The 288,358-nt window shown below is 28.3% G+C and overlaps 5 protein-coding genes and 1 long non-coding RNA gene across 18 annotated transcripts in view; 3 read left to right on the forward strand and 3 right to left on the reverse strand.

Moving 5' to 3' along the window:
* The first annotated feature begins 27,106 nt into the window (after positions 1–27,106).
* On the forward strand, positions 27,107–38,955 carry LOC136984046 (uncharacterized). Of its 2 annotated transcripts, none has more exons than XR_010882140.1 (14): positions 27,107–27,139; positions 27,304–27,358; positions 34,278–34,366; positions 34,464–34,502; positions 34,588–34,653; positions 34,784–34,838; positions 35,157–35,346; positions 36,029–36,110; positions 36,392–36,470; positions 36,637–36,685; positions 36,792–36,847; positions 37,000–37,178; positions 37,269–37,420; positions 38,358–38,459. XR_010882140.1 is itself a non-coding variant. In XM_067280968.1 (14 exons), exons 3-14 carry the CDS (start codon positions 34,286–34,288, stop codon positions 38,565–38,567), a joined length of 1,125 nt encoding a protein of 374 aa, XP_067137069.1. In that variant the 5' UTR covers positions 27,107–27,139; positions 27,304–27,358; positions 34,278–34,285; the 3' UTR covers positions 38,568–38,955. The 2 variants fall into 2 exon arrangements, 1 of the variants encoding a protein (XP_067137069.1); XM_067280968.1 differs by having other exon boundaries at positions 37,269–37,307; positions 38,358–38,955.
* Positions 38,956–39,640: 685 nt separating this feature from the next.
* Positions 39,641–78,665, reverse strand: LOC136984051 (uncharacterized). 3 transcript variants are annotated; one of them, XR_010882143.1, is made up of 3 exons: positions 78,355–78,665; positions 71,625–71,763; positions 39,641–40,405 (listed from the first exon to the last, which is right to left on the reverse strand). It is a non-coding gene; the product is annotated as an uncharacterized lncRNA (long non-coding RNA). The 3 variants fall into 3 exon arrangements; XR_010882142.1 differs by lacking the exon at positions 39,641–40,405 and adding an exon at positions 65,673–66,148; XR_010882141.1 differs by lacking the exon at positions 39,641–40,405 and adding an exon at positions 71,412–71,475.
* On the forward strand, positions 42,433–58,877 carry LOC136984043 (uncharacterized). The gene is made up of 10 exons (XM_067280965.1): positions 42,433–42,661; positions 50,719–50,901; positions 50,983–51,147; positions 51,553–51,723; positions 51,807–51,941; positions 55,866–56,002; positions 56,909–56,996; positions 57,075–57,209; positions 57,273–57,370; positions 57,445–58,877. Exons 1-10 carry the CDS (start codon positions 42,586–42,588, stop codon positions 57,952–57,954), a joined length of 1,698 nt encoding a protein of 565 aa, XP_067137066.1. The 5' UTR covers positions 42,433–42,585; the 3' UTR covers positions 57,955–58,877.
* LOC136984040 (gamma-aminobutyric acid type B receptor subunit 2-like) lies at positions 61,829–104,280 on the forward strand. Of its 6 annotated transcripts, none has more exons than XM_067280957.1 (20): positions 61,829–62,332; positions 83,004–83,141; positions 90,000–90,167; positions 90,621–90,722; positions 90,805–90,870; positions 90,968–91,159; positions 93,894–94,127; positions 94,198–94,258; positions 101,125–101,208; positions 101,317–101,467; positions 101,551–101,683; positions 101,757–101,864; positions 101,932–102,054; positions 102,122–102,232; positions 102,295–102,528; positions 102,617–102,778; positions 102,841–102,988; positions 103,081–103,168; positions 103,235–103,506; positions 103,583–104,280. In XM_067280957.1, exons 1-20 carry the CDS (start codon positions 62,114–62,116, stop codon positions 103,774–103,776), a joined length of 2,988 nt encoding a protein of 995 aa, XP_067137058.1. In that variant the 5' UTR covers positions 61,829–62,113; the 3' UTR covers positions 103,777–104,280. The 6 variants fall into 6 exon arrangements, with proteins under 6 accessions (XP_067137058.1, XP_067137059.1, XP_067137060.1 ...); XM_067280958.1 differs by having other exon boundaries at positions 102,841–102,982; XM_067280959.1 differs by having other exon boundaries at positions 102,295–102,519.
* A 389-nt stretch (positions 104,281–104,669) lies between these two features.
* LOC136984038 (rho GTPase-activating protein 45-like) lies at positions 104,670–190,011 on the reverse strand. 4 transcript variants are annotated; one of them, XM_067280955.1, is made up of 25 exons: positions 189,822–190,011; positions 160,340–160,625; positions 156,789–156,932; positions 151,959–152,040; positions 122,264–122,324; positions 122,119–122,176; positions 121,889–122,026; positions 121,377–121,441; positions 119,914–120,024; positions 117,485–117,565; positions 113,006–113,248; positions 112,729–112,845; positions 112,510–112,649; positions 112,117–112,217; positions 111,834–112,019; positions 111,579–111,718; positions 111,312–111,500; positions 109,749–109,943; positions 109,530–109,657; positions 109,113–109,193; positions 108,834–108,970; positions 108,593–108,754; positions 107,826–108,521; positions 105,581–105,764; positions 104,670–105,509 (listed from the first exon to the last, which is right to left on the reverse strand). In XM_067280955.1, exons 2-25 carry the CDS (start codon positions 160,575–160,577, stop codon positions 105,203–105,205), a joined length of 3,984 nt encoding a protein of 1,327 aa, XP_067137056.1. In that variant the 5' UTR covers positions 160,578–160,625; positions 189,822–190,011; the 3' UTR covers positions 104,670–105,202. The 4 variants fall into 4 exon arrangements, with proteins under 4 accessions (XP_067137056.1, XP_067137055.1, XP_067137054.1 ...); XM_067280954.1 differs by lacking the exon at positions 189,822–190,011 and adding an exon at positions 183,693–184,162 and having other exon boundaries at positions 111,579–111,715; XM_067280953.1 differs by lacking the exon at positions 189,822–190,011 and adding an exon at positions 183,693–184,162.
* Positions 190,012–201,231: 11,220 nt separating this feature from the next.
* Positions 201,232–288,358, reverse strand: part of LOC136984037 (twitchin-like) — a 185,768-nt gene continuing 98,641 nt past the window's right edge. For both annotated transcript variants that reach the window (XM_067280951.1, XM_067280952.1), the window contains 112 exons: positions 287,669–287,939; positions 287,242–287,381; positions 287,014–287,155; positions 285,725–285,866; positions 285,511–285,635; positions 285,295–285,433; positions 283,262–283,392; positions 282,905–282,991; positions 282,580–282,786; positions 281,140–281,442; positions 278,947–279,104; positions 278,719–278,863; positions 278,501–278,645; positions 274,949–275,085; positions 274,553–274,858; positions 274,169–274,471; positions 273,662–273,943; positions 272,583–272,882; positions 271,860–272,162; positions 271,463–271,587; positions 269,781–269,937; positions 267,732–268,037; positions 267,356–267,658; positions 266,993–267,274; positions 266,579–266,884; positions 266,138–266,440; positions 265,689–265,970; positions 265,315–265,614; positions 264,660–264,962; positions 264,298–264,576; positions 263,917–264,216; positions 262,970–263,272; positions 262,596–262,877; positions 259,345–259,548; positions 258,760–258,855; positions 258,242–258,544; positions 257,487–257,768; positions 256,183–256,482; positions 255,716–256,018; positions 254,017–254,298; positions 251,056–251,232; positions 249,114–249,236; positions 248,720–249,019; positions 248,255–248,536; positions 247,988–248,178; positions 242,581–242,695; positions 242,373–242,508; positions 242,134–242,300; positions 241,753–242,034; positions 241,375–241,671; positions 240,966–241,268; positions 238,956–239,237; positions 238,436–238,735; positions 238,066–238,368; positions 237,698–237,976; positions 237,514–237,619; positions 236,374–236,579; positions 235,907–236,079; positions 235,667–235,796; positions 233,040–233,327; positions 232,843–232,950; positions 232,552–232,740; positions 232,260–232,364; positions 230,193–230,390; positions 229,908–230,095; positions 229,715–229,829; positions 228,277–228,437; positions 227,657–227,780; positions 227,271–227,570; positions 226,875–227,177; positions 226,661–226,779; positions 225,563–225,728; positions 225,311–225,453; positions 225,070–225,229; positions 224,695–224,883; positions 224,421–224,531; positions 224,227–224,331; positions 223,280–223,483; positions 223,091–223,202; positions 222,820–222,995; positions 222,457–222,735; positions 222,208–222,380; positions 222,005–222,134; positions 220,704–221,006; positions 220,498–220,609; positions 219,402–219,574; positions 219,033–219,320; positions 217,743–217,908; positions 217,546–217,667; positions 217,422–217,460; positions 217,283–217,345; positions 217,110–217,203; positions 216,835–217,038; positions 216,604–216,745; positions 216,323–216,522; positions 215,773–215,925; positions 212,254–212,299; positions 212,087–212,167; positions 211,902–212,007; positions 211,694–211,811; positions 211,445–211,617; positions 211,321–211,366; positions 211,091–211,238; positions 208,057–208,234; positions 207,632–207,976; positions 207,420–207,562; positions 204,145–204,301; positions 203,936–204,058; positions 203,629–203,826; positions 202,168–202,281; positions 201,793–202,033; positions 201,232–201,718 (listed from right to left, as the gene is read on the reverse strand). In XM_067280951.1, the coding sequence (XP_067137052.1) occupies positions 201,834–202,033; positions 202,168–202,281; positions 203,629–203,826; positions 203,936–204,058; positions 204,145–204,301; positions 207,420–207,562; positions 207,632–207,976; positions 208,057–208,234; positions 211,091–211,238; positions 211,321–211,366; positions 211,445–211,617; positions 211,694–211,811; positions 211,902–212,007; positions 212,087–212,167; positions 212,254–212,299; positions 215,773–215,925; positions 216,323–216,522; positions 216,604–216,745; positions 216,835–217,038; positions 217,110–217,203; positions 217,283–217,345; positions 217,422–217,460; positions 217,546–217,667; positions 217,743–217,908; positions 219,033–219,320; positions 219,402–219,574; positions 220,498–220,609; positions 220,704–221,006; positions 222,005–222,134; positions 222,208–222,380; positions 222,457–222,735; positions 222,820–222,995; positions 223,091–223,202; positions 223,280–223,483; positions 224,227–224,331; positions 224,421–224,531; positions 224,695–224,883; positions 225,070–225,229; positions 225,311–225,453; positions 225,563–225,728; positions 226,661–226,779; positions 226,875–227,177; positions 227,271–227,570; positions 227,657–227,780; positions 228,277–228,437; positions 229,715–229,829; positions 229,908–230,095; positions 230,193–230,390; positions 232,260–232,364; positions 232,552–232,740; positions 232,843–232,950; positions 233,040–233,327; positions 235,667–235,796; positions 235,907–236,079; positions 236,374–236,579; positions 237,514–237,619; positions 237,698–237,976; positions 238,066–238,368; positions 238,436–238,735; positions 238,956–239,237; positions 240,966–241,268; positions 241,375–241,671; positions 241,753–242,034; positions 242,134–242,300; positions 242,373–242,508; positions 242,581–242,695; positions 247,988–248,178; positions 248,255–248,536; positions 248,720–249,019; positions 249,114–249,236; positions 251,056–251,232; positions 254,017–254,298; positions 255,716–256,018; positions 256,183–256,482; positions 257,487–257,768; positions 258,242–258,544; positions 258,760–258,855; positions 259,345–259,548; positions 262,596–262,877; positions 262,970–263,272; positions 263,917–264,216; positions 264,298–264,576; positions 264,660–264,962; positions 265,315–265,614; positions 265,689–265,970; positions 266,138–266,440; positions 266,579–266,884; positions 266,993–267,274; positions 267,356–267,658; positions 267,732–268,037; positions 269,781–269,937; positions 271,463–271,587; positions 271,860–272,162; positions 272,583–272,882; positions 273,662–273,943; positions 274,169–274,471; positions 274,553–274,858; positions 274,949–275,085; positions 278,501–278,645; positions 278,719–278,863; positions 278,947–279,104; positions 281,140–281,442; positions 282,580–282,786; positions 282,905–282,991; positions 283,262–283,392; positions 285,295–285,433; positions 285,511–285,635; positions 285,725–285,866; positions 287,014–287,155; positions 287,242–287,381; positions 287,669–287,939 (21,900 nt within the window). In that variant the 3' untranslated portion in view covers positions 201,232–201,718; positions 201,793–201,833. The remainder of the gene's footprint in view (positions 201,719–201,792; positions 202,034–202,167; positions 202,282–203,628; positions 203,827–203,935; positions 204,059–204,144; positions 204,302–207,419; positions 207,563–207,631; positions 207,977–208,056; positions 208,235–211,090; positions 211,239–211,320; positions 211,367–211,444; positions 211,618–211,693; positions 211,812–211,901; positions 212,008–212,086; positions 212,168–212,253; positions 212,300–215,772; positions 215,926–216,322; positions 216,523–216,603; positions 216,746–216,834; positions 217,039–217,109; positions 217,204–217,282; positions 217,346–217,421; positions 217,461–217,545; positions 217,668–217,742; positions 217,909–219,032; positions 219,321–219,401; positions 219,575–220,497; positions 220,610–220,703; positions 221,007–222,004; positions 222,135–222,207; positions 222,381–222,456; positions 222,736–222,819; positions 222,996–223,090; positions 223,203–223,279; positions 223,484–224,226; positions 224,332–224,420; positions 224,532–224,694; positions 224,884–225,069; positions 225,230–225,310; positions 225,454–225,562; positions 225,729–226,660; positions 226,780–226,874; positions 227,178–227,270; positions 227,571–227,656; positions 227,781–228,276; positions 228,438–229,714; positions 229,830–229,907; positions 230,096–230,192; positions 230,391–232,259; positions 232,365–232,551; positions 232,741–232,842; positions 232,951–233,039; positions 233,328–235,666; positions 235,797–235,906; positions 236,080–236,373; positions 236,580–237,513; positions 237,620–237,697; positions 237,977–238,065; positions 238,369–238,435; positions 238,736–238,955; positions 239,238–240,965; positions 241,269–241,374; positions 241,672–241,752; positions 242,035–242,133; positions 242,301–242,372; positions 242,509–242,580; positions 242,696–247,987; positions 248,179–248,254; positions 248,537–248,719; positions 249,020–249,113; positions 249,237–251,055; positions 251,233–254,016; positions 254,299–255,715; positions 256,019–256,182; positions 256,483–257,486; positions 257,769–258,241; positions 258,545–258,759; positions 258,856–259,344; positions 259,549–262,595; positions 262,878–262,969; positions 263,273–263,916; positions 264,217–264,297; positions 264,577–264,659; positions 264,963–265,314; positions 265,615–265,688; positions 265,971–266,137; positions 266,441–266,578; positions 266,885–266,992; positions 267,275–267,355; positions 267,659–267,731; positions 268,038–269,780; positions 269,938–271,462; positions 271,588–271,859; positions 272,163–272,582; positions 272,883–273,661; positions 273,944–274,168; positions 274,472–274,552; positions 274,859–274,948; positions 275,086–278,500; positions 278,646–278,718; positions 278,864–278,946; positions 279,105–281,139; positions 281,443–282,579; positions 282,787–282,904; positions 282,992–283,261; positions 283,393–285,294; positions 285,434–285,510; positions 285,636–285,724; positions 285,867–287,013; positions 287,156–287,241; positions 287,382–287,668; positions 287,940–288,358) is intronic.

The raw sequence follows: 288,358 nt of genomic DNA on the forward strand, positions 1-288,358 counted from the left end.
AAAAATTAGCCAGGAATTAGGTATCAGCCATCAATCTATTAGTTGTATTCTAAAGAGGAACAAATTTTATTCATATAAACTGCAGTTTGTGCAAGAATTTCATCCCAATGATTATGACCACAGAATGAAGTTTTGCAAGTTAATGCAAATGACTGAATATGTGCAATATTCAGGAGTTTTTTGCTAATGAACATGTATAAGAAATGCATGCTTATAGGCTATCAAGTGAAGTTTTTTATATGAGCCAACACCATGAACAGGCATTTGAAATACCAATAAATGTACCAGAATATTAGCCTGCAGCAGAATGCAAACATGGGCAAAATGAACAAAGTGTGAAAGGTTTTTTTGTGTTACTGATTTTTAGATGTGGCTAGAAAAATGAAAAATGGTCTCGTAAATTTTCAAATATTCAGGTATTGGTGCAATATGAATCTGCATTGGATGTTGGAAAGCTCTCTTCAAGATCTAAGGGTAACGATTTGGTGTGGAATCCACTATAACAAAATTATTGGCCTGCATTTTTTGATGTTACTATAAATGTAGAGTTACAAGGTTGCTTTGGACAATGTTATTGAATCTTATCTTGATTCTTACCATTGTCTGAATTACAGCATTTCTTTTACCAGCATAATACAGCAACAGCTTACTAAACCTCAATTGTTTGCAAATGGTTGGATGATCAACTTCTTAATACATAGATTAAAGGAAGGGAACCTACTGATTGAGGATATTTTATGGTGATATCTGAAATCCTGTGTCTACCAGAATCTTCTAAAACTGAAGGATGCCATCTTGCTAGAAATTAAGGAAATCACTGAGGGGACACTTGAAAGTGAATGCACCAAAATGTCTCTCTAAAATGTAGTTAGGCAAATTGAAAATTAAAACTTATCCCATCATGTATCCTACCCCTAAAGACTTTCTCATGAAAAAAACTTTGTTGCATATTTTTAAGACAAACTTTTCCTCCAACTACCTTTTGACTATATTGTATTTTCTCTAAGTTTTATGTCAATATGAAGTGTATTAATTTCACTGTCTGATAAAGTAATTAAATACTGTATTACATTTATAAACACAATTTCATAAGTGGTTTCAGAATGTTCATTTTACATGTCTACCATCTGGTAAAAATTTTTAGAAATTTTTAAGTAATTTGGTTTATGTATTTAATTTTCTTTTATAATATCTGCGATAGCCTAAATTATTTAAAAATTCGTTTTTAAATTTTATTAAGTTTTTTGTCTAAAAATATCAAAAAATAGAAAATTGAATACAAAGAAAAATTTAGATTTAAACTAATCTGGTCAAAGGTTTAATATAATAAAATTTATATACTAATTGAGCTTGAAAGTTTGTATGGTATAAAATAATTTGTGAGGTCCAAGATTTAGTGAAGAAATTTTTGTTTGATTTATTAATGTCATTTCTAATTAAAAAGTGGTAAAGACCATTAAACTGTTTCCCACGGACTTACTTCCCTATTGAAAGTGACACACCCAATGTGTCACCCAGAACCAACAAATGAACATTTGACTATTGGTTCTAAACCACTAAAAAATCATAACCCAGTCATGGAAAAAACCCAGGAGAAGCCCCCAATAAAAGGGAGGAGGTAAGGACAATCGGTAGCAGTCGTCATCAACCCTTTCAAACAGTGTGTGTGTTCTGACCTGCCGTCACCCAAGAAGCCACTAAAACGAGGATTACCACATCAAGGATCGAGGACAAAAAGAGGATTACGTCGCATCGATACGTCTAGGACTTACGAGTATTTTAAGGTATTTATCATTTTGCGAACTTACTGTGAGCTCTCTCTCGGCCAGAAACGCGATAGATTCGTCCCCCTCTTCCTAATTATTGTGCTAAGCTTCTGAAATGTTGTCGGAGAATTTGTAAATAATAATATCCGTCAATAAACTATTTTTGTTAAATGTTAATTTCTGGAGTGTACTTCTTCTGGTAGTCTCTTTCTGCCTCCATTCTGAATCCAGAAGGCTACAAGTGCGACCGCTCACGCAACAAAATTTGCAGCCAATACGGTTTCTGTGTCTGTTCAAAAAGACACAGTGGTGTCAGTCTGACAAGGTACCAAAGAGGTACTGATCCTACGGTCACAAATTTATACATAAATTTAACTGTTTTCAACTACTATTATAGTAGTGAAAAGTTGGTTTGTTTCATAAATTTTTGCTGGAAAAATGAATACATGTTAAATATTTAAACAAAATTAATTATAGCATAGTTTTAAGGCATAGTTTATGAAGCAAACAAGTTACATAATGTCATATAAAGCCAAATTATTGATTAAGATATGGTTTACATTGAAAACCAAGCCTGAATTATCTATTAATAATTAAATGATTACAATTGATATGTTTTTGAATTATTTTTTAGAATATAAGAGATTGTTTTGAGTGGTTAACATAGACAGTCTGTGTCGCCATCTATTAATAATTTTAACAATTAGAAAACTTTAAAATTTATCAATTAAAAGAGAGTTTTCAGGAAAAGAACAGTTTGAACAATGATGTAAACATGTTTCAAACAACAGTTCTTTATTGGATAATTCTAAAATAATTTTTAAAAAGCTATAAACTGCATACATTTTTATTTTCAGTTCTGTGGTATTTTGTTATATATTTTATCCGGTTGATTTAACATTTTCAGTCATTTGTGTATTCAAAGATCACTTCAACTCTATACATACATGCAGAATTCACATTTTATTGTAGTTAACATAAATTCATCTTAACAACAATGCTTCACAAGCTTGACCCAAATACTTTCAAGTTACGCAATGCCCATCTTCAGGGGTATGAATTGGAATGAAATAGATGTTATGTAGTTCAGAAATATTTGAGTAGAGTTTGTGAAGTGTTGTTGTTAATTGGAATTTGTATGTTCATTATTAACAACAGTTATAGTTTAATTATAGCAAAGCAAATATTGTTCAACTTGTCTTTAATACTGTATTTTGAAAAAAAAAAAATTTGTAATATTTATTGTTAATTTAATCATTTTAAAATATTAAGTTTTACTTGAAATGTTTACCATATGAAAGTGAGAAAAGAAATTCAGGTAAAAACTCGATGGAATTTTTACATGAATTTCTTTATTAATCATTTATTATATTTAATAACAAGAAGTTATATATATATATTCAAACAATTTATTATGAATCTGCTTTTGTACTATTTTATTCTTTCACATATTATTATTATTTTTTATTTGCATATGTTTGTAATATATTTGTTAGATTACAAACATATGCAACCATTTTATATAATTATTTGTCAATTTGTTATATGTATAACAAAGAAGAAAAATCATATATACAATTTCTTGATTATAGGTCTTATGTATTTTGCCTTTGTGTATCTTGTTATCATTGAATTTCAGTTTTAGTAGGATATTTTAACAGTTTTCCATCTTTTTATTTGGAAAAGCTTGGCCTTTTTGACTATCGTGCCAAAAAACTCATGCCAATCTAATTAAAACATTCTTATCTATATATATAATCGAGACGAGTTAATAATAATAATAATAATCAGTGCATAGCCCAAACGGTTAGGGGTTGAAAGTTGAAATTTGGTACACAGTTAGGGTACGTCACGAGGACACACACTAAGAAGGGATTTTTCAAAATTCCCCCCCATGTGAGGGAGAGGGACAGGATCGAGGCTTAACACATCCATCAAAAATGGAAGTGTTAAGTAACAATGGAATTGTTAAGAGAAAGCAACATGCAAGACGCAGATCAGTTTTTTTTTGTTTTTGCGGAAAATTGAACATATTTTTAGACCTGTCTAAAAATTCTCTAATTAGTCTGGAAACAGGGGGACCCAATTATTGCATTCTGTGAAAACGGAATGCAAGAAGGTTGACTATAACGTAATAATCTTAATCTTCACTATTGTTACTTTTGCCCGAGCAATGCCAGGTCTACCTGCTAGTTGTATTAATAATGTATACAGTATTATTCTATTTAAATATTTCAGTTTACAAAATAATAAATCTCTTCTAAATAACAAATTCACATTCTGTTCATAAAATTATTATGAAAACAATCATTAAAGAAAAGATATATTTAAAAAAATTTCTTTGACATCATAAAAATGAAAATTATAGGATGACTTTAAATGAATATTATACTAAAGTAGTTCTCATTTTAGTTTTTTCGTAACATTATACAATTATATGCATCGTATTATTACATATTTTTGAGTAAGATTATTTTATTTATTTATTTTTTGAGCAAAGCTTTAAGTCTATTGTTTTTATTTCATATTTGCGGTTTGAAGGATTTGAGTTTGTGTATTCACTCTCATACTCTTACAATAACGGAGAATCCAAAAAGTGAAAAAAAAACAATGTATTTTTTATATATAAACATTTTTCAATATCTTTTACCATTGTAATACCTTATGTTTTATTGCATGCTGTTTAATTTGCTTTCCAGCTCAAACTATTCTTTATATGTCTATATGATTTAGAAACAAAAATTTATTAGTTTTGTTCATATTATCCTTGCTTATTGCAGATTGCTTGCAGAAATTTCCCGCTAAATAAGTTATTTCAGTAATATGCTAATCAAAAATAAAAGTCAAAACTGGCAATCAGAATGCTAAACAGACTTATAATTAATGATCAGCTTCTTGATAATACCTTTTATCATATACTTTTATCAAAATAAGTATTAATGATATAGATTTTTTCCTATGACAGTTCTGACTAGATACGAGTTCATTATCTTATCAAATATCTGCAATTGTCAAGTTAAAGATTACTTGAACATATTGGTCACCTCACATCTAGCACTAGTGGTTATACATCAGAGTAACCATTAGTGCTAGATGTGAGGTAACCATAAATCTATTTCTTATATATCCCTCGTGACTACGTGAGATAGCTTATATATATGCATGCTAAATCACTCTGAATATATAACTAAGTCATTATGAATGCATTCAAATACAATATTCGTTTCCTCCACTTTGCATTAATTTTTTACAAAAGGAGCAGCTTTATGCAATGATTTGTTTTATTAACATAAAACATAATTTACTAGAAAGCAATATTATTTTTGCTTATAAATTTGTTCTTTTGTTGCATAATTTAAATTTATTTATCTAATTTTACTAATATTTCTTTTATGTGACTCTTCCCATAGTACAAGCTTACTGTAGTTTGTATATTTCATTTCTTTCACTGAAGAAATGATAAGAAAAATACAATTTTTGAATGTGATAATTATTTTTATATTAATTAATAAGGAAATAATTAGTCTATTAATAGCAACATTGTTGTTTTGTTTTGTAGTTTATATTCAATTACATTGTTTAAAAGTTTCATGTGTACATTATGAAATAAATGGCAGCATTGCTTAATTTATAAACTCTGTTTCTGTCCTATTCTGTATCTTTTTGCAATTACTGAGATTTAAAACTTCCACTTTTTTTTTTTTGATGAAAGAACATTCAATAATTAAAATAACATTAATTTGATAAATCTGTTTGGATTAGTAGTTACTTAGCAGAATTACAGTAATTTTTTAACTACTAAAAGTATTAAAGGGAAACAAATCGATTAAATTGTAGTTCTTTTTTAGTTGCGCATCTCTCTTTTAATCCATAGCTTAGTTTTCTTTTTTAATTAATGTAAGAAATTACGAATAAACACAAGCTAGTCGCGGTGTATATAAATTGACTTTTACTTTAAAAATGTTTATTATCGAAAAATCCATTTTAAGATCCTTACATCAAGTACTTTTGGAGTATAGTTTTTTTTTTTATTTTATTTTATTGTATTTCGTTTTATATCCTTTCTCTAGTGATTTAGCTAACCCAGCTGAATTCAGAGACGTTTGAAGTAAATGAAGATGTTTACTGTCCAATCCACTCCCCAAGTTTGAACAACTTTAATTAAAGGACAGGCTATTATAACGTAACTGAAGTAAATATCATAAGAGCTTTTGAAATATCATTTGAAATTGATGATGTTGAATTTAAACTTATTACACATAGAAGAATTCCAGACATGTTCTAGGTGATGAACGTCGAATTTCATCGTAATATGTATGAAATTAGACGGTTTGTGTTGTTTATAAAATTGTTTAATTACTAGAAGTCTTCGTTACAATAATGTAATTTATTTTCTCGTTTATACAGGGTGTTAGAGAAAAAATGAAGCAGTCCCGTAACCTGAGAACGACTAAAGGTAAGAGGAGCAGACAAATTTAGGCCAAACATGGTGCAAAAGAACTCTACAGTCCACAAGTTGACGCGTGTAAGCTTTGTGGAGGAGACTCCCGGTTACGAGGTTCTACGGGGGAGGGTTTCGCCAAAATACAATGAAACGTGGGGTCAAAAAATGAGGCCATCGGAAATCGGTACGTGAAAATCTAAGAAACGTTTATTCTGGGTTATATTAACTTGTTCCGTTGTCGAGTAAAATAAACATTGTACTGAACGTCCGGAAAGGCAGGTAGGCAAGCGTGTAAACTTGAGTAACTGTCGTTAGCATACGCGTTTACAGCTCTGCTGTGACAAGTATGTCCAAATCACCCCTCAGGAATTAGTGTGTGCAAGCAGACATCCAAAGCCGCATTATATGGTGTCTTTAGGAGGATTGATAGTTCTTTGAACATCTATCACGTTAGATGAACTAATTGAAAGGATAGGGCAAGAACTATGTCCGAAATTCCAAGTTTTCAGGAGGAATAAGAGTACGGATAGGAAATTCTGGAATCTAGAAAGGTAAAAGTTGGTATTTTGAATCATCTTTCAATTGCATTAGTTTTTTGCAAGTATTTAATAAATTTGTTTTCATTCATTCTTTTCTGCGATTTTTTCGTGTTTTCGTAAGTTGGGACAAGCCTGATTGTCCTTGTTTGCCATGTATTCAGATGTTAATAATGCAAGGTCTTAGTGTACAAGTATGTACTTACCAATGTTATCCTTAATGGCCGATTGCAGCCGTGCTCATGCATTGTGGTCAGATGGTCAGCTTTAACAGCACAGAGCTGTAAACCTGCGTGCTACGGCAGTTGCTTGTCTTACTGCCTTTCTTGACTTACGTGTTTGTTAACTACTCGACAACGGCTGAGTTATCAAAAATTATCCTAGAGTGAACGTTGTTTAAATTTTCACTTACTTTTCGATGGCACCATTTCTGAACTCTCATATCTTTGGACTTTGGACCTTTTTTTTGTTGGTTTTGTTAAGTTTATGGCAACGCAACACTTGGGCGATCTGCCTAGGGAGGATGCCTTCCAGGAGGTCTTTCTAAGGGTAACTGGCCCCTATTTAGGCGTTATAGACGCGGAGAAACTCTGGAAAACTCCACATCTTGGCGAGGCGCGAACCCACGACCGAACTCCCAGTGTTCAGGGAACGTAACCGCTTGGTCACTCGTGGCCCCCCTTTGGACTTTTTGAAACCCCACAGGATCCTAGAATCCCGTAATCCGAGATCTCCTACATATACACTCAGCAACTTCCGGACATGTATACCTTGTTTGGCTATAATTAGCCCGATCCTCTACCTTTAATCATTCCCAAGTTATGGGGCTGGTTTGCTGTAATAACAGCCATTAAATATTCTAAATTTTATGCCTAGATAAGAGAGAACAAGCAGTATTGCTGGAAACATTTTAATATCTTAATATTTTGGATTGAATTAATTTTCTACTGGGTCTATCATCGATAAACGATGGAATAGTTGTCAGCTAGAAGGAAAATGAAATACCACGAATTCCATATTTGAATTTGAATCTAAAACATTCATGACTTAGACAACTCGTGAAATTTAATTGCATTGTCTTATCAACCATCGTCAAAGAGCAGGTTGTGGATAGTTAATTGTCGAATCTGTGTTTTCTGTACTGGACGAATGTTAACACTATTTCTTTCATAATGCAAGTACCAAGAGGGGACGGTGCCCATCCAGAGTCGTCGAGAGCTGGGAATTTTTCCTCGAGTTCAAAGAAAACGTAGGGGCACTTAGTGGTTCCTATCCCTATAAATTAATGGTTATTATTATTATTATTATTATTATTATTAATGAAAAAATGTTCTGTATTTAATTTTTTCTCAAAAATATGACAAAAAGGTCCCGTTAAGAGGCAGAAAGGACCCGCTCTACTTCAGACCCATACAATTCTCGACGACCTGTGTCCATCGAAATGACCAGTGGCGAGAGACGAAACGCGATATTTCACTCACGAAAACTTCTGAACCGATCCGGACCCGAGTCCCTACAATGAGCTGTAACCTTCACCACTGCGAATGTCCACCCTTTGGGAGAATGTTATCATCCAACAACGATTAGAAAATTAATTAGCTAATTAAGAATATATTTTAAAGATCTTAAATAAAATTAATTTTATACACATATAAAATAAAAAATTAAATGAAGTCAATTTTTGAATTTGAGTCCACTATACCATGTACAGTACGGTACAATACATATTGAGAATGTATAGATTTCTATTATGAAATTTCATATAATTAAGGACCTTCTTTACATGCACGTGCACGTTTTTCCCCTTAATGCTACGGTGAGATTTTAACACCATAGCATTAAGGGGGCTGCACGTGCATGTAAAGAAGGTCCTTAATTATAAAAAATTTCATATACGCTAAGTGAGTCAAATTAAAGTCGTCCGATAATGCATATTTTGCAGATTTGGCCATTTTCGGGACTGAATAAATGCCTTATAAACTTGTTTGCATGATTTCAGGTGCTATTTTTCTCAAATGATCGATACATCATTTCGGCTACTGTGCAATGGATCATTTTTGCGCATGTGTGGTTCAAGTAAGAAATATCACTCCGCCATCCAATTACAATTAAGCGCGCAAAATTCAAATGTTTTAAATTCGAGCCGTTTAACTCGCATTTCCCCCCTCCCTTCACTAACGAATACTTTGCGTTATTATAGGAATTTTTCATTTTTTCAAATTCTCGAAATCCTTTGAATTGATTGGATTAAAATTATATTAAATTAAATAGATGTAGCATTTGCAAATATTAAATTTAAGTCTTTAAACATATATTTAATTAAACAATTGTGTAAATAAGAGATATTTTGAGTAATCAAACTTGCGTTCTGTTGTATCGAGTTCGTTCGACCAACGACAGAGTATAATAACAAAGCTAATGCTGAATTGCCAGAAAGTACGTACAGGAGTTAGGATCCTAGACATTTAAAACGAATGACAAAATTCTTCATTTCTTAGCAAGAGCCTTTATTGCTTACACGTGATTTGTAGCATTCATGAAAATAAAGGCTCTCTTTAAAAAAACAGACTCCAAAAGATAAGCTGCCAGGGGCTCTCTGGTTCGACTTTCCCGCCACTCGAACAGAAGGTTAAGGGGACCAGTGTGGTAAGTAGGCGGTGACGGTGCTCAGGCACAGGGCGTAGACCCTACGGGGCGCAGAAATGACCTGGACCAAGTTTTGGGGCATAGTTACAGATGCTCGCACCGGGCGCATAAAAGGCTAGTTACGGCGCTGAAGGGGACCATTAGGAAGTCGATAATTTTCAATTATACTACGATATAAAATTTATATATTATAATAAAGGCTTAAAAGGAGTAATTTCGTTGAAGTATGTGAAATTTCTGTGTAAAAATCTAGCAACGAGTTGCTTAACTTTCCCGCCAACATTTAAAACTGCGTATGGCGTCATCTATTATGATATTTGATTTAAAAAACTTTTTATATTTTTAATTATTGTAAAATGCAAAAAAGCTTAATTTTCAGGATAGAGATGGGTTTTTATTTTAAAAAAAATTTAGGTGCTAATAACGAGTAAAATCGTCATTAAGTCTGGTCCACTCGAGATACGACACGTGACTCCCTTTATCTCTCCACCTCCTCGACTTTCAATTACCAAAATTTAATAGAATTAATGCCCCATATATAAAATAACCCTGCTAAGTTTTAAGATTTAAGAGCGTTTACTAATTTCTCATCATTTGGCTATTTACAAAAATATACGACTACCTTAGACCAATGACGAAAGTACAGGACGAAGGACACTGTTAATCCAGCCATTCCCAAACACCTTATAAAAATCGTATATATAGAAATAAATTCTATAATGATTGATTAGAAAATATAGAACGTTATAAATTTTATTGAACGTCGTGTAATCTTATTCTGAATCGATTTAATTGAGCAACTCCTAAATGAAACATTACTCTAATACGTCTTTTATGACGTCATACTTTTTGAAATTCCTTGTGTCATCTATTATCTCTTCCCATCTAAACAGCGTGACGTAATAGACTTTAGTAAGATGCGCTCTCAGAAAAAAGTACGTAAGCATTTCACACTACAAATTTTAGTGTACAGTGGCGCCTCGAATAACGGACGCTGCGAACAACGGACTTTCCGTTCGGCAGTTACGTGAGGCGATCAACGGACTTTCTGCAATCAAGTGCGAATGATTTTTCCACCCTTTTGCCGTTGCCATTGACAATCTACTAATTTTTAGATGTTTTCCCCTTCTTGGCTTCCCAGAATAGCTTTTTGATGTAGGTATTTTGGAAAACAGGTGTTGAAGAGAGAGAAACAGACCACCTTGGACACGTTTTTCAAGAAGCCAGCTGCCAAAAAAACAAAGGATGGAACAAGAGGAGTTGACCCTGCGAGCCCCGGTAGCTTCTCCTGAATCTGACTCCGATTAAAAAACAATAAAAAGAGACCCGCTGCAATGTGTAAAAAGTGTGTGTCTGTATGAATGTGTGAAGAAAGTGTCCCTTCACCTCTTCCTCACAACATCTGACTACCCAGCATAATTGGTAACTGCTCCATTTTCATGTTTTTTTTTATGGTACAGTACGGTTATTTTATGTTGCGGAACGAATTAGATGTTTTAACATGTATTTCTATGGGAAAATACGTTTCGTATAACGGACTTTTCGCTTAACGGACGTGCACCTGAAACGGATTAAGTACGTTATATGAGGCACCACTGTATTTTACAAACTTTTTTAAATTTTACATGTACGAGTATGCATGTATATTGCGATTTTAAAAGCATATAAATCTGGTCCTTATAATTATAAAAACCGACAAATCTAAACACGATGGTAATTGTAAAAAATTGGGTAATTTTGCATCGGGACTTAATACGTTCCGGTTTCCCCAAGTGGATAAACATTAAACTCTTAATAATCGCATTAACTTGACATTTAAAAATACACCAGCTTTTTTCATTCGTATACTCGATGAATTTTTTTGATTAAATCTTTTATTGTCTTAGAAATTTAAACAATCGAATAATATTCTCTTTCCTTATTGTCCCAAACGATTAAATTATCGAATTATCAAAATTCAATCTTGAGAATGTAATCTTTTTATCTCTAATACTTACTCTTAACAAATAACTAGAAAAAAGCAAACAACAACTTTGACAAAATGAATTGTGCAAGAAAATAGACGAAATTCTTCATCTCAAAAAAAGGAAAAAAAAAAAAAAAAGTGTTGACCTACTTGATTTATATCTTATTTTTCTGTTTATATAAACTTTCCCACTGACATATATTATTTGAAAAACTAGGACAAGCTGAAGAACACACATATATATATATTTTAATTTCAATCTATTAAGTTTTTACATTTTGAACGAAGAAAAAAAAAAAAAACATAAAATAAAATAGAAGAATTTAATGAATTTTGAAATTAAATTTTTCTATTTTTTAATCATTTAATATTTAATTAAATCAATAATTAAATATTCCAGTCATCATAAAGTATAGATCTTCTTCTGAAGTGAAATAAATTATATATAAATATATACCGTAAGCATTTATTATATATTATTTATTCGCTTACTGTAAATCATTAAATAATAAATAGAAAACAATCAATTTATATTTAAAAATTCATTTTAAATCTCTCATCCTACAGTATTGTCTGTCCATCACGCCTTAAATCAAGAAAAACTTAACGTAAGAAATTGTAATTTTTCAGGATTTTAATAAGAATTTATGTGCTTTATTAGCTTAAATGAAGCTTATCTGTTTAAAAGATTATCCTGTATGAACGTATATAGAGCGGTCCAAACGTCGGTTAACTGTTATAAGTATTAAATTATTATTTTATTACTTAAAAATTTATAGAAATTGCTCAAAATTGTAATCCATTACAAAAATTACAATACTTTAAATAAATTAATTTATCATTCATACTCACAAACATACTTAGAATACATAAAACACACAGCTAACTTACCTTTGGACTACCCTATACACAGTACAATATAATACTGTGTGCATAGTACAGTATAGTATTATGTACAGTACAACATTACTATAAAAACATCCAAAAATAATTAGAGTAATGAATTATTATTATTATTAGTGAAACAACAACATTAATTGCATTTTTGTTCAATTAACAGTTTACAATTTATTAAAGTAATAGAATTAGAGTACATTTTTCACAAAGAATGATATTTGTTTAGGAATTTAATTGTCATTTCTGGTGATTTTTGAATTGTTTAAATTACACAGATGTCATATCAATCAAACAATATAAGTTTCATTTACTCTTCCTAGAATAATCATCTGTAATGCATTAACTTAAAAGCATCATTTATATAATGGTTTAGGTCAGAATTAATCATACAGGAAGGTCAGAATCCAATTGTTCATTTACCTATCTAAGTAATTATAATTTATAAATATAGGAAAACAATCGAACATCAGAGTTGTAGAGTTTCTGAAGAAGAGCAGAAACTAGAGAAAGACTATTAAATTTGGAAATTATTAACGGTTAAGATAATACATAATTCTGTCTTTTAGTTAGAGAATATTCTAAAAGATGACTTTGATCCATTTCTATCTCTCTGAAACGATTCTCGAAGAAGAAAATCGTTCACCACGCGAGCATGAACCTGTGAAAGACCATCGTGGCATTTGGAAATAAATCGAATTATATTAAATAGAATTAATTTAATATTGTGTTTCCTCATATCGATTAAACTCGATGCTAATATGAATTAGAGACAATTTCATTAAATGCAACTATTTTTCAGTTTTGATTTAAAATCAGAGACGGAAGATTATCATTCAAAGCGTATTGAAGTAGTTAAAAGAGCTAGTTTATTGAATTCCTGCATTATTCTACTTATAATTTTATAACAAGTTCTAACTTAAATTCTCAATCTGAAGAACTGTTAGAGTTTATCAGTCTATGTAATATAATAAAAGAATGTAGCTTTTGTGAGAGATTTAGTAATAACTTGTGCTTTTTTCAAAGGTGAAGATCTATATATTTACATAAAGGTATATTTATTAACAACGCCTACTGGTGGCAAAATGGAGTAAACCACTGGTCGTGGGTTCGCTCCTCCACGTGTGGATTTTGTAACATCTAAATAGGGATCAGTAGCGAAGTTGAGGCCGAAGTTTTAAACGCGAAAACGTGTACGTCGGACGTTCAGCGCCGCCTTCCTGTAAGCCTAGAAGTTTAAAAATGGCGTTTGGAATGTCGAGCATGATTTCACTGACGTTCCAACGCCATTGTCAAACTTCTAGGCTTACAGGAAGGCGGCGCTGAACGTCCGACGTACACGTTTTCGCGTTTAAAACTTCGGCCTCAACCTTGCTAGTTTCCCTTAGAAACTCTACCATGGAGGTATCCCCCTTCGGCAAATCAGATCGCCCACGTGTTGCGTTGCCGTATACAAATATAACCAAACCAATTAACAAAAAAAATTTATTTAAATATTAACTTTTTAAATTATTCATGCACACCTAATCGACACTTCTAACTTAAAACTTGCTTCAATTGTCGCAATCAATTGAAATAAGTTTCAGTTGAAAGAAACAAATTTCCGTCAATTGGAAATGCATGCAAACCATGTAATTCTGCCAAAGTTATTTAATATTTATATATTTAACTGGATGATTTTTAATGATCAGATTTATTCAAATCTTTGCTGTAATTTTAGTTATTGTATTAATTATTTTTCTTAACTCTTTTATTTATAAAATGGAAGATTTGCAAGATGTTGGATAAACAAAATTCGCGATTTTAATTATAAATTCTTATTCAGAATATTGAGAAATTGTCTAAATTTTATTGTTATTTTGTCCCTCAAATCGATTGACAAAGTTGAAAAGGAACAACAATCAAATACGAATTCTCTTATTGGTAGAATCGTAATATGTCGTATTGCTAAGTTACAATAAATAAATAGTTACACAATGCAAATTTACTTTAAGTATATCATATAGGCCTATTTAATAGTTTTAGAAAATATGTTGAATGTACGATTAGGCCTATGCTATAACAAAGTGTTTATATTGATACCCTGAGTAAAACTAAATCATAAAACATACTCATAGAAGATCTGAAACATTTTCGTTGCAGGATTGGATTATAGATTAATTAACTAATGAGAGGTGGCATTACATTGTAGGCCAGCAAACATTTATGCCCATTCTGATCCGCAATGAACTGATCAGCATAAATGGGGAATGAGTGAATGGCTAGATTGTTTATTTAGTTATGGCAACGCAACATTTGGTCGATCTGCCTAGGGAGGATGCCTTCCGGGAGGTCTTTTTAAGGGTAACCGATCCCTATTTAGGCGTTACGGATGTGGAGAAAACCCGGAAAACGCCTCGTGGCCAGCCCGTCCTGGCGAGGTGCGAACCCACGACTGAACTCTCACTGTTTAGAGAACGAAGACCGCTTGGCCAGAACATTTTTTGCTGCCGTTATGAATACAGTTTACAAACCTTACAAAAAGCGCCAGCCTGCCGTTCTGGATCGAATCCGGACCAACTTCAAGACTTTTTCAAGGATAATTTGTTCCGGATGTATGGGGCCCATCCTTTGCCATCCGGCAGCCCCATTGTGGGCTTAACCGAACTCGCGTTGGGCCTGATAAACATTTTTAAAAACCTCTCTTATGGTCGTGTTCACCAAGAAAGAGTTAAGAGTCGGAGTCGTCAATCAATCATCGTTTATTCTACTTTAAGTACCTCAGTTCTGATTGGTTAACTTCAATTTCCATTCTCAATTCTGTTGTTGGATACAGTCATTAGTGCCCGCAGTGAAGAGAAACAAAAGAAATAAATAAAGGGGACCAGCAACAGTGAAGGATTTAAATAGTCTTCGAACCAAACTATTCGTGAAAACTCGGAAAACTCATTGGTCAGGTGCAAACCCGCGACCAATCCGCCAGTGTTCAGTGGTTTAATCCATTGGCCACTTGCAACTAACTACAGTGAATGAATGTATTTTTAAGCTTCTTCTTAAATATTATTTTAATTACACGATTAAAACTAATTCATGTATCCTAGTTCATCCTATAGGCAAGACGTAACACGTGTTTTCTCCACCCGGGGCAATATATCTAATTGTGCCTGCTTTAACAACTTGACTGATGACGAATAAAACAACAGTTTTTAAAGCATTTTATCCAGTATAATTCGCTGAAAATTATAGTATCTATTAAGAGAGCTCATAACGTAGTTTCTCATTTGGTCCCTGGAGTTATGTCCATTGTTTCTCTCTCGTTAAGCCTATGCCCGTAAGAGAAACCGCTCGTAATGAGCGAAATTTAAGATGAAATAGTTGAAATTCTCGCAGAAAAAGTCAATCAAAACCTTTAAATGTTAAAAATTTGAAAAATCGAAACTAAGTACCGATTATTTCTGAATGATAATTATTAAAGCGATCGATCTGGTTAGCTGGAGATATCATTATTGATAACTTGACAATGAAAGCTTATAACTAGAACTGATACGATTTGAAATTCTAAACTCGAAAATTATGTTATTTAATTCAAAATTCTGAAAAATTCTGCGCACTTTGAAGGTATCTTCAATCAGTAATTGAAAGAGTAAAAATAAAAAAACAGAGTATTTCTCTCAGGGGAAAGAAATAATCAAGAAAAGAAGTTAAAATATTATCAAATATTAAATTAAAATTTTAAATTATTTAATACGAGTAGATTATTTGAAAAAGTCCGAAGAAATTTTTTACTTTTGAAATATTCCAGCAAAATCATTTTTATTTTAACTTTTTTTTTTATATTGAGTAATTTTATCTAACGAAAAGAATATCTTAAAAACTAACATAAGATATGGAATAATTTCTTTAAAAGATATGATTTTGAAGATTAAATAAACGAGAATTAATTTTACGTAAACCTGTATATAATGGAAATATGCAAAATTTTAAATGTTAAGAATACTATGAATAATTTCAAAGATATATATGTATATATATATATATATAATATATATTCAGAAATAGCCAAAGATGAGGAACGAGGAACTAAAAAATATGGAGGAGGAGTGATCCAAGAAGAGAAAGAAGAAGAGACTGAACAGGAGATGATCGAATAAGATGGAGGGTTACCAAGATGAAGAGGAAGAGACTGAGAGGATGAACAGGAGAAGATTGAATAAGATGGAGGGTTACCAAGATGAAGAGGAAGAGACTGAGAGGATGAACAGGAGAAGATTGAATAAGATGGAGGGTTACCAAGATGAAGAGGAAGAGACTGAGAGGATGAACAGGAGAAGATTGAATAAGATGGAGGGTTACCAAGATGAAGAGGAAGAGACTGAGAGGATGAACAGGAGAAGATTGAGTAAGATGGAGGGTTACCAAGATGAAGAGGAAGAGACTGAGAGGATGAACAGGAGAAGATTGAATAAGATGGAGGGTTACCAAGATGAAGAGGAAGAGACTGAGAGGATGAACAAGAGAAGATTGAATAAGATGGAGGGTTACCAAGATGAAGAGGAAGAGACTGAGAGGATGAACAGGAGAAGATTGAATAAGATGGAGGGTTACCAAGATGAAGAGGAAGAGACTGAGAGGATGAACAGGAGAAGATTGAATAAGATGGAGGGTTACCAAGATGAAGAGGAAGAGACTGAGAGGATGAACAAGAGAAGATTGAATAAGATGGAGGGTTACCAAGATGAAGAGGAAGAGACTGAGAGGATAAACAGGAGAAGATTGAGTAAGATGGAGGGTTACCAAGATGAAGAGGAAGAGACTGAGAGGATGAACAGGAGAAGATTGAATAAGATGGAGGGTTACCAAGATGACTCGACAGCAGAATGTTGCAAGCTAAGATGATAATGACAAATTTTGAATAATCGAAAAACGACATTTTTACATTAAAAAAATATCAAGAATTCAATATATTGATAATAAAAATAAACTCTTTTCATAATTCGAACAAAATTTTTTAATTTAGTTTTATTTTGTTAAAACATAAATACATCAATGATTAATATATGTTCGAATATAACGCTTTAAGTATTCAGATAAGCAGAATTTTGGCGCCGATTAATAACAATCAAAGAGCAAATAATAAATGATAAAATTTTTCTAATTTATCGTTAAATTTAAAATAATTTTGATTGTTGGAGGAAGTTGAATAGTTAGATTTAACAATTTTATATTATTTATGTTTATTTGTGGTTATATTTTGTTAAGCTAAGAAAATGTGATTAACAAATAAACTATGAAATACATTAACAATGTAAAAGTACATCCAGTATCGGAAGATAGTAAAAAAAGAAACGATAAATTTTTAAGATTTTTTTGGGAGAAATATTTGTATATTTTAAGTTAATTTCTAAAGCTCCATTTACAAATGATTCTAAGCGATGTAGTTACAACCAATGCTTAATATTCATGCTTAGCTGAGGATGGGATTGTTTCATGAGATTTAACTAGAGAGGTTGCCTATGAATTAAAATAAATATATATTAACAAAAAGAAACAGCTAATATTTAAAAATTTCAAGAAATATTACTGAATTATAATAATAAAAAAAAACTACTTTTTAAATAAAAGGAACAATTATTTATTGTGACATCGTCACAATGCCGGGCTGTACGTTTTAATCATATTTTTATTTTATTTAATTTAAAATAGATTCTCTCCACCTCAAATTACTAGTGACTTGCCCCTGTACATCATACTTTTCCTTTAACAATTGAGTCATGCCGGTCATCTATCTAACTCCGTTCTCAAGGTTAAGGAAAGAAAGTGAAACGGACGGATGACAGTGGAAATTTATAGGACTACAATTGTTTCAAATTGCAACCCAACTAAAACTTTGATGCTATATAAATTACTTGTTACACCTGCTGGGACTTAAACATCACAAATGTTATGTTATGATATGAAGAAATTACTTGAATATTTACTAATACATAATTCACAGTAATAGACCTTAGCATAATTACGTGCAGTTACAATTAGAATTGAAATCATCAAAAATTTAATACTTTCGATCATTTATACATTAACTTTTTTTGGTAGTAAAAATGGCATTTGGAAATAAATCAATCTTACCTTCAAACTTGTAAACCTATTGAGAAAACCTATTATTTTGATGTAAGATTATGTTGATTAATACATTTTAATTGACTTATTTGTTGAATAATTTGTCCTTTCGCTTTTCAGAGTAGAATCGAAGAACAAATATTTAAAAAAACTACAGATACAGTCAAACCTCTAAACGACGTTCACTGAAGAGAACATAAAAAATGGCGGATGTTTAACGTTGGCTGTTATTTGAAGTTCGACTGTATTTCTATAGGATATATTAATCCATAAATTATTTAATTTTAATCGAATTAACAAGCAATCAAAAATATATTAATTTTAAAATTCATATTCCAATTTCTTTTTTTTTTTGGTAATCAAAGACAATTTATAATGTTACACAATGGATATTTAGAGCTAGATAATAATTCTGCATACCCATTGAATCTATATATTGAATTCTGAAGTAAAATTTAAAAATAAATGTAGATTTGTTGCTTTTAAATAGAATTGAGTACGTCGTAGATTGGCTAGTAGCCTGATTATTACTAGAAATAACCTAATGTACTGACATAGAAAAAATCTCGAGGATATACGTGTTAGCGTGACATATGCCATAGTGAGAATTTTAGATACGTGGATTTCGTTCTTAAAATAAAGAGCCAACGAAGAAAAATCTACATGTTGTGACATCGATATAACAACGTAAGTTATTTGCATCACAACATAAACAATTCATAATATACAAGAATTCGTAGAGATAAATCCGTCGTGATTATTCTACAGGTAAAATTTACGTGTTACGATCTTCCCTAAATGTAAATTAATGCAAGCATTTGCGTGACAAATAGATTACGTTAGCGTTAACATTCTCTTATTGGTTTCTCATTTCCATTCGCTCTGTTGCATTTTACTAGTAACTACTCCACAACCAATCAATTGTAATATTCGATCTACATTTGAATGCATTATAAGTTTTATATAATTCTCGGACTAAAATATATCATATAATCAAATATAATATATCTTATTTTTTTCATTTTGATAATATTAACCACCATCTGACGTTATGCAGGGATATTAATCAAACGGTGCACCTGATAAACATTTCTCACCCAACCGAGCACAATGTGAATTTATCATCTTGTTCATCATCTCAGAGTTAATTCTGTTTTCTCCTTTTCTTTCAAGTCATTTTTGCTTAATAATCTTGATTCTAAATTATTAAATTTTGTATTTTTTTTTTCGGTACTTACGTTACATCATACCACTTGAAATTGTATATATTGAACATTATTTGAAAGCTAATAACTTGTAATTTTGTAGCAAAATCATATTACGTTTCAAAATAGAGATAATTCCCGCTTAATATGTAATTCTATTTCCAGATGCTGCGTAAAGTAATACTGGAAATACAATAGAAGTTATGAATTTCGATAACTCTGTAATTGATAAATACAGCTACAAATGATAGTTTAGGCGAATATATTTAAAATACATATTCGTATAACTATCAATTGTAGACGCACTTATTAATTTTAGTGTTATTGAAACATATAGGCTACTGTACAGGTACACACACACACACACAGAACACCAAATTGACGTCATTATTACGCGAGAGTCCAAAAAATTACGTCAAATTGGCGTGCACTACACTTACCAAAAGAACGTATCAGTAGTGTTTATACAAATGATCTATGTTATTTATCATTTTTCTACTTATAGTCTTAATTTTTAATATAACAAAGTAGATTTTCATATGGGGCCGTCGTTAATTACAAAGTAAAGTTTAAGAGGAAGTGAAGTTACGTAAAGTAATTACATCATTGTACAGGAGGGGTGAGGGAGAGTCGAGGCATTATCTACGTGAACACTTTTAATGGTATAAGTGGCATACGAATTTGTTTTCATTAGCCTAATTACTAGTCATAGGAGTAAGACTATCAGTTAGAAAATATTTGCAGAATCTTTCTTCAATGTTAGATGTGTCCACGAACGAGTCATATTGTACTGTACACGTAATTAAAACAGAGAGAGTTTACCACAAGTGTAGCACACCATCGTACACAACAGGGAAGGAAGGAGTCAACAATGGCCCAAAAACTGTAAGGTAATTAATGTACGACCCTATCTTGCTTTGCAAAGATATTTAAGATACTTGTTATATCGATGCCTGTATACAGTATTTACAATTAATTAATTTAATTACATAATATAGGCTAAGATGATTAATTTTTCATTCGATTTGTTAGAGTACAATTACCTAGAAAATCTGTGAGACATAAAAAAAATAGTTGTTTTAAGTTAAACTTATTCATTTAAATGCCATCGCATGATTATATTTATTAATTAATTCTCGTGTTGCGGTATTTAATGGCTAATTCTGTCTTGAACACGTGCTACTGATTTGAAAATTTGATAACCGTGTTACACAGGTTACGCTACATTACTTTAATCTGAAAATTAAAATCGAAATCCGATTAATTCATAAATGAGATACTCAAAATTGGCTGAAAAAATAAATAAATAAAATGAATATTTATTGAAGCGTTTAAATCTGCGTTTAGTAGATAATATTACATTCTTTGTTTAAAGTTATTAAGGTTAATTTATAGTTATCGACGAGTAAAGACGTGTATCGATTTCAAGCAATAAAGCTGCTAGAATTTAATAAGTAGAAAGTAGACAAAGTCATCTCCGTAATATTATAAATTTCACGAATGGACGAATTAAAATGAACGAATCACTTATATAAACGAATAAAGAATCGTCCGGTTCTATTGAAAAATTGTTTATTCTTTTATGAGTTATAATTCAATCGAAACTACCATTGACTACAATGTCAAGATAAAGGATTGTTTGCAGTAAAGTGCTGAGGAGTGATGAAATTTTTCTTCGTACAGTCTTCCATCTCTTGTACTTATAACCTAAGACCTGAGTTTGGAATCGTCCATAGTTCACAATATTCTCCCCTTGTTCATTCATTGATTTGTTCATTTTGTGGCTGATTCTATCTAAAGATAAGTCGACCAATCACTTGATTATTTACAAATATTAAAGAGAATAAACAACAATAAAAGGTATTAACTGATAAAAAAAAATTAATTAAAATAAACGGTTATCAGCATTACTATTAGAAACTAGATTTTTTTTATCTAGTTATTAATAATATTTTAGTTTTCTTATATGATTAGAGTGTATAAAATCAAAATAAATTTATACTGAAATGATACAAAAAAACCGTAATATAAAAAACCATTTTCTAATTAGTGACTTTAAACGTTTTATAATCCTCTTTAAATTTACAAATCCTATATCGAGTTTCATATTATTTTAATCATTTTTCAGAATATTCCTTACCTACAGAAAATAATATTTTCCGAGTTTTCAGATTGCATACACTAAATTAACGTAGAAAGTATAACTTACATAGACTATAAAGAAAACCTTAAGATTCAGACTTATAAAAATAAAAAGAAAAACTGATGTTTTCCGTATGGATTTGGCAAAGAATAAGTGAAGAAACTATCTATTCTCAGAGGTAATCAATGCTAGAATAAAACTAAATTTAGTTATTTTCAAGCATTCAATATTTAGTTATAATTTATTACCAGTTTTTTTCTCCCTATAAAAGTATTACCTACATCATAATAAGTGTTACAGTACTAAACCAGCATTAGGTCTTGCATTATGAGTCTACAGCTTAGGGCCCCATATTTTTTAATGTATCATTATTTAGTGAAGTGAAAGAGCCTGTTATATATTATATCTGAGGGCCACAAGTTTAAGTTCAACCCTGACCTTGTTACTACTTTATTACAGGCCTAATACTTTAGATATTTAATCATCTAGTGTGCAACATTCTCTTATTCTTTCGTTAATTGCATACTTTGCATAAGCAATAAAATATTAAGTATAATAATTGGGTTACAATTTTTTTTTTTAAAAACCTTTATGAAAATTTAAGTCAAAGTCAGTGTGTTAATGTTTTTAAAACTTTTACTTTCTGTTTTGTCGTCATTTTATAGAAAAAAATTAACTGTGACTGACGTATTGATATTCGATAATCTCTTTTAAATTGAAAAATAGTGAAGCGAAGTATTCTTAGAGTAAGGTAATTGGAGATATTGCCTGCAGGAAATTCCCAGTTGATCGGGTAGATTATTTAATTAATTTACGGATATATTGTTTGAATAGCTGTCGATTGTTGAAAATGATTCGTAAATCATTATATTCGGCTAATAGGAAACTGATTTCTGGTTTATGTATATTGTATCTATTAAGTACATAACGATCTTCTACTGCTACTAAACGTATCACTAAATGTAAAAGTGAATTAAAGTCATATTAAAATTGTTATAGCTGCTTTCTCAGCAATAATTATAGTTAAAACTGATGCGTATGAAGTTTTCATTAACAATACACTCTTAAGTACTGATTATGATCACGAAATAAAAGAAATTATTCAAGAAGAATATCCATTAACAACACTTCAACTATTTATGAAAATTTAGCAAATATTCTATGTATTTTTGAATAATTTTAAGCATAAAATATCAATAAAAATTTTAAAAAATAACTACTTTTTTTTACAAAGGCGAATCCTATCGATTGATACGATATTAAGTTTCTATTAGAACATCCTTTTTTTCTATTGCTAGAAGCTCAATACTTACTGAGCTTTCAATAAAAAAAGAAATTCGTGTACGTCACGCTATACTCAATTCTGCAAATAATTAAGAACTTATATATAAAAATAAATATAAAAAAAATTGTTATCTGTTACTAGTTAGATGACAAATTATGATTAAAACTTAGTCCTGCAAAGTAAATCGTGGGTAAAATAATTCTTTGATGGAAGTTATTTATATAAAAGAAAGAAAGAAAGAAAGAAAATAGTTATTACTTTTTACTAACACTTATGGAGGAGTTAACAGCTATTTTTCTTCGACCTTTAAAAGGTCAAAGGAAAATTTTTAGTGTTTTCCACAGGCGGTTATGAAAGGTGATGATTGTTTCCTCCTTTTCCTTTTTCTATCGATGAACTAAGAGGAAAAAGTATCATTTATCTTGTTCTCTAACTTTTCTATAAATAAGTGTTTTACTGATGGTTGAAATTGTTATCAAAGACCAATCATATTTTTGTTTTACTTGCGAAATTTTTCGAAACATTTTTCTAGACGGTAGCCTAATTAAGAACGACAAATTGAGCTGAAAATTTGATTAATAATCCATGAATATAATCTACAAGAACGTCAAAAGATAGTCGTTACACGAGTATCATTTATTTATTTATTTGATAGAGAATAAGAGAATCTTACAAATTTTATGAACTCTAAATAAATTATTTATCAAATTATGTTATACTTTATTAATTGTATAATCGATTGGGAAATAATGAAGGAATTTAAATAATATATTAATTCATTAAATGAGACGATACGTCGGTTTAAAAAGAAGGAAAAAAAAAACTTGTTTATTCACTAAAATTAATAGAATTTTAAAAGAATTTGCTGCGCCACATTAGAAATAACCGAAAATAAAATATATTTTTTAAAAAATATTATCTACAATCGAACAACCGTTATTTCATCTCTTATTACTTTTTTAATATCCTTTAAATGTTAAAGTAAAATTAAATTTTGTTTTTCTTTGGATTCAAAAAATGATTAAACTCTATACAAAGAGTATTTTTTTAAATTTTTAGATAATGCAAGTACTTCGTTATATTTCTGAAATTTTCTTTATTGGACTTTATTTAAATTTTTTTTTTTAAATGCTTACATTAATGCATGATAAAAATCAAGAATCTTCAGAAATTTTTATAGTTTTGGATTAGTAAATCAAATAAACATAATTAGAATTAGTCGAAGTTAATTTAAAAACAGGTGTTACGAAGAGTTAGCTTTGTTTTTAGACTGTGTATAACGGTTATTTGTTTTTATATCTTAAAATTAAAAAAAAAAAAATTTTATTCTATTCCGCAACAACATTTTAAATGCAATTTCTTAGAGATTATCTTAAAAAATTAAAATATAATAATTAAAAATGTATTTAATTTTTTTTCATTACAAAGCCTCTGAGATTATAAATGCCAATCCCCGCTAAGACAATTGGTGCAGTAAAACGACAAGATATATTTTTATATAAGCCCTCTCAGAGGTTAAAAGAGGCCAGGGTCTGGAATTCCTAAATCTGGTAGGGCCTCATAAATCTATTTGTAAATTCACTTATAAATAAATAAATAAAATTTTACTAAACAGTAGAGTAGTTTGCCAATAGAGAAGGTTATGATTATTAATTTTTTTTGGGAGGCCTAGCCTCAAGTCACAAGTTTCGCTCAGGGACCGAATTTTTCTCATTTTGGCACTGCCTGATTCATTTATTTTTTGAAACCATAATATATTTTTAAAAATAATAAAATTTAGCTTGTTAACGCTATTTTGTTATTTTAAAAAAAATCAGTAACGAGTTGCGTAACTTTCCCGGCTGTTATGAGATTAATAATATAAAAGTTATTTTTAAAATACAATCATCTAAATAGATAAAATTACTTGTCCTGACTGACTGACTGGGTGACTGATTGATTCATCATCGCCCAGAGCAAACCGCTGAACCGAAAAAGGTGAAATTTGGTACACAGTTAAGGTACGTCATGAAAACGCACACTAAGAAGGGATTTTTGGAAATTCCCCCGCGTAGGGAGAGGGAGAGGATTAAGGCTTAACCTGAAGAACGGCTTCTACTGTACTATTTTAGATGCGATATTTTGTTTTCAACTACGTTTAGTCTTCATTGAGTACTTAGGCGTATTAAATTGATAACATTTCAGACATTTTTATAAATATTTTTATATATTTCGATTTTTTAACCAAATGTTCGAACCGTTTTAAATTCGAATTTGTTATTGCACATTAATTCGATTATAGAACGATTGTAAACGTTCCAGAAAATTGATCAAATTGAAAACAGTTCGTTTGATTCTCAGCAATTCTCATCATTCTCAGTGGTAGGTGTTATATAACAATTACTATGGTTGTTGAAATACTGAATATAAATGGTGTTTGCTTGCAAAATCCGCGCGGGCGAAGTCGCGGGTAACAGCTAGTAATAAATAAAATTGTGTGTGAAGCCCTCTGTTATTAGATTTCATTATAAAAACTTTTTATATTATTAATTATTTTAAGATGGCAATAAGCTTAATTTTGAGGGAAGTGGTGTGTTTTATAAAAAAAATGTAAATGCTAATAACAAGTAAAATCGTCATTAACTCTGACCCTATTGGAGATACACACGACCCCATTTATCTTCCAATGATCTTTAATTACCAAAATTTAATAGCAACAGTCCCTCTAATAAACAAACCTCCCTGCAAAATTTCAGAAACTTTCGACCAAAAAACGAAGGAGTTATTAAGCTTCAAAGATGGTGAACAAAATCGTGTCCCCCATACACATCCATTCATAATAACCTTTGGATTTTTTTTTTAAATTATTATTTTGCATTTCTCGACGTTTCAAGGCGTTCTGGGCCCAAAACTGTAAAAGTCTGGGGGGGAGCATTTTTTGACCGATCGCCATACTTTCCCTCTGTTATATAAAACAACCGGGAAAGTATAAATGGCAATTGTTTGGAGGTTATTTTGTACACATTTCAAAAAGAAACGTTCCCGATAAAAATGATCGCTATTTAGAAGAGCCGATTGTTAGGAGGTGGCCGTTATTAGAGATTCGGCCGTATAATGCAACATAAAGAAAGGTGTTTTAATTTCCTACTGTACAAGAAATGCAATGAAATAAATAATTGTAACAAGTATTTTCAAGGATCCTATGTCCTCGCTAGCTTCTCTGTGAATAGGGTCCATTTTTATACATTTGTTTAAAGAGGAAAGAATATATTAAATATATGCTAGTTCTAAACAGGAAATAATAAAATCTAGATCACAATGTGGCTTTAAAAAACGCATTTTACTGATGATTTGCACTTATCTAGAATAGGTATGTTTTGCTATAGTTGAATATTAAAAAACTTTCATAAAGTAATCGCGCACGACGTAAAATCGCATTAGGAAATTCTATTAAGGTCAACGATTCGTCTTATGAAGAATAATCAGCTTTTCTTTGATGCAAAAAAAAAACCTCTACGGGATGAACAAAAATAGAAGAAAAAAAATTGTTATCTAAGAAACATCTAACAATTTTTAAATCGATTTTTTTTTTTTATAATGACCAAGATGAAATTAATTGAATTTATGTAGGCAAAGTTATAAAATTATTCAGTTGAGTTTAATTTTTAAATAAATAAATAAGATTTTCCTAAAGTCTTTTGTCTTGATTAACGGAAGAAAAGTCATTTATATAAACAAACTTTCGCGTTGTCGTACGACTATTCCCGATACGTTAGCATTAAATTTAAATCCTCAATCGCGATTTAACGTTAGAAATTAGCACTCGACATCGATAAAACCGAGATTTATCAATAATCTCTCCGTTTTTGTAATACGAAAAGATTAAATTCTTATTTTTTATGCGAGAAAAAATATTCTAAATTTTCAAATCTATAATTGCTTCTTCGCTAAACCATTTATTGATTATTATACCCGCTTCCTCTTTAACTTATGAATCTAATAATGCAAAAAAAAACCGGATACAATATATAAAATAACAAAAGTACATTTTAAAACTACTTTTTTAAATTTAATATTTTATTATAATAATCACCTAAATTTAAAATAAAATTATATCCAGGTGGAGCGATTACTTCCAAGTTAACACTTCTTCCTTACTCAGTTATTAATTCGGACACAGTATATTATTTTTTTAAATAAAATAACCATTTATTAAAAATAATAATAATAATAATATTGAATAGCGTTTTAATTATTATATAAAGATAAATTTTTAAAAATTTATTTATAATAATAATTTCAATTATTAATATTATAATTACATAATTTTTTTTAATATCCAGGTGGCGTAACTAACTACGTTGTTAAGAAAAAAATCCGCCATTTTAATTTATAAAGGTCAGTATAATTATAACAACATAAAACTTATTAAAGTAGAAATTAAGTATATTTTAATACGCCGTAAATAAGGCGGAAAAAAAGAGGAAAATGTAAATTTATTGAAAAAGTTTTAAAAAGATTCCATCTCAAGAAAGATCAAAATTTAATTATGAATTTTATATGATGGAAGAAAATACTAATTATCGTCGACATTAAATCATTTTAATGGCGAGAACACAGTTAAAAAAATTACACAAAAATATACGAATTTGTTAAATTATACAAAATATATATGACACAAACAGTTTTTTTTTATATTACACAACAACACAAGATTCTTTTTTCAGTGTAGCACAATGTAGTGTACTTAAGAGGTAGAGGAACTTCCATTCTTTCTCCCATCAGGTCTTCATTAATAAACATACAAAATTTTCTTTTATTTTATAAAAAGCCATTTTATTAAAGAATGTTTTTTTTATTTCTAAATTATAAATTTAAAAAGAAAAAATGGTCTTTAAAATTTAAATGGTTTTTTTTATCTCAATTTACTAAGTCTAGCAAGTTTAGAGTGAACAAGAGATTTTATGCATGCATTCTGAATAATCAATGAATGAATGTTAAACGTAATCCTTATCCTGAAATTCGTTTATTTTTTAATTGAACTTAATCTAAAACAATGACTGGGTTATTCGAATTTATATTTAACTCAATAAACCAATTAATTGAAAGATGAAAAGCAGTTAACGTCTATTCACACCTCTTTGCTAAGAGTATTCAAGTAGCCTTCTAATAAGGTTAATTTTCAGCACTTGTGAGTGAAGAGGAATAATTGTTTTTAGTGTCGAAGGTAGAAGATTTTAGATTTAATTAGGTCAATGCAAAAAATTTGAAAACATTTTTTTATGTCTTATATTTTATATAGGAAATTCTTACATACAATTTTTACTTTTCTAGATATACATATTAATACAATACTTTCATTTCCAGAGGAAAAAATGATTAATTTGTTAAAAGTTTACTTTCACATATTAAATAAATTATATTTGATTTAAACTTTCCTGTAGTCATTTATATTATATATTATCCGTCTAAAATTGAAAAATGTCCACTGGACTTATTAAACTAGTATTTAATGTATGTAATTTGTAAAATTGGCTTAAGTTTTCAACTAAATTTTAAATTTCAATTTGGTTAAGATAACTTTCTATTAATTTACCGTAGTTGCGTTGAATTTGTCGTAAGTCATTTTGAAGATATTCTAAAAGTTTCTTGTGGAGATAATTTTTACTTAAAAGTAGTTATCGATTAACTCCTTTATTAAATATTGAACGAGATTCCTTCAAGTGATGATATTTTATTTTCCTATCGCGTTGAGTAGAGAAATGTAATTATATTACGATGAAGTTCAACCTAACGAACCAATTAAATGTACTATGAAGAATAAATAAAGTCATTATTTGGTAAAAGTTCAGTTTTATATTTATTCCAAGTTTAAATTAATCGCAAAATTTTATTTTTAAAAAATGGAAGATATTTGCTTAGCTATTATAACTTGATAATTTTTCATTTTTGATTTGAAAGTAATGTAGAATTTTATTCAATTATTTGTAAAATTGTTTCAGAATAATTAGTTTTCTAAAATGAAATTTGATTATTTTAAACTACAGACTTGCTATTATTTGGAAACTGTGCCATTGTTTGTATATTTTGAATATAAACGAATAGATTTCTGATAAACATTAATATATAAAATTAAAATAATCTAGTTATTTCCATACTTTGACGAAGATAAATTTTGAAATCACTACAAAACGAGTTTTGTTTTTAACGCTATAAAAAGTTTGCATGAAAAATTATTATAAATACAGTATTTCGAATGGAGTTTTCTATATTTTACAACCAGTACTAAAAATAACTTCAATGAAAAATTCTAATAAATGGATAAATATCGCGTAACATTATTTATTACTTTTTTCTTAAAGTTTTATAAAGAAGAAAGATGAAGGAAAAAAATTTTATATATATTATATATAATATATATACAGTCAAACCTGTTTTTATGCGGGGGATAGGGACCGCATTAAAAAAAACGCATTAAAAAAAATCTCACGAAACTTCACGAATGGCTGTAAATAATAGTTTTCGCAACACAATTAAAAAAATAATTTTTTTATGCGGTCAATAGGGACCGCATAAAAGAAGTCTCACGTAGAAAATAACTCAAAACCATACGAAATAAAATTTATTGACAACAGATGTCAGCACTTGAATGCATCGTCTGGTCTATCGTCTGTTTTACATATTTTTGTCCAGGTGGTGTTTTGTTGACTTAAAAAGTAAATTATTTCATTTTTCGCATATTCATGCAATAATATTACTATAATAAGTGCATTTATGCTACAATAAGTTTATTTAGCTATAATAAGTCAACGTGAGACATGACGAATCGCACGAGACTAGTCGCCAACTATACCGCACAAATTAAAAATTCGCATTAAAAAAATCGCACAAATAAAAATCGCACATAAAAAGAGCGCATAAAAACAGGTTTGACTGTATATATATATATTTTTTTTTTAGCCAACGAAACCATCAATCCTTATACAATTCAATCGAATTTTGGAGTGATATTATTATCCTTTCAAGTTGAATATTTCTTTTATTTTTGATTTGAAACCGATTTTAAAAATGGAAAATTAAATTTCAAAACAAAAAAATCGGCTCTAAATGTTTTCTTTTCGGTAAAAACATGTTTATATACGTTAAAAATTGAATTTATTTTTCTTGGAAAGAATGACAGTCAGATAAGATCTACACCTATATAGAGATTTTAGTAATTTAAAATTTATTATCTACATTCAGAAATCGTTAATTTGAAACTTTTTCGGATAAGTACTTAACAGCTTTCATATTTTAACTAGATTACTAACCAAATCGAATTTTAACTGATGCTATTACCAAATTAAGCTTTCATGATACTAATAATGTTTAATACAAAATGATAAACCTTTTAAGTCTAGTAGGAAGCTGTGAAATCACTAATACAAAACAGGAACATATTCGATCGGTTTTGACCTTTAAGGACAACTAAAAAAAGGATAGTTTCAGCCGGCAACACAATCTGATAAAAGCAGTAACTTATATGATTTAACCCGTTAAAATATTCTGATGGGTTTAAAATGAACAAAAGGTGGTAAGAAATTGGATAGTAGCGCGAAATATTTCTGAAGAATTGAATAACTCGCTTGTCAGAATGATAGAATTGTTAGGGAGAAGTCCTCGATAATGTTTTACAAAATTTAAAATATAATAACTTAAAATGCCTTGCGCTTACAAACATAGAATGTTTTGCATATAAAGATGAAGAATCTAAAGTTTTTTCTTTCGATCGATATGAATTTAATTTAATTTCAGAACGGATAAAGAATAAAATCTTTAACGACGCTAGTCAATGTCTGGAAGAATGTAAATTTTTAAGATAAAAAGAAAAAGAAAGAAACATGATTATTGAAATTTTTACTTACCAGAAACGACCTGTGAATTGTGTCCATTTTAATGCAATAAACCTACCAATGCATCTTGTGTTTATTCTAAATTTATTAACATTTCAGTATTGAATTAACGATGAAAAAGTAAATACTAATTAGTAATATTTACATAAATGACAGTACTCACTGTTCTATATTCTTCCATCAAATGCCTACGGTTTTCTTCAATATATGTTTATGGTATTATATTTTCGAATGTACCTAAACTTGATAAATTGCTTTTACTTAATATAATGTTTAAATTAATGAGGAATAGAAATCAGAATACAAATTGGTCATCATCTACAGAGATTCTCGTGTGCATAAAAATTAAATTTAGAATGTTAAAATTTCTCAAGAAATGCCATTTGATCTTACACAGAAATTTTTTGTGAAAAAGAATATTAAATAAATAAAATTTATTAGTGCAATGAAAATTAGCGAAACATTTTAAATTTTTATGAGACTAACATTTTGTTAGTCTCATAAAAATTTAAAATGTTTTATAAAAAAGAAATAAAATCATCTTATAAATTGATAGCATTTTTATACTCCCGGTTAAAAATTGAAACAAACTTTATATTGGCCTCACTTCAGCTTTTTCTTAAAAAAGAAAGTCTAATATGTGTAAGAGAACAAATGGTAAATCTCCCATAAAAAAAAGAATTTCTTTTATTTAATTCTCCTTTCTATATATCGTGATAGATTTCTGATATAAATACTTTCTTGTGAAGACAAATTCGAGTGGTCATACTTCGAGTATGAGTTGCACTCGAAGATTTGATTACAATTCATTATTTTATTAATATCAGTTTTATTTATCGCTAACAGATGGCGTTAAGATATAAAAATACTTGTTAAAAATATTTTTAATTATCTCTTATAAGTTATTCATGATATGAACCTAGGTTATGACCGAATAAATGTATGAAATGTTTATAGCGTAATAAAGTTAAAATCAGATGTTAAATGTTATAGAAATTCGCTTTGATAAATAATTGAATATTTAAAATGTTTAATTTATACATTTTTAATAATTAAAAGAAAGTTTTGAATCTATTCCACTTAATTATACATTTCTGGATGGATTAATACGTGCTGAATATATGATTCTCATTCGGCGCTAGTACATTATCAATTTGAAATATTTACATCTTGCTTTTAATTTATTTACAAAGTTTCTTCTCATTTTTCCGTACTCTTCTGGATGTTTTGCGGTTAAAATTAAGATTATCATTGTTCATACGATTAAAAATTAGTATAAACCTGTACAAAATTTATATGTTTATCTGTTTATAATACGAAATTAATAAATCGTAATGCTAGAAGCTTAAAATATTATTGATCATTTTTGTTTAAGTCAATGAACTTTATACCTGCTTGACTTGGATATCGATGTATCATCCGAAAATATCATTGAATTCCGTAGATAAGATCGGAGGGAAAAAATATAGTATGATGGAAGAGCGTTATTTTCTTGATATCTACTGTACAAATCTCTCTAAGTATAAATGTAAATAATGTGTTTGTATACATTCTATCTGTGTATGTGTATATAAATATGTGTGTTTACGTAGCAATGTAGTAAATACAGCAATATATTTTGTTAAAATATATATAAGTTCTACCCTCCAAAATATAATTTCGATTTGAATAAATGATTGCTATTAAATTCTAAAATGTTTTCTGCAGAAAATCGCTTATGAAATTCAACATATATATATATATATATATACTGGATAATAATATATAACAAAAACTAATATTGTTTTCAATAAGAAAAGGAAAATAAATAAAAATTGCAGCATCACTTCATACACTCCATAAAGTTTTTTTTTTTTTTAGATTTATAATTTATACATATATAATTTTATTATGTAAATTCTGAAATAATAGAAGGGATAACTTGGATATTGTCCATATTTAGCAGCATTCTGGAAGAATGCAGTAAATCTTTATAATAAAAATCAAATTGATATAGTGTACTTTACAGAAAGTTGCAAAAAACATGTATTTTAATCCTCTATTTTAATTACAATTAAATACATTTAAAAAATAAATTACACAAAATTATTAATAATTTTGTGTAATTTATTATATATATATATATATATATATATAATAAATTCAAAGAAAATTTAGTGATTAAATCGTATCGTTTACCGAAAATGTTCGTAAGAAACAGACTTTAAAACAGTCTGTTTGAGAATAGTTATTAAAATTATAATTAGCTAAATAAATACGTTTACGTGATCGATATTAAGTTTTGTAAGTTAATTTATATAAGAAAATAAATTCTGCTTCTAAAGCGACTTTCCTTAACAATATCTTTTTCCTTATTTATTTTTCGAATCGGTAATTATTTACAAGCTACGAAAATTTAAATCTGTAAATCTCTATGCACGAATCGAGTTTCTCATTTCTGACGTTTCATTCGAAGCCATGACGTCTGCCGTGACGCATTACCATTCTGGACGTCATACTGACGTCATGTGGATGCGAGCAGAAAATCCAGCAATTTGAAACGAAGAAAGTAAATCGTTAATCCCGGTAATTACTAGATAGAACCATTAAGAAAGTAATGTAATTATTTTGAGTGCGCAAGGGAAACATAACATTTATTCATTACACTAAAATCGATATCATACCTGGAATTTTCTTCATGCAGAAAAATATGGATTTTTTTTTTCCTGCATAAGTTGCTTATTAAACAATACTGTGAGGGGAGAAAAGATTGATAATCGAAGCTCTTTTAGATAAATATAGATGCTAACTTCATTTGAAATTGATGTCAGATTCGTAAATTAACTTCCTTATTATGTTTACATAAGTGTAGTTCCTTCGAGTTCTATTGAATTCTATAATTTAATATTTGCTCCTCCTGTTCCTCTCGTGTTTCTAGGCTTCAAATCATTCAAATTAGCAAATATATCTTCCTATGTGTGTAATTTTCTTTTCTCATTTTTGTGCCTCTGAATGTTTATCGTCATTGAATAAATATTAGGACGGAAATTAAGCAAATTGGGTAATTTATCATCTTTATCCTTTTTATCACTTCGATATTCTGCTTTGTTTATTATCTTTCACTGTTTGAAAGTAAAAATGAACCAAAAATCCATTTATACTTTTAGCATCATCACTAAAAGTTCTGAAATAGTTTTGCAAAAATGGTTTTTCTTACGTGCTTCCCTATATTGTTAGTACATGAAAGGATAAATGCTGATGATATATATATTTTTTCTTATCTTTCCTTTCATTCTGGAGTTAATTATTATCAGAGCTAATTATTCGCATCATCATATCAAACTCGACCGAATGGAATTCTCATTACCATAAAAATACGACAAAGATTCATACTCTATTATCGAAGAGATAAGGTCGATATAAATTTTCTTTTGTTTATTTTCCAGAGATAAAAATGAGTTCCGATACTGATTGTGAACAACAGGAAACAGTATCGAGGAAGAAAAAATTCAAACGTCGCCGAAAATGTCGTAAAGTATGCTTATATCTTTGCTACTCTCTATTTTAATTAAATTAAAATTTGTCAGTATAAAACGCTCCCCTTTTTTTCTCTGTTTTAATTTAATTTTTAGGAAAATTGCATTCCGGAGTGCAGAAAAAACGATTCGACGGTAAGTTTTAAACTAGGGAAAACTTTCTTAAAAGTAAATTTATTAATTAGTTAGCAAGTCGCTTATTTATAATTTACTCTTGCAGAATTCTGTACCTGTTAGAGGCACGCGTCGCTGTTACTCGGATTTCATCACTCAGCAACGTCTAACTGTAAGTCTGCATTAAAAAATACAAGGGTGTATATGTACTGTACAGGGAAAAAAGCTGTTTTATTTTTTCTGACGAGATCTTACATAAATAAACGAACAGTTCAAGAATTTAATGTTTTTATTTTCTGTAGCGACGTCTTGGCATTTATTGCAGAGGAAAGAAATCAAACACGGTAACGCGCAGTTGTAAGTCCTGAATTCCTTTTTTTATCTTATTAACTTAATTAATATTTCAAGGCGTTTTACAAGATTGATTTGTATAAAAATAGAAGCATCTCGAAAATTTCTTACATATGGTAACAAATATGAATTATGTATTAGTTTTTCTTGATATAATTCGAATGTTTTATATAACAGATTAAAGTTCCATCTCTGCTAACTCAATATATATATATATATATATATACATATACACACCTGTATGTTTTTGTCCTGTTAAATAATTCAGTGTTATGCTAATATTTTTATTTGATTTTCGTGCTTTATTTTTATTTTTTCTCACAGGCGAATTTGAAATGTCAGACGAAACTAGAGCTAGAACACAACAAGATCTGAATAGAATATTGGATTTTTGGGCGGAGAAAACTCTTAATTCTGCTAAAGTTAATAATTCAAAAAATGATTTATCGAACAGGTTGTACTCTGAAAAGAATTCTGATGAAAAATTACATGAATCTGATCCAACCCCAAATAGGTATCTTAGTTAATTATAAAGAATAAATATATTTTGTTATCAACAGTGAATGATATGAATTTTAAAGAAATATATATATACAAAGAATTACGCCTCTCTTCTACTTTCTCCATAAAATACACGTGATGGATGTATGTGTGATATAGGATTTCTTTCAAAATGAAATACGACCCCTCTCCAGTTATTTTTAAAAAACAATCTATTTTCTCTTTCACATGACAAGATTTTTACAAGAAAATTTTTTTATGCCATTTATTATATCTTTATATTAATTAACAGTATTTATAGAACAGGAATGGCTTTAAGCGTATGCTACATTTCGTGTGTTTACTTTAAAATGCAGCACTTTGAAGTTTTCTAAATGAGCTGAATGAAGTTTAATATCTAAAGAGATTTTCAAGGATGTCAACTTGTCTTGAGTGTGTTGACCTTTCATATTCCTTGATTTCGTTTATATTGTATTGCGGCCATATAAAAGAGAGATTCCACTTATGGTTAGAGTCCTTTTATCTGGATTAAATAAAAGAAAGATTGCCGTTCAGTTAATCCGATTCAGATTATTTTTATCTCCGGAATGTCTGATCATTTCTGTGAAGTTATTTATAGCAGAACTTTTCTTTATTGATTTAATCTTTATTTATTTAAAATCTACTGATGACGACGATTATTTTTTTAAATTTAGCTTTCAACACGAAATCTCATCAACTCCCTTAAATACACAAAGGAAATCTCCATGTTCTACGTTAATTCCTAGTACTACTCAAGTAAGATTGCCTCATTTTTTCGTTCTAGTTGATTTCAATTCAAGATGCTTTTCATTTTTAGCTGATAAAATAACACCAATTCTCTTAGAACTGGATTAAATTCAGGCTTTTTTTGAATCCTTTTAAAAATACATAATCAAATTTATACAGTGCATTTTTCTCTATTAATTTTAAATAAATTATAGGTTTAATGCTGTTTGAAAAATAATTTAAGTAAAACTTTTTAAGTCGTTACAGTTTCGATTAATAAATTAATTTAAATGATATTAATTTCCTTTCAGAATGCACCACTTAAAGAAATTTTAGGAAGATTTCAAAAAGTTATGTCGTCAAAATGCGATCAATATTTCTTAAGAGAGAGTATGCCTCCTATTTTTTATTTTTAAGATTACTACTAATATATATATATATATATATATTAGTAGTATGTATAATGTTATATACATATGCTAATAGTTATTTTTCAAGATTACACGTTAACAGTTTTATTTTTTTATTTTTTTTAAAAAAAACTTATTCTCAACAGGTGTTCAGGAAAACATCAGAAAGAAATTAATGAATATGTACCGTACGAAGTAAATATTGGAATTGTAATTAATAAAGTTTAACTAGATTTTGTACGTAATCAATTGAATTTAAAACGTGTTCAATTTTTTTGTTTTTGTTTTTGTTTTTTTACAGCAAAACCCAGGATAATTCTAGTCAAACAAGTTCACCAAATACGGATTACTCCCAAGGTAATTATTAAATAACTTGTAATTTTCATCCACTGTATAGACTTTAACTCATTACAAATAACATTAAATGAAAAGAAAGAAATGAAGATAGCATAGAATGTAATTATTTTCTGATATAATCGAATTTTTAGAAAATCCTTATCTGTTTTCAGCTAAATATCGGATTACAGAAAACTCATTACTTTCTGCCGGATCTGAAAAATTATTGTTAAAATCAAATAGTGTTGATGTTAATATCAGTTATCGCGAAGATAACTGTTGCAAAACAGATACTGAATTAATTCTCGGGACATGCGAAATGAATTCACAACTCCAACCTGAATGCCCGAATGTAAGTTAATGAACTTTAATAAAATTATTTGAAGTCAAAATTGAATAACAATAATAATATGTAACTATTAAATGTGGCAATTATTTTTAGGCTTTCGGTAGTTTGAATAGCGATAAATCCGATTTAGCTGTAAGTATGATTTTAATATAAGATGCATTTCCTTCTAAACACAATTATTATTATTTTAACGATGGAAAAATCTTTCAAGCATTAATAAGATCATTGTTATTGGATTTGTAGCGGTAAATAAAATATAATTTTTTTATTATTAATTTAGAAAAACAATCAAAAGTTTCTGTACTATATCGTATTAGCCAATAACAACAATTATAAACTTTCAATTGGAGAATATGATGTTTAAGCAAATAAATAATACAACTTACCATCGATTTATTTTACATAATACATTGTACAAATACGAGAAATTTTATCTCGAATAAATTCTAAACATAAAGTAGAATATTTTCCCGCTCATATCTAGAATATTCAAGGTATTTTTTTTTCTTGAAGTATTTTATACTTAGACGTTTCTCTTCTAAATGCACTGTATACATTATAGGTGAAAGTCCCCTTTAAGTTATGTTAAATAATTTAAATTTTATACTGTGAAATAGATAGATACTGCTAAATTTTCACTTTCAAATACAAATTTCCAATAGTATGATCAGCTATTGATTTTTTATATTAGTTTATATAACAGCGAGTTTCTATTGGATAATAATAAGTAAAATAATGATGAATAGTAATCAATGTTTTATGTGCTAAGGAAATGAAGTTAGAATGCAGAATTCAGTGGAAATTTCCTGTCAACTGACCTCCTACAGTCTGACCCTGACCATATATCATATCTTATAGCGCTGAGTTTCCTGTTACATTTCTCCAATATGGTAATGTTCTAACAAATGATAAATGAATGAGAACAATGACCTTCTATTTAATTGTTCAAAACTATCGTTTTAATATAGAAATTTCAAATAATTTTGTTTAAAATGATTATGAGTAACATTGTATTCTCCATATTGAAATAATTATGAGAAGAAGACTAACCTCCTTTAAATTAATCCTGAAGAAAATCAGATATATTTGTTTTTCTTCCAAAAAATGGGGGAAAAACAAAGTGATAAATACTGATTTTTAAAGAATTGGACATTTTTATTTACTTATTTTATCGATTGTTAGTCTCGCCTGGATTGGTTGGATGCATTAGAAAAGAGTTATTCCTCACCTGCAGCATCTCCAAAAGCAATTAAATTTTCTGAAGCAGCTAATTTTACCGATCTTTCTTCGGGATCTCCAATATGGCAAAATTTGCAATTACCTTCACCACTTCATCCGCCATCTTCAACTCCAACACCTCCTTGGAAATATCCACGACAGAAAATGTTTTAATTAGAAATTTTTACTCTTTATATCGATTGATACTGCGGTGAGTTCCCGAACAAAACAAAATACCATTTTTTTCCGTTAATTTACTTGAATTTTGCCTTTGTTCATGTTTTGGAAAACATTATTTTGGTACAATTAGCATAGATTTAGTATAATTAAAATTTTATATAAATATTTATTTCTGGAAATTACTACAAACTATGGAAATAAAATGTTTTATTTACATATATAATAACTAAAATATTTTATTAAACTTGATAAAAATAAAATATATCTATTAACTATAATCTGTGATTTATTGTGATCTGTGCGCAACGCGCAAGCAGTAACATATAACAAGTTATATATGCTCTTTTAGTTTATACTTTTAGAGCTGGTGCATGCTCTTTTAGTTTGCGCAACTTTAGAGCCGGTTTATAGAATCATATTACAGTTTCTGCAATGACATTTGCTCTTAGTGACAAAAGAAAATTCCGCATAATAAAAGAACATTGTGCAAAGTTATCCTGGCACCATACACCTAATTTTCATCTCATAAAAATTTTCAAATTTGCAATTTAGCCAAATACTTTAACTTTACGCCACAATTATATTTCATAGATTGAAATGAAAAAATTATATTTGACATCATTGTTGTTAATTTCCACTTAAAATAATCTAATAATTATTAGTATAGTTATATGACATAAATATATAATATACTGATTTAACTACTGTATTCATAATTAATAATAAATTAAATCAAAAAGTAAAATTGCCTTAATCAAATTCAGTTTGTATTCTCCATATTAATTTTAATTTTTAAGAAGTTATAAATAATTAATGTTTATAAATATTTAATGATTAATTAATAAAACGAAATAGTTCCTATACACGTACTGTACATAAAAAAGACCATTGCATCAGTATCACTGTCAGTTATTATTGAACAGTTGTATTTGTATTGAATTAAGTCAACACTATTCGTATGACAGAGATAATATAATTCTAGAAAGGAAAATTTTAATATTATATGAAGCTGTAAAATATATTTACAAATGAAATTAAACATAATCCGAAATTAAACTTGAATTGTTAAGTGAAATTAATGTTTAAATCATGTTTAAATATTCTTTAAATTAAAAGTTAGATAATTTCAATTGTAACATTACAAATGTAGAGACAAAACTGAAAAATAAAATAAAACTCATTTAATAACTCCCGTATTTTATGTTTTTTTACGTCTGTTTTAATTTTTTAATCGCTAATTAATATAGACAGAGACGAAAACATGTTTTTATTCGTAATAAGTTACATAAACTACCCCGATGTTAATTAAGAAGGAAAATATTTAATTCATTCAAAATTTTCTTAATTGAAACCTTAAATGATGATGATTAAAATAATAAACGTGAAAGACCTTGTTTTGTGATAAATAAGTTTAGTCCTGTAAGGAAATCATTGGGATGTAAGAAGAAGGATATCGATAATTGGATTTCCTGACTAACCGGACAATATGTTGACACGAAAGTTGCTAAGAAAGAAATGATACGTCGCGTTTAGTTAACATTTCTAACATGAAAGTGCTTAATTTCTGTACAGACTTGGTTGTTGTTTGCATACAGATAATCTAATATTTAAATATCGCTTTTATATTATTTTATTGTGTAAATTATTTAAATAGACATTTATAAAACTACAGTTTTTTTAATTTTATCCTTTCTGCAGTTTTATATTCATAACTTTCTCCATTTCTGGCTGTTTTCAATGCCTTCAGTTGCTCTCTTTTCTGCCTCCGAAAAGAATAATCGTTCTTTTCAAACAGATAACATAAATATAGGTCGTGTTTCTTTTCTGGGTCGCTGTAGCAAGAAAAATGTTCGTAAATTGTGGCTTATAGTTTCATATATTGAGTTTTATAGATAAAGTTTTCAGAAACAAAATATACTATAGTATTTACAAACTATACTTTTTGAATTTTAAAAATTAAACATTCGATAGTAATGTTAGTTCTACACAAAATGAATATTCTGTTGGAGTATTCATCAAGATCATATGCAAAAGATAAAGAGTGTAAAAAATATTTTATAGTGCTGAATAAGCTTTTTTTTTTCTTTTGTCAAGTTTTGTTTTAGCTATCACGCAATTACTATGTTCTTAGCCAAAAATAGAGTAATTGTGTAGAATGTAGTAATGGCAGAAGACTTGGAAAGTTTTGACAGCAATGTTATCTACTGCGAAGTTCAGAAACAAATTCTTCGTCAGATTCCGAGAAGATACTTGGATTACGAAGGGATTATGGAGCAGTAAAAAAAAAATACGAATGTAGTGCTCTCTAGAAGATAACCTGATTTAAAAGAGAATAGAAGGAACTTGTCTTATATTAAAGCAGTGATGATAGGTGAGATAAAATTTGGATTAAGTATGAAATATGTAGATGGAGTTTTCGACTTGATTAGATTGAAATAAATGACTACTTTTTATTCTGAATAAATGCAAAACTTATCTCGTTTTTAACTAAATTATTTTTATATTATGACAGATTTTGAAGATTGAGATTTTCAAAAATGAATGAAGTTTATTTTAAAAAAAAAATTATTTATAAATATAGACAGAAAACTACGTTTACTAATTTGTAAGCGGTAAGAATAATTTTGTTTTTAAATATTTCAGCTTAGTGTAAATATTCTACTTTTATCCTTACTCAACAGAAAATTAATTTTAAAAAGTATAATATAAATGCAAAATTTAAGAATATTTTTTACTAAAAATTTAAAAATATATTTCATTTTTGTTATAATATAAAAAGTAGAGCTTTATTAAAATATCGAAAATTCACTTAATATAAAGGCAACGTAATTTCCCTCTTTGTCCATCAGTTTCAGAATTAAATTTAATTCACTAACTTTAACAACATAACCGGAGATTTTATTTGTATTGTAGTTTATTCACCACATTGTTGTTACAATTTTTTTGATGATAATTTATATTATAAACCCTGGAGATAGATAGTCTTGTCAGACTGCTTGTCCAGTTAGCAGACAGTCGAAAAATAAGCATTATTATTTGGAAAAAGTCAGAAATATTTATAAAGAACAGACAAAATAAATGTCTACACTATTTGTCTGTCTACAAAAATGTTTGTTCGTAAACAAATTCAAATACTAAAACATAATAATATTAGGGTTTATTAGAGTTAAAACTGTAAGTTTTGACTAATTTTATCGATTTTTGATACACTTCAAAATATATCTTTTGTAGTTGGTAAGTCTATTGCTGTTGATATAAAAGATACACGTTCGATAGATTGTAAGCGTATAACATTCTCTAATATTTTTATACGCTACATTAATCTGTAATCGTTTTTTTTTATCTTTTAAATCCAGTAAATACTTTCAAACATATAAATCAATACCATAAGCCGACAGAATACTAAATTGCTTCATTAATCGCCTTTTTAAATTCTTATCAGATCTATAAAACGCTCTTGGAGAGATTATTCATGTTATTCTCAGAAAATACTTATTCAGGCATAAGTCACCCTCTTGCGTTTTCAGTAAAACCGGATACTTTCTTTGTCATTGTATAGATTTGTAAAGGGGGGAGGAAACTCAACTCATATAAAGATGTTTGTTACTAGATCTTTTAAGCTATTAACTTTATATAACTTGTAAATAAAAAAAAAAAAGTCAAAATTATCTTCTTTTTGCTTTTATTTCATTTACGATAATGGTTTTTATACTTACTAATATAAATTTACTTTTTCTAAACGTAAATTTCAAATTATCTCGAGGTCAAATCAAATCAGACTAGAGAACAACTTTGCAAGTGGATTTTATTATAAATGTATTTTATATTGAAATTTTTCCATTTTATAATCCCAACTTCATTTCTAGGAAAAACCACAGTTTTTGCAAAGAAAGTAACAAATAATTGCTGTTAAGTCTTTCCTTTTCCTTTGCATTATCAGATTTCCTGTTGAGAGAATATCGAAGAAAAATATTTGTCTCCAAACCGATTTGTTCTATCTTATTCGAAGAACATGAATTGTGGAATAGTTACGTATTCAATTATTCTAATAGGGATATTACTTTTCTTTACTTACGTGGAATCAATTAGTAAGTAACATAATTACATATCAATTTATTTTTTGTTTATAAAAAGATTTTTTTTATTTATTTAATTGAATACTAAAAATACTGAATTTCAGTTTTTAATATATTTTATTTTTTATATTTTCCGTAACTAAATCAAGCGACTACTTTCTCTTTGTATTAATTTATCTCATTAGCATTTTTATTATTCAGAAAAATACTATTTATACCAATAACCGTTACACATTAAGCGTATTATACACATCTGGATCGCATTTAACGAAACATTCAGAAATGAAAGGGGAAAAAATTAATAATAATAATTTAATAAAGAGAAAGAGAGAAAGCGAAAGGGGAAAAAAATACATATATATTCAGTTACTGAAATTTCCAAATGGATAAATTTAGTGTAATTTCTCTTATGTCTTTGTTTAAAGTATTAATACACTCCATTGCCATTCTCAATGTAAATTTTGGATATTAACTTTATCTTTTGTCATGTCTAGAATGAATGGAATTTATGACTTAAGTTTAAATGCAAGAGAAACAATGCAAGCATATATTGAGATACTATTCACTCAGGTGTTGAGGAATCTTGAGAATTCCGAAAGAAAAACAAATGTAAATTTTTGAAAAAAATAGAGTTAAATAAATTTGAAACATTCGCTTTCAGTATTATAAGAATGAAAACGACAAAAATGCTTAAAAATAAATAAAATATTAAATTATTATTAATTTAATTAAATCCACATTTATAGTTAAATATATAAATCATCATTATAAGTTTTATTATTTAAAAAAAATTTTTTTTAATTAAAAATCTTTTCATTTTTCAGCTATTTATTAATGTTTTACATTCCTATAAAAATGCAGAAATTTAAATATACGTTATTAAAAATAAAAGTCAAAGTAGCGTTTTATAAATATTAAATAAAATTTTATATTCTTTATTAATTTAAAGGAATGAGGAAATCGCGAAATAATCATAATTACTTAAAATTTTATCGACCATAAAGATAAAAATAATGAATAAAATGATTATTTTTGTAGTTTGTTAAAGTTAACAAGACTGTACACGAAATGTACGATGTTTTTAAATAATTTAACTTATTCTTCATGAATTTAATTGAAGAAATAATAACACCGAATTTTAACTTCATAAACCTGATATTAAGTAATTAATTTAACGAAATTTGTTTTCATTGTATTTGCATACAAAATATATTAACAGTCAACAAAGTAGAGAGAATTAAATTTTCCTCTTTAATTGCTTCTATACAGAAAGCATTTGTATATATCTGTTCGCTCAGAAAGCGTTTATATTTCTGTTCTCTCAGTACAAAAGATATAATTAATGACGTCTACTTTGATGGGAAATGATTACAAATTGGTTGTAACCAAATACTGGGATCCTAGTTAATTACTTTGAATAAAATTAAGAATTTTTGAATTAGTTGAAACTGAAATTAGAATATTTTTCTTTCTAACTACTAATTACTCAATGACAAAAATGTCAGATATTGTTCTAGAAATAAACCAATAAAATATATATATATATATATATTATTTTTTAGAATTTTTTATTTCTGATATAAAATTAATGTCATTATTAAATAAGTGTATTATTATGATAGTATCTGCGCTGAATTTACACGTCTTAATTAAATTGTAATGTCTTTAATAAATAAATGTTTGCAGGCGTTGGATCTATTTTTAATACAGTACAATAATAATTATATACATTTTATGCTTACTGTAAAATATTATTATTTTTCGAAGAAATATTCTAGTATTTTTTATAAATTCAATGTTAAAAATAAATGATAAAAAGATGTATAATACTATTAAAATAAATTTTGATATATATATTAATATTAAAAAATCAAACTTAGCAAGCTTGAGAAACAATAGAGGATACTCTATTAAATAAAATAATTCCATTGAATGTAAATGAAACACTGCAATATTCATATTAAATGTTAATTTTTTGTTTTCATTTAGTCAGAACAACAAAATTAAAATACTGACTAATACTTATGACTAAGCGCTTTTAAGATTTTAATAATGATTAAACAACGATCACGTGAAAGAAATTTGAGTATTTTTCATGTGCTCAATCAATCTTCCTTCATTTGTTAATAATAATATTTAGTATAATAATAATTATTATTATTGTACTAAATAGTAAAATTAAATATAATTATTATAATAATTGTATTTAACCTTGAGGAATATAAGTAAGATAGTAATAATAATTATTAATTATTACTATTATAACTTACTTAAATTGCTCAAAATTTAAGTAAGTTAATTATATAGTAAGTAATATATATTACAGTAGAGCGTCGAAAAGTGGAACCAATTGGGGACTGGGGTCCTTCCAGTTAATGGTTTGTTCCAGTTTCCGACTTTGTACGAAAAAATACATTAACCTGTCCGATGTTCAAATTTTTCTCCGTTGCGTATCGCTTCGTGTTGAATTTTCGTCGATTTTAAGCCTAACGAAAATTTGTATAATAATCATCGAGGCTATCGTATCGTTAAAAATTATTTCTGCATTTTGTACAAACAAAATAAATATATTAAAGAATATAAAAAACATGAAAATTATACTTTAGAAGTAAATTTAGTATCAAAAACATTCGATTCAGCACGACACAGTCCGACTGAAAATCGTTCCACTTTCCGGCCATTCCACTTACCGACGTTCCACTTATCGACGCTCTACTGTATTATATTATAATATATTATTATATTATAATATATATTAAGTAAGCTAATTATATATAGTTTTTTTAAACACATTTAAAAATTTTTTTTTTGCAAATATATTTTATTTTCCCAAAATTATTACAATTCATCTCGCTTTGATTATTGTTGCATGCCGCCATATTATTCACATTATCCAACTATTCTCTTAAATGGAAATATTTATTTTATAAATTATTTATAATCTTCATTTCCTGTTATGGATCTACATCTAAATATTTTCACTGCAGTAAACTACACATCTCATATTTTATTGGTTAAGATTTTAAAATAATTGACACTTATCTAGACCCTGTGTTTCTCAATTATGTGGGTTATGATCCCCTTGAGAATGTGAACCATACTTCTGAGCAATAGAGAAGTTAAACATATAGAGAAGAACATTAAAATCGCAAGTGAAAACAAAATAATTTTTTCCTTATAACTGATATATATATATTTTTGCATTACGTTTCTAAAATGTTATGCCAAATTGCGCGGCTTTAAGTTTTAGTGGGTTGAATCTTTAAAATATTAAAGACCTAATATTAGAAATTGCTCTTAATATAAAATAATCATATACAAAACAAATGGAATACGATAAATTAAATAAGATATTCTGAAGAAAGTAGACTATTTCCATTCAAAAGTAATTTATAATCTTTATTAGATGTAAATCATTTTAGTTCAAAAACAAGAAACAAAATATCATAAAAAATTTAATTTTTTCATTATGCATAGCTTTACTGTTTGGCATAGAAATAAAGTTTTAACGTTACAAGATAGCCTTAAACCGTTACGTTTCATACCGTAACATTAAATAGTACGCTGTTACCTCTTCAATCACGCATATTTAACATTTATCGCAAAGTAACTTCATTCATCATGTGCAAAAATTCTCCAATTTCACATTTCCCTACCCAGCAAGCTGAAAGGAAGTCGCTAACGAAAAACAGATTAGAAAATACTGATGAATATAATTTTGAGTATTTCGGGATCAATAAATCGAATTCAGGATTATATTTAGAAAATATTAAATATACAATAATATATAATATTCGCTTAAAAACGTATCAAATAATTTGCAAATATTTTTATTCGCATCAGTTGCTCCTATTGTGATTTAAAAGAAAACATTAAAAAAAAATTTTTTTCTTTTAATACATCCTTTCATAATCGCACGTGAACAGTTTTCCAATGCATTAGAGGTAGACCTATCTAACAAAAAGAAAAAAACTTGATACTAATGAATGCTTTGGTAATGGAAATCCCACAGCGATAGCGTTCTTATGTGATAATCGATGAAACCAAGAGAAGCATAGTTGTTATTATCATAGCATTTACTTTGCGATAATCGCTAAAGAAAAATTTATATTGGGAATTTTGCAACTTGTCAAGCAAGATATTACATATCGATACTCGCTACATTGATTTTCTATATTACAAGTTACGCTGCCCTGTAACGATAATGATATGAAAACAGTATCATATATACCGAAATGGCGTATGAAGTCATTTCGGTAAATATGACCTAATTAACTTTGTGCCGGATTATCGATTATTTAATTGATAATATTTTCGTTTATGAATGAATATAGTCAAGAAAAGCAATCTGTTACTATATCGAATAATTTAATAAAAGAACAGATTAAACGCAAGTTAAAGTTCAAGAAAAAAAAAGGCGGTGTGCTATTAAAGTAAACTTTTTTCTTCACACCCTTCGGAGTATTAGAGAACATATTGGATTTTCACTAAAGCCGACGTTATTAAAATCAATACCAAACAGCAATAAAGTTGTTAACGATCAGCATGACTTTTGATTGGTCTTTACAGCTATGCTTTTCATTTATAAGCGATACACGATCGACTGCAAAGTACTGCGTGTTTTCAAAATGGCCGAAACATGTTTACTGTTTTTATTAAGTAGAGCGGGCATTTTTGAATAATTTTGAATAGAAAGTAAACGATAATTGTCAAGATATAACAGCAAACAAATCGCGGGAGGACTTGAATGACATCACGTAACAGCTAATTATATATAGTTAATTGATAATTCACTAGGATAACTTTAAGTATTTATATCCGAAACGTAACGAGGTCGTATCCTGCTAACTAAATATCTGACATTGTTACGTGATCCATGATAATAAGATTAGTTTCTCGGTCATTCGCTCGAGAAGTGCCAAAATTATTTTACTCTTCTTTCTTGACATATATCGATAATTAATTTTCGTTAATAGCTAATTAAAGGCCCGAGTTTAGGCACAATTCTGTCATTTTATTATTTTCTAGGTTTATAATAATTATTAATAAACTTGTACATATTCTGCTTTTACCTACGTTTTTTTATATAGACCAATACGTTTCAAGTTATATATATATATAATCAGTTTTTTCCTGAAATTTAATATAATCTGAAAAATTTATGGTTTGTATATAATTAGTTTTCAGATATATTTTTGAATTTTTTACAAAAGAAAATTACAAAAATGATTAATTATATACATAATGTAATATACCTATACTATTGTGATCAAAAAGTATCGGGGATGGCTCATTTAAACTGCGTGTGTGTAAGAGACGCTGTCGTCGTTTGGTACGACTTTAATCGACATCGAGCAGCAATTCGTACGTCATTGTCCGTTTTTGTTTGCAAATAAACGCTTGTTTTGTGTATAAAGAATTTTCGAGCCGACGATTTTTCAAAACATCGAGTATAATTGAACAAAGAACGTGCATTAAATTTTGTTTTCTGAACGGATTTACTGCTACAAAAACGTTGGAAATGTTGCAAAAACCTTTGGTGACGCTAGTCTATCAAAAACACGATTTTCGAGTGATACAAGATGTTAAGGAAGGCAGAGAACCCCTCGAAGATGGATCATGCTCTGGTAAACCATCCACATCAACTGACGAATAACGCATCGCTCAAGTCAGATTTGGTGCTCAATGGTCGTCGTTTAACAATTAGGGACATTACTGAAAATGATCCAGTATCATTTAAATCTTGTCAAGCAATTATAAAAGATCATCTGGGCTTGCGACGCGTCGGTACTCGAGTCGTCCCGAAAACGTTGAATTTTTTCCCAAAAACAACTACGCGTTCGATTGGCAGAGGAAATGCTTTCTCGAAGCGAATCGTCTTTAAAACGCATCATTATGGGTGGTGAAACATGGATCGACGCTTTTGACACCGAAACAGCTCAACAATCAAGTGAAGCAAGACTAAAAAAATCCATGTCAAACTCAGAAATCAAGGTCGTGTTAACTGTTTTCTCCGGTTGTTGTGGTGTTGTGCATCACGAATTCCTTCCGACTGGCTAAACTGTCAACAAAGAATATTGTTTGAGAGTTTTGCGTTGTTTGAGTGAAGCAATTTGTAGAAAACGATCCAATCTGTGGCGAGAAACTCATGGATTTTGCACCACGATAATGCACCTACTCACAACGTTCTTATTCGTGAATTTTTGGCCAAAAGTTCAACAAATGCGGTTTTGCAAGCTCCGCACCGTCTGAGTTTTCCTGTTTCTTCGACTAAAATTTCCTCTTCGTGGTCACCGCTGAGACGCTTGATGCCATAAAACAAAATTCTGAAAGGGTTTCACGAAAACGACTTTAAAGCATCTTTCGAGGATGGAAAAAAAAAAAAAAAAAACACATTGGCATTTGCATTGCAGTGGAAGGGGGCGAAATAAATTTTGAATAAATTCAAATCTTGCGTTTTTTGAATCATCCCCGATACTTTTTTTTAAAAAAAATCAGAGGTATAATTGCTTTAAAATATATTTTGTTGTAAAAATAATTTTATAAATATTTTAAGATATTTATAAAAAAAGTAAAAATCAATAAGCTGTGAATTACGTTTAAACCTAAATAAATAAATTTTTAATAAACATTTAATGTAAGATATTTCATATATTTTTAACAAAAGTTTCCAAAAATGGTCATCTTTATGGTAACTATTACAGAGATTAGTTTTCAGTCTACTGTTTACAAATATTACTTCTCAAAATACTGCAGACTTTATCTCTTAATGGAATTTTTTAATTCTTCGAAAACAAAACAAGGGTCGTAAACAATACATTTTGTAATATAAAATATTAAGAAATTTATAAACATTTTTATTTATAGTAAATTCTGGACGTTTTGATTTCTTAATACAATATTGTATACCGTTTACTTTTAGATGATACGTGATATATAGAGAATATCCTAATATAAAATTAGTTTCTAATCAATGGCAAACTATACTTCTATTTTACATTCAAGGCTAAGGGTTTGAATTTAAAATAGAATGGGCTTGGTCTAATTCCCGTCTCAATTTTATCGGGTCTTGAATGTAACAAAGAACTATCCCTCTCTGAAAATTAAATTTATAAGAATAAAAGCAATAAAAATATCTGTTTGCACCACTTATCAAAAGAAGTTTTAATTTATATCACTTTCATACCATTGTTTTAGACGCTAAATTTAGGCGATTCGTTGGGTGCAAAGGCCGAGGTTATATGCACTGCTGGTCTCATGTATCTAGGGCTATTTTTCAATTTTTCTAAGTAATTTGGAATTTTATGAAATATATTTATTTATACATAAGAACAGTTATATTTTTCCTTTACAGTAGATCCCCATGTAACACGGTAGGTAAGTTCCGTGTTAAATGAATCCATGTTGTACGAGTCACTTAAATACATGAGCCAATCACAGCCCGTGTGCCGGGCTGTGATTGGCTCATGTATTTAAGTGACTCGTACAACACGGATTCATATCGGATCTACCGTGTTATAGGGGGTCTACTGTAATAATTTGAAATCTTATTAAATTTTAGGTAAATATTTCATGTAACTTTTTTTTATTTTATGTAATAAACACCACATAACAATGATTAAAATTCGATTATGAATTTTATGAAAAAATATCTTTTAACTGAAGAGAGTTAAGAAAGTTAATCTTCAGAGATTTCAAACTCTTCTTGTGATAAGTATTTTTAAATAGGTTTTAAAATCTTTTTCATATTTTCTAAAAAATTTATTCAATATTCAATGCACAACTTTTCAAATGTTAGCAGCTATTTTGCTGCTAACATTTGAAAAGTTCAGAATTTCAGCCATGTAAATCCCAAGATAATTTTTTTGGAATAGTGCGTGTGAAATTTTGATATAAAAATAGCTATTTTTAACAATTTTAAAGTTAAAAGTACTTCGAGTGTTCATACTAACTAATAAAACATCAGAATCGTTACATTTTATAAGAATTTCTTCGTGCCATCAAAAATTTCATATGGGCTTAATTTATTTTTTAATACGAGTTTTATAAAAATTTATTTTTATTTTTAGTTCTAAACCCTGTTCGATCTACTTGCTCATACAAATCTCTCAACGTGAAAAATGGACGTTATAAAATAAAAGGAAGAGGGAGACTTGTAAGATTTTCTTGCAATTATGGTTACAAATTATACGGTAAATCTTATATAATGTGCATTATCGGTAAATGGAATTTTCCACCTCCAAAATGTGTCAGTAAGTTATCGTTCATTAAAGAAATAAATTAGAAGCTTAAATTTAGCGTTAAATGTTTTGGCTTTTGTTTTTTTTTTTTAGGAGGTGGATGTTCGGATTTAATTCCTCCAATGCATGGTACTCTAATAGAAAAATATGAAGGGGCTGTTGCAACTTATGAATGCGATCCAGGTTATTCACTAAATGGATCTTCTACAATATATTGCGATGGAATTAAGTGGAACCATACAATACCAAATTGTGTAGGTGAGTATATTTAGTCAAATTATTTGATTTAAATCACTTTAAAAAGAACGGCTTGTCATTTTCGATTTAATTTTCCATACAATTTTCTATAAGTGCATAATGGAGTATAGGTACCAAAATAAGACCTTACAATAGATCCTATATATATAGATATATTTATTTATGTAAATGAACTATGTATTACGTAGAGTTGAATTTATATTAGTAAATTATCAGATGTACAAATAATAATACAATCAGTAAATTCACTTATATAAGACTTGTATTTACGGATAGTAAATTATGGAAGCATTTTATACGCTTTCCTTACACAAATTTCTATTTTTGCTTCCAGATAAGTTTATTAAACTAAAACAAATTTTATAACTGAATTCGAATTTAAATTTAAGTTAAAATTTTAAATAGTTACTACAGATGATCCTTTGACATTTTGTGATTTCGAAAAATCTGATTTGTGCGGTTGGACGCACGATCCTAGTGGAGATTTCTATTGGAGTAGACATCAATTTGCAACTCCTTCAGGCCACGTAGGAACAGGTCCTAATCACGATCATACTAAGGGAGCTGGAAAAGCTGGTATATTTTTTTTAAAAAAAATTAAATTAAATAAACAATTATTTATAAAAAGATTTTAAACTTTCATATTTTCGTCGTTAAAGGATATTATATGTATATCGAAGCTTCGAGTCCTCGAAAAATTAATGATACTGCAAGACTATTTTCTCCAGTTTATTCGCCTAATTTATCTTCATCATGTTTCACCTTTTGGTATCATATGTATGGAACTACTATAGGTAATTATGCAGTTTTTTTTTCTTTTTTTACTTTTCCGAGAAAACAGTTCATAAATTGAGTTAATTTATTTTCAATAATTTATTATTATAAATAAATGTCATTCTAACACACGTTTTTAATCGAATTTTCTCATAATAAATTATATAATTTTTTCCCTAAGATATATTTCATTCCTGAAAAGTATATTTTGTATTTTTGTCAAGATTATCTATATCATTCACATGTTTCATAATAAAATTCGCAACATGATAAAAGCTTTGAATTTCGATAAAATATTTACACAGTATATTAGACATAAGAGTATAATTTATGAAATGTAATTCATTCATGTATTATAACAGTATAAAATACTCTAGTAGTTAATTTATTGTATAAAGATATATTCGGTTGAATATTAGATTATACATTATAAAAACTCATGTTTCAATTAAAATACTATCTTTGTATCTGTTATTAAAGAAAATTGACAAAAATTTATTCACAAAAATCAATTCCAATTTATTATACAACTTAATTATATGAATGCTTATTTATAATTCAAAAATGAATATTCTAAGCAGATTATCTTGAGCGGAAAAAATCAATTGCGCTAATTGAAGATAATTACAGTCCATTTATAAATTCTTAATTTTATCTTTCGAGGAGGTAGTTTCAAACAATAAAAAATTATATAAATTTTATAATTTTTTTCTCGTAATATTTTTTTTTTGCGTAAAGCATTCACAAAATTATTGCATATATAAATTTTTACACGTTTTTCCACAATTACTTCTTATATACAGGAGATCCAAAAGTTAGTTAAGCACTGTAAAGACTAAATTACAATTAATTAATTCAATTGTATTTATCATCTTTCTCCGCCAATTTTGTAAAATAAAAATATGGTTTAAATTTGGTTCAATTATTTTTACAAGTGTAGTTGGAAAAGAATAAAACGCGGATAGTCGACTTTTGACCCCCTTTTTTTTACTAATCTAAATCACATAATCGCTGTTATCTTAAATAACCTTATAATAATTCTTGTATTTTTTCAATTTTGATAACAAATTCATCATTTAGAAAATTATAATACTCTTGTGTGCATTGATTTTTTTGTACAATTTAATACATATTTAGAAATTATTACGTGCACTTCCTAATTATTTTTACATTTTGCTTCCTTATCTTTTATTGTTGTTGAAAACGGAATTAATTCACGTGAACATAAAACTTCTAAAATAACAGTTAAATTAGTTGTTAATTACTAATATTCTTTTCTTTCTACTACATTATTAGATTTTTTTTTTCGCGTAAAATACTTAAAACGTTTGATAAAATAATAAATTTATTTTCATTAGATAAATGTTTTGTTTTTCGTCAATTTTTCACGTTCATATTACAAGGATTCGACATCATTTCGGAAAAAATCACAATTATCTTTATCTATCTGACAATAAGAATCGAGCAATAAAATCGCTTATGTCAGTTTTCTTCTGTATCAGATTACATATGTTACTTCTCATAGTCTCATTTCTCTCGAAGCCAATTTTATGACAAACATTATTTTCTGTAATAATAAAAACAATAATTCAAGAGATTCGTGTAACATTGTTTTACGAAGAGCCAAAAAAATTTTTTGATACTAAACTGTCGCTCTATTTCGACTAAAGTCCTTTATTAGCTATTTAATAGCATAATTTAAGGCGCGGTTCAACTTTATTAATATCCGAAAATGCATCGAAATGATGAACAAAATTACTAATAATTCATAAAAAGTTAGGCACAGATTCCGATTTAATATGCTTTAATCTTTATTATCTTTCCTCTTATTTATTAATGTTATATAAGTATCTTTATTCGTCGAGATACGATAATCATTATCCCTAATTAAGTATTTGATGATTGTTAATTTTAACATTTTCGCAATTAAACTAAATAATAATGCGTACAGGATGCTTTTGAAAGCAGATTATTCACTCTACAAGTTTTATTTTACGATGATAAATACGTAATAAAGAAATGGGGGGCTTCCCCCTTATACGCATATAAAAAGATCATCAAAATAGTTTTAAAAAATAATTAATTTGTTCAGAATTTTTAGATGAATGCAAAAATTTTGTTGAGCTGACTTATTTTAAAAGTTAATTCCTAGAATTAAAATTTAAGAGAGAGAGAGATTTAATATATATATATATATATATATATATTAAATTTCTAAATAATTTCTAAATATATATATATATTCACATAAAATAATAATAGTAATATTAATGTAAGAATTTTTAAAATAAGAGTAAAGGTGCTTCATAAACTATTATACATACGCATGCATATATTTATATAGGTTTTTTTTTACTTTATTATCACTTCTATCACATTATATTTTTGTCAGAACTACTATATAATAAGGCAGTATGTCAGAAACAGAGATTGGTTTTCCACAAAGAACTTTATGAAGCATATTTTTCAAGTGCCAAAGCAACTTTATATATCTATCTATATATAAAAAAGAAAGGGTAGAGAAAAGAAAAAAAAAAACTTAAAATAACCTTGTCTGTGATACTTTTAAACAACTTTTTTCCCTTCCAGCATTTCAATTTCATTTACCTATGAAGCATGAATAATATAATATTAAGAGAATGTATTTCTAATGCATAACGAATGCGGACTAAAATAATAATAATAATAAAAAGAAAAGTCAGATAAAAATTATGTTGAGAGATGTCACATTTAAATATTTACACTGTTTCTTCTACATTTCTTACTTTTTGTTGACTTTTACTTTTTGTAATATCATACATTTAAATGTAATTAATGTAAATTTTATACATACATAAATTAATATAAACACTTAATACTGTTTCAAATGTATAATACCACTAGATTTAATCATCAGAAGTTTATGGATGTGTTTTTTTTTTTTTTTTTTTTCGTTAGAAATTAAGAAAGAGTGTTTAGAAATAATTACAAAATTAGTTTAATAATATAAAAATGAATTAATAATTTTTCAATTTGTGAGTGAAATTATCTCAAAATTAATTTATTTTAATGAAATTATTTATACTTCAGCTAATTTTAATGAATTTAAAGATAATATAAAATTCATTTTCAGTTTTTTCTCACGTATAATATTAAAAAATTGTATTTTTATTTCATGCTTATTAATACATTTAATATCCGTAAATAAATCTATATATAATTTTACTTTAGGATATTAAAGGATATTTAGGAGTATCTGTAAGATATATATTTTACATCGAGATTACTTTAAAAATATATATATATATATATTGGTTAACTGATTATTTTTGGGCCACCCTATATAATGTTAAGAATTAAATGCTAAATCGATAGATACCGTCTTAGGATCTAATTTAGTTTTAATTTATGTACAATATTTATAATTATACAAATTATTTACTATATATTTTTATGGGATTATTAAGATCTTGATAATATGTTATATAAATTTAAATATTGAATTATTTTATAGTTGTAAAAATAATATGACATTCGTTGTAAATATTGAAAACTGCATAAGCAACATTAAGAAATTTTCAACTGAAGATCTTTAATAAAATATTTGAAAACAAATTGATATTTTCTGGAGCTGAAATGAACTATTATAGAAAATAGACAGTTTTAAAGTGTAATCAGATCCTGTTATCTAAATTATCATTAATAGAAAATCTTGTCAATTATTCAAATTTCATTCATTAGATACCATTCTGTGATGATGACGATGATAATAGTGATAACTAAAGCTTATTATCTATACTTTTCTATCTTCTGCCTAATTATCTTCGGAAATAATTTACGACGAGAAGAATTTTGATAGAGATTATTAAAATAACTCATTTAATTCCTCCGAACAATCGATGATAGTAATAATAATTACAATAAAGTGTTATGATTAATTATCAATGACACCCTACATGTTTTAGGTTCTCTACTCGTTTATGTCAAGACTGAAACTGATAATCTCCCAAGTCTTCATCCAGTTTGGCAAAAAAACGGCGATCAAGGAAATGTCTGGCTTAAGGCCACGATACCTATTCATCCTCTACACGATAAATTTCAGGTAGGCTACTCTTATCTTATTTAGTCAATAATATTGCTAAAGGACACAAATTCAAAAAAATCATGTCACGGTAAAATGATCACATATTAATATTTATTATCTAATACACGTATTAATATAATTATCGATAGTGATCACAATTTATCACTGTTTATGTTATCTTGATTATTATTAGATTACCTAAGAAGGCGATCGATTATACATATTTTAACAGTAGAGTATATTTAACCACGTATTATTTTATCGAAATATCAGAGTTTAGGAATTTGATTCACGCCATCTTCTTCCCACTCGTATAACAACAACACTAATATAAATGTATTATTCTCGTTAGCATTATGAATAAAGCTTTAAAAGGTCAAATAATACAAAGTATATTCAGAATATCACGAAGCAAATAATTTATGAAGTTAATGCTTCTCAAAACGAAATTATGCTAGCGTAACAGCATTTTCTGTTATTAAATTCAAGCATTAAATCTTTTCTATTACTTATCTAAAGAAAAAAAAATGGATTTTTTTTCTTGTTTACTATAAAATAAGTGTATTTTATCATTCAAATTTTCTGAAAATAAACATTACATCACTCGGGTATCTTTGTTTGTTGCTTAAATAACTCATAAATCATTATTCAATATGAGTTTTATACTATATTTTTATCCATTTCTTTCCAAAACTTTATCATCTTAACATCAAAATGTATAGCTTTTACACGCTTTAAAAATTGTTTCAATACACTTAACAAAATTTTTTTTCTTCTTAGAGATAAGCTCATACAACATATCGCTTAGTAAATTTAAAAACAAAAATAGCCAAGAAAAACAAAAAATGATGATAAATTTTCGCTTTAAAAAAATTATAAGTTTTATTTTTTTTATCAATTTTCTTTTTCAAATATTAATTTTAGATCGTTATAGAAGGTGTTAGAGGCGAAACTTACATAGGTGATATAGCAATTGATGACGTCCATTTGCAACTTGAAAGCTGTCAAGATAGTGAGTAGCAACATTCTTTAATTATCTTAAGCTATTATTTATTTTCCTAGTATCGAAATTTCGTGTTTTACTTTTTAGATAATATCACTTCTTCCTGTAAGGGTAGATGCGGTCAAAACGATGAAGCAGCTATTTGTAATTGTACTTACGAATGTATAGAAACATTAAGCTGCTGTGACGACTACTTTATCTGCATTCTTGAGAAACAAAATGGTAATTATCGAGATATGCATTTTATTTTTTATTGAACTTTTGATTTTATTTATTTATTTACAGTTACTACTACTACTACTGTCACTACTATTAGTAGTACTACCACCATCTTCAGTACTACTACTACACCTACGGTTTCAAGTACAAAATTATCGAAAGAAGTAAGTCGTTAAGTTATTTAATTTTTTTTTTAATTTTTTATATTAATTTTCAAAAATTAATTGTTTCGTCACAGACAACTTCCAGCCAAACCAACAACACAACTTCAGCTGTTGATGACGTCATGACTTTAAAGTACTCAACTACTGATGACGTAAGCGTTGCAACCACCAATGGCGAGCGCGCATTCACGGAGATCAGGTCGCCGTCTGAAGACAAAACAACCGAACGACCAATCACGTTGCTCTCTACCGAAGCCGTGACGAATGCGGAAAGTCGAGTGACGTTATCGAATGATGTGTACCTTACAGAGAAGCCAACCCGATATCCAAGAACGAGGTGGTGGATTAAAAAAATTAGACCAAGTAGTTTAAAGAGAAGTGCTTTTCAAAAGCCCTTAGTGGATTACGTAGCAGTTGGAAGTTTTATAGGAGTATTAATTTTAATTAGCGCACTTATAATTATGATTTATTTTTGGAGAAGGCGTCACAAAAAACTAACCGAAGATTCCGATTTGAGATACTTACCCGATAACGAAATCATTGAATACTGTGAAGATAGAAAGCATAACGTTGATACGATTTAAACAGGCTTTTTCGATTGAAAAAAAGCAAGCATTTTTAATTATATTTATCTTAGAATTTTTTGTAAGGAATTTTTGTTTTTCCACATCTTATTAAAGTAACGTTAGTTTATATTTAAAAATACTTCAGTATCTTACACAATAGCCTATGTAAATAAACGCTTACTAATAAAATGAAAAACAAGTCATATTATACATATAGCAAACGTGGCTTAAATTTAATGACTTCGTGACCGTCTTTTCGGTATATTTTATGCGATTTATTCACGTGATGCCGGGCATAAAAAAAAAAAAACATTTTTACACGCATTTATCTTATGTAAATTCATCCGAAAGCCTAGATTCTTTCGAGAAAAGTTCTTCGGCAAGACTTACGAGTTCAATTCTGCATCGGGAAATTGTTTTAACCTAACTTTTGAAATGGAAAAATAGTATTAAATTGTCAGAATATTAAATTTCTAACCCCGGGCGATCATCTGGAAATTTCTTAAAAGTTACAAGCTAATTTTAAGATTTGGAAGCGGGAAAAGGGGGAAAAAAATAGGATCGATCGATATTTACGAAAGCTTTTGATGATTGTGAATTATATTAAACTCGAAAATACATTTTGTGTTGATCAAAATCAAATGAAATAAAACAGATCCACGTCTTTAGTAGTGGGTGGGGTAAGTGGTCACAGGTGTGGTCCTTCTGCGGTGATATATTAGACACACCTAGATCAACTCTAGTGTATGAATAGTACATCGGTATTAGGTTTGCTAGAGGCTATCTTTTAACGATAATTATTGTATCTCTAGTAGTGTGTAGCTATTGACATAGTGCGTTTGTCCTTCAAGGGCGACCATCTTCGTCACTAAATTAAACTCTTTTACAAAGAATAAAATGGCATTGAGAAATGTGACAGTTAATGAAAGTAAAAATAATATTTTTAAAAAAAAAGAGCTAGCTCCAATCTAATTAATACATTTCATTGAAATTCGTGTCTAAAATATCAATTTTGCTCCTCTCAGGTTGTATTAATTAAGAATACGCCATTAGATAAATGGAAAATTACATTGGATAAATTAATTACAAGAATTAACTTTTTTTTTAAAAAAAAATAATTATTAATTTATATATTAATAGACATTTTTTAAATTCTTAATTTCTTTAACTCTTGGGACAATTTTAAGATTTTATGCCAAGGGATAAATATAATTACATCTAAGATAAAACGTGGAAAGAAGTCAGATGTAGCAATCAGCTAATGCTTTTCAATTTACTTAAAGATTGACTGAGAGGTGTTAATGGAAGACAAAAGCACTCGATTGTCACAAAAAGTTATAAGAAGAATTATCTAAAAATTATATATATATATATGAAGTGTATTAAATTTAATTATTATTAATCAGTAATATTTTGTATTTAGGACTTTAGAAAATAAATTTTCATTTAAAATGATTGAAATAAATCAGAGAACACTTAACTCTTAACGTAGCTGAATTAGCTAGCAATCGTCATCGTCATCATCATCATCAGTAAAATTGAAGCAGTGCATCTTGTAGATTATTAAATCGATAAATACAGATTAAAAACGAGAAAAAAAATAAGCAAACAGGAAACATTCCTAAAAAATCGATTTTATCCGCTTTAATTTTCATTATTATGGATGAACACTTGTTTACAATAACTTTTTTTTTTCCTGTCCATTTTGCTTGTTTTGAATGAATTTGAACTTAAAATGATGTATAAAAATCAATAAAAATGTCACTTAGATCACTCCGAGATGAAATTTAACGAACAAAATATTATCGAGAAAGCAATTAAGATTAATTATGTTTAAAAATACATTTTATGTAAACAGTTAATTCTTAAATAATTAATTCACTACGCATTAACTCAATTACATAAGAGATTTTTCCTTGTAACGATTCGAAAAGGTGCATCTATAGGAAAATCAATTGGCAAACTGGATTTCTTTACAGATGCACTTGCAAATCGGTATAAGGAAGAGTCTGTTACAGGAAAACCATTTTATTTTGTTATGGATGCGGTATGAAAATCGATATAGAAGACTCCGTTTTAATAAAAAATATTTAATTTATTTTACATATTCAAATCATAAATCGATATATATATATATTCTCACACATTTTTACACACACAGTATATATGTATATGTAAATATAATAGTAACAAGTATGGCGAAATTGATTTTCTTGTAGATGTAACATCAATTGATACGTCTAAAAATATATATATTTTTTATTATATATATATAATAAATTAGCAAAAAGGCATGTAACCTTTATTAGAAATGTAATTTTTTATATATAGATCGATAGAAACGACGATACAATTATTAAAATTAAGCAAAAAAAAAAAAAAAACACTAATTAGTTTGAGTTAAAATGATAAAATTCCAATTAATTATTCTTAATAAAGGTTATAAAAACAATAAATGTGGTAAAGTCACCGTTATAAAAATGTAAATATCACATTTTTATATATTTTTTAATTGGCTTTTTAAATGTCATTTAACAGTTTGTTACACAAGTAAAATATTCATTTTTCTTAAATACAAATGTAATTATAAATTCTTCACCTAATTTACGGCTATAAAAAACCGTTTGATTATCCTGTAATTATAATCGTAAATCATTATAAAGATGATACGTCTAAGTAATTACACTTGAAACATCTCTAATATTTTTTAATACTATTATTATTATTATTATTATTATTTTAATTAGCTTTCATCTTAAATACAAATTAGATAATAAATTGTGAAGCTTTTGATACATGTATATATATAAAGACGTACTAAATCAATACTTATTACTCTGAGGGAGTTGTGCTTTGTGACAAACAACGGAAATATTGTAAAGCTGTTAAGCATTCTTCAAAATATAGATAAGACTCTCATCTTTCACTGAACTGTATGCTATCTGCATCATAAATATCCTTTAGTGTTTTACAGTTTTCAAAGCTTTTATGCACACACGCACACTCACAAACAAACACAGATACGAAATATACGACTTAAAATTTGTTTGAGAATACGATGCCAGCTAGAAATCTTCGAGCACATCTTGTAGATGGAGCCAGAATTTAAATTTTTATTAATATTACTTGAATTTTCTACTGTTCTAGATGGATTTCTAGGTAGTAAAAGTGGAAAACTCTGTTTTATTTTATAAACATTGAACATTACTAGATATCTTATCACAGATCAGAAGAGGAAAGAGAGGCATTAAAGTGAAAGATATCAATTTTTGTCTTCAGTCACACTATCTTATCTGAAATAAACGAGTCAATACATACTCTGAGAAACTGATATAAAATGATTTGAGAGAAAAATTACTTAAAACGAAAGAATATGTTTCGGAGAAAATCGAAGTGAAAAATTCTGTATCGAAATCTTAGAAATTCCGATTTTTCCAGAATTTTATGTATGCCTAACTAATCACACCATTCGTTTCGTGATTTGCGTGCTCGTATGTTAATGAAATTCCGTGAGGTCAACGAATAAATAATCACGTGACAATTTTTATCTTTATCAAAATAGCAATTATTTTTTTTTATAAAACTGATCTTATCTTATTTCTTTTTAAAGAAGATTATTTAAAAATAATTAAAACGTCGAGCTGCCGCGCAGTGAAGAATGATTTACAGGCGCTCAAATATCAACGAGCGCAATGGCTACGATAAAAGAGCATAAAATTAAGAAATAATTGTTATCTACGGAATATAGCGTGATTAATTTTCTACACAAACTTTAAAAATTTATTTAAAAGCAATTATAAAACCCTAATAAATTTATAACTTATTTATTTTTGACACGCAGCATCGATCGTGTAACAAGATCAAAATATAAGAAGAGGAAATTATCTAAAGTTTTGAGAAGAGATGAAAAGAAATTTTGGATATAAGCCAGTTGTGTGTTAGCTACACTTTTGATCAGGCATCGAGGAGACACCACAAGCGATATGCGACTGTGCACACTAGAAAGCAGACATAGTGCAGGTTTTACTCCAATCGTTCAGTGGCTCCACCTTCGTCAGTCAGACAAGTAGCACAGTCTGGAAAAGCGACAAAGCGGGATGTGTCACCGATTGAAATATCAGAAAAATCTTAAAGCCACTTGACAGACCTGCAAATAGACAATGTGCCTGGATTCATCATGTTAACTAACGTGTGGACGATACTGTGGTTAACAACTTTAACGCATTCTAGGACAGTGCTGCATATAGGTGGTTTTTTCCCAACTACGGAAAATCGTGTAGAAGGACACATTGGTCGCGGTGTTATACCTTCTGTCAATCTGGCTTTGCAACACATCAATAATAGCCCGAGATTCTTGAGAGGATACAAACTGGAAATCTACTGGAATGATACCGAGGTGAGTGAGTTTCCAATAAGTTTTATTCGCCAAACATTAACACGTGTTTAGCTAATTAATGAGATTAATATAACCATGCATCAATTAACCATCGATATGACTGATTAAATTACGTTTAATTAAATATAGTTGCATTTGAAAACGATATATTTTTGTTTTTTTTCCTTTTATCGCTGTTGGAAGTCGCGCGCTTGCAAGTGAAGTGTCATTTACAGGGGCTCAAAGAAAATTTTTCTTCCGCTAGATATATATTTTTTCCTTTCTATCTTCTCTTAAAACGTTCTCCTTCTGTATATATGTTTGCTTTACGTGTTTTTCCCTCAATATCTTTTTATTTTTATATTTAATTTTTGCAGCGTAATAAATTATAAACAGAAAAGAGAAATATCAATAAATCAAACAAGTAGTGTTGTACAGTACGTTTTAACCGGTAATGCCAATTGTACGAATGTAATAACCGTGTTCTGAATTTATAAACATTGATTTTTTTCGAAATTTTTTTTCGTCGTAAACATTAAAAATACGTCAAAACATGCTACATGAATATTAATTGCGTTTCCTTTCTATTAGTATTCTCTTTTAACCTCATGATATATTATCATTATCTATTTCACACTTCGATTATTGTACAAGGTTTTACATCGTTTAAATGCTAAATATAGCTTTAAAGTCTCTTCTCTTCAATTAAGTTCTTTAAAATTTATCAACCTTTTAAAAATTTTATTGTTTTAATTTTTAAGAAGATCAACAGATGGAGCCATAAAAAAAGAAAAGCCTTTTAAAGTATTTAGGACGAGCTGAGAAAATTTATGAATCTTCTTTGCACTCATAAAAATAATCAATAATTTTTAGAAAAAATTTTCCTATATTTTAAATTTGAGATTAACTCGTATTTAAAAATATATATAAAAATTCATAGAAAATTTATTATTCTTTAAGAAAATTTTTATTAAATGAATATGAAAAGCAACGTTAAAATATGCATTTAAATTTTAAAAATTCGTCTTAATTTTCTTAATAATAATAATAATAATAATAATAATTTATTTCTTAATTATTTTTTTCTTTAATTAGTTCACATGATTAATTAATTAATTAATTAAGGAAAATGTAAAATTTTTCGATCCTTGTGCAGACTACATCTTGCTTTGTATAAAATGTTTCGCTCGAATTTTAAGAAAGACGAATCTAAAATAAAATAAAATGAAGAAAGAAGATAAAAAAAATGATCTATCAAGACTTGGAAGGAGGGAAGAAGAAGAAGAAGAAGAAAAAAAGTCATTTGGCGGACTCCAAGTTAATCTCCAAGCCCAGTGGTTAGATGGTTAAATTGGGCTTGAAGATTAATTTAGACCCCGCTAAATACGTCATACAACTAAGAAGAAAGAAAAAAAAAAGTAGAAAATATGAAGAATTTCATAAAGACATCATGTAAGAAATATGTTTTAACCTTGAAACTTTCAATAATTATATATAAAAAACCACTTCTCAATATTAAAAAAAAGGGATATTTATATATTAGTTTTTCTTCTTCTTACGTATAAATTTTAAATGTTAGTTAACGATATATACGTCAAATAACTATTTTTAACATCCGGTTTATAAAATTTTTCAAACCAACCAATAGCAAAAATGATTCTTTGTACGTCATTCCAGTCTCTCGACGTCAGTTTCAAACTTTCAATTTTATCCAATAGTAAACGTATTCTTGTTGACGTCACTCCTTTGACGTCATTTTAAATCAACCGATAAGAGATTCGAGTCTCCGCGCCTCATTACCCCCTTTGACATTTTTGAAAATTTAACCAATGGCGACTAACAGCAATTTAATCTCGATCCAATATAACATTAATTGAAGATGCCAACAAATTTTTAATTTAATATTTGCAGTTATTACTTATTATTATTATAAATGTATTTAATACGCGTTTAATTCAATTAAAAACGAAAGTTTTGAGTAACGTATTCTTCCGCCCTTCGTAATCCAGCCGCATTACATCCGACTTAAATCTATAGCGCCGCGAAGGGGGGGGAATAATTCTCTTAATTTTAACCCGATTACGCTTATTAAAAACAATTAATAACATTAAAAACGTAATTTACTGATATACCGTCCGATGTTAGCGTTAAAAACACGCTTAGTGACAATAGTGAAGCTTTAAAAATAGCGTTGATCCAATAAAATGCGATTTTGGTTTGTAGCTAGCAACAGAAAAAGAAGTGGAGAAACGTTTGCCAGCTGTTGTAACAATAGCTGACGTCTGCTTTCCTGTATAGAAGAGGTTTTTCTTTTCGAAGCGAAAGGAGTTGAATATTTTCAATTAAATATAAACCATTAGAGAAAACAGTTTTGTCTTAAACATCCATCAAGAACGTTTGTTTTCTGTTAAATTATTTGGGCTTTAGTGAGTTTTATCACGAAACCAGGCTTCAAAATCTCTATTAAACTTAACAATTTAGATTATTTTTCCGTAGAAATTGGCAAATTTTACATGGATCGAGCGCTTGTTACGCGCGTTATACGTCGTTAATTATCGCCTGAGTGGACTTCTACCTGTTATACAGGTAACTATAAACTGACAATACGTTAATAATGTTAGCCAATAATGCCTATATATATATATATATATATATATATATACTCAAATATACTATTATTATTCCCTCAAATGCAGACTGGAAGATGACTTTACATTGACGGTAAGCTGATGATTATGTTAGCTACTGCAAATTACTGATTATGTACTGAAGAGAGAATCAAGTTGCCACTATAAAAGAATTATATATTTTGCATCTAATGAATAAAATTGATATTGGAGAGAAAAGAAAACTAAAAATTTTCTTCAAGAATTTTACGCTAATTTAAAATATTAGAAATTAGATTATTTAATTTTATTATTATTATTATTATTTTCAGTGCAAATATTACATAATTGCATGTAATGGGCGTAGGATAAGCAAATAAAATATATCCATTCGGTGAAAAAAATATTTTAAAAATCTTAAATAAAAACACATTCATCAAACAGTGAACGTAATTTTTTCTTTTTTACATCATTTCTTATAAATATTTAAACTTTAACGTTCCGAATTACCCCATTTCTCGGATTTACTACTAAATTATCTCTCTTTTTAACCTAAAAATAGTACATAAAATCTTCTTATAAGGTTTTATCGATGAAATTTATTGATTATCATCCTTTAAATTTAGTACAAATAATGATTTCCTATAGTTTTCTGAACTTTATTTAAAACATCAATGTGAATAATAAACGAGTATATTATTATCTTAGCCAATAAACAAATATCAATAATAATAATAATAATAATAATAATATACATTTTAAGAAAGTAGATCAGTTAAAAATAGATTTGTAATAATTATTAATAAAGTTTAGAAACATCAATTTAAAGTTAAATGAGAATTGGTAAGCATCTCCCGATTTTAAATGAGATCGGGAGTTAAGTTGTTGGATGAGTTTTGTATTAAATGTTAATGTTTCTACTTAATTAAACGGGATTAAAATTAGTGATAATATATTATTATTATTATTATGAGGTTTTTTTTTCAATAAAAAGAATTGTACGATTTAGATTTATTACGTTAAGTTCAAGTAGATTTATCAGATTAAAATTCGCGCAGGGGCTACAAATTTTCTGCTGAACTACTTCCTTTCCAAAACTAAATTAGAGTCGCATGTTTCTCATTAAATTAATAACGAGCCACTTGTGGATTGGCGAACGAGTTCATTTTCAAACAAAGAAAAATTGTACTTCTTCCACTCTCTTTTCTTATATAAACTTTCGGCTTTCCTTCTGAAACAAGAAAATTGATAATTTTTCCTATAAAAAAGGAAAAAAAAATATTCGCAAGCTTCTCATATAATTAGATACGCCGCAGTTATAAAGAACCATCGATAGATGATGCAAAAATTTAATTATACAATATTATATATTAGTTTTTCTACTTAATTTATTGTATATAAAAGAAAAATTTATTATTTTCTTAATAATAATATATCTATAAACGGTAAATGTCGTACTGTAAGCGGGAAAAAGCGTCATACAAATCATCTATAGACTGTGCGGATGCTTCTAAAATCACGCGATTAAACTGAATTTTAACGTTAAAAAATAACTAAAATCATCGTCATGAACATCTCTACAATTAGTTCTTTATGAATAATTCAAAAGATAAAACTATTTATTCAAATCGAAGTATTGTCTGTATTATCTCAAGTACGTCATAAAAAGAATGTGTTTGTTTGTTTGTTTGTTCGCCGATTCAGAAATTTTGTTGGCGCATAAATGTTTTTAAGTTCCTATTTTAAAAAATTAACGTTTAATTTTCAAAATATACACGTAACATTACGCCATCGGCATCGTTGCAAAAAAATAAACTATAAACAGGATGTTTATAAGGATTCATAAAATATTTTCCCTCTAGAAAATTGTATAGTAAAAGAGTATTATTAAATTTAGAGTTGACTGCTGTAAGATTATTTCTTCTGGATTCAATCAAAGGTTTATTTTCTAATAAAGAATGATCACTGGAACGAAAAAGATGTCATATTCTTGTATCTGGCCGGATTTATATCAAAGAGTTTAATATTGACAAAGAATGTTTAGATATTGTGTTCTCGTGAATGACGTTTTATGATGCATGTTTGTCTATTGTGTGTTGTATACTGCAGTCTTTTGTTACCTGTGTGGAAGATCTACCGAGTAAACTATATATTCTACATTGTTTATAGATTAGATACATGATCAATACTGATTTAAATATTCAATTAATAATTATATAGTTGCGATGTGACTAAAAACATGCAAATTTATAAGTCTACTTAGCGATAATTATTCACTTAATAAATATCCTGAGGTAGTACGTATATATTACTTAAATACAGTACATTAAAGCATAGTTATTTAACAATAAAGGTGATTCTTTAAAACAATTTTTAATAACATACAGAAATATTTTTTTAATCGATACTTTTATGAATTATTTAATATATTAGATATTACATGGAAATACCAACAGAAACATTTTAATTATAAAAATAGAAAGTAAACAATAATTTTAAATAAATCACTTTAAACTTGTACATTTGTTTATATCATCCAACATCAGAGAAAACTGCATTTAAATCAAAATAATTCAATTTGAAATGAAAAAAAAAGAAGCGGGGGAAAGAACTCTCTTTTACTTTAAATGACTTGCCTCCTGGCTTCTCCCATAGGAATGCACCCAGGTAGAAAAGAAATGTATCTAAACATATAAATACACACAAAAGAAACCAGAAAGAAAAAAATATATATATATCATTAAAACCAGCGAAAGATATATTAATTAGTAAGGGAGATATTTTATTAGATGTTTAAATACTTTTCTTTAATGGTAACATGTAAACAAATGATCTACGTTCACACGATACACGTTTAATGGTCAGAAACACGAATCGCAAATTCGTTTAAACACCATTTGCAATCGGAAAATGATTTCTCTTTTTCGCTTATCTGTAAAACTTAAAGGAGTTTAATATAATTATTTGGATAGAAGAAAATTTGACTGTGTGAATGAATGAATAAATGAATAGAGGAGAATGCTAATTTGTGATAGCTTGAGCACGATGATAAGAAAGGAGGAAGGGCGGGGGGAAACATTTCTTGCAATTTTTTAAACGACTGTTTTTGGTACAAAAATAAAATAAATTTACCAAGTAAAAATAACTAAGCAATGTCCTTGAGAGATTTTTAAGTGAATTTATTAAACCAATATTTTTCAAAGTAAGAGTCAAAGTTATAAGGTATTTACTCGGAAAATGGATGAAAACAAACTTCAAAACTGCAAATAAACAACTGTATCAGGAAAACCAATCAGAAAGCTACATATTTCTTTTTTCCAAAATCCGGTTTCTATATCAAAATAAGCTTATAGATAGACAAAAGTTTACAATATTTAATAGAAAGTAAAACTATTTTCTACATTTTTTTTTTTTTTCAAAATATAAAATATTCGATTTAATTTCTGAAAAACACACTTACATTTATTAAAAATTCAGTTATATTAAAGCGATTTAATTAAACATCTATTCCAAATAAATAAGAAAAAAAAACAGTATTCAAACACACTGTTTAAAAATCATTAAAAAAATCTCATTAGGATCTCATAAAACTTTTATAATAAATAGCTTTAACATTACGAACATTTTTTAAATAGGTGAAAAATTGTTTTTTTTTAAATTAAAAAAAGAAGGAAAAAAAAAAGGATTTTCGTAAAAGAAAAACAAATTTTGTAAAGTTGATTCGAAATAAATTATTTACTTGTTTCCAATTTGTTTATCTGTTTATTCCTTGATTTGATTTGATTTATTATAAATTTATATAAGTACTTTTTAAATATTTATGGCCAATTTATATTATTACTAAATAAATCATAAAGTTAATAATGTATATTTCATTATAAATAAATTAATTTAATTAAAAATTAGTAGAATCTCAAAGTTAGATTTTAATATTCAGATACAATATTCCAGTAATTTATATTTAATATTTTCCTACTAAACAATTATTATTTTTCGAGTCAATTTTGATTTTTAAATAATAATAATAATAATAATAATTTCTCTTCTAGGAACTACTTAAATATATATATTAAATTTAATATTGCTAGCAGAAAGTCTAGCCATTTAGAACAGGGGGAAAAAATTATTTGTTCATTCCCTAGAGAAGTTTAGCATAAGATCATTATATAAGAAATATATATATTAATTTCGCTAATAAAAGCATCATAATAATAGCATATTCTAAATAAAATATCTTCTAGCATCTAAAAGGTCTTTTCATCCCTTTTCAATAGTTCTTTAATTATTATTATTTTTTTGAATTAACCGATATATAAAAGCGCTTTTCTTAGAGCTGTAACGACCTGAGGCTAAACAAAATTTCCGCTTATTTGCATGAACAACACATTTACCTCATACATAATTGGAAGTCACGATTCTTAGCGCTTTGATGGGCAAATGTCACTGATAAAAGTAGAATACAGACGTCACGTGATGGCATGATATTTACAGTGCACGCTTTTAATTGTCGGTATGACCATCGATTTCGCTACAGTTTTGGTTATTCAGCTAAATATAAACGAGTGAAAGGTTAATCGTGGAATTATTTTTAATAAACCTCCGCTCATTTTATGATTTGAAAAAAAATAAAAAAAATTATTTTCTGAAATAATTAAGCAAAACGCAATTATTTTTACACACGTTTTACACGTATATTCGATTATTTTAAAAATTATCTCGAAAATTCTTTTAAATATTGAGAAGAAGAATTAAAGATTTTAAAATATTTTTTTCGCAATTTAATGTTTACTGTGACGTAATTCGGTTGTTGTTGTTGTTGCCGCAGACAACAATAATTCAATATTTTTATCAACCGCATTTATCAACAGTGCAGATTATCGATTAGTGTTTATGTAACGACACTACGGTAGTTTGAATTGCTTAAGTTTTCACCGTGTAGGAATTATTTTTGATTTTCTGCCATATTGTTCCTTCATCCGTACTTAGAGTGATGTAACCAATAAATGTCAACCAATATAGCCAAGCATAAATCGTACGTCACAGGATGAGGGATTGGCATCGATAAGTTGTCTACTGTTTCACACGGAAGTAATATCTTAGATAGAAGGAAGCATAAAAAGCGAGCAGGGTTCAAAATGTTAATATAGACATGGAATCCCAATTGGGCGTCATAAGATACCTAGCAATATCAATAGATTGTTTAAGAGGAGTGTGTGTGTGTGTGTGCGCGCGTGTGTTCGTGTGTGTGTGTGTTTTTTATACGAGACTGACATCAATACTTGATGAAGAAAACGTTGTAAGATTCTTTTCTTTTTCTTGTGGAATTTGCCGTGAGAATACCAATTGAAGGCAGAGGCTATTCTCTAGCATCAAGAGAAATAATAGATTAGAAGAAATAAATGTTTTAAAATCCAGTAGCTAGTCAATTCTCTAAAGCACGAGAAAAGTAGTGTAGAAGATAAATAGTATAAAAATGATTTAAAGTTAAATAATTTATTCATCGATTTTCTGATTGAAAATTGTAATATTGCGTGATTTGATAAGAGAAAAATTATCTCTGATGTCTTTTACATGTCAAATAGCATTATGTGCAAATAAGAATATGTCTATCTTACTGATCCTAATGGTGGTTGCATTATTGTCTTACTTTTTATCTTAATTCCCCCCCACAGTTTTTTAAATTACATTAAATCACATCAAAGAACAAATGTAAAATTCACTAAATATTTTCTGAATTTATAAAATTTAATTATATAAAAACTCTTTTTTATAGCAATTTAAATGAATAACTATTGTTAACTAATACAGAAAACATTTTAAATAAGTATATAAAAAATTAAATTATAAAATTTACATCTTTAATTGTTTCTAGATTTATATATATATATATTTATTTAAAATATATTATATCTCTAACCTTAAATAAAATTTACATCAATTTTCATATCTATAGAAAGATAATTGAAAACAAAACAACGTTTATTATTATTCCAGTTAATCTACTCAACAATAAAAATATAATAATCATAAAAAAATAATTTAATAAATTTTAAGCGAAAAATTATTATTTAATTATACTTACATAATGAATTTTATACTTTATTCAAAAATTTTTGAAAGAAGAAAAATTTTCTTTGTTATTAAATTATTAATTTATTCACAGTTTTTTTAGATTTGAAATTCAAAAGCTTAAAATGGTGTATTAAAATTTTTAAAATATAAATATAAAGTTTTAATTAAAGTATATAGTTTATTTTTTATGTTGCACTTTAATTTTATATAAACAATTCTGTTAATTAATTTTTTATTTAGATACAAATGCTATCAAAATTTCTTGAACAAACAAAATTATCATATAAGATTATATAAACAAGAATTTACTGTTCACATTTTTATGATGTTCATAAAAGAGTTTTCAGATTTAAAACATTTTATTAAAAATTATTTTTTTTTACTTAAATTTTCTCTCCTTAAAAACATTAATGAATATAAGGAAAAAAAAAATTGAAAATTTAAATCTCTTTTTTTAATATTTTTAATTCAAAGTTTACATCACTTCTGTAAGAGGCATTATTGTTAATTTAGTCAAGATTAATTCTACTTTTAAATATTTAAAAATGTGTTATGTAAATAGGAATGCAATGTAAAGAATCAATGTTCTGTTACCATAGTAACAGTAAAAGTAAAAAAAAAAATTTAAAGCAAACCTGTTGATGAAATACATTATATTGATTTCTTCTTGCAATGTTGTAACAAAAGTCATTGTTATGTCAGCATCGTTTTAATATTGTTTTTATTCAAATTATTATATTGTTTTTCCATCTTCCTTCAGTTTGTGCTCTTCAGCTGTAAAAATATTAAAATAAATTACATCACCACTATTGATAAACACTTATAATAGTCTTATAAGTGATTAAATTAAATTCAAAAATATTTTAATACTTTTTTGCATTAAAAAAGAAAAAAACATTTATATAAATTTTTTTCAATATTCAATTCAATAATAAATTGGCATAAAATTAATTCTAAAAGTTTGCCATACTTTTGATTACTTTATATCCAATTTTACAGTATATTAGTATACAAGCTAATTAGTTCTGAAAATCAATATATACTAGTTTCATCCAATATTAAACTCATCTTATTGGATTTTTATAAAATTTAAAGTATAAAATATGAATTTGCCTGATTTCATATAAGTTTATATAAGTTGTAAATTGATTTTGTGATATGTGTAAACATTTATTTTAATATTTTAATGCAAAATTAAGCAAGGAAGGGGAGAGAGAGAGAGAGAGAGAAAATTCTATTTAATATGCTAATAGATATACCTTTTTAAATTCTAGAAACTCTTATAATTAGAATTGTTGTTAAATTGTATAATTTCATTAAGAGCTTAAGAATATTTTCAAAATATTAAATTATATAATAATACTTTAAAATACCGAATGTTTCATTTTTTAACAGTCCAAAGTAATATTTTTTTTAAAAAAAAATCAATATTTAGTTGCTTCAATCTAGTGGCAGAATCATCATATTAAAATTTAAAAAATATATAAAATATGAATTCAATTGATTTTTTTTTATATATAAATTCTTCAACGGTAAATTAATTCTGTTCATCAATCCACAATTTCCTTTCATTCACATGAAAAAATATTTCAATTATTTAAATAATTTTTAAGATAATGATAATTCTGAAAATATTCAATCCAATTTTTAAATTGATCTTCTGGGAAATATAAACATTTATTTTCATATATTAAATGTAGAATTATTATTATTAATTTTAATTGCATGAAGATGTAAATCAATAAACAGTTACGCGACATTGGTATGAAAATAATATATATATATAAATGACATTTTAAAATTAAAATTAATCTCAAAATTCAAATATTTGATTATAATTAATTTTTATACATACATAAAATTAGTGAGAGAAGTTTGTTATTAATTATTCATTAATATTTTATTTTATATTTTTTCAGTGGTAAAAATTACATAGTAATTCTTGAAATCAATGTACTATTCAATAGTTTCATTTGATATTAAAATCCTATTGCTTCTAAGAAATTTATATAAAATATCCACTTAAATATTCTTCATGAATAAAGTTCTTAAAAATGCATTAAGATTATCTTACTTGTCTGTATTTTCACTCTTCTTAACCAAAAAAAATTTTGTTATTTTTGCATTTTGTATAAATGTAAAATGCATTTTTAATTACACAAAATGTATTCAAACCGAAATATATTTTTATTTTACAGAAACTTGTATTTATGTAAACATGCATTTACAAATTTAATTAATATAAAATCAGCTGGAAAATATATAGAAAGGATTAATTAAAATTCTTTTAGGAAAATAATTGATATAAATCATTAAAAATATATTAATGTCAAGCAAAAATAAGCTTTTTATATTTTAAAAATGAAAATATCTAAAATTTAAATATTTTTCAGAAGAATATTCAATCTAAAAAATATATATATATATTTTATAATAAAATGTAAACATGATCTTACTTCATTTTTACATCAAAATATACTGACAACAATCAAATAGAATGGAGTACGTCAAAAAATAAACTTACCCAGTAGACATGTTATGTAAATGTATTTTTGTTTCATGGAAATATGTCAAACATTCCTCATTACCTGTCTAATGTTCTTAGCTTTATTTCATACACTATATATAAGTTGAGTAGTGTATGTCTAGTTGTCAGCATTAGGTAGTGATTGATGATGACAAGAAAACTTTTTCTAACATCCCATCATCATCTAGTTTATTCTTAACATTTTATTCACTGGCTCAAGAGTTTATACACAAGTTTGCTTGTTTTTTTTTAGAGTTTGATGTATTTCATAAATATTTCTGTGAAATACAATATGAAAAACAGGTTGTTATTAATTTTTCTTACATTTCTAAATAGGTTAAGGTGTTACTTTGCCATGATTTACTTTATTAAAACGACATTTGTAATTAAGTTGTTTTGAAAGTTATTTAATTATAAAATTTATTTTGAGTATCGTATTACATATAATTATCATCGGCTTCATCAAATTTGATATATTGTCGAAGATTTAAGCTGAAAATATTTCATGTTGACAACCATGTTACTTTACGTAATTAGTTGAAGTAGGAATTAAAGGCCATGCACCCCGACAATAACTAAGGAACGTACTCCGATATCTAAAGTGAATAATAGGATTTTAATCTACTTCCGAACATGGCCGCCGACCAATTTTAACTTAACACTTCGAGAATTCGGCATGCATGATATAATTTGATTTTTAAGATTATTGTGTTGTGCTCTCTCTCTCTCGCCAATCGTCTTTTAGAGTTTTTTAACATTACAGGTGACCTTTAGACTTTCAAAAGATTACTGTATTTTGTCGACCAATCAGCTCTTAGAATTCAAAAATTATTTAGATCACGTGCTTTGCGAATTTCAAAATTCTAATCTATTATTGGTTTAATTTAAAAATTAAAGCGTACGATAAATTTTATCACATCGTGTTGTAATTTTTAAAAACACTATTATTATTTTCTTTATTAATTAAGTTTCGTATTAAAATATTTAATAAATTGTATCTCAAATTTAATTAATTAAAACGCGTTGATATTTTTAAAAATTATTTTTAACCAATAACGGAGGTCCCTTTCTAATCAACGCTACGCAATTTAAAATTATTTACGAAATTTAAAAATTCTCCCTATTAATGGTCGTGTTACAAAATAATTTTAAAATCAAATTACAAAAGGATGTTCGCTTGTTTAGAATTTCTCGATATTCTTAATTATTATTTTACCAACTTTCAATTAAAATTTTAAAACGTGACAATTTGAATTTATCTCCACAATCAGCCAATCAAATTGTATTATTCGAAAATTTTGTTATGACGTTATTTAAAATTCTATCATTAACGTAATTAATATAAAAAACTCAAAATTTCAATTCTTTAATTATTTTAAAATATTTTAAAGAAAAATACGAATTATAATTAAGGTTTAGAAAATACATTTAGCATATTTTTACTTCAATACGTTAAAACGTATTTTAATTATAATTACCTATATTTTTCAGAGATAATTATATCCGTTAATCATGAGTAATTTGTACGGATTATTTACTAGTTTTAGTTTCAATATATATGATAAACAAATAGCAGTAATTAAACACGCAGCTATAACAATGGAACATCAATCAAAATGTCCATGATGTAAAGTTTCTTGTATAATTTCCAATTTGGTTCGGTTTAAAAATGGTTAATTTATCGCGAAAAAAATAAGTTAAATAAATCTAAATAAAAATAAATGTATAAAAAATAATTAAACATTAAACAACAAATAATTTATAAATAGAACACTTCATTCTCCTTCCAAAGAGCGTTTTCCCTTAAAAAAATAAATGTTGGCGAGTCACGTGATTTTAATTTTAATAATCTCAAAATGAGCATGCGCAAATTTGTCCAATCGTTTCTTCCCAATTAAAAAAAACAAACCAAAAAAAAATTCGGTCTCGCGATTTTAAATTTAAATTCGAAAAAACGCGAGAGATTTCAACCAATCAGCTTGCATAATTTAAATATTAGTTCGTGTGCATTTTTGAATTTAAAAATTCAAAAACTAACTATTGGTTAAATATTATTTGCATTTTGCATTAATATTTATTCCTTACTTAAATATATTTTAGGCAATATACATATTACTTTGTTCTATTTTATTCGTATTAGTTGCTTATTAGAATTTTAAATTTCTTTTAACATGAATAAATTGAACAAATTGAAGCAAATTCTATTTTCTTCAAATAATTCTATTTATTACACACACACACACACACATATATATATATATATTTACTTAGAAGTCTATTTATTAAAAACCCTTTATTTTAAAAAATAATTACACCTTTAATTTTGTTTATCCTTTGTGTACCTTATGCTTTAATTACATACATCTAAATAGTAAGATGTTGGAAATTTACAGAGCATTAAATCCGTTTATTTTTCAATACTTAAAAAGAAATCTGCATCTTCGATCAAGTTTCGAGTGGCAGAACAGAAAAATATATTAGCATATTTTTTGTGTCTCCAAACGCGACAAATAAAAATGATGTTCTAATTTGGCTTTAGTTATAAAATCCTTTACTATATTTATCATCATCCAAACACTAAAATATGTATTATTTTATTTATAACTTGGCATTTAAAGCTTTCTTAAATATGAAATAAATCTCGATTCCCAATAGTTTAACATTGAAAATCGGAATTTTAAAGTACAAAATCTTAATATGATTATACCTTAACAGTTCTTTGTAATAATCCAAATCCCATCTACTAGTTATTTTTAATTAAAAAGGACATCTTTCCGAGATAATTAAAGATGAAGAGAAAAGGTTTGTTAATTATCTTAACGGCATGTTATTTTGATTAAAGTGTGACGTACAGCACAAAACAATATATATTAAGGTTTAGTTATAAATATATTTTGCATAAATATAAAATTGATTTATGCAGTTCCTATTTTTGGCAATTCTTTTTCGTAAAACATCATTAGTGAGAATATTTCTCTGCAGGTGACATTACAAGTATTGTGTCTGTCATGTTTAGGTAATAAACATTACTCAAGTTTTGATGTCGTGACGGGAGTACGGTTTCATCTTAATTGTTTGAGTTAAAAGTCAAAGGTAAAATTATCGATCGGGTGAAGATATCTTATTGACATTTTGCATCATTTAAAAATGCTCCTTGTATTTAGTATCTGTGTAATATGCTATACATACTTAATCCGTACCCTTTCCGTCTCTCGTTTAAACAGCATTTTTCTCTCGTGTTTATTATTAAAACGAATATATATCTTAAATTTTGCAAAATAGAAATCAAAATAATTACGCGTTCTCTCTGTTTATACACTGAATAATAATTATTCAAACAGTCAGTATAGGGTACATAGTAATGGTGGGAATTCCCAAGAGACTTGTATCGATTTCTCAGTAATGCCAATGGAACAGAATACTGTTATACTAAAGGCAGTTGTCTTGTAGCCTTCATTTAATTGGATATGTCTTTAGAAAACATTTGTTACCTTTAAATATTTAGCTGATTTTCCCCTCCTATTTTTTTGTATTACTTTTCGAATGTAATCTTATAGATTTTTTTTTCTAGCCTGTTGTGCACGAATCTTGAAAGTCATTCGAGAAAACCATTCAAATCTCATTTTGTCGTTAATGTCCGTTCTATATTTAACACCATAAATCAAAACTAAATCAATTTTTGAGATTTAATCGACTTAATTGTGTTAGTTAATTGAATTTTTCGGTCTTACAGTAGAAAGATAGTATTTCCTCCCCTTTTCTGCTGCCTAGTTCTAAGTAAGATTTAAAGTGTGGACCTATGTATCTTCTGCTACTAACGATTGATTTGACGAATGGTACTGTTTTGCACTGTTCCTAACTGCACTCTTGAGATAAATAAAGTAACAAATTACAAATACTTAATTTAAAAGCTATATAGAGTGCATTGCGGCATTAAAAACTCAAGGAAATAAAAGAAGGAAACATTAAACTGAAATCGAAATTTAGACAAGAAAATAATTTTCCAACAAAATAATAAGATTAAAATTTTAATAACTTGTTGGTTAGATTAATTTTTTTAATCACCAAAAAACAACTTTATAAACATTATTTTTTGTAGAAAAACTGATACAAAAGATAAGATTAAAAAGAAAGAACAAGGAGAAAAAATATATCAGATAGATTATAATTGAGAATATTCCAAAAATTGGTTAATGAAACGTAAAGTTTTTTGTTTGAATTTAAAGAGGCAATTTTGCTTTTAATTTTCATAAGAATTAATTATTTTTTATATTAAGAGATGAAAATGCGAAGAAAGAATATTAAAGAAATGAGAAAAAATTTCAGAATTCGTGCTAATTATCTGAAATTTTTGATTGTTGAAAAGTTTTCGAAGGACGTAAGTTACCCACTTTCTGTAGCAGAAGAGGTAAATTACCAAGAATAAAATGGTACGGGGTTTTATTTAAAGTTCTAAGCACGTTTCAACACGGATATCGCGAACTTGTTTAGATTGAAGGCAAGCAATCACTTTAACAAACTATATTCCATTCGAGGGAGCGAATAAATTGACTTAAGAGAAGTATTTTACTAATTTATCCCTCGTGCTTGCTAGCCATTAAAATAAGAATGAATTCCTTACCAAGATTTTGCATTGAATTTTTAAAGTTAAAGCGAAAAAAATTATATTTTAATTAAACAAAGTTAATAATGATAATTAACACAAATGTTATAAATAGTTTAAAAGTTATTATTCCAGCTTAAAAGAGATAAAATTATTCATAAAGGGATACAGAGAATGAGTAATTTGAAGTAAATTTACGAAGAAGATTAAACTTGTCAGGTAATTCTATACTCACTTTATCCAATCAGCTTGTTATTTCATTGATCTAAAATACCAAAGTGACAAACGAATCAAGTACAGTATATATCACCTTAGCACAATGAAGGAAAGGAATCATTCAAACAGCATGCAATACACTCGACTGGATAGATAAACTCATTCGAATAATGTCTATTAGATTGCTAGAATTTAATTATATTCTATTTACTTATTAATGTAATAAATCATACCAGTTAAAAGTTGCTAATATCAGATATTCTTGTTGAATTCATTCGAACAGAATTTAAAATTTTCTGTTATTCTATTGGTTGTTATCAATAAATTCGAATTTTTACTTGAAGTTGATTGGTTGATTTTGAAATACGTAAATTATTAAATACTGTAATATTGATTAGTGTGTTTAATTGTTAATAAATTTGTACATGTTTTTAGGTATTACAAAACAAATAAAAATATTAATTAAATTCTTTTTAATAATTAAAAAAAAACGAAATAATGTAAACAATTCCTGATTAAACAAAAATTATTTATAAGGTAAAAAAATGTTATTGTATTACTTCAAAAGAAATAGAAAAATATTCGTTAAAAAATTACAGAAATAATAATTTAAGTTTTGCTGTTTATTGAAGCAAAAATAAGTTCCGCGTCTTTTACCAACTGTTGCAGACGGCACGTTGCCATTAGCTGGAAAGCAGCAATCCCGGCCGGTTGCTATAACGACCGATGACGTCATAGATATATCTCCACTCATAATCATGTTATGTGCAGTATTCAGCACTTGTCCAGTAAGGGTAAAATTAATTAATTTATTATTAAAGACTAATTACTCAACAATATATTCTTATCTAAAAGCAAACGGATACAAATACCACCAATTACGTCGCGGTCTGATCGAGAATTTAAAAATGCGAGATTGCTTTCTTGAAAAAAAGTCACGTTACGTAAAACCGAAACCGTTATTAATAAAATTCGTTGCGGTAATAATAATAAAATAAAAAAAAAAACGGAAATAATATCGTGTGACGTGTCTAAAGAAATTATTCTGTCTTAAAAGATGGAATAAATATTTTGTTTATTTATTTATATCTGGTTGGATGCCGTATTTTCTCCGGACGTAATTTAGTTATATACAATTTTTGCCACGGTTTGAAAAGTGATTATAGTGTCATATTAACGTGTAAAATTTTAATAACGTGTCGGATATAAAAACAGTAAAGTGATTAGCTGACAGATTAAATTAAGAGCTTTAACATCGGAAAAAAAAATATTTCAAAATACATAATTTCTTTTATAAAATTATGTAAAAGCCTTAAGTCTTCCTAGTATTATAATTAAAATCTTGATAAGATTTCGGGTGTGATTTTATTAATGCACAATTACTTAAATAACCTTAAAATAAAACTAAAAATAAAAAATACGCTTTAAAAATTCATTTAAATTCCCGAATAAATTTAAATTTAACGCGTAAATTCCCTTTATAAAAAAACACATCTAAATGTCAAAAAAGATTTAGCGCCATCTATTACCACTTTTTAAAAACAATATTACATATATATATATATACACTGTATATCATTTGTATATAAAAAAAAATTATTTGTTGATTAAATTTAAAAAAAATTTATCATTAATTTAATCATAACACCCGCATTAGCGGTGCTTCATAATATAATTTATGAATTTTGGCAAGATTTGAGAAATTACCATAAATTGTTTTTTCTCTCTCCTGGACACAGTAGAATTGAAACTGGATGGATATGATGATAAATCCAATATAACATTTATTACTAGCGTGATATCCCTTAAAGAAATTAATCATTAAATAACTCTAAATTTCTTTTGACAACGGAAAAATGATGCGATAAAGAATAATATGCTCAAAACGGGGGAGAGAAAGAGATATGCAAGATTTATAAGATTGAGAAAAATGGATGGAGAAGAGTGATAAGTTTAGCATCTTCTCTAAATCACGTGATAAAAAAATGTGAAAAATCCGATTAAAAAATAGAAATAAAATGAAAAATTACAGAAATAAAAAGTATAAAATCGCATTTATGCACATATTTTAAATTCACGAGTGGCCTTATATACAAGAGGACATATTTTGTCAAACCGGACTTATCGAGATATATGACATTTTATATAGAGTGTGTGATGACGTCACGCGATCGGAAGTGACATTAGACAGGAAGTACTTTGCTGGTAAAGAAATCTTCTCAACATCAAAGTTGGAAAAAATGCAATTTTTGATGCTTTTATTTAACAATTTACAGCCATTTTGAGTCGAATTTTTTTGCGAAATTATTGAAAAAGAAATGTTTTATATATATATATATATATATATATATATATATATAGTTGTTGGATATTGTTTTTTTTAAGGTTATGGTAATAAATTGTTTCGGTAAATGTGCGTGAGACTGAGAATCTCTAGCGTGAAAACACGAGAAGGTATTGGGATGCGTGAAAATCACGCATGAAGCGTGAGAGTTGATAAATAGAAAACACTGCACATACGTTTATGTATATAAAGTATTATATATATACAGGGTAGCCCAAAAGTCAGTCAAACGTATTTTTTTCTGTGCTCCAGCTACAACAGTGAATATTTATCGTAAATAAAGCTTAGTATACGTTTGAATTGGTGGGAACATGATTAACTGAAATTTAGTCCTGATTAAATGAATTTTAGGCCACTCTGTGTAATAAAGATCTACGATGCTCTTATAATATTGAATAAAATATAATTAGAAAAAAATATATATTGAATTAAAATTTTAAAATGATTCCGTTTTAATATTTAATCATTTAAAAAAATTTTAATCTCGATAAAGTTCCATTAAACATATGAAAGTATAGCAAGAAAATGGCACAAAGTAGAGGTCAATATTACATATAAGTCACATTCGATAGTTAAATAATAAGAAGAAAACTCCCGAATGCTGTATCAATTGCTATCATTTTCTAACGGGCTCAATTGTATTCGTATATCAAATATACCGTAGTTCCTATTGTGATGTCACTTTTACACAGTATTTTCAATTGCTACTTGAATATTGAATTCATGAAATAAAATTCCTGTACGTACAATTTCCTTGGTAACTTTATGATATATTTCGTGAATCTTGTACAATTTTTTAAAAATTTTATATTTAAATTTTTAAGGCGTATTTTTTATTTATTTAATGTCAAATCAATATTTTTACTTATATATATTTTAAAAAATACTTTAAATAATTCTTCTAACCTGTAGAATATATCTGATATGATACTTAATCTTAGGCCTACATACATAACTACACGCGAAATATTTATATTAATATTGCTTTATTGTAATTACTTATGATTTATACTTTACATGTAATTATTTATATAATTTTAAATATATTGTTTACTTCATTAAACGAATTAAAAATCGTTCTTACAAGATTCACTCGTGGATCCTGCTTTCTACATCCATAAATAAAGTACAAATGTTTGTATTATTTGTAAATCATATATCATACATCTACCTTATATTTAATTTAATTAAATATATATTATTTTTGTGAGTAGAAAATGATGTAAACTTATTGTATATAAATATAATAAATTTATATTATTTTCTACTTAAAGAATATACAGTGAAACCTCCATTAATAGACACCTCTACTTAACGAACATTTTTACAATCCCCAGACCCTTCGAATAGGATATACCTCTAAATAGCGGACAAACTTCTGTCCGCTTTTCGGAGGTTATACTATATATACATATTTTTTTTTAATAAGCGCCCTTTGGGCATTAAGAAGACCCCTTTATGGATTTGATCAGGCCATTCATGGCCTGATCAAATCCATAAAGGAGATCCAGGCCGAGGGATGAGGAATCCACGTATCCGGAAGAGATCACTCTCCAAAAATTCCTGACGTTGCTCGCCCGGATTCGATCTCGGGTCCTCCAGAGACATGGACTAACGCCAGTCTCTATCATCCGGCCGTTCAATATATATTAGTTTATAAGGATTTTAATACGTCATACTAAAATCCATAACCGATATATCAAATTTATGATTATAAATCTTCTGAATTATAAAATATACGTTATAAATATATTTTAAACATTTCAAAAATAATATTTCTCATAAAAGTAAAATTTAATTTGTAAATTCATTGGGACAAACGAAAGAATTCGTATAAAAAGCAAATTTATTTCAAGCAATTTTTCTTGTTTCTGTATTGTCACAGTATAACAATTATTATTATTATTATTTTTTAATGTGATGTTTATTTTTAAAGGTGTTAAAATAAAAATTCATCTTTTTATTCAATAATATAAGTTCCTGTTAAAATATTTTAGTTTTTATAACTTAAAATATATTATATATAAAAATTTCTGTTGTTTAAAAGAATTGAAAACATTACATCCTAAACTAATGTATAAGTTATCAGTTCTGGAATCAAATTCAGAACTTTTGCCATTTTGTATGTTGCAATATGAAGCTTACTTCAAGTAAGCTGTCAATAGAAAAAGAGTGTTTCTAAGTTGTATTTTTTTCCCCTCTTCTTCTTACATTTTGAATTTTTTTCAATGCTAAGTCCATCAGGATGGTATTATAGTATAGAAAGTTAGATGCTGTATTTATATATATATTTTTTTCTTTTATTTTATATATCTTTTTTTCAGTGTGATCCTGCTGTTGGTATGAAGAATTTATTCGATATGTTATATAGCAAGCCGTCAAAAATAGTTCTTTTTGGAGCAGCTTGCACATCTGTGACTGATCCTATAGCCAAGACATCACAGTTCTTCCATTTAACTCAGGTAATATGAAAAAACGAAATAGAAAATTTTGTTAAAAATAAATAAATTCGTGAAATCTATTTTAAATTTCTTTCAAGCTGACCCCCTTTTTTTCCCCTGGAAGATTATATTGAGGAATCTTATAAAAATATCAAATTCTCTGTACGGATAATTACTTTGTTTTGAATTTATTTTTTTATGATTTTCGCTAAGATAAATATGATAAAGTAATAATATTCGTCTACAGGTTCGAATTGCTTCACTGAAATCGCATACAAATACCATTACGCGGGGTGAAGTTGGTAAAGTTGTTAAAGTCACCAGCAAATACCATTATGGAAGGTTAAGTTGCAGATAAAGATGTCATTTATCGTTACTTTATGGCTTATAAGAAGCAATAAATAAGACATTACTGTAACAGAGTGTAAAAATGGCGCCCTGAACATAACAAATAATAAATTATCGCCTTAATTTTCTTACGTACAAGATCCATTTTACGTATCATTGATTTACAACAAATAATCTACTTTCAAAAGCGATTCCCTTATGTAAAGGACCATACTTTTCGGCACATAAAATACATTTAAAAAAAAAAAAGCATTTTATACAGTAGAAATGAATACGAGACGTGATTTTTATGTATAAATCGAAGACCCCCCCGAACGTAGTTTCTTTATTAAGAGTTGCGATCATTCGTAAAATCGTAATATATTCAAATTTAAAATTCTTGACTGCAATGTTGTCTTTACATTCTGTATTCAGAATGCATTTAGCTTAGCAAACTTCTTGATATAAATAGGATCGGAGATGAATACCGTACCAAGATAAATGATAGGAGATTCGAGTTCAGTGAAAAGAAAGGAAACGTTTGCCTGGTAATGTAGATTAATGTTTAGTATTCTGATTTAAAATCTTATCTGTTAGGAACAATTTAGTATGGATTGAATCGATATATCTTTGAATCTTACTCTTATATAACTTATTTTTACGGCTTTAAATATGTTTCTAAATTATAAAATTAGGCTTCAACCGTTCCATTTTACAACTGGATAATTACTTAATTACTATGAATTTATATCTAATTTATAGTTTAAGAACTTCTTGTAATTTTAACGTGTAAATTATGTAAAATAGAAAGGTTTACATGTATGGTAATTATAATAAAAACACTTTAATTAAGAGATTTTTTAACTCTTTATACTACGATAAAATATTTATGAGACTAGCGAGGAAAATTCCACTATACAAACAAAATAAATTGCATACAGAAATGAACGAGCTTTTGAGATAATTAAAGATAGAAGATAATCGCTAAAATAATTTTAAATAATAAAAATAAGCGTTTAAGGTTAGTTATTTTACATTATAAGCAGCATTTATTGGCTTATATATGGCATAATAATCAAGCTTTTATAAATGCTCATTTAAATTATATATAGTATAATGTGCATAATGATACTCTAACGCTATACACAATAAATTAAACGTATTCTCATACACACAATAATGCGTGTTATAAACCTATATTATTGTTTAACACATGTCGCGCTTATGTAACTGTCAATGTAAGATTGTAATAAAATTTTATTTTATTTCAAATAAAATAAAATTCAGTTATATACTTACATAAAATATCAGTAAAAATTATTTTATTTACATTTTATTCTATTATAAATACCGTCAGAAAATAACAGTAACTCACTTTTATATGCGGTTACGAAACCGCTTATTTAATACTGAATAATTAAAATTTTATTTTTATGTGTATTAAATAGTGTACAGGAATTGTTATTAAACTATAAATTTGATATTTATTTCGTTTGATGCAGACCATTCACCTCAAACCTCATAAACATTTGTTACAATCTATTCATTCCATTACATTTCTTGTCTGTTAAGGGGGGGAACGTAATTTTTGTCAAATTTTATTATTTAAAAGAATGTAATTTAATTTTAATATACTAGAAGCATTATAAAGGTAAATGGCCGGGCTTTTTCTTAACCTCCGAGGGGCTCTGATGCGGTATGATGACCTAATTTTGATACTATAACTAATAAATTATAAGTTTATAATTTTATCAAAAATATAAATTTGGATATTATTATAAATACGAAACGTTATATACAAATACAACTTTATATTTCATAAGAATCTTTAATATAATGTAGAATATAGAGAGTGGGAGCTGAGAGAGGAAAGTTGAGCCTAAGCTAGGCACAAATATGGGAAATCCTTTACAAAAACTATAAAAAATATATTAATGAAAATAAGTAAAAATAAATAAAAATAGACTTTCACATTTATCGAAAGAAATGTTAATTTTTATACCTAATTTTGCTTCTTTATAGCCAAGGCCCGAGTAAAATAGCCTTGTCGCTTTCTCTCCTTAGTATGTGGGCATAGAGAAGAATATTTTATATATTTTTAAAAATTAATACGATGTTTTTATAGCATAACTATTAAAATCTCAATTTTCTTAATAGAAAATAAGCAAAATTCTCGTATTATATAACTTAATAAATGTCATCTCTTTGCGTAGGTGTATAGAGCAGAACACAAAGTTTTCATTCTTCTCATAAATATATAAATAATGTAAAATAAAGAAAAATACTGAATAATATGTTTCTATATATTAAAATAAAAGTTTCAGGAAGCCTTCATCAAAAATAGTACATGTTTTCAAATACAGAATTAATGTTTTTATCAAATTAAAAAGCTTTCAAACCATAAAAACGAGTAAAAAACAAATTAATTGTAGATAAATAGAAACTTCAGTAATGTGGAAAATATATTTTTTAAGTTTTCTATTTATGAAAGAATAATAAAATATTACAATAAAAAACAAACAGATAATAAATCAAAAGCACTAAACAGAAACATCACTTTCGTTTTACTATAAAAGTAAAAACTTTTGTCTCTGGTGACATTTTCGCTGACGTTATTGCTTACGTATTTATTGCGTAAATAATGAGGTATATATTAAAAAAGAAAACTAGTAAACAATTTTCTAGATAGGTAAAACGATCTTTTATAAAATTTACAAGAGAATTTAATTTAATTTTGCCAAGAAAATTCAATTATCATTTATTTATTTATCGACCATTTGTTTACATTAATTTACTGACACGTTGCAATTCCATGAAAATGCGTGTTTCATGGCACTTATTGTCATAATAATTAATCTGTATTCCCTTCAAATATTTTTGAAAGCGTGCGTACACGTAAAGAAAATATTATTGTTTATAATTTCGATGTTTGGTTAGTTATTTATGAGACAAAACGTCACATTGAAATGATCAATGCATCACTTACGTTCCTTGTTGGGGTTCTTGATGTTTCATTGTACTTTTTTAGTGTTTAAGTTGAGTGGAAATGGCGGAAAGGAAAGGGATTTAGGAATGCAAATATCACTTTTGAATCAAACATGAAGGAAAAATAATGATCCAAAAAGATATTTTATAGTTAAAGTTTGTGTTTTCGAATATATTCTTCAGTTTGTAAATCGATAATGGCGGAAGTGATTGATTTAGAAATCCATTTATGTTTCAAAAATGACAGAATGAGAGATTGATAAGGCAATTTAGACGTAAAATAAAAATAAGCGAATTACTTTCGGGAGGCCATTTTTGCATCAAAAATAATGATATAAGAAGTTCAAAGGTCATATTATGGATCTTAAATAATAGAAATATTCTATGATTCGATACGCTATTATGAAAGAAAAATGTTTACACTAGGAATTAAAAGTAAGTTTATGTAGTTCTATAATGGCAAAAAGATGATTCATATAAAGAAAATGGAGTGAAAGATTCAGATAAGTCCTAAAATGATGCGATTGATACTTCAACATGAATGTATGATTCAAAATATACTTTAACCGTGAAAACACCAAAAATATTTGATCCACAATGATTCATTTTCTTCCAGAAGAGAGGGAAAGAGAGAGAAGTGTCGCATATTCAAGAAATATAAAATAAGCAAGCAATAACGAAGATTCATTTATAAATCAAAAACAACAGAGGCGTGTAATGTATAAAGATCATTCAAGCGTCGAAAAAAATGGCAGAAACGATTGATTCAGAAACGCATCACGTACCAAACATACCAGAAACAAAAAAATGAAAAAAAATACTCGAAAGAATTCCGCCATCCGTAATATATTACTACATTCAATTATCATTTCTAATATTTAATTATTATCAATTATTCACAAAAGGTGCTACAACGCCTACAAGTGCGGAAGAAGGGTGAAGAAAAAAAAATGGAGGAATTATTTCTACATTTGTCTTGTTGAATTTTGTAGAGTTTTACACAGAAACCAATGTTAAATCAAGCTTGCATTTCACTTGTTCGTTTGAAGAAGTAGAAACAAACACGAATGCCGCGATTGGTATAAAGATAATTAGAATTGAGTAAGCAATAAGAGTCACTCGACAGGTTTAATTATTTTTATTCGTTGAACAATAATTTCTTTTATATTATAGCAATTTTTTAAATTTTAATTAATCTCTCATACCTTGAAGCCACTTGAAAATTCCTCTTTTCTCTTTCCATTTTTATTCTTTATTAAATTTTCAACAAATCCAGTGAATTTCTTTTTGAAAATATCAAATATAATTTCAATTTATTCAAATTTTAAATTTCTTTTGATTTATTTATTATTATCGTTTTGATCTTTCTCCTCCGAGAAGCGGCATTTAAGTAAAAAGTACACTTATACACTGTATTTTGCTAGAACTAAATTGAGATTGTTTACATATATTTAAGATGATAGTAAATTGCTTTGTTTAATAATAAAATATGTAGTGTATATATTGACTTTTTTCCCTTGTCTTCTTCTTCTTCTTTTTTTTTATCTGTTATTTTTGTTTTGAAGTTATTTTTCTTTTCCTTTCTTATATTTTAGGATCCTAAGAGAATGAAATCCCATCACCAGATATGGCGAGATTGCCATTTTTTGATTGCTTTTATTTTCTCTATATTTCTTTTTTTTTATAAAAGTTTGGATGAAGATAGAATTGATATATTTATATGCTGTTGTTTTAAGGAAATTATTCTTATATATATATTTCTTTTCGAGATTCGACTTGATTAATGTTGCAAAGTTGTTTGTCTACAAGAACCTAAATAATAAATACACATGTCAGAAGAAAGTTGCTAAGCTAAAATACATAACTTAAGTGTTTTTATCGCCGTTGTAGCTTAAAAATATATTAAATTTTTCTGTTGAATTATTTTGCAATACTCTCGAGAATTTGAATAGAAATTATCGCTATTTTCTATTTCTTTAATATGTTTAATGCGAAGAAGTTTCTGTGCTTCGTTTCTATATGTGTATACGTGAAATTCCCTGTGATGTAACAAAAGTTAATATAAATATTTATAAGTTATCTTGAAAAAAAAGAAAAATACTTTACGAATTCGTTGTAAATTCTGCGAATATAAGAAAATTATCCATTTTATTTTTTAATTTGATCAAAATTAAAAAAAAAAATTGGATTGCATTCAAGAAGGAAATTTGGTTAATGCTATCTATGGTTCCAAGATGGCGGCTCGTCCGATTCCAGCTAGGAAACAGTGGGGACGAACGTTCTAACCTAACCTAACCTATTCTAATAATTTTGTTGGTAATAATTATGGTAATTTATTAGATAGGTTAGGTTAGGTTAGAACGTGCGTCCCCACAGGAATCAGAGACAAGCCGCCATCTTGGAACCATAGGTAACATTAACCGGAAATTTTTTCACAATTTTTGCAAAAATTTCGGTTGTTTCTTTTATTGTAAATTGTGTAAAGTGAGAAATATACATGCAAAATATATATATATATATATATATATATATAATAAAAATCTGTACAATTTGCGCAAAAATCCCTATAAATATGCGGAAAAAATAATACTGTATATTTTTTATTGACTTTTGAATTAAGTTTACAAACTTTATTCAAAAGTTATGCAAAAAAAAAAAAAAAATAACAGAAAAATATAAGAAAAACGATCAAAAATTACCATAAATATGTAAATAATAAATGATACATATGAAAAATTCTCAGAAATATGCAAAAATTAAAAACAAAATTTGTGTCAGAACGTGTATATAGTAATTAAAATAATTTACCATTCGCTCCGTTTTATTAATTAAAAATATCGACCAATGTTTATTTATTTATTTTTTTAAATTTTTCGATTAAAAACTTTACGAAGTCATTTGTTTAATGTTACGCAAATTTGCTTAACAGCTTATATATCAGATACTGTAACCCGCATTAAATGACCATAAATCAAAACTAGATTAATCAATTTAAAAATGAATTTATAAGTAAATTAGTTACTGCTTCGGTAAAAAATTAGTTTGTTAGTTAAATTCATTCGGTAATTTAATTATAGTATTTTTTTTTCTTTTTTTGTTTTTTAGTTTCAGTGGCTTTGACACGAATATGTGATTCCCAGAAGAATTAAAGGATTTTAATTAAATTATCTTTTACTGCATTAAAAAAATTCAAGATAAGCATCTAAAGTGTTTTTTAAAGTGGTGTCGGGTTTAAAAATTACAGATATTAGGCGATATCAGCATTAAAAAGATCATTAAGTGCTTAATAGAATGACATAGATCTCATCTCGTGTTTAATCTCGATTTAGAACGAGATTCGCAAACGTCTCGTCCTTAGTCTCGTTAACGGATGCGAGAAACGAGATCGAAATATCTCTTGAGGAACGCTAACGCCTCCTCAATTAAAGTTTTGTTTTAATGAAGCAATAATGCATAATGGCTCTAAATATAATTAAATATTATAGATAATTTAGCGTTACTAATTATTAATTTAATATAAGAATAAATAAATAATAATAATAATAATAATAATATATCATTTTACAGATGACATACGCGGATACACATCCCATGTACACGAGTAAAAGTTATCCAAACTTCTTCCGAATCGTACCCAGTGAGTCCGAATTCAATCCCGCTAGAGTAGCAATACTTAGACACTTCAAATGGACCAGAGTCGGGACCATATACCAAAATGCTCCAAGGTATTCTCTGGTAAGTGATAATACTGTATACCACTTTACGTCTTTTTTCCAATTGCTACTGCTAGTACTAGTGGTAGTAGTGTGTATATATATATAAGAAAAAAAACTGTTGCAAAGGCAGTAAAAACGTAGTATCGGTGTTATACCAAGAGAGTAGGCATTTGGAAAATGGCCAAGAATCGAGAGAGAAAAAATTACATTACTACACATTTATCAGTAAACACTCGGTCGTGCAGAGATGACATTTTATCTCCAGTCGCTTGAAGATAAACATTACCTTGTTTGGAGTATTGGAAGAAGAATTTCATTTTTTGTGTCCTTAAAAATTATTAGTATTTAATCACTTTATAGAGCATTATACCTTTTATGTGTTTTTAATAGCTTTATACCGTAAGAAATTATATTGTATATATAGATAATTATTTATAAAATTTTTCAATTAATATTTTAATATTTTTTTTAGCCACACGCAAAATTGTTAACCGATCTGGATAGAGCAAAAATTCAAATAGCTGCCACTCAAGGATTTGCGGAGGGATTAGAACATGAATTAAAAAAACTTAAAGTATATAAACTTACTTATAATTTAAATTATATTAATACGTATTGAAAAACTTCAAAATTATATATATATATTTTTCCCCTAGGAAAAAGACGTAAGAATAATTTTAGGAAATTTTAATGAAAAATTGGCGAGACGAATTTTTTGCGAGGTAAAAAATTTTTATATATACGTCTAAAATGTTTTTATAAAAATAAAAATAAATACATATATTTTATAATTGAACTTTGTATAAACTGTAATTGTAGGCGTATAAGTTAGAAATGTTTGGCAGAAAATATCAGTGGATAATAGTAGGCATTTATCAACAGTATTGGTGGAGAGTCAAAGACGAGAATGTGTCCTGTACTCATAGCCAGATACTTCAAGCTTTAGAAGGTTATATTGCTACTGATGTGTTGACTCTGAGCACTTCCGAAAATATTACTATTTCTGGAATGGTGAGTTGAATTTGCATTGAAATTTTATATATCCATTTCTGTTGTACAGTATTTTCAACGTAGAAAAAATGTTTTTTGTAGTAAAATATTTTAATATATTTTTTTACTATTTTATTCATTTTTATAGTATAATAATAATAATAATAATTAATAATTTCTGTTTTATTATTATTTTTAACTTTGATATTTTTATGTACTAAATACTGTCTACGTTACTTATTGAAACGTAACAATTCTAACAAAAATGCGGTTACTTGTCAGTTATTCTACCGCATGTCGCTTGCGCGTGTCTCACTACAATCTCAAGTATGCGTCGCGCTACATACAACACTACTGTACTTATTTTTATTATTAATACATAGGCAATACTAAGTATGTACAGTACTTATATAATAGGTACACTTAATTATTTATGTTTTACACACTAAACTTTCATTATTAATAAATAAATAATCAACGTTAAAGGTTTAAAATGTTCAATCTAACTAATATATTTTGAACATTTGTCCTGTTTTCTAACACAGCTTTCCCATAAACATTATTATTGTTATATAAATTTATACAGATAATTTTCCATCGATCTGTTACTCATTTAAAACATATTAAATCCAATTAAAAATTCATTAGTAAATTTTTTCTAGTACATATGAATGATCCCCAAATAATCATTCTAAACTGAAGTGACGGCCGTGTATAGGCCTACTCGTCATCGCATCTCCTACGAAATCAATTAAAATAAATTATGATAATCTACAATATTCAGAATATTAAGAAAATTCTCTTATATGTAGCAATATAATTAGTATTTATCAGATGAATTCTGAAAGATTTCTTACTCCATCTTTTTAATGATGAGTTCGGCTCACGCGACAATGCCATAGAGACGATATTTCAAAAATTATCGATTAAAGAAAACGTTATTGGCGAGGTTGAGGCCGAAGTTTTAAACGCGAAAACGTGTACGTCGGACGTTGAGCGCCGCCTTCCTGTAAGCCTAGAAGTTTAAAAATGGCGTTTGGAATGTCGAGCATGATTTCACTGACGTTCCAACGCCATTGTCAAACTTCTAGGCTTACAGGAAGGCGGCGCTCAACGTCCGACGTACACGTTTTCGCGTTTAAAACTTCGGCCTCAACCTCGCTATTGAAAGAATTTTGTTCTAGATGTTACAGAAAATGTGCAATATATATTTTCCTTAAGTCGAATTGTTTAAACTTTGTAAAGAAAATGGCCATTTATAAAATAAACGTCGCGGTTCCGCAACGCCTCAACACGACGCGCCGTCTCTGGCTTACTACATAAATGCAAACGTAGAGTAAAACCATACATTAAACTAATTATTATTTTATGATCTTAATTTTTTTATATCGTTCAATTTATGTACGAGAAGCCGCTTTAGCGTTTCTTAATTTCCGTTTAAAGTGTAGCACTGGCTACAGTAATTTAATTACTATGCCCACAAAAACATCGAGTATTAAAAAATTATAATTAACTATTTATGAATTATATATACAGTATAATGTCAAATTACACATATTTTTCATTTAACGCTTAAGCGCTTCAATTACACCAAACTAATTTACCAATTTAATTTCTCGGTTTAAACTGTGAAAGTAGATAACACGTATCCAATACGGATACATACGTAGAATTAATTGTAGACCCATCTAGCATTCTAGATTTTATCCTCCATTCGGGATTAGGTGTAAATAATACGGTATTATACACTAATTGAGGCGTTAGTTGAGAGATTAGTACAATTTTCTTCTATCGAAACGCTGCTCATGCCTATCTCTTCCAAACTGGTATTGATTGGGTCAATTGGAAGTCGTCCTCAAGGGCATTTAAGAAACAAAGTGATAGAAAAAGAAAGCACTGAATACATTCCATTCACTGTTTGTTTTCTTTAACGATAACTTAAGAATATATTTTATTTATGTTACAGTACAAACAGGCCAACATGCAAGATTTTTAAAAGGGTGGAGTTTAAGAAAACGCATTAATAAATTACGTTATGAAAAAATTCTAACAACATAAGTGTATAAAATAACAATGCACGAGACTGAAGAAGAACTGAACGTGTAGAAGAAAATAAATAAAAGTTATATACAATATACTGTTTAATTTTAATTTTATTTAATTATTCGCAAATGGAAGGCGTTAAACCCCCAACTCTTCCTGTACGCACAGCCTTGAATACAAACTTTATTATTGCGAGAACGGATCAAAATCTCTAAGAATTCTTCAATTGGCAACGGGATTTACAGCTTTCATTTATGCTCTTTTATTGCAAAGTAATCAATAAGAGTGTCCTCGGAGACGTGTTGGTATATCGAATGTCTTATTATACTAGTTAAAAGGAAAATAAAACTTCAAAGAAAATTAGTAAATCGTCAAGAGTATTCTATCCTTTAAACTTAATTCAATTTCCAAGCTTTGACAGTTCCTTACTTATCTTCATCGTCTTTAGTTTTTATTAAAAGATTAAAGCTTCGTTCATTTTACAAAAAAAAAAAAGATTAAAAAAAAGAAAGAATTCAGGATTATTCTTATTTTACACAGCTCATCACATAATGTTATCATATTTTAATCTTGTTAACTTTAACGGTTTCATTAAACTGTGAAGTAATTCGATATTCGTTGAAGGACGGTTAAATTAATGACGACTACTGGGAAATAATTACTATCACTTATGAAACTTTTGTGTAATTATTTAATTTGTTTTTACGTACAGACACCTTCGGAATACGAAGCGGAATATATGAAGAAGCGTGAGAATGAATACAGCCGTTTCCATGGTTATGCATACGACGGCATATGGGCAATAGCATTAGCAATACAGACGGTGATCGGTAAGATTCGGATACGAAGTTCGAGTCTTTTACTACGCGATTTTCGTTATAGCGATCCCACGTGGGGTAAACTATTTAAAGAAGCATTCAACGAAACGTCTTTCAATGGGGTAACGGTAAGTGATAAACGCTAGAATGTTTAATTTATAAGATCCATCGTCACTGATTCTTATTATTCGCGTATAGGGTCACGTTAGCTTCGTCAATAACGAGCGGCAAGGGTCTATAGCCATAAAACAGTTTCAAGGTAAGCGATATCACTATTAAATTGAATAAAATAAAAAATTGTAATTGTAAAATAGATAAAATCAGAAAAAAATTTAAACGCAATATGTCATTTTTTAAGTTATCACTTTAAAAGAAATTCTATAAATGTAACTACGAAACAGTAGGCCTATTATTAATGTCAATAGGCCTATATACAGAAACTAATATTTCCTAGGGAAATGATGTTTGTGTGCAAAATGTGTGAAAATCTCCAGGAGAATGATTTTCGTTTCTCACTATTTGAAAACAAAATGAAATCCATTTATTATCATGCGTGACTTCGGTACGTGACGCGCTGTGAGATGGCACAGGGATGGCGTTACGAGATGACGTCGTCTTCCAAATGAGCAGAAATTCAAAATGTAACTGTAAGTGAAAAATATTCTTCGTGGCGTCATTTCTAATTGAGAAAAAGACTACCAAAAGAAATTATTAACTAAAGTTAAGTGCAACCAGAAAGTCATAATCACAAAATGTATCGCAGCCGGAGAAATTTAGAACGTGGTAGCGGTATAAAGTTTAAAAAAAATGTCGTACCGCTTTAAAAAAATCGTATTCAAATCTCGTAATATATGTTATATTCCACGTTTTCACTTGTATGCCTTGTCAATTCCCACGAATCCCGTAAGTCACGCATTCTCAATATTCTGATGAAAGTCGAAATGCAGAAAATTTCGTTTGCTTCAGTATGTTTATATTTAATTATCGTAGATACAAATTTCTTTTTTTTTTAAATTTCGTTAATTATTAATAATGATGCTTTTAATGCTAGTTTGGATATTAAATTATTAATGTGTTAGGAATTCGACTGTAAAGATAATGAATTTTACCTGTCGCGATTACGGCTGGTGTGCTTGTTAACCTTTAATTCGTTACACAAAGAAAGCCTTTATTGGGATAAAAAACAAACATTATTTTCTTAATAAATATTTTATTATTTTATTACACTGTCTCGTTTTAGTATCCATAATTTTTTGACCGTGCCGATAATTTTTGGTTCTTATTGGTTGAAATTTTTGCGTTGTTAAATGTTAAATTCTAATTTACACGTCACGTAGATGGAGTTCTGTATCATACAAGAATAACAATCCGCCATTTTGGGTCTCAACCCTCGGTTAATTAATTTATTACTGGAAAAAATTTATTTATGTAAAATAGCTCACTAATGACTTATTACATTTATTAGATTCTTTTATTTTAACAATTCAATTAATAAATATTTTTATTAATTTAAAAAATATAAAATTAATCATTTTGCTTAATAGATTCAAATTGTACTGAATTAATTATTTCAGCTGTCGCATAAAAATAAGTGAAAAATAAATTGTTTAATTTCTTCAAACAATATAATTTCAAGAAAGTTAATTAAAGTTAGTAAATACATAAATATTTATTTATTAATATTAAGTTTTATCAAGTAATAAAAATTCATTAGTGTTTAAATTATGACAATTTGTTTCGGTCTGTTCAATTTAATCTAACAAATAAAACGTTCAAATAAGATGTACGATAGAAATATATAAAATTGTATTAGTATCAATACAAAATCATATATTTTTATATCAAAATACTTAGAAACAAATGTTATTTGTAATTTATTTGTTATCCAATGCGCTCTCTAATTTATTCGCCATATTTTTCTACGGTATTCGCCATTTGGAAAGCAAGAAATTTATATATTTTATCTGCTATTATCATAATGTTTGAAGTAGAGCAACATACTAAATTATTTCTTAAAATAAAAAAAGCTGCTTAATCAATATAAATATCTGTTTTTACTTTGCAATGAGAAACAAAATGGCGGATTATTATGTTGTAGAGGATGCGCTCCAAAAGCTCAAATGCTATTCATCATTAATTGACTTATTGTAGAGGCACATTTGCTTTGTTTAAATAATGTATGCTTTTATGTCAAATTATCGCTCTTTATCACAAGAAAATCGGAAGAATGACGTCAAACTGACATAATAGTGTAACTATTTAGACAAAAACGAATGCATCTTACGATATCAAAACCAATTCAACATTGGCGTATTCAAGGAATGATTTATTAAAAGAAAACTGTAATCCTAATGAAGATGAAGAACATGTAAAAAAGTTAATCTCTGTCATTTTATCATTAAGAAATATTCGGTTTGTAAATAATAACTTCGGCAATAATTATTAAATCATAACCTAATGTTGATGCTCACGAGCGATATTTTGACGTCGTGTTCATACATCGTGTGAATAGGCACGTTAACATATAAAATAAATAAATATATTTTATGAATTTAATTTAATTTATTAAATTATTTCCATCAATTACTGCTCCATCAGGACAGTAGGCATTTCATTGCGCGGGGCGTATAGGCTGATGGCTACAATTGAACCGATAATTCATACAAAATGTCAATCAAGAAGGCTGGCTTCCCTTCATATCTCTCACGCCGTTTCTTTTTCTGCTGTTTCTCTTAATTCTGAAAAAAAATATGTTACGCTTTTTATGGTATCCTGACATTGCCGACTATACAGCGAAATTTTCCCACATCGAGAGCAAGAAACCTTTGCTTTCTATCGAATTTTATAACGATTTACCATTTTTCAACTTCGCAGATACAGTAAACTCTCATTAACTCGAACTAATAGGGGATGAAAATTGTCAGAGTTTACCGAATGTTTCCTTCCACGACGTGGAAAACGATAACGTGAATGTACAGTACAGTAGTTTATTACGATCAGAAGTTTTATTGAGCTGAGATTATACTGCTAAATTTATTATTACAGAAAGTAAGCTCAAAAATTTCATGACGGTACAGCAATGTACAGTCGGTAGATACTGGGCATCTTTAACATCACTCTTTATTCGGGAATATCTTACACACCAATACCGGTCGGATATTCCTGAATAAAGAGTGATGTTAATTAAAGATACCTAGTGTCTACCTATGCACCAAGTTGTAAAGTCTATAACTTTTTCTATTGTCAAAAAAATTTGTCCGAGTTATGCGGTGTATACTTTGTATTAAAACTATAGGGTGCTTCCAAGTGACAAGCAGCTAACAATAAGAGGGCATAACTGGCTAACCACCAATTTTAGGCATGGTAGAATTACATCGAAAATGAGCTTTGCAAATATTAGTTTTTGATGTTTTGGAAATTCGAAGATTTTTTGTCTATACCTGTTTTTGTGCGATTTGTTTTGTGTGATTTTTTGTGTGCGGTATATGAATTTCAATCAAATTGCTATACTGCACAAAAATAATTGCACAAAACACATTGCACATATAAAAAAATCGCACAAAAACAGGTTTGAGTGTAATTGTAAGCCATGATGGAAGACATATTCGAGAGCGCCGCAAAGCATGGTTTGTAAAAGCGTCGTTAAATTAACGCCGACAAACTATAGCTCTGGTTTTGTTATTTATATAATTTTTACCTAATAAAAAATAACAAATTTTGAACTTGCATATTTAATGAAATACTCGTATAAATAATCGGAACATCACTCTAATGCTCATATCTCTAGCAGTTTCGTTTTCGTTTTGAAGCAGGAGCAGAAGAGGAACTGATGCTAGTTACAGAATAAACGTCAATTTTCTATTAGGGAAGATGTTATAAAAATCTATTTCCTTATTCATCATCAGTTATTCCGCTCCAGTTTTCGACGATAAAATATTCATGGTTCGCATCGAAGCTAATTACACAAAGAAAGATATTTAACAACGTAAACAAGATATTTTTTCCACAATACAAGAAATGAGACAATTTAAATTATGTATTTGTATAGTTCGACAACTTATAAGTCATCATAATAAGGTTTACCGTAATATTTTTTTCTCAAACCGAGACAATTTTGAGAAAATACTCGCAACAGAAAATAAAACCTATGATTGAAAAGGCTAAATAAAGAAGTTGCTAACAGAAAAACAATAATGAGTTAAAAGAAATTTCGGTTAATGTTACCCTTGGTGCCAAGATGGCGGCTTGTCTCTGATTGCAGCAAGGAAACAGTGGGACGCACGTTCTAACCTAACCTAACCTATTCTAATAATTTGGTTGCTAATAATTATGGTAATTTATTAGAATAGGTTAGGTTAGGTTAAGTTAGAACGTGCGTCCCACTGTTTCCTTGCTGGAATCAGAGACGAGCCGCCATCTTGGCCCCAAGGGTAACATTAACCGCAATTTCTAATAACTCTTTCCTTAATAATAACCGAACATACCTTATTATTAAAAAGTTATTAATATTTATCATTAGTGTGATTTGTATTTAAAAATTCTATGTTATTTTAATGCAATTTAAATCGGTACCTTTAAAATATGATAATATATTTGAGGAAGTTCCTTCCGCTGGTGCTACTAGGCTTTGCTTTATGTTTCGCACTTTTCAAGTGATTTTAATGTCCGAACGCCCACGAGTTATTGAAAATGCTGAAAAGCACACTTGGCGGTTAATGTGTACCTAGGTAGTCCAAAATGGCGGTTCGTCTCCGATTCCAGCAATCAGAAGACAGGGAACAGTGCGGACGCACGTTCTAACCTAACCTAACCTAACCTAGTCTAATAATTTGGTTACTAATAATTATGGTAATTTATTAGAATAGGTTAGGTTAGAACGTGCGTCCCCACTGTTCCTTGTCTTCTGATTGCTGGAATCGGAGACGAGCCGCCATCTTGGACTACCTAGGTACACATTAACACAATTGGCATTTCACTTTGTCAATACGGTTACAAACTGTCTTCAAAAACGGATAATCCTTTTTTAATTCATCAGTAAACACACGGTTTCTCTTTGGCATTTTGGATATTAAATTAATTTAATGCACAGTACAAAATAATGGCAAATACCGACTAGTAATTCGAACTCCACTAAAATAGGACATGCACAACAATGACGGGCCAATGTAAGTTTCAATGTTGCCAACTCTGAAACAAAATATCTAAAAAATGAAATAAAAATATCCGGATCTCATAGGCTACGTGCTATTATAAATTCTGTGAAAGAATATCTGGATGAAAAAATAAAATATCTAAATTCATTAGACCACATGCTATAGATTTTTGGTGAAAACATCTAGATAACATTAAAAGTACTTAGATCTAGATACAAAATATTTAGATTGGCAACAGTGAGTGTAATAGAGGGGATATTTTAGTTGCCAAATCGCCATTTTACCTCACGCTGCACTATTTTTACTTCTTGTATATTTGGCATTTTTAAAATTTTACCAAATAACTTGAACAAAATGACAAACTGGCCGGAACGCAGGGATCACATCGTCAAAACCGGGACAGTCCCGGACGTCTGGTTAGCCTAATAATAAGTACATTTAAAAATTAAAATGCACGCTAAATATTCATTTCTATCCGATTATTTATACAGAATAAGTAACACACACAGTGGGTTGAACAAACCATGATACGCGGCGCTCTCGAATACGTCTTTCGTCACGGCTTATAACTCTAAGCTACAAATCTTTGAATTTTCAAACAAAAAACTAATATTTGCAAGACACATTGAACAAAAAGCTCGGACACGTACCTGTTCATTTTCGATGTTATTTCATCGTGTCCAAGCTGATCAAAATCGATGGGTAGCCAGCCGTGTCCTTTCTTTGTAAGTATAAGCAAACCAATAGTCCAAGGGTGGCGAACCTATGGCACGTCTGAAGAAATCATCTGGCACGTAATATAACATACGATTTCGGTTTATCGCCTGTTTTTTTCAATTATTCCTGTCAGCTTTGCATTTATTTTAATTAAAGAATATTTATTTCATTTCTTTAAATATCGTTATTGCAAGTCTAAAACTTCGGCACATATTTTTAAAGATAATTATGCTTACTATGTGGCACGCGGAATCCAAAAAGGTTTGCCATCCCTAGTATAGTTCGTTTCGTGAGAAACAGACAATAAGTGTACCAGAACTAATATCACTGAATTAGAAATTGCTCAGTAAACAAGTCGATCAAACAGTCAGGACTACTTCATACAAAACAATGTCATCGGCTCGCTTATTTAGCTTCTTTTCACCTAGCCGAATTCTTTGTCGTCATCTTATTTCAGAAAAGATTAATTAGACAACTGTTCTTTTGAGAAGTTGAATTGTTAAATCTTTTACACACCGTCTCGTACTTTAAATTTATATAAAAGATTGGATATACCTTCAATAAAAGCATCCCATTGAAATTTTTTTTTTTTTAATTATAAAGTTCGCCCTTTTCGGCTCTTTAACCATCAATGATCATTGACGTTTTATATGTATATATAAATGGGCTATTCTGTTCTTTTGAAACAATAGAACAACTAGCCTGTTTTATAAGCCTAGGCTTATAAAAAAAAAACTTAAACAATGAAAACAAATTTTAAAATATTTTTATAGAAGAAATGCTTGACTAAAAACACAAAAAATTTTTATAATTACTTTTAGATTTTTAAATCATAATAATAAAATTACCTTTATATACTAAAAGCAAACAAAATGGTGACTATTTTTAAAGGAAGCGCTACGATAGTTATTGTCACGAACATAAATTCCTTGCTTAAGGAGTCACCATTCTGTGGATATGGGTTCGAATCCGGGCACTCGGAAACCCTAGGTATTTCTTAAGGGAGGGTCTGTCCCGGGTACGTCGGCCCATTTCGGACTGGCCTAACCCACGATGGACGTAATTAAAAGACCTTGTTTTTAAAAGGCACAGGACGGAGAGCTTAAATATATTACATTTATTTTAAATAACAAATCATTAATATTTTAAATTGAAAAATTGCAATGTCAGCGTATTTCAAAACTCACATTTCTAGAAAATTTATTCAAGATTTTCAAAACGAATTTTTCTTTTTTTTTTTTTTTCTTCTTTTTAGACGGAGAAGAAGTAAATATCGGAGAATATCATTCTGTAACGAGTCGACTAGAATTCAAAAAAGGGAAATCGATAATGTGGAGAGGTATATTTTACGTTCTTTAATACACATTTCCAGCATGGAAATTACGAAAAAGAAATTAATTTTTTAAAATTATTATTCGAATTTCTTTAAATATATATATATATATAGGTTCGGGGCCACCCGCAGATCAGACAAGACAAGACACGATTAGAGTTAGAGTCAGTAGAGTTAGTTATTTGATACTTTCTGCTCTGGCTCTTCTTGGAATTTTATCCGCTACAATTTTCCTCAGCATTAACATCAAGTATAGAAATCAGAGGTACGATATTTTTGTATAAGACAACAGGAAAATAATAATAGTAATAATAATCCCATCTTTAATTACTTGTCCGTTAAAATTAGGTACATCAAAATGTCGAGCCCGTATTTAAATAATTTAATAATTATCGGATGCATATTAACCTATACAAGCGTAATTTTATTAGGATTAGATAGCGAAATGACAAGCGAAAAACATTTTCGATATGTCTGCACGGTAAGGAATTTAATTATTAATATTTCTTTTAATTATTAAAATGAAATAATTAAATTAGTAAATTAAATTACAGGCTCGGGCGTGGGTCCTGATGTCCGGATTTACTTTGGCATTTGGTTCAATGTTCAGTAAAACATGGCGTGTTCATGCAATTTTTACGAATATTAAATTAAATAAAAAGGTGAAATTAAAACTTTAATCTTGGAAATTATTATTATTTTAAACTAATTTTTAATTTGGATAATTAGATGATCAAAGACTATAAATTGTTTATGGTGGTCGGAGTTTTGGTAATCATAGACATTGCTATTTTGGTCACGTGGCAAATTGTAGATCCGTTTTATCGCGATACCAGCACCGGAGAACCTGAGGTAATTTTGTTTAATTAAAATTATTTATGAAGCTTAAAAATAATTTTTTAATCTAATAATCCTGCAGCTATCTTCCGAAAACGACGATGTGCAGATTATACCAGTTATGGAATTCTGTCAAAGTGAAAGAATGAGTATATTTTTAGGATCCATATATGCTTATAAGGGTCTGTTAATGGTAAGTGTTATGTAGTTGTCAACTACGTCACAAAATTATACAGTGGTACCAATTTACTTCAGGCATTCGGATGTTTTTTGGCATGGGAGACGCGTCACGTGAGCATCCCCGCTCTTAACGACTCAAAATATATAGGAATGAGCGTGTACAACGTGGTAATCATGTGCGTCATGGGTGCCGCCGTGTCTTATCTGTTAAGAGAACACCAGGATGCCGCATTCGTCATCATCTCTTCTTTTATAATATTTTGCTCTACGGCGACTCTGTGTTTGGTATTTGTACCCAAGGTGAGACTGGTGAGCCCATATTCCTTACTTTGTTAGAAAATATCTAGTTTTGATATTTAAAAAATATATATTTTTAAAGATTATGAATTATTTATAGTTGTTCGAGTTGTGGAGAAATCCTCACGGGGCTCATACAAGAGTAAGGGCAACTTTAAAGCCTCTGAAAAAATCACGGAGAAGTTCGCAAGACGAGACTATTCATTGCAGATTAAAATTATTACAGGAAGATAATAGAAAATATAGAAAAAAGTTAGAAGAGGTATGAACATTTGTTGTGTATATCATCGGTATTACGTCAAATTTACATAATTTCATATTTAGACTACGCTAAAACTACAAAAAATAATGGCAAAACTGAAAGAACTGGAGGAACCACTGATCATCATTAGTCACGGAATGCACGTATCGTCACCGATAATGGAAGATTCTTCTTCACCTTGCGAAGAAATTGTCATTTCTTATGGTGCGAGTAGGTACTTAACATTAAAAATATATTTATATATACTCGTATAAGTAACCATTTTTATTTTTTTTAAAAACGGTAATCTACGCACATTGCAGCAGAAACATATTCTGAAGAGATATCAAAAAGCTCGTATATCTCGACCGAAATGCAATTACTGGAAATCAAACCGGAATATCAAACAAGGTAACGAATTTCTTTTGATAATTTATTTTTCACGGCATGGAATAAAGTTTATTGATTTGTAAACAGGAAAATTTCTGCTCATTCGGTACGCTTCCCTATTCTGGAAGTGGACGAGGAGCCAACTCGAGTGAGAGCCGAGAAATCGTGTCCCGAATTAAACCACTCGCCAACGGACGTAATTATGAACAATAAGATATCACTTAGACCCCGTTCCCTATTGGAAGAATTTAGTTTGATAGCAAAATATGCGGATGCATCTAGTAGCAGCGAGTCACCTCCAACTCCTAGAGCTCACGACGATGAAGAATCGAGAGTCAATAAACTAAACGAAGAAGAAGGTAGCTTTCATAATGCGAATATATATATATAGGAGCCATTACTTAATTTAATACGCGTGTTTACTTTTATTTCCAGGTAATGCAAGATATTCCAGATTAATACCCCCTGAGACTATACGAAGACACAGTGCGGAACTACCACAAACCGCGTCTAGAGTATCTGTTATACAAGAAAGGCATTACGTGCCTCATACCGTTAGAAAACCCTATCGATCATCCAGGCACTTATCTCAACCAACTATTAAATGTGACATTGTAGAGTATTTATGAAGCTTGGGGATTTATGGGAAAAGTTTCAAGCGAGGCCTTATAACATTAATACCCATAATCATATCTAGGTAAAAAAAAAAAACAAAAACAAAACGAAATTAAATTCCCGCAAAAAATCTTCCATATCTTTTTAAATTAAAAAATAAAAATAATAATAATAAAGTGAAGAGGAAAATAATAATAATACTACTCTGTGATATCCTTTGGTATTGATGCGGATTTATTTGTTGAACCCTCAGGTTGTTATTCTTTTGTACCAGAGAAGAAATATGTGTCGAAAACGTGTATTCCGGAAAATATTAGATGTCAAATTTTGATAAAAATAATACCTAAAAGAAAAAAAAATTATATTATTGTTGCAAATGTTTTTAACTAAAAATGCGTGAATGAACTCGAAATACAGACTCGTATTTTCGATAACTTTTTGCTCATTCCACTTCATATTTGTATTAAAACTAATTTGTGATCATTGAAAAAAAAAACCAATAAATTCTTTTTTTAAAAAAAAATTGATTTTTCGAATCTTTCTTTTATGATGCTAAAAAACAAAAAAAAATAATAGTGGATATTTACCTTGACAGAACATACACAATTTTTACTGAGGTATTAAAAATTTTTTTAGCCATTTGGACCAAAAAATAAAGTAAAAAATTTTAATTACATTCCTATTAGTAAATAAACAGAAGCAATTTTCAAGTATTAAAAAAAATATGTAAAAAATAGTCTCTTAGTAAATTAAAATTTTAAAATTTAATTCTTTGGATAATTTATAGTTAAAAATTTTTAACTTTGACTCATAAATTTTGCATCAGATTATAAGTGACAGTATCAGTTGGTTTCTTTGCTGTTGTTTTCGTACATTAAAAATATATTTATAAAATACAAGCAGTGCATATTTATACAGATATCTTTTTTTTTTTAATTCTGAACATTTGTACATATCTCTTGGACTGTAAAAATTTTTAACATTATCACAAATTTAACTAAATGATTATTTTTTTGACAGATATAACCTGTCTTTGCACTATCAGCCAATGTAATATACAGTATATAAATGAAACGCAATTTGTTTTGATAATACTGTTTTGAAATGATAGGAGTAGAAGCTAAGTTGACTAGTATATTAGAGAGGAACATTTACAGAAAAATAAGGCACAAATTATGTTATTACAATATGCCCGTATCTGTATGAAACAGTCATACTATCAACAAAGCAAATCTGAATTGTAAAAAGTTCTAAGCAATGCAATTTTCTTTAAAATTATTATTAAAATGAAAAAATTGCAAGCTGAACTATAACAGAATATATATGATTAGATGAGTATATTCTTTTCACTTAAATAATTTCATTTCTGTCTGTAGTTTGATTATGTACAATGTGCTTTACACAATTATCCACTTATATACAAGACACGATAACCAATGCTCACACAAAACGAGGTTGTCTGCTAGGAGAGAATTTGTCCATCATCTTGGAAGTCCCGATTTCCTGCGGATCGCTCGAGGTGGCGGACGAAGTTAAAATGGACAGTTCGCTCTGCGTCAGTTTCTCGGCTTTCTCAGAATGCTGTGTTTCTAATAAGGAACCGGACTCCATTAACATTTTCGTTGTGATGTATTGTTGTGAAGATTCTGAGCTTTTAGAAGAAGAAACAGTTTGTTGACTAGAATATTCACTATCTCCATTACTACCTTGTTTCGTTTGCAAGTCTTTATTATGCACCAAAGAATGACTAAAATTATAAATTTTAATAAATTGTTATGTTAATAATATTTCAAAGTAATTAAGAGAAGACAACTGTACCTTGAGTTGTTAATCTTTTTAGTAGGTAAATTTATGCCAGATGTTGCTCCTGTCGAGCTGAAAATAGTTCTACTGCTGTAAGATGAACTAAGTGATGGCATGTAACGTTGTCCGAGAGAACTAATGCTCTCAGATAATGGACTGGAATATAAATTACTACCACTTGAACTTAAATCTTCTTGGACTTTTAAAAGAAAAAAAATATTCATGTATTGGAATCAAAATTTTAATAGAATACATTTTTATATACCTTAATAGCTTATTAGTATTTTATTGTCAGTGGTAATTTTGTTATATTTTCTAATTTTATGAACAAACAAATGCAAAAATTTTTACTATATTCAAGATTTATAAATTACACATAAATGTTTAATATTGTCTAACTAAATAAATATTGAATAAAGAAAAATGCAATTAAGAAAAAAAAAATTAGTATTCATATATGCAAATAAATAAAAGTTATATTAAGTCAGAAATATTGTTAATAATGATTTACTTTTATTAAAACCTTTAAAATCATTACATAAATTAAACTTTGTGAAAAGAAATTTTGAAGCTAAAAGTTTTCAGGGATTTAAAAAAAAAAAAAAAATTAATATTTTCAGAATGTGCTACATTATATAATATATAGAGTATATAACATCCTGAAAATATATCACAAAAAGATAAATTTAAGAAATTATTTCTTAAGTAAATATATAAAAAGAATGATTTAAGAATGATGAAAATCATTCCACTTACTCTCATCATTAAATCATTATTTATAAAATTCCTGCTCAATGTTTTAAATAAAAATCAAAGATCTAAATAATTATTAAAGGACTATTGGTACCATTAAATATCTAATTAAAGCTTTTGGTTGAATATACAGGGCTATGGTTTAGGCATGCATTTTAAAGGAATGTTTTATCTTTAATATATTACTGTATAAAAGATGTTAACATCTGTTAAACTGTATCAAATTTAATTACTTAAATACAAACTGATTTGCATCTGTGAAATTTTTACTTATCAACAATTTGAAAAGCATATGAATTTAATTAAATTTATATATTTCTAATTAAAACTTGATATTTAAAAATTTATGCTTCAATAATTATATTTGATACATACTGTATATATTTTTAATCAAGTAACAATTGAATATTTTGTTGAATATGAAACAAAAGCAAAATTCTTTTTGATGATAGAAAATCCTACTACTTCCCTTAAGTGTATTTATTGTTCAAATTAATAATACTCATCATTTAACCTTTTTTAATTAAGGAATAAGTTAAAATTTTGTAATATAGTTTCAAATACTTCATACTTATAATATATTAAAGTAATTTCAAATGATTCATCCTTGTACTTAACAATAGATTTTAGATGAAAATCATAATTTTATCATATTTTTAATAAATTTTTAAAATGTAAAGTTAAACTTATAAACAAAATCCATAGTTATTGAAATATTTTTGTCCTAATTTAAAAATTCTTTAGTTTTAGTCTAATGAAAATATTGTTCCAAATTAGCTACTCAATCTAAAGAATTAAAAATATGTTGTTATGTTAATTTTACAGCCCTTTTCTTTCCAGCTTATGATATATATAGGAAGTACTGAAATAGTGTCAAATTTGAGTCTGGGGTTTTTTTGAAAATCTCCACATTTTGAGACCCTCTGAACAAAAAGGGAAAAAAAAAAACAGGAAAATTCCTAAAATTTCTTTGACACGTGCATGTTAGCATGTATTTTGTTTAATATCTTAGGATGGGATCATGGTTAATTAACAAAATTTGGAATGGTAACTTGTAAATAAGAAGTATTGAGGCTATCAAATTTTGGTTGTTATAGATCAAGAGGTGAAAAGATAGAGGAGAGTCATGCGTCATGATTTTTACTTATTATTAGTATTTACAATTTTTTATAAAATTCATTTCTACCTCCAAAATTAAACTTTCTATACTATTAATTATTATAAAACGGCAAAAGTTAGTTTTTAACAAAATCTTGTAAGAAATGGTGCCAAAGACAATTTATTGCTGGATTTTTTTATATTAGAAATTGTTTTTATTGTAATCTAGAAAGTTATTTTGAATATTGATTGAATTTTTCTATCAAAATCAATCTAATCCTGTAATAATAATAATAATAACAACTTAAGTTGAAAATCACAAAATTCAATAAAGCACAATCAGATTAAATTATTTGAATTACTTCATACACTAGTACAAATATTTTTAAATAGTAAATGGAATAATCACCTCTCTCTTTTGAAGTAGTTTCTCTTTCAGAATATCCTTCCATTATAGACTTGGGAGTACTATGAGTGGATTGATAAGTTGATTTTGAAACATCGACATATTCACTAAAATGTTTTGAATCACTACTAAGACCGGAACAAGGATGAATAATGCTTAAATCAACCATAGATTGAGGTGGGGCTTCAAAAAACTGTCGTCTTAATTCTGCGGTTATAGCAGATGTCGAAAGTCTATTTCCAGAACTGCTCATATTGACGGAAGTTACAGATGAAAATGCACAAGATGCCTGACTAGTTTCTTCTTGACTATTTACTCCACTATCTTCTGCAGATGATGTTGAATGTTCAGTAGTATATTTTTTATCAGAACTTAAAGCCACATTTCTCCTTGGAGGTGGCACAGGTGGTTCGTCAAAACTTCCAACATCAGATGGTGCAATAGAATCTTCCTCGAATGACTTTAGAGGCACACTATGTATGCTGGAATGACTTGTTTCTGATACTGCAGGTGAAGAAGACTGTGTTCTGGAATCTAATGTATTTAATATTTCTTTTCTTTGCAGTGTATATAAATTATCCGACTGTCTTAACACTCCTTTATTGTAAGGAAGCAATGGGGACTTTCTTATAAGATTATCATCTGGTAGCATATCAGGAAAATCATCATCAGAAACTACACTAGAGCCTAATAAATCATCTGTAAAAAAACAATGTTTCTTAGAATATTAACAAATTTTTTAATTATACAACAAATGGAGAAATAATTACCTGATGATGGTGTAAAATCACTTGTATCTTGCATAAAAATTTGTTTTTCTGTTTTCTTGGACTGAGCACTTTCATACAACACACTATTATGGTTATCATCAAACATATCAACATCACCAGTTTGATTTGTTCCAGATAGTGTTCTACTGACTTTTCTTTTTTCTAATAATTAAAAAAAAAAAAATTATTTAAAATGTTTATTTCTTAATAAATTTAAAATGTTACATTCAAAATATTCTACCTGACATATTTAACTCTATAAACTGATTTGGATCTTTGTGATCATCAAATATTTCAAGAGCATAATTAATTAAAAGTTCAATAATACGTGTTTGATGTACAGTATCTACTAAGGAGCTTAAAGATGCCGTGCCTTCACTAAAATATTGAATAATATATATTTAGTATTAAATATTTATTGTTTTGTTTCAGATTTTAAAATAATTTAAAATCTAAATTTCTAAAAATCTAAAAAAAAAAAAAACTAAATAAAATTTAAAATACTTTAAAATATACTGACCTTGTTCGTAATAATGTGGGACCAAAAACAATTCCTAAATTACTAGGAGGCATGTTGTTATGCTCAGAATAATCAGAAACTCTAAGATTAAATAAGAATTTTATCATATTCTTTCTGACCAAACACAAAATGATTGTCAAATTTTAACTGAGTTAATGATCTGAAGAAATTGGCAAGCTAAAATATATAGGATTGCAATTTTCATTAAAAATTTTTATCTTAAGTTAAATTAACAAGAACTGACAACTTTATATATCTTGGTACTAAATTTATTTAAAAAATCTTAAAATTCAGTAATAATTGGCACACAAAAAGTTATTTTCCATTAAACCGTAAGTTTTTATTTTTATCAATTTTAATTCAAATTTTTATTTTAATCTATACATATGAAAATATTACAATAAAAGTTTATTTTACCTTTTCAAATGATGCATTAGATAAGCAAGTGTTGTATAATGAATAATGGGTAACTGTCGGACTAATATTTTAAGTTCTTTTACAGCTTCGTCTATTTGTGTATATTCTTCTTTCAAACTAGGATAATACTGTAAAATAAAAAATATATTCTTATAATAAGAAGCCTTTATAATCTTAAATTAAATTTGTATGATAATCAACTGATATTTTTACACTTACTTTTGCAATATTAATGAAGTCAGGATAATATCTAAAGGTAAGTAGTGGTTCTGGAAGCTGTCTTAAATATAGCTTTAATACATTTGCAATGACATTTGGATGTGCATCTGTCAAATCTACTAAATCTGCACCACTTTCAAAACTTTGGCACAATTTTTCAACCCGTGATTTAACACCAGACACACGATAAATGCCCTAATGTTATTTTAAAAAATAATAATAATCCATAAAATTTTCAGATGCACAATTATGGTATCATATAAAAATAAAGGATAAAAACAGAACAAAATATCTCATTTAAATAATAAAATAATACATAAAATTATTACAAATAGTACTCTAAACACAATATGTCATACTAATAAACAAAAACATTATTATTTAATTAATTATTAAAATTTTTTAAATTCCTGATGAACTGTAGATATATAACAATAAAATTTTCTGGATTACAGATTAGCAAAAACTAAAATTTTAAGTTAAATAACAACATAAATAACATTTACAAATTATTTTGTTCAAATTGTCCAATAAATTACATATCAGAGATCACACAATAAATGAAAATAAAATTAAATGGAAGAAAATGAAAAACATTAATATTTAAATTAAAATAGTGTGTTACATTGTATTTACTGAGGCATAAAACCAATAAAAAATAAAAATAAACAATTCATCTGAGATATATCTCCTATCATATTTTTCACAATTATATAATTTATTATTTTATAATTTAATCTAGAATTTACAAGAGAGTAAAGATGCCCGAAATAAATTTTTGAAGTGAAATTTTGGAAAAGTTTTTGTGTGAAGTTTGCTATTGTACCATGTTAAGTTTTCAATATTATATATTGAAATCCAAAATAGTAAAATTTATCACATTCAGACCAAGAAAACTTGATAATGACTAAAATACTTTAAAATTAAAACCTTGAATAGGTGAATTTTTTGTATAATTTTAAGAACGGCTTATAAATTGCATTTATGTTTTGTAAAAATTTGATATAAAACTTTGAAAACATTAAATAATAAATTTTTGGATCTTTACAATTTAAAAAAAAATATAAACTGTCTTCAGGAAAGTTCTGGCAAAAACAATCAAATGCAAAAGACATGAAATAAAACAGCTTATGTCAAATATATAAAGTTTAAATATTGTCAGATTCATATAGGTAATGCCGAGTAAAATGTACATATTAACAAACTATAATGTATGAATTAAAAATTAAAATGTGAATAAAAAACAGTAAGTGAAACTTTTTATTTTTAAACAAAAGTTTTAATAAGAAAGCTTATTTTTCAGAAAATTACTTTTTTTGGAATTTAATATGATTATAATTATCTATACCCATATTTAAAATATAAGAAGTTACTTTATTTGATTTGTATTTTCAAAAAATTTTCTGTATACATATTTTACTTACTATTATGTTTCAACATTTTTTAAACAATTCTTTATAGAGAAAAATTTTAAAAATGATATATATATATATATATACACACACACACAAAAAAACAAGATAAAAATTCATATAAAAGTATTTTGTTATGGTTAAATTTTACCTTAATTAATAATCCTCTATTTTCTATTTCATTTACACACTTTGTAATAATGTGAGGTATTCTCCCTCCCAATTTTTCTGCATGTGTTGTTAACTCAACACCAAATGTTGTCATTTTGTTAGGAAGACGTTTATGTCCACATTGCAATGCTAAGACTTCTAGACATTTTTTATGACAAGGTAAACCACACTGAAACAATTGTTATAATAATAATTTTAATTATTAATTAATTAATTATAAAATCATTTTAAAATTTTTAAATCTTACTTCAGAACATTCAAAACCTTGAAAACACACATAACAATCACACTCTCGACATCGAGATAAAGTCTTCAGTTTTCTAAAACTATGAGTCTCTGCAGCTTTTGACATTGTGGGTTGTCGATTATAATTGTAAAGGCCATCTGCTAAAAGGAAAATTAAATGTATTTTTTTCTTTATTGCATATATCATTGAAGTAATATCTAAGCACAGATATTTAATAATATTTAGATATTTCAAATATTGTAAAATTATAATCACCATTATCATGATCAGTTTCTAACTCATCTCCTGATGATACTGTTAATATTTTTCTTCCTGAGGCATGTGGACTAGCAGTAGGGCTAGTATCTTGTGATTTATTACTTGGACAACTACTGATACTATCTGAATCACTTCCAATAGCTCTTACAGATGTATTCCAAGCTTTTGAAGGAACTTTTTTTTCTGATAAATAATATTATATATATATATATATATATTTATTAAAAAGTTTAAAAATATTGCTGTTTCTAATATTAATGATTCTTAATAAAACTTATACCTCTACTTTCTGCAGAAAGTCTAGCTTCTAATACTTGATGTTTTAAAAAGTTAAATGAGCCTTCTTCTTCTGTAGGCTCATTTATTTTACATTCCCTATCTCTGAAATTATAAAGATGTAAATTAAAAATCATGTGTGTATAAAAACAAATACAAGGTGATTCAAAAGTAATCACTCATTTTTTAATGACCTTTTTTTGTTAGATCAATTTTTAAACTCCCTTCCAGAAGTAAAACAACATTAAAGTCAGGAGATTTGTGATGAATCTGTATAACTTAAAGAACCTGATGCTATTTACAGTTTGTCTTTTTCGTTATATTTTTCAAAAATTATAAATAAAAAACAGATGATTACTTTTGCACCATCCTAGACAAACAAATCCTGAAAATTAACCTGCTTTCTCCACAATAAGGTTCAAAAGTGAATGGAATAAGTTTATGCATGGTTCGATAAGGTAATACTTTTTGTTTTACAAATTCCATATACTGTGAGCCTACTTCATATGACTTAGCACTTTCACATAACATCTGAAACTACATTTACTTTAATTTAGTAGCTGTATGACTAGAATAAGTTTGAAATAATAATTATAATACAATAATAAATTAATACCTGGACAGGTGCAGGAGTTGATGTCGTATACTGAAGCTGAAAATAACCTGCTGTCACTGCTTTCATTGTTTGATCACACTGATAAATGAGCTCTCTCACTTCTTTTAAAACTTTGGCCTTGAAATGAAATATATTATTAATAATAAAAGATGAAATATTAATACTTTTTATGAATATTAGTTCAAAACTAAAAAGAACCTGAAATTTAGTTGGACTTTGTAATTAAAAATGGTAAATTTATCACATTTGTAATAAAGCTAGTTAATTTATAAATTACCTTCACTTTTTCCAAGTTCACTGTTTGTTCATTAGCTTCTGCAATGCATGCTTTATAAGTTGTTTCAGCTTCAATGGCTTTATGTAGAGCATCATCTTCAATACGGCGTTTCTTATCTACTTTACTGGTTTCAGCACCTTCTGTGCTTTCAGCTTTCAATACTGATTCTTTAGCTTTTTCATATTCTTGTTGTCTTTGAAAGTATGATGCTTTAGCTTTTTTCATATTACTAATAGCTTCATGCTAAATAAATATATAAATAATAATTTGTTTTTAAGCAATTTTATTTCAATATTTAAATAAACAAAAAAAAACCATACAAAACTATATTTTTTTGTAGTTTGACAAATTTCTTCATTGAACAAAAATATAATACAGTAAGACCCCGCTTAATGCGGGAATGTGTTCCTAGATGACAGAGCGCTAAACGAAACAGCGTTAAATGGGTCATCTTAACATGTAAATAAGAAGGATATGTGAAACAGAACAGAGAATAAGAAAATTTATCAGTTTTTTTGTTTTATTTTGTAACATTTACTGTTAAATACTTTTTTATTACATTAATTATAGACTTATTTATTGCTAATATCGATATTTATTCATAAAACATTCATGAAAATAAAAAAAAAGTTTGAGTAAAGAAGTTATGTTTGTGAGGAGGAAAGTTCTTCCTCATTTGACATCTTTTGTTTTTTTGTGAAGAAGTCATCTAACGTAGTTTGCCTTTTCCTGTTTCGTTCAGCAAGCAGTTGTCGATAGCAAGACATCACATCCGTGACACTTAGTCTTGCCTTTGAACTTCTATCGAAATTGAAATCATTTTGTATAAACCGATCCATTATTTCCGTTATACTGGCTAAACTTTTTTTTAGAAAATCCGTTGAAAGTTCCTTTTGTTCCTCACCTTCAGAAATGCTAATTTCGTCATCTTCATGCACCTGTTCTACTAATTCTTTAAGATCATCATTGGAAAAACTTTCTCCAGTTGTAACTTGCAATAATTCTTCAATATCCTGTGCATTTATATTATCCAACCCTGTTTCATTAGCTAGCTTGACAATTTCGTTGACATCAACAATGGATTCTCTTGTGTCAACATCCTTGCTTAGCTCCGGCCATACATTCTTCCATACTCCTCTCAAAACATTTCTCGATCACCTCGTTCCAGGAAAGATTGATGTTGTCTACAGAATCCATGATATTATAGTTTTTCCAAAAATCTCTAATGGATTGTTTATCTGCTCCATCTGTTTTATCAATCAGTTGTTGGAATGTCCGCCGCAGATAATAAGCTTTAAAATTTGATATTACGCCTTGATCCCAACACTGCGTGTGATCTCGGGGAATTCCTATACTACCGCATAATACCGAAACAGCGATAAGCGGGCTCTTACTATATGTATAAAAGTATGTTATAAAATAATAATTTCATTTTTATTCAGAGTAAAATGCTAACATATATATTTTTGCATACATGTTAGAAAAACTAGAATAACAGCAGATAAGTTACTTATTTAAAGTTTCAGGACTCCAAAAGAGATTATTTAGTAAAAAAAAAAATTTCTATTTAATTTGATTATAAATTAAATAAACAAAAAATTTTTAAACAGTCTTCTTTCATTAATTTCAATGATAAATTGAAATTAATAAGAGAAGACTGAACATATTCTATTGTACTTTATTATAAAGTTGTTATAAGTTTGTTAATCAATATCTACAAACCCAGAGAAATGTCATATTATCAAAACTGAAGGATTACTGGATATTTTTTGTATTTTTGCAAAATTCCACATGTGCAATTTAAATATTACAGACATTGTTGTATATTTTGTATCAGATGCTGTTAGCTTCTGATTTGTTTTTTACAAACTCTTTAAATAATTAATCTGAACATAGATTTTGGATCCAAACCTGATAGCTATATACAGTAGAGCATCGATTATCCGACCCCCGATTGACTGACTTATTGGTTAACTGACCACGTTCTAGTCGGCAAATTCAAATGTCCGCTAGTGATGTGGCGCTACAATATTTGGTTATGTCTTGGCTACTTTAATATTATTTTTGTTAAATTTTTGCATGTTTTAGCTGGCAGCACTGGCTCGACCATGAAAGGGAGGCTAGTATTTAAACCAGGCCTACACTATACTAATACTGTATACACTATACTAATAATGTATTTTTTTCGTACTTTTCGGTTATCCGACCAACCCCAGTCCCCAATTAAGTCGGATAATCGATGCTCTACTGTATTAGAGCCAAATTATTTTGGGCTATATTACTACTATTATTATTAATTAAAGACTATGTAATTTGGCAGCAGAGGCAGGCATTAGTCACCATCTCTAGAATTGTCAACTTGTCACTTAACAGTTCACATACAACTTTATAAGTTGTAAAATTGTATGTGAAATGGTGTTGGATGACAATTTGTATGTGAATAATCGATAAAGGCGTGTACTACTTCATTGTAATAATGGTTAAATAGGTTTGTGTTTACTTATCTGAAATGCCAAGCATTAAAGATTTTTAAAGTTGATTTAATGCTCTTTGTTACTTTTTAAAAATGGATATAGAAGGGTTGTGACATCTGTATATGTTACTAGTCTCTATGACATCAATTACTTGGAATATATAACAAAATCTGAACATAACAAATAATCATGCACTGCTGCACTTCCATCTTTAACTTGATTTCTGTGGGGGCTCTTTAGCATAGCAATGTCCAAACAAATTTCAATTTACAGAATGCTAGCATGCAGGATTATTGTCTACTTTTCAAAGGTGCAAGATTAATGAATTTCTACTGTATTAATAAAGAAATAAATGAATACATAACAAGAATACTATTCCATATCATTCTGTCCTAATTTTAGCAGTTCAATAGTATTTATTTCATATTTGTTTTGTTTAATGCCAATTTGTCCAGTAATCTTGCCAAAAAGTATTTCACTCATTAGTTTTTGCTCAAATGATCAATTGATAAAATATTTTTTAAATGGCTTTCTAGATTAAAAAAAATCTTTTCCTATCAATTTGGAAATTGTTATAACTTGTAAAAAAAGTTCAAAAAAAAAATATATTCAACAGAGATAGATGAAATGATTATATTAATATGATACATATCCCAGTCAGAAATTTCTTCTTTATCAATGATATACTGAAGTCATTTTTGTCAACTATAAAGATCACCTCACTCAATACAATAATAATATTACCCAGTATTTGTGACTTATGAATAAAATTATATTCTGGGTACACATGATAAAAAGAAAAAATGTGAAGGAAGAAGTATTCAATAATAATAATAATGAATTTCTGTCTTACTAAAATTTGAAATTCAGTTTTCTTTTATCAAATTAAAATCTTATATAAATCTTGTTAATAAAATTATTAAATTTTCCTCTTTATTATACAGTATCATCTAAAAGCATAAAATGAAAAATATGTTAATGATATGATGAACACAATATGTATGATAAAATATTAAACCATATATTAATGGACATAAACAAAAATGAGAAAATTATATTTTGAACTTTGACGTTAATCAAACAAAATATTACTGAACTAAAAGTCTAATTAAAAAAAAACTCTTAATAAATTAGATTTGAATATATAATTTTACTTAACATATTTTAAAATTTAAACATATGTTATTTATGTATTTTTTTAATTTATTAATTACCTTTGTAAATTAAGCTTGATCCAATGTAAGACTGAGAATGTTTTTTATAATTAATTGCACTACACTGAAATAATTTAAATGACAAATAAACAAATCTTAGATTTCCAGCAAGAAATTTTTAACCTTTACTGTAAACATTTTTGACCTAGTTGATAGGTCTTCTTCGGGCACAAACAGAATAATTACAACATTAAAAAGAACGTATTTTGAAATAGCCAAATATAAAATTCAGAATGTAGAACATTTACATGGAGTAGACTTGCTTTAAATACAAAGACTTGAAATGTAGAATATTAAAGTTATGTGGAAACATTAACAATACAAACAGTATTGTACATTACATTTTAATATACACTCTTATATATTTACTTTTTGCTAGAAAACTACGGTATGTTTAGTTGTTATCAATTTTTTTGGAGTCTTGAAGCTTAAGCAATTATTTTTTTCTTTTTTTTTTACACAATGTAATTTTATTACTACTACAGCAATTAAGTTTTCAAATTTATGAAATTACAAGTACTTTAATGTATATAAAATTTTATTTATGCTATATTTTTACATTTAATTAACTAAAAAATTGATATTGACATAAAAATACTGAAAAAAAATATTTATTAATTTCTTGATACAATCATTGCATTCTTTTTTTATATTTCTCAAATTTCTATTTTTATATTATTTAAATTATTTGTATTTCTACTTAGATAAAATAAATTTTTCTTATATAAAATAAAAGATTAATTAAAAATTAATATATAATATGTACACACACTAAAATAAATAAAACCAACCATTTTTTTAATTTCCTTTTGCCACATTTCTTTAATCTGTTTTCTTAACTTTTCATGTTCTGAACGCCGATTTGAAAGTTGCTAGACAACAATAAAAGAATTCAGAATTATAAAATAATAATTTTAATAAGATTATTATTAATTATATTAAGTATATATAAATAATTTATTTTCTTTTTATTCTGTAATTTTATTGTATAATTATTTATTTAAATTAACTATACACCATTATTTAATGAAAAACTTCTCATTTGCCATACATAATATATATCAAGTAGTTAATAAAATATAATTACTAACAAAAATTTTAAATTCCAAATTTTAATTTTAATTAATTATTTTGAAATTTAAAAAAAATTAATATTAAATACTTCATGTAATAATAATAGAACAATTAATCTATTATTCAATCATTGAGTCAATAATTGACACCGCATCTATTTATAACAATTTTTTAATATAGTCAATAAATTTATCAACAAAATAATTTTTAAAAATATATAATCTAACAAAATTCAATGGTACAATATATATGATTAACATAACAGTATATTTAAAGTAAAAACATTAAAATTCTTTAATCTTAGTAGTTTTCAACTTTTTTCATACACTTATTTATGGACTTTTCTTCACAGATTTTATTAAAACCAAACAATATTTAGACAAGAATTGAGAAATAAATGATTCAACATATAACTAGCAATTTCTATTTCAAACATTAATATTTCAAAGTTCGAAGTTTTCCCATTTAAAAAATTGTTGTATTAGCATTATTTTCTTGAAAATAAACAATATGAGAACAATTATCAAAGAGCAAAATTTTTCATTATAAACATAAAAAAATAATCTTAAAACAATCTGTAAACTATTTAAAATGAAACAGTTTAACTACATTAATATAAATATAATTTCTGTTACCTCTATTCATTTGTATATTATTTCTTTTAATATTTACTTATTATAAATAAGGAAAAGTTTCTTATCCAAATCCATATATACAAATGATTAAAAATTAAATTAATATCACATAAAATAATAGTGACTAACAAAAAAAGAAAATAACTTTGGCAATTATTATATTTAAGTATGATAGCCAGATCATAACTATGGATATTTATAGATTTATATGGATATTTTAAGAGATAACATTAGGAAAACATAAATATAATATTTATGATAATTATTCTTGTATAATAAAATTATCTTTTATCACAACCATTTTACATACTTTCAATGTAACCATTATATCATAGTTATATAAAATTTTAAAACCAATTATAAATTTTTTAAACACATTTTAATAGTCAAAATTATTAAATTTAATGGTAGAGCATATTCATTGCTGTTATTATTAGTTAAATAAAATTTCAGAAGACTATTACTAAAATTATCCAGACTAATTTTATTACTATACAACAATAAATTTAAACTACTACACATAAAGAATATATAATAATTTATATTCTCATAAACTTGAAATAAATAAAAAATTTATATATTTATACTGTATTATGTGCTTTATATTATAAAAAAAATTTTACATATAACAAGAACAGCAATATTTTTATTGAATGCAATTATATTTGTTTACTGCAATGCAAACTAATTAGCATTTAGGTGTGAATTTTGTTGGTTTAGTTTATAGTTCCAGTTTATATGTGCCAGTTTTTTTGTCTGATATATTTGTTTTAGATTTGAAATGTAGGAGTAAACTTCATCACTCTTTTATTATATACAGAAATTCACTGTTTAATAAAATATGAATGTGCTTATTAACATTTTTTAAAATAGAAATTAATGAACTATATATATTTTTAAATATTTAGAAGTAAAAGTTATACTTGTACTACAAACAATTCATTTTTATTTAAAAAGAATATAGAATAATTACTTATTTAGTAGTTCCATTATTTTTTTTATATTATAAAGAAATAAAACAGACTAAAAAATAAGCCATCTTACTTAGATTTGTTATAATGAAGAAATATTTTAAATAAAATATAATAATAATATTCAATTTCTGTCTCAGAAGTTTCATTTCTTTATATTTTAAATATCATCAAAAATAAATAATAAAATTTATTAGAAAACAAAACAATTCCATTTTATAATAAATCATGCTGTTAATTACAATATATTATGTTAACTGTAAATAGTTGATTATTTTTATATTTATTTCTAAATAATAACTTTCTAAAAAAAATTATTCAATTTATAATCATTTAGAATTTAAATTAAGTTACACTTAAAAATGATATGTATAACATTTGCAATTTTTAGCTGTGTTTACAAAATATTCGCATGTTTACTGACTATCTTTTTAAAGGATTAAATAAAAAAATCAGTAATAGCAAATCTTTACAACATCCATCTGTCTAGGAAATTGATAAAATAAAATAAACAAATATATTTTCTAATATTAAACTTACATCTATAAATTTTGGCCCTTGTATAACAGAGCATGTAGCTACTGAATTGCCTGAGTTTTCAATATCTTGATCTAGAGCTGCACAATATATAGACTGGAGTGGAAGAAAATTCTGCAAAAAATTTTTGACATTTTAATGAAAACAATTATTAACATTCTTAATATATTTGTCAACTTGGACAGGCTTATTGACAAATATCAGAAAGTCTGTTTCTTTTAAGAACTTTTGCTCAATTTTGCATAAACACTCAACACCAGTTTAACAGTCCTGTTAATAATTAATGTCCAAGTTGACAAATATATTAAGAATGGAAATAAGGACAATAAGGCAATAATAATTATACAATTATTAACATATTAAAGATTTAATTTATTCACATTTTAAGTACAATTCAATAATGAAATAATTATTAACTAATTTTACTTTAATATTATCTAAAAGTAACAACATCTATATTTAACAGTCATTAAATAAATCAATTTTTACTTCTTTTCTGAAAAAGTGAAAAAGCAGTCAAATGTGAATAGTATTTATAGGATTAAGAATTTTTCAAATTTAATTCAAAATTTATTATGTCCACCACCTTTCATCCCCCAAATTCAGATTTTTGTACCTTTCATTTTAAAAAAGTTTAAATATATAGAAAAACAAAACTTTAAATTAAATATTATGTGATAAAGGTTTAACAGAACTATATTAAAGTAAAAGAAAAAAAAAAAAGGTTTTCAATTACATGTATTATGAAAAATATGTAGTATTATAAATTTATATATTTTTACCATTATTATTTTTATAATATAGATAATTAACATTCTCCAATATTAAATAATATAAGTTTTGAGTAATTTTTAATTATAAAAATTCTTCTTATATTTTGCCTATGAGTAAATTTACAAAACCATTATTATTAGTAAAATTTTCAGTATAAAAATTGCTATTTATTTATTTATTTATTTATTTTTAAAATATATTCTATATAATATATCTAAGTTTTTCAATCATTTGAATAAAGTTAACTCAAAACTATTGAAGTGTTTACTTCAAAAATACACTAAATAGTAACTTAATGCTTCAATAACTAGAAGTATTAATTACTAAATTATAAAATTCATGTACAGAAATATCTTAAATATTACTTTTAAAAACTAAGTTAAAATCTAACAAATACAAAATTATGTATATTAATTTGTTTTACATTTATATTTATTATTAAAAAAAAATAATTTAAAAAATTTATTTCATTTAAAAAGAAATCATTTTTTCATATAATATATATATATATATATATATTATATGAAAAAATGATTTCTTTTTACAATTATTATTATTAAAACATTATTATTAAATATATATATATATTTAATAATAATGTTTTTATATTTGGTTTATTTATAAAATTATATATTTCTTTATAACAAACAAAAATTAAAGATTGAGGATTTAAAAGTGAATCAGTAACTTACTTCTTCTTTTAAAATTGGTCGTGTCATCTGTGCAAGTTTAGATATACTTCTTGCATGCTCAATTTCTAAATTAAAAATTTAAAAAATTTGATTTGAAATTAAATTTATCATTTAAAGTTTGATAAAAAATATTTAAGAGTATCCCTGATAAACAGTAATAATAAGTTTTAATTACATAAAAAAAAATTAGTGTTGTTGACATTTCATTTATTAAATTCCTGAATTTTTTCTAACTATAAATATCAATTAAGCTAGATTAATATAAATTTGGGATTAAGTTATTTTTAACTCATGAAGGAATTGAAGCATGGTTGACTGCACTTTTACTAGTATACAGTATATATACACTTTTTTTTTTTATGAAGTATCACCAGTAATTGTAGTCAACTAAGCATTAATTATGTTATTTACTAAATTATATATAGCTTTATAAACTTTTCCAAACAACATAGTTTAATCCACAAACATTAGTTTAAAAAAATTCTAATTAGAAATATTTAGAAAATAATTACCAAGGTGACACCTTTTCTCAATATACGTCATTACATCCTTTGCATATTTAGACCAAACTTTTGCCCTTTGTAAAGCTAGATTAACACCATGGTCATGCTGCATGAGACAGCCATCAATTTCGTTGGGAGGAAGGTCAGCTGAAATGTTGTTTGAAGGTTAATATGATGATACAATAATAATTAGAAACCATTAGTTTCTATTACACATTATCATAAAATAACAATTATACCTATATCTCTTGCAAAAGATTCAGATTCATTAACATCCCTAAGAAGATTATCACATGACTGGAATAAATTAATTATGAAATTAATAAATAAATAAAAATATTTATCATCACTATTAAATATTTTTTTAATGATGAAAAGCTTTACCCGAGTTTTAATGACTTGATTAGATGTTGAATCTAAATCTCCCATCAAATATTCGGATACCCTGAAAGAATAAAGAATAAATTGATATGAACTATTTATCCTTCACCACATGAATATTACATTTTATCATTCCTGTTTAGTAATAACACCATTTAAATTAACTTATGGTGGGAGATAATTGCCAATTTAAAATGAATCAAGGTTTACAAATGATATTTTAAGTCTGTATTCATCTATAACCTTCAAAACAAAGTATTGTTATAACCTTAAAAAAAGATTATCAAAACAAAAAATTTAAAATAGTATCAGTCAATCTATACATGCTTCAATTTGAAATTTTTTAAATATACATTCTAGACAAAAATATATATATATATTTATTTTTTTTAATCATTAATTTATTCTGATTATAGCTAAGACACATTCTGGGTCAAATGAGTCGTAGGCTATCATAATTTAGCAAAATTATATTAGGGCAGCCCGGTTTCTCTAATCAACCAAAGCCGGGAATGAAAATTTATAACGAGAAAAAAAAAAACCTAAAAGAATATGCGAGAGAGAAACATTAAATATCAATCAATTCTGTTACATTACAAATATATATAATCATGCAATAATTTTATCTAAAGCATCATCTATTACTACTCACCTTAAGATAACATCCTTAATTGAACATGGCATGATGATATTAAGAAATAAATAAATAAAAGTTTTAGTTTCACTGGTACACACAAACACTAAAATATACACTTTAAACTAACAGAAGACATAATTTGGAGGGAAATAAATAATGATTAATTACATTGCTTATCACATATCTCAAATTCCTAAGAATCATGTTACACAAACACTTTTCTAAACTACTTTCTAATATTTAATAGAATTAAGTCAAAAAGCAACTTAACAAATGCAGTTTTAGTATGTATTGGATGCTACATTATACAGTTTCCTGTCAGAGGGGAAAAACAAAATACAATACACTAACATTACCGCGCCACCAACGACACATCAGGCGACACATATACACATTCCACACTTAATGAAATGTGTTGTCGGAGTGGACAGATAGTCATCTTCCGTACAGTTAAAACACCCAAGTTTCGCAAGGGGAAACCGACCAATGGATAAACCAGAAATAAAAAACTATTAAAAAAAATGAATATAAAATATAAAACTGCAGAATACAAAACTAAAACTTTACCTCTTCCTTCCGAATATCGTATTATAAAACGTAAATTAACTCAGGCGGAAATACACTGTATTTGTAAGTGAATGACGTGAATTAGCCTACCTCTACTTCTCGACGTTTTTACTTTCCTAATTCAACCTATACATATTTTAAAATATGAAGGATCTAATATAGTTACAACGGAGTAATTGTTTCCGTTTTAAAAGGCCAAACGAGTATAATATTACTGGCAGCAACACGTGTTAAAGTTGATTACCGGATTAAACATATCACGTACGCTAAAGGAGATGCGTGACATCCAATATTGAAATTATATATTATATATTTATAAATTTTAAAATAACAATGCTGCGAGATCGTAATTCTATTAATGGAGCCGATATAAAGTGCAAAAAACTTCCCTATTTAATATAACGCGCTATTTTTCTATATCCTGTCCTCTACAAAACTTTTATGCCGGCGCTTAAATTCTGTTATCTTTGTATCTATTTAACTTTTTATTGATTTCCAATTCAATTTTTTTTTTTTAACTATACAATCGTAAAATAAAGGATGAATTTAGAACCGAAACAGATCGGACGTCCGCATTTTTTTTAAAAGAAATAAAACCCAAAATAAAGTAAATTTATACATAAAATTTTATTACTGGCCGATGATGGCGGTAATATATTATTTGTTTATATGCAATAACAAACTTTTAAAGAAGACATAAAATATTATTTTAGAAATTAAATTTAGCTACATTCCATCAGATGGCGCCAAGCTTTAATAGTTATTTTCACGGTTTAATTCGGATTGAATTTCAAAAACAGATCAACATAATGAGTAAGTTTCCTAAAAAAGAAAATATTTTTTAAATTATATTTTCGTGTTTTTCTAAAAGTTTATTTTACGTCAATAATAAATATTAAGCAATTTATTTTTATTAAAAAAATAATAATAATAAATAAATTGAAACGAATGAAGTAACAATCACTATCGATCAAGCGGTCCAAATTACAAGATTTAATAAAACAATAAACGAAATACAATATAAAAGAATTACATGAATGATTATTATGGAAGAATAAACTTCCTTATTGTTATCGTAAAAAAAAAAGTTTACAAGAAATTTCACACAATGATATTTTACTGAAAGAACTAAATTTCTCGTGAATTTTACATGCCTTTATATGTATGTATTACATACATTTATGCGCTATTCTATATAACGTATAGACGATACAATGTTTTAGTGCAGTATTAAAAATTGATGTTTAGTTTCGGTTAGCCGTATGTGTGGTATAGATGCTTTCTTATTGCAGTGTAGTATGAGGCAATAAAATTTTTATCGGCATTGTATATTTTAGCGTGACAAATAAATATCCTGAAAACGAGCATTGCTCTTCCTGAACTCACTACGATTCCATTGACATCTGGGTATCGGAAAATATCGAATAAATTCATCTTTTATATACTGTATATAAAGAGAAGTGAGTTATAAAAACTGATATATCAAAGTACAGTTTTCAGCCATTATTAAGAATAAAGGTAACTTATATATTGATATGTATTTATCAATATAAGTCTGATTTATTGTTTGAATTTTTGGTATTTAACAAACAAAAAGTTTTTAAATGTTTAGTATATTAATTCCTTTGAAGTGTTTTTATTAATATCTACTAAATTAATCATTCTTGATGTTTTAATATGTAATTTAAATGAAATATTCAATCTATAAAAGTTAATTATTATTATTATTGTAAATTTTTAGTAATATATTATTATTAGATCCAATTACTTTAAAAACTAAGATTTTATTTAATTCTTTAACTATTGAGGTATACAATCATATAGGCCTAACAATACAAATTTAGTTTCAATCGTTCTGTTTTTATTATCATACATAAATTTTAATTTAGAATAATAAAATTCTGTAGTATTTTTTTCCTTTTAAATAAATTCATTGTTTCATTTTATCATTATAAACCAAATAATTCACTTTCGCAGCAATATTAAAATTCATTAAATTAAATGGTATTAAATACAAGATAATGAGAATAATTCTTATTAAACGTGAAAATGAAAATTATATAAATACTGTAAATACGATTATTCATATAATAATTTCTATGAAATTTTTTTTAAAAATTTACAAAATAATTTAATTACTCAATATAGTGGATTTATAAAATGATTTTTTTTTTATTTTACAAATATATATATATTTGTAAAATAAAAAAAAAAATCATTTTATAAATCCACTATATTGAGTAATTAAATTATTTTGTAAATTTTTAAAAAAAATTTCATAGAAATTATTATATGAATAATCGTATTTACAGTATTTATATAATTTTCATTTTCACGTTTAATAAGAATTATTCTCATTATCTTGTATTATATATATATACACACACACACACACACACACTCTTTTTCATAAAACTTACTTAAATGAATTAAAAACAAAAACGAATTAATAAAATTAACAACAACTTGTTACATTTGTAAGGATGAGAAAATAAACTTTATCACTGCTGATAAGGCCGACAAAGTCACAATAAAATACTAAACTAACGTAGTATTTTATCTTCATTACTGACAATATTTGCAAGACTCATTCAGATTGATGAACAATATTTGCAGACTCATTCAGACTCATTCAAATGATTTCAGATTTCGAAAATTAATATAGATTTCTCAGAATACAATTTCGTTTTTGTTTTCCCCAGGCGGGATCGTATTCAGCCTTGAGTTCTCTCAGCAAAAACATTTTTTGGTTAATATTACCTTAGGTAGCCAAGATGGCGGCTCGTCTCTAATTCCAGCAAGGAAACAGTAGGACGCACGTTCTAACCTAACCTATCTTAATAATTTGGTTGCTAATAATTATGATAATTTATTAGAATAGGTTAGGTTAGGTTAGAACGTGCGTCCAACTGTTTCCTTGCTGGAATTAGAGACGAGCCGCCATCTTGGCTACCTAAGGTAACATTGAAAACATACAAAAAATGGGTTAATGTTGAAACTTAAAAAAATCTTTGAGATGTATTTCTTCTAACAATAAATACTTTATGTAATATATTAAAAATATAATTATTAATATTCAAAGTTTTAGTCGACTAAAGAAATTTTAAAATTTTATTACTCAATTCTAGTACGTATATTGAACCTATCATATTTGTAGTGTGTGAATATATGGAATACAATTAGGTTAGAGTAATCCTTTGACCTATTATTACGAAAATAAATTTCATCTATTAAGTGTTATGTTAATAAAATGAAACCAAATTTATAGTGTCTTCCAACATTTCTCGAATTGTTACGCGATGAAATATCTAATTTATGCGAACCTTTTTGCTCGTTGCAGAGAGAATTCACACAAAATGTCTTTTTACAGGTCAACGTAACTCCAATTTAGGGTATTCGATGTACTTCAATTTCATAAAATATTCTAGCAGAACTTTGAAGTTCTTTTTGTGATAAAAATTAATATATATTTTAATAAAATTTCATTATACGTAAAGGACGTTTTTAAATCGTCGTAAGAGAAAATGGGAATTTTAAGATTATTGTAAGGCATTTTGGAAGTATTTAAAATAAACGAATATGTCAAGAAAGATCTTTTTCAAACGTATGAGGAATATAAACTTTATCTTCCAAACTGAATGTAATAAAAACTAAAATAATAATGAAAATAACGGCCGAGTGTGATGATTCAGAAGATATATTTTTAAAGTATAAGCAATTTTACAATTAACATCTTAATTAACTTTTATTATTCTCGGTTGTTTACGTCGTGACCCAATGACAAAAATTCATACTGAATTTTTGTCATTGGGTCCACGCGAAAACAAATGATAAAACGAATATAACTTAGTTTAATTTAATACCTTTTCCACTATTATATACTCTAGATGTATTTTTTGAAACTGGAAAGTTACTGCATTTTACAATCATCAATAACTCATAATATATTAAAACGGTTTCGTTTACTGATATTAATAATAATTAAGCAGATGATTTATTTAATATTTTTAAGCATGTAATAGATATTTAAATCAATCGACAGGATAATAGGAACTTTTACAATCTTTCCGGAAGTAATTTATTGCTACTTCACATTACTTTGATGAACATTTCGGGTAATTTACGACGAACAAACAAGCGACGAGCCTTTATTTTATGTTGTTGAATGCCAACGATTTTTGGAACTGTTCATATATTACATAACGTTGACATTTTCATTTTAAATCATTTTTATATTTCTATTTTATATGTACTCAAACAATTTATATATTTTTATACAATATTAAAATGTCTAAAATTTCTAATAAAAAATTATACCGTATGTTACATACAGTTAGAAACTTAAGTCATTACAGTTATATTGAGTGCTACAATTTTAAATACTTGTTCTTTCAATGATTTTGAGGTTAATTAAGTGTGTATTTACACACAAACACACACTAAAAAGTTAATTGTGCCTATAAAAATTGTTTCTAACTGATTAATCCAAAACAAGTCTGATAAAAATCTTAAAAAATTATTAAAATTTTCAAGATTCTGTCCCTTATACTGTTGTTGTTATTATGCTTTAGAAATTTACTGTGGTATTAAAATTAAACATTTTAATTTTGGCATCCTTTAGTAAATTATAATAAAGTTGTTTTTCGTATTCATGGAACTGAAAGAAAATCTACAGTACTAAAAAATAAAATATTACAAGATAATATTAAACAACTCAGACGTCTAATACAACCGAACTGATAATTAATAATAATATATCTAAAAAAAAAAGTAAATATAAATTAGTTATGATGTAATGGAAACGAGAATGGCATCTGCACTAATAGACGTCTTTTCTAAGAAACGATTTTATTCAATTAGTTTCTCGAAAAGAAAACAAAATACAGAATAAATTAGAGATTATCTTTAAAATTCTTTAAACGAATTTCTTGAAATTCGTTCAAAGAAACAACTTAATTTATTGCTCAAATCGGACATTTAATTTTGGATTTGATATATAATTGAGAAACGCGATTAAAAACAGCGAAGGAACTTCATGTTACTTAAACATATTCGCAAACGTTTCATAGTAAGGAAATATTTAAAAATTCGTTTGATAAAATAATAGGATATTCGAATTGAATTAATTATATTGAACGAATTCATTGACATCCAGGAAAGTTTTATTTTACTAGCAGTTCCGAGAATGTATGAAGTTAATCGCGAAACATTACAGAGATAAATAAATTTATACAATTATGAAATTAACTAACTATTAAATGAAAAAAAAATCCATGATTATGAATGAATTTATATTCTGATCATTAAATTTGATTCAATTTTTAAATAGTTAATTAACCTCTAGAAGATGCCTACATGGCAATAATGCCGTTGCTCTTCTTTAAATTTGTTTTCTTCACTAATACTAATCAAAATCGACAAAAATAAATATTTCATGCATTTTTTTAAAATTAATTTTTTTTAATTTTTAAATTAGAATATTCAACTTTAAAACAATTTTTCACTGAGAACAACTAAATGTGTATTGCCACTTTTCAAATGAGTCAAAGTGCTACTATATGAAGGGCTTAACATGCATTTCTTATTAAAATTTACTAATAAAAAACGAGAAACACTAGCATCAGTAGCCCATAGATACTCGTAAACTACTATTCTATTTTTTCTCCTCTCAATTTTATCATTCTGATGCGACACAATAAAGCGTTTACAGCATTCATATTCTATAATTCTATTCTAATAAATTACCTTACAACAGAAAATAATATTAATATGACAAATACAAAATACGTCAATATTCAAAAAATCTTTTCACATGAACATTACGTATTCAACATTAAAGCGCATTTCCTTTAAGCTACAATTTCGAGTAAAGTTAGGTAAAAGAAAATTCAGTGATAACTAAAATAAGCATTAAAGTTTTATATTTTTATTTGAAGATCCATATTTACGGTAAATTAAATTAAACATAAAAAAATTAAATTAAATTATTTTTGTCGGTTTTTATACCGGTTAAAAAATTTCTATTAAAAAAATTGGGTTAATGTTACCTATGGTAACATTATTCCAAGATGGCGGCTCGTTCTGATTCCAGCAAATAGAAGGGAAACAGTGGGGACACACGCTCTAACTTAACCTATTCTAATAATGATTACCAACAAAATTATTAGAATAGGTTAGGTTAGGTTAGGTTAGAACGTGCGTCCCCACTGTTTCCTTGTCAGGACGAGCCGCCATCTTGGAACCATAGGTAATATTAACCAAAAATTGATATATAAATACCTGATTTTTTTCTCGAAATTTTGTTTCGTTACTTTCTTCACTAACAATCTTATATTTTTGTTTCTAAACTTGTTTCGAAGCATGAGATTATTTTTCATAATTCGCATCTTTAGAAGTTGGCTTACTATCTGATATAAGATGCCAATGCAGGATCTTATCATAAATCATTATGCTTATATAAGATACGAAAGTTTGGCATCATCTAAATCGAACGAGGAGTAAGATATCTAAATGGAAAGAATGTTTAAGCCACGATGAGAGAAATAACAACATTTTTACCGAGAATACTAAAAAAAAAAAGTAGCTACGGGATTTTGAGAATTTAATTATACAAATTTTCTTAAATATTTTTCAATACAACTAAATACTTAAAAACGTCTAAAGATGATATTCTATACATTGATTTTGAAATAAGTAACAATGCTCAAGTCTTGTTCAATGTGGCGCAGATTAGAATCTTTTAACATTAAGTTAAAAATTAAATATTTATGCATAATATTTTTTTATTTTATACATATTTTCATCTAAAACCTGTCCAATATAGGAGATTTTTTAAATACTGTAGATAAACACTGATAAAAAAAAAATCTCTCTTCTTTTCGATTAATATTTCTAATGTGCAAACTAAATGATGGTACTCAATTAATATATTTCATGGTTATAAATTCGAAATTTATACTTATAAAAATTGATAAAATTGGTAAGTTTCAAGATCATCCATTGTAAATAATAATCTAAAACTTTACGAATGATAATTGTATTGAAACTTTTGACAATATGTTTTGAAGTTTACAGATACAATAGGCTATAATAACGTGTACTTAGAGAGATCTAATTCAATTTTTTGTCACATTCTTTAAAAATTTAATTAAATCTTAAGATCGAATTTTGAAAAATAATCTAAGAAAATAGTTTTCCCGTTTGACATAAAACGTCTGTGTAATGTGTTATCATAAATCATCATGTTTGTTTTATACATAAGAATATTGATTTATGATTAGAGATAAAATTTATGCGCAATCTCAAATTCTTAAAATATAAAATAAATAATAAAATTTGTTGTTATAGATATACAGTTTATATTAGGTTTAAGTAAACAATACTTAATTTATAACATAAATTTATATTTGAAAGTTATTAATTTATCTAATTTTTAATTAAAAATTAATAAATAAAATGCATTAAGTATTTATATATTAAAATTAAGTATAGCTTATATGTATAGTGTACATAAAATAGATTTACGCTGTCCTGAGGTTTATATACACTGGATAATTCCTTTAAACAGCGCCACTTCACAAGGAGCCATCGAATATCGTCTACGTAAATAATAGGTTGAGAATCCCTTATTATAACTGAATTATCAAATGTAAGATTTTAAATTACAAAGGCCCCGACCACCAAATTATGTGATTTTAAAACAAATTTAGGTGTAGATCTCATTATTAAGAACAATTCTTATTATTTGAGGTCCTTCAGTTTAGCGCAATTCTGAGAGACAAACATGCACAATTATATATATTTATTTAAACATAATTTTGTATGTTTTAATAAGAATGCACTGATTAAAGAATTGCTTTTTAATTCATCAACATTTTAAATACCAACATTAACATAGTATATTAAAAATGATTATTGACAGGTAGAATTTAATTTTTGCTAGTTTTTTCTCGTTTAGAGCTCCAAGTGTATATCCATTTCTGTCCCTCGCTCGTTATGGCTCTCTATATATTACTCTTTACAAAATATTTCATTAATTTAACATTCGAATTTAATATAACTAAAGAAATTTGAAATTATAAAAACAAATTCTTTCTTAATTAAAATACAAGAATTTCCAACTTGCCGAGTATTAGATTAGATGTGTTGTTTTTGGTTTGTCACGAACAATTGTTCTGTCACTATTTTACACACAAATAGTTCATGTAGAAGTTTTGTCCGTTAGGAATTCCACTTACATGACAATGACTTCTAGGTGCCCTGCCTTCTCTATCTCTCGACGTTCTTGTCCGAATCGTCGTTTCGAACCCGGTTCTCTGCTGGGCTCGATGGGCCGGTCCTTCTTATCTTTTGTTCCAAAAGGATACGCCCTTTTCTCTCTCGCCGCCCTCACCCCACCGAACTCGTGCGAGAGGGTCCGTTTTCGTCCAGGTGTGCTAGTCCTTTTCTTCGAACCGGTCTTATTATCAACGACAATAACCCAGAGGTCTAATCCAGTTGTTCTCAATCTTTCTGAGGACCCGGAACACCATTCGTATACGTTTCGTATACGTACACGGAGCATTAACATCAATAAAAATTTCAAAAATTGATGAGAAATTCACGTTTACTACATAGTGTATTCTCAGGAAACAGGGAAACAATAAACTAATAAACTTTAATGTATTGAATAAAATAGAAACATAGAATTGTCTACGAATATGGTAGTGTGTTGTAGTGATTAGAATAAATTTGCAATAAAAACTTCAAAATATTTTCTTTTTCGTGGAACACTCGAGGCAAGTTAACACTCCATCTAATCTAATGAGTTAGAGCATTACTGAGGTTATAAATCGTATTAATAAAGTGGACATGGTGCCTTATATATATATAATCTACAGACATTAAAATGATGTCTTGTGAGGCTATTCCTTTTTATTTATTCCGGGATAACAATACCCAAACAGGTCTTTTATATATATATATATATATATAGAAAACAGAAAAAAAACTATATGAAAGTTCAACATAAAATTACTTACGCGTCAACTGACGAAATTGCGATCGCACAGCATATAATTATAAAATGAAACGAATTTAATTAATATAATGATTTGCAAAATAAATATGTGTCATCGCTCGTGAGACTTTCTCAAACTGAAAATATCGAATTACACAAATATTCCTGTAAGTTCTACGTCACAAGCAGGTTTGGTATGACAAATTAAGTCCCCACACTATTTATAATGCTATAACCAATAAACTATTTCACAATTCCGTTGATTAGCAAGAAACGTCCGGATGAAGGTAGACAGCAACTGAAGTAGAAATGGCGGGCCTTTCGAATTTCTACAAAGCTAACGGGACGAAAATAGGAAACTTAATGAATTAGAAAGAAACAAAAGATATTTTAAATAATAAATTCAGAAAGACCATTTAGGTAATCGGTATATATTCGCTATGAATAGTGGCTTTCATGCAAATGTTTACAGTAAAATCACTATGTACAAATGCGGTCACTTACAATAAAATATTGTTAAGTATTCTTAACTTCTGTGCAGCAGTAATTAAAACTTATAAACATTTCATTTCTTAAGAAAAAATAATTTTAAATATAACGTTTCAATATCAATTTAGTTTTTAAATACACGTATTGATTAGGATAGTACTTGACGTTGCTAGTAAATAATGATTTGTCATTAATTATAGGATACTTAGATAATTTTTAAATCTTCAGATTAAAATTATTATTAGAAATAGTGGAAATTCTGCATAAAAACAATTAGTAAATATATATTTTATTTACAAAATGAAAAGTTGTATTTCTATTTTAATTCGATTTAAAGTTAAGATCAAATAAGATATACCCTAATAAAACACAAAAACAGATTGTACAGTACGTATATATTTTAAAGATAGGTTCATTAGGATAAGACAATTCGTAAGGCTATAGAAATTTATCTTGTTGTTCCCGCTTTTGTTACTTAACGAAACATTAATCTCCCATTTTTTGACAGGAATGCATTCTTTAAAATTTGCTTGTTAAATAATAAAAGAATTATTAAATATATTTATACATTTATTAAAACGAATATGAGGAACAACGTAAATACTCGAGATAATTATTTGAGTCATCTCATGCAAGAAACAAATTAAAAAATAAATAAATATATTATTCGCCTTAAGCGTGATAAAAATGAATAAAAAATATGACATTTCAATTTAATATTTTATAACCTAGATAGATGAAAGAAATGTTTATTAGTTTGACAATGAAAAATTAATTACTTGAGTCGAAACTCTAATGCCTTAAAAATAAATATTGAACTTCAAGAGACGATTGAAGCAATTCTATTATTTTCTAACCAACAATGCAATAAAAGTGCTTCGAGTATCTGACCAATCAATTAAATATGAAATTTCGAGCAAGATTTACTCGAGAATTTGAAATCTAAATAAAAGCTACAGTCCTAAAATTCGAACATAAAATAGCAGAGAAAAATAACGACAAATATTAACTCCCAATGTTTATATGTAAGTCGGGAAGAAAGGAAATTACAAAAGATTTAATTAAATATAATCCTTGTATTTGTCAAGTCAACGCTGAATACAAAGACTTTTTTTTCTTTTGTCTGCATTACAATATTTTATTACTAAAGTAATTTATTATTACACTGGCTGGTGATATGTTGTATGTGTTTAGTCGTAGAAGAGGATGATGCCAATTCTTCGACAATCTACATGAATAATAATAATAATACATAAAGGATATAGGTAATAAAGGAAGATAAGTTTGCAAATTATATGCAACGTTGATGTACTAGTATGTTTAACTCATTCGTTATAGCAAAAACTTCATTGTACACACTCAAAACAATACGTTTTTGCATTCATTTAACCGAAAAAAAAAATTGTGCGCGCGCGTGTACTGTATATTAAGAGAAAGTTCGTAAAATGGAGAATTAATGTAATTAAATAACGTATAAAATAACAAAGAACTACGTAGTTATGATGTTAAAACTGACGATATGGTGTTAAACTAGCAAAAGCAACAATAGAAAAATAAAAAAAACGTAATTGTCAATGAAATATATTTAAAAACATCTCACACGTTATAAAATAAGATTCTTAAAACATTCTGAAAAATTTCAAATTATATTGAAACACAGTATTTTCTGATAATTTTTGAAAGGTAATTGCTTAATCTTAAACTTTTATTTCTCTTAAATTATAATTATGAAGAAAAAAAGAAATTTACATACCAAATTTGATATTTTAGCTGTTTCCGATGAGTGATTCTAGAGAGAAACCTCATTCGAATGAATATTTTTTATACAACAGTATAAAGTATACAGTATAAGTACAGTACATCAGGCTTTATCTGGCCCAGTACTTCAGCAACCGCCACATTAGTATATAGTAAAATTTTGGAAATTTTACAGAAGTATAGAAGTTGAATGAAATACTTTATTTTAAAAATCGATTCGATTCGTATAAATTAAACAGGTAAGTTTAGATCTATTTTACATGCCATAATATAATAGCAAATAGGAAATAAAGTCTTACATCACACTGACATTCTACATCGGCATACGAATTACTTCGCAAAGTTTAACGTCAGTTTGTGTAGTGACGTAAACGTCTGTTATCAGAATTAGTAAATGCAAAGCTGCTATCGAAATGATTTTAACCAAAGATACAACCCTCAACGTTAAAAAAAAATCTGCTCACTTATTTCCGTTAAATCGCTAATTTCTAAATATCTGTGACATATATTACTCAATCATTGATACGAGCTTGGAAATTAATTATGCCAAATTCATTCACGAAACACGGTTTGTAATTACTATGCTTGCGACTTTGATTAAATATCAAAAATTTCAAGAATTTTAAAAGTGAACCCATTAATTCTTATTAATTGATTTACGGCAGCTTATTTGAAATATCACTTAAACATTATCTATGTTGTCTAGCTGAAGCGTTTCTCAACAGGTGTGGACTTTGGGGTCATTCAAATATGATGTCTACACTAAGGAGAGAGATATGAAAAAATTTTGTTACAGATTGTGACGGGATAGGACAGTGTTTTTCAACCGGGGTGCCGCGGCACCTTAGGGTGCCACGGCGCCACGATTGGAGTGTCGCAAAGTTTAAAACCTTAAGTAAATGTCCAAGAAAATGCCTAAAGTGTAGTTCAAGATAACTCATTGTCAGTATTTCGACAAAATTCAATGGACTTAAATTTTAATTTTGAACACGTAGAAACACTATTTTTGCGTTAAAATGCTACTTCAAACTGTCAATTTTTAAAATTTTTTCCCAGGAAGGGAGTCCCCTCCCTGGACCTCACCTCAGCGTTGCGCATAATACGCGTTTTCGCAAAAAATTCATCTGGGGGGGGGGGGGGGGGTTAAGCCCCCTTACTCAGATTCTACATCCGCCGCCGGTCAAGGGTGCCACGATTTTTTATTTTTCAATCAGGGGTGCCACTCAATGAAAAAGGTTGAAAAACACTGGGATAGGAGTTAGTAGAATGACGATGTCATGAAGATTCTCAAAAATTTTCCTATAAAATAATTTTTTTTTACCAAAATCATTATGCATAAATATTTTGATCAATGATCACACATCAAATTCTTGCTTATTTAAATAGTTACACTTTAGCAGAAGCGCTCCAGCAGAACTTTTAATATGAAAGGACGGTGACAACAATTCAACCTTTACAGATACAGATATATATCGCTACATCTTTCAGCGGTATCTTTAACATATCATCTTTAGGAGTTACTTCGTATAATAAATCTTCCATAGTAAATCGGGGAATTTCGTTTTCTCCTCCCTTCCATTGCCTATTTTTAAAATTTGTCTCCCTTTGGAAGAAATAAATTAATGTAGATTTTTTTACAGACTTCCTTGATTTTTAATATCAGTAGATAGCATATAAAACGTGACATCAGCACGGGGTAGTCAAAAAAGGACTTAAAATTAGTGACATCACATTTGTACGTCCTCTTCTGATGGGAGTGCCACAAAATTTCAAAAAAAAAAAAAAAAAAGCTACTTTTCAACATTACTTTTTTTTTTTACTTTTTATTACCATTTGCATATTTTCGATATTACAAAATGAAGATTTTCGACATCACTTTTCATTTATATATCAAAGAACATCATTGAAGCGATATTGGCGTGTCACCCAAAATTACGAACATGCCACTAGTAAAGAAAAAAAAATTATATATATATATATTGCACATAAGCAATTGTTCGTTATATTTATTTTAAGCATGTAATGCAATTACTGTATTAATCTTTTACTAAACGATTTCATTATACAGTATTTTAAAAAATAATTATCATTTCGCTTTGAAGTGTTTTTCTTCATCAAAAGCCTTACAAATGTGGCAACTGTGAAAAGATAATCAAGTTCAATAATAGGTATTTTGTAGAAAACACGCACCTGAAACGCGGAACTCTCATCTTCTAAAGATCCAACAATGCCTCACTATGTGGTCGATTACGAGAAAGGGTATTGAGCACAAATTTTTCCCATCTCCATGATATATGAACTGTTACATTGAGAACTCTTATGATGGCTCCTGTGATGATGGCTTGCCTAAACCTGTTCCGATGGACTAATTACGCACAGATTTCAGCTTAAACGGTCGACAATAGACGCCCCTACCCTATACAATTTTATATATAACAAAGCTAAACCAATGGTTGATTTGTTGACGCGAAACATCAAAGCATAATAAGTTATATAATTGGCTTCAAATTTGCTAACTGTAGGTAGACCTGATGAACAATTGAATTAGGTGGGATTGATGGGATAAGGCAATGCAACGAATGGGCGATCTGCCAGGGAGGGGTGCCTTCCTTTCTATGGGAAACTGATCCCTATTCAGGGGCCAGTTTCCCATAGAAAGTTCTATCTATTTAGACGTATGAAGAATCCCGGAAAACTACGCCGCTAGCCCATTGCTCAGACGCAAACCCAGGACCAACTACCAGTGTTCAGTGGAATGGGCAATTGATTTAGCCAGGATATACGAAAGACTGAAACGATGGCTCGAATCGAATTACCTTGAAAATTATATAAGATTTGAATCTGCATTCCTACCTAACAATAAGACTATAATATTCAAAAGAAGTTAATTAAAATTTTAAATGTGTAGGCAAGTACTTCTATTATATTAATAAATAACAATAAACTTCCTTTATTCTCCACATGAGAGATCATTTATTTTAAATATTTAGCATTTTAAAAAACTCTTTCCGTTGTCTGACTCACAGACAAAAATTACAATTTCGTTTTCAAACTATGATTTAATTATTTTGATATATTAATTGAACAAACTGGTTAGATATTATGATTGTAGAATTAATTATAGATAAAAAAAGAAAGTGATAAGTACAGTACATTCTATGCATATAAAATATAAGAAAAGTTAAAAATTTAAACTATAACAATATTATAACTAACATATCTTACAAGCGATAGTTACAACACGTACTGTACAACTGATAATAAATAATTACAGTATTTTATATATCGAATAATTCAATATAAAAATTAGATAATGTAATGACATTATCTTCTGAATATTTATTACTATTATAACTATTGAGAATTGTTAATTTTATAAACACTTTTTAAAAGTATTTAAATAATTATCCTATTATATATAACAAAGCTTAAATTAAAATTTAATTTTTTACACATATTTTAAAGAAATTATTAACATTCAAAATTTTTACAAAACGTAAATTTTATAAAATTCTTTTATAGCTGAAGTCATTTATACTTGTTCAAAAAGCCACTGCATTGTTATTATACAGGATTTACATTTTTAGAACAAAATCAGAAAGTAGACGATTTGTTCATAAAATTAACAATTTACTTAAAAAAACAAATTTCAAAGTCATTTCTATTACGTTGTTAGACAATGTATTTATCTAATGTATTTTTTTTCAGTTGTATTTTTTTTTTTTTTAGTTGGTTGCATTCAGTCTGATTCGGAAAATCGAAGTGTAATTACATCCATTTCACTTACTTCTTGCACCCATTAATGAACAAAACTCTATTATTATTTTCTGCTCGGAAACAGTAAAAAAAACATTCTCAGATTTTCAAAAGAGCATTAACATTCTTTCATGCTAACGCAACACGAAGAAATCGTCAAACAGACTTTAAACGAATGGGTGGAAAAGTTCAGAAATGGCAAAACAAATATTGGTGATAAAGATCACTCCATTTTCTCAAATGACTATATAGCGTGAACGGAATATTTTAACAGAAATAAACATTATTGATCAAAGTATTCAAGAAAAGCGACAAGCAACTGTTTCCGTTATTGCAAGCGGATTCAACAACTAAATTGCATTCGTAAATATCAGACAAAAATATCAGTGCATAAGTAACTTATCAAATAACCCAATATATTTCTTCTTTAGACGCATTAGAAATGCTTCAAGACGACAAGAGAAATGCTTAGAGGACCACATTTTCTTTTATTTAATAAAAACAAATTTCCTTTACTTTTTAATTTATCCTCTTATATACATATTTGTTATTCTTCACCAACTTATCTAATAAACTAATACGTCTTTTTTACATTCGAATTACCTAGTAAGTCTGTTATATAACTTAATAATTATATTTTTTAAATTACATAACATAGAAAAATTTAGCAATATTTAAATGAAGTTTTAGTTATTTCTAAACATGATTTTTTTTTTTTAAATAAAGACTATTTTGAACTTTATACTTCTGAAGGAATTGATAAAAGGAAAAAGCATCTTTTAAAATGTATTTACTGGAACTATTGTATGTAAACTATTAATATGCATATTAATTATTCATAAAAAATATACACAAATGACTGATATATACAGTACTAATAATAACGCAAGTATTCTAAACTTAAAAATTGGCTTATAAACATAAAATAAAAATTTTACTATAACACTACACAATTTAAATATAAAACTAAATAAATCTAAATAATTCTTAAAATAACTGGTAAAGTGAAACCAATGATTTATTATATGAGAAAAAAATTAATATTTAATAACAATCAATACAATAATAATCAAATGACATGTTAAAATCAAAAATATTTTAACATAAATTTTAAGAGATTTTAAGTATATAAATATAAAAATAGTTTCTTATGTTGAAAGATTATTTTTATTATTAATTATTTAATGATAAATTTTTACTGGAGACTAATACTGTAATAATTTTTGAATTCTAAGAAAAGTAATGCAAAGCCCTAGAAAAACTTACATTTATTTAGGAAATTTAAAATAAACTATAATACATAACATATACCAAAGATATGTTATGTATTATACATTTAGAGTATACAATTCCAAAATGGATAAATATTTTTGTAAGTAATCAAATTTTGTAAGTAAATAACTAAGAACTGATTTCTCAAACGTTATAATTATCAAAAATTATCCTACATTTTAAACATTCCTTATCTTTAATTATATTTATTTAAGAATGTTTGATTGCAAATAAACAGTTGAATTTAAAACATTTTAGTTTCTTTAATCTATTGTCATTAGATCATTCTTTCTGTATTTTAAATTTAGATTAGTACATCTTGAGATATACTGAACTAAATTATAGAATATAATCTGGGTATAAAAATAGAATTTACCTATAACATTTATCATCATATCATATAAAATATCATTATATGCAAAAGAACTCTTATTTTTATAATTCTAATGTAAAATAGCTCTATTGTTTTTTAAATCACAATTCAATATCATGAAAATGAAATGATTATTCTATGAAATTTAAAAGATAAATTAATATATATAGAAATTTACCCATTATAAGTTGTTTTCATAGCAAAGATAACATCTTAAGTTATTTATTTATTTTTTTGTTCAGAACTTTTGTCTTCAGTAAAATTTTCGTTCTCTATATGAATCATATCATTTGAATTTTTGACAATATATACACTTTGCTTATTCAAGCAATCAAAATTTTTAAAATTACTTTATTTTGGAAACACTTTTAATTCTTCTCAAATCAGCTTCAGCCAAGTTTTCTTTGAAATTGATAGCAGTAACTTCCAATAGAACATAAAATAAAATGGTATCAAACCAATGCTTCAAAATTCAAATTATATTATATGTTCATGTGACTATATATAGACTTTACAATACAAATCTATAAAATTAAAATAATGGGGTGCAATGTTAAACATGGAAAATATAGGTAATAACTAGAGATAAGAATCAAGACTGATTATTATTTTAAACCTGCTAATAATCTATTTACTATATATTTGATGTCTATCATATTTAATATAGGCTTCTATCTGTTACTAACTGTTATTGCACTATTGGCATTAATTATTTTTAAGTACCTAGAAAAGTAATAGATATACTGTACAACTGCTCTAGTATTCCTAAAGATGAATGTAAGGGAGGATTCCAAATAACAGCTGGTTTGTCCTATAGAACTTTGACATCATGGTCCCAGGCCCATTGAGCAAAACAAATGTTAAACTTTTAGTGCAATGAGCTTATTGACTGAAAATGCTCTTTTATTCTAATACCTAGAGTGTGTGTAATGGATCCTATATAGTAGAAATTTAATTTTTCTTAATTAAATTTATAACATAAATTCCCAATTTTACTAACATCCCTGCATATGTAGTATGGTCATGATAGGAGGAGACATTCTTATCATTAAAGTAAACTGATACATTTTTGCATAAGAAGCTACTAATGTTGCAGTTTCTTTGCCCTTAACTACTAGTATTCCTGTTTTTTTATTCTTTTCTTCTTTGTTATCTCTATTCTTTTCATTACTAGTGTGTTTTTTGTAGGCAGTTTCTGTAATGTAAACTAAGTTTCTAGAGAGCACGTGCCTTTGAGCTACATTTTTGATTTCTATTTTTCTATCATCAGTGAGGAGAAGATTTATTAACAAGTGCTGTAATGGATACTATTTTCCGTGCCATGTATCATGGGATTTCCAATGAATAAAGGAATCCAAGGAAGTTGGTTTCCTGAAAACTTTAGTAAGCAAACATTTTTCCTTCTTAAATATTGTCAGATATAGAAAGTTAATACTACTGTAACTACTATGCTGCTGAATTCTTATTGATGATATTTATGAACATATGTACAGTTTCATGATTTTTCCAGAATACAAACATGTCATCTACATATATAACTATAAACTTGATATCACCCTGAAAGCTTTTAATACAAGTGCCTTTGATCCAATGGAGCACTATTTCAGTTATATTGCCTAAGGTAAGGGACCCAAAGGTACCACTCTATGGAAATGATATGTGGCCCCAAACATTCCTAGAACAAGTCTAGGAATTACTTTATATCAATTAAACATAGTCTGCTATTGTCTTAAAGTCATCTAACATGGCCCCCTTTATCTCACCATTCCCTTGACCTTTAACCACCAAAATTTAATAACACCAATGTTTGTCATACACAAACAAACCACTCTGAAAAATTTAAGAAATTTTTGATAAAAAGCATGGGAGTTATTAAGCTTCAAAGATGGTGAACAAAATCATGTCCCACACACTAACATCCATACATACAGGAAAAAAAAACAACCCAATTTTTTGGCATTTCTCAATGTTTCAAGGCCTGAGCCCAAAAATGCAAAAATTTTGGGGTAATTTTTTGACTGATCACCATATTTTCCCTTTGTTATGTGTAACAGAGCTGAGAAAGTAAAAAACATCAAAATTACAGTCCTCTTACATTTTCTATAAAACTTCCATAAAGGACCGACTTGATACATGAATAAAATAAGGTGTTTTTGAACATAAATACATACACAATTCAATAATTTTTATGATGTAAAAAAATCTGAAAGGTTTTCAGATTTTTTTACATCATAAAAATTTGAAAGGCTTCAGAAAAATATTCTAATAAAAAGAGATAGATTTCATAGTTACATTTTTAGAAACATGCTTTTTGGCCTAATCTTTTAATGAGATGAAAACAGAAGAAACCATTACTTTTCTGGATATTCTTCATAACTTGTTACTTACAACTTACAATTGTTTGCATTTGAATGTGAGTTGTGTTAATGTTCCAAATGAGGGGAAAAAAGAAAACAACATTACTAATAAAATAATTCTATTATAGTCAAATTTAGTATCTTTTAATAAATTTTAAAAATTCTGCTGATGCCCATGATTAAGATTATAAAAACATTTAAGATCAACTATTAAATAATTTATTTGATTTACCCAAAAATCAATATAGCTACATTTCTCAGATTTGAAAATATTAAATTTGTTTTTATCAGCAAAAATCAATTTATTAATACAGTGGGTGATCGGTTAACGAACAAATCGAATAATAAACACATTTGCGAAAGATTTTTATGTCCAGACAACAAACACATGTTCGGATAACAAACACCTCATAGAACAACCACAAGAAGAAGCAATGTAAAATAACAAATACCGATTGGTCTTCCCTTGCCTTCAGGCAACAATTTGAAACTTTTCGGAGTGCGGGAGACGTCGACATTGACACTTGACCCAGTATATACTGATCGGATAGCTTTCCTCCAAACTTTGAAACTCTCCCTTTGTACTAAATACCGAACCTGTTACCGGTGTAATTTGCGTAAAAAAATCTTCTTTCCACAAACGTTTTCGAGCTTTCCAAACAGCTCTTCTTCAGGTAGAGAAAAAAGGATTTTTGGATATAAACATTAAAGTAGAAGGATCCGCCATCGTCACGTCGGTATACCGTAAACCTTATGCCGACCCTATATACATACCGGTAGGTTCATCTGACCCATTCACCTACAAGGCTGCAGCATTTAATACTTTGATTAAAAGGGCCTTTTCTCACTCGTCCACCACGCAAGCCCTCAACACCGAATTGAATTATATCAAGAGGATAGCAGCCAAGCACGGTTACCATGGTCTGACACACCGTCTAATTGAGCGACTTCAACGCTCACAATACGCACCCACTACGCATACGAGGACCAACACTGACCAGGATGAACGTACACGCCTCCCAGTCACCTTTAACCCATATGTTAAAGCGATATACGCTGAGGTCACTGGAAAACAACAACTACAAATAGCCTATAGAAGAGGCCCGACAATCTATGACATCCTCAGAAATGAAAAAGGCAGTCCAGTCCGTGGCAGGCTTCCTGGCGTGTACTCTATCCCGCTGAAAGATAACAAATGTAACGAGAGCCTTGTATATATCGGCTCAACCAAGCGATCTTTAAATACCAGAGTGCAAGAACATCAAGTGGACCTTCGGCACGGCCCTAACCACCTTTGCATCTGATCCCGATATAGAACCGGAGTTCGACAAAGCTGACATCATCGACACTACGCCCCACCTGGAGCAACTAAAATGGCGGGAAGCTATATCCATCTGTAAGGCTAACCACCGGACAACATGTATAAATCGGAAGGATGAGATTAATCTTTCTATAGCGTGGCAGGCCCTCATAAACAACGATCTATAAATAGCAACATCGGCGTACGAATGCGCATGTCCACCTTAGAATGTTCGTTTGATATGCGAGTTCTGTAATTTTTGTTTAAACATCTGCATTCTATTTTTAGATTCAGTTTTTATTTAAATGTCTACGTTCCTTTTTCGAAGTGTTTCGTCGGAACCTTTTTTCTCTACCTGAAGAAGAGCTGTTTGGAAAGCTCGAAAACGTTTGTGGAAAGAAGATTTTTTCACGCAAATTACACAGGTAACAGGTTCGGTATTTAGTATTTCATCCCCGGTGTCGGAGTGAAGAGTAATTTTTCTCCCTTTGTAATTCCAGACTTATTTTTCTTACAGAAAGAACTTTTTTATAGTATTCCTGAGACTGTTGGGCAGGCACTTATTAAATTTTGCATCTGTTTTTATTTTCAAATGGTGAGAGTATAATAGCAAAGGTGGAGAGTGGGCAGATGTCTAATGTTGCTGGGCAGTATGGCTTGAACAGGTCTACAGTAGGCTGCAGTTCAATCATATCTAAGAAATTTACTGTATAATCAAGAAGATTTAAGCAGCTTAAGGAGTAACAAAACTTACTTCTGAGAAATGAAGAATATTGAAGAGCTCATAATGGAACTTGAAACAGGCCTGACAACAGAAGAACACCAAGAACTCGAGTGAAAAACACCAAGAAACTTGGCGAGATATGTTTTCTTCTGAAAAAAAATGATTAATGCCAATATCTGCTATTAAATATCTTTTGAAAAAGTGGGAGGATGACAGAACAATGGTCTTAGAATGGCATCCAAACCAGGTTGAGGTTAATAGGCTTGGGGATCTCTATGAGCACTCTACAATGCTATTAATTACTTCTAAAAAATCACAAAGAGAGAAAAGCAATTGAAATTAGATAGATTCTTTAACTCCCACAAATGGAAAAAACATCTAAAAAAAATGCAAGACTGTGTATATATGTATTTTTATTATTACATATAAATAAACGTAGTAAGAAAGTATAAATTTTTTATTTTTGGGGTCTCCAGAACGAATTAATCAAATACCCACAAAAACCTATGGTAAATCAATAATCGGTTAATGAACAAAGTCTTGGAATGAATTATGTTTGTTAACCAATCACCCACCGTATTGAATTATTTTTGAAAGAATGTAATTGAACAAACTTTTCTTAGTTCACTTCAATAAATTTTTTTTTCTTTCTGCTCATTATAATTTTTCTTTTCACTACTGATTTGAAATTATTCAAGTTTTATGATCTATTCTTAAAATTCAAATTTTATTCATTTAGCAAATAGATGAGTTTTATTTTTGATTTATTATCTGTTTAACAGACAATCTGTCAAAAACAATTTATAAAATACTGCAGAATGCAATTAAGCAATATGTGATGTGATATATAAAAAGCTATTTTAAGTCAGAGATCGATTTTTATTTTTTGAATGTATCTTATCCTAAAGAACTATGAGGAATATTTGAGAGGTTATTGATAGCCTGAAATTTTGCCTAAAGTTACTAGAAAACATTTGGCATTGAAATATAAAATCTACAATTTCTACTACATTTCCTTGTTCTATGGTGAAATTTACTTTTCTAACTTAAGATACAGTACATACCTTGTCATAGATTGCATTATATAGTTTATTATTATTAACAAAAATGAATTTCTATGTAAAATAACTTATATTCAAAATTTTTCCTGTTTTCTTATACAGGGTGTCTCAAAAGAAAGTTTATATTTGTTTTATCAATTTAAAAGAAAGTTTGACATCTGTCGATAAAATCTTTATTAATTATTAAAGTACACAGCTTAGGAATTTATTTCTTAAAAATATCATCTAAATGTAAACCATCACGCTCACGGCACTCATTTAAACAAACAGCGAAATTTCCCATGACAGGAGAGGTGACATAATTTGGCCCCCATGCAGTCCTGATTTGAGCCTATGGACTTTTTTTTATGGGGATATCTCAAATCAAAAGTTTACGTCAGTAATCCAACTACTCTGGCACAGTTGAGAGAAAATATCCATTACAAAATGGCAGCCATCACAGAGTCTACATGCCGATCTGGAAAATTTGCTGTTTGTTTAAATGAGTGCCGTGAGCATGATGGTTTACATTTAGATGATGTTATTTTTAAGAAGTAAATTCCTATGCTGTGTACTTTAATAATTAATAAAGCTTGTTACTTCACAAGATGCAATTAAGCAATATGTAGACCACTCTTTACATTTTCTTAGTTTCATAAACTAATGTTCTTTGACATTTCTGGGAGTTAAAGAATCTATCTAGCTTGTTTATCGACAGACGTCAAACTTTTCTTTAAATTGATAAATCAAATATAAACTTTCTTTTGAGACACCCTGTATATTTCAACATATAAAGTACTATAATAAATTCAGTTCAATAAACTCTCTTATTTTTTTTTTCTTATATTGAAACTATTACTTTACTATTTATTATTTTAAAATAGAAAAGACAAGTTTTATTGAAGATTTTTGTTATTGCTTATCATTATGTGAAGATTTAATTCATTATTACTTTAATCTTATTTCTTATGTAATGTGTGAATATCCAAGAAAATTTATGTTTGATATGTTATTTTGAGTGTTTTAAACTTAATTTTAATAATTTAGTAAAGTAATAAAAAAAAAGTAATATGAGACTAATACAGAATAATATTTGTTTATAACATAATTGTAAATGAAATTTTAATTTCAGCAAGTTGATCTATTGAATTTTAATTATTGTATTAACATTTTATACTTATTACTAATTTTCATAATTAATATGTTACTTATTAGAATATTGGTAATTGAATGTTTTTCTTTTATTGTGCTCTTTTCATTTAATTAGGTTAACATTAATTGAGCTGCTCACTTGCCAAATCGATTAACTCCTCAAAACAAAGTATAAAAATTGAGAATATAAATTATTTTTTAAAATTCCTTTTAAACTTTAAATTTAAATAAACATTGCAAAATGTATTATTATATATCGTTATATTAAATACATGATAATATTAGCTTTAATATAACGATATATATAATTAGTTATGCGAAAAATTTGAAAATAATAACGATTATATTAAGGATTTGCAAATGGAGTTAATCAATTTGGCCTGTGAACAGCTCAATTATAAATGTAATATGTAACTATCATGGGTTTTTACATTTTGTAATTTATATTTGGTAAGATTAAACTTACAGGCGGCTAATTAATTATTAAAGTTTTGATTAATTTTATGAATTTTGATGCAAGGATTTTATTTTTTGTTTTGTTACATCAGTTTTAGACTTTTCAGAGTTATTACATATACAGTAGTGTCTGCTTATAACAAACCTGTACAAATCATCGGAAACTGGTTTGTTATAACAGATGTTTGTTATATCAGATAAGAAATAAAACATAAACTTTACTTTTTCAAAATTTGACTAACATTTAAAAGATAACATTTAAAAGATAACATGTAACAAGTTATTACATAGGAAGTTGCCCATTGAAACATCAATCCAAATGTACACAGTTACTTAAAAAAACAGTTATTTTTGTTTGTCGATTTTTGCTAGTTGCATAGCATTCTGTAATATATGGTTCCACCTCAGCAAAACTACTTAAAATATTTTGTGAAGTATTATGCATTTGTAAAAACTTTCAAATAAGAATAGTGTTTTGCAAAACTTCAGAAACTGGTATTATTGGAATGTTGACACCATCTGTGTATGTTATATCATCATCTTCATCCTCACTAATTTCATTATTTTGGGAAGACACTGAAGCTATAATATCATCATCTATCAAAAGTTCCCTGCTAATAGTATTGTCATCAACCCTGACATATCTGTCAAGATTATAGTCACAAAATGCATCTGGTAACTGCAGAGGGAGCACATCTTGAACACTTTTTGTTTCATCATTAGTAAGTTTACTTTTCAAAAGTTTGTTGATTGGAATGTTGTCATCTAAATCAAACTCTTCTCCATTAGTTTGTAGAAAGCTGGTGTGTCAAAAAACAATTTACTATTGTTTGCATTGATACAGTTTGCCATGCTATATGGACAAAGTTTATTGCATCAAAATTTATAAAAAATAATTCTTCACTATTATGTTATCATTTTCGAAAGGAAAATTCACTGATAGCTGCTCTTTAAACTGTGTATAACCCTTGATCTAACTTGTATTGGGAGACATGGGACAGAAACTTGTATTGAGAGACATGAACACCAGTGTAATGTAACAAATTCTTGATGTTGGGATGTGCAGGACATCTGTCAATCAATAATAAAATTTTTCATTTCTTTCTTCTCAGTTTTTCATCCCATTCTTGCAGTTTGCCACAGAAAATGTCAGGTTATCCAAGCTCTTCAGTTAGATTTGTAATTGACCAGTAGCCATTGATTTTTGAAACATTTTGGATTTTTCAATTTACTGATTACTAACAATTTCTCTTTTCCATTCCCATAAGATTTGCTGCTAGTAGAATAGTAATTCTTTCTTTAGATAATTTTCCTCATGCATAGCTTTCTCTTTTAAATGTTAGAGTTTTATTAGAGTGTAAGCTTATAAATAAGACTCATTTCATCTGCATTAAAGATATCACAATGAAAATTTTCTCTAATTTTTGGCCATTTATTTTGCAACCCCTCTTCTATCATGTCCATATTTACTGCAGCTGCTTCTCCAACAATTTTTCAATTTCCAATACTATTTCTTTTTTTTTTTTTTTTTTAAATCTCTTGATCCAACTTCTACTGCATTTAAACTCTGTACTCTTTTCCAATTTGCTTCCTAACTCTTCCACTTTTGACTGCAATATAGCACCACTAATAATTGTTTTTTTACCATTGAAAACCATTTTAACAATCTTTGATCTAATACATCATGTGCTGATTTTCTAAGCTTTTTAGCATTCAAATTATCATGTTTGAACTCAGGGGTATTTTGTCTTTTTCCTTCCAAATGACAGCAACTGTCAATTTAGTTATATTCATTTCTTTACACCTCGCTTTATTTATAGATACTTTGCTTTGCTTTACACTACTTTTCAACCTTTTAATAATTTCATATTTAGTCTGTAATGTAAATGACTTGTGTTTCTGTTTATACTGATTAGCACTTTGAGTCATCATATTTCACAAGAAATTATGAAGAACTGTGCAAATGTCCAAGTTAGCAAACAGCAAGAGTTGATATGCCTCAAGATTATACACAGTTTGTTATTCTTTATAACCAATGTCAGTGAATGGAATTATTCTAACCAATAACAGTGTAATTTTAAATTTTGTGAGTTTGGTTTTGAAATTCAAATTTGAAATACTGTATTTACAGTTGAAATTTTTCTAGCGAATAAAAAGCATACTTTCAATTTTCAAACATTAAATGGACAGAAAATTCAAAAAAACCTTTGAAAATCATTTAACCATTTATAACAGTTGAGAAATAACATTTAAAATTTAAATGAGGAATTATTTACTGTGACATTAAAAATTGTAGCCTGGCATTGTGACAATCATATTTTTAATTTAATTTGAAATATATGTGCTCCACCTCAAATTAGTAATGTCTTGGCTCTGTACATCATACTTTTACCATTAGCAATGGAGTTGTACCAGTCATCTATTAACTGCTTTGAGGAGAAAAGTTTTAAATTGAAATAACATGACTTCCAGTTTGCATCATTAGTTCACATATAGTTAAAGAGATTAGATAGATAAACCTTCTCGTCTTTCATCTAACTAACTCTGTTCTCGAGATTAACCCCTTACATTTTGTTTAACCCTTTCACGTCACTTCCATTATGTTACAGGGAATTAAATAAAAACCTCTTCTCTGTAGGCTCAAAAAGTTTTTTAAATAAAAACCTAGTAATAACTTGAGAGTATTTTTTGTACATGTAATCCGTTATTAGCAATAACTTTCATTTTTTAAAATCCAAATATTGTTCATTATATATGGGTGTGTTGTAGCCACAAAATATAACATTGCTCTTATGGGTTTTTCATTCACACTTTCACAACTGCTTTGTTATAGCCAAGAGTTCAATATAAGAAGGTTTGTTATAAATGAACACTATTGTAAATTAACGCTTAACAATTCATGTGTGAATAAATATCTTTGTTTAAATTTAAATCAAAGTTGTTATAAATTCTACAGATCGGTTAATAATTACAGGAAATTGCATTTTAACTGGATATTACACAATTATTTATTCATAATATTTATGATTTCTACAATTAAATATTTCTAAACAAAAACAAATGATTAATTGAATAACACTCTTTGTTACTTGCTATCTCTTTACTCAATATTTACTATTAAAACATTTTCAAATCACAAATTAATTTTTTTAAACCTAACATGGAGAACAGAGATAAGAAGAAAAGAAAAATAACTTAAAATATATAAATGTTTATGTTTATCTTGATAATTTTTTGTATTTTAATATATAATACATTAAAATTTTTGAAAATATTTCAAATTTCAATAAGTTACACCTTGCTAAATCACACTGTATTAAGTGTGACTTAGCAAGGTACCAGGCACAGTATATAGGTATATGGTGTTTTGATTTAATGAGACTTTATTATATTTTCCATATAATATGGTCTGTGATCTTCATTTTCTCTTTTATTACAAGTGAATACAGACAATTAAGATAAACAAATATTATGGCTCCATGCCAAAAACACCACCACACCATTACCACCTTTCAATTGACATCCTTTTACTAATACAGTATGTTAATGACATTCTGATTGGGACACAAGAAAGCACCTTGATATTGTACTCAAAAGTGTCATAAACTGTATATAATTTTGTAATCATTCTGTTAACAGATTCTTAGGAAATGGTTTGATAATGTGAAATTTACTGTCGTAGAAAAATTTGAGAAAATTGGGTATTGAACTTGTTAATGAAAAGGCTAAAGTTTGTGAAGATGAACTGATATGATAAAACAGTTTTGTATATTTTTATTAAGCTTAGTATTTTTTCAGCAATATTCACAATTCAGTAGCATTTATATATATACATAAGTGACAGAGATACTCTTCATACTAATTGAAAAATCTTATCTTAAATGCACATTTTAATTCCTGCTTGAAAAAGATATTTTTAGATATGTTCATTATATTCTATACATAAGGTGTCTAGTATTTCTAATAGCTTTTCTAAGACAAAGAAATCTCACTTCTAAGCCAAAAGTACGATTTCTTTGTATATTCTATACATTTTCAAAATTCCTTATGAGCTATCGAGAAAGAAAAAATTATAAAATTTTTATTCATTATTTGTGTATCTCTTCATTACTTTGAAAATTGAGATCTATACATGGCTCAATGCTTCTCTAATTTGTCAAAGCTTTAATAGTTACATATGATGATAATTTTTTTTAACCCATTAAATCATTTTCCTTATTTCTCTCATCAAATATTATAAGATAAAAAATTACATTAAGTTTATTTCAAATAATATTATTTTTAAAAATTATTTTAAATTTCACACAGTAAATTACAGTTTTATTTCATAATTTTTTATTTTGACCTTATAATAATAATTCTATTAAAATTGTTATTCATCTTTGAAATTTTGATGAATTCATTTTAATGATTAAACTTTTAAATGAATTACTTAAAAAGTTTCAATAATGTTATGTCTTAGTAAAAATAATTAAATAAAAATGGCAGATAAAAACAATAAATTAAGAGAGAGACAGCAATCCAGAAAAACAAGTAAAAATATTTTTTACTTCAATTTGTAACACTCATTAAAAAAGAATAATTTTGAAAAACATATAGTAGTAAAAATGATTATGATAGCCTTCCAAATTTTCATTAAATAGTTGAAGAAACACGATTTAACTGAAAAATTTAATACTTTAGATATAATTTTTTTAATATACTTTTTTATTAATGCTCTTTAAATTTAATATAATTTTTTAATAAAACAGTAATTTACTAAATATCATATATGCTTATTAAATAAATTTTAAAAAATAATTAAATAATTCCTTCTTACCTGCTGCTCAATGCTAATGCTAACTGATTTATTGATTCAAAAAATTCTGTTGGATCAGCTTCTTCATCTTCGTAATTATAGCCTAATTAAAGAAAATTAAAAATAATAATTTTTAAAAATTAAATGAGCAATTAAAAACATTAACCGATTTTCAAAAATAATTGCAAGAAAAAGTGTTAGTATTTTTATGCTATTTTATTATTATAATGTTTAAGTTATTAGCTTTTTATATTAATAAAAAAATCATCAGTTTTTGAATCCAATACAATGATAAATCATAGATTACACGTGATTATTTATTGTGAAATCGTCACAATGCCGGGCTGCAATTTTTAATCATATTTTTTAATTTATTTCATTTAAAATATATGCTCTCCACCTCAAATTAGTAGTATCTTGCCCTATACATCACACTTTTCCTTTAACAATAGAGTCATACTGATCATCTATTAACTGCTTTAATGGGAAAACTTGAACTGAAATAACAAGACTTCTGGTGCAAACCAGAAGTTTATATATAGTCAATTGGGGCCTCCTGCCTCTAATGTTTCCATATCTGGTTTTAAATTTCATCTATTTGATTCTATTCTTGAGAGTAAAGAAAGACAGATCAACGGACAGACGATAGTGGGAATTTATAGGTCTACAATTTTTTCAAACTGCAGCCGAAAAATATTGTTCAGCAACAAATAAAAATAATTAATTTAATTATTATTGAAATGTAGATATTAGACATCAGTTTAAGATGCTAAATATTGATTAATAAGAATAATCAATGTTAGAAATCTATTTTATATTATACAAATTATATTAATATATCATATCTGTATTAATATTGAATACATAATATATATTGCAATATGTAATGGAAACAAATATGCATCATCAAATTCAAATACCGTGCATGTGAACCCTAATGCACTAATATTGTGCAAAGACTACCTTTAATATAGAAATCATCATGTTAAAAGCACATACTTGTAATAATTGAAAAAATTACAAATACTTTAATAAATGAATACTTGTAAAATATACAGTAAGACCCCACTTAATGCGGGGGATACATTCCTAGATGACAAAGCACTAAACAAAACAGCATTAAATGAGGTCATTTTAACACAGAGTAAACAGGAAAAAAGGAACACGCAACCAAAAATAAACAGATTTTACTTTAATTTTAAGTTATTTTTATATTAATTTGCATAATAACATATGTTAAATAACACAAATATATGCACACAGAAATGTAAAGTTTATTTTTTATCACAAAGAACCTGGCTCTTCAGAAATTCTTCTTTTTTGCAATAAAGTCATATAGTTTCATTTGTCGCTTTTTTTTTCTTCTTTTCTTAAGCAAATGTTGGTAGCAAGAGATCGCATCCAAAATGCCTCATTTTGCTTTTGTACTCCTTTCAAAATCTGGATAATTCACTACAATTTAATCAATGACTTTGGTTATCATTACCAAACTTTTACTGAGGAAATCTGTAGAGAAATTCTTTGGGTTCTTCATTTTCAGAATCACTATTTTCCAGTTCTACATGAATTCCTTGTTCTGCCAGTTCTTGAAGGTCATCATTGGTAAGGCTCTGACCAGAAACCTGCAGTAACTCCTCCATATCTTGCTCATCTACATCTCCCTAGTCCTGCTGTATTGATTAGGTTGACAATTTGGTCAACCTAACGATACAGTGATAGGCTCTTCTCATTGAGAACTCTTGGATACCTTCAGCCATAACTTCTTCCACACTTAGTTCATGCATTTATCAGTTAATTTTTGCCAAGCAAAGTTGATATTTCCTATGGCATCCATGATGTTATATTTTTTTTCAAAATTATACCAAACAAACATAAATTTAAGGAAAGTACAGTGTTACGACGAATTGCCACCTTTTGCTGATTGGTTTGTGTTTGGGAATAATCATATTATACACAAATCAATGAAATGCCATGATAATTTGAATCAGCATAAATTTTGAGCTTGTTTTTGTTAGGCTTTGAGCAGACTGTGTTATATCGAATCAGCGTTAATTGAGGCAGCGTTAAGCAAGGTCTTACTGTATATCAAAATTTTCAGAAAAATCATCTTCAATTTAGTAAAATAATTATTACAATTTATTATTATTCTTCATATACAAAATTTATAATTCAAGAAAATTTAATAAAATTTATTTCATTAACAATAAAAATAAAAGAAAATTTTAATAAAATTGTTTTATGTTCAACATATAATGACAAAAATATATTTTTTTAAATAATAATAAAATTCAATTTTTCAATATTCTATATTCTAAATTCACTATCTCATTAAATACTAAATAAATACTAAATGTAAATATTGATTTTTGCAAATCATTCAACTGATATAAAATGTACCCAGGTTTTAATAAATATTTTTTTCTCCTTTTATTTACAGTTTTAACATTAATCTAATGAATTTTGTTAATTTTGTTGCAATTACACTAATATTTGCAAAACTTTGACTATTCTCTTTATAAAAATTTTACCTGATAATTATTTGAAATGTTCAGTAATACAATATAATATGATGTTTTTTGATTTGACGATAATATAAATTCTTAAAAGAATCAATTTTAGTATATCATATTGCAATGAAGTAAATGAAAAATATACTGTGCAACATGTTTTAGGAAGAAAAAATTTCACATTTCTTAAGAATTATATTCATTCAACTGTTTCTTTTTCTTTTAATTGACAAAATTTCAAAATAATCCACAAATTAAGTTTCTAGAACTTATACAAAGTTTTAAATTATTTAGAAATTTACACAATTTCACAAATTTGTTTTAGAGATTATTTTACAATTTTTGCAAATATTTGTAATAATAGTGCTGCATGAACCCAATGTAATACAATGTAAATGAATGTCAATTATTATAAATATACATTAAAGTTTGCAGTTCAGTTTACATATATAAAAATATGTAAGAAAATTTCAATATAAATTTATATATATATATATATATATATATATATATATATAATGATTGTTTTTAAATTAATTTGTGTTGAAATTACAGTAAAAATACAATTTAATAATATGAGGTTAGAAACAAGAAGTATTAAATTTAAATTTTATTTTAAATATCTTTTCTTATCTAAATACAAAATTAATAAAATAAAGCTATCATAGCATATTGCAAATGTTGATAATATAAGCAAACATAATATATTTACATATATTATCAAAATTTATAATATCCTATTCAAATAAGCAAAAAAATTTATCATCACTATTAGTAATGTTTAAAAAAACATAATCATAAATAGTTAAACAATCATATCAATATTTAATCTAATTTTAAAAAAAATTTATTTGGACTTTAAAATAAATAATCTTTTTATTTTTTAGATAATACAATGATTAAAAACGCTGAACAAGTATTTTTCAAAACTTTCTTATATTTCATTTGAAGGTCTAAACTATAATTTATATAGATTACAAACAATATTTTCAAGTTTCTTTGAAAAACACTTCAGAAGCTAGAAAAGGATATAAATGCTCACAGACACCTTCTGTACTAGTTCCAGCCGACAGCTATATTGGCACAAATGAATGTTTTTGATCACTCTAAGAGATCATCTTCAGGTTATTATGCATTCTGGTTTTGATGAAGACGGAAATAATTTTGTCGAAAGCGCTAGTAATTATAGCGATTTTTGTATGTAGTTTAATGCCTGTATGATAATTTTCTTGTTTCTTAGTTATCCAATAATCGGCGTGAAGTCCAACCATCGTTACATTTCTGGTTTTTTTTTATTATGTCATATTTCATCATTAAGTACATCACATTTACGTTATGTCACATGGCATATATCAATAGAATGTTTCATTTTAAAGTAGTTGTTTGAATAATAGAACTGAATTTACTGAAATGCATAATAACCTGAAGAAGGTCTCCGAAAGTGATCGAAAATGTTCATTTGTGCCAATATAATTGTCTGCTGGAACCAGTACGGAAGGTATCTGTGAATACTTAAAGTTTCTTTGTACAAAAGTTTTAACTCTTAATAAATTTTGAAATTTATTAAACAATATTATATGAAATAAATAGTACAATAAAAACTGATTAAAAGGATCATCTAACTATGATATATCATGTGTATTTATTACACATACAAAACATATTTAACTAAAATGCTTATATTTAATGTAATTTTAATCTAGAGCAAATTCATGACATAATAATAATAATTTATTTTTAATTAGTTAAAAGTTAGCAAATTCCAATAATTATTGTAAAGTAAAATTCTACCATACAATTTTAATTGTCATATTAGAATTTTACTTAAGGATATCTAACGTATATAAGCAAAAAATTTATCATCATTATTAGTAATAACAATAAATTTTTGAATGATGATTGAAAATAATTTATATTTTCAATTTATAAATAAAGTAAATTCATGTTATTTGAATTGTTAATCTGCATATGAAACTGACATATCACTAATATCAAAACTTAATATATATTAAGAAAACACAAATTCACAAAAATATTCATTAATGAAATTGAAAATTACTTTTTGCTTGACAGTCAATGTGTAATACTAAAATAATTTCAATGATTAATAATTTTGGAAAAAACATAAGTAGAAAATAAAAATCATAAAATTAATGAAATCATTAAATTTTCAAAAATACATAAAAGATTATCTAAATGTTTTATTAAATTTAAAATTAATATTTGTTACATTAATTAAAGCCATTCTGAACATAAAAATAAGTCATTGTCATCTTAGTTGTTTTTACTACTCATTAGTCTTTATTCAAATAATCATAACATAACATACAGTATATAAATTTACCTTTAACCTGCTGAATTAAGTTTCCAGCAGCTACTAATAACTCAGTAGACTGAAGAGCAGTATATTTTTCAAGAATACTGCGAAGAATTCTCAACACATCTCCCAAACGTTCATGAGCTGCTACTCTAGTTGTTTCTTGTCTCTCTATAAAAATAAATTTTAATAAATAATTTAAATAATTAATTAAAAGTATACAGAGTGTCCATAAAGTCCATGTGAAATTTAAAAAATTTATAACTTTATTAGTATTTGTGGTAGAGAAATTATATAGAATGTGTTGGAAATAAGAAAATCTGTATTTTTTATTGTATTTTATTAAGTTTCCATATGTCCACCATCATTAGTAATACAAAGAGTAACACGATTTTGTAGTTCTCTAAAAACATTTGCCAATTGATTTACAGTAATGCCTGAAATCACAGTTATTTTAGCTATCGAGGTTTGATTGCGTACAGTATTGTTGCATTCATATGTCCCCATGAAAAAAGTCTAATGGAGTCAAGTCTGGCAAATGTGGAGGCCAAGAAAATGGTCCACCTCGTGTTGAAGAATTACTAAATAATTTTTCATAAAACTAGGTACCTTAAGCTTTCTAATACTTTTTACAATTTTTTTTTCTATCACAAATACTAATAAAGTATAAATTTTTTAAATTTCACACGGAATTTATGGGCATTCTGTATAGATTACTCAATTTAAATCAAGTCTAATTTAATAGTCATTTATAATTAAATATATGATAAGTAATTTCATACAAACTTCTACTTACAAAATTTGTTAATATAAACTTAACTTCAATTTTTGTAACATGTATTATTAATTTATTTTATAAATTAAAAATAACAAAAAAGTTTGCTTTCTTTAAAATTTCAAAATAAAAACTGTATAAATTCTATAGTTCTAGAATTTATTTTTATTATAATTAAATACTTTTTAAAGAAGCATCCAATTCCTTAATATCTTATAAAATCAACTTCACAGAAAAAGAAGGCATGGATATAAAACTGTTAATAGAATTTAAAATGTATTCCAAATTATCTTCACACCAAGTCATTTTTGAACAATATATTCCCATTGCTCTTACCAATATAAATAGAATCAATAGAATATTTATTCTATGATCTGTCTTACAGTGTTGGATATGATCAGAATATATATTTGTGTAAAAATTACATATTTAACATTAGGAAATTATGTGTAAAAAAAATCTGAACAGAATATATAAAGAATTAAATATAAATTAAATGGAATTAGCAAAAATATAAATTATTATTATACAGTCATAGTAATAAGAAACATAAGGTTTAAATTAGAAGCAGGCATTAGTGTTGACAAGTTATAAAATTCAGAAATTTTAAAATTCTGAAAAATTATGTAAGGAAGCAACATGAAATTTAAACTTTCAATTTTTAAATATATTGAAAATATTAAACAATATTAAAATTAAAACTGATTACATATAGTATTTAAATATTTTTCTTATGAAATTCAAAGTTAAATAGTGTTTAAAGTTCTAAAAAATATTCTGATAAGCTTCTTTATTCTATTAATGAAGCCTTTTTTTTCAAATTATTTGAATGCAATGAATTTCATTTTGAAGCTGATCCAATAAAAACTATACTGCTCTTTGTAAGAAACTTGAACTCTTGTTTTAATGTTATACACTGTATTTGAAGATATTTCTCTTAAACTGGAAATAAATGTAAATGATTGTATAGATAATATAAATTTTAATTGAACAGGTTTAGCAATTATATTTTAAAAATTGCTATATGAAATTGTTATCTAATTAACTAATCACAAAAACTATTCTGAGTCAGCCATATAATTTGAGTTTTTTTCCTAAAAAATTAAGATCATAAATATAAAATAAATTCAACAAATGAAATGAATTGATAACAGATTCTACTCTAATAGCTGTTGAAGATTAATATCATTTTCATCAATAAAAATCATTTTTGAATAGAAAAGTAATATATATTTAAAGTGACCATATATCCTAGTTTGTCCAGAACAGTGCCAGATTTCTCCAGTTTTTAATTCTCAAAAATAGAATATAATTTTAAATAGAATCATTTTATGTCTTCTAATGCAATATAAGAAATTTATATGTCATTTTTAAAAATAACCTATGTTGGCAATTTTAGACCCATTTTTCTTTCACTCTTACAAAACTGTCCTGACTTAGGTGATAAACAATGGGTCACTCTATATATGTATTCTATGTATATAATAAAATATTATCGAGAAGAAGAATAATAATAAAAATATAGAAGAAATTAAAACTTTTATGCATATAAAATAACTTATTATAATCTATTGTGACATGTGTTAAAAGAAATAAGAAATTAAAAACATGATGTGATTCTGTTACACAATAACAACTTCTTCTAATAATACTGGTGTGCGTAACACAGAGAGACAGTCTAAAAACCTTTCACAGTGTTATATAAGATAGGGAACCAACAAATGTTTTCGGCCTCGGTGAAGGCCGAAAATGTTTGTTGGTTCTCTATCACATACAACACTGTAAAAGGTTTTTAGACTGTGTCTCTGCAATTCTGTTATTTAATTACATAGCTAAGAAAAAGTAATCATTTGCAAAATATGTTTAAGTGAAAATTATTAATGTTAATATATATATTTTTTAATCATAAAAATAATTATAATTTAAATATATTTATCAATACACAAATTTCTTATATTGTAAACTCAAAAACATATTCAGCACCAATCCTAGTTTAATTTTCTAGTTAGGCTACTATTACTATTAAATGAAAAAATTATGAATGAAAATGTTGATTTTATTTCAAGAATTATTATTAAATATAAACGTTTGTTGACAAATTAGTTATGTTTTAGTAATTAATAAGTAATGATTAATAATTTTGATATATTTTTCAATAATTAAAATTAATTTTTAATTTCGAATATTGAGCAAGTGAAGTATATATTTAATGAATTTTTTTAAAATTTGAATCATTATAAAGTAAGTTTCAATAAAAATTTTTACTAAAATATATGATAATGAACAATTCTGAAAGAATATTTTGATTTACTCTAAATATAAAATTACCTTTTTTAACATAAATTACTTTTATATAAACATTTTTTGGAAGTTAAAATATTAAATACAATCATATTAAAATATAAAATAATGACAAATAAAATAAAGTTTCTTTAAAAATATGCCATAATTTTTAAAAGTCCTTTCGATAAATAAAGCTTATTATATACTGAATAAATTAATAGACTAAATTTATAAAATCTAAAATATTTATGGAAATGATATGCAATTAAAATAGAAAGTATTTGAATATAAATTGTATGTGAATAAATTTTTAATTAATCAGCTACTACAATTAACAATGTTTACAGCTTAATTAGGGTGGTAGTATAGTATTTCAAATACGTAAGCACAACAACTATTAAAACAAACCAACAAACTTATCAAACAATCAAGTAAAATAATTATAATAAATACTTATAACTTTCTAGATAGCTTTCTAATTTTAGAAACCATCAATAATTTCATTTTTTTTCTTACTAACCTTTATCTATTTGGAATATTTTCTTAAGTTGTCCAAGAGCATCTTTAAAATTTCGTACATCATGAGTGAGCACAATAATATCCTCTTTTTCTACAAGAGGGCTCTCAGAAGAACAGTCACTGCTTATACTATTCATTGATATTGAACGAGAAGGAATTGCACCTAAAGAATTGGCACTGGTTCCACTAGCATTCCTTGTATGACCTGTAGCATATGGCTGACTAGTTGAACTCTCCATTTGTGAAATAACAAAGTCAGAAAGTTGTGGCTCTTCATTCAAAGTATTCTATAATTAAATAAATATTTTTGTATTCAATTAAATTAAATACTTTTAAAAATTCTGTAAACAATTTATATATTTATATTAATTAATTAATTAATTCTAAAACATTTTACATAGTTAATAAAGTTATTGGAAACAATTTTTGTTACAAAAATAAAAAATTTTCCAATCAATTCAAATATACTGTATTTCAATTATTATTCTGAATAATACAATTTAAAATTCGAAATTTTTCATACTTTCAAGTGTATAATATGTTGAAAATATTAATAATTTAATTTAAAATAAGTTTTGCATAATAAATTTTACATATTTCAACATAAATATTTTTAATTAAAAGACATTTATGTTGAAATATATTGAATTTATTACACAGGAAATTTTTTATGAAAAATTCTATTATTCTAATTAAATTAATTAAACATATTCTTAAAATATCAACCAGACTATACTAGCTATAAAAATTATATTTTAGCCACAATAAAATAAAATAGCAACAATATTTTAACAATTTTAAAAATTTTTTTACTCCAGTCTATTGTTTACATAAGTACTTATAAAAGAGTAACTCAGTTTTACAACAAAATTTATATTCCAAATCAACTCCAAGTACATTAAAAATATAACAATTACAAAAATCTGCTTTATTGGAGTTCATTTTAATAACAGTTTTTTCTTAAGCACTTGTGTCTGGTGACAATAGTCTTGGTTGCTCAAAAGTGCTTAAAGGAAAAAAAAAATCTGTTATTAAAGTGAACTCCAACAAAGCAGATTTCCATTACTACAGTATTATAAAACTGATTTTCAAGATTTGATTTAAAAATAAATTACTCATTGTTTTTTTTTATCAAATAATTAAATTTTATTTTTAAAGTTCTCATATACTTAAGTGGTTAATGTTACCTTAGATAGCCAAGATGGCAGCTCGTCTCTAATTCCAGCAAGGAAACAGTGGGATGCACGTTCTAACCTAACTAACCTAACCTATTCTAATAAATTATCATTATTATTAGCAACCAAATTATTAGAATAGGTTAGGTTAGATTAGAACATGCATCCCACTGTTTCCTTGCTGGAATTAGAGACGAACCGCCATCTTAGCTACCTAAGGTAACTTAAGTTAAATGCATTATTATTTTCTCCTTCCAAATTTATTCATTGTAACTAACATGGTAATCTATATCATATAACAATCAGTTATAATGAACACCATTTATAAAGAAGAATGAATAAAATATTAGTAAATTATCTGGTTTTATATTAAATATAAATTAAATATATTGTCAACTCTAACATAACCATACAGATTACGTGATGTTAAGATTAGGTACAATTATAGAAAACAACATGTGCAAATATCAAATGATTTTAATACATTACAAGACAACATACATTATCAATTGCTTAAATTTACATGAAATATCTAAACAGCTGTTAAAGTCAAATCAAAGACAGAAAATAGAAAATATTGAGGTGGAAAATTTGAACACTAACCTTAGAAAAACTGATTCAATATTCTAATATTCAATAACCTAATCCAGAAGTTATTAAAGGTTTTGGAATTTGATATTCCAAATTCATATAAATATTCATTTCATCATTTAAATACTCCAAATTCATAAACAACTGTCAGATCAAATTAATTCAGCTGGCAGAGTATTAGGTTAATTTACCAAGGTCAGTAGTTTGAATCTGTCATCAAATACTTGCCTTTTTATATCTTTGACAATGTAGTTTCAGTTTACTCTCCGAAAATTTGATGCAAAAGATTTAATTCAACAATTTAATGTAAATATCAATTTTTATTGTATATTAAAATTTATCTTAACTGATATCAATTTACATCAAATATTAATATAGTTACAGCACTGATATGAATATGATATTAGGAATGGCATCACTAGGATAACACCACAATAACTAAAATTTTTGTGTAGCATTTCAGCAGAAATTTATTATTAAAAAAAAAAATATTCTTTGGTTAGTTAACAACAAAAAAACTTTTCGTAAACTGGGCTTATATGTATCAATATACCTACAATCAGCAGTGAAGTTGTAAATTAAAAAGTACCAATGTGCTAACTGGTGCCCAAGTTTGAATCACTACTGTCTATGGAGTTTTGCACAGGAAAAATGTAACTCTGTGGTGCAATATCTGCAAAATGGCTTAAATGTGCCAAAAATTACATTAATGTTCATAATCAATGCAAAAAACCATGCAAGAAGTAATTTTCTCAGTTTTTTGGCCAAAGTACAATAGTTTAAAGTCCAACCTAGATGTTCATAAAGTACAAGAGCTTCATTCTGCTTCAAAAAATACCAGGGTGCCATTCTGGTACTTTTTTAGGCAGGGAAAAGCCCTTGCATGACTACAGCCCTGCCTACAATACTAAATCTCTATGATAATTTATTTTTTGAATCTTCTAATTCAGGGGTCACCAAACGTTTTCACAGCAGGCCAAATAACAAAGAATGATGAGCATGGGCACATAACCATTTTGTTCAATACAATACACTAAATACACAAAAAATAAAGACAACCATCATATTTATTTACCAAAAAGTTGTGAAAGAAGGAGACATTAGCAATAAGTTATATCTTACCCAGTGTCCGAATCTCACAAACTAAGCAGCAAAAAACGTTAGTGAGATTTGTGAAGCTGGCATTTAGCTTTTAAGATATCAGCAATATTTGCTTTGGAATTGCTGCATACAACCAAGAGAATCACTTTCAAATGTTCATCAGTCAACCTCGTTTAATGTGCTGACTTTACATACTTCATTTTAAAAATGTTTGTTCACAAACATAAGTTGTTCTAAGCACTGATGCCATATCAGAGGTAAGTTTCTTCAACTTTAAAAACTCAGGTAAGCAGCAATAAATTTTCCTTCTCTGTGCTTCTCTTTCAACAAGTCATTTGTTTGCAAATCAATGAGCTCTAACCATAGATTGACTGGCATATCATCAAAGTTACAATCAAACAGATTCTGGAACAGAAGAATGTCACTCAATTCAGTAGAGACCTGAAAATCTCTCCAAAATATGCTTATTTAAGTCACAAATAATAATCTTCAAAAACTCAAGGGTGACACCATCTGCAATTCCAGCATGAAACTCTTTGAAACAGTGAAAATGAAAGAAGTTTCCTCCTACTTATGCTTCAAACAATGATAGCATTCTCTGAAATCCTTTGATGATTCTGTAGAGATCACAGATAAATTATCATCTTTTCCCTGCAGTTTTGAGTTCAATTCATTCATATAGGATGTGATGTCAACCAAATGTAACAACTTTCACAGCCAGGTAAGATCTGACAGAAGTGAATCAGATCTATCTTTTTCAGCGAGAAAAATATCTATTTCTCTTCGAAGCTTATAAAAATGAAACAGGACTTTACTGCAGCTAAGCCATCTTACTGCTATGTGATAAGGAAAGTCACAAAATTCAGAATCAATTTCTTTAAGAAAAGCCTGGAACTGGTGGTGATTAAATGCATGATCCCGAATAAAGTTCACCACAGAAATGACTGGTTTCAGTATGCAAGAAATATCTAAGTCCCTCTCACAGAGTGTTTGTTGATGTTTAATGCACTGTACAAACAGAGCATTAGAAAGTTGAAGATCTTCCAACTTAGTCTTGATCTATCCCACCAGACCTTTCCTTACTCCAGCCATGTTTTTTTCCTCCATCAACTGTAATGCATGGAAGCTGATTCTACTGAAGGTTATAGCCTTGCAAAATTTTCTGCACTTCCATGAAAATGTCTTCTCCAGTTGTTCCATGCATGCTGCAAATAGATGACAACTCTTCTGTGATCTGGAAGTCCAAATTAACACCACAAATGAACACAAGAAGTTGTGACATTCTCCTAGATCAGTAGACTCATCCAGTGCCAGAGAATACCACAAGAAGTTCCTAGCTTTCTCATGTATCTGTAGCACTATGTTCTCTCCAAGTTCTTCTGTTCTCTATACAACTGAACTTGCTGAAAGGCTGATACTTCCAAACAAATCAACTTTCTCAGGACACAAGTCATTTTTACTTACACCTATTTAATTTTTGTATATAGTAAGTTTATCTACAATCTCTGATATTTCCATATAAATAATTATATTTTAGCTCATTTGTGGCACCTTGAGGTGGTGGGCTGAATGAACCGACCTTGCGAGCCAAATCCAGCCTGCAAGCCGTTTGGTGACCCATTCTGGTTGGAGCTGTCATTATCATCAAGTTACAATAGAAAATACAAATATGATACAATTACAAAACTAAAAATAAATACTTAAATATAAGAATATGTATGACAATTTAAGAGTTACATACAAAACTTACTAAAGATTCTGTATGGTATCGTACAAGGAGAGATCCATAGTGATACTATTGGATATTACTAATACAGAATTACACACTTTTATTAAATGCATATTTCAGTTAGCAATAATTATTAAAGTATATTTGAGAATACTATAAAAGCAAAGTATGATTAATTTTAAAATGAATTTATTAATTTAGAATGTCTTTTGATAAACAACCTTGCTTTATCTGTTTCATAAATATGAAGTGAAATATAAAATTACATTTTTTCTGTAATTTTATTATAATTTTTTATGAAATTATTTTTTCATGACAAAAATAACAAAGCAGCTTGGCCCATCAGTGGCCAAGTGGTTCTGTTTCCTAAACTTTGGGAGTTTGGTCGTGGGTTCAAACCTCACCAGGATGAGCTGGCCAAGTGGAGTTTTCTGGGTTTTCTCCACATCTGTAATGCCTGAATAGGGCCAGTTACCCTTAAAAAGACCTGGAAGGCATTCTCTTTAGGCAGACTGCCCAAGTGTTGCATTGCTGTACCTTAACGAATGCACAAAGCAGCTTAATTAAATAAGTTTGATTACATATTGATTATATTGTTATAAATTTTACAATTTTAACCATTTCATTTAGATCTTTGTCACTTTGTAAGTTTAATTTAAATGAAAAAAATTAACATATGAATCAAAAATCTTAGAAATAAAATAATAATAAATTTTTAATAAGCTTATTCAATTGTACTGTACATATTGCAATATCTCTTAAAATAATTTTATAAAAAATCTTAGATCATGTCAACATTAATCATTATAATAGCTAAAGGTTTCTTTTCAATATGTAAAATACAAAACTCTAATTTATACAGAAAAGTGGTTTTTTTTTTTTTTTAATTTTTAAAAGAATCTTGAGTTTTAAGATAATTTTAGTTAGAAATAAATAAGCACTAGAGAACGTAGCTGATTAATTTGTTCTGTATAATGTGAAGCTCAATTAATCATGGAACAGTTTATTAAATGCTTTTACAATTTGCAACTCAGAATATTAATATGAGCAGATGTACAGTACCTTTTATAATTACCTGATTACCTGAAGTAAAGTGAACTGATGCTACCTTAGATAACAAAAAACTCAAAAACAGATAGCCATAGCCATTTTGGAATAAAAATTACAAATATGTAAAATTTATACAGTAATCCATTCTAACTCAGCTTGTATTTTAACTAAATACAGAAACACCTTGTCCCAGTGGTAAGGTGTTTTTATATTTAGATTTATATAGTACATAACTTTTAAGCTTCTTTTTATACCTTAGTGAATTTAATCATATATAAGAATATCTTTTTTTTACATCATTTTTTATACAGCTAATAAGTAAAATAGTCTTAATAACAAAAATATATAATGTCGTGGTTACACTTTAATGTGAGATAAATCATTCATATTAAAGTCAAATGTTAAAAAGGTAACGGAAAACATGTTTATAATACATGTTATAATTTTAAACATACTGTATTTCATAAAAGAAAGGTATTCACTTACAGGTTTACTTTGAATAATGCAAAATCTCACTCAATCTATGCTTGGACAATTGGGATTCTACTCAGGCTTGTAACCAGAAATTTCTGAGTGTGGGTCACCCACACTGATGAAAAATTGCATAGACTTAGTGTAGGTAGGTAATCTACCATAAAAATGCAATATCCCTAGGTCACTAGCATTGCTATCGTTATTGACGAAGAAATTGCTATGTATGTTACTAGTTCACTTATGACAATGCTCAATAAAAAAAGAAAAGACTGAGCAAAAACAAATATTAAATTTTATTTTTCTGTACCATATGGCTGTTTGTGTGGCCTGTTATTTGAATGTGATGTTGCTGTTTTCTATTTCATATAATAGTCACTGTTTGTGACTTTTTTTTATGCTGTTTACTTTTAAGCTTGTGTGGAGTGGCAGTGGGGCTGGAATTGTGGAGAAGGGCATTAGTGTGGGAAATGCTATATTGTATGGATATACCTGTCTACTGTATATAAACTAATAAAAATTATATAGGCCTATAACACTATTCTTTATGGCTATGTGTGTAATTTTAAAAACTGTAATAATAACTCATCGTTTGAAATAACACAAATAATTTTATATCAGATGAAAATTTTATTAAGACATTATTAGGGAAAAGCAAATTGACATATTTTAAAATTTATTTAATGAAATTATATGTATATGTTATTTCTTTATAATCAAAATATTATCATCATCCATAAGTTGCAACATCTCTGTAAAACACAATAAAAGAAGGTTCCTGAATTTAGAAGAAGAGGTTCAGATATTCATAGCAACTTCCGTAAATCTATTAGCATTTTGATAAAGTTATGCCCATCACCTATATAAAAATCTAGTCATTGAATGATTGCCAAATAGTATTGTAAATTTTTAGACTGTAATTAGGTTAATTAAATTAATGATTAATATAAAAATTTCAGCATACTATTTGGTAATCTTTGGTATTGATCCTGGTTGTAAAGTTGTACTAATGACAAAATATATATTATTAACATTACACTCTATTTTAGAGATAAGTAACACAAACAAAAATCTAAGAATGCTCTGTGAAGAATAGCACTCAATATTTGAGGTTTTGAAATGTATAAAAACATGACACATTAAAGTAAAATTGCAATTATTTCATAATAATTATTACCATAAATAATTTTATTAAAATAAAAAAATTTATTTTTTTTATAAATTGCTACAATATAATAGTGTTAAAAATTGTAAAATGTAACAAAAGAACCATAATATAACTTTAAAAATTTGTAGTACTATAAATAATTGATGAAATTTTAGTTATACAGTTCAATTATTATATAAGTAAGAACCAACACTAAATATCATTTCTCCATTTATTCTTGATTTCATATTAGATTTCAATTTATCAATATTTTGATACATTTTAGTTTTTAAAATTTTAGACAACTTAAGAAATATTTGACTAAGTGGCAAGCCATTATAAAGTGGTCTATAATGAATTTAAAATAAAGTATTTAAACAGTGGCGTAGCGTGGGTGTCAGCCACCCGGGGCAAAGGAAAATTCACCGCCCCCTTATTTAGGTATCTCAATTTAAAAGACTAAAATATAGAGTAATTCTAAAGAACTTTTCGGCAAAAACAATCATTATTATTGTGTATTGTACAGGTGTATCGTATTATTATTATTTATTGTGAAATTTTGCTGCCCAGGACGGGCCGCCCCTGCCGCCCCCACTACGCTATGCCACTGTATTTAAATTAACTTTTCATGCAATTAGAACTTGGATAGTAGTTAAAATACAAATTAAAATTTTAAAAATTTATGAACAGAAATTATTCAATGATAGATGACAGATATTAATTGAAATTATTTGGAATCAAATACTATTCATATTCATAATTAGTTCAAACAATAAATTTTTGAAAAAATAAACCATTTAAAAAAATTTACACTTTGGAAAAGGATCAAAAAAATATTTTTCTTTGATTCTATATTAAGAGAAGATATCCAAAAAAGGAAGTTATGGCCTTCCATGTTATGTTAAATGCATAAAAATTAAACTCTTATCTACAAAAACATAATTTATTCTTTCTGTCACTGTTAATAGAATTGTTACAGAAATCAAGGATTGAATGACACTGATAATTCATTACTGTGACATATAATACAAAGTAATAGTTAAATAAAACTACTATACTTTGAAATCAATATTTAGTAAGAAATTATGAAACAGAATCTTTAATATCAAATACATCAGTGAGAAAAATCACTAAAAAGTTATGAATTTTGCATTCAGTACAAAAGTGCTATAAAACTTAGATTTATATCTTATAGCCTCATTTAAAGCAATAACTATCGCATAAAAATAACAGCCAATTAATAGATAGTAATAACTGGAATTTACTACAGAAAAATTTATATGAACATTCTTGAAAAAACAAATTTGAATAATAAAAATGCAAAATAATATTTACAAAAAATTTCAATGAAACTGTTTCATTTACATGCTTTTATTATTTTACAGAAAAAAAACCTATTAAACCTTTTGAACTCTCTCTCAAAATGTATCATTGTATATTCTATAGTAATAAAAACTATCAACTTAATATTAAGTAGAACTAACCAATAAGTAAATTTTATCATATGTATTTTCTTAGCATAAGATTGCCATTGAGAACAAATCACACGGGAACACTTTTGGTGGAAAAACATTGGTTTATTGATAGGAAAGGATATGCATTTCAGGCTTAATGCCCCTTTTCAGTCCTGAGAATATAGTGACAATTAGGATAACACAACTCATGAGAAGATATGGATAAAAAAAGTAAAAAAAGTGGGAGCTAAAAGAATTTTCGCTCTAAACAGTATAAAAATGCACTGTAGGGTGCAATATAATTCTGATGAAATGTAAAAAAAAAAAAAAACAGACTAGATATGCAGCACCCTACAGCACATGTTTTTATACTGTTCGAAGCCAAAATTCTTTTAGTTCCACTTTTCTTCCTTTTTTCACCCATGTCTTCTCACGAGTTGTGTTATCCTAATCGTCACTATAATCTCAGGACTGAAGAGGGGCATTAAGCACAAAATGCATATCCTTTCCTATCAATAAACTGACCTTTTTCCACCAAAAGTGTTACCTGTGGAAATCGTGATTTTTTTTCAACAACAACCTTATGCTGAGAAAATACATATATAGTAAAGAGAAGAGCAAGCAACCAAGATTTAAATTTTATCAATTGAATTTTGTCTTGTCAACTTATAGTAGCTAGATGAATACAATGGTTTTATAAATAAATAAAATGCTTCACTAGGAAAGCAGCATAAAGTGGATACTTTTTTTTAGGAAAGAAATAAACTGAAAAATTTGATAATACAGTAAGACCCTGCTTAATGCTGCCTCGATTAATGCTGATTCAATATAACACAGGCTGCTCAAAGCCTAACAAAAAAAAACGCTCAAAATTTATGCTGATTCAAATTATTGTGGCATTTCGTTGATTCATGTATAATACGATTATTCCCAAACATGAACCAATCAGCAAAAGGTAACAATTCTTCATAGCGCTGTACTTTCCTTAAATTTATATTTGTATGGTGCAATTTTGAAAAAAAATTATATCATCATGGATGCCATAGGAAATATCAACTTCACTTAACAAAAATTAACTGATAAATGCATGAACAAAGTGTGGAAGAAGTTACGGCTGAAGGTATTCAAGAATTTTCAATGAGAAGAACCTATTGCTGTATTGTTAGATTGATCAAATTGTCAACCTAATCAATACAGCAGGACTAGGAGATGTAGATGAGCAAGATATTGAGGAGTTACAGCGGGTTTCTGGTCAGAGCCTTATCAATGACAACCTTCAAGAACTGGCAGAACAAGGAATTCATGTAGAACTGGAAAATAGTGATTCTGAAAATGAAGAACCCAAAGAATTTCTCTACAGATTTTCCTCAGTAAAAGTTTGGTAACAATAACCAAAGTCATTGATCAAATTGTAGTGAATTATCCAGATTTTGAAAGGAGTGCAAAAGCAAAATGAGGTGTTTTGGATGCGATCTCTTGCTATCAACATTTGCTTAAGAAAAGAAGAAAAAAAAAGCGACAAATGAACTATATGACTTTATTGCAAAAAAGAAGAATTTCCGAAGAGCCAGGTCCTTCGTCATAATAAATAAACTTTACATTTCTGTGTGCATATGTTTGTGTGTTATTTAACATATGTTATTATGCAAATTAATATAAAAATAACTTAAAATTAAAGTAAAATCTGTTTATTTTTGGTTGCATGTTCCTCTTTCCCTGTTTACTCTGTGTTAAAATGACCTCATTTAACACTGTTTCGTTTAGTGCTTTGCCATCTAGGAATGTATCCCCTGCATTAAGTGGGGTCTTACTATATAATGATTTTATATACAATCTTTGAAATTAATTACATTAACATCTGCTTTTAATGGAGTAAACATCAAAGAAATACAAACTAAGTGCTTTTATATATGTTACGCCCATCTTAACAGTCTTCAAACTAACAAACATGAAGAATCTTTACAGAATTCTAGAAACAAAATAGAACACATGCTATAAAATTCAAAAGCAGATGGTCAAGATCCAGAGAAGCATCTTCTATACATATCTCTCAAATTTTACATAAAAACTCTAAAATAACAAAATACAAAAAAAAAATCAACAATTTCTAATCTTCCTACTAACCATATCCAAGAATAAAAACAAAGTATTATATCTCTGAGATTAATAATAATCTACAGAATCTTTGATTGTCTGTTTTTGAATTTTATTTGATGTTCTATTTTGTTTCTAAAATTCTGTGAAAAGATTCTGCATGTTGGTTTGAAAGCTCTGAAGATGGACAAAGATATCCAAAAGAACAGTCTGTATTTCTATAATGTTTACTCTATTAAAAGCAGATAGTGTGATTATATTTATATTATGGAATATAACTGGTTCTCTGACAAAAGATCTTTCATATATATAAAATATTCTGTCGGTTGATAGTCAGGTCATTGCATTTGTTGACAGATGGTTTTGGCCTTATTCCAAAAATCTATAGCAATTAATCCTAATACTCACTGGGCTCCCTCCAAGTTCAAAACAGTTGTTTTAAAACTCATTTAGCAATTCTTCATATACTGAAATTACTCACTGATATCAAATAAATGATTTTAGAACTTTCAAAAGAACTCAACCATTTTCAATCACTTAACAAATGGTAAACTAATAATTAGGTTGTTATGTATGTTAGTTGTATTAGAATTCTGAAGAAACAAGGAATCAAATACAGTACTATAAAATGCTGCTAAAATATAAATATAGCAGGCATTAGAGGTGTTATATCATTTGAAATATAGAAATAGAAGAATGTACAAAACAATGTTTAAAAGATGGTACAAAACAATTGCAGACCAGGCTTTAGCAGTTTGGCCACAACTAATCTCATTGTTAGCCAATACACAGTGCCGGATCCAATAGGTGCAAGGCCCGATTGAATTTTTTTTGCGGGGCCCCTCAAACTTTAAATAACAAGATTAATTAACAGTTAATTTACATATTGAAATATGTTGTTTTATTTTTAATAATAATATACCTAGATATTTATTTTTGTAACACATATATAATATATGTTACAAAACACATAAATATATAAATTTTGATGTGTTGTGGGGCTCATTTGAGCACGGGGCCTGATTGGTGCATATCACTCCAATCTGGCTCTGCCAATACATTAGCACCTATCTGTTTAAAAAATTTCATTTGAGATCCACAGATGTACAAAATACCAAGATAATGCAGTATAATAAAAATGTAAACAAATATACTGAAAAAATGCAAAAAATAAAAATTTTATTATTTGCAAAAATAGAGTTATTTTTTTTTTATAGAAATGGAGTAAACAGAAGAAATTCATGGAATAGAGTATTTTACTCTAAAATAGAATAAGGGTGGTAATCTGTAATTCTAATGAATACAGCTGTTAAAGATATTGAACAAAATGTACTAGTTAAATATTTTCATTTTAACACAATAAACATTTACTATTAACACGGCAGTGAGTAACAGTGCAAAAGGGGGTGACACCTGATCGGTCGAGGGGGTTACTGACAGAGGAGAGAGAGAGAGATTCGAAGGGAACAAAGGAAGATACTTGCGGGAAGAGAGGAAAGCAGGACGGAGGATACGCAAGGACAAATACGTAAAGAAGACAATTATTAAGGAACGGATCAGAGGTTTTTTTTTATTATTGCCAGTCACCCCTTTGAACTTTTCATTCTGTACAATTCCTGTATAATTCTATGACTCTATATTTTACTCTAAATTTTGGGCCCGATATTAGTATAATTTAGTTAAGTTAAACCTAAGCTATAGTATGCTCTTTGTCGGTACTTGGGAACCCGTCAGTTGTATTGTAACGACTGGTCACAGTTAATTTGTATATCATAGTTTGTAAGCATGAATATTTATATATTCAGGATTTGGAATAATTTTTGAAACCATTAAATTTTTATCAACGCTGAGCAATTCTCCGGATTCTGTTATTTATTACTCGGCTACAAATTTTCTGTGTGATAGTGTTTGCCTGTCTACAAAATATTAATAAACCATTTTGTATAAAACAGAATAATATCATATATAAGTTATACAGTAGAACCTCGATTATCTGGATTGTTCAAAATAAACAAAAATTTTACGAATTTGCTGATTTGCACTTGGTGAATTGCGACACTGTTTATGTACGTGATGGAATACATAACTTTTTTTTGTTCCAACATCTCACCCGGCATAGTGGTTGTAAACTTTTTAATACATTTTGCATCATAATAAAAATATAATTTGACATACATATTTATAAATAATTTATATTCAAATTACATCATTTCTATGGCCAAGGGCTGCGTAAGGCGTGGGCCACTGCCTACGGCCTCGCGCCTCAAAGGTTTATGCATTACAGTACTTAAAAGCCATCAATACGACAAAAAAATTTTACTCTTCATAAAACGATAAATAGTTTGCATTTTTATGAATAAAATTTGACAGTTTCAATCAACTTCTTTTTATTTTATAAAATCCGTCTTCTTGCGCCATCAGAGGGCCTGGCAAAATGTGTATTGCCCAGTGTTTAGATGTCGCCATGAAGTGGTTTGAGAGCCAAGAAGAGTGTAACTCAGGACAACTTACATGTCTTAAAAGTATTCGCGATTTAGCGGCTTCAAAAAGAACAGCTAGCTTTAAACAAAAATCGATAATTGAATTTCTTAATAAAAAATAATTTAATATTGAAGCTATATGTAAATCTAGACAAAAATTATTCATACTGTATGTACATGTCTTTCACTGTCAATTATTATTTTTTCAATTATCCGGATTTTTCCTTATCTGGACTACCTTCATCCCCAATTAGTCCGGATAATCGAGGTTCTACTGTACTTTTTTGTGAAACTTTGGTGTAAGAACTAGACTCATTATTTCTTTGTTTCTAATTTTAATATTTTTGTACCTGTAAAAATAAAATTCTAAGAAAGGTAGAGAATAATTTCCATAATATAATCAGATTCAAATATGTTTATATTTAATTCAATAACTTGATTTTTAGTTTAATGCCAAACAAAATGCTGGATTACATCAGACTACTTGTATTTTAATTAATAATTAGTATTATTATTATAGCCCAATGTAATCTGGCAATTGTTTAATGTTATAATCAGATTCTTCTAAACTGCATTAGTATGTGGTAAGATTCCGGTTTACAATACAAGCAATTTCATAACTCTATGCAAACTTGGTGTTGCATCTGAGTTAGCAATCAAATATGTTACAATAATAACATTTAAATAACTTCCAATTGGTCATTCCCTACAAATTTTGTAGTATTAGCAACTAATCAATAACATAAATATGTATTTATTTTAAAACTTACAGGTGTCAATGTTAAAAATTAAGTACTATATAATAAAATCTCATAATTCTACTGAATAAATAATTACAGTAAAGTAGACAGGGGCATCTACAAGAGTTCAGCCTTCCCCACTAACACAAAATACAATTTATTGGTTCTAAACGTTATTTTTAAAAACATTTACAATAACAAATATGGTTTATCAGACCATCTGCAAAACAATTATCTTGCACATGTTAATAAAAGGCACTTATAATTAGTCAAATAATTTTAATTTTCCAGTTTGCTTCCTTTGGGTTCTTCCCAATCCACCCCTAATATTTTTTTAATAAAAATTAAAAAAAAAGCCAATATAAAACAATTTATGTTTTGTTATTCTATATTTTTAAAAACGAATTATATCATAAAAATTATCATAAGCTGGATTTTGTTAAATATTAATCTGTTCCTCTTATAATTAGAAATTTGTTAGTCTATACAGTCTATATAACCAAAAATTTAATCAAAATCATGAACTAAAACTTTATGTTTCATACATTTCAAAAATTTCTTGTTTATAAATTATGAGATATTGAAAGTAAAAAACTTGGAATAGTCTTTTCAACATAGAATTAGTTTTATTGAGTTAAAAGCAAATTAGTTATTTTTAGATGGCTACTTCTTAAAATAGTACATATATTTGGTGAATTTGTGATCTTTTCAATGTCTGTATTGTGCAATAGACAAAAAACAAAATAATCAACTGATGAAACTGTTGAATTCATCCAGAAACTAATATATTTAATATTCATTCATTTGAATTTTAGTGTATTTTATATAATTAATTAAAGTTCAATTTTGCTATTTAAACTGAAAAGATACAAAGCAAATTATCTGTTCAGAAGTTCATTTATAATTTACTTCTCCTTAATAAAATTATTTTAATCTTTCCTTAACATTTCAACTTTTTAAATATTTTTTTAAATATAATTTTTATTAATATTTTATTTTTAGAAAACTCTTCTAATATCAAATAATTTAAAATAAAGTTATATTTGAAACACAAAAGAAGAAAAAAAACTAATGTATTTATATCTTATATGCTCAAAACTTTAGAGAAAACAAGAGCAAAGCTAATGAAATGAGAGAGGAATAGACACTAATTCATATTATAATAAAAATATTATCACATCAAATCATCAAGCACACTGTCAGAATTGATAACTGGTTCCTCAGATAAATGTAACTATAAGCAATGTTCTCCCTAAGTTGCGCAGCCGTGCACTGCTCAAATTGTTGCTGCGCATGAGAATTTATGTGCCGTGCAGGTGAGCATGCACACTGATTTGAATTGTTGTTTACTTATTTCTCACTCTGTCTGCAACATAATTATTACTACGTATATTATTACTATGTATATACAGAAAAAATAATTTTACAGATTTTATATATATATGCTCAGAAAAATTTTTTTGCTCAGAGAAGTATAAGTTCCACTCATCTACAAAAAAAATTAGAAGAAACATTGACTATAAGATATGCAAAGTAACATGAATAAATGATATCATCATCAAATGTAGAGTATGAAATGAATATTGTCATCAATAATATATTCTTGTAATAATAGGCAAGCTTAATATTGATTACATCAAGCTATAGTTATCTTCATTAACATTATTAAATATGAAATACAAATATATATCTATTGAAAAAAATAATTATGATATTGTAATGCTTCTGATTAAATTCATTTTTATATAAGTTACTCTCATGTTTGTTCCTTAAAAGAGCAGACTGTGTGTAGACCGTAAAATGGCCACATTGTAAGCTAAGAATATAAGATGCAAATTGTAATCTGGAAGAAGAGAAGAAAAACTAAGCTACCAAATTGCTAAGTTTACATAAAAAATGAGATTTAATGAATGAAAACGGTTCTCTTTTTTAGACAGACTAGTTTAAAAAAATTAAATCATTACAAAATGTAAACTTATTTACAGAGAAGTAAATATCATATGAAGGTCACATATATCATTAGAAAGGTATGTGCTGAAAAAAGTTTATTCATTCTGATTAATAATTATATCGTTAATTAAAAAATTGTTATCATTCATTAAATTCTATGAAATTAATTATCTTAATTCATTATTCAAGATGAAATGTTATCTTGCCATACCAAAAACTGAGATTCTTCTATTTTATTATTTCATGTTATTATGAGTTATAACTGAAATCATTTAATAAAATAAAAGTTTATTGTATAATTTATGCTAATACTAAATTTTCATAAACTTACAATTATTTTTTTGGTTAATGTTACCTATGGTAGCGAACATGGCAGCTTGTCTCTGAAACAGTGAGGACGCAGGTTCTAACGTAACCTATTCTAATAAATTACCCCTATTCTAATAATTTGGTTGGCAATAATTATGGTAATTTATTAGAATAGGTTAGGTTAGAACGTGTGTCTCCACTGTTTCAGAGACGAGCCGCCATGTTCTCTACCATAGGTAACATTAACCATTCTTTTAACATTTAGCTCCATTTCTATACACAAAAATTAAAAAAACAACACTAAATCATTCAAAAAGTCTTATTGGTTTATTCTTATAATATGTAGGACAAAATATAGAAAGGATCAAATTTTCTTTAGACAATGATTTTTTTAGATAAAAATAATATTGAACAAAATGCATGATGTGATCTAAATGACAGTAAACAAAGTACGGAGGGAACAGAAGAAATCTGATACTAATTTGGCAAATTATTATTATATGAAAACCTGTGCGTCAACATATATTACAGCTATAGAAATATAATTTTATGAAGCTTTATCTAATATTTCTTAATACTGACATACAATATTTCAGTTTTTTATAATTCATACGAAATGAAGATGAATGTTGTAATATGCATTAATAAATTTTAACGATTCTCTTTTGTAGAAAATTAGTATATATAATTTAATAAATTCAAAAATAGGTAATAGAAATGTAAGTTTTTAATTATTGGTATTAAAAAAAAATCACAAACCATAGCCTAAATAATTAAATAGATAGATATCTATATATTTGAATATAATAAAATATTTATTTAATTAGCCGAGTTATGGTTCAATGAATATGGTGCTATCATTTGTATATTAATTTGAGTTTGGTTTACTACCAATATATAATATTACTAATAATAAGTGCACATGATCATAAATTTAAAGAAAAAAATTTTATTTTATTTTAATAATTTTTAATTTGAAAAATATTTCATATTAATAGTCATTTTTATGCATGATAATCCTATTATTTATTATATATTAAACTTAATAACTTGCTCAAAATGTAATCAAATGAAATAATGAAATTTGATTCATAATAATTTTTTAAAATTATATTTAGAAGTTGTTTTTATTTTTGTGTCTTAATTTTAAAGAATTTGTGTAAGTGTGCAAATATAATTTTATTATTAACAAATACTTATATTTCTTTAAAACAGCACAACCTGCTTTAATGTAGTGAAAACTGTTTTTTCACCATCTGTTCAATTCAAACATATTTAATAAAACATCTGTTTGGATTAATATTCAGTTTTGACTTTTTGAATTCTAGTTAAGTAGAATGAAATGGATATTTTTCTTTCTGGGTGTTTTATATTCTTTTTTATTCTTGTGTGTATTTATACTCTTATTTTAATTAAAATAAGAATATAAAATAAAAAGTAATTTATTTAAAATTATTATACAATTATAATTTATATTTGCAATTCCTAATACATAAAGAATAAATAAATGAAACTGCTTTCTTCAGGGAGCCAAATTTATTTATTACAACAAAAACATTTTCAACTTATTTTAGGTCATCTTCAGCTTGAAATTGCAAATCTTCGAAAATGGAATGTTTCTGCTGTAATAAATAAATTTGGCTTCTCCAAGAAAACAGTTTCATGTATATAGTCTATGAAATGGTGCCAGTTTCCAAGAAATTTGTATATAAAGAATTTTATATATTTTCCATAATAATTACATTATTATTTTAATTAAAAATTTTAATAATATAAAATTTATAGTTACATGAATCTTATCTATAACTTATAAGATTCACATAACTATAAATTCACAAGCAAGATTTTCATTGAAAATTTCAAATTATTCTTATATCTAATGATATATTTATATTTAATAATTTCTTACAATTATATGATGATAATTTCTTTATTTAACAATTATCAAAGTTTTGTAATTATACAAACATTAAAAAAATTTTACAACAAAAAATTAAGATGAATAACAGTAAAAAAAAAATCCTTTTAAAATCAAATAGAACAGAAAATATCATGTTCTTTTCAATGAAAATCTCTAAAATCATATAGTACATCAAGAAATCATCTCCACAGAACAGATCAAATATATCTATTACAGGCTATTCTAAATAGTTTAATGGAACAATTTTTATAATTCTTATATTATTTCTTTATAGAAAATATTTAAGAAACAATTTATTGACATTTATTTTTCAATATTAATAAAAACCAAAATACTATAATGTACTGTATTTAATAATAAAGTCAAAGATCTTTCCTTCTTTTTGCCTTGATGTCCTTACTGTCCCTACTTATGAAAAGGAAACAAGTCCAATAGAGAGGAGAAAAAAAAAATTAGACACAGCGATACCTCGGTTTTTGTCGATAATCCGTCTGAAAATAATCGGTGAAATTCAAAACTGACAAAAACTGAGGCAACTATTTCCATATGAATCAACATAAATCCAATTAATTCGTTCTAGACACTCCAAAATAATACCAAAACACATTTTATAGAGAATTAATATAGCATTAAATACTAAAAGCAATAAGAAATTAACATAAAAGACTAATTAGCATAAAGATAAAAGCATTAAGATGAAAGCAATAGAATTGTTCGGCTAGACACGCGGGATGTTGTCTTCTTTTGTAGAAGCTAGCTGGACACGAGCTTCTAGCCTATATTGCCCCATGGTAAAGTGTGACGTAATTGTCATGTAATAGTAGTTGTATCGAGGAAAATAATGCCTTCCGAGAAATCCGTTTTAAGGGTAACTGGCCCCTATTCAGGTGTTACAGACATGGAGAAAACCCAGAAAACTTCATGTGGCCAGCCCGCCCTGCCGAAGCATGAACCCACAACCAAACTCCCAGTGTTCAGGGAACGGAACCATTGGCCAATGATGGGCCGTCGCGGGGTAATATTCACACGAGAAATAAAGCCACACTGTGCTGGAAAGCGCATAGATCATCTTTTGTTTTCACAAAATTAGCAGCAAGGTCACTTGAGCACACCAACAAAATTCAAGGCAATCGACAAAAACTGAGGCAAATTTTTCGCGATAAAAAATCAACGAAAACTGAAACCAATGAAAACCGAAACCAACGATAACCAAAGTCAATGAAAACCGAGGTATTACTATACATGTATAATAAACATTAAAATAACATTATGTTAAAAACCCTTTCATGAACACTTTATGTCTATATTGGTATATTAATAATAGACAATAAAGAACTTAATACTATTGTAAACCTGCTGAAAAGGAGCCTTCAAGTTGAAAACACAAAAACAGAGTATACATGTGAAAATAAAAATATTTTGTTTTGACTTTTTAATTAAGATCTCCCATACAGGCAGCTCTTGACTTTTGCACAATTCGCTATTTCACACAATTTTTAAAAATTCATTTTTTAAAATATTTTTGTCGATAATGAAAAAATTTGCTTCCATGTAGAATGCTCGTACACTACAAAATGCAGTAACTCACTTTATGTTCTCCGACACACATTACTTCCTACAATAGCGGTCTTCTCGGAATCCTAATCACTACTGTGTTGTTCCGAGCAAGAGGTCAAAACAGTTTCAGTCTTGCATTAGGGCATGTGTCAATATGTTGTGTGTTTTGCCAATATATTTGTTTATGTTTAAATATTTCGTCTTTATAAATTGATAAACATGAGTGAGAAATGGAGAAACTGCAATGTTGATATGAACAAAAAGAAATTAAAAACTCACAAACTGCATACGATCGAGACAAAGACAGAAATAATTAAACGTTCTGAAAACAGTGAATCCTTTGCTTCAATCGGACGTTTGTACGATGTAAACAGATCTACAATATGTTCAATTTTAAAAAATAAGAGTAAAATTAAGGAATACGTTCAAAATTGTGGAAATATATCTTCAAAGATTGTTTCCAAAAGACATGGCATAGTGATGAATGAAATGGAAAGATCTTTGTCATCATGGATTGATGATCAACATCAAAATAATGTCCTTCTGAGTTTTTCAATTATTCAAGCTAAAGCTCTTAGTTTGCATGAAGATTGGAAGACTAGATTAAATGAAGATTTTAACACTGTGTTTCAATCAAGTAATGGCTGGTTTGACAAATTTAAAATGAGATACAATATTCAACTAACTCTTGACAACTTTATAAAGAAAACACCCGAAAGCACTTAAACATGCTTCGTTAACTTCATGTTGTATACATATTGATAAATAAATACTTTAAAACACAGTTTTTGGTGCATATTTTTTTATGTCCCTCTACTTTCGAACATTCAACATTCGCACACACTTTCAGGAACCAATTATGTGCAAAAATCGATGGCTGCCTGTATTTGCTAAATGGAAACTACACCATTGTAATAAATCCTATTAATAAATAAGGCCCAAAGTAGACAAGGACACAAACAGAAATCAAAAAGATCTGTTCCAGCTTTTTGTTTTGGATTTTAGATCAAGAAAAGTTTGCTGTTTATGAAAATCAAATCAATTAACTTTTTTATCACAATAATGTAATTCATCAACTTATACATTTTATTTCTTAGTTCAGTATTATGACTAATTTAAAAAAATAAAATAAAAATACTAAAATTTTAGCAAAATAGTTATTAGTTTCAAATTCATTAAGAATTTAAAAATTTGTTCTATTTTTCAGTAATTATAATCAAAATTTCTTTTAGAGTATTAATGTAGAATCTTTACAACTAGTAATTTAAGTTTTTTAACATTTACATTCTTTCTTTGCCCAATATTTTTGTTTCAAAAAATGCTTTTTGCAACATAGAGAAAAAATAATAACAAGTATCAATATTTTCAAATACTAACTCATAACTAATAATTACAAAATAATTAATTATTTGTACTTTAAAAAATATTTTATAAAAAAAAAAAGTCTTAAATAACCCTAAATATATCAATTAGTTAATTAAAAATTTATGGATTTTTTCCAAAACAGCAATATTTCTCATTATTTTTGTAATAGGCTACATTAATGTTACAAATTTAAGCATAACATAAAAATTTAAAAAATTCATTAATTAACAACTTAAAATCTACTAAAAATTTTATCTTTTTAAGATCAGAAATGTTTTACATTCATGTTTTTTATTCTTATACTTATTAATATTCTTGTTATATTCTATGAAATAATAGTTAAATTTACTTTTCAATTAGAATATATAAAAAATTATATACATAATAATAAATATTAATAAAAATGTTATCAATTAAATTGAGATTTATTATATTAAACTAAATTGGAATTTTACAATGATAAATAAAAATAAAAGAAAAAAAAATTCTAATGAAAACCATTGAACAGATTTTATTAGTATTTAATTAAATTTAATTTCGTTAGCGTCGCTTCTGCTTCTAGGCTAATATAAGGTCAACATCTATAGATTAATGGTAAAAAAATAATATAAATTTATGTTTGGCATAAACTTTATTCCAAAATTGGCATAACTGTTTATAAAAGTGGAAGTAGGCCAAGTTTCTCAGATTAAAAAATTAATAATGTCACTAGGTTTTGGATGTAAATAAGAAATAATAGAAGTTTATTTTTAATAATAACTATGATTTTGAATAAAATTTTATTTTAGAAAAGTTTTAAATACTGAAAATATAGGTAAAATTTCATAAAAAGTTAAAATTTTTTTATATATTTAATTAAATAAAAACTGAAACAAATTTTATTTTAAAAACTTATTTCATTTAGAATTATTATAATATTTTTATAAGAATATTAATTATAAACAACTTCTGTTGATAGACTAATTCATAAAATATTTAAAATCCTTTCGAAACTTGTATTTTTTTAACATTGAATAATATAAATTTATTTTACACGCACTTTTATTAACTGAACACTAGTTAATACGCACTAGCTATTTAAACTTTTAAAACTTTTTAATATTTATATTACATTTCATTTTACCTAAGTGTAATATGAATTCTATCAACTTTTTTAATAATCACATATTACAGCTTTTTCTTAAATATGATTAGTATTATTATTTTCAAGTCATTTTATATTTACATTTTAAAACAAAAAAATTCAAAATCTAATTAAAATAAACAAAAATTTGATTTACCAAGTAGTTATTTTTTAAAGTTTTAGTAGTATTTTTTTATATAAATTAAATCAATAAATTTATTTTTAATTCATTAAATATCTTTTACATTTAAAATTTCCTTCTCTTAGTTAACTATATCTTTCCTTCTTTAAAAGTTTATATTAGTTAGACATTTCGTATTTTTAACTAATAGTTTTTAACAAATAATTTTTTGTTTGATTACCTGATCTTACATAAATTTAAATAAAATGGAAGAATTTTAAAATTATGCTTCTCTTATATATTGACTTGGCATATGAATTTCTGCTTCAAATGTTTTATCAATGAAAAAAAAAAAAAGAAAATAATAATAATAATAATAAAGTTTGTAAAATCATATAGACTACGTTATGATTTTTACAAATAATTACAAAAATAATCTGTACCTATTCCAATTTTGTAGAATAAATTTTTCATGCAATTTCAAAAATAATTTATCATATTATATGAAAAAAAAAATTGGCTAATATAAAATAAATTTATAAATTTCACTAAGTAATTAATTTTATTTTTTAGCTTTCTAAATTAGATAATTCTTTAAAGAATCTGAAAAAAATTATAGCATCTTACGAAAAAACAGAATTCCTATAATCAGTACGTCGTTATTTTATCCTTTCAATATAAATTCTTATTTAAAAATCATGTTTATATAAGAATAAAACTTCTTATTATTTTTTAATGAATAAGTATTTTCACATTCAAATTGAATATATCACATGAGAAAGTCATAGTAATGAAAACTATATATTACAACTGTGTACTTACTATAATACAAATACCAGTAAAAAAAAAAATATTTTATTAGTATTTCATTAAGCATTTTGAAACAATAGGTTCAAAAGGGAAATCAAAATACATTTTAAAAAAAGAAAATACTGTATATAAATCACTAAGAAGACAAACATTGCATTTCACTTACAGTAAGCATTCAGCAATAATTGAAGAAGCAGAGAAAACTTTGGCTGTACACTAGGAAAAAGGTGCCATGCACGTTATAAATAGATCAGTCGGTACAACACACACTCGGAAAACATATACACGTTTTACTAATTTCACCCGTTCAAACCGTGATCTTAGATTTGTATACATAGTATTCTAGATATAAACACAGCGTATTTTAGGCAAATGTTAGAGTTGTAACACTTCTAAACGATGACACTCCCATACCGTTCACTATATGATATTCGATAACGTTGTGCTATATGAGATATTACGTTCTGCCTTCTATAATTGGACAGTTACTCATCACTGATTGTGTGACACCAGCTGATGGGGTAGTGACATCGCAGACGTATTTTCCTCAAAGTTTCTTGCCATCGTACTTTTATAATAATAATATCCGATTATATCCGCATGCAAAATTATACCGCCGACTTTCTAAGCATGGATGGATGATAGTTTTTACGTTACAACGACAGGTAGAACGATTTAAAAAAACGATTTAAAGAATGGTCTTGCGTAATATATATATAAACGCACATTTTTTTAAATGTCGATAAAGCCGATAACTAACGAGATAAACTTATATCTCGCGTAATAATTACTTATATCTTAAATGGAAATAAAGTACACGATCTAATTTCAATGTAATACAAGAACATTTCATTCAGAAATTTCGTACACATGCTGCAATATACGTGAAATGTTCCGCTTGTGACGTCACAAACACGTAAAATCCTTTTCGTATCGAGTCATTCGATAGTTGTATCAAGGTTAAATTACTATCTCTTGGTGTGTTGGTGTGTATGTATATATATATATATATATAATTTCTTACATTTATGTATATAAAATATTTATATAAAAATATATAAAAATGAACAATATTTAAATACTTTTGCGGCAATAACATATTCTCTGCATAGTTAGACGAAAATAGATAGGATCTTGTGTAAATAATCAAAGGAGGAAACACGTTTAGAAATCAATTCTCGGGCTTTCTAATTAGAGTATTCAAAAAATTTTAAATATCCAAGTAAATATTCTAGTTATTTTTTCTCTAAGCTTCTAAGAGTTATTTAAAGAAAGTGATTGGTACGATTAAAAGGTCGTCTTATTTTTTTCTCACTTCTTTTTTTAATTACAACAAGTACAGATTAAACTAGATGCTTTTTTACAGATCAAAAATAGTGTTAGAATTTTTATGAAAAACTAATTATGGATACAAGAATTTTCACGTTTAGATACGTTTTATTGTAGCCTATAGTAATAAGATTAAACAAAACTTCAATTATTATTATTTTTTTTTTAATTGATGTTAAAGCTTATATGGTTGAATACATATTTACGGTCAGTTATAAAATATTCTTTCTAATTAAACTAAAATACATTTATATAATACAAGGAGTTTTTCATATTAATTTTAAATAAAATGATATAATTAAATAATTCAATCAATTAGACTAACTAAATATTTCAATCAGTAAATATAAATATTAAATTTCAATTTTCGTAGTATTTTTCATATCTTAAAAAATTCAATTTGTATCTAATTTTTTTAAAATATAAATAAATTCACTTCTTGATAAATTTCTTCTTGGAAAATAAATTTAAATAAAAGAAAAAAAATACTTATTCCATTCATACATTACATTAAAGTTTCTCTCTGTTAAATATATAAACAACTTTTTGTAATATAAAAAAGAATATTCTGTAAAAAGTTTGTAACTAAAAATATGTATTGAAAGTAAAATATAATTAATTATACAAATTTATATTTCATTTGTCAATAGGAAATTTATGATAAATTTAAAAATTATACTGTTTTTTTTTTAATGAAAATGAATTTACTTTCATAGTTTTTTACAATTTCTTGATAACGAGCACTGAGTTTGGTGTTAATACAATATTTCTTATATCGCAAGTACTTTCGACGTGTATAAATTTGTCGTCCTCGGGCAAAAAAGAACAATATAAAGAAAAGAAACGTGCAGAGTATCTTTATATTGTTCTTTTTATACTCGTCGAAAGTACTTGCGATATAAGAAATATTGTATTAACGCCGAACTCGGTGCTCGTTTTGGCGTGAGTTTTTAAATATTTCCCTAACTTTAGTCTAGAATTTATTATTTCAGCTGTTACAATTATTAATAAAATATATAGTTTTGCTAAATTATTGATCTGAAAATAAAAATGAATAATTTTAAATTCAAACTTATGTTTATACATTTTGTTTATATAAATTTTCACTAATTGTCTTTTGATAATGAAAATATATAAAAATAGAAAGAAAAAATTCTGGTTACTATTTTTAAATAAGCTGTACTTTTATACATTTTTTTTTCTAAATAAGAAATCTTTAAAATAGAAATTTTTACACACACACACACAAAATATATATATAAACTTTACCAGTTATAGTGAATTAAATCTTTATTATGCTATTAATAACACAATAAAATACTGTAACGTTATTGAGTACTGTATCTTAATAGATCAAAATTAAGTTAAAAGAAATAATAATTCAGAGAAAACTTAAGGAAAATACTTATTTATGAAACTTTTTCAACTTTTTTAAAGTTTGTATGTTTTTTTGAACTAAAATCATACTTTTATTAAATTATTATTAATTGATATGGAATATTTAAAATATTTAGAAATACTAAATCTTCCATATATTCCATTACATGTTTCATTATAAAATTTTTTCAATAATGAAATTAACTTATATTTTAAAATATGAGCTACAAGTACAATGTAATAAATCATTTATATCATACAAGTTTATATTCTATTAAAATTGATTATTTTTTAAAATAATATTTATAACGAATGAAATAAAAATTCCCAGTCTAATTCTTTAAAATAATTAATCATTAGTAAAAACCTCTCCATAAAATTTGGTTATGATTTAAAATTATTGCTGGCAGAGTTTTTGAAGGAAATTGGCTGAATGAAATAAAATTAAGATAAAATAGTATGAATATAGAAATAAATTAATATGCAAAACAAAATCTACACTATATATTTTGCATACAGATAATTATTATGAATTAAAATGTATCCAAATCAATTAGAGTCGAGTAATCATTTTGGTTTCTTGTATTACAAAGAATTTTTGGGCATTTCTTTGGCTCTAAAGATTAAACACATGATGGAAACAATTTTCTCAATGACAAAAAGGTAATCATGATAAAAAATATACGTAGATAATTGTTTTAAATATTTACCAGTAAATAAATATGAAAAATGTATACGTTTAAAAAAAATTGATACTCTGTAAATTAATTTAATATAAATGGTTTTGAAACTTAATCCTTATATAATCAGGAAAAGATCAGATTTATTTGGTGTTCACAATATAATAATTTAATATATAATATATACATAACATCTCATATATTATGACAATAGTCATATCAGAAAGAATTAGCATATAAAAATTCACATTATTTCAGCATTATTTATAAAAACTAAAATACTTCCAGGTTACTTACTTTCACAAAAAAAAAATCATTTAACGAAAACAGCTATTTATTTATTGATCATTTCCTTTAAATTAGATACAGTAAGTTAAAATATCTGATTATTAATAGTTTTGTTTTTACAGAATTTTAGGTTAATGTTACCTATGGTTCCAAGATGGCGGCTCGTCTCTGATTCCAGCAAATAAGAGAAGGGAAACAGTGGGGATGCACGTTCTAACCTAACCTAACCTATTGTAATAAATTACCATAATTATTACCAACAAAATTATTAGAATAGGTTAGGTTAGGTTAGGTTAGAACATGCGTTCCCACTGTTTCCTTGCTAGAATCAGACGAGCCGCCATCCTGGAACCATAGGTAACATTAACCGAATTTTATAAAGAAATTCTGTTAAAATACATTTTGTTCCTATAATTATATGACTTTTTTTTTGCAATTATAACCTTTCTCATGAAAGAAAAAAAACACAAAAAAACAAACTTTACAATTCAGAGCTTTGTACAAATTTTTCCCTATATTGGAATACAGGAACTCTGATCAAATTCTCACCTATTAAATAAATTTTCTCTGTATAACTCCAAAATGAGTTCTATTAATTTTGTTGCTTTTAATATTTTAAACTGAATTGAAGTTACAATCAGTTAAAATTCAATTTTATCTTAATAAAATGAATAATTTAAAAGTTATGTTTAAATTAAATAAAGTATTCTACAAATAATTTTACATTTAAATAATTATAGCATTAATAAAAAATAAATGTATGAAAATTAAATAAACTCTTTAATATTTATGAAATATAGAAAGTATATAATAATTTTAAAAATAATTTGAAAGAAATATATGTAATATAAGCTTTAAACAAGTATAAAACTTGTGCAAAATAAGATATAAAAAATAAATTAATGGATCTGTAAAGTACAAAATCACAATAATATTGTGAAAATATATTTATTTTTTGACAAATAGCAAAAGAAAGAATATCGAAAGAAAATAGAAATAGCGTATTTTTATATTATTACAAAGATCTAAATACATTTTAAAGTTTAGTTTGTTGCATTAATAAATATCGTAACAACATTATAAATTAAATTTATCAATCATATTTTTGAATTATAAAACAATAATTAAACTATATTAAGAAGATTAATAAAATAGATTTAATAAAGTTATATTAAGTATATATTTTTAATAATACAGTATATCAAATTAAATATAAAATATTAGTTAAAAATAATTTGATATAAATCAAAAATTGTTTTGCATATAAATTGCATTAATTTCTGTTATCTGTATTAAAAGCATCTGTATTAAATCAATTAATATGAATAAACTCTGTCAGGCAGTCTTACAAATAGAAGTTAATTACTATCAGATGATGAACTTAGTAGTAATCTTATATTGCTTTATACCAGCATTTCTTAAAGTGGGCGATAATGCCCCCTTGTGGGTAGTGAGTAAATCTAGGGGGGCACTGGAGGCAGGGTCCTGAATGGTGATCAAAGGCAAAAGCTAGGGTCACTGACAGCTGTTCCCTTTCCTCTGTTAAACAGATAAGAGGAAACATTGCGTTTAATGGTTTCCAGATGTTGAGAACAATGTACAGTAAGGGCACAAAGTGTGAGATTAATAGAAAAGTTTTCCTAAGAATATTTCCAATCCTTTCTCACACAAGAAAAAATGAGTTGGGGGCATTGGGTATAACTTTATGGAACAAAGGGGGCAGTGGATCGAAAAAGTTTGAGAATCACTGCTTTATACAAACCATATATTTTTTATATGTACCAGAAATTCAAAAGACCTTTTATCAAAAATAATAACGTTTTCTATCTAATATAAAGTAATTATTAAAAGTAAAAAAAAAAAAAAAAATAGTGCGAACCAAATAATGTTTTCAACAAAAGCTGTTTATAAACAAAAGAAAAACATTCAAATTGGTTTCCTGTTATAAAAAAAAGTTCTAACAGGAAATGTATTGTAATTGCTATTTACTTTTATAATTAACTTATAAGTATATTTATTTAATTAAAATTTTTTATATTATAAAACTTTTTAAATAACTATTTTAAATTTTCAATGGCACAATACCCTCATGGTCTGAACTGTACTAATTTTTTTTTTTTTTTTTTTGAATGAGGATGCTTATTATAATGTTTTATTATATAGAAACTGTACAAATTATGTGTAAATAAATCAATGTTTTATACAGCTTATTTAGACTCCATCCAACACATGTTTAAGTGTATTTATTTATTTATTTTTAATAAATTTCTATACTTATTACCAGATCAATAAACGTTCTAATTGATCTCACATGAGAAATTTAATGAATAATCAACTATTTACACAGATTTTATAATCAAATCAGTATTTCTATGTTCACTAAAGCATCCTATCAACAATTTCTAGTGTTAGTAACTTAAATAAGTGAACTTTTTGACTTGATGTTTGAGTTAATTTAACTTAATTAACTGTTAGGCGATAAATTAACAAACTCGAACACACTTTAATTAGAAAAAAATATTAAAATATTGTAGAAAATGAAATGAACGTAGCGCGTACCACGTGCTGTATATTAAACCAAACGTTTTCAATGAGATATAGTTTAATTGACGATAACTCACTTTCAATGGGACCGATTATTCTAAATACGATTCTTCTATTCATATCTTTGTAAAACCGATCGAGACACAGCAAAATACTTTTGCACAACTCACATATTTAACTTATATAATAATTAGTCTATAGCCATAAATATTATTTAGAATTCCACTTTTCTGACATCACAGTTTTCAACACCACCCTTGCTTCTCGGAAGCATATATGGTAAATCACCTGGCGAGTCATTTAAACCATATCTACGTTATTAAAAACGGAATTAATAATTATATTAAACGCGTATTAATTACTATAATCGAAATGTAATAGTAAATAAAATAAAATAATCGTACAATCTGCTCTTATGTTAAAAAATTTATTTTTATTTATGATTTTAAAATTTTATCGTGTTACGTAACAGTAGTAGATTTAAAATATTATCGATGATTTTAATTGAATTTTATGTAATTTAAATTATACTGTATCGTTTACTATTAATAATATTGCATTTAAAAATTTTTTAAAAATATTTCTGTAAATGTGCTCGTTATTAATAAATTCAAATTTCTTAGTAATTGGTTGAAAATATTAAATTTGTTATTTTTGGGAAATTATTTCACGTTATATTATAAATTTGTATAGAATAACAGAATTATTTTAATGTGAACATAAAATGTTTTTTGATGTTTTTGCGAAAAGAGACACCAGAACTAGCAATAAAGTTTTCTCGCTAAGAATCGAACCCGAATCCTCTTCTTTGAAGAAGACTTCATACACAGCGCCAATAGTTTTTATGTCAAGTAATGTAACGGCTTCTCTAAGAGATTCTCATATTATTTTGAGATTCGAGACTTTCTATTATTATTTTGGATCGTGATTATTCATCATCACTTATACTTCTGGTGTAATTTCATCGTTGATCTCATTACTTCTTCGCCTACCGCTTTTTTCTCCTCATTTGTAAAAAAAATACGGAGGTGTGTCTTTTGTTTTTATTTATAAATCATTAAAGGTGTTCTCAGTTTCACGGGTACACTTGCTCAATGGCATTAACAAATCTGCACAGGTATTAGGTTGTAAAGATAAAATTTAGACATTTTGAAAAAAAATTTTATTGGCAATTAAGTGTTATGATGTAGAAAACTGTCGTTTAAAATTGATCCTAATATTCTTAATATTCAACAACAAAATTTATTCATTTTGTTAAATGGGCGAATAATTATTTTGTTTTAAATTAATAAACGCTACAATCTTACGACTGCAACCGGATCTAGATGGCGCGGCAGTTCACTATTAAATTATTTGTTTATGCTTTCAATGTATCTCCTTATGCTTGCTTGGTTGTGACTTAAATGTAATTGATCGATTGATTGGATTTAATAATTTTGAATCGTGTTTTTCTGGGGAGGGGCACCAGGTTAACTGGGAGGACCGGGCCCACATATGCCCCTTCTTGGCTAGGCCCATGCTTCTCGCGGAAAAGGTAATTCTTTGAGATTAGGCGTAATTTGCGAAAAAGTGAACAGTGTTAGTAATGTACTGTACGAAGAAGCATGGATAAAATTGACGTAAATGAGAAAAGATTACAAAAGCGTTTCAAAGAAAACAGGCCAGTAAAATTTCTATGTACAGTACTTGTAATTGATTATAACAATTCTGGATTAATGTAGTACCTATGGTTTCAAGATGGCGGCTCGTCTCTGATTCCAGCAAATAGAAGAAGGGAAACAGTGGGGACGCACGTTCTAACCTAACCTAACCTAACCTATTCTAATAAATTACCATAATTATTACCAACAAAATTATTAGAACAGGTTAGGTTAGGTTAGAACGTGCGGCCCCACTGTTTCTTTGTTGGAATCAGACGAGCCGCCATCTTGGAACCATCGGTAACATTAACCCAATTCTCTTTATAATTTAAAGTGATGAAGAGAATAGTATGCTATACATGACTTATACGCCTTTCCAAACGAAGTTTCAGTTCCTGAATTAAACTGAAAATCGTCTCCTTCGACATTCGAAAGCATCGAATTAATTCCGTTAACGAAACGTTTTCGATCAACAGACGAATTAATAAGCGATAAATTTTCGATGAACTATGTAATTCGTTGATCAGGAAAGCTAAACTCTCTTCGGCCATATTGAATTGTCTTGCAATCCACGATACGTCGTATACCGGTATAACGACGCCTATTTACGACATTTTCGATTCCGACAAGTTTTTTGTGCATACCAAACTTTGTCGTATCTCAACTTACGACAAACGTTCGTTGTAAGTTGCGATATGACGCTTTTGTGAATCCAGGTCTTACATTTTAAATTGTTAATTTTTACTTTCCTGGCTCTGTTCGGGGATTTTTCTGTATATATGGAAGTTAGGGTCGAGTTATAAACTCCGTAACCTAACCGTATCCGTAGCTGTAAGCGTATCCGTATCCGTATAGCGTGGGTATAAACTCCGTATCGTATCCGTATGCCGTACCGTATTCCGTAAGAAAAGTTTGGATCAATCAAACTTTTACGGTAGGGAAACGGAGAATTGACCAACTGCGCATGCGCTAGGTCGCCGACAGTCGATATACAATCGGAAGTTGTGCGGGAAGCAACCGACAAAACTTTGACAAATTGGTTAAAACGTAACTTTTGCCTGACAATGCCGCTTCTGAATAACATAAAATTTTAATATAAGAATTACTTTGATCATAAAAAATATAGAAAAATAATAAAATGAATAAATAATTATAGTGTTAGATCTGGCAATAACAACCGATGATTTTGCGCGTGCTCACGATGAACTGCTTTGTAAACCGCAAAAAAAGTTTGTTCCTTTACGAATACGGAAAAGGCCTTACGGTAGTTTATAACTATTGCTATAGATTTCCAGTGTAGCAAAACATATACGGATACGGTTACGTTACGGAGTTTATAACAACCCTTAGCGTGTGTGTGAGGCAGTGGCGCATCTCGAGATGGGCCAAGGGGCCCTGGTATCTCCCAAAATGAACAATAAAAAACCAGTAAATTTTCCAAAAATTTTTCCTAATTAAAATTTATTTTTTATTTATATTGTCTCGTGTCTTCTGTTTCAATATTTATGAATTAGACGTCACAAATGGTAGGAATGTTACTGAATTTGCATTAAACTTTTTTTTTTAATCGGTTCGACTTGGCTCTCCAAGATTTATTTTTAAAACTCTTTCCGCCCTGTGAGCACTAAGACGGAGCATCTCTTGGTTAATGTTACCTTAAGATCCAAGATGGCGGCCGGGAAAATTTTTCCCTACGTTGGAGACTGCGACGGGGGAAAAAAATTTTTTCCCTAGAGTCGAGAAGTCGACGACGTAGGAATTTTTTCTTTCTTTGGTTTCTACCCTGCGTTCGACGTGGCCGAGTTTCGTGAAATCTCGAAACGGAGACGGTAGTGTGTGTTTGCGACGGTAGGGGAAGTTTTTTCGTAACGTCGTGCGAGAGTAAAATCGGCGGGAAATACGTAGGGGTGTTACGAACAAATATGCAAATGCGTGATTTCTGTTCCTTTCTGGGCAATTTTATGCAAATCGACTAGTTTCCAGTTGGAATCGTTTGCTGCAGTGTTGCGACGAATTGCGTATTGGAATAATTGCTGTGTTTTTTTTTTTTTCGTTACGATATTTCATTTTCGCACATTTTATTATCGGTAAATATATTTATTATTATTTTCTCCAGTTTTAGTAATTATTGTTATTTTTTTTAATTACAATTTAATCCTAAAAGTTAGAGAAAAAAGTAATTAGAAATTAAGAAAACCCCGTGTTTTTCTTTTCTCCCCACCTCCCCGCGTTTAGTTTATTGCCAATTGGGGTATACTATAGATTACTCTCTACGGAATTTCGTGTGTTTGGGTACATATCTGAACTCGGGACCGAGACGAGTTCAACGATACCCTACTTTTGGACCGGAGACGAAAAATAAAAAAGTTATACTTTTTTCGGCGATCGCGCGATGATAGGGAGTCGCGTCGCTCTCCGCTAAGTCGGCCTCGCTATCGCGATCGGGAGTCCCGTCGCTTGCCGTTAAAATTGCCTTTAGTAGACGTTTTCTCCCTTTTTTACTTTGTTCAAGAACTACCGTGAATCGATCACTAGTTTAGCACATGGTGGCGTGTGGTGGCGCCCATACGAGAGGTCAGTCGGGCCGCCATGTTCGCTGCCATAAATAGTATTAACCGAAATGGCGATCGCGCGATGATCGGAAGTCGCGTCGCTCTCTCCGCTCTCGTATCGTATCGAGAGCGGAAATTTGCAGACTTTACCGCAAGATGGCAATACTAGCAACTACGGTGCCGTCTGCATGAGAGCATTAAAAAAGTATGGTAACTTAAAAAGTGTGATAACTTTATTTTTCGTCTCCGGTCCAAAAATAGGGTACCGTTGAACTCGTCTCGGTCCCCTGAGTTCAAATATATAATCAAAGTCCTGAAATTCCGTAGGGAGTAATCTATAGTACACCCGCCAATTGTTCGATAATGAGTAGTATTGCCGATTCGAGTTGCAACGACAAATTTTGGTCGAGATGCACCACCCGTGATTTCTACAAGTTAATGGAAGACGACTTTTTGGAGGTAGGTTTGCCTCCCCGTATTGATAACGCATTGAAATTTGCTGTAAAATTAGGTTTACAGCCGACCGAGTCCGTTTGCATTCGTTGCGATTCTATATGCAAATTATACTATCGGAGTAATAGAGAAAGCTGTTTCTTGCGATGTAGTAAGTGCGGAACAAAGACTTCTGCCTTCGAAGGAACAATTAAAGTTAAATTTGGCCACATTTCTTGTGGTTGCATTTGACGTTTATATGGCACTATTTATGTCTGGAATGTAGGGCGACGACCTCGGCGATTGCGGCGGACATATCCAGAAAAATGGGAGTCGATTGGTCCAATCACATACGGTTGGTAATGCTTATAGCTTCGAGTAATTTGACATCGTTTAAAATAGGGCCGAATAAAACGATGGAAATCGACGAGACCGTAATATGTAAAAGAAAGTACGAGAAAGAGCGTATATTAAAAAGTACGTTCGGAAAGGAAAAAAAAGATAGGAAGAAGCAGGCAACCACCATCGAAATGTGAGTAAAAAAATCCTTTTTTTTTTATTGTTTATTTCGGTTAACATCCGCGGAGTCTGCGGAGAAAATCAAGATGGCGGCCGGAATCGCGGCCATCTTGAATCGAAGGAAAAATTTTTTCCCCGTCGCAGTCTCCAACGTAGGGAAAAATCCCCCGCCGCCATCTTGGATCCTAGGGTAACATTAACCCATCTTTTTTGCCAGGCCCACAATAGGGCAACCGGGTAGTGAGGGACGGAGCCCGCCATATTCAGACGGACTACCTCGAAAAATTCCTGGGGTTTTTCGATCTATCTGGATTCGATCTCGGGTCTCCCAGAGCGGTAGGGTATGTACAGTACCACCTTGACCGCCCGGGCATCCGGTCGTCTGCAACCCAAGATTAAGTCTTGAGTGCGCCACTGGAAAACACGATTTTGTTCACTCAGTTTAAGCTTAATAACCCTTGTGCTTTTTGTCGAAAAATTTCTTAAATTTTGCAGGGAGGTTTGTATATTGGGAATTGATGCTATTAAATTTTGATGATTAAAGGTTGAGGAGATGGGGAGATAGAACGGGTTTACAATTTTTTATAAAATTCATTTCTATTCCCAAAATTAAGCATTTTGCCATTTTATAATAAACTAGCTGACCCGGCCACGCGTTGTTGTGGCTCAAAATGTATCTATTATAAATGTGTAACACTTCCCCCGTGGGGGAAATTTCAAAAAATCCCTTTTCAGTGTATATTCTGTTGACGTCACCTATTAAAACGCAATTACAAATGCAAAAAACCGCATGTAAAATAGTATAAATAGAAGCCGAGTTCTTCACAGTAAGCCTTAATCCTGTCCCTTTCCCCGCTGGGGAATATCGAAAAATCCCTTTTTAGTGTATATTCTGTTGACGTCACCTATTAAAACGCAATTAAAAACGCAAAAAACCGCATGTAAAATAGTATAAATAGAAGCAGAGTTCTTCACGGTAAGCCTTAATCCCGTCCATCTCCCCCCGTAGGGGGAATTTCGACATGTATATTATATAAAAACACGTGCATATTCAAATGCAACGTTGTTTCAAAATTTCAAAGGAATTGGTAGGAACAAACAAACGTTGTATTTTATTTATATAGATAGGTAGAAAATGATCTGCTTAGGTCCATTCTCACAGAAAAGCATAATGCCTCACAGAAAAGCAAACTTAGATCGTCGGAAGTTAGCGCCATCTGTTGGACATAAAAGCCTTAATCCATATATAAATATATTTTTGAAAGGGGGGAAATGGTGATCTTCACATATGCCAGAAACCTTCGCGGGAATGTATTAAACAACTTCCCAAAGTTTCATGGCAATCGGATAAATGGTGTGGTAATGCATGAAGGACAAACACACACACACACACACACACACACACACAGACATACATTCGTTTTTATATATATAGATAAAAAATATAAAAAGTTATTAAATAAAATATCTTAACAGATGGCGCCACACAATGTTGCCGCGAAGGTTAAGCAACTCGTTGTTGGACCTTTTTTAGTAGCAGACCATACAAGTCATGGCACACATGCCTATATGCATTACCAGATATAACAAATGACGCGCAATGCAAACGTTCAGAAATTATCTTCAGTGAAACCAAAAATGAGTCACTCAGTAGAAAAAAGTTAAACAACCAATCACATAAATAATTGGAGCAAGATCTTTATGCGTTTAATTGATTAGTGCAGTGTTTTCCAATCTGTGGGGCGCGTGGCTATAGCAAGGGTGCGTGCAGCTTTTACCAAATTATTATTACTTTTTTTAAATAAAAAAAATCTTTTAGAAATGCTAGTATAGATAGGGCTTAATTGTTTTGGGTGTACTATAGATTACTCCCTATGGAATTTCAGGACTTTGATTATATATTTGAACTCAGGGGACCGAGACGAGTTCAACGGTACCCTATTTTTGGACCGGAGACGAAAAATAAAAAAGTTATCACACTTTTTAAGTTACCATACTTTTTTAATGCTCTCATGAAGACGGCACCATAGTTGCTAGTACTGTCATCTTGCGGTAAAGTCTGCAAACCATGACGTCGGACTACGGTCATCTCCAGTAGGGTTAAACACGCGATACGAGAGCGGAGAGAGCGACGCGACTTCCGATCATAGCGCGATCGCCATTTCGGTTAATGTTACTTATGGCAACGAACATGGCGGCCCGACTGACCTCTCGTATGGGCGCCACCACACGCCGCCATGTGCTAAACTAGTGATCGATTCACGGTAGTTCTTGAACAAAGTAAAAAAAGGGGGAAACGTCTACTAAAGGCAATTTTAACGGCAAGCGACGGACTCCCAATCGCGATAGCGAGGCCGACTTAGCGGAGAGCGTCGCGACTCCCTATCATCGCACGATCGCCGAAAAAAGTATGATAACTTTATTTTTCGTCTCCGGTCCAAAAGTAGAGTATCGTTGAACTCGTCTCGGTCCTTTGAGTTCAGATATATACCCAAACACACGAAATTCCATAGGGAGTAATCTATATTATACCCATTGTTTTTATGTGATGATAAGGTATTTGTACAATCTGTTGTAAAAATATAAACCACGGGGAAGTACAGTACATTCTCGTAAATATCGCGTTTATAGAAAAATTAATAGAATTGGTTCTGTTTATTTGGTTACGGCAATGCGACACGCGAGCGATGTCAAGGAGGATGCATCCGGAGAGACTTTTATGTAAAGTTGGCTTATATTTAGGTGTTGTTAACGTGAAGAAAACCCAGAAAACTTCACGGGCCAGTCCGTTGGCCATGCGCAAACCCACGACCGACTACCGGTGTTCGGTGGTTTAATCCACTCTGTTACTGGAAGGTAGTTACTGGGCCGCAATTTGAAAATATTGTAGATCTATAAATTCCCACTGTCTGTCCTTCCTTAATTCGAGAAAGGAGTAAGATAGATGAAAGTCGAGGCAAAAGAACGGAAAGGATAAGAGCACGAGGCCCAGATTAACTATATACGAACTTCCGATGCAAACCGAAAGTCACGGTATTTCAATTCAAAAATTTTCCCCCAAACGGAGTTTGATACGTAACGGGTACAACTGTATTGCTAACAAGAAAAGTATGATGTACTGTACAGGGACAAACCACTACTACACTCCATGCAGGCAAGTTCTACGTGCTACTTGTCGCAGTAATTAAGTGAATATAATATAGCGAACGAACAAACAAATATCCTCATTTATATATATATATATATATATATATATATATATATATATCCTGGATAGGTCCTTTCCCTTATCACCCGGTCGAATCCATTGTAGATTTCGCCGAATCCAGATGTAGTATGATTAACAAGACCTTAGAGTCCACACAGGACAGTCAAAAAACTAAAAAAATCATAAATGATGATTATCTATCGAATGCAATAACAGTAAGTTTAGCTGAAAGAACCTTAATTGAGAAATAAAAATTTCAAATAATGAATAGTACAAAACGTTTTTATTATTGCAATGGATTCTTATAGAAGTTTTTTGCCAGCGATGACTCGCGTTTTTGTGATTTGCTTGCTTTTTAAGCTAATTTCGACAACCGCTTTACCCAGTCTAAGGACGAGACATTCGGGTTCATTCGAGTACTTCCGAAGACAAGGCAAAAATAATTTTTTTTTTTTTTTTAACTCTTTCCGCCCTGTGGGCACTAAGAGGGCCTCTTTTAGTAGGCCCATTATGGGTTCGGCCAGGCCCACAATGGGGCGACCGGGTGGTGAGGGACGGGGCCCGACATATCCGAACGGACCACCCCACGAAAAATTCCTGGGGATTATTCGACCCGTTCGGATTCGATCCCGGGTCCCCCAGAGCGGTAGGCTGCCACCTTTACCGCTCGGCCATCCGGCCGCTGAGGCAAAAATAAAATTACTACGTTCGGTGGGAAAGAGAATCCACATGGATTTGGTATATTTTCTAAAGAAACTAACTGCAATGACAATTATTTGAAATTTTTATATCTGTTATTACATCGTACGACTAAAGAAAATACAATACCTCAATTGGACTTTCGATTGAATTCAAGAAATCCAAAGATATACGAAATCAGTCGTGGAGACAAATTGAGAAATGGACTTATATATTCGTATCAGTCCACGAAAGTCTCCAAGAGTTCAGTCGGTCCTTATATAATGAAGCCAAAGACAACTATTTGGAATTCTTGTATCAACTATTCCATCGTTCTACTAAAGCCGATATCGGAAATTTGACATTTTCAACACAATCGCGACACCGATTCAACGAAATTCCAAAAACTACGGCCACGCCGGATAGATCGACAAATAGGATCATTTCAATCTCTAATTATCGGCAGAGAGTAAAGACAGAAAGAAGACTAAGAGAAGACCTCGCTGAGAAAAATAGCAGCTACGAGCTCCTGACGATCGTACCCGATATCATAATTAAATCGAATATATCACTTCACGAAATTAACCGAAAAATTAGACGGCCGGATGGCCGAGCGGTAAAGGTGGCAGCCTACCGCTCTGGGGACCCGGGATCGAATCCGAGCGAGTCGAATAATCCCCAGGAATTTTTCGGGGGTGGTCCGTTCGGATATGTCGGGCCCCGTCCCTCACCACCCGGTCGCCCCATTGTGGGCCTGGCCGAACCCATAATGGGCCTACTAAAAGAGGCCCTCTTAGTGCCCACAGGGCGGAAAGAGTTTAAAAAAAAACCGAAAAATTGACTTATTAATGGCGACGATGGTATTTATTTTGTTGTCGTAGTTTGTGTTGTACTGATTCCTCTGTTATGCAAGCCCGGTTGATTGAAGAAAGTCAGAAGTACCACTGCTAATTTTACTCTTAAAGCAGAAAGGATTCGTGCCGTAAAAGTCAAATTTCATCGATCGAAAATGATGATTGCATTTGATTTCTTGTTTCAAGTATTATATTTTCACATTTTATAACAAATAAATAAATGAATATTGAACTTAATGTAACGAGACAGAAAACTCAAATATTATTAACTCTACCTCGTGGGCGCTAAGAGGGCTTATTACATACCCATGGTAGTTTCTGGATGCCATAGTGTGGGACCTTGATAACGTAACTTGGGATTTTTATCAGGAGTATAAAAACAATTGTAGATTTAATTAACACTCGAGAGCCTTAACTGGTTTAAAAACCTGAAGAAGACCGGAGTACGGTCGAAAGCGTTTGTTTTCTATTAAATGTGTTATTACTGGATTTTTAAGGCTCTTGAGTGTTAATTGTATGCATTCCAGTATTTATATAAGTTGTTTATTCAATTGTAGATTTATTTTATTATGGTCAAAATGAATAAATATCGTATTCAATTAAACTAGTGATTCGATGATACCAGTAAATCACAAATCCAAATTTTTATTGTCAAGATAAAGGGATAACGCATCAACTTTTAATTTCGTACACGCAAGCCTGGGCCATCGAGAGCTTGTATAAGGTCCGAGGTAGAGCGGCTCCCTTTTGCTCATTTACGAGCTCCTCTAGTTCTTTAATGGGTCCTTTTTACCATAATCTATTCTTTTAACATAAAATACGTAGAATGCTTTTTTTAAATAAAAAAATCAGTCTTAAACAATTTTATTTACTCTTTATTAAATATAACATTAATTTATAGGAGTTCTAAATTTTCTCCCAGTCCTGGAAAAATCCCCAGCTCTTCCCCCTCGATGGCTTTGCCTCCAGAGATTATATTTATCTTTGAATTATTCATTATGTAAATATAATCAGTTAATTCCGTTGATTCATCAATAGAAATCCATCAACTAAGTAGTTCTGTCAATCGATGAAGTCGTGTTTGACTATACTACAGAATTTAATGTCTAGGAAACGTCGCAGAAATAGCTTGCAAGTAGGCGCCAAACATCCTAGACATGGCACTAATATTTCTACATTCGAAATATATTCCGACGTCGAGGAAATCTCTCGAGAACTCGGAAGAATTTTTTCAATGTACTTTCGGATGAATCAAATTCTCTTTTGAGAAAAACAAACGGCAGATTTATTATTTTTTCTGATGTTAAATTACGGTTTGGGAAAAAAATATTAGCGCGGTTGAGGCCGAAGTTTTAAACGCGAAAACGGGTACGTCGGACGTTCGGCGCCGCTTTCCTGTAAGCCTAGAAGTTTGACAATGGCGTTTGGAAAGTCAGTGGAATCGTGCTCGACATTCCAAAGGCCGTTGTCAAACTTCTAGGCTTACAGGAAAGCGGCGCCGAACGTCCGACGTACACGTTTTCGCGTTTAAAACTTCGGCCTCAACCTCGCTATTATTATGTAATTTTTCGCGTAGAAAATATGCGTATGCATCCGAAGAAACATTTATACAGAAAAATTCTTTATTCACATTAGCTAAATTTTAGCTACATCACATTCGGCAAGCTTAACATACAGCATCAGAATTACATAATTTATGAGGTGACCGATTTAAAATGACATTCTGGAGATCCAATGCCTGAATTAAATACAGATAAATACAACCGAATAACGAAAATGGCAGTTTTACAAAAGACAGACCAGATATTCGACAGATGATCCGGACGATTGTGTTTAGAACAGTCCATGAAATCCGAAATGTGACAGAATAAATACTACATTCTGGGCTTTTGATTTTTCAAATTTAATTTATAATATATAATCAAACAAAACCCGATAGCTAGCGACATTGATACAAAGGACACCAACGCGATTCTTGCCTCCAATCATAAATAATTTGGCATTTTGCAAAAGCTTAAAAAATCTCGGTGAATATTTTTAATTCTTTCGTTTATGGATATGATTGGTGAGAATGGAACTTGCAGTTGGAATCTGTAAATACAATAAAAGGTAAGCAAATTATCTAACTTTTTCTTTACATATTTTACAAGTAGAATATTTCTTACTCTCCAACTTCTGTCGTTCGTTAAAATATGAGTGAGTTACTTCATGCTTCGGCTTCGGATAATATATTTATCGAGGCGATTGCCTTACTCTCACCCGCTTCGTTCTTTACACATACTGTGTACTGGCCGACATCCGTAGATACGGTGGATGGGATGCTGAGAGATATTTTGTTCTTTTCCTTAGAAAATTTATATCTTGGACTAGAAGTATCTAAAGCTTTTCCATCTTTAAGCCATTCCACTGAAATTAAATCTTAAGTTTCGTTATAATATTCAAAGAGCAAACATTGGTTGTTAATATAAAAGGAATTTTTAGATTCCTCAAGCAATCGTAACTTATCGCCATCTTTAAATTTAAAAAAGTTACTATCTTACCCGATTTGGCAGCCTTTGCTGTGACGGCCGTTAATGTGGCAGCTTCTCCTTTAGCAACGGTTATTGACTGGGGATAAGTAGAAAACCTGGGACCTTTTGGTTCTTCTCCGGGTACTAAAATAAAAAATTAAATTATTAAAAGCAATTATATATATATATAACGTGATCGTAATTAAGAGCCGGAGAGAACAGAAGGTTAATCATCTCCAATTAAAAAAGACCAAGAGATTAAAATTGTGTGTAAAGCCATTTACCACGTATTATAAAAATGGGATTTTATTTAAAAAATAATTATTAATCTTTGACCTCTATCCCTTTTGTCTTTTTATAGTTTGAAAAAACTGTAAATGCTAATAACGAGTAAAACAGTCATTAAGTCCGACCCTACTGGAGATATAATGACCCCCAATATCTCCAGTAGGGAGCCTTTAGCCACCAAAATTTATTAGTATTGCCCTTAATAAACAAACCTCCCTGAAAAATTTCAGAAATTTTCGGCAAAAAGCACGGAAATTATTAAGCTTCAAAGAGGGTGAACAAAATCGTGTCCCCCCCACACATACTAACATCCATACACCCCGCATTTCTAGACGTTTCAAGGTGTCCTAAGTCCAAAAATGTAAAAATCTGGGGGAGGGGGTCATTTTTTACCGGATGGCCATACTTTCCCTCTGTTATAACAATCGGAAAAGTAAAAATTATCCTACAAAGTTTCAAAATTTTTGGTTCATCCAATTCCAAAAAATAATGGAAAACAGAAGCCAACACACAGAGTGAGTGTGTTTTTTTCCTATATTTTTGGGTTCCTTCGGTGCCAAAACTTCGAAGGGGGATCAAAATTTGCTGGATCATCATACTTTCCTTATATTACACTCTCTAACAGCAGGAAAGTAACAGTTTCAAGTGTCTCAAAATGTTGAAATGTCCTCCCACCAAGCCTGGAAACAAGCCAAAATTACAATTGCCACAGGTAAGTTCTGTCAATAGTTGCACCGAAACTAACTTTAGTAGAGTTTGCCATATCTAATTTGAAGGGAACATTAAAGTTTAATTAATTAAGTCATTAACTGTGGTAATTATAGATTTAGTGTGAAGTTGATGTTAATCATATTATCCATTCATAATGATTAACAAATTATTAAGTTTATTATATTCTTTTCTACATAAGTTCTATATCGATTCTTATTTAATATGTTTCTATCACATAATTTAATTTGCTATTAAACAACAAGCAAAAAACAAACTTGAATCATTTAAAACATGATTTTATATTCATCATTACATTCATTTTGATTTTTTATGAGATCAAGCTATACTGAGAATTGTTTTAAATTTTTCTAAATTTTTTATTTGCATAACAATTTGTGTGCAATCACACAATAATGTGACTTTTTAATCTGCTAAATCTGCAATTACAATTTGATTAATTATATTTTATTTAAAAAAAAGGTGCACACTTACCACTGACATCTAACATACAAGTTGTGAAAGCTTCTGCTTCGTTATCAAATGCATCGCAAGTGTAGCTGCCGGTGTCTTCGGGATAAATTTCTGGTATTATGAGTTCGTACACGTCGCCTTCGTTCTTATATTGGAAATCTTTGCTGGACTTGATTTCTTTATCGTCGTGCAGCCACACTACTTCAAACTTAGGCGGACCTGTGTTAAAAATAATCATCATCACTCTTTTATCTCTTTTCATATACTAAGCATTACTTAAGTGATAATAAATTATTGAATTTATTAAAAATGATGTTACAGAAAATACCTTTGATCCTACATCTGAGTGTAACGGCACTACCGTCTTGAATAGCTTGACTCGTTAGGTGTTCTACTACTCGGAGAGGTCCCTCGCTCTTCTTTTCTGTTTTTCCAGCTTTCTTGTCCATTGCTATGTTGTAATAATAATAATAATAATAATTTATTATAAGTAACACAAAATTATTGTATAGAAAAATAATAATAATTTATACTTACGTAATATAGTAATTTTACACTTGCTAGAAACTTCTCCTAGACTGTTTCTGGCTTTACACGTGTATTCTCCTGCATCCTCGGGATAAACTTCGGCAATAATCAGCATTGCTTCTTTGTTTTTGTATTTCAAATTCATAATTTCAGAAGAATGTAATGTCTGTTTTAATAAAAAATTAAAACTTTTTACTTATCTAATAAACAAAATTTCATAATCAAAAAAAAAGTGAGAATGAATTTATTGATGTAAAATATATTAGACAGGATCCTGGTTAATATGGCCTTTTTGAAGTGGTTCCCATCAAGTTATCTGCATGATTCCAACGTGTCTTCCAGAATTGTCTGAAGTGTTGGGCCATCTTCTGATGTCGTCTTCAGAACTGTCTCTGACTTCTTGAGAGTAATTGTTGATGAGCTGAAACTCTGGCCCTGCAGCTCCTTTTCAGACAAGGCAACAAAAAAAAAAAGTTACATGGAGCAATATCTAGGCCAGTGGTTCTCAATCTTTTTGTAGTCGAGGAACACTAAGCTTTCACATTGTTTTCCGCGGAACACTTACAATACAACAGCTTTAAAGCAGTGGTGGCAAACCTTTTTGAAATCAAGTGCACTCGGTCTAGTAGATGACGACATTAGTGTTTGCTAATTAAATTCTCATACAAAAATTATTTTACATTGTATTGATTTTATTTGCAACACTTTTTAACTGTATATTTGTTTTTACGCAGAACACTTAAATTGGCGTCACGAAGCACTCGTGTGCCGCAGAGCACGGATTGAGAACCACTGATTTAGGCCGTACAGAGAATGCAGCACACATTTGATGTTTTGTCAGGCCAAATATTGGACAAAAAATGTTGGCAACATGAGGGCTTGCATTATCATGGTTTAGATGCCAACCAATTAATGCAGCTCAAGGCTTTTTAATTAGATGTGTTTGGCCAGAATCTTCAAAACTATCACATGATAATGCCCAGTAACTGTGATATGCTGGGCACTTCGTGTCGGTAAACCCTTCAATGTTTAGTCAAAGAAGGAAATCACTGTTACCTTTTCCATAGACCAAACAACCTTGACCTTCTTTGGCCATGGGATACGGTATATGTATCAGGCTATCAAACATCGAATGTTTACCTACCCTCTCTACTGTCCAGACCTTGCCGTGTGACTTTTTTATTCCCTGATCTAAAATTAGAGCTGAAAGGCCAGTGTTTTAACTCATCAATGGCCATTCTGAAGAGGTTAGAGGTGATTCTGAATATGATGTTAAATGATAGGTTCCAGCAAGTATTCAAGGACTAGCAGACACATTGGGCCAAGTGCTTACAACTTAATAAGGCCTTTTTCAACCTGGACTCTGCCCTAATGTATTTTGTGAGTAATACATTCTCATTCTTTCTTGACTTGCTCTAATAGTAATAGGAATCAGAGAGAAGAAATCCAAATTTGTAAGTTATATTTAGAAAAGAGGGGAAAAAAATTCAAACAAGAATTTTGTAGATTATTTGAATATGAAAGAAATTAAATGTATTTTTGAAAACAAACTAATATATTTTCTAAATATTTTAGAACACTATTTTGAATTTGAAATAATGTGCAATATTAATAACTATAACATTCTATATAATTTTGTTTGGCATACATTTGAACCAATGTACAGGGTTAGTGAGAAATTCCCTCTTCACAGAGCTCTGGAGAGCGTTCTACTGCTCAAAATGAGACAAAATTTGGACTACAGATAATCCAAATGATGTGCTTGGCATTTCTTAAATAAAAATAATAATACAAAAACCGTCGATAGGTGGCACTAGAGTACATAGAAACATTGAATATGCATGCACATATAAATGTTGAATATGTAGCACTAAATCTGCTTAATATGGCCTCCTCCATTTTGAACAATGTGCTCTAATTGCAAAACCATACTAAGACAGCATATCACAGATGCATGGGTAATCAGTCATTATTTTCCTACAGCATGGCTTACTCGCTCACCGGACATCACCCCTTGCGACTTTTGGTTATGGGGTTTCCTGAAGGATAGCGACTACTGTAGAAGACCTGCATCTGTGTTAGATCTGAAGGACAGCATTCAGCACCATGTTCTGGATATTCCCACAGACTCACTGTGTTCGTCTGCGGAAAATATGGTTTTGTGATTAGAGCACACTGTTCAAAATGGAGGAGGACATATTAAGCAATTTTAGTGCAACATTTATAAGTGCATGCATATTCAATATTTCTGTGTTCTCCAGTGCCACCTATCAACAGTTTTTGTACTTTTTTTTTTTTTTTTTTTAAGAAATGTCAAGCACATTATTTGGATTATCTGCAAATTTTGTCTCATTTCGAACAGTAGAACGCACTCCAGAGCTCTCTGAAGTGGGAAACTTATTTTTCACTAACCCTGTATATCAAAAAAGTACCATATTTACTCACATATAAGACAAGGATTTTATCCATTTTTCACTGCTTCAAAAATCCAGGTTGTCTTATTTGTGCAAGCGAAGGATTTTTTTTTGTTTTGTATAACTTTTGTAAACTGTATATTTGCATTTATTACCAAATTCTCACTTTCTGGTGTTTAAAAACAAAGGTATTTTATCTGGGTCATTTGAATCGTTCTTGCATATTGTCAGGACTAAAGATGAATAGCAATAGGAAAGCTTTTGAATTGAATTCCAAAATTACATGGGAGCCCAATATAAGTTTTAATTCATTCCCAAGTGAAAACAGATGATTATTTAGAATTCAGAATTCGAAGAAACTCATAAATGTAATCGACGAAGAGTGAATTTGACTGTTAAGAATTGGCAACAAAGGTTCTCAATTGTCCAGTTTTACGTGAACAAATTATGTTGTCGATTTTACAAGATTTTTGTGGACAACGTGTGCATTTACATGCATTTGATATTTTACTCATGTTTAAACGAAATAAAATTAGAATTGTATTAATAAATCTAATTTTCTTTGTTTTGTTCTTTAAAGTCAAACCTCGTCCTATATGTGAAGTTGTCTGATATTCGAGTAAATACGGTAATTCTTGTAAAAAAAATTTTTAGATATTGTCTTATGTGATGATATAAATTATCAATAGTTTTGTTCTTTAATGAGTCAAATCTATCCATTATTTATTTTCAAAATCATTTAAATATATTTTTCAAAGTTTACTGACAATATTAATACATATCATAGGCATTTTTCCACTCAAACATATACGTTGATCATTGCCAAATTATTATTTTTGAAAACAAATTTTCAAATATTAAAAAGTTTACCTTTCCGTCTTTAAACCACTCTACTTTAGGCTCTGGATCGCCATCAATTATGCATTTTAAGATCATGGTTTCTCCATCTTTAATATTTTGATTCTTTAATAATTCTTTGAAGGATGGTGGTGTCATTGGTGTGTCTTCCGGAACTAAAAGTTATTTTGTGAAATATTAATTCTCATAATAGCTTTGAACATCAATATAAAATACTAACTTACTTTCTAATTCTTTAGTAGCTGTTCGAGATCGTGTTGGACTGGTACCCTCTTTTTTACCATAGGGTTTTTGTACTCGTTTTGTCGTTTCTGGAACCGAAAGCCTGGAAGCTGCACTACTTAAAGTACTGCTGACATAGTCACTGCTTGTTTTCTTCGTACTGCTGGAATACTTCTGGTCAGAAGAAGAATATGAATGTGAATATTCAGATTTACTGGAATATGGTGAAGGTGAATAATCTCTCTTGTAGATATCTGTGACACTGGAGAAAGGTTGTCTTGTCGGAGTAGAAACCCTCAATGGTGATCCCATTATGACTGGTGATTGTAGTGCTGCACTTTTATGATCTGAATTTTTTAATATTCAACATAAATATAACAATAGACCATATCCTAAATTTATTAAATCTTATTTGAAATTAGCTCACCTTCTACAATAACAAAGCAACTAGTTTCATCATCTCCTAGTGTATTTGAAGCTCTGCATGTATATTTTCCTGCATCATCAGCAGAACAGGCTGCAATTTCTAATATAGCAACACCATCTGAATATCCCATACTGCATTCATATTTATTTACTTCTCTTCCATTTTTATACCATTTAATCTATAATGAAATATTAATAGAAGCATTATTTTATGAAGATATATTAAAACTATCATTTACACAACAATTATATATAAATTCAATCGTGAAGAATCTGAAGTGTAGTGTCACTTTATAATGGATTTATCATACAGAAGACTTGGAGACAACAGGAATAAATCTAGACTTTATTGGTATAAGTGTTACGAAAATGCAAACTTCGGGTGACAAACCCCTCATCAATTGAATTCTCTTAGGTTTACCTGTGTTCTGTAGACATGTTAGGTGTACAATTTATAACACATTTTTATTTTTCTTAAATGTAAATTACATTGGTAAGCTTCTCACACTAAGTGAAAGGCTTACCAATGTAATTTACACAGGTAAACCTAAGAGAATTGAACTGACGAACCCAAAATGCATTTTTTAACTTAGGAATAAAATTAGAGACTTCATTGGTATGTCATCTCCAAGTATTCTGTAAGATAAGCCCTTAAAAAGCAATACTACAGATCCTTCAATATTGATATTAAATGGAACAAGAAGCTTGAATATCAACAAATTGGATCTTGTTTGTGAAAAATCAAGTTTTATATATTGAAATAAATAGGGTGAAGCAGAACTTCCCTCTCCATACATATTAGCGAGGTTGAGGCCAAAGCTTTAAATGCGAAAATGTGTACGTTGGATGTTCAGCGCCGCTTTCCTGTAAGCCTAGAAATTTAACAATGGCATTTGGAAAGTCAGTGGAATCGTGCTCGACATTCCAAAGGCCATTGTCAAACTTTTAGCCTTACAGGAAAGCAGCGCTGAATGTCCAACGTACATGTTTTCATGTTTAAAACTTCGGCCTCAACCTCGCCAATATATAATGGTGGACATAATGTATTCATTATGTACCCTTTTGGTGTGTTTTACACATACACACTCTAGGGCAGGGGTGGCCAACTTTTGTGCACATAAGATCTACTTTTTATTGGAAAAATGTGTTGCGATTGACTTGTTGTCATAGGCATAGTCTAAGTGGGGAGGGGGAAGTGTGAAATACATACTATGTTTATACACTGTTTCAGTACGAAGCAGGGGCAGACTGGCCTTAAAATTTTTGTGTGGAAAAAATCATTACCGGCCCAGCCAATAAATAAAAAAAAATGACTTTTTTCTATTTATATTTAAATACAGTATATTTAAAATACAACATTGACAAAAATTGCAATAAGCACAAGTCTAGAACATTAATTTTTTATTTAGAAGTTTGCTTTGTTGAGCAATAATATTAATGACATCATCAGAATCTATTTCATTTAAAATATCCTTCTCCGTTGACATTAACACGAAAGCTTCTAGATTTTCTTGCGAGATAATTAAGTATCTCGCAAAATTCATTAAGATTAAGCTTAATGAATTTTAACGTAGAAAAGCTCCGTTCACAGGACACTTGTGTTACAGACATAGAGAGTAAAAATTTGTATGCCTGACCAAGTATAAAATAAGTTTAACACGTTATATCCGAATAATATATTATAACAACAAATAGGACAATTTTTGCAAGCTTTGCAGTAAGAGGATGAAATCGAATCTTTAATCATTTTCTACTTGATCATCAGTAGAATGTTCATTTTTGTTTAATTTTATAAAAGTTTCACTGACATTTTCCTTTAAAATATCCCACGACGATTTAAAATGTTGCAGTTCTGAAATAATATTGAGTTGCTTCTGGATTAAACTGTATTAAAATACTGCTTAATTTTTGAAATGCATTCTCAGGAATATTTTCAGAAAAATTTTTTGGATCCAAACATGCCAAGTCGTTATAAAGTAATTGGTTTTTTGTAAACGATTTTCCATGCTTTGAAATGCAGTATCTAGTATGTGATTGTAATTACTTATTTCATACCTCATGAATGAATCTCTTACCGGTAAATCACAAATATTTATTCATATATTCATAAATTAACACAGGTATACTGGAATTGATGCGAATGTAACATATCAGATATATGTCATCGAACTTTTATTGTACAAAACCACCTGCGAACCTCAAAGTCAGTCCAGCATCGAAAGTAATGCGAAGTTGAAACGTTCTCATAAGTGGTATTTGTATTTATTACTGACCAGTTCTAAGTCTGAATTGTTTTTAAAATATTAATAATTTTCAAGTTCAAACATTTTAAATTTTAATTTTGTAAATTAATAGTAACGTTATTATTACACAGAAATTCTAACTTGGATATTTAAAATTCGAAATTCCACATTAAAGATTCTATTTCCGTAAAATTTCAAATATAAAACGATAAAGGGCTACACATATATCTATATTACACCTAAAAATTGAAATTTATCTTACTTAACGAAAAAAAATAAATGAATTTTTTTAAAAATAAAACCGAACAAAACGGTATATTATGTACTGTACATATTTAGAAAAACGGCCCAAATTGTATACGGCCCGTGTGGAATTTTCCACATATTCCACATGGCCAGTCCCGCCCCTGGTACGAAGTGCACTCACTGCTTATGAGTCGAGTCATGACTGCATGCATACAGTTGCGTTCGGTTACAAATATAATACATTAAGTCAAGACATCGCTAGCGATCGACCAAAATTGGCTTGGCGATCGACTTGTTGGCCACCCCTGCTCTAGGGGATATGTGTTTTAATAATAAACCCCCTAGCTTTAATCAAAGAAATCTTGTAATTCCATGAAATATAATTTAAATAAGACATTTAAATAATTATCAAGTACAAGTCTTATATGGATGAAGTTTTAACAAATTAAACTGTTTTATTCAGATGATTGAGAATATGGCAGAAAATTTAGTCAAATTCTGATAACGTGGATTCAAATGTTAATATAGTTTTAAGTGAAACATTACCTCGGGAGTGGGTTTTCCAGTGAGGCAACAGAGTAATTTAACACCAATACCAGACTGGATGACTCGAGGTCTTAAGAGGAAAGTAAAATTGGGTGGAGAATCTTTTGGTTCTTCCCAAGGTTTGAAATAAAGTGGTTCTTGTCTTTTCCTAAAATTTTAAAAGTGATTAATTTTAAAAATGATAGGAAATTAATACAAATGTATATGAATGTTTTTGTATTATATATTACCTGACTGGTTCTTCCAACCTTACTTCAGGTATGCTTATTGGAATTGCTAAAGGATAATTAATTATGTTAAAATAATTCATAAAGTCACTATAGAATAAAATAACTGAATAAAAAAAATAATTACAATGAACATTAAGCAAGACAGGTTGTTCTCTGTAACCATACGAATTTTCAGCTCTGATAATATATTCACCCCTATCATCCAGTTTACAGCGATTAATTATGAACCAATAATCATCATCTTGATACCTCTTCATATATTTTACACTTAAACGTAGCTCCAAATTGTCTCTGAACCTGTAATTGCACAGATATTCTATAAAATTTGTCTTTATATTAAAAAGATTTCCTGATTAAAATCCAAAATTAATACCAAGAGACAACTGCTGGAGCTGCTGCAATGACTCTACAATAAAAGTTTGCACTTTGACCTTCATATACAAAAGTACTCTGAGGTCTGATGACAAATCTAGGTGCAGCTTGTTGACGGTCTAAAATTCAAAATTTTTTAAGTTAACATTATCAGAACATTAAAAGCATTAAAAATCTTATATACATAAGATTTTTAACAATTTATTTACCAAAGTAAAAGTCTCCAATTTTATATTTATCTTGATTAAGTTTCCTTAAGGAACTATAATTTGATATATGACCAATTGGTAAAATACTTGAAAACCAATACTCTCCCTAATAAAAGAAATAAATATATTTAATTTTAAGGCAAGTTTTTATCATTTAAATTTTTGAGACAAAATATATGACTTACATATCTTGCACGTATACTGTCACGGAATTTTATGTATCTTCTGTTAGGAATTGGAATGGTTGCAGAATCTTTTATATCACCCTATAAATATCCATAACAATAGGTTAAACATTTGTATTATCAGAATTATACAAAATGCAATATGTAATAATAGTAGTAATAATTACCTTGAGCCATGCATGCTCTAAACATTCGTGTGCAGTCATTCTTTTCCTACAATTTAAAAATATCTTTTTCTCATTCAATATTTTAAAATGATACTGGTTTAATATCTTTAAGTATAATGAGTTTTTATTACAGAATCTTAAGAATCTTGTACAGTTTAATCTAATAAGCTCTTGCATCAAAATAATAAGTAACTTTACTGTAATTCTTAATACTGATTATGGTGAGAAATTCTTCAAAAGCACAATTATAAAACTTTTTATTGATATGGTTTTTTGCAATATAAAAGATATATTTGTACTAAAATAAAATTGCCTTTCAATGTTTTAAACTGAAAGGTTTTGAGATCAAAATTCAAAAAAAATATGCTTTTTAAATATTTGAAATTCTTTTGTTATATCACAAATATTTCATAAAAGTACACTGGTGTTCAAAATTAAGAATAAGAATTTTTAGGCCAAGACTCCACTGGCGTAAAAACTTTTAATCACGTGACCTATTTCTGTTTGCACTCGGATTGTGGTGGAGGTCCGGCTAGCAAAGTTTTTACAGCAATGGTGCTGTCGAAGTTACGCCTGTACGGTTGTATATGTGATATATCGATATAAAGACAATGATTATATTCTAAGAATTTTTTCTGTACTATAATTACAAATGTAGTAAAAATAATATCTTTACTTTCATATATTAACTTTTATTATCAAGATAATATACAGCACTTATAAGCTTAGCTTTTTTATTATATACTCCTCTAAATTGAAGGATTTTCCTTTGGCCGACCATATCGTGTTTTAGGCATCCATTATTATAATCGGGATACCTCTTGTCGTAGATACATGAATACTTTTGGATGTTTTCGATAAATCTTTCCAGATCTATTCTAGAGTAGCCATGAAAGAACATACATAAAAGCTCGCTTTCTGCCATTTTCACACTGTGTCACAATAATCTAGATTTCACTGACTTCTGATTGGTGGATGGTACTGTTTTACGTCCATATTTGCATCAAAAGTTGAACACTGCTCAGCTCGCTTTTATGCTGGTTTTACAACCTGCTCAGGCATAAAATATCATGGTCACATGATTAAAAGCTTTTAAGGCAAGGGGTTTTATGCCTGTTTTTATGCTAGTGGAGTCTTGGCCTTAGTGTTGAATATGTAAGTTTACAGGTGTGTATGGGCAGAGCTTTGACAGCAGAGGGCATGTAAAGCACACATGGCTTTGTCTGCAATTAGTTTGCTCATACTCCTCTGTGATATTTGTTGTTTTTCTTGGAAATGTTGGTTCAATTTCATAAGCAATCGGGTAAAATGAGTAGCTGCAAACATCTTGACGATGGAATGAGGTGGAAAATTGTGAGTAGATTGCTCCACCTCCAATCACAAATGCAAGTTGCTACAGAGATCAATGTAACATCCAGTGTCATCTGCAATTTGTGGAAACAGTTTAAGGACATTGGATCCATATTGAGAAGGCCTGGACAAGGTTGTCCAAGAGCCACAAAGGCCAATGAAGATCATTATTTGGCACTTTCAGTGAAGTGCCACAGGACTGCTACAGCTTCACAGCTATCTTGTGAGCTGCATGTTGTCACTGTTTCCTGGAGGCTTTGTGAGAGAGGACTTTTTGCCAAAAGACCCACCGTTTGCATCATGCTCACTTCAGCAAACACAAGAGTGCCTTTAGAATGGTGCAGACATTAGCCATAGACCAGACTTCAGTAGGGTAATGTTCTCTTCACAGGCAAGTCATGATTCAACCTGGACATGGATTCTCGACACACCTTCATCTGGAGAGAACTTGGAACCCAATACCTTTCCTCCAACATCTGAGAATGGGACAGCTATGGCATGGAGGTATCATGATCTGGCCACACATATCCCTATACCTCTCAGCAGTCATGGAGAGGAGATCCTATGCTTGACTTATCAGGGGTGCAGTTGGCTTTCTGTTCATTTTTGTGGGTGACAATGCTTGTCCACATAATTCAAGATAGGGCTCACCTGGTCAACAAAGTGAGGATATTTGCTGGATGGATTGGCCAGCCAGATCTCCAGACTTAAACCCTATTGAATATGTCTGAGACACTCTTGGGAGAGTAATTGCAGCTTGCAATCCCCCTCTGAGAACCATCCACGACTGAAAAGTGCATTGCTGCAGGAGTGGGATTAATTGCACAGGGATTCGTCAGCTGCTTTGTTTCCAGTATGAAGTCACGATGTGAGTGCTGTATGACTAATATGGGACACGATCACCTCTCACAGAGTCATTTTATGTTTGATCTTGCAATGTGGGTTTTGGACATCCTGCATTGATGAACTTTATTGACAATCATGAATGCATGCCATAACTATTCTATGATATACTTTTTTCCTTCATATAACTGTATATCCACACCAAATTTCATTAAATTGTGTCCATTAGTTTTTCATAAATTCAACAAAATGTGCAAATCTTCTTAATTTTGAACACCAGTGTAGTTTGATAAAATTAGTTCATAAATAATTCAATTATTTTTGAGTTATCACAGAATTTTTTAGCAATATAGAAATTATTTCATATATGTTAAGAAACTTTAATAAATCTAAAGTGAAATATAAATCTATTTATTCAATATTCTAATGAGCATATATTTCTTTAACTTGTTGAAAATATTTTATAAACGCAAACGTCACATTCTTACTTTCTGCAATCATTATAGAGAGAAATTGAAATTCTATCCAACATCAAATAATGTATATTTAGTGAAAATGTGATGCTAATAACTATTGACAAATATGCATTTGTTTTAATGAAGAAGTTAATTTAATTGGTGTGAATTACATGCAAACTGGGTTATAAAATATATAGTTCAAATCAATTCAGTTTTCATTTATCACATCCAGTTTTGTAATTATGAATGTATTCTATGTATTTGATGGAATAATTCTACTAAAATTTAAAATTGCTTTTATATTGAATATCTGTGTGTATATTATATATATATATAGTATATTACACATGTCATATAATAATGTAATGGTAATTCAACATATTCCATTTTATATTTTAAATTCAATTCATTCATTGTTTGCATTTTTGCACAAACAATATTATCTATTTTGTGATTAAATTTAGAATATGATTAAAATAAGTTTTAACATGGCACAAAATTTTCTCAAATAAGGCAACTTTTGTAAAAATTTACAGAAAAATGACATTTTCCTGCTCTTTTCTCTCTAGCGCAATCTCACCAAATCAAGAAAGTTTGCAGCTGTAAGATAAAGATGATAAACACAACTTTAAAAAAAATTAATTACTAATGTAACTTTATGAGAATTTTTCCTTAAGATCAAAATTTAAAAATTTTCAGGGTTCTTTGAAGAAAAGTAATCCTTAAAATCTATAGTATTAAACAAATGAACACTATAATTTCTTAATGAAAACTTTTATCAACTTTTTATCTTACTAGAAGTATTATATTCATATGGTTATTGTTTTTTCAATTATAAAAAGATTAATATTCAAAAAGTAATACATACTCTTTATTTCTTGTAAGTAATCGCTTAATAAAGTCTTTTGCTTCTGCTGAAACAGTTGCAAATGCTTCATCATCAAATTCCCAGTCACATGCTCTTACATTCTTTAGGGTTTCTACATCATCATCTCCCGCAAATGGTGACAATCCACTAAGTCTAATAGATAAATATAATGTTTAGTTTATATTATATCAATAATTACACAAAACTAATATAAAAAATAATTTTTGAAATAAACAATATACCTGTGTACTACTAATAAAAGCAAGAAAATAAAATATTCCAGTAATATATAAGAATATTTCATACACAAAAATATTTTTGAATTATGATTATGACGGAAATTGCACAAAACATTTTTGTATTTTATAAAAATACAAAAATATCTGGTAATCCAACACCATTCATCGTACCATAGACGTCAGGTTAACAAACTTCTACTATTTTAAAAAGTACATTTTTGTATATGGAAATTTATTTTCATATTTCATCTTCTTCAAAATTATAACTTATACATATGTTTTATAATTTTAAAACAGTAAATAGGACTTACAAAACATAAGCAAGAACTCCTACAGCCCACATATCAGTATAGAAACCAACAGGTTCCCTATCAACGATTTCTGGTGCAGCAAATTCAGCTGTTCCAGTTGATATTTTCACAACCTCTTTAGGATCTAACTTTGTAGCCAGTCCAAAATCAATCATTTTAATGTTGTTTCCAGTTTTAGTTTGACACATAATATTCTCCGGCTATAAGCAAAAATCCAGTGTAAAAATTAAATTTATTTAAATTACAGAAATATTTTAATTAGGCAATACAACCAAATTTACCTTAATATCTAAATGGACAATATTTTTCTCATGCATATGTTTTATTCCTTCACACATTTGTCTCATATAATTGATAACTTCTGCTTCAGACATTTTATAATTGTCATCAGTAATTCTTTCAAAAAGTTCTCCTCCAGCCATACTAAAAATATTTTAAAATGTTTCATAAATAAATATTTTTTTTATAAATTACTCTATTATATACTATATAGAAATTAAAATTGTACATACAATTCATAAATCAGTATCATTTCATCGTCATCTTCAAAAGCATCATGCAATCTGATTAATTTAGGATGATGTAATTGATTCATAATATCTATTTCTTTCTTAATTACAGACTTCTCCAATGGGTGTGTTATTGGGATAAATTTAGCAGCAAATATGTTTCCTGTACGTTTTTCTCTACATCGATGGACTACACCAAAGGCACCTCTGTAATAGTGTAATAAATCAATTAAGTATCTTTTATTTTTTAAATTGTAATACTGAATATTAACACTTACGTTCCAATTTCTTCTAAAATATCATAGAAGTCATAAACACTAGATGTTTTTATATCAACAGGTCCAGGAATATATTTTTCATAAATGTCAAATACTGTAACAAGAATTAAATTATTTGATAAAACGTTCATAAAGATAAAGTTTTATTATAGAAATTAATTAAATTTATTTACCATATTGATCGTAATTTGTAACTTTGCCTTCGGGCTTGCCCCTGACTCTTCGACCAGATGCATCTATTAATTGTGATTAATAAATACATTTGTTTTTTTATGTTTTAATAAGGTTAAATTATATTTGATTATTACTCACCAGTATATTGTTTTCGCTTATGTCTATCCTTTCCAGATTCTATAATATATTAAATTATTTTATTAAAAATGAATTGGTAAAGTTTTTCAAAGGATTAGTCGTATATCATTTAAATTAAACTTACGCTTTGTTGTAATTACAGTAGTTGGATCACTTGGTTCACTTCTACCGTAAACATTCTCTGCATATATTCTAAATTCATAATCTTTACCAGGATTTAAACCAGATACCAAATGATATAAAAATCTAAACAAACAAATAGCTCATTCATAATTCTGAATTTACATCATTACAACATACTTTACAAAGTAAAATACTTACCTGGTATTTCCACACCTAATCCAACTGCTCAATGGAACTTCTCTCTTCTCAATTAGATAATTAGTAACATGACTTCCTCCATCCCAAAGTGGTGGTTTCCAGGATAAAGTCACTGAATCGTCAGAAATATTTTCAACTATTGGGAATCTGGGAGGATCTGGTTTATCTGTAATATGAATTTTTGATAATTCAGTTTTAAATTATAAAAATGATTTTTGATTTTTGTAAAATATTATAAATTGCTGTAGAATAATTTTCTAGTAAAACCTGACTAAACAGAAAAAACTTTAACATAGAAAAATCACTCCATTCTAAATTCCACACGTCCAACATGGAAATGAATACAGATTTTTTTTGATATGAAGAATGTAACTTAATCTGGATAAGGCAAACACTTAAGATTCCACTTGAAGATAAATAGGTAAAATTTTCTCCAGGTATAATGATCATTGCAGAGCATGACAAACTGTATTCCAAGAATGATTTCAAAGCTTGTCAAAGAAACTAAAGATCACATGACAAGGGGACATATGGACAGAAGGTCTTTGTTGGACTTGAAAATTCTTGATTCTTAACCAAAGGCAAGGTTGAATACTTTTAAGAATCAAGTAAGTTCTCCAGAACAAGTAATGAATATAACTTGTTGAAAAGGATGAGAATAAGGTAACACAATACTGTCAATTTGTCTTGTACAGAATAGTTAGTTACTAACTCATACCAAGGTATTCGAAAACAAGTTGATTAAAGTAAACATTTAATTAGAGTATTAAAATTCCTTGAGAAATCAGATCACAAAATAACTTGGTCTCTGTATTACTGTAATATGATTAGAATTTCAGATGGCAGAGCTAATTCTTGGTACTTGAATTGGCTTGTTCACTGTTGTGTGAGTTCATAAGAATATGAGTGATGAGAATATAAGAAGTGAGTTCATTTCCAAATTTTTAGCACAAGTTCTTGGGAAAAACAAGAACTTTTCACAATCAGTTTTCAATATCTTTAATTAAAATCACTTTGGATTAAACACAGTAATAAAAGTATGTGTATACAAAAACTATAAAACAATGAATGTAACTATGTGGCATTTATCTAGTGTAAATTAAGGATTAAAAAAAAAAAGGAAAAATAGTAAATACTGTTCAAAATGGAAAAAATAATTCAGTACTGTGCAATTCCAGTTTACACAGGTTTTACTATAAATGATAAAATATTTCTTTGTTAGATTTAGTTATGATAAATGTGATAGATTTTTTATGATCTAAAAATTGGAGAAGTTATATATTAACATACCACTAATCTGTATCTTAATAATTGCTGAATCAACACCCAATTCATTTTCTGCAACAAGTCTGTATGGACCACTGTCCAATTTTGTAACATCACGAATGACTAATATAGCATGACGTTCACCAAGCTGTACATCATAATGACCACCGCTCTCAATTTCTTCTCCTTCCCTTGACCATTTTAATTTTGGTTTAGGGAAACCAGTGAAAGGTATCTTCAGGGTTATGTTTTCTCCCTTCTCAAAGTTAGCTAGTTCTCGGAATCGTGGAGGAACATGAATGTGAGGAGCAGCTATTAAATTTGTAAAATATATATTAATAAATTTTATCCAAACAATTATATTTTTATACTAGTTTTACATTAAACTCTTACTCTTAATAAGCAATTCTGCTCTGGAAGTCCTAGTTCCACCCTTATTGCTTGCTCTACAACAATACTCATCAGCATCTTCTCCATAAACTTCAGAGATAACTAAAGTATATGTTTCTTTATCTCTCAACATTGAATACTTTCCTCCTTCAAATAATTCTCGCATGCCTTTGTACCTGAAATAGAGATATTTTCAAAATTTATATACATATTGTTAATATAATTTTAGAGCAGTTTCATGCAACTCATAAAAAGCACATAATCTTCCTATACTATTTCTATTAATTATTAACTTATAAAGTAGTTTTTAAAAGTATTTTGCTTCAACTGATTTATTGAATTTCATAAAATAGCTTTGAAATATACTTTTATGGAAAAAATATTGGAATAATAGAATAAATTTATAGTAATTTAAAATATAATATTCATATTTTTAGAAAAGCTTTTTATTAAATTACTGATGATATGATGTTGAAAATTTTTAAAAGTCTATAATAATAATAATTTTAAATACTTGAATTTATTTGATATTAAATATAAATAAAAAATGTGTGGTTTTATTTAAAAAATTAATAATACAGTTATATGTAATTACTAGACTATAAATTAATTCATTGTGTAATTATTATGTAATATGATTGTACAGTAGAGAGTCGAAAATCGGAATCAATTGGGGACTGGGGTTGTTCCGATTACCCATTATATACGAAAAAATACATTAACCTGTTCGATGTTCAAATTTTTCTCCGTTGCGTGTCGCTTCGCGTTGAATTTTCGTCAATTTTAAGCCTAACGAAAATTTTTATAATAATAATCGAGGCTATTGTATCGTTAAAAATTATTTCTTTATTTTGTACAAACAAAATAAATATATTGAAGAATATAAAAACATGAAAATTATATTTTAGAAGTAAATCTAGTATCAAAAACGTTTGATTCAGCATGACACAGTCCGACTGAACATCGTTCCGATTACCGGCCATTCCGATTACCGGCGTTCCGATTAACGACTCTCTACTGTATCTAAATTTCCAAAAAGTTGAAAGTGAAAGAAATCAACCGTATTAGAATTTTAGACATATAAATAAAAAAAATATACCAAGTAATATGGGGCTTTGGATTTCCAGTAACTCTACAAGAGAATTCTGCTCGTTTATTCTCTACAGCCATAATTGTTCTTAGTGGCATAATAAATTCTGGTGGTTGAGGTGCTAAAATTTTAAATAACATAAATTATAAAATATTTGAAAAAAATTTAGATTATTAATGTAATAGTAGTAGTAGTAACACTAAGTTTGAACTTACCATTTGGATCTTTAATATGTATGGAACTAGAGTTAGAGGATGGTGGACTTGTTCCAGCTTCATTCACGGCAAAAACGCGAAATTCGTATTGTCGCTCTTCTATTAAGTTGGAAATATTAATCTGAGTTGTAATGCAAAGATTTGGATTCACTCTCTGCCAAGTATGCATTCCCACTTCTTTCTTGTCGATCCAATAACCTTGGATACGACTTCCACCATCAGATTCTGGTTTATCCCAAGAAAGATTGACAAAATCGCCTCCAACTTCTGTAACAACTGGAACTCCAGGTGCAGAAGGTGGGTCTTTAAAAATATTAAAAACTTGTTACTATAGCAATATCTTTAATAAATTAGTAAACATGCATTATTACTAAATATGATTATATTATTGATCCTATCGAAACAACTAAGTTACATTTTAATAAATATTTTAGCTAATAAATTATTTTATTATAAATATTCTATATAGAGAACAGATGCATATAAAAAAAATTACGTGGAAAACTTTGTAATGATGTTGAAAGAATTGGACATTTGATAAAGAAACATCTTTGAAATTAATTCAATGAAAAATACTGACATAATCAAGAAATCGTAATTCTAATAAATGTTTTTGAAGCATCTTTAGTTTATCCTCATGTATCATCTAGTTTTGAAATTAAAACTTTAATAGATCATGGCAACTTTTATGTTGCTATGGCTTATTAAAGATTCTATCTGAAGGTAAATATTTCTCAATTATTGGAACATTGTCACAATGCCAAAAGCTGCAATTTTTAATCATTTTTAATTTTAAAAAATCACATGAATCTCATTTCAGACCAGAAGTTCACATATAATTAGACCTCCAACCCCTAAGCTTTCCATATCTAGTCTCTAACTCCATTCTTGAGATTAACAAAGGATGGACAAATGGATAGGCAGATGACAGTGGAAATTTATAGGTCTGCAATTTGAAAATTGCAGCTCAAACACATTTGGGTTTTAACAGAATCAAGAAATGATAGTTTTATTGATTTATTTTGATTGGACATTGAAGGAATATTTTTCAGTTGATTTACATTCTTAAATCTTTTAATCACACAATCAAATCAATGATTGAATATGAAATCCGTTATAATTATGTTTAATATCATTAGATGATATTCCACACTTGCTCTTAATAATCAGCAATGAGTTTTTAAAGTGTTGATCTGATATATTATTATTCTAATTTTTAAACCATAGAATTCTTCAATTTAATGAAGCATGAGAAAATGTAAATTAAATGATTGAAATAAGTTTAAGATATTTTTGCCTACCATAAGGTGACTTGACAAGAACTGGATTAGTGCCATCCAAGGGTTTGCTTTGTCCGTTTTCATTGACGGCCATTACACGGAATAAATATTCTCCACCCTCTGTTAATCCTTGAAGAGTACAAATAGTATCCTACAAAAATAAAAATTTATAAATTATTATTTATCCTTAATATTCAAAGTATCAAAATCAAATCAACTCTTACTTTGCAGTAACTTGATGCAATCACCCATTGATTTCGGCTAGTTTCTTTGCGCTCAACAATATAATGAGTGACTTTACGGCCACCGTCGTAAGCAGGTGGTCGCCATGCTATGGTGGCTGTATTTTTATTTATATCTGACACTTCTAATGGACCTTGAGGTGGTCCCGGAAGTCCTAAAATTGAAGAATTAAATATTTAAATATTCTCATTTGCAACAGATCTTTTAGAGTCAAACAAATATATTTATACCTGTCACATGAAGTGAAAATGAGCCACTGTCAGATCCACTTGCATTAGTAACTACCAACTTATATTTTCCTTCATCCTTTTTCAAAGCTTCACGCACAAATATTATAACGTAATCATCAAAAACTGTAAATTTAAGATGAGGACTTTCTTGTACTTCCAAACCATCTTTGAACAATGAAATTTCCAATGGTGCTGTGCCTGAGAAAAATATCTTAACTTTGCCATTATCATTCTCTGGAAAGTAAACTTCATTTGGACATCGTTCTATTTTTGGTGGAGCTAAATTAACAAAAAAAATAAATATTTTTCTGTTTAAAATGTCTGAATAAATTATAAATTTGAGATGAATAAAAATCTTTTTACAGGCAATAGTTAATTTGGCAAAACATCTCTCTGAACCAAGTGGATTGCTAATTTCACAAGTATATTCGCCTTCATCTGATTCCCATATTTCTGAGAATATAAGCTTGTAAACAGCATCTGGTGTTGCTACTGCCTTAATACGTCCAGCAGGATGAATTTCTTGGCCATTCTTAAACCTGTCACAAAATTATGAGTTTATTTTTATAGTAACTTTTGATCACAAATAATTTATAAAAATGTCATCTTTAAATTTATTTCTGAACATAATTACCATCTTGCAGTTGGAATTGGTTTACCACTTCCTTCACATTCGAATGTTAATCCTTTGTTGAGACTAGTATTTTTGTTAACTAATTTTCTTATAAATTCTGGTTTTGCTCCATCTGATAATATATTATTAATTTTATTACTTAATTTTTGATAAAATATTAATATTATATATAGTAAAATAAAAACGTACCAACAACATCTGTCACTTTAACAGGAGAAGTACATTGACTTGGTCCACTTTTTCCAGCAGCATTGATCGCATATACTCGGAATTCATAATTATTATTTTCAGTTAAATTCAAAACTGTGTATTCGCAGTCAGTAGGAGTATAGTCATTGGCTTTAATCCATTGTCCTGTTGGACTAGATAAATCACGTCGTTCAATAAGGTAACCTGTGAAAAATTGAAAAGTTTCATTACTTTGGCTTTATATCAACCATTTAGAATAAATTTTATTTTTAATATTTTAAAAAGACATATATCAAGTGTTTTGTTAAAGAATACTGTTCAAACTAGTTACATTTTATTTATTAAAAAATAAAACAATGTTCAGTAGAACATAGTATTTAATGGGATAAAACAAATTGGAATAACTCCATAATTATGTAAAAAAAATATTTTAAATTTCATTTATTCAGTTAACAAAAATAAAATTTAAATAAGAATTGTTGTTATCTATATATATGATCATTATATGTAATGATCATTCTGTTTGTCAGTTTGGACATTTGTTTCTGCATCAAAGAAAAATGCCGAAACATATTTTAACCAAACGTCATATTTTAAATCTGTTGATTCAGGAGAAGATTTATACATATATAATGTAGTTTTTGAGATCATAGATATTCGTTACAGTTTAATTTACATGTCTGTTTGTTTCTCTGTTTACTAGACGATGACACACATGAATCAGCAGCTGCTCCTTCATGCAATTATCTATAAGAATGCTTTAATATTAAAGTATAGTATTATGTTCGGAGAACTAACATTAAAAAGTAATTAGAGAGAAATTAGCAAAATATGCCATCATTGTGCTAGATTTTTTGAAGCATTTCGGGTTATGTTTATGATTACTTGGTCCTAATTATATTGGAAAAACTTTTCTGTGGTTACTAATTGACAGAAAAGCTACTTACCAGTAATCCTGCTTCCACCATCTGATGCTGGTTTCTCCCATTTCAAATCTACATATGTTTTTCCAACTTTTGTTACAGTTACATTTTGTGGTGGTGATGGTACAGCTGTTTAAAAAAATATTATTATTAAATTAAAATTAATTAAAATATTATATATATTAATAATAATAATAATAATAATAATATATACTCACTGAATTTTGCTCTGACTTTAAAGCTTGTTGGTATACTAGGTTTACTGAAACCACCAGCATTTTTAGCTTTAACTCTAAATTCATAGTCCTTATTTTCTGTCAGTCCTGGCACTAAAATAAGAATGATAAATTTAATTAATTGCAAAACTTAATATTCTATTTTTTTCTTTGGGATAGCATTTAAAAATTTCATATTCCTAAACCTCCATTTTGTGACTAGAGTAAAAAAAATTGATGAACTAATTATACTTTCATTTATATTAAAAAGTTATACCTTTAAATGTGGGATCTTTTACTAAATAGTCATTAGCCACTCTCCAGGTTCCATCTAACGGATCTCTATATTCTACTTGATATCCTTGAATTCTTGATCCTCCATCAGTAGCAGGTTTCTTCCATACTAAAGTAACACTATCTGTGTCCCAATCAGTAACTTCAGGAGCACCTGGAGGTCCTGGAACATCTATATAAAAAATTATATAAATATTGATTATTTGCAACAATACAATCACATTAAGGATAGATAGTAGCAGTTGTTAATTTGATATCATACAACTGGGTTAAAACTAGAAATTAATAAACTCTTCAATAATCTAACAAACCAGCAACAATATTTTAAACAAAGTGCAAACTATAATATTAAATTTACCAAATGGAAATTTAGCAATAATAGCTGTTTCTGTTCCCAAAGGAGTTCCAACTCCATACTGATTTTCTGCACTAACTCTAAAATTATATTTCTTTTTTGGCTCCAAACCAATTACATCGTAATGGCATCCTCGGACAAAACTGCTGAGTTTTACCCATACCTAAAATGATGTAAATGTTAAATAAAAATTTTATATGTATATATAATTTATCAATATTAAACTATTAATACTATAACTAACCCCTGTTGTTGGATCTTGTTTTTCAACAACATAGTTTGTAATTGGACTTCCACCATCATCTGCAGGAGGTCGCCATGATAAGGAGCAAGTTTCAGGTGTGATATCTGAAACTTCTAATGGTCCCTGGGGTGGTCCTGGTTTATCTATTTAATTTTAAAAATTGTGTATTTAAATATACATCGATGAATTTTTGAAATAAGAATTCCATTTGTGACATCAAGAAAATAATAAATTACTAATTTTAAATCTTACCTACAACAGTTACTCTACAACTTGCAAAATCAGAACCTTGTGGATTTGTTAATTTTAATGTATATTTTCCAGTGTCTTCTCTCTTTGCCTTTTTATTTAAAAGAACTGTAAATTCAGCATTTACTTCAGTAGAAACTCTGTTATCTGGAGTAACATCTTTGCCATTCTGTTAAGTATTAATAATCTTTAATAAAGGTTTTATAAATTAATTTGATAATACAATTTAAAACTTTTCTGCACATACTGTAGAAAAGTTCAAAAATTGTATTGCTATATAATTTATTTCTTAATTATTTTTATGATAAATAATTTTAATTTTAAACATATAATTACAGTCGACTCCACATAAGTCGACACCCGGATAACTCGACACCTTAGGTTAATTAGTCAGTTTTCTGTGGTCCCGGTCGACTTACATAGGCAATAATGTTATTAATGTTAAAAAACTCGGTTTACTCAACATCGTTTAACTCGTCACCACTGGATAAAAAATCAACATACTTTTTCTGTTTCACACTTTTTTGACGTCTGATAAGTTGACTCCCCTCCTGAAAAAATGAGTTCACACCATACAATAAGCTGTGTGGTGTAAACTCATTTTTCGGGGGGAGTCGACTTATCAGAATTTTAAAAAGTGTGAAACAGAAAAAGTAATGTTGATTTATCTAGTGGTGACGAGTTAAACGATGTCGAGTAAACCGAGTTTTTTAAGGTTAATAACATTAATGCCTATGTAAGTCGGCCGAGACCACAAAATACTGACTATGTAACAGACGAGTGATGAGTTATCCGGGTGTCGACTTATGCGGAGTCGACTGCATTTTAAATCACTATTTGTTTAAAAAATTAACTTGTTGAATTATAAATACTTTCAAGCTGAATTTATTATACAGTGCAAATTCCTGTATAATTTATGTTTAAAGTTTTCAAAAATCAGTTTTTTTTATTACAATTTTAAAAAGGTGTATTAAATTTCTTACTCTTCTTTAAATGTGATTCAATAATTCTTTAATTCAATTTAATAATTTCTGCTATTCTGTTGGAATTTATTTGAAAATATTTTAATAATTTTTAATCAAAATTTATTTAATATCTTACAATTGTCCAGGTAGCATGTGGAGTAGGATTTCCTGTGTAAGGCACTCTGAGTGAAAATTCTTCACCAGCAACAACTGTAATATCCCTCATTGCAAAACTTGTATCAATTTTAGGTGAACCTAATTGAATATTTATAATATATACATTTTTATAGTCTGCTAAATTTGTTTTAAATAGATTTAAAAAATAAAATGTAATTAAAATATGTACATACTTGGAGGAGATTTAGCAAAGATTCCATCTGATGCTGAACTCCATGGTCCTTGACCAGCAGCATTTACTGCACAGACACGGAACTCATATTCGTTATTTTCAGCTAGACCACCCACTTTATGTGTAAGGTCAGGAATCGTTCCAAGTGAAGCTCTTGACCACTTATTATCTCCTTTCTTTCTCTTTTCAACAACATAACCTGTAATTGGACTTCCTCCATCGTTACGAGGTTTAGTCCAAGATAGTGTTATAGAATCTTCTGATGTTTCAACAGGATGTGGAACTCCAGGTGCACCAGGTGGATCTAAAATTTAATAAAATTATATATTTCACTAAATTAATTAATTTTGAAATTGTTTAAAATGCTAATAGTAAATAAATGCATTTTAAAAATTACCAAATGGCAATTTAGCTAAGATTGGTTCACTCAGCAGTGCAGGATCACTTGTGCCATATTTATTTTCTGCCATGACACGGAATTCGTAATAACGTCCAACTGTTAAATTACGAATTCTTAAAGTAGTTGAAGTGATAAAACTGCTGATACGAGTCCAAGAACTAGCTCCTTTCTCTCGTCTTTCCACAACATAATTGGTCACCTCGGCACCTCCGTTATCTTTAGGTGGTAACCATCTTAGTGTCAAGGAGTCACCATCAACATCTTCAGCTCTTAAATTCTCTGGTGGACCAGGACGATCTATAGTGAGTAGATATTAAAATGCAAACTTATTAGTTTATGCCAGCTTTTGTAAAATTATAGTTTTTAAATATTGAAAAACTTACCTAATACAGTTACTTTACAATAACAAGTATCAAAACCAGATTTGTTCTTTAAGAAAAGTTTGTATTGAGCTGAATCAGAACGTTTTGAATCAGTAACAGCAAGAACAGCTTCATTATCTGCAAGCTATAAAAAATTAATCAATTAATATATTAAAATTACTTGTAGAAAATAAAAATATTATTTTGACTTTATTTAATTAATTTTAAATATTAAATTGTCCGAAACAGTTAAATTAGTTTTAAAAGTATCTATTATTTATAAGAACCTATAAATTTTCAGGAGCAAAACACAGAATTGATCATTTTTTTAATTCTTATCTTACTGAAGAAAATATAAATGAATATATTGTATGTTTGTATCTCTAATTTTGATTTTATTACTTTAACTAATTTATCAAAATATCTCACTTATATATGAGTAAATTCATATAAAATTGAGTTAAATATATTATTATTTAGTGACTTATTTTAAAATGATTCCTTTTTTTTAGATTCAAACATAAAATATCTTCAAATATATTTTCATACAATAATTTTGAAAATTATATTACATTATAAACTATAAGAAAATTGTTAATAACAATTGACATAATTAAATATTTTCCATTTTGTTCTAATACCTTTCTGAAATATCTTGTGTCTTTGTCATCCAAATCTCTATCGCCTTTCGACCAAATGGCATTTGGTTTTGGGAAGGCAGTGAATGGCACACTATAATTAAAATCTTGACCTGCTTTTACAATTATATCTTTAACAGCTCCTACATCAATTCTAGGTTTGTCTGTTCAAAAAAATCATAATTAATTTTTAATCACTTGCCACAATTCCTCGAAAACATATAAATTAATAAAAAATTTCAAAAAACAGATACAGTCAAACCTGTTTTTATGCGCTCTTTTTATGTGCGATTTTTATTTGTGCGATTTTTTTAATGCGAATTTTTAATTTGTGCGGTATAGTTGGCGACTAGTCTCGTGCGATTCGTCATGTCTTACGTTGACTTATTATAGCTAAATAAACTTATTATAGCATAAATGCACTTATTATAGTAATATTATTGCATGAATATGCAAAAAATGAAATAATTTACTTTTTAAGTCAGCAAAACACCACCTGGACAAAAATATGTAAAACAGACGATAGACCAGACGATGCAGTCAAGTGCTGACATCTGTTGTCAATAAATTCTATTTCGTACGGTTTTGAGTTATTTTCTATGAGAGACTTTTTTTATGCGGTCCCTGTTGACCGCATAAAAAAATATTTTTTAATTGTGTTGCGAAAACTATTATTTACAGCCATTCGTGAAGTTTCGTGAGATTTTTTTTTAATGCGTTTTTTTTAATGCGGTCCCTATCCCCGCATAAAAACAGGTTTGACTGTATTTGATAATGAATATTTCAGTCATTTTGATTAAAATATACAGCATATAAAATTATCATATATATATTTACTTTGCTATTTTGTATCTTTGTTTTTTTATCAGATGTTCCTTGTGAAATTGGGAAGCAGTTATTGCAGCCTTGATGGACTTTATTGTAACAGCAAATAAAGAATACAGTTAGAAAAGTTTTTAGCCTTATTTAATGTGTAGTTTGAATTATTAAGATTTTAAATTTTCTATTTCAATATTATGTAATTTGTTTTAAGTGTAAAAAACAAAACTATAGATGTATATGCATGTTGACAGAAACTAGTTAATGGTAATAAAAAACATCATCAGCAATGTTAAAAATAATTCTTTTCATTAACTTGTTTTAATGTCGTTCATAAAATAAATTTTATGAAAATAGAATTTTTTTACAAATACTTTCAAATTTAATATTGATATAAATAGGTTATTGAATAAAATATTCTTTAATAAATAAATATATAGATTCATAAATTATTGTTTTAATATTTTATTGCTATTTAAGTCTAGAATTCTTTACTGTAGGACAAAATAAAAAGCAAATTCAGCATATATTCCAGGATAAAGAAATTCTAAACAATTCATTTACATAAAATTATTTTCAATAAATACATACAATCAAATACTAATTTAAATTTTAATATTACCTGGCTGATCTTCAATAAGAACCATAGCACATGGTTTACTTGGTTGACTTTCCCCGACATCATTAACAGCAAAGACACGGAATTCATATTCTTTATTCTCGGTTAAATTAGGAACCTAAATTATTTTATAAAAATATTGTAAAATTTCTTAAGCCAATAATCAATATTTGAACAGAAAAGAACAGATTCTTACAGTAAAATTAGTATCAGGATGAGGCATATTATTGACTAGATCCCATTCTTTGTCACCCTTTGCTCTTTTTTCAACTAAATAACCACGTAATTTGCTACCACCATCATTAATTGGCTTATTCCACGATAGAGATGCAGAATTCTTTGTAACTTTGTCTACTTTTGGCATATCAGGAGCATCTGGAGCATCTGTGAGAATTAAAAATAAGAATTGTCTTAATAAATGATTCTTTAAATATTTTATATATAATAATAAACAAGATTTTTTATGTGACTGTTTGCTTACATTTACGATCCTTAGCTGTAATTGGATGAGACGGTCTGCTTGGTTTACCAGGGCCGCCTTCATTAACTGCTAAAACTCTAAACTCGTAAGTACTTCCTTCACTTAAATTAGGTACTGTAAATTCCGTATTTGGTGTTGGATAATTATTAACTTTTGTCCATTCTGGTGAACCTCTCTCACGTTTTTCAATAATATAACCTAAAAATAAATTAAACAATTAACGTTCATGTATTAGTTTATAAAAAATAAATAAATATTATTCATTTGGTTAATACTTTCGGGATAATTAATATATTTAATTTACTTTTGTGGATTTTGAAATGATTACTCAAAGTTATTATACAGACAAAATAAAAATCCAGATAGAAATGTTTTTGATTCAGGTAGGATACAAATCCATTCAGATTGACTTTTTGTTTAAGTTTAACTTTTGGTTTTTGAATATACAATTTATAAATTAAATCATATATTTATGTTGTTTATAAAATACAGTAGGTTCTGCTTAACGGGGCTCAATTATGCAATGTTTTTCCGAAGAGCTGGGGGGAAAACGCTAATGTAGTCTAATAAATAGATATAATAATGTATTAAATAAAAAGAAACATTTACTAAAACATAAATTAATTATTTTCATTATAAACATTCTGTTGTTAATCTTTGAAAAACATTTGTATTAAAGGTGCATAAGATAAGAAGAGAACACATTCACTTGCCTACAACAATGTGTAATTGTGGTTATGTTCAAATTTTTAAATAAATGATGATAAACACATATACAAATTTCATTTGCCCAATATACTCCTAAATGTAAATTCACAAAGCTTAAAAACTAGTTAAAAAATAAAAGATAAAGAATATTTATGATTTAATTTTTCAATAGCCCAAACTAGCCGTAAGTAACCCAACTTGTCTTTCACTAGGAATAATACATCTAGGTGGCAAGCAACTAAGTAAGCAAATCAATGGTATGATCAGTTAAATATGAAATGGATTATACCATTGATTTTTGTACTTTTAAGAGAAGGTTACAATGTGGTCAAAGAGATTTTAAATATTGTTTGTGTGAATAAGCCTTGGTATGAACTCTTATTGAGCAAAGGGATAAAACATGACAGACAAGCAGTGGCCTGGAAAGTCATTCATATTGACTAATGAGGTGAACATCTAACACATGGAAGCCATTATTTGCACCAACTGATAGGTCACTTTGGAGCCTGGACATGTCCAAGCCCATCATATCTCAGACAACCAATCATTCATAAAATCCTGGACTACATCAAAGCATGGTGGGTGCCATGACAACTGATCTCAATCATATATCCCAAAGAATGAGCATCAGTCTGAAACATTTCCTGCATTATGAGCAGCAAAGTGATATCTTTCTGTCTCACATTGTGGTGGGGTGAGACATGGATTCACCATTACACTCCAGTTCCCACTTAAAAATAAAAATTTAAGATCAATTCAATGCCAGCAAGATCATGTGGACTGCACTGTTGGACTTTATTTATGGTGGAACAGTGAATACCACAAGGATTGCCAAACACTGAGAAGGTTAAAAGCCACCATTCAACAAGAGGCCAGGTCTGCTTACTTCAGGCATTCTGCTTCTGGATGATAATGCAAGATCCTATATGGTGGTGACAACAGCAACTCTTCCAGAAAGGTTTCACTGAGAATGCCTGAATACTCCCTAGTTCTGATTTTGCACCCTGCAATTTTCACTTATTACCAACTTTGAAGAAGGTGCTGACTGGACACCGTTACACCAGCAATTGTGATGAACATGCCATTTGCACCTTAGTCAGTAAGACAGAGCTTTTTATGTGAGCAACTTTTCCAACCTATTGAAGCAATACAATGTCTAAATATTACTGGAAACTGTGAAGAAGTAGAATATGTGATCTATTGATAATGTGTGTGCTTTTCTCATTAATAAATCCTGTGAATAGGAAACTCATAAAATTTATCAATATTTTCAGACTGATCCTTGTAACATATTACAAATAGTAATTTTTTTAAAATCGGAAAATAAATCTACATAATGAAAGAAAATTTGTCAGTTACCTGTAACTGGTTTTCCACCATCATTAGTTGGAGGACTCCAGGATATGTTTGCAAAATTAGGACCAAAATCTTTCACTTTTGGTTGGCCGGGAGAATCGGGAGTATCTACAAAATAATTTCATTAGTTATGCATAAAAATTCATTTTGATTTATTTATTTAAGAACTAATATAAATTTAAATTGAAGCAATGCTAATAATCATTTTAATCTGATTAATTATTATATTGTCTTATGGCATTTTTGATACAGTGTTAATTTTATTATTACATTAAAAACTTTCTTGAGAACATACCAAATGGATTCTTCGCCACAACAGGTTTTCCTTCAAGAGGCTCACCAATTCCATATGGATTTTCTGCTCTTACTCGGAATTTATATTGTTTTCCTTCTTCTAAGCTCTTAACTGTGTGTGTTGTCATTGTTGTAAAACCAGCAGGAAGCCATCTGTCGGTTCCAATTTCACATTTTTCAATTTGATAACCTAGTAGTAGTTTTATATATTATAGAAATTTATAAACACTTATGTAAATTTTCTACCGAATTAAAATCTACAGCATATTAAAATGGATGACAATGAAGCTACCATTTATATCAGCACCACCATCATCTTCAGGCTTTTGCCATTTCAGAGTAACAGTGTTTGCTGTTGTCTCAGGATATTCAATAGGTCCTTTTGGCATTCCTGGTTTATCTGTATTTAAAATAAGCTTCATTATTTTAGTAAAGAGATTCATTATGTGTAAAAATATAAAAATCCATAATTTATTAGATTAAACTTACCATAAACTAATACTGTAATATCAGCAGAATCTTGACCATAAGAATTGTTTGCTGTTATTGTATATTTTCCACTATCACTTCTTTGTGTTACTGGAATGCTCAATGCAATCATTTCATCAGCAAATTCAGTCTGAACTCTATTTGTAGGTGGAATAGGTTTATCATTAATAGTCCATGAAACTGTTGGTTGAGGAGCACCAGTTAATGGAATGTTGATACTAAGAGGATCTCCTGCTTTTACTCTTATTGTTTTGCCATATAAACCATCCAAGTGCAATTTGGGCTTTTCTGCGAGGAAAAATTAAATATATTTTTTAGTGTGTTTAAATATTAATATATTAAATTTTTTGATGGTTGTAATTTTGTCATGACATTAAACATGATTGATTATTGTTCATTCTCCTTTTTGAAATAATTTTCCATTAAATATATTGGTCACTGTTTTATTGTTTTATAATGAATATATTACACATTTAAGTATGCAAATTATATACATATACAGTATATAAAATTAAAAATAACTTATAAACAATTTAATGTATATTATTATTTATGTACACTTTAAGCATCAAACTAATATTTAATCATAATTAAAATATCCCTTATTCAGTCCTCTCTAAAGAGATATTTAGCAATACAAAAAAAAAACAATTTGGCATGGTAACATTTCAGGATATGCAGAAAACATTTCTGTAAAAGAAAAATTGTTACCAAAACTTATCACTGTAGCACTAAAAACACTGCAAGCAACAAATATTTTATTTGTACAAAACATTCATTCTACGCAGAGACATTTTGCAATGCAAGGGAGATACTGTTCAATGTGATCTCCATTTTGAAGGTGTAAAACCTAAAGGTGATAGCTGACCATAACCAATCTTCTGTGATCTTCTCAACTGCAGTGGAATACTGTCTTTCAAAAATGCTAAATTAAAGGTTTGGTTTATTGATGACCTGTTATAAGTGTCCCACCATCAAAAATCATGAGTTAAGATCTAGAGAATGAAATGAATGGCTAATCACTCTGTTATTGGTGAAATTTGTTGCAGAAACTGCTGTGTACAGTGTTTAATATATGAAAATTCTTCATCTTGCATGAAGGTGATTGACTCAAAGTATTGTTGCAGCTGGGCACAACAAAAATGAGAAGCAACTGTTTGGTATCTGTGGCTTTCACAGAGCATATCACAGGCCCCTTGAAACTACCTTCTTTACAGAAGAATGATTCAAGAATAAATGTAGCTGTAAATCCACAAAACTATAACTTTAGGTAAGTGCATTGGTATCTTCTGAAAAGCATAAGATACATTTTAACTGCTAACTATTATGGAAACCTCATCATTAAGATCACAACCATGGAATTTCAAAGGTCGCAAGGAAGATCTTCCATGGTCATGAAACATCCACCTCTATTCTGACAAGGAAAGTTAATGTAAAGGTTAGTCAGGTTTCTGTGTTGACTGTAAGCAACTTCTGCTTGTGACTGATCTTATATGGAAACAATACACTAACTTTTCCAGTTCTTTTCACAGTGCCATAAGATACACCCAACTGCTAAGACACTACACATGCACTATTGGAACCTGCAACATTATTCATTGGCTGTGATAACAGCTTCAATGACTTGTAAAGTTATATGTTTATACACTTGATTAGATTGCATTCCATAATGTTAAGTTTCTTTGAATTAAGTGATCACTCTTCTGAGAGCTTGTGGAGTCAATGGTTCTTGGCATAAATTCTTATGATGGCAAAATTCCTAGAGTGCAACCACAGCATTACCTTTGTCTTTATAAAACAACGTCACAAGAAATGTGCATTCCAATAGATTTATGGCTATTATAGACAATAAGAATGATATTTAACACTTGTGGCCCCTTTTCTACCCAGAACTTGGCTGCAACATGTTTACTTATGCATAAAACTGCTTTTTTTTTTTTGTTGCTTGAGCACAAAAGCATGTAATTGTAAATTTTAGTACAAATTTTTATGGAAATATCTCCTGCATTTCCTAAAATAACACCATGCCAGATTTGGTTGCATGCATTTGGATTTCTGAATATCTCTCTAGCTGTCAAACAGTGGTACTTTAATTATGATTACCTGGTGTATATATATATATATATATATAACCTAAGAATACAAAATAATTGTGTGATTTATTGATTTGTTATGTAATTTTTACATTGCACAATATTACAAATTTAATCTGCAAAAATACATATATTTTTTAATAATGTTAAATTGTTTAAATATTATTATTTTTGTCAAAAATTTTATAATGTAGGATTCTGTGATTCACAAAATAAAGATGAAATAAATGATGATGATTAATGGTCTATTTAGTCTTGACTGTCAATGATGAATTTGCTTATCATCAAGTCATTAAGATTAGCATATATAACGTTAACATACTATAAAATATTACACAGCAATAACATCTAGATGTCAAAAGTAAGCCCAATTTTCCATATAGTTTTACAAAGATTCACTAAGAGAACTCAAAATCATGCCAATGATATAGTTCAGTAGTATGATTTTCTAGGTTTTCTTACTAAAGAATGAATTAAAATCCTAACATTCCTATATTTAAGGAAAAAATGTGAAAAATAATAATTATTCTATACCTTTCATTGGTTTTGCAGCAATTGGTTTGGAAGGTTGACTTGGATCACTTGATCCTGCTGCATTCCTTGCAGTTACTCTATATTCATATTGATGACCATCTGTTACAGTATTATCAGTATACTGTACAGGCTGCAATAAAGCAGATACATTATTTATGTTAAGTAAGAAAAGTACATGTATTTTTTTTCAAGCTTAGTTATAAATAATTGTAATGTTATTGTAATCATACTAAAACTTACCAAAACAGGTTGTTTATTCAATTTAACCCATCGATTAGATTTCAAATCCCTCCTTTCAATGTCATATCCAGAAATTGGTGATCCACCGTTTGATCTCGGAGGATCCCACTTGATTTTAATAAAATCACGATCGTGATCAACAGCTTCTGGTTGACCAGGTTTACTTGGAACAGCTAAAAATAATCAGAAATAACTAAGCGTAATTAAAAATTTTAAGTATTATTATTTTTTATGGCTATAATTTGACTATAATTTAGGAATAAATTTTTAAAATTTCTTTTAGAAAAGCATGCATATTTTAATTTAAAAAATTAATAATATAATTAAAAATAATAAATATTTGAATACTTACTTATTAATTATTAATAACCAAAAGTATGCAATAAAAGACATTTTTATATTATAAAAATAACTACTTAATATTTTTAATACAATGATGAATATAATCAAATTAATTGATATATTACCATAAGGACTTCTAGCTGTTATTGGTTTTGTTGTAGATAATGGTTCAGAAACTCCTTGAGCATTTTCAGCCATTACCCTAAACTCATATTCTGTACCTTCCATAAGCTTTGGAACAGTGCAACTATTAGTATTAGGTGGTACAAAGGAAACAGCAGGCACCCAATTTCCACCTCTGGTCTTATCTCTTTTTTCGACAACATATCCTCTGAAATTAAATTTTGGATTTTATTATTTTATTAAAAATTCAGAGAATTGAAATTGATGCATTAGATAGACAAAATTCTATGAACGATGCATTCATTTTAAAATTTATCACATTCAATTTTAATTAATATAAATTATACTAGCAGCATCATAAAGTTCCTGGAAATGTTCAAGACGATGAAGCACACCAACTGAATAAGTAAAAATGAAATGGCAGCATGCAGCAGTACTCTTTGAAAAGTATTATTGTGCCTGCACCCATTGACAATTGGCAAAATAATTTGTGGGGGGATTCTGTTCATTGTGAATAGAGCTTAACAGCAGAATGTTGCTTCAGAAATTGTGCACTAACATCAAACCCTATGTTTTACTGAACAAGATATTAAAACATTCAACTCATTAAATGAGTTGTACCATGCATAGACAATGAAAAAACTAGTGTGTACAAGTGGCATAAGTATTTCTATGAAGAGTGAGGAAAGTGTCACTTCAAGATATTGATGACTGATGAGAACATTGAATGCATACAGATCATTGTAGCACATCACAAGCACACAACTATTCACAAAATTGCTTCCAAAATTGGAATTTCACAGCAGTTGTCATGAAATCTTACACAATCAATTGAACATTCAGGCCATGATGGTTACCCTGTGTCATGCAGAGGAAGATTGCTTCCAGTGGTGCTTTGAGATGTATGTACTGTACAAACACACTGGCATAAGTGTGTTGTTGCTAAAGGACCATACTACAGTTTCATATGAAGGACATATTATTTAAATCTTCTAATACATAATCAATTCCAAAAATAAATATATTTTTTGGAACTTTTTGCACTACTAGTAAATATAACAGCTTATAACAGAGATTTTTAAAATTGATAAAATTATTGGTAAAGATTGAAAAGTATAAGAACTAAATAGAAGCAAGCTTACGTTAAACCACTTCCACCATCATCTTTTGGTGGTTTCCATGATAACACAACATGATCTTTATCAATATCATCAACCTTCAGAGGACCTTCAGGAGGACTTGGTTTATCTAATTGGAGAAAATGTTAATTAAAAGTTGATTTATAGTTTATAAACTGTAAATAATTTCAGAAATATCTACACTTACCAAGTATAACAATTGTTAAGGTACCACTGTCTGTACCACTATCATTAGTCAGTGTTAGGGTGTAGGGACCACTATCTAATTTGCAGGAATCAACAATATTTATTATTGTGTGATCATCAAAATTTGATAGAGTGCATCTTTCATTTGATTTCAATATCTTTTCTGTTTGTTTCCAAACAACTTCAGGTGCTGGTTCCCCAATGAATTTAATATCTGAATTCATTGTCTGTCCAATTCTTATTTTGATTTCTTCCATTGGTGATATAATCTTAGGTGCCACTAGTTAAAAAAATATGCAATGTATGTACTGTACATAACATATATAAATATATATTTCATATATATTATGATTTTTAAATAATACTTACAGAATCTTGGTTTGGCTGTAACAAGATCTGATGGATCACTAGGTTCACTTTCACCACCTTTATTAACTGCTACAATACGGAATTCGTAATCATTTCCTTCTTTAAGATCTGGTACAGTACATTTAGTTTTAGAAGCTGGCACATCAAGAGCTTTAGTCCATACAGGAGATCCTCTCTCTTTCTTTTGAACAATATAACCAGTTAGTGGACTACCTCCATCATCTTTTGGTGCAGTCCATTCTAAATCAACATGATCCTTATCCCAATCTTTAACTGCAGGTTTTCCTGGTGAATCTGGCTTTTCTGTTTGAAAACATTATTATTATTATTATTATTTTACTAAAAATTAAATAGAAAATAATTCTCTTACCATATGGATTTTTAGCAACAATAGGTCGTTTAGCTTCAAGAGGGTCAGAATCACCTATTTCATTAACAGCAGATACTCTGAATTGATAAACTTTTTTGTGAATTAGTTTAGGAACCTTGAAATTTAATAATGAAGTTGTTCCCACTTCGACCCATGTTCCACGACTTGTGTCCATTTTTTCAACAACGTAATGTTTAATTGGACTTCCACCGTCATCTTTAGGAGCTTTCCAGCTCAAATGAGCTGATTCTCTAGTTATGTCAGATATATCAAGTGGACCTTCTGGTGGTGAAGGGCGATCTATTAACAAAAATAAATGAAAAGTTTTAGAACTAAGCAGAAAACTTTTTAAGCATTTATTTAATCACAAGTTAGAGTATAATAATTATTAATTTTCTATTTAAATTATAACAAATTAAAAATAAACATAATTTTCTATATAAAATTTATAAGTACAATTTAAAAAGTTTTAAATTTTTGCTAAGCAGTTTTCATTTTTATATGTTGCAACTAATCTTACCTACAACAGTTACAGTTGCAGATGCCGAAGTTTTGCCAGAAGTATTTTCTAAAATAAGTGTATATCTTCCAGAATCTGTTCGTTCTGCTGATTTAATTTCCAAAATCGTTTGAGTGGCGGTACCTCCAACTTCAACTCTTTTCATATTAACTACTGATTTATCATTAATATTCCATGTGACACTCGGAGGTGGCTCTCCTTTAACTGGAATTGTATAATTTATGGTTCTTCCTGCTCTTACTTTTAGATCACGCAAAGCTGTTTTATCTAATGATGGTGCCACTAAAAAATAATTTTATTGAATTATTAAATGCATTTATAAAAATAAATTTTAATTTTTGTATGTTTCTTAATAACTGATTTGTAAAAAAATTAAAGTAACAATTGATATCTGAAGATTTTTGCATTGAATAATCATTGGCTTATATAAAAACTAGCTGACCCGGCCACACGTTGTTGTGGCTCAAAATGTATCTATTATAAATGTATAACACTTCCCCCGTGGGGGGAATTTCAAAAAATCCCTTCTTAGTGTACATTCTCTTGACGTACCCCATTAAAACGCAATCAAAAACGCATCTAAAATAGTATAATAAAAGCCGAGTTCTTCACAGTAAGCCTTAATCCCGTCACTTTTCCCGCTGGGGAATATCGAAAAATCCCTTTTTAGTGTATATTCTGTTGACGTAACCTATTAAAACGCAATTAAAAACGCAAAAAATCGCATGTAAAATAGTATAATAGAAGCCGAGTTCTTCACGGTAAGCATTAATCCCGTCCATCTCCCCCCACTGGGGGGAATTTCGACATGTATATTATATAAAAACACGTGCGTATTCGAATGCAACGTTGTGTCAAAATTTCAAAGGAATCGGTAGGAACAAACGAACGTTATATTTTATTTATATAGATAGATAGAAAACGATCTGCTTCAGTCCATTCTCACAGAAAAGCAGAATGCCTCACAGTAAAGCAAACTTAGGTCGTCAGAAGTTAGCGCCATCTGTTGGACATAAAAGCCTTAATCCATATATGAATATATTTTTGAAAGGGGGAAATGGTGTAGGGGTATGAAAAATAGATAGTAGCCGATTCTCAGACCTACTGAATATGCATATAAAATTTGGTAAAAATCGGTAAAGCCGTTTCGGAGGAGTAAGGTAACTAACATTGTGACACGAGAATTTTATATATAAGATAAAAAGTTTATTACTGTAAATGCCATGTTTTCTCAATTCTAATGCACCATTCAATCTATGTACACCCAATTTTCAAGATATCAAAACCAGAAAAAATTAACTTGCAAATGTAATGTGTGCGCACCCTATATCAAAAACACATTCACAAAAAAATTAACGTATTTAAACAGTAATAAGTGTTTTATTTTATGTTTATAGCACTTCGTGATGTCCATATTTTCAAATGTATCCATTTATGGCTCCATTATCAAGTATAAAGGATCTGCAGACCAATACAAAAATTATAATCAATGTTTTAACAAGATTTCTTATTGGCATGCACAAGCATTAAATTTACCAGCTATATAGAATCACACTGAAATATCTGTATACATATTCTTCAGTATGATGGATAACTTTCTGCTGAAATACAGCTTTATAGGAGATTTGTCTGCTGGACATCATTCATTTGGCTTACTTTTCAAACACCATCAAACCATCCCAAACTAAAATTAAAAATGAAGTAGTGGAGGAATGTTCCATGTCTACACTGATACAATGTCATAATAACATGAATTGCCAAGCAGAGTAAAGAACAAATGAATGAGACTGCATTAAGTCAACTTTGTGCCTGATTCTAATGTGCATCTCAATATTTAAGACCAAAGAAGTTCAATAAAGAGTTGCATTAGAATTAAGAAAAACAATACTATTAGTCAAAATAATTAAAAATTATTGTTAAATCAAAATTAATTTTTTATTATATGATTAGTAAATATATATTTACTATTAAATTTCAATTTATGATTTCTAATTTTTTGTGTAAACTTACAGAATCTAGGTTTAGCAATAACAGCTTGTGATGGTTCACTTGGATCACTTGGTCCAGCTTTATTCAGTGCAACAACACGGAACTCATATTCTTCTCCTTCTTTCAAATCAGGAATGCGGCCTTTAGTGGCATCGCCAGGAAATTTAGCAGCTTCTTCCCAGACTGGACTTCCTTTTGGTTTCTTTTCAATGATGTAACCTGTAATTGGTGCACCTCCATCCTTACGAGGTGGTTTCCATTCTAAATCAACATGATCGTTATCCCAATCTGTCACTTCTGGTGGAGATGGTTTATCAGGTTGTTCTGAAGAATGAAATGAAAAGTTTTTATAATTATTTTAATTACATATAAAATTAAAAAATAAATAATATTTTATTAATGTAATGTAATGTTTAAATTTCATATTTACCATATGGATTTTTAGCAACAATAGACTCTCTTCCAGTCAACCAAGGTGATTCTCCTTCTTTATTTACAGCTTTTACCCTGAACTGATATTCATGATTAGGTACCAAATTGTCAACACGAATATTGTTATTAAGAGTTTCTCCAACGGGTATCCATTTTCCAGATTCTATATCTTTCTTTTCAACCAAATAATGAGAAATCTCTGAGCCTCCATCATCCTTAGGAGTCTTCCAAGACACGGTGCAACCATCTTTCTTTATATCGGCAATACGCATATTTTCTGGTGCTGTTGGAGGACCTGAAAAATTTAAATGAATAACAATTAATAATAATGATCAGAATAATTATCAGTATTAATTCAAATTAATTCAATACTTACATAATATTGTAATTGTTATTTTATGAGAATCAGTACCATTAACATTATTTGCTGTAAGAGTCAAAGTTCCACTATCATTTCTTTCTGCATTTCTCACAGTTAACTTTGTTTTATATTCTTCACTTATGACAGACCATCTTGGTAAATCATCAACTAAACGTTCTCCCAAAGTCCATTTTTTTGTGGGTGGTGGTTCTCCACTCACTGGCACATCTAATTCAAAGTTTTTACCTGCCTTGATACGAATATTATACATGGCATTTCGATCTATCTTTGGTGGCACTGGAATGAAATTTTGTGTGTCTTTTTTTTATTACGATTCTTTATATATAAATAAATTAAATGTTTTCAAGAATTCAAATTATAAAGATAAATGCTTACTGTTTTTAGGTTTGGCAGTATGCTGAGCAGTAGCATCACTTGGCTCTCCGGGGCCACCTTTGTTAACTGCACGAACACGGAACTCGTATTGGTTTCCTTCTATTAAATCAGGTACTTTGGCTTTTGTTTCATCTCCAGGAACTTCAAGTACAGGTGTCCATTCAGGACTGAACATCAAATTTATTATGTTATTATTTTACAATATAAAAATAAACTTTCATTTATAAACGAATACTCACTTGTATTTATCCTTCTTTTCAATAATATATCCTGTAATTGGTGATCCTCCATCACTTGCTGGTGGTTTCCATGCAAGTTTGACAAAATCTTTGTCATAATCTTCAATTTTGGGTGTATCTGGTTTACCTGGTTCATCTATTTAGAAGTTTAAATATGCAATTAAAATAAAATATTTGGAACTAATTCTTAAAAATAAATTCAATTTACCAAATGGATTTTTAGCAACAATTGCTTTATCAGCTTCTAAAGGCTCAGAATCACCGTGTCGGTTTGCTGCTCTGACTCTAAATTTGTATTTACCACCTGGTTGCAAACCTTTAACCTAATTATAATTAAAAAATGATTAAAATATCCAACTTAAAATCAAAATCTCTATTGATTTGTATACTTAAAATTAAGAAATTTAACATTGCTAGAATTACTGCTTTTTACATTTGTGTTATTTTCTATGCTTAAATGATTTAAACAAATAAATGCAAGAATTTCATTATTTTTTAACCAATACTTAAATAATTCTTACATTTATATAAAAATTATATTTCTAATTCAATATATATCTCTTCATAGAATGTTGCCGCCAGTGATTGAGACGGACCTTAACGTTGTTTTGAAGATCGTCATTAGTCTCAAACCTCTGCCCTGCTAGCCAAGTTTTCAGTTCAGGAAAAAGGTGAAAGTCTTCACACATTAAAGGTACAAAAGACTGCCACTTTTCAGGCTTCCACCTAGCTTGGAACTTCTTAAACTCCCAGCATACAGCCTCTATTTAGCACTGATAAACTTCCACCTCTTTCCTGAACTGAAAACATGGCTAGGAAGGCAGAGGTTTGAAACTAATGATGATCTTCAAAACAATGTTAAGGCCCATCTCAATCACTGGTGGCAACATTCTATAAAGAGGGGATTTCAAAGCTCATCCACAGATAGACAAATGCCTCAATCTTCACAGTAATTATGTCAAAAAGTAACCATGTTTGTACCTAACTTTTGGTAATAAATTCATTTTGTTACTTACACTTGTCTTTGTTTTATGGACCATCAGAGGTTGAAAAAAAACAGCTTACATATATATGGATTAGTTAGAAACATTGTCATTTAACAATGAAAATATTAAAATAAATAGCCTAAAGTTCTTCATTTATTCATTTTTCATTCCAAAGAATCCTAAGCTCATTTTTACAAATTAATTTATACAAATTCATGCACATTAATTTGTATAAATTCAGTAAAAACAGCAAAATAAAAATTTATTCTACTAATTATAAGAGAATAAATGTATCCACAATCTGGAATATTTTATACAGAACTAAAAAAAAAACAATGATTCCTGGAGGGCAACTGGAAAACTCAACACTCTTGTTTTGGAGCACTTCATTCCTTAGTTAATATTGGGTTGTTCGGAAAGTTCGTAGCGATTTTTGATAGCCGACAGTTGAGACACCGATTGACGCAAAAATGATTAGAATCGTACAAATCAGTGAATATTACAATAAATGACCTTGAGACGCGTCCGTTACAAAAACACCATTAAGATTATTCAAATAGCGTTTAATTTGTCTCATTGCAAAAATGGATGCGAATAACGTGCATTATCGACACTTGTTTCTTTTCTTTTTTCGTAAAGGCAAAAATGCTGTACAAACAGCAAAAAAGATATGTGATGTTTATGGTGGGAGTGCTGTATCAGAATCAACTGTTCGAAAGTGGTTTGCAAAATTTAAAACGGGTAATTTCAGCCTTGAAGATGCTCCTTGCTCAGGAAGACCTCCTGTTATTGAAGAGGACCAGATCAAAGCATTATTGGATGAAAACCCTCATTACACAACTCGAGAGATTGCAGACATAGTGAAGTCATCAAACAGTACTGTATTTCAACATCTAAAGAAGCTCGGATACGTGAATCGTTATGACATTTGGATACCTCACGACTTAACGAAAAAAAACTTACTGGATCGCATCTCCATTTGTGATTCTCTTGAAAGACGAAATGAAAATGACCCTTTTCTGAAGCGTTTAGTGACAGATGATGAAAAGTGGATCATTTATAACAACATCAGCCGAAAACGATCATGGGGTAAGAAAAATGAATCACCATTAAAAACTCCAAAGGCCGGTCTTCATCCAAAGAAGGACATGCTCACTGTCTGATGGGATTGGAAAGGAATCCTGTACTACGAGCTGCTTCCACAGAATCAAACAATTGATTCTAATAAGTATTGTTCCTAATTGGATAAGCTGAACATGGCAATTAAAGAAAAACATCCGGAACTGGCCAACAGAAAAGGCATTGTGTTTCACCAAGATAATGCCAGACCTCACACGTCTTTACAAACACGCCAAAAATTATTGGAACTAGGCTGGGATGTTTTACCCCACCCCCCTTACTCACCCGACCTTGCCCCGTCGGACTACCATTTGTTCCGTTCTCTACAAAAGTCCCTTCATGATAAAAACTTTGATACTTTGGAAGCTTGCAAAAACCACATAAATCAGTTTTTCGAGGGAAAAACTGGAAAGTTCTACGAAGAGGGTATCATGAAGCTGCCCCTTAGATGGCAACATGTCATTAAAAACAATGGTGCATACATAATGGAATAAAAGTATATTTTTATAATGGAATAAAAGTATATGTTATATTAAAACAATTTCTTTTAATTCTCTTAAAAATCGCTACGAACTTTCTGAACAACCCAATATTTCTTGAATATAGAATAAATCAAATTGTTTCACTGTTAAGGCTAATTTGTGACTAGTGATTGCATTACTGGTCACCGGTTTACTGGTAAATTAGGAAAATTATACCCTGGTAAATTTACCAGTAATTAATTTTTTTACCGGTATTTCGGTTAAAAACCTCTTAATTAGCCCGATATTTATTTTCCTAAAATTCCCACAGGAAATACCCATAGGAAGCAGATTTCGTTTTTGTCTCCCCCATACCATAGTGATGGTGGGTCATTCCATTTGTAATTTAAGGTTATTATAAGGAATTTTCTAGATTTTTTATAACTTGATTCCCTGTATCATACTCCAAAATCAAGACCCATTTTCAGAGTATAATACAGGAAAATAACCCAGAAAAATTGAAGAAATATAAGTCACATGAAATATCTAATAATGTTAACAAAAATACAATTTTGAATGGGATTGTAGAGATAATCAAGTACTTATCAGAAAATGAAAACAAATCATGACCTGCAAATGTCACTGAAATTAGTTCAGACTCAGATTCTAGTGAAAGGTGTTTATTGCTTACCATACCAACTTCTCACGTTGATACAAGAACAAAGTGCACAATAGAAAAGTCAAATTTAACAATGAAAGAGAAATTGGACATATTCATTAAACATAAAACAAGCACAGACACTGACAACAATAATATAAGTAAGTTTAAAGTGTGAAAGATATAGTTAAGAAAGAAATGAATTATTTCTTAGAGCAAAAAATACAAGGAACGTATCTTAAAAAGGTTTTCAATGCTCTAATGACAGTATGTCCAACTAGTATTGATTCCGAGAGAGCTTTTTCTAATACAGCTGCCATTTGTACGAAAATTAGATCTAGAATAGATGACGAGAGCCTAAATGTCTTATGTTTTTTAAGAGCCTACTTTAAATAAGTATTATTTCAATGTCTTTTATGTCATAATAATTGCTATTACAAGAATGTTGTTTGTCTAAACTGATAGAAAACTTGAAAATAAATGGTTGTCCAATAATTCTGTCAGTAATTCAGTTTCATTTTAAATCATTTGTTAATACGAATTTACTAGTAAATTACCGATAAACTGGTAATCCCAAATATAATTACTGAATTATCGGTAATGTAATAATCCAGTAAATTTGCGATCACTATTTGTGACTTCTTATTTTAGTCACCACACATTAAACCAAGATCAAAATTCAGTTAATCTAACTTTTCAAAGTTCTCCTTCATTCTGCGGCTCCTGACTCCAATTATGAGGCAAAATTATTTTTCAACAAATTTTCCAAATTTTATTCTTCTCCCAGCTTGGGTTTCTTCCATGGATTTTCTTCAATTTGATTTTATTGAATTTTGATATAGATTTTAAAATGAAGTCAAAAAACATTCTTCACACAGTTTGTTCCAAAATGTTATGTTTAAAAATCAAAATTGTTTGATTCTACAAATTGTTAGAGCAGAATCCTCACACTAAATTGATGTGGCATCCAAATTTGAAACAAAGTATAGTTTTTAATACTAAATAATCTAGTGGAATTAAAATTGCTTAAAATCTATGAAATTCAATGTGTCTAAAACAGCTAAAAAATAAATGCCTATCAATTTTACAGAATTGTTTGTGTAGGGTTTACATTTTGCATCTCGTTAAGTTCTCAAGGTTATCAATATGTAATAAACACTTACTTTGATCAGCATTTACCTGATAGCCAGAGATAATTCTGATCAGTAATATCAGTGCAGAGACTGTAGAATGAGCTATTGTATTGGGATGCATTGCTCATTTTGGCATATCTCAGTGAATCATCACTGATCCGGAGGCAGAACTATTTCAGAAACTAACAAAATTCCTCAGAATAAATAAACTATGCACTATAGCATATAATTCCAAGGGTAGTGATGTGACAGTGTGTGTACACTGCCACTTGAAAACTGCAATTAAGTGTCAACTGACAGAATGCTTTGTGGATATCTTACCTACTGTTCAACATATAGGGAAGAATTGACTACCACCTGTGTCAAAAAGGAGTATGAGACATTTCTGAGATTGTTATGGGAGTTCTTAACATCAACCACCTTGCCTTTGTCAGATCCTATTATATTTGTTACAAATTCATGCAACAATTAACATCTACAACTGCCTCAGCTCATACAAAACAAAAGATTTTTGTCACCAGACCTTTTCAAAGTGTCGAATATTTTCATATGTTCAATTCAGTTTATAAATAACTAAAACCCATGTACAGTACAATAGATCATATGAAGTGATGAGCAGAGCTCTAAAGTTTTCTGAAGTGAGGATCACTCTTGATCGATTAAAGCCTGCATTCTTAATCAACGAAGTCAAAAGTATAGGAAGAGAAACACTATAGCAGAAACCACAACAAGATTGTGCTGCTATTATGGATGACTTGTTCCAGCAGAATAGTTCATTTCTCTTTGAGGTTTTCATGTCTTTCAATACTAGAGGGAAAAGCAAAGGCTTTACATCTGTGTTTCATTGGCTCTCCCCTCTTCTTCGAAGTGTTCGAGTTAGTGCAAAAAGCTGTGAGAATGGAGAGAGAAAGTGTTCATGATCAGATGTGGTTTTTAGTAGCCTACTAGCAACATCTGAACTACGAAGATGACTGCTACGATTATCAAAAGGATTACCAGCAATAATTGGGCAGCACGTTAGAACCAATTTAAATTTTATTGAGAAAGTTTATTAATGACTTTTAAAATTAAAGACACTATGAAAATAAAATAAAAATTAATTTGCTTTTAGAAATTCCATGAAATTGTTATTATTTAAAACTTAAATATTGGATTTCTATGTTTTGTTTAACAATTCATATCTAATCCAAAAAACAAAAATTTTCTATTAAAAATATTTTATATTTTTAATTGTATTAATTATAATAATTAAACATACCTTCATATTTGTCTCAGGTCCATCTGTTTCACCAACTGGAGTCCATGCTCCTGTTTTAGGATCTTGTTTTTCAACAACGTAATGATCTATAGGACTTCCTCCATCATCATATGGTGGATTCCATTTCAGATTGCATCCATCAGCATGTACATTATCGATTTTTAGTGGCCCACCGGGTGTTGATGGTTTATCTAATTTTAAAATGCAGAAAATTATTTGCTGATAATTTTCACTTAACTTATATTTAATTTGAGAAATCTTAGTTACCAAATATAACAACTTCAACATCAGCTTCATCTTTTCCATGATCATTTACTGCTGTGATCACATATTTTCCACAGTCAGATCGATTAGCATTTTTAATGTTGAGTTTAGTATTATATGGTTCATTAACTAACTTAATACGATCAGAAGGTAGTACTTTTTTGCTTTTAAGTGTCCAAGTTATTGTTGGTGGTGGTTCTCCAATTACATTAACATCAAAGTTGAAAGATTGGCCTGCTTTAATTCTCACTTTGTTTAATGCATTTCTGTCAATTTTTGGTGGCACTATAAAATAAAAACTAAATCGTTTATTAAGAATTACAGAAACTCATTAATCTAACATTTATTTATAAGCTATTTTAAATAGATAATTTACTAATATATTTATTAATTTAACTAAAGGACTCAGTAATTTACTCAAAGTACTGTACATAAATTTTTATGTGTATTTAAAATAATTTAACTTACATTTTCTGGGTTTAGTTATAATGGGACCGGTCGTTTCACTTGGCTCACTTGGACCTGCTTTATTTACTGCTTTTACTCGGAATTCATAAGGCTGTCCTTGAACAAGATCACCAACTGTTGCTTTTGTCTGATCTGCTGGTACTTCTGCAGCCTTTTCCCAATCTCCCCACTTATCTTTCTTCTCTATGATATATCCTGTAATAGGTGATCCACCATCTGTTTCTGGTGGTGTCCATGCAAGATCTACGTGATCTTTATCCCAATCAGTTGCTTTAGCAGGTCCTGGTTTACCTGGCTCATCTGTTTTAATCAAAAAAAAGTGCATATTACACACATTATTATTAATGTGAATGCTAAATATTACAGATGAAATATAACATAAATTGATAATTACCAAAAGGATTTTTAGCAGTAATTGCTGTTTTTGTTTCTAATGGATCTGATTCACCTTCTTTATTTACTGCTCTCACACGGAATTTATAATCTTTTCCAGGAGTTAAACCAGTTACTTCCATTGCTAATGAAATTATTTCAAAATTATTACAAATTTCTTAAATAATGTAAAAGAAATAAATATACTATTTGCTTTATAGAAATGTTCTTATTAAATGTTATAATTAATTCTTAAATACAGTAAAACTTCCCTAACTTAAAGCTCAAAGGAGCAGGAAAGAACTTTGAGTTACAGACAATTCAAGTTAGAAAACAATAGAGTAAAAAATGCTGATTCTGATAAATTTGTATTTTTACCTCTCTTGCATTATATAAAGAATCTTTGATAGATTTTTATTTTTTGTTTTAAACAGCCCATGTAACACCATTTAGCAAAACAGTTTTGCAGATACATCTTGTTAAGATAAAGCGAAAGGACCTCTCACTTTGGACTGGAGCATTGTCTGAAAATTGGTGTTGGAGAGTAAATACCACTAACTTTCTGAAAATTTCATAGAAATCCAATAATTAAGATCACTTTGGAAAATAAATATTAAAATTCGAGTCAGGGAAGTTGAAAGTAAGATAAATTGGGGTTGGAGGACCGCAAAAAACTTCAAGTTAGAGACGTTAAATCCCTATGTTCCACTGAGACCTATAGAGTGCTTCATTTCTTCAAGTTAAAGAAATATTTGAGTTACAGATGTTTGAGTTAGAGAAGTTTTACTGTATTAATGTTTTTAAAAAAATATTGTGCTGTAAAACTTATATAATATTGAAAAAGTTGTACATTCAATTTGACAAAGTTGTTTTAATTCACAACTGAAACTTTATCAGGCTTGTAGAAATATAGAGAATACAAAGAACTTAAAAATGTTGTCATTTTGCTGTAATAGACAAAGCATTCAAACAAATTTTTTTAAAATTAATATGTAAAATGATGATAAAAAGTATTATTATTTTTTATTTGCATATTTTAATACAGGTACTCCTCACTTTATGACCGAGTTCTGTTCCAACGACTATGTCGTTAAGCAAATTGGTCGATAAGCGAGGAGCTTGCGCCGGAAATATAGGATCGTTGTAAAATTATACATATTATGCAACAAACTTCAAATTTATTCATAAAAAGACTATTATAGTACGCTTAGTGCGCATGTCACCATTCGCCACTGATCGACAATCAAGCTGAGAAAGGGGATTCCCCGAATTGCAGGTCGAAACTCGATCGGTCGTAAGTGCGAGTGGTCGTTAAGCAGATAGGTCGTAAAGTGAGGAGTACTTGTATTTGCATAAATTTTTATTTAATAGGTAAACATTTTTAAAAAATTTTGCAATTTTTCTATACTTTTAGCTAAAACATCACTATTGTTTTTAGTAACCATAAGAGATATATTATTTATGGAAAGCAGCTAACAACCTGTATAAAATTACCAACATTATTTTAATGTGTTGAATTATTAAAAGCAGTATTTTCTAAGTACTGTACATATCAACTTATAAATAATTTTTATAATAATCAAATTCTTCAAAACATGATTATTAGAATTCCTTTATAAATATTTAATTGCACACAAAAAAGTTTCTTAAAGGTAATATATTAATCAATTTTATAGTTAATTTTATAAACTGATTTGTGTAGTAGTTGTAAACTTTTAGATATAAAAATTCTAAAAATAAAATAATAATAAATTTTATTTGTAATCTGATAATTTGATTTTGTGTAAGACTGTTTAAAACTGAAAACAATGTTAAAAGATTTTATAGTGATTTTTAATATATTTGATATTTTGCAAAAGCAAATATAGAACGTAGAGAACAGCTTACAGTAAATAATTTTTTGATATTAATAAAAAATATACTAAATGAAAGAATAAACACAAATTAAATTCTTTTTGACAGACCTGGCTCTTTTGTCTTTCCAACAGGTAACCAAGTTCCTGTTTCTGGATCCATTTTTTCTACTTCGTAGCATTGAAGTGGTACTCCACCATCATCTTTTGGTCTCTTCCATTTCAATTTACAACCCTCTTTGTGAACATCACTTACTTCTAATGGTCCTTCAGGAGAAGTTGGCTTATCTAAAAATTAGAAAAAACATTTTCATTAACATAATAAATAATGGTCCAGATTATAATAAACAAAACTATTTTTTAAGAATATAACTAATTGATAAATTTGGACCTTTTAACAGTTTACACACAAGTATAAAATGATTCAAAGTCCAGAAAGGATTAAACTCGGGTGTTGTCATTTCAACTGACAACTATCCATTATTCTAGTTCTAATATAAGTCATATAGCTGTTGAATAGTAACCTATAAGACTTTCCAGAATTTTTCTACTATGTCTTATTAAAGATAATTGATAATCTACACTTGAATAGTCATTTCAACCATCTTCCTTGTTTTTTTTTTGGATATTTACTTTAAATTGCACCTAAAGTAAATATCCAAAAATTTCTCATAAATGCTATAAATGAGAGGTATAACAACAAGACTTGAAAGGACATTATCTAGAAGTTAAAATCATGTAGTTAGACATTATCATTCTGGAAAATATATTTCATGGTAGATTTTCAGTTGCTATTATGATATCATCAGAGCTTCATTCATTTATATACAAAAAAACAAAACATATGCTTGGTTTTTACTTTTTCATTTAAACTAGGATATAAATGAAATAAAAATTACATACAATTTGATAGGAAAGCACAATCTATATTTGCTATTTTTATATTTGAATAACCATTTTTTAAGGATACTAATCTTTAATTTCTAATGAAAAAATGTTTTAAGCTACTTTTTAGTCTTCCTCAGTTTCATTTAATGATGTTTCCCAAACTTCTCTTTAGTTCAAATTTGGGAAATATCATTAGCTGAAACTGAGGATGGCTATAAGGTAGCCAAAAATGTTTTTTTTTTTTTCATTAGAAATTAAAGATTTGGTAGCCATAAAAAACAGTTGTTCAAATATAAAAATAGTAAATACGATGCTAAACTTTCAATTTCTTTGCTTTTTATATTATTGCTCTGGTACAGTTTAAAAGAAAAAGGCATATTATGGTGACTATGTCATTATCATTAATATGGAAGGCTGTGAATTAATGGGACAAACCATCATTGTTACCAAATAATAAAATAGACATAGAAAAGAATTTTACTTTTTAAATTATTGGTAATAACAATATAATATGACCAAAAATGGAAACTATGATAAAATATTAAGTTCATAAAGAGGATATTCACGTTGAACTACAGAACGCTAAATTACTACACAGAGTATCAGATAAGGCACAAGTCAAGTGCCTCGAATTGCTAGAGATCTATCGGGCAATTAAACAAGGGGTCGGTATTAACTTCAAAGAAATGAACACACTTTCCACATCGTGGCATGCCATTTTTGAACTATTTCCCAATGATTGAAATGCACATCAAAGATAGTTTAAATTACATAGGATATTTATGTCATGATCTATGTGAAGTTAATTGATTTATTCAGATATGTTTCAAATGTTTTACATATTTTAAATTTTAATGCAACGTATTCGAATTACGTAGTTAATTGGAACTTTTAAAAACATTCTATTCCACAAGCCGTTAGTTCGACATCGTCAATACCTGAGAATGTCTATTACATATAGATGAAAACGTTCATAGAAAGAATTTTTCTGTTTGGTTATGTACTGGTGATGGTTTATTTGGTGAGTGGTCTATAAATAAGTATCCAGTTTTTTAAAATATATTAAGTTCATAATTAAATTTGAATACATTATGACCTCACAATATACAACTATACATTCCAAGACTCCTCACATAAGCAGAAATTCACATAAAATAGTGAACACCATTAATTATTAAGTATTTGCTATACTCGTATAACTATCACACATTTTTACAGACTCTAAACTCTAACAAATAAACTCTAATAACTCTATAATAACAATAAATAGCATAAAATTTTTTAACGTCATTTTTATGATTTACTATATTAACTCTCTAATGTTTGTAAAAAAAAGCAGCATTGGTATCACATGGATAGGATGTGTTACATGTAAAAACTCCAGACAACAGTACTACCAGTACCTTCTTTCTCCATAATATCCAAGGGTAATGAATATACCTGTACAGTATATATTTGTAGTGATGGCCAGATGGGCAAGAAGTTAAGGTGCATCTGTGGGACCTAGCATTGAATCTGGATATGTCAAAAAACCCCAGGAATTTTTCAGGGGGGGTATGTCTAGATATGTTGGCCCTATCCCTCACCATCCACTCACCCCATTGTGGCCCTAACCAAACCCTTAATGGGTTTGCTAAAAAAGGTCCTCTTAGTGCTGACAAGACAGAAAAAAGAGTTTTAAAAGTTTTTATTACAGATATATATTTTCTTAAAGTTTTAGTTCTCCCTTTATTTCATACCATATCTGCAAATACCCGCCAATTCCTCAATATCCTCTGCATTTTTCCAAAAAGGAGTCAAATCATCTGCAATTTGGGAAATTTCCTGTCATGTGACAGCACTACCAGTCAAAGACTGATGAAGATCCCTAGTGTTTAATACAAAACATGGAAATGAATCGCAGTAACAATTTCCCAAAATGATAATGAGCAATATACTTCATGCACCTTAGAAAATAGTACTGATTTAGTGTGTAATTAAGAATTTTAATTTTACATTTTTTGTTTTGTTTTGGATTGCCAGTGTAATCTGAAACCGCACAGTCAGGTCCTATCATATAATAGAAAAAACTCTTGATGAAAATTTTAATAATTTAATTTTTTTAATGAATGACTTTAACTTATGAATTGTAATTATGCTTTCATATTTAAGATTCAAGAGAAAATATAAAATCTTGATATTTACCCACTACTAACACATTGACAGAAGCCGTATCCTTTCCTGATTTATTTGTAGCAGTGATTGTATATTTTCCACTATCGCCCCGATTTGATCTTCTTGTTGTCAACTTAGTATTATAATCTTCATTTTCAATTTGAGTACGATCTGCAGATTTCAATGGACTATCATTCAATGACCAAGCTATTGTTGGTGGAGGTTCTCCAATAACTCCTACATCAAATTTAATTGGTTGTCCAGCTCTAATTGTAATATCTTTTAGATTTTTTCGATTGATTTGTGGGGCCACTGTAAATTTAAAGAAAAAAAATTAATTTAATAGTTAATAATATATAAATGGCAACTAGATAGAAAGAAAGTAATATATTTAATAAATTTAGTTTGAATAAAATTAATATTAAAGATGGTAGGCAATAAAATGAAATGAGATTTTATATAATTTGATTAATAATTAAACTCAACTAAATATTCTATAAAAATTTTCTATATATTCTTCACTCACAAATCCAAATTCCTTATATTCATTTTTATATACTGTATTTCTTGCATTATTCTCTCTATTTCCTTCTTTATTTACTTATAAATTAATAAAATCTTTGATGTTATAGAATATGCTTAATTCTTTTATTTATTTATTCTAATAAACAGCAGCACAGCAGTAGAGATGAAAAAGTTATAAACAGTACACTCTAATAGTAAGCACGTTGTCTATCGAAGGAAGATAAGGCTTTATGAAACCGAAAAATTGAAAATTCTTTTCAGCGCTGCACTGTTGGTTGTTTGAATAATAATAAAGTGAAAAACTGTTATTTATTTTCCATTTATTCCATTAATAATTGTCTTCAAATAATACTTACACCTAATTCCCAAAGAATAGAAAAATAACAGTTGCCTTCTAACAATAAGTAAACACTAATAAACAGCACCGCAACAAAAAGAAAAAGATATAAAATATGTATTCTAAAACAGTGTTGTCTATTATATCTTTTTTTAAACCTAATAATAACTACAACTTCAGTATGCATTCATTTAAGTGCTTATTTTATTATCTGTGATTAACCTTTCCATTTTGTTTTCAATCTCAGAATAAAGTGATTTATAGTTATTTCATTTGTTAAATTTGAGCAATCAGAATTTGACAAAGTATATTTTATACAACATACAATGAAGGAATAAAGAAAATAATATAACTTAGTTTTATTCATGTAAATCTCATTGCAGCATTGACATTGCATTGCAATTTTTTCATACCATCATATTAAAATATATAAGATCTTTATCAATTTTGATATAAAGTTTTATTGTAACATTAACTGGGCTAGATAAAGCTAGAACTATGCAAATAATATCTATTCAGTAATCTTTATTTAATATTTATTTGTAAATGTCTTTAATATCTTTTGTTAATCAAACATTACAGTTAAATTAACTATCTTTTTTTAAAATTTCTTTTCTATAACAAGTCTATTTTTAAATTAAATAAAACAACATAATCTTAAATGTACAGTTGTGTGAAATGCTATTATACAGATTTTATAAGGTTGCATTACTGTTAAATAACAGTGTCAAGAAAAAAATTACTGTAAATTCTAGGTGTGGGAAAAGTAACAGCAGAAAAATAAATCCAATGTAATTGATTATCTTTGATTTCTATTTTTAAATTAATTTAGAAACTAACAAAAAATTAATTAATTTTAAAACTTACGAAATCTTGGCTTGGCTACTATTGGCTTTGATGTTTCACTTGGTTCACTTGGTCCAGCTTTATTAACAGCAATAACTCGGAATTCATACTCTTTTCCATCATCCAGGAAAGGAGCTGTTCCTTTAGTCTGGTCACCTGGAACTTCTGCAGCTTTTTCCCAACGTGGACTTCCTTTTTCTTTTTTCTCTATAATATAATGGGTAATTGGTGCACCTCCATCTTTATCGGGTGCAGCCCATTTCAAGTCAACATGATCACGATTCCAGTCTGTTGGTTCTGGCTTGCCAGGTGCTTCAGGAGGACCTTAATATAATAACAATGTAGTCATTTAAAAATTATTTAAATATAAAAGGTATAGTATTTTATTTTTTGTGTAAAAATAAATGTAATTTACAGTTATGAGAAATTTAATATAATAATTATAAAAATAATAAACAATATAATTTTGTTAATTAATTGTTACTTACTATATGGATCTTTAGCAGTGATTGGTTCTGTTGTTTCAAGTGGTTCTGAATCACCTTCTTTATTAACAGCTTTTACTCTAAAGTTATATGATTTTCCAGGAGTTAAACCGGTAACTTCCATTTCTGGTGCATGAGTTTTACCAATAGGTATCCATGAACCAGTGTCTGGATCTTGTTTCTCAACAACATAACCATCTATTGGTTCTCCTCCATCATCTTTCGGCTTATCCCATTTCAACTTGCATCCATTCTTATTAACATCACTTACTTGTAGTGGTCCCTCTGGTTTACCTGGTTTTCCTAAAAATGCATTAAATAGCAAATAAATTTTTTTTTTAACAATATGGACTATGGACTAATTTCATACAGCATAATAAAATTAATAAGAAATATGTTAGAAAGGTGTTTTGTATAATAAATTCATTATTTTTTCAATAATGTAAGGAATATATCATCAATATTTCAAAGTACTTTAGCTGCTTTTATTATTTACATAGTGAAACAGCTGTCAAATAAATTTAGGTTAGCTAAATTATATTATAGTCTCAGCTAAATTTTAGTCAGTTATTATCATATTACAGTAAATTAATTTAAATTAATTTACTGTACAGTATTAATTTTTAGTAACTAAAAATTTTATTATGTAAAATGGGAGATGATAATAAATAAGTTTAAAGCACAGTTCTATTAGTTTTAATCTGTTTAACAAATTGTAAACTAGAGATTAACAAAATCTTCAAATTAAAAATATTAAGAACTTCTAATATTCTTAAAAATTGTAAAGGTAATTTAAACTATAGGTTAGTCACTAGTTCTTTTTTATTTAAGACAATAATCAAAATAACTACTTCAGATATAAAAATGCATTTTCTATTATTATTTTAATAATAAATTATTATTATTCTTAGTTTTGTTAATAATACAGTAGAGTATCGTTTATCCAAATCAATTGGGGACTGGGGTAGTTCGGATAACCGATTATGTACGAAAAAATATATTAACCTATCAGATGTTGAAATTTTTCTCCGTTGCGTGTCGCTTTGTGTCGAATTTTCGTTGATTTTAAGCCTAACAAAAATGTTTATAATAATAATCGAGGCTATTGTATCGTTAAAAATTATTTCTTTATTTTGTACAAACAAAATAAATATATTGAAAATATAAAAACAAAAAAAATTATACTTTAGAAGTTAATTTAGTATCAAAAACGATCGATTCAGCACGACACAGTCTGACTGGAAAGCTTTCGGATAAACGACGCTCTACTGTATTATTATTTATTGAAATCATAGAAAATAGATTACCTAGGACTGTTACTTCAACATCAACTTGATCTGAGCCATGTTGATTAACAGCAACAATAGTATAAACAGCACTATCCTTTCTTTCAGCTTTATCGCAGGTAAATTTGGAATTGTATGGAACATTTTTAATGGAAAGATTTAATCTCTCTACCACAGGTTTATCTTTAATTCTCCATGATACGGTCGGTGGTGGTTCTCCTATTATTTTCACATCAAATGCAAATGCTTGCCCAACCTTAACAGTAACATCTTTCACTGTTCTTCTATCAATTCTTGGTGCCACTAATTGTAATAATAATTTGGAAATTAAAAATGTATTATTTGAATAATTTAATAGTAAAACTAAAACATATTTATATCACAAATGTATATTAAAAATGTGGAAATGAAAAAATTACAATAGTGTATAAGTGATGTAATGAATAATAGAAGAAAACTTGTTAAAATGATTTTGCTACAGAAATTAAAGAATTAGAATTAAAAATTAAATTTTGAGACGATAAATAATCTTTTATGCTCTAATTCATATCTTGTTTAAATCATTCTGAAACATCTTTCAATACTTTATATTTACAAAATCACTATAAATGATTTTTTGTAAACAAACTTCATTAATGTATTTTCATAATTGTTTATCATTATATGTAAATTTTCTTTGTTATATTTTACAAGTAGAATTTTTTGTTACGTATATTGAAAATAACTTGTTTTTATTTCTTTTTACATTAATAAAATAAAAATAAACTGATAATTACATTTTCTAGGTTTGGCAATTACTGGTTTTGTGGCGTCACTGGCTTCGCCTGGACCAGCAGCATTAACAGCACGAACACGGAACTGATATGATTCTCCCGGAATTAAATCTGGAACACGACCTTCAGTCACATTTCCATCTATTTGAGCTGCTTTAACCCATAAGCTACTATCTTTTTCTTTCTTTTCAATAATATATCCAGTTATTGGTGATCCTCCATCCTTGAAAGGTGGATTCCATTTAAGATCTACAAATTCTTTATCCCAGTCTTTTAATTCTGGTATTTCAGGCTTTCCAGGAGGATCTGTTCAATAAAATATCCAAAAATTTTATTTAAAAAATTAATATATATTTACTTAAATATCCAACTAAAAATATAACTAATTTGTAACATAAACATGTAAAAATGATGGCATTTAATTAACATTCAGAGCATACTTAGTTTCAATATATATAACTTATTTAAATATAATTTTTTAAATTTAATTGGAAATTGTATAATAGTTTAATTAACCTTACCAAATGGGTTTTTAGCTAAAACTGGTTTTTGATTTTCTAAAGGATCACTTTCACCTTCAGCATTTACAGCCTTAACTCTGAATTTATATTCTTGTCCTGTAAAAAAAGTAAAATAAAAATATAATTATAACAATATTTTTTAATTTCTTTCCAACCTTCTATAAATGTTGTCACAGGCAATACTAGATTACTTCTTTAATTAACAACTTAACTGTTTGAAATGTATCAATTAAAGTATTTTTAATTTTTATCTAGGAAAATAATGTGTTTTTACTTTCTTAATTATCAATTAGCAATCATTAATTTTCATTTTTTATTGCAAACCATATAATATCCATAATCTAATAGTGGCATATTGTTAAATTTTAAATTTTTACATACACATATAGTGACGAAATTTCTAAGAAAATATCGAAAATTATGTTATAAAATGCTACCAATTACATAAAATTTAAATTTAAACATATGAAATTTTAGTCCTAACTTGTCTATGAAGAATGTTAAAAAAAATACTCTTAAACAAAAATAAATAAAAATTATTATAAAACTTTATATTAAATAAAACACAACTCAAAATTTTGTTACCAGGAACAAGACTTCCAACTTCTATTTCTGGTTTAGTTGTTCTACCAACAGGCACCCATCTACCAGTTTCAGTATCCATTTTTTCAATAGCATACTGTTCAACGGGTACACCGCCATCATCTTCTGGAGGTTTCCATTTCAACTTGCATCCTTCGGCATGAACATTTGATATTTCTAAAGGACCACCGGGTATAGATGGCCTATCTGCAAAAAAAAGTTCTATCTATTCAGATTGTAACATTAAATACTAGATATTATATTACTAAGAAAGCAAATGATAATGTTTACTTTATCTAGCAGGTTAACTGCTGTATGGGAAATATAATTTATTACTTTGTTATATACAGTGGTACCTTGGTATTTGAACTTAATTCATTCTAGAAGGCTGTTTGAGTGCCAATCTGTTTGGATACTGAATGAATTTCCCCATAAGAAATAATGTAAATTAGATTAATCAGTTATAGAACGCCAAAAAATACACATATAAAAGCATTTTAGTTAAAATTTAACTCAAATTTAACAAGACGTTTGCAAACCTAGCATGCATAAATCATATAGAACCTAAACATAATAAATAGATGAAATAAATGCAAATTTATTCTCACTTTACCTGCAACTTTAAAGAGTTGATGGCATATGTGGAAGATGATAAGATGGTGAAGAGGAAGTGAGATATTATATTTTGGAAGACTGACACATTTTGTTTGTTTCAACTGGGAATACTCATATGCGATACAGTGTGGCAAAACATGTGTATTAATTTTAATAGTAATTTTGTCTGACAAGACAGGCAACTCTGTGGTTCATTTTAATTAGTTACTCATTTTTATCATAGGAAATTTTTCATGAATGACAAAATTAAAGTAATAACAAATATTTTTGTTATTAATTTAAAATTTGTTCTGATAGTTCATGTTTGTTCAGCCAAGTACTGAGCAAACAGTTGACTACCAAGCAATTTCCCCCAAGCATACATTCAAATACTCAAGTTGGAAGCAGTCAAGGTACCAAGGTATTAAGGTTTTGAGAAAATTTAAAATTTTAGTGCAATTATTAAGTATAAAATTATAAAATAAAAGTTTAGACTCGTTTCGTTTAGAAAATATAATAATGGCATAAAAACAGTTCAAACATTTTCAGGATAACTTCTATAAATTAAGTATATCTAGTTGCTTTGAAATCGTTTTTGGAGTATAATTTGTATCAGTGCATCATTCGGAATGAAAAAAGTCCTGTTTAAGATCAATAATGATATTATTTCATGTATATTTCTTAACAGATTAATTCTATAACTATCACTAAGGCTCATTATTTTCAAGCAATATGTTTAAATAAGATTTAAATTTTATATTTGTCATTCTAAATCATAGAGTGGTTTCTAAGGAAAGAAAACTATGCTCAAAAATGCATTAAGTAACAGCCTTTTTTTTAAACAAATTTTTTTTATTAATTATCTTACAGGGATTTGGAGTATGGGTTTATTCTCTTACTTCATAAACGAAAATCTTTGATACAATATTCTGTTCTGAATTTCAATTATCTGACTCAAGCAGCAACTCAGCTAACTATGCTATTTTTGACACATTATTTATTTTCTCACTAGTATAATAGTATTTTATTCTGTATGTAAATTTACCAGGTGTATAAGCTTAAATCCGCTGTTTTTTAGTCAGAAAAAAACACGTTTTTTTCATAGCAAGCAAAAACAAATTTATTCAAAGTACTTTCCCTGACTAGCGACACATTTTTTCCATCTCTCGGGCAATGTGTGGATACCATGCCAAAAAAATTCTTTTTCTTTCGAGGCAAACCACTCATCAAGCCATTTCTGGACATTTTCGTAAGAATCGAAGTGGCGCTCAGCGAGCGCGTGGCCCATCGACGAAAATAAGTGATAGTCAGAAGGGGCCAGGTCTGGTGAATAAGCGGGATGGGGTAGCACCTCCCAGTCGAGTGTCTTCAAGTAGTTTTGGACCAATGTTGACGAGTGCGATGGTGCATTGTCGTGGAGGAAAATCAGCTTGTTGTGTCTTTGCTGATAATCTGGCCTTTTTTCACGCAGAGCATGATGCAATTTGATCAGTTGTTGGTAGTAGCGGTGGGCATTGACAGTTTCACCAGGTTTCAACAGCTCATAGTAGACGATACCCTGCTGATCCCACCAAACGCACAGCATCGTCTTCCGTCCAAAGCGATTTGGTCTTGGGGAAGATGTTGATGGTTTTCCTGGATCAACCCACGATTTCTTGCGTTTAGGATTCTCAAAATATATCCATTTTTCGTCGCCAGTTAGAATCCGATGAAGAAACGACTTTCTTTTTTGTCTGGCGAGTAAGATTTCGCATGTGTTTTGGCGTCGCTCCATCTGCCTATCGTTCAATTCGTGCGGCACCCATTTTCCGATCTTTTGAATCTTTCCCATGGCACGTAGACGCATGGAAATAGCTGGTTGAGTAACACCCAGTTGCTCGGCAAGCATTTTTTGTGATTGGGTATCGTCCTCGTCCAAAAGAGCCTGCAATTGATGGTCTTCAACCTGTCTGGGCCGATTTTCACGCTTCTTGTCGCTCAGGTCAAAATTCCCGTCTTTGAACTGACGAAACCAATCTCTGCACGTGGTTTCCGATAAAGCACTGTCGCCATAGGCCTCCACAAGCATTCGATGAGCTTCGGCAGCCGATTTCTTCAAATTGAAGCAGAAAAGCAGAGCTTCCCGCATATGCTGTTTTTCTGGCACAAAACTAGGCATGATTAACAAAGGAAAAATGTATGATGTCGTATGAAATCGCTGATGATGTGCACGGATTAATGTTGACAAATGTCAAAGTCATTGAAAAAAAAATATAGCGTCTCCACGGTAGCTTAATACGCTTACTAACGCCATCTATTAGCAAACAGCGGATTTAAGCTTATACACCTGGTATTATTAATTGTTACCATAAAAATTGTATTTACTAAGTCAACTAATAGGAAAAATACTTTCTGTGAGTTTTTATTGATATTGAATGAACATTAAAAATGTGTATTTTAGATTAAAATTTCAAAAAAAAATCTATATTTTATCACAAATGATTAAAACTAATCAAGAATACAATTAAAAATATATTGAATTTATATTTTATCATGAAAAAGAAGAAAAATATTAGTAATTGAACATTTTATAATAAAATATTATTCATTTATATTTTTCATAATGAAATGTAATAGCAATTATTTTTTAATGAAAATATTATAAAAATAAGTGAATTTACCTAATACTATTAACTGTACAGTGGCTTCATCTTTTCCTGAACTATTCTCAGCAGTAATTCGGTATGTTCCTTTATCTTTTCTTTCTGCAGAATGAACAATCAGTTTTGTTCGATATGGTTCGGCTTCAATGGTATGATGAGAACTCGGCTTGAGAGCGGTTCCTTCAAAAAGCCATGCTGTTTTTGGTGGTGGTTCACCAATGACTTTTACATCAAATTTAACACTTTGACCAACTCGGATAGTTACATCTTTCAAGCTAGAACGATCAATTTTGGGGGCCACTAAAAAAATGAAATTTTAAAAGTAAAAAATACAGTTTTAAATTAATATATTTATGATTTCGGAAAAATAAAAATGATAATATCAAGCTTACAAAATCTTGGTTTTGCAACAACTAAGTCACTGTGATCACTGGGAGCACTTGGTCCAGCCTTGTTAATTGCTTTTACACGAAATTGGTATTCCATGCCTTCAATTAAGTCTGGAACTCTAGCTTCACATTTATCACCTATAACTTCAATTGCTTTTTGCCATTTAGTACTGTATTTATCTTTTTTCTCAATAATATAACTTGTAATAGGAGCACCCCCATCACTAGCAGGAGGTTTCCATGTAAGATCTACATGATGTTTGTCCCAGTCTTTAGGAGTTGGCTTTCCAGGTTTACCAGGCTCATCTTAAAATAATAAAATTCAAATCTTAATATATATAGTATGTGCATATTAATATAAAACTGTATATCAAAATTTTCATTTAAATAAACTAATTATTTTTTTCCATATTATGAAAAAGGATGGCTTAAATAATGCAGCATCTGACCTGCATTTTTTCATATCTTGATCAGTATCATTTTCTTCAGTGTCTTATTTATTATAAATATCTGGGGTAATTACCAGAATGTACAGACACTTAGGACATGTAACTGATCATAGAACCACCTCCTTTTATGGTGAGAGATCGACCAATTAAGTCTGAATGATTTTTATACCATATAACAGTGAATAACATTATTCTTCATAATGTACACCTTTAATGATTCAAAGACTTTAAATGACTTAAATATTTGTATATTTTCTAATTATAATAATGAACTATGCAATATACAAAATATAGTACTATGAAAGTTTTAAAATTTCTACTAAATCATATAAAATAACTAATTATCTCACAAGTAGTATGTTGATAAGTTAACAAATGTTTGTTTTGCAAATAAATGGTGTAGAGAATTTTTATTTAAAAAGCCAACTTTTACTAATTTGCATAAATAAAAAATTCATTAGTTTTTGTAATTATTGTATTTGAATAATATAAGAAAATTACCATATGGATTCTTTGCTAAAGTTGGAACATCTGTTTCTAGTGGTTCTGATTCACCTTCAGGATTGACAGCCTTAACTCTAAATTTATATTCTTTTCCAGGTATAAGGCCACCAATTTCAGCTTGTGGCTCTTTGGTAACAGTAACAGGTACCCATCTGCCACTCTCTGTATCCATTTTCTCAACAACATATTGTTGTATTGGTTCACCACCATCATCTTCGGGTTTATTCCATTTTAATTTGCAACCTTCTGCAGTAACATCAGATACTTCAAGAGGACCTTGAGGTTTAGAAGGCTTACCTAAAAATATTACAGTTAAATGAAAGTTAGATTATTTAATCATGATTTATTTTGAAATACATAAAGTAAAATAATAATTACTTAATACTGTCACTTCAACTGCAACTTCATCTTTTCCAGAACCATTTTTGGCCCTTATGATATATTTTCCTGTATCTGATCTCTTTGCTTTTGTTAATAAAAATAATGTATGATATTCTTCTATTTCAATCTTAAATCTTTCATCTTTGATGGGATTTTCATTGAAAGCCCAAGTAATTTCTGGAGGTGGTTCTCCTTTAACATCAACATCAAACTTCACAGATTGTCCAGTACGAATTATTACATTTTTCAAATTAGTTCGATCAATATATGGAGCCACTAACAATTAAATAAATAAATAAAAATGTTAAAAGATTAATTACATATATTTAATGTAAATTATATTAGATAATAAAACATACAGAATCTGGGTTTAGCCACCACTGATTTGGATGCATCACTTGGTTCACTGGGTCCTGCTTTATTAACAGCAATAACTCTAAATTCATATTCATCCCCTTCCTCCAAATCAGGAACTGTTGCAGTAGTATTAGTACCACTAACTTCTTTAGCTTTCTGCCATTTGTAAGTTCCCTTCTTTCTTTTCTCAATGACATAACCAGTAATTGGTGTACCACCATCGCTCTCAGGTTTGGTCCATTTAAGATCAACATGATCATTATCCCAATCAGTAAGTTCTGGTCTTCCAGGTTTACTTGGTTCATCTGTAATTTAAAAATATATATATATATTATTTGCATTTGAATTAAATAAATATCAATTACAAAAAAAGTTGTTTTTATATGTGTATTGAAGTGTATTTCACTTTAAATATATAATTTTTTAATAAAAAATTTTGTGTATAGATAAATAAATCAATTCATAAATATTAATGATTTAAAATAGTTTTAATTTTATTTATTATATAAAAATAAAAATATTCCAACTTTCAATTTCATGTATGTACTTAATTATTTCATGAATTTTTCTTTATGATTTTCATTGTTTTCAATTCAGATAACACTTTTAATATTTCTTATTTTAAAATTATAAAAAAACATTTGGAATTAAATTTACCATATGGATTTTTAGCCAAAATAGCTTTATCAGCTTCAAGTTCTTCAGAGTCACCTTCTTTGTTGACAGCTCTTACTCTGAATTTATATTTTTTTCCAGGAACAAGATTATTTACATGGAATTTTGGTTCTGTAGATTTTCCAGCAGGCACCCACATGCCAGTTTCTTCATCCATTTTTTCAATTTCATAACATTCAATTGGAGTACCACCATCATCATCCGGAGCTTTCCATTTTAGAGTACAACCTTCTTTATGTACATCTGATATCTCCAGAGGTCCATTCGGTCTTGTGGGCTTTCCTATTGTCAAGCAAATTTAGTGAATATACAAAAAAATAACATTACGAGAATATTTAATGCACAAAAATAGATACCTAAAACAGTTATTTCAATCTGAGCTTCATCACTTCCCGAACTATTAGTTGCAGTAATTGTATATATTCCACTTTCTTTTCTGGTTGCTCGAAGTATTGAAAATTTTGTGTTGTAATCAATGTTATCTATTCTATAAACTTGTCCACTTTCTAAATTTGCATTATTTAATTTCCAAACAACAGCAGGTGGTGGTTCACCAATTATATCCACATCTAAATTAACAGTTTGGCCAACTTTGACAACAATACTTTTGAGATTTGTACGATCAATTCTTGGTTTCACTGAAATTTCATTAAATTTCTTTTACTCATGTATATAATAAATTAATTTATATTAGTAAAATATAATTGTATTAAGTACTACAATTTTAATATATATTAACCAGCATAATAGCATTAATAAATATTTAAAATCATTAATGTCTTCTTAACAAGTTGAAAATACTTACAGAATTTTGGTTTGGCTAAATGAGGAGATGTAGGTTCACTTGGTTCACCAGCACCAGCTTTATTTAATGCTCTCACACGGAATTCATATTTATCACCTTCATTCAATCCTTTCACTTTTCCCTGAGGAATATTTCCATGAATTTCAGCTGCTGGAGTCCATTCATTGCTATATTTATCCCTCTTTTCAATAATATAACCATTGATTGGTGCTCCACCATCTCTGATCGGTGGATCCCATTTGAGTTGGACAAAATCAGTATCATAGTCAGTGACTTCAGGTAATCCAGGAGGTCCGGGCTCATCTAATAAAAGAAGTAATTACTAAGTTAGCAAGAAAACTTCCCATGTTTCACAATATTTAAATTTTTATTTATTTATTTATTTAAAACAGTATCCTTATTATAATTTTTTTCATTATGTAATTTTAACATTTTAATTACCATATGGATTTTTGGCTAATGTTGCTTTTTCTGTTTCTAAAGGTTCTGAATCTCCTTCCTCATTAAGTGCTTTTACACGGAATTGATATTTCTTTCCAGGTTCTAATCCAGTAACTGTCATTTCTGGTTTATTTGGATCAGCTTTACCAACAGGAACCCAACGACCACTACTAGGATCTAATTTTTCAACTTGGTAACCACTAATCGGTAATCCTCCATCATCTTTTGGTTTATTCCAAGCTAATTTACAACCATTTGCATGTACATCACTAACTTCTAAAGGTCCTTCGGGCCTAGAAGGTTTATCTGTAAAAAAAAACCACATTTACCATTTATTTTAATTATTTAAACTTTTTAAAGATATTTTTCAGATAATAGTTGTAATGATTAATTTCTTTATGTAAAAAATTTTACCAAGAACAACTATCTCTACAGTTTCTTCATCTTTTCCTGAACTATTCACAGCTGTTATTTTATATTTTCCGGAATGTTTTCTTGTAGCATTTACTATGCGTAGATGAGATAAATAATCCTCATTTTCAACTTTGACTGCTCCAGTTCCGTCAATTGGTTTATTCGCAAATGACCAGGTTACTGTAGGTGGCGGTTCTCCAATAACTTCTACATCAAGTTTTGGTGATTGTCCAGCTCTGACTGTAATTGTTTCCAAATTGTCTCTGACAATTTTTGGTGCCACTAAAATGAAATTTTTAGTTTTTAATTAGATTATTATTAAATTGAATTTAAAATTTTGCGTAAGGAAAAACATAAACTTACAGTATCTCTCTTTAACAATATGCGACTTAGTTGGTTCACTTGGTTCACCTGGACCTGCTTTATTCACAGCTCGAACTCTAAACTGATATTGTTGGCCTTTAGTCAAATCAGAAAGTGTGCATTCTGGCTTGGGACTATTAGTATTTAAGCATGGTTCCCAACTAGCACCAAATCGTTCTTTCTTTTCTATGATATAGCCTGTAATGGGTGCACCTCCATCTTTCTTTGGTGGCTCCCATTTAAGATCAACTTTCTTTTCATCCCAATCTACAATTTCTGGTAAGCCTGGTGGTCCTGGTTCATCTAGTGATTAGAAAAATATATATTAGTAAAGAATTTTATAGGAAAAAATTATTTTAATATTAATTATATATACCATATGGATTCTTGGCTAAGGTAGCTCTATCAGTTGTTAATGGTTCTGATTCACCTTCAGGATTTACTGCTTTAACACGGAATTGATATTCTTTACCAGGTGTTAAACCAGTGACATCATATTCAGGTTTATCGCTATCGGTACGTCCTACAGGTACCCAATTTCCTGTAGAAGTATCCAGTTTTTCAACAACATAATGGCTAATTGGTTTTCCTCCATCATCTTCAGGTTTCTTCCATTTAAGTTTGCAGCCTTTGGCGTTGACATCTTCAACTTTCAATGGGCCACCTGGCCTCATTGGTGCTCCTAAATTAATTTAAAATAATAAATTTTATTGTAAATTAATATATAACTTATTTATAAATGTTTTATTCAAAACTGCACAGAGTGATAAAAAAAATGTTAGATTAACATTAGATAATTTTATCTTATATTAGCATTTAATTATATAAAATATTCTTACATGATGATTAAAATTAATCCAACAGATGAAATGTTTTGTTTTGAAGAATTTATATGTAGAATTTTATAGTTTACAATAAAATTCTACAGATATAAACTGCTGCTGATATTTCTAATTTATAGTTTGGTGTTAGTTTTATTATTTTGCATGTTTGCAAAAGGCTTAAAAGTATAGGAAAAATGTGATGAAATATTAATACAAGTGAATTTATCATTAATTTTAAATACTTCATAATAACAAATAAATCATTCAATAATAAATAACCTTAATTTTATTTTGATAAAAGTAGAGAAATTCAACTGATATGCCACTTGAAAAATCTTCTTAAATGTACAGTATATCAAAAGTTAAAACTTCACAACCAATGATAAGACAAATTGTAGTAAGAAAAGAAAAATAAAGAAGTTATTAAGTTAGTAACATAAAGATAAAATATAGAATAAAATAAAAAAGTTTGCAAGAACAAGGAGGAAAATTGTTGAACAATACAAAAAAAACTGAAAAAGTAAGCTCTTCAGACTTAAATAGAAAAAATATGATTGTAATTTACTAGAATCTAATAACTAATATTTTTGTATAAGAAAAAATTTTGATTCTGTAATATTTTATCTTATCTTGTTAACAATATCTTGATCTTGTTCACAGTAATTAAAGAAAAATTTCTGTAGAAATGTATTAAATCAAAACTGAAGTAATGATTACATTTCCTTCAACTTTACAACAATATATAGTATGGTTGTGTTTCATGCTGGGTTTGTTTTATCAGCAGGCTCTATATAAACTTGTGATTTATCCCAAGTTATTCCAGATAATTGCCTAGAAAATTATACTGTACAACTATTTACAATTAACAGAAAAAATATTAAATGTATTTAAAACATTTTAATCCAATGTTTCTGAATATACAGAGCAAAAGTTTATTATACTATATGACATACACTGCTTGAAAAAAATACAAACAAACTAAGGTACTATCATAGTGGCAATCTTCAGTAGTTCTCCATGTTCAGAATGTTAGAAGCTGGAGAAGCATAGTTTGATGACTTAAAAGTAAGATTCAGCAGCAGCATTAAAGGATACCTAACCATTCACCATCTGAATCAATCTCAAGTAAAACAAGACTCTACAGTATTTTTAAGAAGTGCGTTCTTGAAATTGAGGTTTATATTTTTCTATAAGTTTATTCAATGTTGTATGTATTATTGTTAATTTATATAAGTGATTAGGAGATTCTACAAATTACCTTTTATTATAATTTGTAATAATTTCTTATGAATCATAAGTAATGACATCTTTTCTTTAACAGTTGTAAATCTTTATGAAAAGATGTCATTATGTATAACTTGTAATAATTTATTATGAGTTATACACAGTTTACTTTGGCAAAGACTATTTTTCAGAAAGAATTTATTTACTTAATGTGTAATTTATTATGTTTAATCATTTTTGATGTAGAATATTCTGTTCCAAAAGTGATTAAAACAAATTTAGTAATAAAAGTGTTTTAGTAAACTTAATTTTATTAATTGCTTTCATCCAGTAAGTATCTCAACTTAAAATATTTATTATAAACAATAATAATTTACCTAGAACAACCACTTCAACTTCAGCTTCATCTTTTCCCACTTCATTTTCTGCAATAATTTTATATAAGCCTGTATGTTTTCTTTGAGCATCTTGAATAGTAAATTTTGTATTATAGTCAACATTCACAATTTCAATATTTTCCTTGCTTTCTACCACCTGAAATTTTGAAATAAATTCAAGTAACTATATTTATTATAGTTATACAAATGTATTATTTTATAATAATTTTCAAATAGCAACTATTCAAGTAAGAAATTTGAACTGCCAACTTCTTTAGGATACCAGTTTCAATATTCTTTTAGCAGAATTAATTTAACAAGACCATTTCTGGCTAGTTAAATATTCATATGATAAGAATATTGAATTCACATGGCTTTCTGCTATCACTCAACAAAACTCAAATCACGTACAAAACCTATTACATTGACTTAAATTATAAAGATCGAAAACAGAAAACCGATAATTCATATTTACAATGCTAATTATAGTCATTTCCTCATCATTGATGATTTATATTCACAATTTACTTCAGGTTAATGGTCTTGTACAGTGGTGTAACTAGCTTTTTAGCATCCACATAATATCATTTTCATTAAATATTAAACTTTATTTCTGTGTTAATAATTTTTTTTTTTAATTTTCTTTTATTTCAAGTTTTATATTTTTTAATGACAATGTAAAAAATTAATTTTTTAATTCTAACAGTTTTATTTTCAATAGCTAACACTCTTAAAAAAGTTAAATAATTTAAGAACCAAACTAAACTATCATCTTAAGTTTAGAAAATGATCATTCAGCACCTACTGCAGTCACAGGAATAGTCAAAAAGAACATTGTAAACTTGATTAAATGAAGATGTTATTATATACATTTAGCTGTTATAAAAATTTATTTAACAGATAAGCAGCCATATTAATGGTAGCAATTTCATTTTTAAACAAATTATATAATATACAGGGTGCTCATAATTACAGTGTGTGTGGGTTCGGAGAATCTGTATAAGAACTATTGGGTTAATCTTAATCAAATTTGGTATGCATAATGTCTCAAGTATATGGTTTCAATTTTTGGAAAAAAATTTTACTTTAATTCAGCTTCTAGAGCAAAATTTGGAGATGCTGTCTCCTTAATGCGCAAATTATATATGGTTTTTTAATGAATTTTGGGTATAAAAGAAGTCACAAAGTATTATTCACTATTCTTCAACGGATGAACAATTTTAGTGCTCACTTTGCCTGATTGTGTTTGCTCTTCTATCAATGAAACAGTAATTCCAGTTTATCACTTACAGAATTTTGGCACTTAAAAGGTCCTCTGCCTATTGGAAATCTTAGGAAAATAATTTTGCATTTTGAAGAGCACCAAATTTCTTTCTAGTGGCGAAAGTTTGAAATAAAATTTTTATACCACTGGTTCCTAGTTACACCACTAGTCTTGCAAAAATTATTTTGTTCATATGTGCCCCTCATTTGACTTATGCCCCTGCCATTTAAACACTAGTTACACCATTGGTCTTGCATTTTGAATTAGTTTGGGCTTTTCATATGCTATGTTAAAATTCAAAAATTTTAATTTGTTGTATACATTAAAAGTATATTTTATAACAAAATTTAAATAATATTTGTTAGAAGTACAAAGTTTATATTCTGAATTATAGAACAAAATAAATTAATATTCATACCGTTTCCTTCAATTTCCATGTTATTTTAGGAGGTGGTTCACCTCTAACATTTACATCCAATTTCACAACTTTTCCTCTCTTAACAGTAATTGTATCAAGATTTGTTCTGTCAATATATGGTTTCACTAATAAAAGAAAGAAAATGAATTTTAATTTATGAACATTTTCAAACATTGAATGCACATATACAAGAGCATATTGTAATTATATGTTGTATGAAATTTAATATCTACATTTTAAATAGTGTTAATTGAGGAAAAAATATATTTATATAACATATATGTAAAATCAATTATACAAATTTTTGTCGTCATAAAATATATAAGTAAGTTTTAAGTGTAAATTGTATAACATATAATTTCAATTTATACAAATGTAATAAATTAATTTTACTCACATCTTCTATGCTTAACAATATGAGGTTTGGTTGCATCACTTGGTTCACTTGGACCGGCTTTATTTACAGCAATGACTCGGAACTGTAACTCTTGTCTTTCCTTTAAGTCTGGAACTTTAGCCTGTGGAGTATTACCATGCACTTCAACAGCTTTTTCCCAGTTAGGATTGAATTTATCCTTTTTCTCAACAATATACTTTGTAATTGGTGCACCACCATCACTCTTAGGTGGTTCCCATTTAAGATCAACACTAGTATTATCCCAGTCAACAAATTCTGGTGTACCAGGTTTACTTGGTTCATCTATTAACAAAAAAATTAATTAATATTCATTATTTTTCATTAATTTTCTGTCGGTAATAGAAGTTATATTATTTTCTTGCATAATAGAATTATTTAAATTTGTTTTTAAATTGTAATTTCTGAACAAAAGTTTATTTATTCTATTAAGTTTCTTCATTTGTTTCATTATAGAAATAATTATTTTTTAACATGTGGCCAAAAACTCTTGACACTTGTTTAAAATTATTAATTCATCACTTTAAATTTTATTATTAAAAATGTATTACAGTTGATAATATTTATCTTAGGATTCTATAACTTCTATATTTTATATCTACTCACAATAGTCTTTATTACTGGTGTTCATTTTTAACTTAAACAAAATAAATTGCTTCAGACTTATATATAAGTATTAAAAAAATGAAATAATTTTTGACATACCATAAGGATTTTTGGCAATTACTGATTCTAGAGTCTCCAGAGGTTCAGAGTCTCCTTCTTCATTTACAGCAGCAACTCTAAAGAGATATTCTTTTCCTGGTGTTAAACCAGTAACTTCAAATTCTGGCTTATCTGTTTTACCACATCTTGTCCATCGACCAGTTTCTTTATCTAGTTTTTCAATTTCATAATGTTTTATTGGTGTTCCACCATCGTCTTTAGGTTTGTTCCATTTTAATTTACATCCTTCTTTATGAACATCTTCCACTTTAAGTGGACCCTCTGGTCTTGTAGGTGCACCTAAATAGTAAAAATTATTTATTATTATTTATAATTATTTAATAACTTTTTCTTCTAAAATTATAAAAATATTATTTAGCTCCTAATTTGATAAAATGTTTCTAAATTAAATTTTCCATGATATATTTTATGACTAATTAAAAAGTATTTTTCTTCTGTTAAAGAATAGAAGCATGAAAAGTAAATATAATTGATCAAAGGCAAATTTATGTGGGAATTTATTTTCTATGTGAACTTACTTCTAAAAAAAAAAAAAATACCTTCATTAGAATTGCATTGCCATTAATTGAGTTTTTAAGATGTTCAAAAATATTTTTGAAAAAAGATGATAATTGATAAACAATAATAAAATTAAATTAACTGAAAATGTTTCTAATTTTAGAGCAATGGTTAGATAATTATCTGATTTTGATCAAAATGTTCTTGATTTAGTATTTGTATATTAAATAATAATTGTCACAACTTTCTGTACAGTCCAATATACACTAAGTCAATTCAAGAATCAAAACAAGTAAATGATATCATATCTTCGGTGCTTTTCATTATCCCGTCATCTTAGGTTAATGCAATGATAGATATTGGAATTATTCAAAATGTACAATAGTCTTTTTGTAATAAGAATTAATTAATTATTACGAATAATAATTTAAATTTTAAATTCTGGTAAATCATTTATATATTTTTTTAAATTTAAAACTTGTATGTTTCATTCTTTATTTGCAGAACAATTGGTAATTAATCTATACATAAATGATAAGAATTTAATTTATAATACATACCTAATACTGTAAACTCAACTTGTGCACTGTCTTTACCAGATGCATTTGATGCGGAAATTGTATATCTCCCAGAATGTTTTCTTGTTGCTTTATTAATGCTAAAATCAGTATGATAATCTTTGTTTTCAATTTTAATAAAGTCATCATTTGAAAGTTTTATTTCACCAAATGTCCAAGTAATAGTTGGTGGAGGTTCACCTCTAACATCAACTTCATATTTATGTGATCGTCCAACTTTTACAACAATTGGAACTAAATTAGTGCGATCAATCATCGGTTTCACTGTAATTATAAGTAAAAAAATTAATGATCAAATTATATCTTTTTTAAGCTTTAAAATGAAATAATTTAATTCATGAAAAAGACATTGGTTTAGACTTATAGAACTTAGTCAGGAACACATAATGATCTTAAAAAGGTTAAATTTATAGCAAATGGTTATTATTTAATAATTACTTAATAATAACAATATAAGTTATATTTGAAATTTTAAAAAATTTAACTTACAATGTCTATGTTTAATAATATGATGATCAGTTGGTTCACTTGGCTCACTGGGTCCAGCTTTATTAACAGCTTTTACACGAAATTGATAAGACATATTCTCTTTAACATTTGTTACACGAGCTTCACATTTGTCATTATCAGTTTTCAAAACTTCAACCCAATCAAGACTAAACTTCTCTTTTGCTTCAATAATGTAAGTTGTAATTGGTCGTCCACCATCACTGGAAGGAGCAGACCATTTAAGATCAACTCTAGTATTATCCCAATCGATAATATCTGGTTTTCCAGGTTTACTTGGTTCATCTAAAATAAAATAAAAAATTTTAATATTTCAAAAGCTGTAATTAATATTTTAATGAATAGCATATTATAGTTAAAAATTACCATAAGGATTCTTAGCCACAATTGGCTGATCAGATTCAAGTGGTTCAGATTCTCCTTCCTTATTAAGAGCCTTGACACGAAATTTATATTTTTTCTTTGGTGTAAGACCTTCAATTGTAAAGTTTTCTTTATCTGGACCAACTTCTCCTGCTGGAAGCCATCTTCCAGTATCCATGTCCATTTTTTCAATAACGTATCCTTTAAGTTCTTGACCTCCAGTATCGGGTGGTTTCTGCCATTTAATCTTAATATGATCAGCACGAACGTCTTCTGCAACCAGTGGACCACGTGGAGTTGCTGGCTTATCTACACACATCAAAATAAAAATTTAAATCTCTATACGCATTTATTTTAAAGTACTAATGAATATTTTAATATAAGAAACCAAACACTTACCAAGAACAACAACATCAGCATTTCCTGAAACAGTTCCAGAACTATTGGTAAGAGTTAAAGTATATTTTCCACTGTCTGCTCGGACAGCATCTCTAACTGTTATCATTGTTAACTTTGCAGCATTTTCAATGGTGATCCTAAAACACAAAATTATTATTTAATATTTTTAACTAAAACATAATATAAATACTGAAATTATTCTTAGGAGAAAAAGAAATTATATCCTTTTTGTCATAAAAGCTTGCTTCATAGGAAATCACATAAGCAGAGATTTAACTACATATGACTTTCTTAGAATTGATATAAATTGCACTACTGTGTTCAACTGCAAAAATTTCCCCCCAGTATTTTTTAACACTAGCACAATCTCCTGACAACTGGAAAAATTGTTATGTCAAAAAAAGACTTTGATATTTTGTCATTAACAATAAATACTTGTGTTCAACAATATCAATAAAAGTCAATATTTTATCAATTTCAATATATCAACATCCTAAAATCTAAATATTGATATTGTATACATTTATTGGCTTCAGTTTAATATATTGGCACAGCATTATTTAAAAAGAATCATTTCTCATTCCTATTTTTATTTAAGAATTATATTACAAGTATCCCTTGCTTGATGTGAAATTTGATTAACATGTGAAATTAATTTGGCAATCCTTTTATTTGATTAACACAGAAGAAGTTTTAATTAACACGGCTTTACCAGCTGTCTTTACTTAACATAGATACCATATTTGATTAACACAATTTTGATATACACAATAGCATCAAAGGATTAATTAGCCACGTTAATCAAGAGATACCTGTATTGCTGAAATAAACAATTAGAGCTATAAAAAAGGCAACAATCAGACAAAATTTCAACTTTCAGAAATTATTATTGTGGAAGAGAAAATTTGATGATAAAGATGTAAACTACTGTTTTCCTGTTTTGCACACATGTTTACTTAGACAAGTGCTTTTCAGAGAGGTTGACCTGTACAACTGGATCAAAAATCACTTTAATATAGAATTCTCACCAACATTCACAATTAGAGAAGAGCAATTTATTCATATTTTGTCAGATTCTATATTGAAATCAAAGTTTGTTTCCTCATCACCTTCCTCACTACTCAAGCACACCAAGCTACTTTAGAGCTTGGTGTAAGAGGAGAATCCAGTAGGTAACCTATGAGTTTTGATTACTTTTGAAGCATTTGATTCATGTGAGGCAAGGTTTTCAGCATTGGCAGCCTCAAAACCAAATACAGATTGCTATTCAACATTGAAAAAGAAATGTGAATTCCAAATTTTTGTCTACTTTTGAAGAAAGCAAGTTCATCCTTCTCACCAAGTTTGTTACATTAACAAAATGTCATTAACACATTTCAATCAACTTATGTTTTATTTAAAAACAAACATAATCTTATTAATAAATATCCAAAACTTGTTTGTTATTATCATATAGTTTGTGCTGGATACCATGGACCAAAAAATATTTTCAACGGCTTCTGAACAGATGGCTGTTCAGAAGCCATTAAAAATTATGTTTTACTTTGTAGCAATTTTTTTATACAAAGGAGCAGCAGGAACTTATATTCAGATAATAGAAGCTGTTAACCAGAAAATTTTGAGAAAAGAATTTGAATTTTTTTTATATATTTTTAATCAATTTATAAGGGATTGCCCATAGTTGAAAAGTATAAAAATAGTGTTACGTAATCTATCATCCCACCTCTATAACATCTGTAATGCTGTTGCATATACCCACCCCAAAATTATTTAATGCATATCCTTGATCAACCACCTTAATTACTAAGGTATAATACACAGCATGGGTACTGAACGTTACATTATACTTGTTATTAATGTACAAAGCAGTGATATAAATAATATGGTTTACTATATAACATTTTAGAAGCAAAAATGAATCATTCTGTTATCCAGTGGAGATGCTAGTATTATGTAACATTTTTGCAAACATCCCCACCCCCCTATACATGTGTGTGTGTGTGTGTGTGTGTGTGTGTGTGTGACCTATAAATATGTTAAAAACTTCACAGAAATAATGTAATGTAATTGATGTTTATTGCTAACAAGAAAAGTGATACATAATGATTTATGTAAAACTGAATTAAATTATAAGTAATATCTAGAATAATTAGATATATGGCTAATATGAATATCATCATCTATAAGGGACTGGAAACAGCTAATGTGAAAAAATGTTAAGGTGCGTAAAACATGTACCTTAAAATTTGCTCACTGAATTAGCATTTGTTCTCTTAATGTCTTAATGAGATATATTTACATACCCAATTGATGCTCCTCAATTAAATTAAAAATAATTTATTTTGATTATCTAAATTAAGTTTAAAAACTAAAGCTGTGATCAATAGCTTCAGCAAAAACATTTATTCTTCTCTTTGACCATGAGATAAGTTTCTTCTGCCATTTTGAAATAGCAAATAATGACACCTACACTGTTATTGTAAAATAACAATGAGGAATAATGACACTTTTATTAATAATATGTTTTGTAAGTTTATTTAAATGTCATTATAACTTGTAATGCTACATTTGTGAGTTACAGAAGGCATGATCAAAAATGTTAACTCTAAATTATTAATCAAATTGATGACACTCAGTAAATAGGTCAAGGTCATCAATGAAATAACTATTAGATTTAGGAAATTCACAGTCCCTTTCTTAAATTTATATATTTTCAAAAATTATTAAATCTAGTAAAGATTTCCAAATACCTATGTAAAGATTATGAGAAATATTTCACCAATAAAATATTAAAATCCAAATATTTGAAATATATATATAGCATATCATGAGCAATTAATGTTATACTGTAAAATCTGCTTCTTGTAATCTGAAACATTATCAAGATTAGCATAATTAGTAAATCTTTCAAGTTATAACCTTTTAATTGCTTTAACAAATCTTTTTAATGTCAGAGTACTAAAACAAAATTTCCACTAACTGTAGCTTTATTTATGTTGTTTAAAGTTATCAGTTCATTATCATCATCAATATAAGTGGGTTCCAAAGCAGTGGCATAGCTAGCATGGGTGACACCCGGTGCGGATATCGTAATGTCACCCTTTTTAACTCTTTTATAAAACTCTGTTGAATTGTAATATCTTCGCACTCAAGCAACTTGAACGCTATATTGAATATGCGATGTCACGAGTTTAGATTTATACAATAAATCATAGTAAGATTTTTAGCTGGTGCAATCTTTTTTTTTAGGTACAGGCCTACCGGGTGACACCCGGGCGGGCCGCCCCCACCACCCGCCCTAGCTACGCCTATGTTCCAAAGTGATTACATAAATGAATTCTACTATATTTTAATTAATACATTTTTAAGGATTTATAATAATAATTCTATCTTTTCTATATTTATTTTACCTTGAAATTCTTTTTTATTATTTAAAAATACATTTTGAAATTTATTACTGTACACCAAATTTTATAACTATTTTTTGTGTTTTTAAATGTTGTTTAGTATTTACTACTATAATAATGTTACATTCATTTTATTCATACTTACTTCTTTGATGCAACTATTGTTGTGCCATTTAAATCCCATTTCACATCAGGTGGTGGTTCACCTCCAATCTTAATTTCATATTTTATAACTTGGCCTTTCTTGACTACAATATTCTTCAAATCATCACCAATGATATATGGCTTAACTAAACATTTGAAATATTTATTGAAAAAAATATTACTTGATACATATAGTTAAATAATAAAATATAATCTTACCAAATCTTGCTTTTACTATAATTGGTTTAGTAGGATCACTTGGATCACTAGGACCAGCTTTATTGAGGGCACGAACACGAAATTCATATTGAATGCCTTCTTTTAATCCCTCAACTTTTCCTTCTAATTTATCAGCAGGAAATTGCTACACGTATTTAAATTAATTTATATTATTAATATTTTAAAATAATACATTTATTTTAAGAAATATAAATGTTATTTATTTACTGGTCCTGGAGTCCAATCTCTGGAAAATTTATCTTTGAGTTCAATAGAATAACCTGTAATAGGTGCACCACCATCTTTTTCTGGTTTTGTCCATTTCAACATAACAAAATCCTTATCCCAATCTACAACTTCTATACTATCAGGTTTCGATGGTTCATCTGAAATTTAAATATTAAATATATTTCATGTTTAAATCATCCAAAATTATATCCATTTAATTTTATAAATTTTAAATGTAAATCTGATGTAAAACTGTATTTTTTATCATTAAACATGATACTGAGAGTTACCTTATTTAAAGTTTAAAATATTTAATCGGCATCATATTATAGATTTTATGTAATTAACTCATCTTTATTATAACATTTATCTTTCTAATATTCACTAAAAAAAGTTGCTCATTGTTAATTAATATGAAAAGAAATTATTTCTTTTATGGGGTCTAACATAAAAAGAATTAAAAACACCAACCTTTATCCTCAGTTAAGGTATTAACTAATCGAAACGTTTTCAATGTCTTGAAGGCCGTATTCAGTGTTTTATGGGTGGAATACCTTTTCAAAATGAAAGAAATCTCATGTTCTTTCAGTTTGAAATGGCATTCCATTTATAAAACATTGAAGATGGCCTTCAATGATTCCAAAACATTTTCATTAGTTAATACATTACCTGAGGATAAAGGTTGGTGTTTTTATTTTTTATATATATTTCTTCAGTTTTGGAAATGTTGATTTAACCTTTTTAAGTTAATACTTCAAAAACCAAAGAAATATACTAAATCTCAGAATGGCAAAATAAAACACAATGTGCATCAAACAAAAATATAATCTATTAAGTATGTTTAGATTAAACTAATTCTAGAGATATGTAGTTATTCTAAATGCAATGCTTCTGTAAAAATTAATGCTTAATTCAGTTTTCAAAATGTCTTTTAATACTTTGTTGAATTCTTTTGAATGACTTGGATTTGTAGCTGTACGCTATATTTTTTTTTGTAAATATAAATTTAAGTTTAGTTTAGTTTCTTCTTTCTATTCTTTGTCCTATTTCCTTCTAGAACTTTCTTATTTTATCTTTCTTAATCCCTGTCCCTTAGGTGGGATTACCAATTCCTAGAAATGTGCAGTAGAACAAAAGGTGAAGTAAGGCCCTGGGGCCGGTGAACAAAGGGGAGAAGACAGTCTTGGTCGAGCTCTTGATGAGAAAAGAACATGCTCCGGATCGTGTGTAGGACGATCAGCAACCACGAGGTATTGAAAGAAGGGTTTGGGCTCAAATTCTGAAGAGTAAGGACGGAAAAGAGATAGTGCTCCAGATTGAGTGTAAGACGATTGGAGGCTGCTAGGAACCAAGGAATCGATAGGAAGGAATTCCTATAAGAGAACTTTGAAGGAAGCTATTGGAAGAATTGTACGACGCATCTGCAGGAAGGACGAGAAATAACGTTCCAAGGAAAGCTCCAAAGTGGTGTCCCACCCAAGATTATGAACTCAAGAAAATCCCGGGTATTTCCATCTTCCCCTTTTTACTATTCTTTTTTTTTTCTCTTCCTTCTTTAGTTGTAAGTAGTATAAGAATTAGTTATAAGTTTCGCCCCGTGTATAGTTGTCGCGCTCAATTAACCCGCTGTTATATCAAGTTTTAACGCCTGTGTGTACAGAAACTATTTGTAGTGTTGGGATCCGAAAGAACCTGTTCGAAGCGATAATAAATGACTTTGTGTCGAAATATATAACAAGTATTTATTTGTAACATTCCGCTCACGGGATCTCGTACTTGTCGCAATGAACTTCACAGATTGTTAAAAAATATCTTCTCAAAGAAGTTGTTTGTTAAGAAAAGAATATAGACAGAAGTAATCAAATTGAATAAATATGTTGGATATTCTAGATAATTTTCCAATAATTGTTTTATTGTAAGTAAAATGTTTTCAAATGTATTTCAATAAGAAAAATCTAACAACAAAATAATTCAATTTGATTTGAAAAAGTCAAAAAACTGTACATTAATAAAGAACAATTCTTTTGAAAAATAAAACTGTTTGAATTGCTTTAAACCATCAAACTAAATGAATAACTTAAATATTATTTGAATATTCTAAGTTTTTGAATTAAACCATGGTTTTTGAAATTTTATGAAAAATAATAAATTTTTTAAAGTAACTTATGTTTGAAGAAAAAGTTAACAACTTACCATATGGATCTTTAGCAATTATAGATTTAGGAGTCACTAATGGTTCTGATACACCTTTTTTATTAACTGCTCGAACTCTGAATTTATATTCCTTCTTATGAACAAGATTGCTTACATCAAGAGTAGTGTCTTTTGCAGTACCAACTTCCACCCATCCACCTCTCTGTCCAAGATCTTGCATCTCTACCAAATAATGAAGTAAAGGTAATCCTCCTGTATCTTTTGGGGGTTTCCAGGAAAGTTTACAACGATCCCTGAAGACATTTGTGACATCAAGTGGTGCTTGTGGTGGCTGTGGCACATCTAACATTAAAAAATATATAAATAATTACTTTCAATATAATTTTTATTTATGTAGAAACAATTAAAGTTAATTATGTAAACAAACTTTAATTTTTATCAGTTTAGTGTTGACTGTACTTTAATTGCTATTATTAGTGTCTTATTTTATTAAGGTTGTTACATAACATCATATATTCTATCTTGTAATGATAAAACAAAATAATATTTATCATTGATCGAAAATTTTATGTACGTAATAAATTTTGTCGTATTATTTACTTGTAATAAACAAAAAATATTGAAACTTTAGAAAACCTTTTATAAGTCTTTTATAGTAAATAAAGTTGGCATAAACTTTTCTTTAATGCTAATTGTTGGTTAATGTTACCTATGGTTCCAAAATGGCAGCTCGTCTCTGATTCCAGCAAACAGTGGGGACGCACATTCTAACCTAACCTATTCTAATAAATTACCATAATTATTACCAACAAAATTATTAGAATAGGTTAGGTTAGGTTAGAACGTGTGTCCCCACTGTTTCCTTTCTTCTATTTGCTGGAATCAGAGACGAGCTGCCATTTTGGAACCGTAGGTAACATTAACCAATTATTGTATACTGTTATTTCCATTTGATTAAGAAATAACATGTATAATTGTTATATTTCTTATTGTTTATTGTTATTAGTGATACTTCTCAAGTTTTTTATTATGTTTATATCATTATTATTTCCACATCAAATTTCTGCATGAATTTTTTTATTCAAGAATTAACTGTGAATTTAAAATAAATATATTAAATTTCAAATGATTGTGCATACAAATTTTAAATTATATATTTTCAAATTCATTATAACCTATGTATTTGATATCCACTAATTTTCAAAATTATACATCTTTCCTAAAATTAAATTATTTTATATCAAAGTAATTAAAAAATGTAATATAGAAAAATAAGGGGGGGTCATTTTGAAATTAGTTTGAAGTTATAGTTATCATTTCAAAATACACACTTCTATTAAACTGTGTAGCTAATTTTTATTATTAACATAATATTTATTCATTAAATAATGTTTTTTAAAAAACAACTTTTAACAATTTAATTTAGAAGAAATATATAATTTTAATAAATAAGTACTGTATAAGTTATTAATTAAATACCTTGGAAGGTAAAATTCAGTTTGCATTTATCTTCACCCTGAGCATTGCTTGTTATCAATTCATAATCACCAGAAGACTCACGAGTTGGTTTTTTAAATGTTATTGAAATTTTATCATTTTTCACAACAACTTCAACATCTTTACTAGAAAGTGGCTGACCGCCTCTTCTTAATTTACTAATAATTTCAGAAGTTTTAGTTCCAGTGACTAAGAATAAATAATTATTATATGAATAAAAGTTAATAAATATATTTAATGCATCATAAATACTTTTTTTTAAATATCTGTCTTGAAATCATTAAAGAAAATAAATTCCATATTATACCTGTAACTGGAATTTCAATAGTGAAAGGTTTACCAACGTCACCTACAAAATCTTTCTTGTCGGGTTTCAAAACAGGTGCTTTTTCAGCTGAAATAATTAAAAAATATATAATTCAATATATTAATATACAGCAGCATTTCAATATAATTCATTAGTTTTATTTAAACTGTTACAATTAATCCAATTTAGCAGAAATATTTATATCATAATTACACGTTAATTTTAAAATATTAAAACAATAAATATATAATAATTTTAAGAAGTCGAAAGAATGCTTTAACTTTCTAAATAATTATACTTAATATTTTATCAAATATTTTAAAATATAATTTACATATTGATAAAAATAATATTCACCTTCGGATACTGTCACGAAGCACTCTGATGTCAAATCTTTGGTTTGGCACATATATTTGCCAGCATCACCCATTTCACTACTCTTAATAATCAATTGATGTTTACCATTATCTAGCATTTTAATGGCTATCCTAAGTACATAATAACACAAAATTAATTTTTATATTTAAAATGATAATTAATTGAAATATTCAATTATTTAACTTCATTTTACAATGTGTATATTGTACTTTTAAAAATGCATTATACATTAATAAATACAGACTACATTATCAAGTTTTAATGTCAAATAGTATAAAATTTATGAGCAGTTATATTTAAGTGAGAGTTAAATAACTTTAGAACAGGGATTCTCAAATGCAGCCACCAGATCAGTTCAATGTGATTCTCCAATCTAAGATAATTAGTTGAATTTTTTAACTTTTCACTCACTGAATATCAATCCAGATATTAGCCATTTTATGTAGTTTTTGAATGAAAACCACTTTTGATAATAAAATCCTAAATGTAAAAGGATCTGGATTTTTTTCAATAGATTCTTATTAATGGTATGATATTTGAAAAGATTACTTTTAAAATCTTAAGTTTATGTGATATCAAATGCAGAAAATACAGATATGGCCACAGAAAATGTTTTCTAAGAACTCCAGATCTAAAATTTTCTAAAGTATTTAGAAAATCTAGCATCTTTAGAAAATGTGTTTCAAAACCACTGAGTGAACTTTTTAAACTTTTTTTTTTTTAATTGTTATCAATAGATAAACAATAGCATTGTATTGGACTTTTTAAAAATAATTATCATTCTGTCCCTTCATGAAAATTAAATATTTCATATAACAATTTTAATAAATATTTGGGTTTCAGTATTAAAAATATGAAAAAAGATTCGATTTGAATGTCCCATTTCACACGTTGGTGTATTTATTACAACGATATCCTGAGGAAGACCCAGAATGGGTCGAAAACGTTTGAAGGTTTATGAACGTGATTAACTAGAGTAATTAAGGTTGTGTTGGATGAATTATATATTCCTCCAGTTTTTGTTTGGTGTTCGTTTGGATTGACAGTTATAATTTATCTTTCTAGATTAGCTATGAGTTTGATGTATGATGTAAACTTGGTCAATAAACTTTTTAATTATTATTCTTATATGCTAATATTTAAATATTTTTATATATTATAATATAATGATCTTCTTGTGAGAGTCTCAGTAAGTCAAAGTAGCCTAGCCATAAACATCCATTCGCACATGCAGGTAGAGTAAGAAGATAGCTACAAGTATATGAGTAGAGTTCTAAAAACAGCCACAGTCCTGTGAAAGATTCTCCATGGCATTTACTGTGGTTCTAGCCATGCAAAATCTGCCACAGAAATGTGGCTATTTTTAGAACCCTAGAACTCTACTCATAGATTTGTAGTTGTCTCCTTACTTGTATCTGCATGTGCCAATTAATGTTGATTGGTTTTTGCCAAAAATCAGACAACATACACTGCTCTTGCATTGTGAATTGCTGGAGAAGCACCACCATTTTATTCAGTCCTTTGTCTTTATGTTCTCGCACATCAACACATTGCCAGTTGCATTTACTGTCGCTTTTGACTTGGAACTTTTTGAGAGTCAAAATCACTTTGCTATTGGCTCATTCTCCTGACTTTTAATGGCACTTTTCCAGTTTGATGTACAAGGTATGTTCAATATAAATTTGATTTTTAATTGCAATTGTGAACTCATGGGGATGGAGCAATGATTGCTCCCATAGGCATGAGATGTATGAAGTCAGATTATGTGGTCTTATTTTTGTTCTAGCAATTTTCTACAGGCAATATGCACGAAATACAGTGTTATTTTAATAACAATAAAACTATTATTAAAATTAAACAGGTTTCTAACTTATTTTATATTCCAAATCAAGCAATTTTATTTATTTTAAGTGTTTTGTATATATTACTAACAATGAAAATATGTTAATTTTTTGTTTAAAATACATATAGTAGTAATAGTAATAGTAATAATGTAAAAATAAATTTTTTACCTATCAGATGCTTTTATTGGTTCTCCATTTTTAAACCACTGCAAAGGTGCTTTTCTATCCATTAGTTCTACTTCTAATACAAGTTCTTCTCTTTCTAATACATTTGTATCTTTTAATTTCTTCATGAGTTTATTAGCAGCTAAAAAATTAAAATTAAAATTAAAAATGTTTCAAATGAATAATTTTATAATAAGTTATGATCTTCTAATTACTTACGTTCTACAATTAGTTCTGCAGTTGTAGTGTCTGCATTAGTTTTGCATGTATATTCTCCTTCATCTGTTAATTTAGTTGTCTTAATTATTAATCTTCTTTTGCGGCCTTCTGATATTATATCAATTCTAAATAATTTTTAAAATATTAATATAAAACATGTTCTTTTTATAGTCTAAATAATTTGAAACTTGTAATATACTAATAATAATGATACCGTTTATCTTTAATAATTTCTTTGTCTCCTTTGAACCATTTTACTTTAGCCTCCCATTCATCAACATCACATTCTAATGTAACCATATCTTTCTCCATAACCTTAATACTTCTCAGAGGTTTCATAAATTGGAATTTTTGTTCTATAAAATGAATTTATGTTATTTAATATTTTTGTCATTAAAAGTTAAAATTCTTTTTTAATTTACACTATTTCATTTTCATTATTTTTATTTTAAAGAATATTAATATGTAATAAGTCCTCACTTAACATCATTGATAGGTTCTTAGTAACTGTAACTTTAAGTCTAGTAATGTATATTGAAACCAATTTTACCATAGGCTACAATCTCTCTACGCACCGGTAAAATAAATATATAAATTCTTCAAACCTGCTAACCGAAGTCAATCTATTTTTAGAATTGCAAACTAAAAATAGATCGACTCCAGTTAACAGGTTTGAAGAATTTATTTACCATAGGCTAATTGATATAAACAAGAATTAAGTTTCTATGGCATATTTCTGGTTACAAAACCATCACCAAACATCTAAGTAAAGACCCAAAACACTTCTAATATTAAACATTGAAATATATATATATATATATATATATATATATATATATGAATTATACGTGTATTTAAGAAAGATTAATAAAAAAAAAGATAATTCTTTACTTAATTTTTGGTGAATCAGTAAGTGATGGTAAGTGATATGAGAAGGGATGCTTAATTCTCATCACTGATGATGAGTAAAGATGAGTAATAAAGCATAAATGTTTGCAAAGCAAAAACTATAAGGAACATTTCCACAGCTCAAAAACATACAATTGGTAATTCCAACAAACTACAGAGAATTTCTCAGCTTATTGTACGGTGTAAACTCATTTTTTCAGGAGGGGAGTCGACTTATCAGACGTCAAAAAAGTGTGAAACAGAAAAAGTATGTTGATTTATCCAGTGGTGACGAGTTAAACGATGTCGAGTAAACCGAGTTTTTTTAACATTAATAACATTATTGCCTATGTAAGTCGACCGGGACCACAGAAAACCGACTAATTAACCTACGGTGTCAAGTTATCCGGGTGTTGACTTATGCGGAATCAACTGTATATTTGAAATCGTAATCCATAAAATAGATTACAACTTTAAATTTAATTAGTGTATTTTTTCTTTTCCTTTTAATGAAATGAACAAAGTAAATTTCAGAAATTATTGATATATGTCACAAACTAATTCTCTTATTGTTCTAATTTTAACTCTATGTTTAAAATCATTAAAAATTCATACCTGATATAAATAATTTTGTGGTAGTTACTTCATCAGCGTTTATTTTACATGAATAATCACCAGAATCTTCAATTACACAGTCTAAAATTTTAAGTGTTTTTCGACCCAGCTGATCTGATTCTATAATGTACCTATCACTGGACTAAAAAATTTTTAATTTAAAAAAAAATAATCATATACAAAATAAATACAATAAATAAATTTAGATGTAAAAGAAATTTATGGTACCTCAATTTTCTGATCTCCTTTATACCATTTAACAGGTGCTTTATGACTATTTACAGAGCATTCTAAAACTGCTTCTTTTGTAGTATATTCATGTAATTTAGAAGGCAATTTTTTAACGAATTTATACACTGGATCAGGTTCTGCAAAAATAATTTTGAAAACTTTCATTTAATATTCAATTTTTGATATTTTATTCATTCTGTAAGTCAAAATCGCACACATATATGTGAAATATATCAGTTATAAGACAAAACTAATTTACACAATCTATTATTGTAACTCTGTTATTATCCAGGAGAATATATCTTACGTGTTTGCCTTATTTTTCATATAATATTGTTAAATTTTGTAGTTTATTTAGTGTAGATAATGATAATATTATTACAAAATTAATAAATATTTTCTATGGGTAAAGAATTATAATTACCTTCAACATCAAGAACAGCAGAACATTGAGTATCTAAACACTGTATTGTGTATCTTCCAGAATCATCAACCATAGGATTATTAATTTCAAGAACATGTAGATCACCTTCGGATTTCATGTGATATTTCTTTCCCAAAAATAATTCTTGTTTATTCTTAAACCATTTTCCTTTAACGCCACTTCTTGAATATACGGCTTCAAATCGTGCTTTTTTATCCTTTCCTTCCTTAACGGTAATATTTTGAAGAGGTTGAAGAAACATATCCGGCTTCTGTAAAGTTCGGGAAAATTATAATAAGATTTATTGACAATAAGAAAATTTAAAATATCTTTAAATGGTACAAGAAGAAATGCTGAAAAGAAAAGATAGTTTTAAATACAAACAATCACAAAAACATCCATACAAATTTATTCAAATTAATATATTTCAATTTAAGGTAATCTAAGTTGATCAACTTTAATCAAACACATCCATAATGCAAAAGAACAGAATAGTCAAAGGATAGTGTCCTGAAAACAAGCAAAATAGACGAAAAGAGCTGAAAACAAGGAATTGCAAGATAGAGATTTGAAAAATGAAAATATATACTCTTTTTTTTAATCTTCTAGTTAGTGAAAAATAAAATAAATGATTCAAGAAGTGTAATATGTGGGATGTAAAATATGTATATATAGTTGTAATCATTTTAT

This window comes from Centruroides vittatus, unplaced genomic scaffold (assembly GCF_030686945.1).
Source record: "Centruroides vittatus isolate TY-2023 unplaced genomic scaffold, ASM3068694v2 contig_900, whole genome shotgun sequence".
Lineage (NCBI taxonomy): Eukaryota > Metazoa > Arthropoda > Arachnida > Scorpiones > Buthidae > Centruroides > Centruroides vittatus.

Coding starts and splice junctions, on each gene's coding strand:
- LOC136984043 (XM_067280965.1), top strand. CDS start 42,586: ATGAATTGTGGAATAGTTACGTATTCAATTATTCTAATAGGGATATTA. Junction 50,902..50,982: donor TCCACCTCCAAAATGTGTCA/GTAAGTTATCGT, acceptor TTTTTTTTTTAG/GAGGTGGATGTTCGGATTTA. Junction 51,148..51,552: donor TACAATACCAAATTGTGTAG/GTGAGTATATTT, acceptor AATTTTAAATAG/TTACTACAGATGATCCTTTG.
- LOC136984040 (XM_067280957.1), top strand. CDS start 62,114: ATGTTAACTAACGTGTGGACGATACTGTGGTTAACAACTTTAACGCAT. Junction 62,333..83,003: donor TCTACTGGAATGATACCGAG/GTGAGTGAGTTT, acceptor TCTTTTTTTCAG/TGTGATCCTGCTGTTGGTAT. Junction 102,529..102,616: donor TTGTACCCAAGGTGAGACTG/GTGAGCCCATAT, acceptor AATTATTTATAG/TTGTTCGAGTTGTGGAGAAA.
- LOC136984038 (XM_067280953.1), bottom strand. Junction 152,041..156,788: donor CTTAATTCAGCAGGTTAAAG/GTAAATTTATAT, acceptor TTCTTTAATTAG/GCTATAATTACGAAGATGAA. Junction 109,944..111,311: donor ATAGAGGATTATTAATTAAG/GTAAAATTTAAC, acceptor AAATAACATTAG/GGCATTTATCGTGTGTCTGG.
- LOC136984046 (XM_067280968.1), top strand. CDS start 34,286: ATGAGTTCCGATACTGATTGTGAACAACAGGAAACAGTATCGAGGAAG. Junction 34,503..34,587: donor GCAGAAAAAACGATTCGACG/GTAAGTTTTAAA, acceptor TTACTCTTGCAG/AATTCTGTACCTGTTAGAGG. Junction 34,654..34,783: donor TCACTCAGCAACGTCTAACT/GTAAGTCTGCAT, acceptor TATTTTCTGTAG/CGACGTCTTGGCATTTATTG.